General features: G+C 48.9%; 10 protein-coding genes across 20 annotated transcripts; 6 read left to right on the top strand and 4 right to left on the bottom strand.

Moving 5' to 3' along the window:
* Nucleotides 1-29,152: 29,152 nt before the first annotated feature.
* Nucleotides 29,153-41,887, bottom strand: LOC117052057 (homeobox protein ceh-2-like). Its single transcript, XM_033158784.1, has 5 exons — nt 41,844-41,887; nt 35,635-35,695; nt 32,531-32,975; nt 31,321-31,487; nt 29,153-29,284 (listed from the first exon to the last, which is right to left on the bottom strand). The coding sequence occupies exons 1-5, from the start codon at nt 41,885-41,887 to the stop codon at nt 29,153-29,155; spliced, it is 849 nt and encodes a 282-aa protein (XP_033014675.1).
* Nucleotides 40,070-62,324, top strand: SYMPK (symplekin). The gene is made up of 27 exons (XM_033158444.1): nt 40,070-40,158; nt 41,837-41,999; nt 42,106-42,171; nt 43,100-43,153; nt 43,363-43,436; nt 43,998-44,124; nt 44,264-44,513; nt 44,830-45,000; nt 46,132-46,371; nt 46,495-46,649; nt 46,965-47,115; nt 47,902-48,112; nt 48,947-49,097; nt 49,186-49,421; nt 51,270-51,351; nt 52,190-52,303; nt 53,623-53,770; nt 54,319-54,479; nt 55,169-55,277; nt 55,457-55,557; nt 56,456-56,546; nt 56,729-56,830; nt 57,554-57,741; nt 58,816-58,992; nt 60,444-60,584; nt 61,295-61,600; nt 61,921-62,324. The coding sequence occupies exons 2-27, from the start codon at nt 41,886-41,888 to the stop codon at nt 62,212-62,214; spliced, it is 4,014 nt and encodes a 1,337-aa protein (XP_033014335.1). The 5' UTR covers nt 40,070-40,158; nt 41,837-41,885; the 3' UTR covers nt 62,215-62,324.
* Nucleotides 62,325-63,222: 898 nt separating this feature from the next.
* On the top strand, nt 63,223-70,416 carry DMWD (DM1 locus, WD repeat containing). Its single transcript, XM_033158783.1, has 4 exons — nt 63,223-63,707; nt 64,753-64,935; nt 65,540-66,850; nt 70,369-70,416. The coding sequence occupies exons 1-4, from the start codon at nt 63,252-63,254 to the stop codon at nt 70,414-70,416; spliced, it is 1,998 nt and encodes a 665-aa protein (XP_033014674.1). The 5' UTR covers nt 63,223-63,251.
* Nucleotides 70,417-75,274: 4,858 nt separating this feature from the next.
* On the bottom strand, nt 75,275-152,286 carry DMPK (DM1 protein kinase). Of its 7 annotated transcripts, none has more exons than XM_033158438.1 (15): nt 152,205-152,286; nt 97,467-97,558; nt 96,742-96,825; nt 95,406-95,501; nt 92,985-93,133; nt 89,915-90,008; nt 88,719-88,919; nt 88,331-88,594; nt 83,886-83,974; nt 83,074-83,182; nt 82,814-82,956; nt 80,639-80,736; nt 78,363-78,439; nt 77,682-77,758; nt 75,275-75,929 (listed from the first exon to the last, which is right to left on the bottom strand). In XM_033158438.1, the coding sequence occupies exons 3-15, from the start codon at nt 96,781-96,783 to the stop codon at nt 75,572-75,574; spliced, it is 1,797 nt and encodes a 598-aa protein (XP_033014329.1). In that variant the 5' UTR covers nt 96,784-96,825; nt 97,467-97,558; nt 152,205-152,286; the 3' UTR covers nt 75,275-75,571. The 7 variants fall into 7 exon arrangements, with proteins under 7 accessions (XP_033014329.1, XP_033014327.1, XP_033014326.1 ...); XM_033158436.1 differs by lacking the exon at nt 152,205-152,286 and adding an exon at nt 119,949-120,108 and having other exon boundaries at nt 88,346-88,594; XM_033158435.1 differs by lacking the exon at nt 152,205-152,286 and adding an exon at nt 119,949-120,524 and having other exon boundaries at nt 75,276-75,929.
* Nucleotides 125,321-139,092, top strand: LOC117052055 (homeobox protein SIX5-like). Its single transcript, XM_033158782.1, is given in 8 exon segments — nt 125,321-125,480; nt 126,708-126,714; nt 128,479-128,612; nt 130,369-130,612; nt 130,614-130,882; nt 130,885-131,074; nt 135,410-136,689; nt 138,052-139,092. Coding segments are annotated over 8 exon segments (2,907 nt in total). The 3' UTR covers nt 138,675-139,092.
* LOC117051778 (homeobox protein six1b-like) lies at nt 146,671-151,816 on the top strand. Its single transcript, XM_033158443.1, has 3 exons — nt 146,671-147,078; nt 149,984-150,147; nt 151,453-151,816. The coding sequence occupies exons 1-3, from the start codon at nt 146,695-146,697 to the stop codon at nt 151,721-151,723; spliced, it is 819 nt and encodes a 272-aa protein (XP_033014334.1). The 5' UTR covers nt 146,671-146,694; the 3' UTR covers nt 151,724-151,816.
* A 2,217-nt stretch (nt 152,287-154,503) lies between the features above and the next one.
* On the bottom strand, nt 154,504-172,664 carry BHMG1 (basic helix-loop-helix and HMG-box containing 1). Of its 5 annotated transcripts, none has more exons than XM_033158432.1 (14): nt 172,559-172,664; nt 169,825-169,904; nt 168,506-168,596; nt 168,210-168,309; nt 167,261-167,389; nt 166,531-166,755; nt 165,352-165,475; nt 162,825-162,928; nt 162,371-162,517; nt 161,030-161,106; nt 159,640-159,759; nt 158,225-158,481; nt 157,390-157,479; nt 154,504-156,228 (listed from the first exon to the last, which is right to left on the bottom strand). In XM_033158432.1, exons 2-14 carry the CDS (start codon nt 169,902-169,904, stop codon nt 156,057-156,059), a joined length of 1,716 nt encoding a protein of 571 aa, XP_033014323.1. In that variant the 5' UTR covers nt 172,559-172,664; the 3' UTR covers nt 154,504-156,056. The 5 variants fall into 5 exon arrangements, with proteins under 5 accessions (XP_033014323.1, XP_033014325.1, XP_033014320.1 ...); XM_033158434.1 differs by having other exon boundaries at nt 172,622-172,644; XM_033158429.1 differs by lacking the exon at nt 172,559-172,664 and adding an exon at nt 172,509-172,552.
* An 11,956-nt stretch (nt 172,665-184,620) lies between these two features.
* Nucleotides 184,621-185,977, top strand: LOC117052054 (adenosine receptor A2b-like). Its single transcript, XM_033158781.1, has 2 exons — nt 184,621-185,280; nt 185,966-185,977. Exons 1-2 carry the CDS (start codon nt 184,621-184,623, stop codon nt 185,975-185,977), a joined length of 672 nt encoding a protein of 223 aa, XP_033014672.1.
* A 613-nt stretch (nt 185,978-186,590) lies between these two features.
* LOC117052053 (adenosine receptor A1-like) lies at nt 186,591-186,980 on the top strand. The gene has a single exon (XM_033158780.1). The coding sequence runs from the start codon at nt 186,633-186,635 to the stop codon at nt 186,978-186,980; it is 348 nt and encodes a 115-aa protein (XP_033014671.1). The 5' UTR covers nt 186,591-186,632.
* A 7,177-nt stretch (nt 186,981-194,157) lies between these two features.
* SNRPD2 (small nuclear ribonucleoprotein D2 polypeptide) lies at nt 194,158-207,427 on the bottom strand. Its single transcript, XM_033158428.1, has 3 exons — nt 206,640-207,427; nt 195,092-195,271; nt 194,158-194,575 (listed from the first exon to the last, which is right to left on the bottom strand). Exons 1-3 carry the CDS (start codon nt 207,410-207,412, stop codon nt 194,401-194,403), a joined length of 1,128 nt encoding a protein of 375 aa, XP_033014319.1. The 5' UTR covers nt 207,413-207,427; the 3' UTR covers nt 194,158-194,400.
* Nucleotides 207,428-248,152: the final 40,725 nt, after the last annotated feature.

Below are 248,152 nucleotides of genomic sequence, written 5' to 3'. Positions count from 1 at the left end.
AACACTTAAACCAATCGTAGCTGAGGAGTTGCGTCACTTTTAATCCAGGAACCAATCAGCCAGTTAGAAAGAAACACATTTGTGCATAGATAAGAGCATTAAGGGACACTGGTGGCGCAGTGGTCTAAACCACTGAGCCTAGGGCTTGCCGATCAGAAGGTCGCCGGTTTGAATCCCTGTGACGGGGTGAACTCCCGTTGCTCGGTCCCAGCTCCTGCCAACCTAGCAGTTCGAAAGCACGTCAAAGTGCAACTAGATAAATAGGTACCGCTCCAGCGGGAAGGAAAACGGCATTTCCGTGTGCTGCTCTGGTTCGCCAGAAGCGGCTTTGTCATGCTGGCCACATGACCCGGAAGCGAGATGTGCGCCACAACCCCAGAGTTGTCCGCGACTGGACCTAACAGTCAGGGGTACCTTTACCTTTAAGAGCATTAAACCTGAAGGGAACAAGCAACAACAAAACCCAACCCACACACTTTCTTGGGGACCGTAGTTCAGAAGCCGAGCTTGAGGTCTCCGGTTTTAAAAGATCTTGGGCAGCGGAAGACAATAGAAAATACCTCTGCCTGTTTGAGAGCTGCTGCCCCTCAGAGTAGACCATGCGAGGCCTTGATGATGATGATGATGATGATGATAATAATAATAAAAATAATAATGTATTTTTTGTGCCCAGACCATCGAGCTGGGTTTCCTCAGCCACTCTGGGCGGCTTCCAACAAAGATTAAAAATACATAAAAATGTCACACATTTAAAACTTCCCTAAACAGCGCTGCTTTCAGATGTCTTCTAAATGTCAGGTACAGTAGTTGTTTATCTCTTTGACCTCTGATGGGAGGGCGTTCCACAGGGCGGGTGCCACTACCGAGAAGGCCCTCTGCCTGGTTCCCTGTAGCTTTGCTTCTCGCAATGAGGGAACCGCCAGAAGGCCATCGGCGCTGGACCTCAGTGTCCGGGCTGAACGATGTGGGTGGAGACGCTCCTTCAGGTATACTGGACTGAGGCCGTTTAGGGCTTTAAAGGTCAGCACCAACACTTTGAATTGTGCTCGGAAACGTACTGGGAGCCAATGTAGGTCTTTCAGGACCAGTGTTATATGGTCTTGGTGGCCGCTCCCCGTCACCAGTCTAGCTGCCACATTCTGGATTAGTTGTAGTTTCCAGGTCACCTTCAGAGGTAGCCCCACGTAGAGTGCATTGCAGTAGTCCAAGCGGGAGATAACTAGAGCATGCACCACTCTGGCATACTCAGCTGTGAGGAACCTTTGGGCGCCCAGATGTTACTGAACTACAATTCCCATCAGCCCCAGACAGCACAGCCAATGTCCAGGGGTGTTGGGAGTTGTAGTTCATCAACCTCAGGAGGGCCAAAGTTACCCTACATCGGGCCTAGGTGGACCAGTGTCCAAACTGGTGTACAGCTGCTTTGTTTGTTGATGCAGTGGCAGACTTTGGGTTCTCAAATTTCAGCCCCATACGGCGCTAAAATTTCGAGGGGCACCTCTTGTTTTTCATACTACGGCATTGTTTTGGCAGCGCCCAGTGTGACCGCGCCGGTCATGCCACCCTAAAACTGCCTTTGGTCGATGAGCTTTAGATCCTGTATACCCATACTCTGGGGATAGCCCAGTTGGTAGGGCCTTAGACCCTTGCTATGGTTTTCCCAGTAGTAATGTACGGAAGTGAGAGCTGGACCATAAAGAAGGCTGATCGCCGAAGAATTGATGCTTTTGAATTATGGTGCTGGAGGAGACTCTTGATTGTCCCATGGACTGCAAGAAGATCAAACCTATCCATTCTCAAAGAAATCAGCCCTGAGTGCTCACTAGAAGGACAGATCCTGAAGTTGAGGCTCCAGTACTTTGGCCACCTCATGAGAAGAGAAGACTCCCTAGAAAAGACCCTGATGTTGGGAAAGATGGAGGGCACAAGGAGAAGGGGACGACAGAGGATGAGATGGTTGGACAGTGTTCTCGAAGCTACTAACATGAGTTTGGCCAAACTGCGAGAGGCAGTGAAGGATAGGCGTGCCTGGCGTGCTCTGGTCCATGGGGTCACGAAGAGTCGGACACGACTGAACGACTGAACAACAACAACAAAGACCCTTGATCTCTGGGCTGTGGGTTCGAGCCCCACGCTGGGCAAAAGAGCCCTGCCTTGGGAGGGGGTTGGACTAGATGACCGTGTAGTCCCTTCCAACTCTACAGTTCTGTGATTCTATGTCACAGCAGACACTGTTTTAATGCAGCAATGGAAGTCGGCACATTACAAATTTCAAAAAGTGGGTTAGTTTCAGGGAGCAGGTGTCGGCAGACTGCTGGACAAAATGTGGCTTTAGAGCAGGAATCTGTCGTCCTCCATGCATCATTGTACTGTTGTTGTTCAGTCGTGTCCGACTCTTCGTGACCCCATGGACCAGAGCACGCCAGGCACGCCTATCCTTCACTGCCTCTTGCAGTTTGGCCAAACTCATGCTAGTCGCTTCGAGAACACTGTCCAACCATCTCATCCTCTGTCGTCCCCTTCTCCTTGTGCCCTCCATCTTTCCCAACATCAGGGTCTTTTCCAGGGAGTCTTCTCTTCTCATGAGATGGCCAAAGTACTGGAGTCTCGATTCAGGATCTGCCCTTCCAGTGAGCACTCAGGGCCGATTTCTTTAAGGATGGATAAGTTTGATCTTTTTGCAGTCCATGGGACTCTCAAGAGTCTCCTCCAGCACCATAATTCAAAAGCATCAATTCTTCGGCGATCAGCCTTCTTTATGGTCCAGCTCTCACTTCCGTACATTACTACTGGGAAAACCATAGCTTTAACTATACGGACCTTTGTCGGCAAGGTGATGTCTCTGCTTTTTAAGATGCTGTCTAGGTTTGTCATTGCTTTCCTCCCAAGAAGCAGGCGTCTTCTAATTTCGTGACTGCTGTCACCATCTGCAGTGATCATGGAGCCCAAGAAAGTGAAATCTCTCACTTCCACCTGGAGGAGGAACTGGCAAGCCACTCCGGTATCCCTGCCAAGAAAACTCCATGGACACCATTGTACTACAACTCCCATTATCCTGGGCCACTGGCCATGGTCGCCGGGGCTGATGGGAATTGTAGTTCATCAACCCCTGGAGGCTCAGAGGTTCCCCATACCTGGTTTAGAGACTCCTATTTTCATCTGGGGTCGTCATGTCCTCTGGCAGATGTGCTGATGTTATTACTGAGATAAGTCTCGTTATCTGCTCCTCCGTGATTAAAGACCCCCCCCCGGCTCGCATTATCTTTATGTTCTGGTGTAATGTGGAAGCACCTTATAGGGATTAGGGTTATCTATGGATTTGATTATCGTGTAGCAATGGGGAAATGGTTCGGGCCGGAATATCCAGAACTTGTGCACCCCATTTTGGGGGGGGTTGGCAATCAAGGATTAACCTAAAGTCACTAAGAAGCCCAAAGGCAACAGACTCACTCTGATCAATTTGGAGTGACTTTATTAATTTCCTTAATTGGGAAGGCAGTGAGAACGAAAACGCAATATACACAAAGAGAAAAACGAGTGTTAACAACAAAGGAACAGAAATTCAGCACAAGGGAGCTTTTGGTAACAAAGTGAGAAGGAAAACCAAAACTTGGGAGAGTGAATGAACACAATCGTGAAATTATAAATGGGGTTCAAAAAACACAACTATGTTCATGCGTATTGTCTGTTTTTTAAACGAAGATGTAAAATAGGTGAGAGTTTTCCTCACACATGAGAATTTAAAACATGGGTTTTGTGAAGCAGGAAGTCACACTTATTCCAAGATTTCGACAAACCTTCTCTCCCTCTTCTTTTGCCCTCACGGTAACCTGGGGAGCCAGTTCACACACACCTCCCACAAAAGCATTCGTGAGGCTTACGGGCTGGAAAGGTTTCAAGCGACTGGGTGGAAATCCCAGGCAGGCACCCACCCACTCCCACCAGGATCCCCTAGATCCTGATCCACGCCCCCTGGGCCTTTTGTTGAGCTTCAGAGGCGATGAGTGACACACTCTCCCCCACGGCTGTGGCCTCCTTCATCCGTGTAATTTAATCTGTTTGTTTTGCCACGATGGTGATTCCTTCTTCCTTCCCATCGGTGCGTTGCAAGGGCAAACAGACACCAAACATGGCAGGTGCAACGCCTTGGCTAGCCGGATGTGCAACCTCTTGCTCTGGGCGACAAAGTCCCGCGGCTGTGGGAAAAGTGGGGAACCGCCCAGCTCATGAATGGAACGATGATGAATGTGCCTTCCTTGATCCTTGTCTGCAGCTAGTCATCGTTTACATGGGGGTTCATGCCAGGAGTCCGTTTTCTTGGGAGGAAAAACATTATGTATTATTATTATTATTATTATTATTATTATTATTATTATTATTTTAAAAAATTCATTCCAGTAGCACCTTAGACACCAACTAAGTTATTTCTTGGTATGAGCTTTCGTGTGCATGCACACTTCTTCAGATACACTGACAAATAAAATAAAATAAAATAAATTCCTTCCAGTAGCACCATAGAGACCAACTAAGAATAATACCCCTCTCCAGCAACTTCTGAATAATACCCCTCTCCACCCTCTCACTATATATAAGGGTCTGATGACTTCTGTTTCAGTGTATCTGAAGAAGTGTGCATGCATACGAAAGCTCATACCAAGAACAAACTTAGTTGGTTTCTAAGGTGCTTTTATGGGCCGCGGGTGGCCACTGGTGTAGGAAGGGCGGGGTGTAGGGGGTGGGGCGCCCCGGGCAGCGCGATCCCGGTAGGGTTCCATCTCAGCTGCACCCCCCCACCTGCGCTGCGTGCCACGCCCCCAGAACGCGTGCCAGCCCTGCCCCTGCCTGCTTCCTGCCTCCGGTGCCGGAGCATGAAGCTCCGCCACTACGGGTGGCGCTGTGTGTTAAACCACAGAGCCTAGGGCTTGCCGATCAGAAGGTCGGCGGTTCGAATCCCCGCGACGGGGTGAGCTCCCGTTGCTCGGTCCCTGCTCCTACCCGCCTAGCAGTTCGAAAGCACGTCAAAGTGCAAGTAGATAAATAGGTACCGCTCCGGCGGGAAGGTAAACGGCGTTTCCATGCGCTGCTCTGGTTCGCCAGAAGCGGCCTAGTCATACTGGCCACATGACCCGGAAGCTTTATGCCGACTCCCTCGGCCAATAAAGCAAGATGAGCGCTGCAACCCCAGAGTCGTCTGCAACTGGACCTAATGGTCAGGGGTCCCTTTACCTATTTTTAAGGTGCTACTGGAAGGATTTTTTTTATTTTGTTTCGAATACAGCAGACCAACACGGCTACCTACCTGTAATAAGAATAATGATTATTATTATTATTATACGAGGTTTTTTGGATTCCAAGGGCCCCTTTTGCAAAACCTTCAGCGAGAGCTTTCCAAACCGTATGTCGCAACACGTTCATGTGTCAGCTGCAGAGAACAGCCTTTACCAAAGGTGTCGTGGGCTTTGAAGGAGCTCGAACTCAGGACGAAAGGGAGAAACGTGCTAAGAGGAAGGCAGGCTTGGCAAACCCTCACTGTGATCAACTCCCGCCTGGAAACCTACGTCCCCACTGTGGAAGGACGTGTGGATCCAGAATCAGCCTCCACAGTCACTTACGGACTCGCTGTTAAAACCGTGTTCATGGAAGACAATCCTACTCGGCTACGAGTGATCGCCAAAGAATGAAATAAAAGTAGGTGTGTCGCACAAATGCTCCCCGCTCTTCTACCAGGGCAGGAAAAGGGTTAGTTTAACCTTCAGGTTTGCTAGTAAAACTGAATTACTGATGCACGTTTAAAAAGTGTGTCACCAAACTTGAAAAGATTGGGAAGGAAGGCTTAAGCTATGGTCCAAAGAACAACAGAACCGTAGAGCTGGCCTGGAAGGGACCCCTTGGGTCATCCAGTCCAACCCCCTGCAAGGCAAGGAATCTCAGCTAAAGCATCCATGGCAGATGGCCACCCAACCTCTGCTTAAAAACCTCCATGGAAGGAGAATCTGCAACCTTCCGACGGAGTCCGTTTCACAGCTCTTACTGCCAGAAAGTTATTCCTGATGTTTAATCGGAATCTTCTTTCTTGTACGGTAACTTGAAGCCTTTGGTTCGAATCCTACCTTCCGGAGCAGGAGAAAACAAGCTTCCTCCGTCTTCCGTGTGGCAGCCCTTGAGATATCTGAAGGCGGCCATCGTATTTCCTCTCAGTCTCCTCTTTCCCAGGCTGAACGTGCCCAGCTCCTTCAACCGTTCCTCATAAGGCTTGGACATTCCCTCCCCAAAACTCTGGTCTCCCCAAGTGGTCTGCAGCAAATGTCATGGATGTGGAGACACGACCCATCTATAGGTAGAAGGAGAGGCACAGATGTGGAGCAGGCAACTTGATAAGATGTGGGGCAACCCACATTTGTACGCCTGCTCAGCCATGAAGCTCGCCGGGGGACCTTGAGCTATTCACGCTCAATCTAACCTACCCCACAGGGTTGTTGTGAGGGTAAATCCGCCTCTGGAGAAACCTTGTATATAGGGTTGCCACCTTTGTTCTGGAGAAATACAGGGCAGGCCGCTGGTTGGGTGACTTCAAAGCAACCCATTACAGTCTATTACAGCTTAATGGAACGGCCCCTCACACACACACACACACACACAAACATACACACAAATGAATTTGTAAACCTGTTTGTGCTTGGTTACCCTGAGCTTAAATACAGGACGTTTCACACACCCTATCAGACACATGCATTGGGAGACGATCTCTAACTTGGTGCACAGAGAGAGATTTGGGGGGTGGGGGGGGGGAGAGAGAGAGAGACCTGAAATACAGGACAAAACTATCAAAACAGAACATAGCATTTACATTGAAACATGGGACAATCCCATATTATACAGGGCCAGACCCTCCAAATGTCCCCATTTTCCAGGGACGTCCCTGATTTTGAGAAGCCGTTCCGGTTTCTGATTTGATCCTGCTTTTCCTTAGGGTGTCCCTATTTTCACTGGAGAAATGTTGGAGGGTGTGGGGTTATCTGACCCCCGAGCCGTCTGAAGGCAATCCTGTATAGGGAAGGTTTTTTTAAAAAAATGTTTAATGTTTTATTATTATTTTTATATATGTTGGAAGCTGCCCAGAGTGGCTGGGGCAACCCGATAAGATCTGCGGGGAGGGGGGGGGAAGAGTAAAATTATTATTTATGCAATGGGGCGTCCCTCTTCCCACCGGAGAAACGTTGGAGGGTATGCAGGGCAGGTGGCAAACTCCTTGCGAACCTCCTAAAAGCTCCCTGAAGGAAGCTCGGGATAGGATTGCCATGAAACAAATGCATACACGCTACCCCACATGCCCAAGTGGAAGCTTTCTGCGCGAAACATGGCATGTTCACAGTCGATTCCCTCTCTCTCATACACAGATGCACGTACAACACAGCTCTTCCCCGGCGGGGTGTGTGTGTGTGTGTGTGTGTGTGTGTGTCCCAATTCCTGACGATTTCTGCGGTACGTGACACCGAGAATGGCACTGCATGAGCCAGGATCATGCTCAAGGTGTGAGGCACCTTTCTTCCATGCGCACCTGAGGTGTTAAAGGGTAAAGGGACCCCTGACCGTTAGGTCCAGTCGCAGACGACTCTGGGGTTGCGGCGCTCATCTCACGTTACTGGCCGAAGGAGCCTGCGTATAGCTTCCGGGTCATGTGGCCAGCATGACAAAGCTGCTTCTGGCGAACCAGAGCAGCGCACGGAAACGCCGTTTACCTTCCCGCCGGAGTGGTACCTATTTATCTACTTGCACTTTGACGTGCTTTCGAACTGCTAGGTTGGGACCAAGCAACGGGCGCTCGACCCGTCACGGGGATTCGAACCACCGACCTTCTGATCGGCAAGCCCTAGGCTCAGTGGTTTAGACCACAGCGCCACCCGCGTCCCTTAGGTGGTAGGTGATGCCAATCTCAATTTGGGCACCAGGCGATCCAGAAGCTCTGGAAGGATCAGGTGAGTTTACCTTGGGTCTGGCTGTGGCCTGGGTGGGGACGTGGAATACCTGCTGCTGGCTTGCAGCTATAAATAACTGGCGGGAGGGAGGGAGGGAAGGAGGGCACAGGAGCACCCTGCCCTTTCCCCTGGCTCCTGTAGCCAGAGACTACAAAGGCTCCTTTCATGCTCCCACACATGGGCTGCCGCTGTCACCGCCATCGCACCAGCCAGAGACCAGACCTGGGGCTGCCCCCGTCACTTCCCAGGACAGATGGGTCTGTTGTTCAGGCCGTTCCACACACCCATCCCAAGCTGGCATAGGCCTTGCCCATTTGCCCACCGGGTGGTTGAGGGAATGGGAGGCAAGCCAGGTTCCTTCCTTCCTTTCCTTTTACACACCCCGCCTTTCTCCGAGCAAAAACTCAAGGCAGGCTACATTAAAAAAAAAACGAAAAAATCTGTGCCATTGAAAATGCGCCGGCGCAAAACCAGAGAGCACATGGGGCAACTTAAAACAGTGAAACCAAGGCCCACCGATGAAACCCGGAGCCAAATAAAGCCGCGTAAACAACGGCTGAAACTTTTTTACTTCTTTGTTTCGTGTCAAGTCGGTGAGATGAAGACATTTTTTAAAATTACTGTATACAGACAAAATTCTGACGCCGGGAAATTTGGAGTCAAATCCCTAAAAGAGCTGCGAGTTTGGGGAGGGGGGAGAGAGGAGGTGAAGAAGGAAGGAAAATGCTAAAAGAGGCAGGAGAGAGACAAGTGCTGTTTCTTTTTTTAAAAATCTTGATCTAAAATTCCTGATTTGCTTGCGCATAATTTATGCCGTGGTTCGATTATTTCCTACCCTTATTGAGCTTTCATTCTGATTTGTTTGTGGGGCGTCTATACTATGGTTACCAAGATTTTTTTCAATGAATCCAGGGACACTTCTTTTTTAAAAAAAAACTGAGTAGCAACAGAGAGTCAATAGTGCGGATTGTGAGGCAGAAGACCCTTTGAAACATACCGGTAAATGGAAATTGTTTATGTACGCAACAACAGCGGGAAGAATTATATTAGCACATGCTTGGAAGGCGGAAGAAATTCCAACGAAAGAACAATGGCAAGGGAAATTTATGGAATATATGCAGAAGTGGCAAAATTAACAGATAAATTACATGAAAAGGACAACAAAGAGAATGGGAACCATTTACAGCATATATGGAGAAGCAACATAAAGAGCTGGGCTCACTGGTGGCAGGGTTTGAATAAACAAACACGATTTTATACAGTATAAGAAAAAGTAGAGATTATATTATGGGGGGGGGGAATTTTGGGAAACAACAATCACGGTGAGTAATATGGAAATAAAACAAAATGGGTATATGAGGGAAGTCCAGGGGAGGAGGGAGGGAATATGGAAAATTGTTAGAGAAATATTGTTAGAGGATGTATACTGTACATGGGGAAAAACAATAATTTATTTATTTTAAAGGATGGGTGCTCAATAAATAGATTATTCAGAAGAGCCCATGGTCTAATAACCATATTAGTGCTGTGTAAGTACATCAAGTCTCGAAGCTACCAACATGAGTTTGGCCAAACTGCGGGAGGCAGTGGAGGATAGGGGTGCCTGGCATGCTCTGGTCCATGGGGTCACAAAGAGTCGGACACGACTGAACGACTGAACAACAACAACAAAAAAGTACATCAGGATACATGCTGAATAAACAGGTGGTCTGAAGGAACCCGGGGTTTTTGTACAAATCGTGCGTTTAAAGCAAATTATTTCTCCTGCATACTGGGAATGTGGGCTTGGGAGAGCACATATTTGTTTGTCCGCCTCTGTGATATCCCCAAAGGCGCACTCCTCCATTGTCTCCAGAGACAGAGGGATGCCAACAATTTATGCTGCGTAACCCTGGGAACTGTAGTTTGTCCAGCATGCTGGGGGTTGTAGCTCTGTGAGGGGCAAAGTATTATCATTATCATCTATCTATCTATCTATCTATCTATCTATCTATCTATCTATCTATCTATCTATCTATCTATCTATTGAATTCATATACCGCCCTATACCCGGGGGTCTCAGGGCGGTTCAAGAATAAAATCAAGATATAAAACCATAAAATACCTAATAAAAATAAAAACAACAACCCAATAGCCCCCCCCCACCCAAAAAAAGAAACACATTTTAAAAGGATGTAAAACAGATCAGCCAAAGGCCTGGTTAAAAAGGAACGTTTTTGCCTGGCGCCTAAAGGTGTATAATGAAGGCGCCAGGCAAACTTCCTTGGGGAGAGCATTCCACAGACGGGGAGCCACTGCAGAGAAGGCCCCGTTCTCGTGTTGCCACCCTCCGGACCTCTCGAGGAAGAGGCACACGAAGGAGGGCCTCAAAAGATGATCTCAGGGTCCGGGTAGGTTCATATGGGAAGAGACGGTCCTGTGGTGAAAAGACCGTGCTTTCAATGTGCTATGAATGTACGGTGTGTAAGCAGCAGCAAAACAGCAGAGGTTGACCTCAGCTTGTGGCTGAGGCGACATTTGAACCCAGCACCCAGCGGCTTACGCGACAAGCATAGCTGCTTAGGTGAGAACACGCAACTGCGGCGACGGCTTGTGTTTAAATATAATATTCACACTGAATACCCGACACTGAGACACTGATTGTGGGAGCAAGAGGAGAGGGGGGGGGAGACAGTCTGCAGACAGGTGGCGGGGAACAGGGATTGCCAAGGTGGCAATTGGAGGTTGGCAGGTGGGGATGGTGGGTGATTTTTTTCCTGTGCCCCTTTTGAGTGTTGGAATCAAGCTGCGTCTGTGATTCTCCTGCCCCCCGTGGGGGACAGAGCCGTCTGGGGTGGGGGGGAAACCACAATTCCAAAGGAGATGGCGAGAAATATTTTTATTTTTCCGCCAAGCAGACGGTGTACCCCGTCGGCGTTCGAGTTGCTGGTCCCTTGGCCGCCCAGCCTTCCTCACATCCTCGCTCGGTTTCCCTGAAAACATCCGCCTCCTGGCCCCGGTTGCTTGGAGTAGCGTTATATATATCCATACATTATTAAATCAACACCGAGGCCTGTGTCTCTTCCAGGCTGTTGGGCCTCGGAGAACAGGACAGGGGGGCAGACACCAAACACTCGGGCCTTTGTATCCGGCTGGGTGGGCTGGGTGCAAAGACCTCGGCTTCCAGGCTGCGAGCATAAAGATGCTCCTGTCAGGGTTGCCAGTTTCCTTCCAAGGTGCAAGACAGGAGGACAAGTCAGACGGACAGAGCCGGGGTGGAAATGGACATCGGGCGGCGGGCGGCGGCGGAGGGAGCTTCTCGAGAGAAGAAGGTTGCAGTTGATGTGGAAGAAAGCGCATTTCCAAAAACACGCACAAGGGAAAGTTAAACTCACGTCCATTCCCCCACCACCACCACCACCTTCGCTCGTGAAGGGACCAGCCACCTCTCTCAAGTTATTGGAGCGACGGCTGCGGGAGAGTTTTTCCGATGCCCTCGGAACCAGGTGGAAAACCTGCCGTCTTCTCTAGGATGACTGGGCACTGCCGGATTTACGTATAAGCTGAATAAGCTATAGCTTAGGGCCCCACTCTCTTGGGGTGGGGGGGAGCCCAAAAAAAAAATTGAAGGGGGAAAAAACCCCTGGATGTACATTTCCAAAATATAAAATAAAAAACTAATAAAATAAAACCTACGTACAGCAACAGTGTTTTGTGTTGTGTCGGCTCCTATGATGTAAGTTATGGGCCCCGCCTGCTAGCCTGCTCCCTGGAATATCACTGGTTTGCTCCTTTCTATATATAGGGTGCCTACATTCTGCATGGACTGGTCGCATGGCAACATGCGCAAATGGCTTGAGATACCTATCAGGTCCATAAATTACCATATAGCATATATTCAACGTGAAAAACAGTGACAATTTGTTGTTGGCAAAGGACAGCGAGACATATAAAGGGCCCCATAGCCTTCAGTAGCTTAGGGCCCTGACTGTGGACATATCCTCCAACATGTGGTGTGTGTGTGTGTTTATGTGTAGACACACACACACACAAACACCCACCCACCTGCTGAACTTGTTTAATGCAGGATGCAGGGCGGAGAGTAGGAAAAACCAACAAACGTCAACTTCTTTGGCAATCACTCATAGCCGAGTAAGATTGTCTTCCATAAACACAGTTTTAACAATGAGTCCGTAAGTGACTGTGGAGGCCAATTCTGGATCTGCACATCCTTCCACAGTGGGGACATAGGTTTCCAGGTGGGAGCTGATCACGGTGAGGGTTTGCCAAACGTGCCTTCCTCTTAGCATGTTTCTCCCTTGTGTCCTGAGTTCGGGTGTCTTCAAAACCCATGACACCTTTGGTAAAGGATGTTCTCCAATTGGAGCTCTCGCAGGCCAGTGTTTCCCTGTTGTCGGTGTTTAGACTACATTTTTAAAGACTTGCCTTGGGAGAGTCTTTAAACCTCTTTTGTTGACCACCAGCGTTACACTTTCCATTTTTCAGTTTGGAATAGAGTAGTTGCTTTGGAAGACGATAATCAGGCATCCAAGCAACATGACCAGTCCAACGAAGCTGATGTTGAAGAATCATCGCTTCGACACAGTGAGAGCTGTTCGGCAGTGGAATTTGCTACCAAGGAGTGTGGTGGAGTCTCCTTCTTTGGAGGTCTTTAAGCAGAGGCTTGACAGCCATCTGTCAGGAATGCTTTGATGGTGTTTCCTGCTTGGCAGGGGGTTGGACTGGATGGCCCTTGTGGTCTCTTCTAACTCTATGATTCTATGACACTGGTGATCTTTGCTTCTTCCAGATATTGACAATATGCGAAATCCAAAACACTTCTCTCAAAACACTTTAGACTCTCCTGCTGCCATGCTTCTGGGTTGCTGTAAACAGGTTGTTAAATATTGTGAACAGGTTGTAGGCAACAGGTTTTTCCTTTTAATTTAGCAGATTCCCCCCCCCCCCCCCGGAAATGCTAAATCTGGATTAAGCAGGGAGGGGGCCATACAGACTGGCACTTTGATGCCAATTATGCCATGTACCCATCTCTCACAATAAAAGCCCTTCATGATGCCCCCCCCCTAGCCACTAGTCTACCAGGAATTTGCTTTAAGTTGACCCAGCTCTGATAGGCTAGTCTGATCCAGAATCACTATGTATTCCTCCCCATTCCTGTGCACACAACCCCAGGAAACTGAATTCCATTTGTTTCTCAACATCGCTAGTATTTCAGTTTCTTACTCGCCCTTCGCCGTAAGGCATAAAATGCAACATTAAAAGCAGTTTACCCAACAACTGCAGTCACAGGAACAGGGTGGATCGTGAAAATACACAGCAAGCCCTTGATTTAAATTCTGGGCATATAGTCAAAACACAATGGGTTCAAAGGTGGGTGGGATTGCCAGTCTTTCTGCCCCCCCCCAACACACTCACCCCCTTTTATTTATTTATTTTCCTGGCAAAGTCCACGATTTACAAAAGCCGTCCCGGTTTCTGATTTGATCCTGGAATCTCCTGCTTTTCCTTAGGCTGTCCCTATTTTCATCGGATAAATTTAGGAGGGTATGGAGCTATGAAACCCCCGAGACAAGGAGGTAAGTAACTATATGTTAAATAGTGGGTGGACACAGCAGACGACACAGTGATTTCCAAGCAGCTCTTGTTTATTCTCAGGCTGGAACAGAAGTGAGCTGAAGGGCTCAGCAGCCTGCTTATATAGAACTCAGCTACAAAGCAACAGTAACAACTTTCTGTAGTTACCCAATCCCTGAACGTCACTTTTCAATCCCTCATTTGCATGTGCGGACCTGAGTGAGAACTGCAGCAGAATGAACTATATACACACACCCCTAGTGGCCTAGGGTGAGAACTTCAATACATAACACTATACAACTTTTAGAAGACATCTGACGGCAGCCCTGCGTAGGGGAGTTGTTTAATGTTCAAATTTTTATTATGTTTTTATATATGCTGTAAGCCACTCAGAGTGGCTGGGGTATTATTATTATTATTATTATTATTATTATTATTATTATTATTATTATTATCCTTATGACCCTGAAGAGAAAATATGTTGGCTGGTATCTGACTGCAACCCGCTTGTCACATGTGAAACAGCCTTATTTGCAAAAGCCGCTAAAAGTATTCGCGCTAGTCACCTAAAAGACAATGCTGTAGATTCATTAATTTTATTGATTGTTAATGGTTGTTTATTTCTGGATCTTTCTTAATAGATCTTATTGGACCTGCTGGTTCTTTAACTGGATTTGTAATGGCTTTTAAAGGTAAAGGTAAAGGGACCTATGACCATTCGGTCCAGTCGCGGATGACTGTGGGGTTGCGTCACTCATCTCGCTTTATTGGCCAAGGGAGCTGGCTTACAGCTTCCGGGTCATGTGGCCAGCATGACTAAGCCGCTTCTGGCGAACCAGAGCAGCGCACGGAAACGCCGTTTACCTTCCCGCTGGAGCAGTACCTATTTATCTACTTGCACTTTTGACATGCTTTTGAACTGCAAAGGTGGGCAGGAGCAGGGACCGAGCAACGGGAGCTCACCCCATCGCGGGGATTTGAACCACCGACCTTCTGATTGCCAAGCCCTAGGCTCTGTGGTTTAGACCACAGCGCCACCCGCGTCCCATAATGGCTTTTAGTCACATACGTCGGAAATCGTGAAACAGCCCGCCAAGACTCTCAGCAGTTTTTGAAGCTGATTTAAATTCCGGCCCATGGACGGTCCGGGAATCAGCGTGTTTTTACATGAGTAGAATGTGCCCTTTTAATTCAAATGCATCTCTGGGTTATTTGTGGGGCATAGGAATTAATTCATATTTTTTTCAAAATATAGTCCGGCCCCCCACAAGGTCTGAGGGACAGTGGACCAGCCCCCTGTTGAAAAAGTTTGCTGACCCCTGATCTAAAGCATGCCGGCACGAGATTTTAAAAAACCCACCGGCTTCAAAGCAGAGGGCGAAACCCAGCAGTGGTAGATGTTATAGGAATTCTCACATATATATAAATCATATGTCCACAAATCTACAAGGCAAATACTTACATAAGTATATAAACCACATGTCTGAAATCGTACAGGAGAGCAATCCTGAAGCCATTTTGACCAGGGGCCAGCAAACTTTTTCAGCAGGGGGCCGGTCCACTGTCCCTTAGACCTTGTGGAGGGCCGGACTATATTTTGGGGAAAAAATAAAAATGAATGAATTCCTACGCCCCACAAATAACCAAGAGATGCATTTTAAATAAAAGGGCACATTCTGCTCATGTAGGCTCTTGGACAGCCCATAAGGGGAAAGGAACATTACTTTTCTTATAACAGACCTGGGCAATGTGCTCAGTTAGACTCTGGACTGAATGGTCTCAAGGACCCCTGATATTTAGGGGGGAACGTGCATTGCTTCACTTGTTCAAAAACGTGGCAAGCCTAAGCCACGCCTGCTGTAGGGTGGAGTGTTTGGGGTTTCGCTCTTTTTTGGGGGGTGCAAGCGGGTCCTTTTGCCAACTGGGGTTCCCGGGCGGCTGCCCCCCAAGTACTTCCCGGACAGCACCCGCAGGCAGGCCCAAACAGAGGAGGGGGGTGTCATATGGGCCACATGGCCCGGGCCTCTGATTCCAAAGGGGGCCTCGGTCGGCATATTCACAATCGCTCACCATTATTTAAATGCAAATACTTAAAACAATCCTTTCCCCTGTGCATTTTTTAAAAAGCACTATTGTATATCTATATTTTCCATTTTGTCTTTATATGCAGATACGGTTCAAGCCTTGAAATCGTCTGCCTGGCTCTGCCCGCAGGGGAACCGTGCCCACGAGGGGCACCCACAAGGCGGCAAGAGAAGGTGCCGGGCGGGAGCAAGCCTCCAGGCCCCACCCAGCTGGCACTGCCTCCCTGGCACCAGCGCCGGGGTTAATGTTTAACGGGTTGCCTGTCCCAGTTTGATGGATTAGCTCTGCCCTTGGGTGGCGGCGCGGTGGGAGAGGCCCTGCTGCTTCGGGCAGGAGGGTTAAGAGTCTATCGTGAGGGCTGTATCTTGAGCACACAATCTGTGTTTGCCATGAGGGATTACCTCAGGGCTAGTCCCCCGCCAGGTCAGGTTTCGCACACCAGCCCTTCAATGGACGAGTGTGGACACGGAACCTTCCGGAGAAGATGCCAGGGGCACCATTGCCAATGATGCGCCTGGAGCCCGCCGTTGCCTCAGGCCATAATAATAATAATAATAATTTTATTACAGTATTTGTAACGTTTAGTGAATAGCTCGGTCGGAAGAGCAGGAGACTCTTAATCCGAGGGTCGTGGGTTCGAGACCCACGCTGGGCGAAAGATTCCTGCGTTGCAGGGGGTTGGACTAGAGGACCCTTGGGGTCCCTTCCAGCTCTACGATTCTGTGAAATCGATACCCCGCCTCAAGCGATTAAGTGTCCCCTCAGGATCTGAGATGTCCGGTTGTTAGTGAGGACTTCGTCCATACATCCTTAGAGCATCGGTCTTCGGGCAAAGATTATCGCCTTGAAAAACACACACACAATTTAGTTTTAAAGGCTTGCTTTTTCATCCCTACTTTGGCATCCCAGGTAACCCCTGGGAGGGAGCCATTTTGGGTTTTTTTAAGCAAGCGGCTGCGCAGCAATCTCATGGCGCAGCCGGCAGCCATTTTGTTTCCCAGGCACCTTAGGGTGAAGGGCAGGCAATAAATAAATAAACACGCAAAGTTTCCAAATGCACCTACAAAAAAAAATCCAGTCTGGAGGGCTCCCCCAGCTTTCGGTAGCCGGCCAGCAAAAGCTATATTTTTTATTGGTCCAGCCCATAAAACCCTTGTCTTTTTTTTCACAATCAGTTTCGGGGTCTTAAGAGCCTGGTGTGTGCAACTTTTAGCCTCGCATCATGGTTGGTTTCTTTCTCAGCCGAGCCTGTATAGCTCCCTCCTCACGATAAGGAAAAGGCTTTCATGATAAAAACTGCCGTGAATCAACACTGATGACTAAACTGCCTCTCAGCAAAACTGGTGCAGGGCCAAAATCTGATGTGTTGGGAGAATCCAGGTTGGGGGGGGGCGGGCGATGGAGGGACTCCCTGTGTCACAGGGGAAAAGAGAAGATTTCAGCCCATCCGGTGGCAAGTCACGTTTGTGACAGAGCAAAACCAAAAAAAAAAAAAAAAAACCTGATATTTGTGTACAAAAAAAAATGTGTTGCACACCAGGGCGATTTTTTTGCTGCTCGTTTTAACAATCTGCAAATATACAGGACAGAATGGGAAATTTCTGCTTGGAGGCTGCTCAGAAAGCCACTCCTCACATTTTGCACGAGCAACAAATGGGTCAAAGGCGAATCTCTGGCAGAAAAAGAAAAGATTGAAGATTGTTCTCGATCGCCTTCATGGAGGGCAGGGTTGTTGGAGAAGGTGATAAGGAAGCCACATTGGTGATTGCTAAACCCAAGAGAGAATCACAATGATGTAGAGCGGGGGGGACGGACGGGCGAACGTGGCGCCCTCCAGGTTTTGCTGGACTACAACTCCCATCATGCTGGCTGGGGCTGATGGGAGTTGTAGTCCGACAACATCCGGAATACCCCATGTTGGCTACCCTCTAGTGTAGTGGATCTGTTTTATTGGATCATGGAGATGTAGGTTTGGACCCTATAGCATTGGGCAACTTGGGGCCAAATCTCTGCCAAACCCAGCCATCCCTAACCTAACACCTTCCAGATGTTTTGGGCTACGAGGCCCAGCATCCCAGCGCGTTGGATGAACTGAATTAACTGCATTTAACTTTTCCCTCCCAGGAGCCCCACGTGGTATACAGGGGTCTCCCCCTCCTCATTGAATCCCCACGACAACCTTGTGAGGAAGGTTAGGCAGGGAAGCAGTGTCTGGTCCCCCTTGTGACCATGACATCTGATTGGGGAATTTGAAACCCGGTCTTCCAGGTCCTCGTCTGACCCTCTAACCACTATGCCACACTATCTATCCCTGGGCATAGGCGGGAGGGGCAGCTGCTGCCCCCAATCCCGTAAATAAATAAAAAATACTTAACTAAAAGCAGAAATTGTAGAAAGATTATGGCAGGTTTTTCTGAGCGCTCGGGGTCGAAAGAGAGTAATTTTAAACAACTGTTGTTGAGACATTTCGTTCCGGATCTGCTAGACAGAGCCAGACAGAGGATGGTGACAGGTGGGACTCCTGCTCCTCACTAACATAAATCCTGTCTCTGCCCATGTTTCTATCTATCTCATTCATCTCAGAACAATCCTGCAAGGTGGCCTAGCTTGGCAGAGAGTGCCCTGCTCAAAAAGCCCCCAGCCCCAGTTCAGCTTCCTAGTAGAGGTTTCTCCCATCTATTTCTGAACACAGATGTCTCAATATTTCATCTTCCGGTGCATCAAATGCGGTTCAACAGCAGCATGTCATAGACTGTAACCCCCCACCCCAGCTTCCTCTGGAGAACTGGGGCTGACTGCATTCAACGCAGGAAGAAAACCCCATTAAACTCACTGGGACTGATTGTCTGGGAAGCCCATTTTGTGCTATCAGGCCATGCCACAGATAACCCTGCGGGTTCCTTACGAACGCTGGTTTTTTGTGGCGGTGCATATGGAGCGTGCCGCGGTATGGAAACGGTTAAGCCGCGGCGGCTACGTGTTATCTGCGGGGTGGGTCCCTTCCATCGCTACCCCTACCGTCTGTTCCCTTATCTCTTGCGGCCTTGGCCCACACCTGTCACCGGTGATGCTGTCCGGTTAATGGTTAACCAGGACTTCCTGTTTGCGCCTGTAGCATGGCAGAAAGGACCAGGTAGTTAGAGAAGGGCGAGAGAAAGAAGAGATGGAAAAGAAAAACGAGGGGTCATCCGGCCTTGCTGGCCTCCTGGCTAAGCATCCGCTAAGATCTAGAAGCCGGCCTCAAGTCCTCTCGAAACTGGAGCCTTTAGCAGACCAGGACTCCTAAAATCCATCTGTTCACTACAAAGTTGCTGTCAACCCTGACCCAAATTCTGGCATCGTGGACGTCTTAAATTGGAGCAGCAAAGAGGGCAGGGAGGAAGTTTGTGGCTCCAAAACCTCGCCTTTCCAAAAGCCCCTTGTGGTTTTACAAAAGGCAGTTTGCTTCTATTATGTCGGGAGGGAAATAAGGATGTTAGAATGGTTCTTCTGATGCTGTAAAAACAATTGTTCCCAAAAGCGAAGCTCCGCGCCGGTATATGATGTTTTAGCGGGCAAGGCAGCGCTGCCTGAGAAGGCAGTGTTCTTGCAGAATGGTTAAATGCAACTGTTCCTCATTAGCAAGAGAGGTGCACTCTGCACATGCCTCGTGCCCCAGTTAAACTTTCGCAGCAGGATTATCTCTCGTCAATTGAAGTTTCCACTTTGGGGAACCTTGAACTGGTTGAAGAAGGGGCAGAGCTCGGGGAGGTTTTTAAAAGGGGAGGTTGGATCCTTACTCTCCTTTACAATCTTGTCTGTGTGCAGACCAACCGAACAACCCTTCGAGGATGGTACCCAAACAGGAACATCCGCAACCTTTTTTGATATATCCCTTGGATAATCACCCAGCTCAGTGGAGGTATATTGCCCTCTAGTGGGCTCAGTGGGTCATTTTCTCCCCTGGGCTTTGCCATTTAAAAGAAACCAATAAATAAACACTGGGAAGCCCCACAAAATAACCTTTTCTGATTTATTTGCCAAATGCTAAATACCATACGCTGCCTGCAGACAAACAGCAGCTCTTAGGGGGAAGGTGCTGCGGTCCTGATCCAAAATATGGACACACACACCCAACACCAGGGGCTTCCAGTCTGGTGCCCATGGGTGTACGAGGGTCTGCGGAGGCCTTTCCTGGCACCCACAGTGTGCCCCCTTCCCCCTCCTGTTGAAATTAAGCTCAGATGAACCGTTCTGTTGCAGCAAACAGAATAGATTGTGACTTGCGCTCGGTGGCAGAGACACGCGGCTGCGGGGCTAGAGAACGTTTCTCCGGTTTGCAAATGTGCCCCCAGGCCCCAAAACATTGGTGGCGCCTTTCTCCAAATCGTGCCAAGCCAGTATAAGCCTCTCCATAAAACGCGGGAGAATCTGGGCTGCCTACGAGGTCCTTTGCTGCCATTGCTGCAGCGGGAAAAGATAACTTTGCTTTGCCCCCCCCCCTTTCAAAATCTTTTGAAATCGTTTGATTTGACTGCTTTTGACTGCTGCTTCATGGGTCAATTTCCTCTTTGTTTTGGGTGCGTGTGTGCATGCGTTTAAAAAATCTTGTAAACAGCTACGAAATCTTACGGTACAGAAATACATTAATAAATGAACATCCACAGATCTCCTAAATGACAGGTACCTTGGTTCTCAAATGCCTCGGTACTCAAAAAAACTTGGAAACCAAACACTGCAAACCCGGAAGTAAGTGTTCCGTTTTGCGAACTTTTCCCGGAAGCCGAACATGCTCCATTTTGAGTGAGAGCCAGTGTGGTGTAGTGGTTAAGTGCGGTGGACTCGTAATCTGGGGAACCAGGTTCGCGTCTCCGCTCCTCCACATGCAGCTGCTGGGTGACCTTGGGCTAGTCACACTTCTCTGAAGTCTCTCAGCCCCACTCACCTCATAGAGGGTTTGTTGTGGGGGAGGGAGGGAAAGGAGATTGTTAGCCGCTTTGAGACTCCTTCAGGTAGTGATAAAGCGGGATATCAAATCCAAACTCCTCCTCCTCCTCCTCCTCCTCTTCTTCTTCTTCTTCTTCTTCTTCTCCAAACTCCTCCTCCTCCTCCTCTTCTTCTTCTTCTTCTTCTTCAGCTTCCGATTTGAGTGCCACACTTCCGTTTTGAGGTTACGCTGAAGTCTGTCTATTTTTGCAATTGATTTTTGCGTTTTTGCGGCCTTTTTCGTTTCGTTTTTGTGACTGTGTGGAACCCAGTTCAGCTACTGATTGATTGTGTGACTGCAATACATGGTTTATTGCTTTCATTTTATGGATCGGTGGTCTCGTTAGATAGTAAAAATCATGCTAAATTGCCGTTTTAGGGGTTGTTTTTGAAGTCTGGAGCAGATTAATCAATTTTGCATTACTTTTATGGGAAAGCGCGCCTTGGTTTTGGAACACTTTGGTTTTGGAACGGACTTCCGGAACGGATTAAGTTTGAGAACCAAGGAGCCACTGTAGTTTGTTGAGGGTTGCTGGGGATTGTAGTTCTGTGAGGGGCAAACTACAATGCCCAGAATTCTTTGGGGGGAAATAATGTTCTGTAAAGGTATAGGATGTACATAAGCTTGGAACAGCACCATTGAAATTAACCAGACCTAAGTTAGCCATGTCCATTCTTTTCAATCAGCCTACTCTGAGTAGGCTTCAAATATCTAAAGGACTGTCACGTGGAAGATGGAGCAAACTTGGCTTCAACGTGGTTTGAGCCGATGGCTTCAAGTTACAAGAAAGGAAATTCCGACCATAAACATCAGGAAGAACTTTCTGACAGTAAGACCTGTTTGACAGTGGAACAGTCTCCGTCGGGAGGTGTGGACTCCCCTTCTTTGGAGGCTTTCAAGCAGAGGTTGGATGGCATCTGTCATGGATGCTTTAGCTGAGATTCCTGCATTTCAGGGGGTTGGACTAGATGGCCCCAGGGGTCCCTTCCAACTATGCGATTCTATGAACACTGGCTAGAACCCAAGCAGTTCAGATTTCCTGTCCTGGACACATTTCCTGTCCTGGACATTCTGTTCGCAATCGCAGAGGTTGCCAGTTTAGTGGTGATTGCCCAACGATGGACGGTCTAACTGTTCCTCTGTTTTGGGGACAATCCCAGTTTCCGCTCTCTGTCCTTGGCAAAAATCATGAACTTGTGTAATTGTGTCTCTGTACCTCCTAGGGGTGACTTCTCAGTTAATCGGTCCATCGGTTCATTTGCATCAAGCGATGGGCATTGCCAATTCCTTCCGAGCAGGGAAACAACTTTGTGAGACTCCTTATCAGATGGACGGGTTCTGGGGAACTTGAAAACAGGCCATGGTTTTGTGACATTTTGGTTGGTCCAGCTAAAGGTATTACCCAACTGTGGATTTTGGAACGTACATGCAGGACATGACATGTTTTTTTGTTTTTTTTTTAAAAACAGCCTTTCAAGAACAGCCTGCAATTGCAAAAGCAGCAGAGAATTGCAGTAAAGTTGTACCCCGTAACTCGAACGGCTCCGCTCTCGAACGTTTCAGCTCCCAAATACCGAAAACCTGGAAGGAAGTGCTCCGGTTTTCGGATGTTCTGTGGAACACAAACGTTCGACGCAGCTTCAAAAACCTAGCTGTCGGCCAATCGGAAGCCGCACCTTGGAACTTGAACATTTCGGACGTCGAACCGTCTTCCGGAACGGATTTATGTTCGACTTCCTAGGTACCACTGTACCTTAAAGATTTACAAATGTACCGGGGCATTTGTGGAATACAGTGGTACCTCAGGTTACATACGCTTCAGGTTAGAAACTCCACTAACCCAGAAATAACGCTTCAGGTTAAGAACTTTACCTCAGGATGAGAGCAAAAATTGTGTGGCGGCAGCGGGAGGCCCCATTAGCTAAAGTGGTGCTTCAGGTTAAGAACAGTTTCAGGTTAAGAACGGACCTCCGGAACGAATTAAGTACGTAACCAGAGGTACCACTGTACAGTGACTGTGGTCTATGAAAGCTTATAGCATAATATTATGTGTCAGAGTTGTATTATGTGTCCAACCCACATTCCCATTGCTGAGAGACGTTACCCACGATCCATCTCTCTTTTGTGGTTTCGTGAAAAATACTTCTGTTCGACGCATTTCCAGCTTCCCTCTGATTTCAATATACAAGCCCTGGTTTTCCCGAGGTGTGTGCAGTTCCGAAAGTGATTGCACATGCTCAGATGACAACACCTGCAGAGACGATGGTTTCATTGGATAGGAATTTTGGGGTGCTTGCAGGAAATGAGCATCGGGTGAAGACATCCCAGTCCTCATAGAATCATAGAGTTGGAAGAGACCCCAAGGGCCATCCAGTCCAACCCCCTGCCAACGAGGAAACACCATCAAAGCATTCCTGACAGATGGCTGTCAAGCCTCTGCTTAAAGACCTCCAAAGAAGGAGACTCCACCACACTCCTTTGTAGCAAATTCCACTGCCGAACAGCTCTCACTGTCAGGAAGTTCTTCCTAATGTTTAGGTGGAATCTTCTTTCTTGTAGTTTGAATCCATTGCCCCGTGTCCGCTTTTCTGGAGCAGCAGAAAACAACCTTTCACCCTCCTCTATATGACATCCTTTTATATATTTGAACATGGCTATCATATCACCCCTTAACCTTCTCTTCTCCAGGCTAAACATACCCAGCTCCCTGAGCCGTTCCTCATAAGGCAACGTTTCCAGGCCTTTGACCATTTTGGTTGCCCTCTTCTGGACACGTTCCAGCTTGTCAGTATCCTTACTTACTTACACATCCTTACTTGGTATGCCCAGTAAGCAGAAATGCAAGTCACTATGACGTAGCCCACATTTTCACCATACATTTAAAGAGCTGTGTTACCACTTTAAACAATCATGGCTTCCCTCAGAGAATCCCGGGAGCTGTAGTTTGTGATGGGTGCTGACAGTTGTTAGGAGGAACCCTGGTCTCCTCGCAGAGCTACAATTCTCAGGGTGGTATAGCTCTCAGCCCCCCTTCACTGGGAATTGTAGCTCTGGGTGGGGAGTGAGGGGGGGGTCTCCTAACAACTCCCAGCATCCTGAATGAACTACAACTCCCAGAATTATTGGAGTGTGTATGCCTCTTTAAAGTGATATCATAGTGCTTTAAATAAATGGTGTGAAACTGACCCTTCGTTGGCGTCAACCCTCAAGTCTTTAAGGTATCACAAAGACTCTCTGTCGTTCTGAAGACCGTTTATTTATTTTATTAAATACATAGACTGTACCGCCCTCCACCTGAAGATCTCGGGGCGGTTCACAGCATAATAATACAAAAATATAAACACAAAACACGTAACAAAGACAAGGACAAACAAACCCACAACTCCTGTCCCACAAACACACTTAAAAGGACATAGAATGCTAATAAGCCAAAGGCCGGGTTGATGAAGAACATTTTTGCCTGGCGCCCAAAGATATGTAATGAAGGCGCCAGGTGAGCCTCCCTGGGGAGAGCATTCCACAAACGGGGAGCCACTGCAAAAAAGTCCCCGTTCTCATGTTGCCACCCTCCGGACCTCTCGTGGAGGAGGCACATGAAGAAGGGTCTCAGATGGCAAGTGCAGGGTCTGGGAGATAGCCATCTTAGCTTCAGGGCACATGTGTTTAACTTGGTAACAGCATTAAGATGGCCTGCGATGCATAGCCTGTCATTTCATTCGCTGCAGCAGCCGGCGACATCCCCTTGTAGCAGTTGCCAATTGTCTCTTTCCAAGGCAATTATGCTTTTTCTCAAGGATATTTTTAACTGAAAGAACAAACACCCTCTTTGCTTCTTTAATCAGTGCGGGGCAAGCTGTTCCAGACAAAACGAATGCGGAACGCAGAACAAAGCGCCGAAAGGGGGGAAAAGATTTAGCAGTGGGGGGAAAGATTCGGGCAGCGAGAAAGGCCGATTCTGCACAACCAGCTCAAAGCTGATCAGACGAGCGTAGACTTTGGACCCACACCTATGGGGCTTTTGGCCTGCTCAGTGTTTACCCTAGCTCTGGAGGCTGAAGAAAGGGTGGGGGGCTCTTGGGGGTTAGGGGAAAAGGCTCAGTGCGGAGAGGCAGCCCCCTGCATAGAAGGGGTCTTCCTGCAGCAAGGGGTGGGAGCTGTTTGCATTGCACACTTCCAGGTAACCGAATACTCCGGGCAGGTTAACCCTTAACACAGGGGCAGGAACATAGCGGTCAAGTTTCGGATTTGAAAATAAGGGACCAGCACCCTCACCTGTCCTGGGGACAGTCTACAGTTCTCAGGGACAGTCCACGCCGCGGTAAACCCCCCCCCCCCCAGGCTACAAATTAATTTACCCCAGGAAAGAGAAATCAGGGCAGAGAAAAGAAAGCACTTATTCACGCAGCACACGGTTAACCTCTGGAACTCCCTGCCACAGGGAGCAGCGATGGCCCCCAGCTTGGATGGCTTTAGAAAAGGATTAGGCAAATTCATGCAGGAGGAGAGGACCACTGATGGCTTCTGGCCAGGTTGGCTCTGCTCTGCCTCCAGTTAGGGGCAGCAATGATTAATCTGAGCACCTGTTGCCAAGAAACATTCGTCTATTTTATCTTCTTCTTTATATATCTGTCTGTCTGTTTGTTATTAGGTATTTATATTCCACCTTTTTCTCCAAGGAGCTCCCTGGTCCTAGTCCTCATTTAATCCCCACAACAGTCCTGTGAGGCAGGCAGGCAGGCTGGGCTGAGAAAGGCAGGGACCCAAGGAGTCTCCGGACTCCAACTCTCCTTCCCGGAAATAAGGGAAATTTAAGGCGTGCCTGGCGTGCTCTGGTCCATGGGGTCACGAAGAGTCGGACACGACTGAACGACTGAACAACAACAAGGGATATCAACAATAAGGGATAGCTGCGGGAAACGGCTTGGAATAAGGGAGTTTCCCGCAAAAAAAAAGGGAGACTGGACAGCTATGGGCAGGAAGAAGGTAATTGGGGAATCTACGGATGGGGGTAGATGTCCGGGAGAGGGTTGCTGAAAATTACTCTCTACTGTGAGTTGTGGTCAGCTTGGTGCAACAGCTGCTTCTCTCTCTCAACCTCAGGGCTCATCCAGACTTCCTTTTGCGCTGTGCTCTGTGATTTCCAGGCATTTTAAAGCTCTGTGCCCGAGCATTGGGGTTTGTTTGTTTGTTTGTTTTGTCCTGGTGCTTTCCCTGGGAAAACCTGAATTATAGCATGCCTGGATAGCTCAGCTGGTTATAGTGAAGTGCTAATAACGCCAAGGCTGCAGGTTCGATTCACCGTATGGGATGACAACAACAACAACAACAACAACAACAACAACAACAACAACAACAACAACAACAACAACACGTTTTCCCCAGTGCCAGGGCAGAAACAAAACAAAACTACTCGGACATGAAGTTTTACTGCCTAGACCTGTGCCTAGAAATGTGGCAGAAAAGGAAGTCTGGATGAGCTGTCGGTGTTCCACACCTGTAAAATGGGAGCATTAATTGGCTGGCTGCGGTCAACTCTTGGCGCAGTTCCGCTGCCCGGCTGTAGAGATGCCCTGCTTAAGGGAAGGACATAAGGTGAGGCTGGGAATGTCCCCTGCCTGGGGAGCTGCTGCAAGTCAGTGCAGGCACTATTGAGCTAGATGACCAAAGGTCCTGGTTGGTAAAAGGCAGCGTCTTACTTTCCTGTGTCCCCAATCCATTTTTATCTTTCTGGTTTTGTTTTGGTAGTTTTGTTTAGCTAGAAAGCATGATATGCAAACGTCGACATCACACTTTCAGTTACAGGTAGGTAGCCGTGTTGGTCTGCCACAGTCAAAACAAAATTAAAAAATTTTTTAAAAAATCCTTCCAGTAGCACCTTAGAGACCAACTAAGTTTGTTCTTGGTATGAGCTTTCGTGTGCATGCACACTTCTTCAGATATTTCAAGTTTCAGTGTATCTGAAGAAGTGTGCATACACACGAAAGCTCATACCAAGAACAAACTTAGTTGGTCTCTAAGGTGCCACTGGAAGGAACTTTTTTATTTTGTTTTAACACACTTTCAGCTCATCACTTGGTCAAAACCTCAAGAACCTGCATGATGGCCAATCAGGTTCTTGACGTTTACTCCCAAATGTCCCTAAAAAGTAATACAGTATTCTGGATTTGCCTACATTTTTTAAATGTAGGGGGGAAATAGGGGGGGGGGACATATTGCCATTAGGGACGTGGATGGCACTGTGGTCTAAACCAGTGAGCCTAGGGCTTGCCGATCGGAAGGTCGGCGGTTCAAATCCCTGTGACAGGGTGAGCTCCCGTTGCTTGGTCCCAGCTCCTGCCAACCCAGTAGTTCGAAAGCACGTCAAAGTGCAAGTAGATAAATAGGTACCGCTCAGGCGGGAAGGTAAACGGCGTTTCCGTGTGCTTCTCTGGTTCACCAGAAGCGGCTTAGTCATCAACAACAAAGATGCTAAGCTGGCCTCAACTAGGGCCAGGGCTTTCTCAGTATTGGCCCCAACTTGGTGGAACAGTCTATCACAAGGGATTTGGCATCTTTCCGCAGGGCCTGCAAGACGGAGCTGTTCTACCTGGCCTTTGGGTTGGTTTCTGTTTGATACTTATGCTTCATTCTTTTATTAGTAGGCTATTTGAAAATGAGACTGCAGTTTTAATTTTGAATTTTGAATTTTGAATTTTAATCTGTATTTTAAATTGATTGTTTTTTTTGTTTTTGCTGTGATTTTAATTAGTGTTTTTGGCTGGGAAGGGCGGGGTATAAATAAAAATTTATTATTATTATTATTATTATGACCCAGAAGCTGTACGCCGGCTCCCTCGGCCAGTAAAGTGAGATGAGCGCCGCAACCCCAGAGTCGTCTGCGACTGGACCTAACGGTCAGGGGTCCCTTTTACCTTTACCTATATTGCCATTGGCCACAAGGGGGAGCTACAGTGACAGAAGTCGAGTCCCTGACTCAGACCTCTCTGCTTGAAGCAAGCTGTAAATTCAATTAAAAGTTGATACAAATAGAACTTCCTGTTACAGGGCGTCTATATAAATTCAGTTAATATGTTAATAATAAAAATAAATAAATATTCCAGTTAAGAAAAAGCGTTGGCAGCTGAAGAAGGTCGGAGAGGCAGTCGCGGGGCGGTGGGGGGGGGGAGAGAGAGAGAGTCTACGGGGCCGTGTTCAAAAGAGGAATAATCTATTTGTGTTTTGGTTTTTTATTACTTATCATTACCCCTTTTATTACTATATTTATGGAGCGGTGCATTGTAAACTGCCCTGCGGTAGATATTACGAAGGGCGGTCTAGGAATGACTTAAACAAATATATCGGGGGTTTCCATACCCAACATCAGTGGTCCGCAGAGTAGACTCATTTAAATGAATGGGCATGATTAACTGTGGCCCTTTCTTTATTTAACCACCCTTTCATTCATCGCATTTATAGCCCGCTTTTGTCTCCGAGGAGCTCAATTGGCACAGCCACTATTTTGAGCCCTCCGGTACTTAAAAAAAAAAAAAGCAGATAAGGGGGGGAAAGAGCGAACTCCTTGGCATAGGTGCCAATTTTTAAATTGCAAAAAAAAAATGCAGATACCTGAATTGGGCCAAGGGTACAGTAAGACAGGTAGAGTTGGGGCAGATTCCGGCAAGGTGCAATTTGACACCAGCTGGCGCGCAATTCTGAATCTTACAACGATGCGATCTTGCAATTATACAATAATAGGGATGCTTTGCCACAATCAGGGTTCCTTATGTGCCGCATTTCAGCTGGATGAAGAAGAAGAAGAAGAGTTTGGATTTGATATCCCGCTTTATCACTACCCGAAGGAGTCTCAAAGCGGCTAACATCATTCTCCTTTCCCTTCTTCCCCCACAACAAACACTCTGTGAGGTGAGTGGGGCTGAGAGAGTTCAGAGAAGTGTGACTAGCCCAAGGTCACCCAGCAGCTGCATGTGGAGGAGTGGAGACGCGAACCCGGTTCACCGGATTACGAGTCTAACGCTCTTAACCACTACACCACACTGGCTCTCCTATCTACTACCGGTATCTTCTGTGACCCAAGCTGTGTTTTCCATTGTACGTCACAGAACCTGCGCACGATTCCCTCAAAACTTCCAGCAACCCTAAAGGCTCGGCTTTGGAGCATGCGGGGGGCTAAAAAGCTCCCCCGAGACGCTGGAGGCAGGGACCCTCCAGCGGCAGAAATATTGCATGAACGGGCATGGTGCTGGGCCACTGGTCACACAGGGCGGAATCTGATGGGCTACGGGCGAAGGCCGACTGAAAATAAATGGACCCGTTTCCTGGCTGCCTGACAGCCGCAGAATTCAGGGATGCAGGCCCTGAAAAACTTTCACCAGCCTTCCCCGATCTGGTGCCCTCAGGTGTTTTTGACTGCCGTTCCCATCAGTGCGGGGAAGGACTGATGGGAGTTGCAGTCCAAACCTTCTGGATCAGGCAGCAGGCTTTTGGGGGGTGGGTTAGGAAACTGCCTTCCCCCAATTCCCCTCCTCCCCATCCACCCTGCCTCCCCCTGGTGTTAGTGCCAACCTAAGGCGGGTTGGCCTGGCAGAGGGGTCTCCTTGGCGCTGGGGGTGGCAGCGGCAGTGCTGTGCTGCTTCAGAAAGTCCCGCCTTTCTCGGGCTCTCCGGTTCTGGAACCAAATCTTCACCTTGCGGGGAGGAAGAAAGAGAAAAAGAGGAAGAGGAGGTCAGTCACCCATCGCCCAGATCTGACCCACTTTTTGATGCTCACCCCCCTGGTCAGTTTCTACGAAAATACGGAAGAGAGAAATGGGTCCAGAAATCGGAAATAGGTCGGCGCCTTCTCCCACGAGCTAGTGTGGTGGACTAGACTACTAGGACCCCGGAGACCAGGGTTCGAATCCCCACTTGGGCCCAAAGGCATGGGCCAGTCCCTGTCTGCCTCTCGGCCTGGACCGCCTCGCAGGGCTGTTGTGGGGGTTAACCAAGGAGGGGGGAGAGCCATACATGCCACCTTGAGCTCCTCGGAGAAGAAGGTGGGGAATGAATGCGATAAAGAAAGAAAGGATAAGTCCTGTCTGACACACACAGACACTCCGCAATGATTACTTAGTTGGGGGAAAAGAACAATTCTACAGTTCCATCGAAACGGGATGCTTTTAAGAATTCACACACAAGCACACCAGCCGCTGGTTTCGTAGGGGTTCCGCGGGGCTTGAGCGGTCTCATAGAATTGTCGAGTTGGAAGGACACCCGAGGGTCATCTAGTCCAACCCCTTGCCATGCAGGAATTTCAACTAAAGCACCCAACCTCTGCTTTAAAAAAAAATGCAAGGAAAGAGAGCCACAACCTCCCAAGGGAGCCTCTTGAAACTGCAGCTCCCAGCGCCTCTTCTGAGACGCCACAATGGTTAGACTGGTTTGGCGCCTAAAGTGTCAAAGGGAAGGAGGGGCCTTAGCTCAGTGACAAAGCATCTGTTTTGCACCCAACAGTCCCAAGTTCAGTGCTGTCAAGTATCCCGTTTCCCCCGGGATTCTCCCTTATTTCAAGCAGTTTCCCGCTGCTCTCCCTTATTTCCCCCCCCCTTACATTTCCCGTTTTTAATGGAAGCAGCTCCTCCCCTGCTGGCCAAGCACTGGGTGGGAAGACCTCGCCTACTTGGAGAGAAAAGCCTCAGCCCTCAAAGCAAGTGGGAGCCGTTTCCCGTGCTTACAGGGGGGTGTGTATTCCTCCCCCTGCATCAGCCCCTATCCATTGCCGCCGAGCCCCTCAGCCGGCCAATAGGGTTAGCTGGCGGGCGGAGCCTGGCTGCCTTTGAGCAGCTGCTGCTTCCTGTCCTGTTTTGATGGGATCAGACAAGAAGACGATGGGGCTCCATCGCGCGGAGCACATGGCTGCCCTCCTCTTTGCTCCGCTCCGAGCCTGAGCCCGCTTGGAGTTTACATTGCTGCTCCGCCCACTTTTGCTTCTGGCTCCGCCCACCACTGACATGTGACTGTCCCCGGGATAGGTGAGATTGCTGATCCCTTATTTTCAAATCTGAAACTTGACAGCTATGCCCAAGTTCGATCCGCAGCAGAAAAGACTCCTTCTTTAAACTCAATAGAGCTGCCGCAGTTTAGTGCACACCAGTGGTTTCCAATTTGCTAATTACTGCAGACCCCCTATCTTTGAATTATCTCTGCGGCAGTTTTGTTACGTGAATGGGTAGATGATAGCAAGCTAGAGGGAACCATGGTCTGACACGCTGTCCATAAAAGTGACTGTCTGGCTCACTGCTCCGCCCACTTTCTGCCTCTGGCCACACCCACCACTGGCATGTGGCCCCCCAGATGGTTCCCATTGGGGGAATGCGGCCCTCAGCCTGACAAAAGTGCCCTGCCCCCACCCGGCACCAGGGGACCCTGTAGAGGAAACTGGTGGCCCTCCAAAGCTTGTTGGACTACAACTCCCATGATGCCATTGCTGTGCTGCCTGATGGGAGTCCACAAGGCTGCAGATTCCAAGTCCCAAGAGCAACTTCGCTTTGCTCCACCAGGAGGCACTGTCGCGAAGCTAAGGGGCAAGGGCCACTCCAGGAGCAGCTCAGTGGCCCAGGAATCATAGAGTCATAGCACTGCTGTGCAGGAGGTGGCAGAGCTACAGCATGCAGAGGTGCCCTAGGGGGCTGCACATGATCCCAGCTGAGCCCACAGGGGTTGGAGGAATAGGGTTCATTCTTACCCGGTTCTCCGTGAGGCCCAGCAGCAGAGCCACCTCCCTCACCTGCTCGGTGCTCAGATAATGCGCTTGTTGGAAGCTGCTCTCCAGGGTCCCCAGCTGAGAGGCAGAGAATGGCACCCGGGGGCTTCGGGAGGTGGGCCGGGGGCCGCAGCCCGTCTGCTTCATCTCTGCAGGGAAGGGAGAAAACCCAGGTCAGGCCCTGGACAGGCATTCCTGATGCGCTGGGAGAATTGGCGCTGGAAGCACAACCTCCTGTGCCACCTTCCCTGGACACCTGTGCCTTTAAAGGCCCTCCAGATGTTCACAGAATTGTACAGTCGGAAGGGACCCCGAGGGTCATTTAGCCCAACCCCCCTGCAATGGAAGAATCTTCCGCCCAATGCGGCACTCGAACCCACGACCCTGAGATTAAGAAGCTCATTGAGACCTGCCAAGCTACAACTCCCATCAGCCCGTGAAAGCACGGCCAATAGCCAGGGAAGGTGGGAGTTGTAGTTCAGTAGAAGAAGAAGAAGAAGAAAAAGAAGAGTTTGGATTTGATATCCCGCTTTTCACTACCTGAAGGAGTCTCAAAGCGGCTAACATTCTCCTTTCCCTTCCTCCCCCACAACAAACACTCTGTGAGGTGAGTGGGGCTGAGAGACTTCAGAGAAGTGTGACTAGCCCAAGGTCACCCAGCAGCTGCATGTGGAGGAGTGGAGACACGAACCCGGTTCCCCAGATTATGAGTCTACCACTCTTAACCACTACACCACACTGGCTCTTCAGTAATGCCTGAAGGGCCGGTAGTTCCCCATGCCTGCCTTTGGCCCATCCCTCAGATAAAATACAAAACCGTGTATATCTCTGGATAGAAATGTATTAAATATAGAACTCAACTAACAATATCATCATACAAAAAGCATACAGCATACATCCCTGGCAAAACTGTCTGCCGACTATGTTTCTAGACCTCTTGGTTAATAATACCTCTGCAGACAGACAGATGATGCAGGCAGCTACGTGCGTACAGTAAACAGGCACAAATATTAGTTATCCACGCCAACAAACCAGTCAAGACAGGGCACAGTCTAACCACCACGTAAGCTTTGCGTAAGCAAATCGGGTTAAATACTAAGCGGTTCGCCTGGAGGAGCTCATATTTTATCCTGGCTCCTCCAGTGCAGCCCTGGGAGGCGAAGGAGGCAACTTTTTGGTGCCGAGGGCTTACTTGGAACGGAAGGGGGCTTGAAGCGGCCGCAATGCATCCAGGTGTAGCCTTGTGAGGGGCTGCCCCATCCCATGGCGCTTGCCCCTTCTGCCAGCTCCTGGTGTGTCTCCCTTTCCCCTCCAGAGCCGTCCTGGGCCAGAATGGAACGGATGGAGAAATCAGCTACTCGCTGGGTAGGCTTGGTCCTCTGCGGGACAAGGAGATCCCAGCGGCTCGGATGATGCCAGAGAGGCTGCCTCGGCTGCGTCTGGTGGGCCAAGGTGGCAGCCACCTCTCTGCTGACCAAGAGAGACAGGGGACGCCTCCCGGGACCGTCAAAGCTGGTGTTGGCCATTCGGATGGCGCCTTCCTCGGTGTGTTCAGCCGGCGGGTTCTGGGGGAGAGGCGAGGCGTGGAAAGAGCTGCCACTGCCTGGACCCCCTCTATTTAAGAGCCGGGGGCTGGGCTGGTGGAGAAAGGGGGAGATTTGCGAGGGATTTACCTGGGGCCAATCCACAGGCCTGCTCAGGAGGGATAAGATCACCTGACAGGAGCCGAATCTGTTGGGGATGGAAGGCACCTACCAGTTGCCAAAGTCTCCTGTTACAGGCAGCGGCGGAGGCGGCGGAGGAGGCCTTGAATGGGACACCTGATCTTCTAGGTCAAAAAGAAGTTTGTAGCAATCAGTGACAAATCCTCCCCACCGCCCTCAGCTTTCTTTGGCCATTCATTTAGAATGGGAAGCAGCCGAGGGGGGGGGGGGAGAGAGATCTGGACCCGGAAGCCCTTCTCCTGGATCTGCTGCCGTTGAAAGATTCAGGACCAAAAAAAAAAAAAAATTACATCAATAAAAAGAAAATAATGATTCAACACAGCGCACACGGTTGAACTATGGAACTCGCTGCTGCAGGAGGCAAGCCACCAACACGGATGGCTTTGGAATGGGGGTTGGACAGAATCATGAGAGCCAGTCTCTGCTCCTCCACATGCAGCTGCTGGGTGACCTTGGGCTAGTCACACTTCTCTGAAGTCTCTCAGCCCCACTCACCTCACAGAGGGTTTGTTGTGGGGGAGGAAGGGAAAGGAGAATGTTAGCCACTTTGAGACTCCTTCGGGTAGTGAAAAGCGGGATATCAAATCCAAACTCTTCTTCTTCTTCTTCTATCGGGAGAAGCAGTTGTGCTTCTGCACGCCAGTTGCCGGAAACCACAGGAAGGGAGAGTCGCTCTTGTGTTCGAATCCTGCTTGAAGGTTTCCCGCACGCATCTGGTTGGCCACTGTGAGAACAGGGTGCTGGACTAGATGGGCCATTGGCCTGACCCATTCGGCTTTTCTTGTGATCGCTCAGTAGTGCACCAAACGACACTCCCCACATGCTCCAAGACAGCCACTTTGAATGCCTCTGGGGGCCCACAGCCATGTCTTGGCACCCAGGAAAGGTTCTAGGGCCCAGATCCTGGCTTGTGTTCAAGACAGGTTTTCCTCATGTGGCCTATGGGGCAGAGGAGGAATCATAGAAGGGACCCCTAGGCATAATCTTGTCCAACCCCCTGCAATGCAGGAATACGCAGCTGGCCCTGACATAGGTAATGGAGACTGCAAATCCCTTGGATAAAACTGGCACCCAATATATACAGAGTTTTGAATGCCTGACCCCAGCACAACAGCCCTCTCTGGGCCAGCTGAAGTTTTCCAACGTGGAGCGTGCTGTAATAGCTTACAGAGTAACCCTAACCATGGCCACATCCACACCTACACTTAAAGCATTATGAATCACAGAATCTTAGAATTGGAAAGGGACCCGAGGGTCATCTAGTCCAATCCCCTGCAATGCAGGAATCTCAGCTAACGGAATCAATCAATCAATCAATCAATCAATGCAGGAATCTCAGCTAAAGCATCCATGACAGGTGGCCACCCAAGCTCTGCTCATCCGACTTCAAACAGTCACGGTTTCCCCCCAAAGAATTCTGGGAGCTGTAGTTTATGGAGGGTGCTGAGAGTTGGTAAAAAGGTAAAGGTAAAGGTACCCCTGACCATTAGGTCCAGTCGCAGATGACTCTGAGGTTGCGGCGCTCATCTCGCTCTATAGGCCGCAGACAGCTTCTGGGTCATGTGGCCAACATGACTAAGCCGCTTCTGGCGAACCAGAGCAGCGCACGGAAATGCCATTCACCTTCCCGCCGGAGCGGTACCTATTTATCTACTTGCACGTTGAGGTGCGTTCGAACTGCTGGGTTGGCAGGAGCAGGGACCGAGCAACGGGAGCTCACCCCGTCTTGGGGATTCGAACCGCCGTCCTTCTGATCAGCAAGCCCTAGGCTCTGTGGTTTAGACCACAGCCCCAATTCACAGAGTGGTTTAACAATCAAGCCCTCTTCACAGGGAACGATGGGGATTGTAGCTCTGGGAAGGAAACAAGGTGGGGGTCTCCCAACAACTCTCAGCGTCCTTCAGAAACCAGAGCTCCCAGAATTCTTTGGGGCAAAGTGCTTTAAATGCATGGTGCAAACGTGGCCCATGCCACTCACTTCTGAGCGAGTCCTATCGAGTTCAGAGGGGCTTCCTTCCAGGTGAGTAGGGTTACGACCCCAGCCCAAGTCTGGATGTCGTAACAGAGGCAAGATCCGCTTGTGACCAGAGAGCAACCACGCCAAGGAATCTCCATGTGGGCACACTCTCTCCTGTGTGCACAGAAAAAGTGCCTTCTCCTAAGTCAGACCTATTGGTCCACCTAGTCCAGTACTGTCTACACTGACTGGCAGCAGCTCTTCGGGGTTTCTGACAGAGCTCTCTCCGAGTCCTACCATTGAACCCGGGACAAAGCAGCTGCTCTACCACCCAGCTACAGCCCTACTCAGGCCACTTGCAGAAGTTGCAAAGGGCACCCCCCGTTTCCACCTGGTTTATTTTACAGATGTTTCCTTACCAAACAGAAGCAGGCAAGAACCTGGGGGGGGGTTATAGCTGCCCCCCCGACTGCCCACCCTCCACCCCCAAACGGAGCTTCCCAGACTGCTATTCTTTGACCCCACGTCTCTTCCCCTCTCTTTGGTGCTTGTTTCCTCCCTTCCCCATAGTGTCCTTGTCACCCCGAATCATATTTCCAAAGAGGCTCCCGTTACCTCCGGCGGTTCCCTGGTTCCCAAGGCGTTGTCAGGAGAAAGCCTGATCCAGCCGCTGGTTCTAGGATTAAGGATCCAGAAGGGACACAAAAGGAAACACCAGGAAAAGAGCACAATTAACTAATTAGCTGCCCTCCTCCTAATCCCTAGTCAAGGAGCACGGGTAACCCAATCTTAGTTGCACCCCTGTTACACAATAAAGCTCCTGGGAAACCAGCTAAAAGCAGGTAAACGTGTGTGTTACAAGTCCATCTGACTGGCTGGTCAAATGGGCGGAAAAAGACTCGGGCAGCAGGGGGGAAATCCCAGCTAAACGCTGGCACACAACAAAATGGAAATTTCAGAAATTTGAGAATAAGAAACAGAGGGGAAAAGGCAGACTAGAATTTAAGTGATGGGATTAACCCCCAGTTCGGCCATGTGGAAGACATTTTCTTTTCTGAAGAAAATTCCCTCTGTTCTCCAGGTTTTTCCTCTCTCGGTCTAAACTCATCACATCATGGAATTATGGGGGGGGGGAAAGCTGCATAATTCAGCTTCCCTGAGTATTTTAGCTTTCACTTAAAAACAAAAAAAACCCACAGAGGATGTTTCTAGGCCTCGTGGTTGCAGAGTCCTGGAAGGCATAAAGAAAGGCTGAATGAGATTTACAGTTTTTAAAATGATGGGTTTCATATGCTTCGTAGCTCTGACCTCACCTCACACCGTGTGACTAATAGATTAATTTATGCAAAACAGTAAAAACCGCAGACTGAATTATACAATGTTGTTGTTGTTCAGTCGTTCAGTCGTGTCCGACTCTTCGTGACCCCATGGACCAGAGCACGCCAGGCACGCCTATCCTTCACTGCCTCTCGCAGTTTGGCCAAACTCATGCCAGTCGCTTTGAGAACACTGTCCAACCATCTCGTCCTCTGTCGTCCCCTTCTCCTTGTGCCCTCCATCTTTCCCAACATCAGGGTCTTTTCTAGGGAGTCTTCTCTTCTCATGAGGTGGCCAAAGTACTGGAGCCTCAACTTCAGGATCTGTCCTTCCAGTGAGCACTCAGGGCTGATTTCTTTGAGAATGGATAGGTTTGATCTTCTTGCAGTCCATGGGACTCTCAAGAGTCTCCTCCAGCACCATAATTCAAAAGCATCAATTCTACGGCGATCAGCCTTCTTTATGGTCCAGCTCTCACTTCCGTACATTACTACTGGGAAAACCATAGCTTTAACTATACGGACCTTTGTCGGTAAGGTGATGTCTTTGCTTTTTAAGATGCTGTCTAGGTTTGTCATTGCTTTTCTCCCAAGAAGCAGGCGTCTTCTAATTTCGTGACTGCTGTCACCATCTGCAGTGATCATGGAACCCAAGAAAGTGAAATCTCTCACTGCCTCCATTTCTTCCCCTTCTATTTGCCAGGAGGTGATGGGACCAGTGGCCATGATCTTAGTTTTTTTGATGTTGAGCTTCAGACCATATTTTGCGCTCTCTTCTTTCACCCTCATTAAAAGGTTCTTTAATTCTTCCTCACTTTCTGCCATCAAGGTAGTATCATCAGCATATCTGAGATTGTTGATATTTTTTCCGGCAATCTTAATTCCGGCTCGGGATTCATCCAGTCCAGCCTTTCGCATGATGAATTCTGCATATAAGTTAAATAAGCAGGGAGACAATATACAGCCTTGTCGTACTCCTTTCCCAATTTTGAACCAATCAGTTGTTCCATATCCAGTTCTAACTGTAGCTTCTTGTCCCACATAGAGATTTCTCAGGAGACAAATGAGGTGATCCGGCACTCCCATTTCTTTAAGAACTTGCCATAGTTTGCTGTGGTCGACACAGTCAAATGCTTTTGCGTAGTCAATGAAGCAGAAGTAGATGTTTTTCTGGAACTCTCTAGCTTTCTCCATAATCCAGCGCATGTTTGCAATTTGGTCTCTGGTTCCTCTGGAATTATACAATAGGAGAGATTGAAAAACAGCACGTGCATTTCCATACTATGTTTTAGAGGGAGAGCCATGTTGCAGACAGTTGAGATCGAGAGTGGGTCCAACGATCAAGAAGGCAGCTTCTGCACGAGCTGTAGAGGGAAGTGAGCGGCAGATGGGACTCATCCATCTGGGAAGCGAGGAGGAGCAAAACCTCATTGTGAGATATTTTGGGGGGGGCAGGTGATCACTTCTTCTTTGGCAATCACTTGTTGCCAAGTAAGATTGTATTTCATGAACACGATCTTAACAGTGAGTCCGTAAATGACTCTGGAGGCCAATTCTGGTTCTGCATGTCCTTCCGCAGTGGGGACATGGGTTTCCGGACGGGAGTTGATCACGGTGAGGGTTTGCCAAACTGGTCCTTCCTCTTAGCACATTTCTCCCTTGCGTCCTGAGTTCGAGCGTCTTCAAAGCCCATGACACCTTTGGTAAAGGCTGTTCTCCAATTGGAGCGTTCGCAGGCCAGTGTTTCCCAGTTGTCGGTGTTTACACTACATTTTTTTAGATTTGCTGAGAAGGGAGCCCCTCTAGGAGGAGCAAAACCTCCTTTTAAGATATATTTAGGAGACCTTGTTATAAAAATTCTGTAACTGGGTCCGTCTCCAGAAGGGAGTCCATAACCCCAGGAAGAGCGCTATAATTTAAGAGCCCCTTCCCAACAACGCAGCACAAAGACAAAGACAATACCGAGTCTCCCAAAGCAAGGCCTTGTTTATTAGAAACTGTTGCAGCAGGGTGTTTTGCAAGCAAAAGACCTAGAACAATGGAGCGCAAGCTCCTATATAGACTTTTGAAATTGCCCCCCTCCAGCTCAAGACCACCCCTCCATACATCAGAATTACATCACAAATTGGGATGGTAAGAGGAGGTAACCTGAGAATTCTCCCACCTGTGCCATCCCTCCTTGACATTTCTGCAAAACAAATGTTTCCTGCCCTGGCTGGTAAGGCTAATGGCTGTTCCTTTGTGAGGGAAATGGCCCATCCTCAGGCAGAGACTTCTCACCTCCTCCCTGCAGATGAAAACACTTGGCCAGCTAGGAGTCAAAATGGAGTGAGGCCTGTCTTTCTGTGCTATTTTCAGACACGTGGCCTTATTTGTTTGGTACATTAATAACTATTATATATATATATATATATATATATATATATATATATATATATATATGTGAAAGACCTTAAAATTCTTACAACAACCTTACACAAAATCTGGAGTGGAGTCCCTAATACGGGTTGGGTGGCGCCGGCAACTCCTGCAGCCAAGCTGGTGCCAAACGCATTGCGAGGCTGAGAGGGATGTGGGTCTTTTGTCATCTGGAAAGCCTGGGACCAGACCAGTGGTGGCGAACCTATGGCACGCGTGCCAGATTTGGCACGCAGAGCCCTCACTGCTGGCACGCGCACCATCGGCCCATCCGTGTTGTTGTTGTTTTTTCCCCAGGCTTGCGTCCGCTGTTGAAACCTTGAACTTTTATTTTCTTTTTTTCTGCTAGTCGCTGGAGATTGTGTTCGGCGATTGATCTGTTTTTCAATTTGCTGCGTCAGTAGTTGTTTCTGATTGGGCGTAATAGCGTTCGTTTTTTAACCCTTATTGTGCTGTGCATGGGGTTTTTTTTGCGCTTTGGCAGATGATGATGTCGGCGCTGCATGTTAGTTCCAGCGAAGGTATTATTTGTCATTTATTTCTGTTCTCTCTCCCCCCCAAAAAAGCTTAGCAGCTCTGGGGCACCCCCCCCCAAAAGCAAAGCAACTTTTGTGCGACCCCCCCCCCCAAAAAAGCTCCAGAACTTTGGTCGGCAGCTCCTCAAAAAAAGCTCAACAAGTTTGGGCACTTTGTGATAAATAAGTGTTTTTTGGTTTACAGTTCGGGCACTCGGTCTCTAAAAGGTTCGCCACCACTGGACCAGACACACTGCCCAGGCTTGCTGTTTGACGTCACACACCCCCCCCCCTCCATTCTCCCTCGAGACAGACATATGCTCACAAGTCAAGGTTGGCGGGGCTTGTACCCCAACAGCCCCTGAAGTGCCAAAGGTCCCTCCCTCCTCATATGTACATGTAAATTCCATTATTTTTTTTGTCCGTAAGATCATAAGGACATCGGAGGAGCCCGGCTGCTGCATTAAGCCAGTGGCCCATCTAGTCTAGCATCCTGTTCTCACAGTGACCAATCAGACGGATTCGCCCTTTGAGCGAGAGAAAACTACATTACCCATAAGCCCCTGCAAGCAGCGCCTCTACTTTGATAGGTTGAAAGCGGGTTGTGCCCGCCCCCGGGAGCCACGTACCCAGAGTGCAGCACGGTTCGCGTCCGCGTTCTCTAATTAAGAGGGGCGGGGTGGGGCCGAGCAGGGAGAGGCTTTTTGAAGGAAGGATACTACGCTACCCAAGAGGCTTTGCTCCACGCGCAAGCGCGCTAGTTAATAAATATATATTTATTTATCTCTCGAGAAATTTGGTTCCGCGAACATAAGAGGCTTTGAAGAGGGCCGGCTAAAAAAAAGAAAAAGAAAGTCGCCTGGTTCCCTTCGCTCGGTGCGGCTCTGTCGGTAAGAGGAGGCCGGTACGGTTTGAAACGGAGAGGCAGGTTTTGGGGCCTAGAGGTTGTCATGACAACGGAAAGGCCCGTTGGAGCACGGAAGGTCCCCCCCCCCCATGAAGATGGGGACTTAGTAGTTTTTATTAATTTATTTCCGTCACGCTGTTATATTTATGCCCCACCGTTTTCTCCGGGGAGTTCCAGACGGCGCAGTTATCCCCCTCCCCGTTTTAGGCCGGGCTGAGAGGGAGGGCGGCTGGCTACTCCCCCCCCCCCCATCCAGGTCGCCCAAGTGAACTGCGCAGCTGGGGGGGGCGGGGTTTGAAGCCTGGCCACTGTGGAAGTTCCTGTGTTGGGGTGGAGCTGATGGGGTTGGGAGGGACCCCCAGGGGTCATCTAGCCCAACCCCCTGCGGCAATATGTTTTTATATACGCTGGAAGCCACCTAGAGTGGCTGGGGCGACCCAGTCAGATGGGTGCGGTGCAAATAATCATAGAATCATAGAGTTGGAAGAGACCACAAGGTCCATCCAGTCCAACCCCCTGCCAAGCAGGAAACACCATCAAAGCATTCCTGACAGATGGCTGTCAAGCCTCCGCTTAAAGACATCCAAAGAAGGAGACTCCATCACACTCCTTGGCAGCAAATCCCACTGTCGAACAGCTCTCACTGTCAGGAAGTTCTTCCTAATGTTTAGGTGGAATCTTCTTTCTTGTAGTTTGAATCCATTGCCCCGTGTCCGCTTCTCTGGAGCAGCAGAAAACAACCTTTCTCCCTCCTCTATATGACATCCTTTTCTATATTTGAACATGGCTATCAAATCAACCCTTAACCTTCTCTTCTCCAGGCTAAACATACCCAGCTCCCTAAGCCGTTCCTCATAAGGCATCGTTTCCAGGCCTTTGACCATTTTGGTTGCCCTCCTCTGGACACGTTCCAGCTTGTCAGTATCCTTGAACTGTGGTGCCCAGAACTGGACACAGTAATAATAAAATTATTATTATTATTATTATTATTATTATTATACTGTAGGAAGCCACTCAACCTCTTGTGTAAAAAAAAAAAACCCAACAAAGGAGAGAGCCCACCGGTTTCTGCTATGGCAAAGGTGGAACTGATGGTGTGGGGGGCAGAACGGCAAGGTGGACCTGGCAAGAGGAGCCCTCCGGCTGGGTCGGGCCAATGCTCCATTTAGCCGTTTTCAAAGGGTGTGGCCCGACTAGATGACCCTTGCTTTCCCCAGCCAAAGTGATCTGTGCCATGGATTTCCTGGCTGGTAGCTTAGCCTCCTGTGTTAAAACTACATGTTGAAAGCAACACTGGTGGGTAGGTGGGGGGAGACGCCATTGCCATTTCCAGCATATTGAGTAAAACCTCTCACACACAGATTCAAGGTCTTCTTTGGGTTCCTTACATTCAAGGTCTTTGGGGGTGTGCAGAGATAGTTTGCTGTAAGTATTTTCAGAAACTGGAAAAAAAATAGAGGAGGGAAATTGCTTCTTGGTGTACCTTTGTACAGTAGGCAAAGAGCAAGCCTTGTTCAAGGACACATTCCAGCCAGGCGAAAACATTTGACAGTGCAAAGCAGGTCTGGGGAGAGAGAATGGTCTCTGGAGAATCTTGAGGGCCGGCTAGAGAGGACCATATTCTGCTTTCCATCCTGATGTTTCTAATGCTTCCTTTCCAGACCTCACCCTGACTGGCTGGATTTTGCCCACTGAACAGCGTGGGCAGCCATGGCTGGCGTAAGCAAGATGGGCGACTCTGGCCTGTCCCGCATGAGCATCGCCTCCCAGTTCTTTGCCGGGGAGGAGATGTCTGGCATAGACACCATGACTACCTCGGAGAGGGTAAGATTCCTGGGATCTGGGTCTGGATGTGGATAGGTTGTGATAATCAATTTCAGAGAACATTTTCTGAAAAGCCTTGTTTCTCTTCCTTTTAAAAAAAAAACAGGTGGTGGATTTGCTAAACCAAGCCGCCTTAATCAGCAATGATTCCAAAATCACAATCCTCAAACAGGTGAGTGGCATCGCTGCCTTTGCATTGATATGATCTTAGGTGTAAACCGGGAACGCTTTCTGCTTAAACGGTCTTGTTTTCACAGGGCCGTGTGTACCTGGGCTGTCTTAAGACCTGTAGGTTCACGTGAGGCTAACAAACTAGAAAGAGGATTGAAATATACTTCCCAGTTCCTGGACCTGCATGGCCTAACCTTGGCCTGGGAATGATTGGCAGTAATGATTCTCAGAAAATAGTCCATATCCTATCCAGTGGGGGCTGGGGGTGGAGTTAGGTGGGACGAAAGAAAGAAATTTCTGTGATCCGGTCATGTCCCTCTACAGTTGTAGCCAAGTGAGTCAGCTCCTCTTCCCTTGAAACTTCTTAAGATCAGGAGCCCCACAACCGATGTTACTTTCCATTAAACTCGCCATCTTGTAAAAATGACGATGTTGTGTGCAAGGCAGCCTTAAACGGATGTTACCTTCAAGTATATGTGTTTTATGTGCAGTTGCATACTGAACACTTTGGAACAGGGTTTGTGCTGGGGGTGGGAGGGAGGTGTTTCTGAATTCAGGATCTGATGAGTTAATCTGCCTCTGCCTAGTTAGGCGCTCTGTATCATGTAAAGTTCCCCACCTCTCTTCCAAGAAGACTGTTGGGAAGAGGAGTTGTGTGGGTCTGGCTGGTAAGATTTAGTGCAGGCAAAGGCAAACTCGGCCCTCCAGATGTTTTGGGACTATAGCTCCCATCCTCCCTAGCTATCAGGACCAGTAGTCAGGGATGATGGGAATTGTAGTCTCAAAACACCTGGAGGGCTGAGTTTGCCTATGCCTGATTTAGTGACAGGCAAGTAGGGAGTCATCTGATCGCCTGATGATACACCATAAGTGTTCTCCTGGTTTACCTTCTCTACTTGGCTATATTAGCTATTATTTTTGTTTCCTAGGTCCAGGAATTGATTATAAACAAAGATCCCACACTGTTGGATAATTTCCTGGATGTGAGTATTGTTTGTGCTAGAAACAACCTTCCCTCCACCATCTCTGTCCTCCATGGACTTGGAACAGCGACTTGCTTGGTTCTGTTCCTTAGGTGTTCTGTTCTGGCTTGGCCCAGCTCAAAAGTGAACGGGGCTTTCCTGCCTGTTGGTGGCAGGCCTGAGAGAGAGAGGTGGCTGCCTCTGACCTTCTCCTTATTCTTGCACCGCAGGAGATCATTGCTTTCCAGGCAGACAAATCTGTTGAGGTTCGGAAGTTTGTCATCGGGTTCATAGAGGAAGCCTGGTACGTCAGATGTTGTTATGCCATCCTAGCAATCGGCCTCCCCTTAGCTGTTTCTGTGGGTGTGGGTGTATAATATTGTTTTGCCCATCCCAGGGAAGTTTTTAGTGTGTGATGTTGTATTGTGCTTTTCTTGTTTTTTTGTTGGGAGCTGCCCAGAGTAGCTGGGGCAACCCAGTCAGATGGGCAGCATATATATCTAGAGAGAGAGGGTTTGTACCACTGGTGACAAATAGACCCCTGCATGGTTCCATTTCTTTCATTGCTTCCTTTTTCTCCCAAACTGCTGCCTCTCAGTTTGAGAGCCAGTGTGGTGTGGTGGTTAAGAGCGGTAGACTCGTAATCTGGGGAACCGGGTTCGTGTCTCCGCTCCTCCACATGCAGCTGCTGGGTGACCTTGGGCTAGTCACACTTCTCTGAAGTCTCTCAGCCCCACTCACCTCACAGAGTGTTTGTTGTGGGGGAGGAAGGGAAAGGAGAATGTTAGCCGCTTTGAGACTCCTTCGAGTAGTGAAAAGCGGGATATCAAATCCAAACTCTTCTTCTTTTTCTTCTCGCCTCCAGCAAACGGGACACTGAGTTGCTGCTCAAGCTTATAGCCAACCTCAACATGCTGTTGAGGGATGAGAATGTCAATGTGGTGAAGAAGGCCATCCTCGCCATGACTCAGTTGTATAAGGTGGCGCTGCAGGTGAGCTGCTCCCCCCAGGGTGGGGTTGGGGGCAGCTGAGCTTCCTCTTTGGGCCCCCTTTGTCTGCCTGGTCCCTGCTTCCTGTTTTCTGCCTGTCTCTCTCAAACCTGGGGCTACTAATAATGCTCCCTGCCAACAGTGGATGGTGAAATCCAGAGTGATCAACGACATGCAGGAGGCCTGCTGGGAGATGGTGTCCGCCATGGCCAGTGAAATCATCCAGCTGCTGGACTCGGACAACGACGGCATACGCACCCACGCCATCAAGTTCGTGGAGGCGCTGATCATCACCCTCTCTCCCCGGATGCCGGACTCGGAGGTGCCCAAGCGCCACGAGAATGACATCAGCCTCGACCGTGTCCCCGAGGACCACCCCTACATCAAATACAGTAAGCGGGTGAAGCCAAGGGAGGTGGCAGGGCTCCTGGGGAAACAGTCCTGGTCTGGACTAACCTTAAAGATGAATAAGTTCCTGAGCCCAGGAAGCGGTATCAGGTGTCTTGGTCGTCCAGGGAAGGGATCAAACATTGCCTGCTTCAACCCTTTGATCACAAATGTCTGCTCCAAGCCCCCTCCTGTCTCACCTGGATCATCTTCTGCAGGTGGAACATGGCAAGGTGCTTGCAAAGGAGGTGGCTGCTGCAGAATGTGTTGAGAATCTCTACCAGCCTTTCCTCACAGCTGCTTTTTGCCTCTCCCTCTCAGACGTTCTGTGGGAAGAAGGGAAGACAGCGCTGGATCAGCTGCTGAAGTTCATGGTCCACCCAGCCATCTCCAGCATCAACCTGACCGCCGCGCTGGGCTCCTTGGCCTCCATCGCCCGCCAGCGGCCCATGTTCATGTCGGAGGTGATCCAGGCCTATGAGACACTGCACGGTAAGCCTGCCAAGCTCACAGTATCTGGGACCCCGAGTATGCCTACTAAGATCGATCTGACCTTCATTATTGGGGCTGCCCCAATCTTTTTAAAAATCAGAAATCTTCCTTTCACCTTGAGATGTTCCCTAAAGACATGTAGCGTTGGTGCCAGGTGTGCCTCTCTGGGGAGAACATTCCACAGACGGAGCCACCTCTCGTTGCGACCCTCCAAACCTCTCTGGGGTGCAGGACATTGAGAAGGGCCTTAGGGGTGAAATACATGAAGAGCTAAAGAAACTATTCCAAACCACATTTTCAAAGAAACCAGAGGGATATTTATTGGGTTTGATCTCGAATGATATACCCAAAAACAATATTAATGTTTTTCTTTATGCCACAGCAGCGGCAAGATTGTTGCTAGCAAAGAATTGGAAAGGGGATAAAATCCCGACAATTTCTGAATGGAGAATCAAAATGTGTGAGATGGTAGAGATGGCTAAGATAACAGCTAACATCAGAGGTCGCTCTAATCAAGAGTTAATAAAAGAATGGGAAAGAGTAAAAGAATACATGACCAGATCTTATTCTGGAATCGATATTCTGTATAATATTGAGTAAATCGTACAGGGGATATGCGATAATTGGGAAATACAGAATAAGGATAAAGGATATAAGATGTAATAACACGATTATAAAAGGTAATACAAGGTACTGAACAAACAAAATCACGTACAAGTGAGGGGGAGTGAAAGGGGTGGGATGGGGGGAGGGATAAATTTCATTGTTTTTATTGTTTGATTGTGTGTTGGTATATGTGTTTGTATATTATTGGAACCAAATAAAGATTTTTTTTAAAAAAAAGAGAGAGAGAGAAGGGCCTTAGGTGACAAGTGCAGGGTCTGTTTCAGTTCATACGGGGAAAGGTGATCCTTAAGGTATTGAGGTCCTGAGCTGTTTGGACATATGGGCTTAATCAGCTAAATTAAGCGGGCCCAATGGAGAGGTGCTATGGAAGTGGGAACAGAGGGAGGCTGCATATTTCATATTTCCACTCGATCTCATAGGATGTTCCTCCTCGGGCCCAGGATCTGGGTTCCTCTCTAATGTTGTCGCTTGCTTGACTCGTTTCCTCTGTCCCCCTGCTGACAGCCAACCTCCCCCCGACGCTGGCCAAGTCCCAGGTGAGCAGCGTGCGGAAGAACCTCAAGCTGCACCTGTTGAGCGTCCTCAAGCACCCGGCGTCCGTGGAGTTCCAGGCCCAGATCACCACCCTGCTGATGGACCTGGGCACTCAGCAGGCCGAGATCGCCCGCAACATGCCTAACCTGAAGGAGCTCCGCAAGCGCCCGCGGGATGAGAGCGACCCTGCCATGAAGAAGCTGAAGATGGGTGAGCGGGCAAAGGAGGGCCCAGGAGTGGTCTGTGGGGAGGGACAGGCTCTTCTCCAAACGCTGTGATGATCCCCAACCGTGCAGCACCTGCCCCACCACACAAACACTTTCTCTGCTGCAGAGCCAAATCTTGGGGAGGACGATGAGGATAAAGACCTGGAGCAGGTGGCAGCCCCAGCTCCCAAGCCCTCCATCCAAGTCAGCACGCAGTCGGACACCGACATCACCGCTGAGTTTCTGCAGCCCCTTCTGACTCCAGATAACGTGGCCAACCTGGTAGGTTTAGCTGGCAAAAGTGGCTCTTGGCTGCTCCTTGCTTGAGTGCCAGGAGGGGAAAACCTATTGCCAAGGGGGCCTAGAAAGCAGACAGGGTGGCAGGAGACACAACTTCAGCTTGACCGAAGGGTGATCTTTCTGGGAAAGCCGGAGAGGCACGTGTCCCTTTGCGTAAAGTTAGCCTGGCGCGCCTCATCCTTTTGAAAGCTGGATGAGTGGAGGTGTAGTGCAAGATTGGCTTTTTCTTAAGAATAGAAGTGTTTTCCTGCTTGGCTGTGGCATGCCAGGCCCTCTCACCATCTTTCTGCCCCCCAGGTGCTCATCAGCATGGTGTACCTGCCTGAAAACATGCCTGCTTCCTTCCAAGCTACCTATACCCCAGTGGAATCTGCTGGCACTGAGGTCCAGATCAAGCACCTTGCCCGCCTCATGGCCACCCAGATGACGGCAGCTGGGCTAGGGCCAGGTATGCCCCTAAGAGGGACTCTGGGGGAGCTGCTATGAACTTCTAGCGCAGATGGCCCCAAGCTCTGGGTGTCTGAGCAATATGGTGTTCTTTGTATTTGCAAGGTTCCGCTTTGTTTTTGCATGGGCCCATAAAGCAAAACGTAACTGGAATGCGATGTTTTGTGGGTGTGATTTTGCCAACTGTTCCATAAACACAGCTGAATGGATTTAATTTAGGGGTGGGGGAGTCTTCCTTTCCCCCCGTGGGCACCCAAAGCAGGCGGAATAAAGGGCGTGACTCTTCTATAGGAGGCTTCACTCCATCCACAGAAACGCCAGAGTTTTCAGACATCCTGCAAACAGGAGACAATTGTCACAATGCAAGGACACATTCCAGCCAGGCAAAAGCACTCTGGGAGGGCTTGGTGCAGGGCCAAGGAAGGCTGGGGCCTAGGGAGAAGGCGTGGCTTCAGAAGAGTCTTGTGGGCTAGACAAAGAGGGCTGCTTTTGACCCTGGGACCGAGGTTCCTGATCCCTGATCCAGATCCTCCGAATGCTTGTTATTGAGGCTAACTGTCATACATGATTACCAAGCCCAAACAATGAAACTGAGCCACATACTGTGGTATCAGGTATACATTTGCAGCACTGTGTTTCAGTTCTTGCTGTTTGTTTATTTAAGGGGTCTGGGAGCGGTCTCTCTCTACCTATAAGACAGAAGAGAAGTTTAAAAAGTCACAAATCAGGGGCAGAGGATGAAGTGGGTTTTGCCAGGTGATTAATTCCCTCTCCCTCTCTCCCGCAGGTGTGGAGCAAACCAAGCAGGTCAAGGAGTCGCTGAAAGAAGAGAAAATGCTCAAACCGGAAAGCGTGCTGATCAAGCGGCGTTTCTCTGCTCTCAATACAGGCCAGGCCATTTCTGTGTTGGGAGCCCAGGGCTCTGTCCCCTCCACTGATACTGAGGTGCCGCAAGCCAAGCGGCGCCCAGAACCAATCATCCCTTCCACTCAGCCCAGGTGAGAGCCAGCAACACCTCTTTGAGGGAGAGAGGGAGAGGTCTCAGTTAAAGAACAATTAACAGGCACCTTGTGAGACAAATGATAAACACCATTTGGGAAAGGGCCAAAGTTCAGGGGCAGAGCACCTGCTTTGCATGCAAGTCCCTGGAACGTTCCCTCTCAAACACTAGAGAACAGCCATCCCCAGTCAGTACAGACAACGTGCAGGAAACAGATTCCTATTTTAATTTGTATATGAGTTTAATCAAGGTTGCAGCATGGTCCTAAAGTTACGAGGCTATCTACAGTTATAGATACAGTAAATCTACGAAAACCGGAGACCTGTCAGGAAAAAGTTGGAATGGTTTCTTCCCATTCACCTCGGCTTTCATATCCTTTTATCTAGATTGTAAGCCCCGTGGGGACCGGGAACTGGCCTCCCGCTTTGTCTCTATTTAAAAACGCCCTGTATGTGGATGGTGGTACATAGAAAACTAATGTAACCTCTCCGTCTGGTGGCCACTGCGGTCTCCCTACTGATCTCCTGGGCTGGCTGTGCGCAAGAAGACATGTGCTTTGAGCAACCAGCTCTCGCAGGAGCAGTCTCCTTTGATTTTTGCAAATCCCTTCCCAAGTGGCCGCTCAACATCTGTTTCCAGCTGCTGGAAGATCCCCCGCTTTCGTGAACCGTGTCCTTGCACTATTTCCAATTTCACTGCATAATTGCAAAGGTCTTCCCCAAATCCTTGCAAAGAAGACATGGCGCATTGGTTTGATAAATAAAGCACCCTCTTCACTTGAGCTTCTTCTCTGCCTGATGTGTTTTCCTTTCTCCCGGCTGCTTCTTCCCAGGTTGGTCGGTGCCAGCGGCCGCAAGAAGATTTTCCGCCTGAGCGACGTGATCAAGCCTCTCACGGACGTGCAGATGGACAAGCTGAAGGTGGCGGCCGTGAAGCGGATCCTGAGCTCCGAGAAGGCCGTTGCCTGCAGTGGGGCAGCCCACGTAAGTGTCTCCTGCAGCCTTGTCGTGGTGGGATCCTGGTTGGGTCCAGCATCTCCGCCTCACCTTCACCAGCTCCCTTCTTTTGCAGGCCCGGGTGAAGATCCTCTCTTCTCTGGTGACCCAGTTCGAGGTCCCTCTCAAGAGCGAAGTCCTGACCTTCATCCTGGACGACATCCGCAACCGCCTGGACCTCGCCTTCGCCTGGTTGTACCAGGAGTACAATGCCTACCTGAGCCAATACCCCTCTGGCTCGCTCGACAACTACGATGAGTGTCTCATTGGCCTGCTCTCTGGTCTGCAGGAGAAGCCGGACCAAAAAGATGGGTGGGTACTTGGGGGTTTGTAGAGGTGGGGGGTAAGGTTCAGGGACACAAAACCTCCCCTTTGATTATTTGGTCTCTTTAACCCCATGTCTGCCAGACATTTTGAGAGCAAGAGGGGTAAGCTGCCAAATATAAGCCATGGTGACCCAAGGTAAAGCTCCCCCCCCCCAAGAATATTTCAAAGCATTTATCATCATAAACATTTTTTTAACATAAAAATTTTCTTCTTGACTTCCCACCCCTCCTTTCCTAATGTTTCTTTTTTACTCCTTTTTATTAGGTGTCTTCTAACGCATACATGTTTATTATCTAAACCCTGCTACCATTAAAGCTTTCATTAATCTCCTGCTTATATTTCAAATCCTGCCCTTGACTTTATAGGTTGGTGATATTTTGATAGGTGATCCATCGGGGCTCTCTATTCCCCCTTAGACATTTTGTCATTATGTCCTCTTAGTTTTGGCAGTATCCCGTCAGTTTCATAAGCCATCCCTCCTTAGTTGGTAGTCCTTTCTATTTCCACTTCTGTGCATACCAAGTTCACCCAAGGCAAAACTCACATGGTGCCACTCCTGAATAACAACAACAAATTTATAATTTTGTACCCCACCCATCTGACTGGGTTACCCCAGCCACTCTGAGCTGCTTCCAACACAATATGAAAACACAATAAAACATCCAGCATTTAAAAACTTCCCTGCCTTCAGGTTTCTTCTGAATGTTACATAGCCGTTTATCTCCTTGACATCTTAGCAGTTAAATTAGCACCGTCTCCATGCTGGGGACTGGAGAGGGAAGCAGAACTTGTGGGCGCAGTCCTGGCCCACAGCTCCTACAATAAATTCCTTACGGTTGCGGAATATTCTGGTGGAGCCAGTGAAACACGGAAGGACTTGAAACATAAAAATCTGCTCTTTTAATTCGAGGCTTGTTCAAAGAACCAATTCTCTCGTACAAGTTTTAATCGGGTTACAGGTGGGTAGCCGTGTTGGTCTGCCATAGTCAAAACAAAATCGAAAATTCTTTCTAGTAGCACCTTAGAGACCAACTGAGTTTGTTCCTGGTATGAGCTTTCGTGTGCATGCACACTTCTTCAGATACACTGAAACAGAAGTCACCAGATCCTTAAATATAGTGGGGGAGTGGGGAGGGTTATTACTCAGAAGGGTGGTGGGAATGGGTGATAGGCTGATAAGTGTGGAAAACCTGTTGACGACTGCAATTGCAGCCGTTTAGAGTCGTTTCAGTGTATCTGAAGAAGTGTGCATGCACACGAAAGCTCATACCAGGAACAAACTCAGTTGGTCTCTAAGGTGCTACTAGAAAGAATTTTCGAAGTTTTAATCGATTTCTAATACGCAGAGGAATAAGATTAAGGCTAGAGAAGGGGGAGAAAGCATGCATACTTTGTTCTGAGATGGAGCACGTTAGCATGGCAGCTTTTTAGAAGAGGCCTGGACTGAGCAGGGGGAAACATGTGTTTTAAGTTCTTCCTTTTTGAAAATGGTTATTTTAGTGCTTCCATTAAAAAACAAAACAAAACAAAAATCCTGCTGCCTGATATTGTTTAGGAGCATCTGTTAGAGGGGATTTTTACTCAAATAAGGATGCTATCATAAAACCTGAGAAGTGGGAAGAACTGGAGGTTCTTGCTCTCCTCCATCCTTTTCTGGTTCTGGCCCTTGGAATGCTTTCCCGACGGGACCACAGGACTGTAAAGGCCACCAAATTAAAATGTTGCATCCCTAGTTATAAAATAATAAAGTTATTTCTGATTATTTTCTTTTCTAAGCTCCTGGCTGTGACCAAGACTTTTTCTGTTGTTGTTGTTTTGCCTCACCTCACACAGGATCTTTACCAAGATGGTACTTGAGGCCCCGCTGATCACCGAGAGTGCCCTGGAAGTGATTCGGAAGTACTGCGAAGATGAGGTGCATCCCTAATAAGATACCAGCCGGGGTTCATGTTACAGCTCCCTCCATAGCCTCGCAAGGATGCAGGGGAGGAAAGTCCACTGAAGCCCCGGGGTCTGGCCAGCATAGTATACTTGACATGTTTTAGGGCAATTATAAAAGGCATTCCTACCAGTAATCCTACCCCAAACTAGAAGAAATGTAATGATAGCTTCTGGTACCTACAAAAATAGGATTGGCTGTTCTGACCTTGCCGCCTCCTTCCAACTCGCTCCTGTGACAAAAGCATCCCTGTGATGTTGTCTGAAGGTTGGCACATAGTCAAAACAAAATCGAAAATTCTTTCTAGTAGCACCTTAGAGACCAACTGAGTTTGTTCCTGGTATGAGCTTTCGTGTGCATGCACACTTCTTCAGATATGTGGTTGGCACATAGTTAGTTATGGCTTGTTGGAAACAGCATGTGGGTTCCCCCATGCCCCCCCCCCCGGCCACAGTTTAAAAGTTTAAACATTTTACACTGTTACTCTTCCCCCAAACTGACAGCCTCCCTGGGAACCTGTTCCGTTCGACTCCCAGAACTGTTTGGAAACCAAGGCACGGCTTCCTATTGGCTGCAGGAGCTTCCTGCACTCAATCAGAAGCTGCGTAAGCTGCGTTATACGTTAGACTTCCAAAAAACATTCGCAAACCAGAACACTTCCGGGTTTGCGGTGTTCGGGGGCCAATTTGTTTGGGAGCCAAGCTATTTGACAACCAAGGTACCACTGTATACACACACACACACACACATACACACACACTGCCCAAAACATAAACTGCACATGCTCAGAGCTTCTTTTGCAACTCTCCTACAGAGCCGGACGTACCTGGGCATGTCAACGCTTCGGGACCTGATCTTCAAGCGTCCGTCGAGGCAGTTCCAGTATCTGCATGTTCTCTTGGATCTCAGCTCCCACGAGAAGGACAAGGTGAGCCTTGAGCCTGTCTCTTTGGTGCTGTGGTGTGGTCCGAGCAATGCAGCTGAAATAAGCTTCCAAGCTGCTCCTAACTGACCAGGGTGCCTGCAGGACTGCCTGCTCTTACATGCTAGCTACTGAGATCATCCTCAGGGGCATGGCTCTGTGTCTACTTATACGAAGTAAGCTGGGTGGTGACTAGAGGGCCTTTTCAGCTGTGGCCCCTTGACTTTGGAACCTCTTGAAGAGGTGGCCTGGTGCCATATTTATTATCATTTTGGTTCCTGCCGAAAGAAGAGACTGGGTTGGGGTAAGAGGTTAATCTAGCCCAGCATCATGTCCTCACAGTGACCAATGAGATGCACCTGGGAAGCATGCAAGCAGGACACCAGTGCCACAGTCCTTTTAAATTTTGTCGCACGTTGGAATATTTAACTGCTTGCTGTGATTTTACAATGGTGTTATGGTCATCTGGAAGGTGCTCTGGGAGTGGACCAGTGCTGGGCAACAGAGAGTGGCCTTGGTGGTACTTTGAAGTGCTTTGGGGGCAGTGTGGTGTAGTGGTTAAGAGCGGTAGACTCGTAATCTGGGGAACCGAGTTCGTGTCTCCACTCCTCCCCATGCAGCTGCTGGGTGAGTCACACTTCTTTGAAGTCTCTCAGCCCCACACACCTCACAGAGTGTTTGTTGTGGGGGAGGAAGGGAAAGGAGAATGTTAGCCGCTTTGAGACTCCTTCGGGTAGTGAAAAGCGGGATATCAAATCCAAACTCTTCTTCTTCTTCTTCTTCTTCTTCTTCTTCTTCTTCTTCTTCTATTGTGCCCTTAGAAAAAGGCTACATCTCTAGCTGATCAAGGTGACCTAGAGCCTTGGTGATGCCCGTACATTTTCTGTCTCCAGCCCTCTTAAAATTCTTGCCTTTGCTCTCCTTTCACGGAATGTCAGCTCTGGAACTTGCTCACAGTGGGAACTAGAACCAAAGAACACTAGGGCTCATCTAGGCTTCCTTTCGTGCCGCATTTCTAGGCACAGGTCCATGTCAGAGTGCTCCCGTCCCCCGGTGCTTTCTCTGCAAAAACCTGCTCTTTACCATTAAATCAGAGCAAAAGGCAAACTGTAGAAAACCTGCATTGCTCTTTGTTCCTATTCAGCATGAAAGAGTGTTTTTTTGCAGGGAAAGTCCCCAGGGGCGGGGCAGAAAGTAAGTGCGGAACAGCCCTTAAAAATAATCTCAAATTTGGAGTTGGTTTTAAAAAAACCCTTGGGATTCCTGAAGCTTGCTAATGTACTGTCAAACGACCCATCTTTTGCCACCCCTGCCTCCCATCTCAGGTTCGCCAGCAAGCGCTCCTATTCATCAAGCGGATGTACGAGAAGGACCAGCTGCGGGAATATGTGGAGAAGTTTGCACTTAATTATTTGCAGCTCCTGGTCCACCCCAATCCTCCCTCTGTTCTCTTTGGCGCAGACAAAGATACAGGTAACTGGGCCGCACCAGATCCAGTTGTGTCCGTGAGCAGGTGGCTTGGCCAAAAAAACAATGTTAAGGGGCGAAACCCCATCGGCACTTAGAAAGTGTCGCATGTGAAACTGCTTCCTGTATGGAGCCTTCACCGTGAGGCAAAACAGTGCCTGTGTTCTGAACCTCTGGCACGAGACCTTTGATCTCAGGGTCGAGGGTTCGAGCCCCCACGTTGGGCAAAGATTCCTGGTTGCAGGGGGTTTGAATAGATGACCCTGGTCGTTCCTTCCAACTCTACAATTCTGTGCTTCTGTATGTGACGGGTGATGGCATTCGCTTTCCCCATGCTCAAATGGCATCACATGTAAAAGAGGCTTTTCTAGGTTCATGGCTCCCACCCCCCCTTAAGCTAAACTTATACAACAGGAACTCCAAAAGGAGATCTTTCCCGTTTCACAGCTCTTATTTCCCTAGTTGTGGTGAATGGCAAGGAGCCTGTCCCCGTGGCATCTGACACTCTGCATAATCCTTGTCTTTTCCTTCCCAACCCTCTTTTTGCCTTGCAGAGGTGGCTGCTCCTTGGACAGAAGAGACCATCAAGCAATGCCTCTATCTCTACTTGGCCCTCCTTCCCCAGAACCACAAACTGATCCATGAACTGGCGTCTGTATACACGGAGGCCATCGCTGACATCAAACGCACTGTCCTCAGGGTTATTGAGCAGCCTGTGAGTCGGCTAGAGAGGGGTACTGGGTGGTCCACTGTCGTTCTTTATACCGTATTGGCCCGAATATGAGCCGCACCCGCAAATAAGCCGCACCTTTAAAATTTGGCGGATCAGGGGAGGCTTGGGAACTGCGCACAGGACGGGTGCCGTTACCCCGCACTCCTGGGCTGCTCTCTGTGTGTGGGGGGGGGGGAGACCACGCCACTTTGCTGGCGGCCTTCCCCCCTTCGTTCCGATGGCTCGGGAGGTTTGGGAGCGGCAGGCAGGCTGGGCACCATTGCCCCACGCTCCTCCCCTCCCCGCGCTCCTGGGCCACACGGCTTTGCCGGCAGCATAAGGCCACGAATATAAGCCACACTTTAACTTTTCATGATCGGAATTTGGGGGGGGGAAGAGAGAGTGGCTTACCATATTTTGCAGCGTATAAGACTGGGCATATAACACGACCCTCAACTTTTCCAGTTAAAATATAGAGTTTGAGATATACTCGACCAAAGATTCTCCACCTGACGTATAAGACGACCCCTGACTTTTGAGAAGATTTTCCTGGATTAAAAAGTAGTCTTATACACCAGAATATACAGTATATTTGGGCCAATACAATAGATAGGTCTCCTTTCCTTGCATTCTCATCCCCCACCCCCACCCCAAAAACCATCCTTTCGTTTATCTTTTCCTATCGCTTCCAGATCCGTGGGATGGGGATGAATTCCCGGGAGCTGCTCAAGCTGGTTAAAAACTGCCCCAAAGGGGCAGAGACCCTGGTAACCCGCTGTCTGCACAGCCTAACAGACAAAGGTACAATTACTTCAGCGTTTTTATTTAGGTGCTGTCCAATACAAAGGCCTCATGGCAACTCCACACAAGTAGTTGCTTCTGATAAATGCTGTGGAACTGGGATACGAGCTATGAAAACCAGTCTAAGCTTGAGAACTGCTGTTCAGTCACACAATCTAATGTGATTTTTCTCCACTTAGTTCCCCCCTCTCCAGAGCTTGTGAAGCGAGTTCGCGATCTGTACAACAAGAGGCTCCCAGACGTCCGGTTCCTTATCCCTGTCCTCAATGGTTTGGAGAAGGTAATTTCTGAGGCTCAGTTGGAGGCTTGCTGATGATCTGCAATACTTCTCTCCCCCCCCCCCCCCCCGCCCCTGCCAATATTATCTTGGTCTTGATCCTTTTTAGTTGACATCTTCAATATGCAGGTTATTTGGAACTAGCAGCTTTGTCCTTGGCTCAGGAATTCTAAGAACCCCCCCTCCCCAAATAAGTGCAGTTTTGAAAAGTCTAGTCTGCCATCTGGATTCAAAATGGTGTGCCACTGTATCCAGACAAAGAAGAAAATCTGCTCCTTCATTTTGCGTACCACCATGGGAAATTGGGCACGGTATCTCAAGAGGTGTCCAAGCACATAGCAGACAAACAACTTTCCTAAAAGTACGGTAGATGAAGGAGGGACAGCCAACACGTAACATGTCGGGATTTAAAACAGCTCTTCCTTCTTACCAATGTGTGCACTTTAGTGAATCCAGTGCAGACTTAAAGTTGGTGGAACAGAAGTTGAGGAAATGAGGATTGTGCAAACGAGAGAGAGCTTAGAGGTTTACAGTTAAGTCTCCTCTCCCTTGGGTGCTGATGTGTCTCAGTTAATTCAAGGAGAAACTCATAAAAAGTGGGGATTGAGAAGAAGCTTAAAGGACGCGAAGGAGCCCTGCTTGAGTGACAGAGATGAGGAGAGCAGTGGGGAAGATGGCACAAGGATGGGAGTGAGGGAAAAGGACCCCGGAGATTAGCAATGGAGGAGACAGCTTCTGTGTGCTCTCTAGCGATTTGCAGGAAGGATTCCATGTCCCCACTGCTTCCATTAAGTATCCTTGAGTATGCCCCTCATATGGTGCCTCATACCTGATGGGGGCGGGGCTCTCTCCTCTGGGGGTGTGGTCAAGTGTGATGTGCATTCTTGCATTTCCTTTCCAGAAAGAGGTGATCCAGGCCCTGCCGAAGCTCATTAAGCTGAATCCCATTGTTGTGAAGGAAGTTTTCAACCGCCTGTTGGGAACGCAACACGGTAGGAATCCTGGCCACATGCGGGCCTTGAGCTTTCCGTGGCTTCCAGCGGGTCTGCTCAAAAGGGTGTCCTGAGGCTGTGGGGAGGGAGGTTTGCTCGGTTTGGAAGGGATCCGCGGACTGGCTGGCTTTGCTGTCTGCTCCGTCAATGGCTGATCTCTTCATTGGCATTGATTCCGACAGGTGAAGGCAACTCACCGGTTTCTCCTCTGAATCCTGGAGAGTTGTTGATTGCCCTCCACAACATTGACTCCACCAAGTGTGACATGAAGTCCATCATCAAAGGTAAGGGAGAATTCAGTTACTTGTTTAGAATCCTCCTAGCATTTCTCCTGTTCTCTGTGTTCAATATTTTGGCTGCCACGGCTGCAAAACAAACAAAAAAACCCCACCCTTTCAAGACACATTGGTTAAATTTCCCCGTACATTTTTCCATTCGCAAAATTACACCCATAAAGGAAATTCATACACTTCAACTGGCTGCGAGTGCTGGAGTTTATTTAGTATCCCAATCCTGTACAGTGGTACCTCCGGTTGCGAACGGGATCTGTTCCGGAGGTCTGGCCGCATCCCGAGGAATTCGCAACCGGAGGTGCCGCTTCTGCCCATGTGAGCGTGGCGAAACCCAGAAAAATACTTCCGGGTTTGCCGCGTTCGCATCCTGAAAGATACACAACCAGAGGTGTGCGTATCTAGAGGTACCACTGCACATCCATTTGGGAGCATGGAGGTCTGCTTCTCCCCCTAAGCAGATGTGGGGAACCTTTGGCCCTCTAGATGTTGCTGAACTATAACTCCCATTACTTGCTCGCTGGGACTCATGGGAACTGTAGTTCAGCAACAGCTGCAGAGCCCAAAGGCTTCCCCACTCCTGTCGTAAAAGAACGGGCAGCTCCTGACCTCTGGTTTTCTCCCGCCTCTGGTGCTCCCCTGCCCCTGTTACCTTGTGGCAGCTGCTCTTGAGTTTTCTGCAGCAGCAACCGATCTTCTCCATTTCCCTGCTTGCAGCCACCAACATGTGCTTTGCTGAGCGCAACGTGTACACGTCCGAGGTGTTGGCCGTGGTGATGCAGCAGCTCATGGAGCAAAACCCGCTGCCCATGCTCCTTATGCGGACCGTGATCCAGTCACTGACGATGTACCCGCGCCTGGGCGGCTTCGTCATGAATATCCTCTCCCGACTCATCTTGAAGCAGGTGAGAAGGACGCGGGGAGGACCTGCCTCTGTCCTCTGCAGCCAGGTTCCCGTCGTCCTTTGCTCCTTGCACTCATTGCTGCAGGAGGGCAGCACTTCTGGGCAATGCGGCCACCCTTCTAAGGGAACTGCTTCAGCAGATTCACTCTGTTGGGGGCAGAGGGAGGTCTCTTACTGCGTGGCTGAGTCTTCGCCATCCCGCAGAACAAAAAAATATCTTCCGAAGGTGGGAGGAACAGCCCAGCACACAAGATATTGTAAGGCCAGTGGCCTCTCAAGTCCGGCATCCTGTTCTCACAGTGGCCAACCAGATACCTGTTGGAAACCCGCAGGCAGGATCCGAGAACAGGATCCCTTCCTGCGGCTTCTAGCAACTGGTATTCAGAAGCATTGCTGCCTCTGAGCCTTGTGGCTAGTAGCCATTGATAGCCATTGTCCAGTTCTCTAATAAAGCGACCCAGGTTGGTAGCTATCACTGCCTCCTGTGGGAGGGAGTTCCATAGATTAACTGCAGTGTAATAATAATAATAATAATAATAATAATTTATTTTTACCCCGCCCATCTGGCTGTGTTTCCCCAGCCATTCTGGGTGGTTCCCAACCGAACCTTACAAACACAATACAGCAATAAACATAAAAAACTTCACTACAAAGAGATTTCTTTTGTCTCTCCTGAATCTTCCACCGTTCAGCTTCATAGCATGTCCACGAGTTCTACTGTAACAAGAGGGAGAAAAACTTGAGTAGCAAAGGACACTGTTGTAGATGGCTTTTTTAAAAAGAAAAAAAATTGGACAGACTCATGCAGCGTGTAGGCCTGTGGGTGCCCACGACATCACGATAGAGAAATGCAACCTCTGTGTACAGACGCCCCTATACCTCTGCATACTGGTTGGCCTATAGGGGAAGTCCGGTGCTTTCATGCCTGGCTTGTGACCCGTCCAGAGACATCTGGCTTGCGGCCGCTGCTGGAAACAGGCTGTTCAGCCTGATGAACCTTAGGCCACTGGGGCAAGACACAGAGCAGGATCTGGCTGCTGGTGCCGCATTTTAACTCTTTCCCTTCCTCCCCCAGGTGTGGAAGTACCCCAAGGTCTGGGAGGGCTTCATCAAATGCTGCCAGCGGACCAAGCCCCAGTCCTTCCAAGTCATCCTCCAGTTGCCTCCTCAGCAGCTCACTGCCGTCTTCGAGAAGTGCCCAGAGCTGCGGGAGCCTCTGCTGGCCCATGTCCTCTCCTTCACCCCACATCAGGTACTGCCCCGCCAACAAAGCTGCAGTTGCAGAGCACGTGGTCCTGCAGAGAGCTGGGGGAGAGGATATCCGATTCAAAACAAAATCCAGGGTGTCTAATCCATAGCTGCCTTTTTAAATCAAAGTTCGCAGTTTGAAGGGCATTGTTTAAAGCAGAGCTTTCCAAACTTTTCATGTTGCTGACACACTTTTTAGATTCGCCTCATTTTGTGACATAGTACAGGTGAAACTCTAAAAATTAGAATATCATGGAAAAGTCCATTTATGTAAGCAATAGTTTTCATTAGCTACTGGAGTTTAATATATGAGATAGACTCACGACATGCAAAGCGAGATATGTCAAGCCTTTGTTTGTTATAATTGAGATGATTATGGCGTATAGCTAATGAAAACCCCAAAGTTGAGATTGTTAATTTGAGGTTCTCATCAGCTGTATGCCATAATCATCACAATTATAACAAATAAAGGCTTGACGTATCTCGATTTGCATGTCATGAGTCTATCTCATATATTAGTTTCACCTTTTATGTTGAATTACTGAAAGAAATGAACCTTTCCACAATATTCTAATTTTTTGAGTTTCACCTGTAATTCAGTTTTACTAGCAAGTTAGAGGTTAAGCTAACCCCTTTCCAGCCCCAGGAGGAGCACGGGGAACGTTCGCGTGACGCACTGCAGCCCAACACATTAATGTGTCACGACACACATTTTGGAAAGCTCTGGTTTAAATAATCATAAGAGGTAACTTGTTGGTTCATTTTACTGTATTATATTTGTATCCCATTTTTAAGCTAGGATTGGCTCCCAAAGCAGCCCACAATGAAAAACCCACTAAAAGGCATGATATATTATTAAGATACACAGAGACATTTATTACGGTCTTTTGGTTCCTTCTCCTTGTCTGTGCTAGGCTCTTCCCTGGACAGGCACTGCTGAAGACAAAAATCCCACATATGCAGACCTTTCCTATCTATATCAGGGCTGGGGAGCCTGTGGCCCTCCAGATGTTGTTGGACTACAACTTCTATCATCCCATTGGGCACCCTGGCTGGAGTTGAAGGGAGCTGCTGTCAGAAAGCGTTTGGAGGGGGCTATAGGCTCCCTAGTCCTGGTCTAAAGAGTGGGGCATGGCAGACTTGAAACTCAGTCCTTACAGCAGAGGTTGGGATAGGTCAGAAGACACAAGAAAACCCAGCACTACATCAATAATACTCACATGCACGCATCTCCAGTCCAGAACAGTAATTTTAAATAAGACCGCAAAGTCTAAAACAGGTTTTCTTGCAGAACGTACTAATGAACTTCTGTTCAGCCAACCCGGTAGGATTTTAACCAAGATAGCATATGTGTGAAAGTATCGGAGCTTAACTCTTGTTTTGAGAGAATACTTTCAAATGCAATGATTGGCGCACGTCTGGATGAGGCACCCCCTCTGCTTTTTCTCCCACCAGCAAGCTCATGTTCCCAATTCCACCCTGGCCATCCTAGAAGCCTGCAACAAGCAAGATGTTGAAGGGAAGGAGTCGCAGCCTGTGGAAGAGGGAAGGGGCTCAGCCCCACCCAGGACCAAGGAGCTGAGAAGAGAGAAAGAGGTCAGAGCACACGGTGGGCAGGGAGGAGGCGGAGTTCATAGCAGTGAACAAATGGGGGGTTTGCCAGGTTACATTAACATGCATAGTGAGCATTCAGTGTGTTGGGAACGGCAGAAACGGAGGGTGGGAAGAAGGGAACCGTGAAGGACAATTCATCTGTCTTTGGATTTCTGTTTCTGTGACCTTCACAGTGAACCTTGGCAGTCGGTCCCACTGTGTACATAAGAGCGCAGCTTGAGTGGTTGATGGCAGGAGGAGCAAAGCACTGTGGAGAGACTCAAAAGGGTCTTGGAGGGTAGAGAGAACCACTTCAGTGATGCCCAGTCAAAGTTTGCAAATGGGAGCAGAAGCACAATGGTTTTTATATTTGCAAGGCTGCAGCACTGCAGATACGTGATCGCAATGTTTAGAGAGAGCACAGCTTAGCCCGAACTCTGAGACCTTGATGCAAACAAGTTTTATGTAGTGTTCTTTTATTTCTGCATGTTTTGGAACACTTTCACAGAAGGGAATCCAGGCTACCTTCCTTCCCCGTATTAGATATAGAAATAGAGGCCCAGCGTGGGGAGGGAGGGATCTACCACAGAACAGTGTTGGGACCCAGTGCTAGGAGCATGGTGCACTCATTCCCCTTCCCCCCAAACTAGAAAGGGGTTTGATAAAGGAGTGGACACTTTGCAGGGCCTAACGCAGCTCAATGCCAATCCTAGGAAGAAACGGAGCCTCAGCCCCTCCTGCCTCGCGTGTCCCAGGATATGATTGCCCTGCGCTTGGCGCAGGAGAAGGCCCTCAAGCGCCAGCTGGAGGAGGAGCAGAAACTGAAGCAGCAGCAGCAGCCTCCCCGGCTGGCAGCCCCCCAGACCCCACTCCCTTCCGAGGAATCTGTGGACTTGCAGGAGGAGGTGCCTGAAGCGGAGACTCCCACCATCTTCATCAGCATGCAGGAGGAAGACGAGAGCTTTGGAGGAGACAGCTCGCAGCTGGATTCCAGTTTAGAGGGCCCCTGGCCACCCAAGGTACCTGAGGTTTTTTTGTGCTTGTCAGTGAAGTGGCCATCAAACCTTCTGTATTTCCATCTATGAAAGCACCCCGGTTGTGTCTTGGATTTCTGTCATTTCCTGCCGAGAGGATTATAGGATGCACGCAAGCCGCCAAAACCGTATCTGATTCAGGCAGGCTTCCACTTGAAAGCCGGATTAATTCCGAGGACAGCACTCTTTGACACAAGTGATGTTGAGCTTCTCTGCCTTTCGAGTTCTGAGAGGAGCCGCATTCAGAGCCAGGCAGCGCTTGGCTCTTCTGCACGCTGATGGTTGTTTCTTGGTCTCTTCCCCAGGAGCTGCAGGGCAAGGAAGGAGCAGCCAGCAGCAGCAGCAGCAGTAGTAGCAGCAGCAGTAGCAGCAGCAGCAGCAGTAGCAGCAGCAGCTCAGATGAGGGACCCTCAAGCAAGCCACCCACAGCCAAGCAAGCCACCCTCTCCCTCGAGGAGGAGGAGGAGGAGGAGGAGCCGGCCGCAGACAGTGGGCCACCACCTCCTGCCCCTTCCGCTGCTCTGGCTGCAAACTCTCCCAGCCCAGCAGAGGAGCTGGCGGACCCCATTGTGGAGCAAGAGCAGAAAGCAGACAGCTGATGATTCAGGAAAAGAAGATTGGGGGAAAGGGGCTAACTGGGAAAGGAACCAAAAAAATAAGAATAAAGTGGATTAGATTTCTAAATAAAGGATCTCGGGTCTCAACTGCTTTTCTGTCTGTACTGGAGTTTGTTTTTTATCCTGCTTGTGTAAAGTGGGGTGGTGTAGTTCTTAATTATAAAAAAGAGATAATCTGTTAGTTGGGTAAACACAGCTGATGCTATATGTAAATTGCCTTGAACTTCATGTGCCTTGGCGGTAGTAAATATGGTTGTCTTTTTGGGTGGGGCTGAGAGGAGGAGGAGGAAGGAGATGGCTTAGAAAAGCTTGGCGCTGTCAAATATTTTTTAATTGAATTTATATACTGCCCTATACCCGGAGGTCTCAGGGCAGTTCAACAAATATAAAACCACAAATTATATAATCAAAAAGAAAGAAACATCCTAATAACCCAACCCAACCCTAAAAAAACACATTTTAAAAGGGCATAGGATGTGAATCAGATAAACCAAATGCCTGGTTAAAAAGGAATGTTTTTGCCTGGCGCCTAAAAGTGTATAATGAAGGCACCAGGTGAGCCTCCCTGGGGAGAGCATTCCACAGTCAGGGAGCCACTGCAGCCAAGGCCCTTTCTTGTGTTGCCACCCTCCAGACCTAGGAAGGTGATCTGACAGTCTGGGTAGGCAGGCGGCCCTTGAGGCTTCTCACTCCCGAAGGCCCCCTGCCCTCTCCATCCTCTTTGCTCCTGAGGCAGGCCTGTTAAGCCCAGGCCCCGTTGCTAAGGCCCGCATCCTCCCTCTGTTGCTAAGGGCCTCGCCCTCTCTCCCAAGCCCCGCCCCCGCTCAACGCTGCCGTCGTTCCAGCGAGGCGGGGCCCCCGTCGCCCAGCAACCTCCCTTCTCACCGCCCCCCTCCGGCGTTGCCAAGGCGCCGCGGCGCAGCTTCCGGGCGCGGCGAGGTGAGCCGCGGGTCGCGACTTCCGGCAGGCAGGCAAGCAGGAGGAGGAGGAGGAGGCGGCGGCCGCGGCCCGGCGGGAAGATGGCGGCGGCGCTGGCTCCCCCGGCCCCAGCCGCGGCGGCGGCGCCGGTCCCCGACGGAGGCCCGTCCCCGCCGCAGCCGCCGCACGAGATCAAGAGCCAGTTCCGCACCCGAGAGGGCTCCTACCGGCTGCTGGGGGCCCCGGAGCCCCGCGCCAGGCCCGCCCCGCCCGCCGCCCCCACCTCGGCCGCCGCCCCGCCGCCGCCTCCCCCGCCGCCCTCCGGGGTGCCCGTCGGAGCCCCCGCGCCGCCCGCCCCCTCGCTGCCCCCCGTGCGCCTGTCGCTGGTGCGGCTCAGCCCGGCCTCGGGGGGCGCAGGGGGAGGAGGAGGCGGCGACCCGTGCGGGGAGGGGGACCCGGTGGGCCTGGCCGCCGAGCGCAGCCGCGTCTGCTTCAACCTGGGCCGAGAGCTGTACTTCTACTCGGGCTCCGGGGGCGCACCGGGGCGGGGACGCAGGGTGAGCGCCCGCCGAGGTTGTGGGGTGGGGGGAGGTCAGAGGGTGGGGGGCGATGGGTGGGGTGGGGCTGGCCCAGGTGAGGAGCGTGGGTGCACAGGTATGCAGAAGAGGGAGGTTTAGGGTGTGGTTGGTGGGGGGGGGGTTGGACCAGAAAAGATGGAGACAGTTTTAGAATTGTAGTAGCTACCACGAGGGTCTTCTAGTCGTCCAACCCTTTGCCATGCAAAAGGAATCCTTCGGATCTCGAACCCACAGCCCTGGGATTGAGAGCCTCATACTCCTACCGACTGAGTGTTCTGTGTGTGTGTTTTGTAGTCAAGCCGAGGAAGGGCGTGCAAGGAGGAGGGTGTTGAAAGGGCAACTGGGGGTGCGGGGAGGGAAGGAGCGGCCAGGAGATGGGCAGAAGCAGGTGGGGAGGTATTGGGGTGATGTGGAAGAGGAGACTACGGTGGCAAGATAACAGGGCTCAGAAATGGCCAGGAGTTGGTAAGGAAATGGGCTGGTTGGTGGCTAATCTCAGAAGCCGGAGGAGTGTGGATTCAGTTCTTCGCAAGAGGGAGAATCGGTTGCTTGCAGAGGTATTTGACGGTCCGGATGGCCAGGGGAAGCAGGAAAGCGAATGCAAAATGACAAAAGGATGCTGTTGCTTAACTTGGAGCTGTGGTCTCAGCGTAACCAGGCAGGAGAGCTTAATAAAGGCCCCTTCCCACCACCAGCTGTTAGACCACAAAGTGGTTGGTGTGGGGCGAGTGACTTTTGTAGCTTTGCTTGCAAAGTTGATGCAGGTAGCCAATACGAAATGGGTGGAGAACAGCAGTTGCTGAAAGGCCAAGAAATGTGGGTTCGGCGCCTGTCTCCGGGGAGGGCTCTGTGTGCTCCGAGGCCATTGCTGTGCTCCCCACACACAGCTGTAGGCACTCCCTGTGTTCCTTATGCAAAGTGAAGGAAGGCTTTGCCACCTCTTGCTTCCATGTCAGATTCCGTTCCGGTGCTTGGTTCCTGCAGTCCTAACTTCCCACCCATTCTATTTTTGCCGGCTTTCCAGTCTATCGACCTGAAGAAGCCCATTGACAAGCGGATCTATAAGGGGACGCAGCCCACTTGCCACGACTTCAACCAGTTCACAGCTGCTTCCGAAAGCATCTCGCTGCTGGTTGGCTTCTCGGCTGGGCAAGTGCAGTACTTGGATCTCATCAAGAAGGATACTAGTAAGCTCTTCAATGAGGAGGTGAGTACGAAGTGTTCTGCAAAGTCGATGCTGATCAATTGGAGTCTCTTATTTCATTCCTCCCAGGTTGATGGGCTTGGGTTAGGGCGCCTCTGTTTAAATGTCGCACTTCCCTTAATCGCTGCTGTTAATTGCTTATAATGTGTAGGGCTACAAGTTTTAGTTGGCTTAAACAATCAAAGTGTGGTTTAATGTGCCTGCTTGTCGATTGTATTCTGAGAGATTTTTCAGAAAGGCAGCTGGGAAATGTTGCCAGTTCATAGCCACAGAGCTGTGTCCCAGAAACGATGCCTTGGAAAAAGAAGTACTTAAAGCCAAAGTTGGCACAGGAGTTTGGCCCAAGGCTACTTCTGAATGTGCTGTTCAGTGCTGGGGGTTGCAACGGTAGCTCTGCATAACCTCTTCTTGATCCTCTTCTCCCCGGCCTGCGCTGATGATCTCTGCCTCGAGATCAGTAAGGGCAGTTAAGAGACTCGTTCCTGTTAAATATTTTATAGAGAGAGTGTGGTGCACATTTGTGGGCCTGTTTCCAGCAAGTGCAAGGGCTGGTGGAACTTCCTGGGCCCACCTCACATTTCTCCTTTCCTTGCCTCCCACCCAACAGAGGCTGATTGACAAGACAAAGGTCACCTTTGTGAAGTGGATCCCCGAGACGGAGAGCCTCTTCCTGGCCTCCCACGCCAGCGGCCACCTGTACCTGTACAACGTGGAGCACCCCTGCGGCTCAGCCTCGCCCCAGTACACCCTCCTCAAGCAGGGCGAGGGCTTCACGGTCTACGCCTGCAAGAGCAAGAGCGCCCGCAACCCGCTGCTGAAGTGGGCAGTGGGCGAAGGAGCGCTGAACGAGTTTGCCTTCTCGCCCGACGGCCGCTACCTGGCCTGCGTCAGCCAAGACGGCTGCCTCCGCGTCTTCCACTTCGATTCCATGCTCCTGCAGGGGATGATGAAGAGCTATTTTGGGGGGCTGCTGTGCGTCTGCTGGAGCCCCGACGGGCGCTACATCGTGACGGGCGGCGAGGACGACCTGGTGACGGTCTGGTCTTTTGCCGAGGGCCGGGTCATCGCCAGGGGCCACGGCCACAAGTCGTGGGTCAACGCGGTGGCCTTTGACCCCTTCACCACCAGCACGGAGGACGACGGGAGCGGAGAGTTCAGCGGCAGCGACGAGGACATCCAGGACTCTGCCAATTTCTGCAGGGTGCGGACCAGCAGCACGTTGTCGCACCTCTCTAAGCACAGCACCAAAAGCACCCCCACGGTGACTTACCGGTTTGGGTCTGCCGGCCAGGACACCCAGTTCTGCCTTTGGGACCTGACGGAGGACGTCCTGTACCCCCACCACCCGCTCTCCCGGGCCCGAACGCTCACCAACACCTTCAGCGCCGGCATCCCCCCCTCGGGGAGCGGCGGGAGCAACCTGGCCGCCGAGGCAGGTGGGGGGGCCCTGCCCCGCTCGCTGTCCCGCTCCAACAGCCTGCCGCACCCGGCCGTCACCAGCGCCGCCAAGAGCCACGTGGCCGACGGCACGGTGCCCTTCAGCATCGGGAAATTCGCCACGCTCACCCTGCAGGAGCGGAAGGACAAGAACGCCGAGAAGGAGCACAAGCGCTACCACAGCCTGGGCAACATCAGCAAGAGCAACGACAAGCTCAACGTGGTGCCCCGGAGCAAGCTGGACACGGCCAAGGTCCTGGGCACGGCCCTGTGCCCCCGCATCAACGAAGTGCCCCTCCTGGAGCCCCTTGTCTGCAAGAAGATTGCCCACGAGCGGCTGACGGTGCTGCTCTTCCTGGAGGACTGCATCATCACCGCCTGCCAGGAGGGCCTCATCTGCACGTGGGCCAGGCCAGGGAAGGCGGTGAGTGGAGCAGCCCCTTACACTGGCAGGAGGGCTCTGCTGCGCTTCAAAGCTTGGGTTGCGCTAGGAAGTGGCCGCTTCCGATCTAGGGGGAGCACTCCTGGGAAAGGGGCGTGGCCATAGCTGTTTAAGTTTCGGAGTGGTGGGCGGAGCCAGAAGCAAAAGTGGGCGGAGCAGCAATGTAAACTCCAAGCGGGCTCGGAGCAGAGCAAAGGGGAGGGCAGCCATGTGCTCCGCGCAATGGAGCCCCATCGTCTTCTTGTCTGATCCCATCAAAACAGGACAGGAAGCAGCAGCTGCTCAAAGGCAGCCGGGCTCCGCCCACCAGCTAACCCTATTGGCCGGCTGAAGGGCTCGGCGGCAACGGATAGGGGCTGATGCAGGGGGAGGAATACACCCCCCTGTAAGCACGGGAAACGGCTCCCACTTGCTTTGAGGGCTGAGGCTTTTCTCTCCAAGTAGGCGAGGTCTTCCCACCCATTCCCTGGCCAGCAGGGGAGGAGCTGCTTCCATTAAAAACGGGAAATTTAAGGGAAATAAAAAATAAGGGAGAGCAGCGGGAAACTGCTTAAAATAAGGGAGAATCCCGGGGAAAACGGGATACTTGACAGCACTGGGCGTGGCTCATGGTAGGGCATGCAGCCAGCAGGCTGGTTCAGTCCTGGCAGCATCTCCTGGGAAAGGCTCTGGCCTGAGAGCCTGGAGAACTGCTGGTCACCAGGAGGAGATAACGGCGAGTGGGGCAGGTCTAGAGCAGAGCAGGGCAGGCCAACTTCTCATACCAAGTGGGCCACAGGAGTACTTCAGCATGGAAGCTGTGGGCTGCTCAATCCAATCACTTTATTTCAGCTTTAAGCTCGTATGAAAACAGAACTAAAACAAATACACGCACACAGTTAGATTTGAAAATTAGTGACAATAAAAGCCCTAATAAAGATACAAAATTAAATATGGATGTTATAAGGAAATTTCAATTTCCAAACAGCAGTCCATTACGTCGCTTATACGTCAAAACGGAAGTTAAAATTTTTGCCATTTGAAGAGTTACATACTGATCTGTATCTTGCAATAAGAAGGCAAGAGAAAAGTCTGCTGGATTTATGGATTAATGGTAACTATAAATTCTTCCGAACAGCACAATATAAAGGACATATAAGCAATGGGCTGCTCACTGCTTTGTCGCATATAGAGAGGCCAAAATTTAAGGGGGGGGGGGAACACCCACAGCCTTCTTGCTGCCTTGCCAATGCCTGCTAAGCATGGCACTGGGCTTTGGGAAAGAGGGACAAGGCTGTGGCAGGGTCCTAGAGTCCTCCCATTTCCTTCCCAAAGCTGAGAAAGCATTAACTAGGCTTTGGGAAGCAGGATGGGCTCTAGGACCCTGTCAGAGGCCTCATGCCTCCTTCCCAAAGCCCAGAGCTTCAGTTACTCAGATTCTAGATCGCTGCAGGGGACGGCTGCATGTTAGACCACCCTGGAATAATGAAATGTTCCCAGCGGAATGTCGGCTTGGCTTCCATTAGCTGGATCAGCAGGGATCTAGACACCGAGCTCGCAGGACTCTTCATCCCAGTGTTGTGCTTCCTCCATGCGGCCCTGTGACCGTTTCCTCTTGGTTCCTTCATCCTTCCTTTTGCATCGGTTGCGAAGGAAGTCCCCGAGTCCAGCAACCCAGGCAGTATCCCGCGAATCCGCCTTGGTTTTGTCCCCCAGAGCTGCAAGTCCAGAAGGGGGGGAGCATGGTGTTGTTGCCCGTGTGGTGTGGCGCCTCCAATGGTGCAGGCCATTAAGCCAAACCACAGGCTAGGAGGAGAGAGAGTGGGTTGGGGAAGGGGGAGCCCTGGCCCCAAACTGCAGTGGTGAAATGCTTCATCAATGATGAAGCAAAATCTATCCGCCAAACTGGTCGAATGCTTCATTCCTTCTTGGAGCCCAGGTGCGAATACAGAAGATCAGCTTAGTGGTGGCTCAGGAGGGGAGCTGCATTGTGTGCTCTCAGAACGCCATCGAGAGAGACCAGGTGGTCTCATTTTTTGTCTCCTACTTTTATATTCCACCTTTTGCTCCGAGGTGCGGAAGGTGGCGTACATGGCTCTCTTCCCCACCCTGCCTCGTTTCGTCCTCACAAAAACCCTGCAAGGTGGGCTGGGCTTAAGAGATAGTGGCTGGCCCCCGGGGTCACCCAGTGTGAAGTCCCTGGCTGGGGCTTGCCGATCAGAAGGTCTGCGGTTCGAATCCCCGCGAAGGGGTGAGCTCCCGTTGCTCTGCCCAGCTCCTGCCCACCTAGCAGTTCGAAAGCACGTCAGAGTGCAAGTAGATAAATAGGTACCGCTCCAGCAGGAAGGTAAACGGCGTTTCCGTGCGCTGCTCTGGTTCGCCAGAAGCGGCTTAAGTCATGCTGGTCACATGACCCAGAAGCTGTACGCCGGCTCCTTTGGCCAATAAAGCGAGATGAGTGCCGCAACCCCAGAGTCGTCCGTGACTGGACCTAATGGACCCTTTACCTCCCAGGTCCTGGCCAGTCACTCTTTTAAGCACTGCAGCACACAAAAAAGAGGAGCAACGCTGCTGTGAAACGGCTTTGGGTAGAGTTAAGAGGCCAAGATCAGGAGAGCAAGTGAGAGGGTCTCTTCTCCCCCGATTTCACTGGGGAGCAAAATCCCAGTTGGCCATTCAACGGCTTCCTGTAGTGAGTGAGAATTCTCTCAATGCTTCCGGTCTACCGCACACCTCCTCACCGCCACCCCAACAGATGCTACCATTTCCCAGTACTGTTTGCTCCAGTCTAGTTGGAGAAAACCCAGCGCTGGGCCTTCAGGGCAGCTGCTGATGCCTGCCTCTCCTCCTTTCCCCCCTGACTTTAATTATGAGTGGCCAGACAGGCAGACGTCCAAGCTCAATGCCTGCATTCTCCAGCTGGGAAAGCAAAGGACCAGTCCGGGCATAAGGCAGCAACAAAGCTTAAGAGCTACTGAGGAGACCTGGCTTGCTTCTTGGGGGCAACGCAGAGGGGGGGTCTCTGTCAGTGGTGGCCCTTTGAAACACCCTCCCCAGGTGGCCTGAGAGGCAGGGACAGTAACCTGATTTAAACTCCTCTGGAAGCAGGTGTGGGGAACCTGCAGCCCTGCAGATGTTGGACTACAGCTCCTGTCATCCCTGATCACTGGCCATGCTGCGTGTGAGAGTATTTGGAGGGCCCCTGTCTTAAAGAAATGCATTCTTACCTAAGCTTTCAGGAGCCCTGATACTCAATTCTTAAACCTCCTTCTCCTTTCCTTCGCTCATTTTTTCTATAATAATTAGTTAAATATATATATATATTGATTTACCTTTCAGAAGGCGTGTGTTAGATGGCTTTATTTTTAATCCCGCCCCCATGTTATTTTAAATAAACTGCTTGGAGATTTATTTTTACTAAGCAGTATACAAACTGTATACATAAAACTTGCAAGCTGCCCTGCACCTAGAAAAGTAGCATCTCAGGGAGAAGGAGCCCAGCAGCCCTTCCCGACTTGCTATTTTTTCTTCTCGGCGCTTAAAAAACTCTTCTCTCCCCCACCCTGTTTCCCTTTCAGACCTTGAACGCCCAGAACGGCGGCTCTCCCAGCGGCACGGTGGTGTAACCCGGCGGCGCTTCCCCTCCTTTGGCTGACCTCCTCCTCACAGGTGTCTGTGACTCTTTGCCCTGCCGAGGCCGCTTGGCCAAGATGGCGAAGCTCTCCACCTCTCCAGCAGCTCCTGAGTATGTACAGGTTGTCCCCTTCCTCCTTCGCCTGTGACACTTAACTGTATGGAAAAAGAGAAAGAGAGAGAGAGACAGAGACTAACAGAGTTAATATATTGAGACCTATGTAGCACAGGACCCTTTGCACTTCTTCTCAGCTATTTAAAAAAAAAAAGGAAAAAAGTATTAATATGAACCATATTTAAAGCTAAGATCTTAGCACAGGCTGCTGCCGGGGCAGATTTTGCACAAGGGTGAACTGAGCTTCCTCCACCCCCACCCTGCCCCCTTGCCCCTCGTCTCCCAGACGGGGATTCCTCACTGCCTTCCAGCTGCCCTGCTGCTCTGGACTGGATAGGACCCGCCTGCGATCTTCACCTGCCCTAACCCAGCTCCTCGGAGAAAGCGGAAGGAATCCCTTTTGCACAGGGGGAGAACGACCCTGCCCCGAAGGAAGAACACCTCCCCTCCTCTCCATCTCTTCGTTTTAAATTTTATGTGTGTTTTGCACAACGCGTCCCAGTTTCTTGCGGGACCCATGACCCTCCCTTCCGCCAGCAGGATCTTTTCAGTCTTGAATAGCAGGTGTCTCTCCCCAACTTTCCCTCCTCCTCCTCCTCCTCCTCCTCCTCCTCCTCCTCCTCCCAGTGTAACCAACTGGTCCACAGACACACGTTGCCAGGTGTTTGAGATCCAGCGAGACACTGCCCGGGTCCTCTTGCCAACGTCCCGTGTCTCAGCCTTGGGGCCTAGACAGCTGCCCATCCTCACAACCTTCTCTGCGGTCCTTTCAGAAGCAAAGCGGACCTTTTCCTCTGAACTGAGCTGACGGGCGGCTCGGTTTGTCCGCTCTTTCTCTCCTCCATGGATCTGCCTCTGGATCTGCCTCTGGATTAGATCTCGTCTCTGGGCCAGCGAGATGCACTCCGCCCTCAACTGCTCGGGGCTGTTTGTACCACATGGCTCTCCCCACGCCCACCCCAGTTTGATGGACGTATGTGCGCCCAGTCTGTCAATGCACATTTTAAATAGCCAGCCCTCCTAATGTTGAGCATGGGCTGCAAACCCCAGGCAGGTGCAAGGAAATCAGTTGGGTGTTTCAGCCGCTCAGAAGCCCAGAGTCTCGAACCCTTGACTTTGAAGGGTTATATTTATAGGAGGAGGAGCTGCCATCTTGTTTTCAAAAGAATAAATTTGGGCACTAGTGGAAGATGTTTAAGAGAACAGGATAGTGAAGCGGAATTATCCGTGCAATAACTGGAAGTTCATCTGTCCCGGTAGATGGTTCCTTGGGCTCAGCAGTTTTCCTACTGTGGATGTGGCTTAGTAGGAGAAATATTTTAGGTGGAGCCCATTCTGTGATGTCATCGGCGGCGGCTGCCGTCTGCTTTCCTTTCTCCCCAAGCCTCTTGGCCAGAGAGAAGAGTCGAGGGCTGAAGCAAACAGCACCCATTCTGGTGCATAACCTTGCGCAGAGCCTTAAGAGAGCCCTGGGGGTGCCATGGTAGGTCTTTGTTGGGGGCATGGCCAGGATCCCAGTAGAGCTTATGGACCACTAGAGCTTATCTTTAGACATTTCAACTGCTTATCTGTATTCTGTCCACAGGAAAAAAAATTGTAGGAATATGTGTCTATTCTGGGCCAGGCTTTGATCAGCTCAGGACAGGTTTTAATCTGCTTGAGGATTCTGGGTTGCACCTGATGCTAGGCCCTACTTAGAGTAGACCCATTGGAATTAGTGGGCCTAAGTTAGGCCAGGTAATTTAAGCGGGTCTACTCATAAGTAGGGCTTAGCACCAGCTACAACCCCTCCTGTCGCAGAAAGCAGCTGCTCCAAAACGGATTCAAAGAAACACATGCTGCGCTTCATCCAGTATGTGGCCATTTAAAATATTCTTAACATCCTTTGACCCTTTGGCAATTGAGGGCAGTCTTAAGAGACACACGCAGAGAGCCAGTTTTCTGCAAGTGTGTTCTATTTTATTTATTGCTTCATAAGCGTTAAAAGTAGAGTTTGGGGCAGCTTTGAGCCTCTCTTTACCACACCTGCATTTATGTACGCTGTGCCACGCTTCTGCAGCTTATCCTACACCCTGGAGTACAGGCAGAGCAGCCTTCGCCAACCCGGCGCCCTCCAGGCGTTTGGGACCACAGCTCCCACGAGGCCCAGCCTGCGCAGCCGTGGGGAGTTGTAGCCCAAAACACAGGGGAGGGTGCAGTTTGGGGAGGGGGTGCCGGGCAAAAATATCCCAATACCCTGGGCTGAAAACTTCCCGCAAATTTCCAAGAGGATCCCTGGACTTCTCCCTCTCGCTGTTTTGCTTTAAGCACCGACAAGCTTAGAGGGAACCCCAGGGCTTCATGCACTAGGAGCAGCCATCTCTGTGGGGACTAGTAATCTGTTTGCAGCTCCTCGCCCTGCGGATCTGAGCTTCTGGCAGAGGCAAACCTGGGCAGGAGCAGGGCTTGACTTGAGTTGCTCTGAAGGCAGGGCTGGCCTGCCTGCCATGCCTGGTTTCTAACACAAGAGGGCGTTAGGCTTGACCACGCCTGGAAGGAACTTCCCAGGGGAGCCGGCTGTCATTTTACAGTGGCCATCTGCGCATGCCCAGAGGCGCCCACGCTCTCGTTGGTAATACCTGCGCACGTCCTGGGGTTGGGCCCTTCGCATTCAAGACGCGTCCAGGAGACCCTGCCCGCCTCGAGCCCAGCCACCTGCGTTCGCCACGAGCCTTCACCTTGGGACCGCGTATCATCTGCGCGGCAAAGGTTCGAAGGCAGGCGCCAGCCTGGCAAGGGGGGGACCCGTCTTGTTCCCCACGCTATGCTCACTGTGAACCCATCGTCAGCTCTGCATCTTGCAAAATGCGGCCCGGCTGCCAGAGAAACCAACCAGGGTGGGCGGGTGGGAAAACCCTCTCCCAGAGGAGGACTGAGCGCCACGGGACTGGCTCCCCTCCCCCAGGAAAAACAAGCCATACAGGGTGCAGAGCCACTTCACACAATCTTCACACCTGCTTCATCCCAGCCTGGTCAGAGGAACGTGGGGAGCAGAGGAGAGACCCTTGACCCGGCTCTGCTGGGATCCTTCGCAGAGACCTTGGCGGACAGTATTACTTTTGCTTTACCCCCCCCTCCTTCCCCCACTGCGCCTCCCAAATGCATGTCGCCCTCGCACTCTTGTCTGCCCCCCCCCCGTCCTGCGGCCTTTGCCTGCCAGCTGGTGTCTGGCAGCCGAGACCCCCAACCACCCCACCCCACCCGAGTCCGCAGAAGAACACGCCCGGAAGCTGCGACGATGATGCCCCCCCTGTGCCTTCGTCACTTTACTACCTGCTCTCTAAACGTTTGTTACTGTTGTGTCTGAAGAGTGTTTAAATTATAGAATCGTGAACTCCTATTTATACTAAAGAGACAGTTTTCACACCACAGCCTCCCCTGCTAAATGTTGGTGGTTTTGGGGGGGTGGGGGCTCGAGGGAGGGGGGGGCGGAAGGTTGTGGAGCATCAATTCTGGCACCACGGTGGATGCTTTAAGAAAACAGAGAGAGAGAGAGCAGCTCTGTTCTGCAAAAAAATCAGTGCGTGAGACGGCTGGATTGTAAGAGAGTCGTTTTCTTTGTCACACGTGGAGTTGCTTGTGATGACGCCGTGAGTGTATCTTGCAACCTGCCCCAGTTCCTTCCCCTCCCATGTTTTGCCTTGGCCCTCAGTTGCAGAATTCCTAAAATGCCTCCCGGACATTGCAGTGCAGCAAAAGGGCTACGGAAGAATCCAATTTTATTTCATCTCTGAAGAGGGAGCAGCACATCCTTAACACATCCTTGTCACAAACGTACAGTGTTCTCATGCATCCAGCCCCCCCATGTGCCATATTATTACACAATGGAGGGGAGGGGAATAATAAATATGGGGAGAAAGGCAGTGACCAGGGACCATAGTGCAAAACCTTAAAACTAGCACAGTTCTCCCCCCCCCCCCCCACTTCAAGCTAAACGTTCTCCTGTTCACTTCCCTCCGTTAGAGACGGGTGCGCGCACACCTTCTGATTTGCTTTTGGAAGAGGCAGGGAACAGAGGTCCACCACCTGCTCGAGGGGGAAATAAGATTTACAGCTAAACACCACAATCCCAAATAAATTACCAACAACCTTGTGTACGTGCGGCAGTGTATAGCAAGAAAGGCTTGGTGCTGCCACCTGGTGCCAGAAGTGTAGAAGTGCAGGTATAAGTCCATTTTTCTGTTGCCGGTGGCACTCGAGCTTGAGACATGCATAGCTTTGCAGTCTTTCTCCAAGGTCCCGCCTGAGCCTTGGGGCAGCTACCATGAGACCGTCCTCGTCTTTAGCCCGGCGAATCCCAGGTGCGAAGCGTGACTCGGTAGCGCTGCGTACAGCATCTGCTTGCGCAGATTCCGCCGGTAGCAGAGCGTCCTCCAAGCAAAACCGGAATCCCAAGTCCAACGGAGCTGCCAGTCCTCTTCCATCGGCCGCCCCTCCACCGACTGCCCTTGCGCCAAACTCCCGGGTTGGGGGGGGACAGGAGCTGGTGCAAAGAAGCAGCCGTGGGTCATTGGGGCGGCAGTCGTGATCCGAGGGGGGGGGCGTCGTTGGCTCGAAAGGGGGTAAGCGGAAGCTGCGTCCCCAGGAAGACTCTTGCCACAAAGGATTCCCCTTCCCCCAAGCCTTCACCTCTTGGAAACAGCCACGTCGAAATCAGAGACTGGGGAGTCAGAGCTGGGGGGGGGGGGGAATGGGGGCTGGGAGGCAGGACTCCTGGGCTCCTTCCCCTACAGGAATTCAAGGGGTTAAATTCCCGAGGGTGCTGAGATTCCTGGATCCTACAGCAGCTCCCAAATTTTGCGTTTGAGGCGGAGCAGCCTGAGGCTAAAAAGTGGGACGGAGTTGGTGGTTGAGAGGTCTTGGGGGGGTCGGGTTCTCTTCGGCCGCTCGTGGCCCTTTAGGAAATTCCTCCCCGGCTGCTACCAGTAATGTGAGCTGGGGAGACCAGTGCTCTCTTCACAAAGCGAGGCAAGTTCAGAGGCAGGGCTCGGAGACTAGGGAAGCGAGGGCCCAGGGAGTGGCGTGGGCTCGGCCGTTGGTTCAGGCAGCATCTGGATCAAAAAGGGTCCTCTTCCTTGCCAGGGCACAAGGAGAAGGGGGCTTTCAGTCCTCTGGGCCCCAAGCTCCCTTCTGGGACAGCTGGCAAGTGATAAAGGAGGTTGTCCCCGAAGCCTGGCAAGGGCTGAGCCGACCGAGCAGAGGCTGTTGGGCACAAGGGTCTCTCCCCCCCTGCTCCCCCCTCGCCGATGGCCTTCAAGCCACCTCCACCAGGCTCCGAGGAGAGGCTTCCAGGGCAAATCTGCCAGTGCATAAGAGCAGGTATCCCACCTTGACGATGCAGGGCCTATGTACCTGTAAAGGGAAAACAGGCTGGTTAAGATAAGCCCTGAGACCTGGCAGAAGATCCCTGCCGCAGGGGCCGTAAGTCATTCCACTTGTGGGGAGGGTCCCTGGCTTGCTCCCTGCCACATCCCGTTAAGGTAAGGGAGCAAGGAACAGTAATAGCGGGCTGCGTTTCTGGGCAGACGGGGCCACTCAAAAAAGGCCCCGCCTTCCCAGAAACCTCAGCCGAAGGACACTTACTTGAAATAAAACTTGGGAGGTGGCCTCAACCCCTGGGAAGGTTTGCTTTCAGGTATGCAAGAATAACTACACAATCCTGCTTTCTCTGTACTCAGCCACTCCTGCTACTCTCATTCAAGGAACGCCTGGGTGTACCACCACAAGGCATGGTGTCCTCACAACTGAGTATTCTGCCCTAAAATTATAAGGTCCCTGCCCTTGGAAAGCTAGCATGTTGAAGTAGGCTAGTGCCTTTCTCCCCAGCACACCAAATTTCAGGTGGCTGCAGGAATGGATTGGTCCCTGGTGATCAGCAGAGTCTGGTGGAGAACAAACTGTGAAGAACAGGCACTCACGGAGAGACAGAGCAACCAGCCTCCCACGAGGTTGCCTACAATGGCCTCAAGAGGACACACGGCTGGAGAGAACCAGAGCAGACAGTCCTGCGTCGGCCCATCCATGAGGCAGACCGAGGCAGCTGCCTCGGGCGACAGAACCCAAGGAGCATCTCTTCAGGTGCGTCTCCTACTGCCGGAGAAGTGGTTGCAATGGCTCCTGGGTTTTGGCAAGAGCCCCGCGAAATTGTACTGAGACTTCTGGGACCCCTTGCACGATAACCGCCAGAAGCCAAGGCTGTGCGACCCCAGTAAGGGAGGGTTTGGTGGGGGCGGTGAAATGGGATGGGGCGCCCTGGTTCTGGGCCTTCGTTCTGACTTTTAGGCATAAGAAAACAGGCAGACTCTTCAGCCTAAGCGGACAGGCCCGTTGGCGCCATATTATTCCCAAACCATGTGCCACAAGAAAAGCTATTAATAGTGTGCATGCACACGAAAGCTCATACCAAGAACAAACTTAGTTGGTCTCTAAGGTGCTACTGGAAGGAATTTTTTATTTTATTTTTTAGCTTTTATTCCCATACTTTTATTTATTTAATTATTCCCCCCCCCCGAGGTCCGGGGGGGGGTGTTGGTTACCCGATTAAAACCCTGCATTAAAAACAGTTCAAAACAACTTCCAATCCCGAAAAAATTAAGTGGGCCCTAAAAATACACACCTCAGGTGTCACAAGGCCAGGGTGCAAGAGCAGCGTCTTCAGCATACTCCCTAAGCTGCATAATGGAGGGGGGGATTCCCACACTTTAGGGGCCACCACAGAGAAGGCCCACCCCAACCCCAAGCCTCAGAGGGCATAGGAACAACCAAGAGGGCCTCCATTGCCAAGCTCAGTCCCCAAGAGGACCTGTAGAGAAAGAGGTAATTTTTTCTGGTATTTTAATCCCTCTGCTGGGCGTCTGCAATCAGTGCTCTGCCCCAACCACCTTCCAATCAGGCTGTGTTGCCCCGTCTCTTCACAGGGCCTGTTTTTGCCCTCAGTGGCTTTCCGTCAGTCTGGGTTTGAAAGAACACAATACCAGAAGAGCGGTGAGGGGAAGGCTGCTCTCGGAGACATAGCAAGCACTGGCCTCAGGTGAGCCGAGGAGGGGGGAGAGAGAGAGGGGGGTCTGTGTGTTCGCACATGCGCGATGATGGCAGCCAACGTACCCTAGAAAAGAGCAGCAAGTGCCGGTACAGAGGTACCACAAGCGGGTATTCACAAAGCCGAGATGCCATGGTGCCGCCTTGCTGGAAAGAGAAAGCAGAAGTCAGCGAGGCAGAGTGCCAGGCAGTTGGGGGGCGGTGGGTTGGGGGAAGAGACCAGATCAAAGCACAACTGCTTGCTTTCTCTGTGCACACCCAGCCAGAAACCCCCACCCACCCCAGCTGCCATTTGGGCTGTGGGTTGTGACAGCCACAGCCCCTTCTCTTTATGGAACCAAGTTTCTAGTCCTCTTGCAATCTTCCCCATCTTTCTCCTTTTCGAGAAAAACCAAAACGAACCAGGAAGTCGTAATATTTAAAACACGTGAGCGGGAAAGCAAAGTTGCATAAGTGAATGTGAATAAGCTGCACACACACACACACACACACACACACCCTCCAAAAATAAAATAAAATGCAAAATACGTTCTGGGTGCAGAACTTGGGGTGCGCGGAAGGTTGATGCAGAACCCACAGAGCCCCAGAGTCAGCCCACCCCAATACTGGGCAGACTAGAAAGGGTCATCTCCCCTCCTCACCTAGAAGGGAGCCTAAGCTTGTGAGGCGGGGGACACACACACACACACACACCCCTTTCCCTCCCCCACCTCCATGAAGTACGGCAACCTGCAGAGTCAGGCTTACATTTGCCAGGCGCTCCACGCGGCACAAGAAAGGGTGGGTGTGGTTGGGGGGCCAGCGAGGGCTCCAGCCCAGAGCAGCTGGAAGGAAAAGAGAAATGTGGGGCCGAGTTTCCTTTGTGGGGGGCGGGGTGTTGGTGGTGAACGGGTGGGGATGGGGAGGAGGAGGAGGAGGAGGAGGACAATGTACAGAGAAAGAGGCTAGCCTACAAGGCATGCGGGAACAAGCCGACAGGCGTGCTGGGCAGAAGAAGCCATGCTCCGCACATTGCCATGCTCCGCACATCGCATGCTATGCTTCCCTTGGCGCACAAAGGCCAGCCGGCTTCTCACTCGACGGCTCTTCGTGGCTCACGTACAGACAGAGCCGCCTTTCCCATAGGCCTTAGTGGTGCGTTGCGCCAGGGCGCCAGCCTCTCAGGGGCGCCCCAGCGAGTGGGGGAGCTGCGTGGCTCTGCCGCCGGCCTCCCCTTTCCCTCCTGCACACCCCCCAGCTGCGCCCCATCAACCATATGGCTAGCGGACGTGCAGCTTCCTTCCCAAGCCCCCACGGGAGGAGAGCGATCCCCACAGAGGCTTGGGAAAAGGCCGACAACTCTGGGAAACGGGGGGTGGGATACCGAAGGGATCTCTGCACCACGGCGCCGGATATGCTTAAGACCAGGGGTCCCCAAACTAAGGTCCGGGGCCTGGATGCGCCCCAATCGCCTTCTAAATGTGGCCCACGGACGGTCCGGGAATCAGCGTGTTTTTATATGAGTAGAATGTGTCCTTTTATTTAAAATGCATCTCTGGGTTATTTGTGGGGCCTGCCTGGTGTTTTGACATGAGTAGAATGTGTGCTTTTATTTAAAATGCGTCTCTGGGTTATTTGTGGGGCCTGCCTGGTGTTTTGACATGAGTAGAATGTGTGCTTTTATTTAAAATGCATCTCTGGGTTATTTGTGGGGCATAGGAATTCGTTCATTTATTTATTTTTTTCAAAATATAGTCCTCACCCCAAACCTAGTCAGCGAGGAGCTGGGCCTATAGATCCAAGCATTCAGCCTGCTGGCGGATCTGGCGATGAACATCAGGCAAAGACAGCCCAGTCGTCTCTCTGGAAATGCGGCTCCTCTCTGGAAAGGCGGGGGGCAGGGGGCACCCCACTGCGTTTTAAGTAGCTCATGTGCACATAGCCTCAGAATCAATCAGTGAACTCAAGTGGCCAATGGGTCTGCTCTGAGTACGCACCATACACCCAAAGAGACCACTTTATAAACCAGGGGTAGGCAACCTAAGGCCCCGGGGCCAGATGCAGCCCAATCGCCTTCTCAATTTGGCCCACGGACAGTCCGGGAATTAGTGTGTTTTTACATGAGTAGAATGTGTCCTTCTATTTAAAATGCATCTCTGGGTTACTTGTGGGGCATAGGAATTCGTTCACCCCCCCCCAAAAAAAATATAGTCCAGCCCACCACATGGTCTGAGGGACAGTGGACCGGCCCATGGCTGAAAAAAGGTTGCTGACCCCTGCTATAAACAGTCACAACTTCCCCCAAAGGAATCCTGGCAGCTGCAGTTTGTTGCTGAGTGTTGTTAGGAAACCTCCATATTCCTGCCACTCCCAGAGCTACAGTTCCCAGGGTTCCCTGTGAAGAGGGATAGATGGATATTGTAGCTCTTGGAGGAAAATAGGTCTATTATTATTATTATTATTATTATTATTATTATTATTATTATTATTATTAGAATTTATATACCGCCCTATAGCCCAGACGTCTAAAGGCGGATGACAGAACAAAATTAAAATATAAAAACCACAAAATACGTAATCAAAACAAAAACAACAACAGGTCTAGCAGCACCCTGAACAAGCCACAGCTTCCAGAATCCTCTGGGGGAAGCCATGACTGTTTAAAGTGGTACCACAGTACTTTCGATGTGTGGTGTGAAAAAAAACCTATTTCTCTCGTACGCACCTCCTTTCAACTGCCATCTGTCACCAATCCGGTTCCCGCCGGACGTTTTGAACCACGACTCCCATCATCATCCCCAACTGTTGGCTGCGGATGATGGGAGTTGTAGTCCAAAGCCCCCCGGAAGGCTGAGGCCGAGCTCCCTGGCTTGCTTCTGGGCGCAGCGCTGGCCTAATGGGGCACGTCCTTCTTCCAAACCGTGGAAGGGAAGGGGGTGGCCAGCAAGCTGAGGGGTCGCAGCGCAGAGCGGAGTCTTCCGGGAACGCAAGCTGGGCGAGGGGCTGCAGGCAGGGAGGAGGGGAGGGGCTCCGGTGAAACTTGCCTTCCTCGGCCATCGGCCTCATGCCTTCAATCTGCTCCTCCAGGCGTTTGATTTGAGCTTCCAGTTCCAAGTTGCGGCTCTCGGCTTCCTTGAGTTGGCTGGGAAAGGCGACACAATCGGTATTTGATGTGAGGAAAGCGGGAAGGAAGCCTGGGAGAAGGACTGATCCACTCGTTATTTAATGTTATTATTATTTGATAGATAGATAGATAGATAGATAGATAGATAGATAGATAGTCCATAGAATTTACAACACGTTCGAGATTCCTATCAAATAATCCATGGTTTCCCCAGTTTCCCAATAAATGCTGCATATTCTAGTTATTCCATATATGATCTTCTCCACAATGTTTTCGGATATAAGTTTTACTGCTGTCCTTACCCTGAAGCGACTGGCATTATTTAACTTTATTAAAGCTCCACTCCGCCTTTCCTGCCAACGGAGCCCAGGAGTGGCAAACACAAAGCAGTAAAACAGAACAATTAAAAAGAAAGAAAGCCCACTGAAAAATTTATATTTATATATTTAAGGGTCTGGTGACTTCCGTTTCAGTGTATCTGAAGAAGTGTGCATGCACACGAAAGCTCATACCAAGAACAAAATTAGTTGGTCTCTAAGGTGCTACTGTAAAGGAATTTTTATTTTTATTTTGTTTTGACTATGGCAGACCAACACGGCTACCTACCTGTCACTGGAAAATGGTTAAGGACAACTAAACTAGGTTTGTTTTTAAAGTAGATTGTTGCATTTTAGTGTTCTGCTGGAAGAAAAAACAAAAAATTCCTTCCAGTAGCACCATAGAGACCAACTAAGTTTGTTCTTGGTATGAGCTTTCGTGTGTATGCACACTTCTTCAGATACTTCAGAAAAAAATATTTCAAAAAGGCTCTTTTGCTTATTAAAGTGTGAGTTGACTTACAGTCCCTTCACCATCTGAAAAGGCACCTACGTTATCAATTTGGCAGTATGCAGAGTTTGTACAATTAGAAAACCATAGAACTGTTATAAGAACTACTACTAATATTACTACTCTTGGCAACTCCCAACAGAATATTAAAAACACAATAAAACATTAAAAACTTCCCTAAACAGCGCTGCCTTCAGATGTTTTTAAAAATAGTTGGAAGGGATCCTGAAGATCATCCATTCCAACCCTCTGCAATGCAGGAATCTGCAGCTGTCCCGTATAGGGATCGAACCTGCAACCTTGGGATTATCAGCACCACGCCTTAACCAACATGGTAAAATTTAACATATTAATCAGTTAAAGAACAGGATTATTACAACACAATCCTGTACATGTCTACTCAGAAATAAATCTCTGTAAATGCATAGTATTTTACTCTAAAACACAAGTTTATAGCTGCCTGGTTTCTCCCCCCCCCCCCCCTCGTCCATTTTTTGCCTGGGCTGTGCAACTCAGCTCACTTGCGTTTCCGAGCATGTTTCTCAGCTCACGTTTGCAAGCACAATTCAAAGTGTTGGTGCTGACCTCTAAAGCCCTAAACGGCCTCAAAGGCCCTGCATACCTGAAGGAGCGTCTCCACCCCCATCGTTCAGCCCGGACACTGAGATCCAGCGCCGAGGGCCTTCTGGCGGTTCCCTCATTGCGAGAAGGGAAGCTACAGGGAACCAGGCAGAGGGCCTTCTCGGTGGTGGCACCCACCCTGTGGAACACCCTCCCATCAGATGTCAAGGAAATACGCAACTATCTGACTTTTAGAATACACCTGAAGGCATGTAAAGGGAAGTTTTTAATGTTTGATCTTTTATCGCTTTTAATAATAATAATAATAATAATAATAATAATAATAATAATATTCTGTTGGGAGCCGCCCAGAGTGGCTGGGGAAACCAAGCCAGATGGGTGGGGTATAAACAATAAGTTGTTGTTGTTGTTGTTGTTGTTGTTGTTGTTGTTGTTGTTGTTGTTGTTGTTGTTGTTGTTTGAAACAATTTGCTACCCAGTCCTCTTTCTCCTTTGACAACGTGCCTCCTCTTCACTTTGTGGCACAACAATGGTCTTTTGGTTCCTTCTGAAGCTGCGACTTCTCAAGTCACCCTTGCGGCTTCCCCTGTCGTGTTTGGGTGACAGTCAGAGGTGGGCATCGGAGAGAGGGCACTTGGCCTGGAAGAAAGATGCCCGTCGCAGCCCCCCACCCCATAACCCTCACCTGGCAAAGGTCTGGTTGGCCACTTTGACCATGCTGAGCTCTTGACACACCACCTCCCGGCTCCTCAGCTCCTCCTCGAGCGCCGACTGCAACTCCAGGAAAGTGGCCACGTCGAGCTTCTGCCCATCAGGGAGTTTGCATGCCTGGTTGGGAGCAAGACGGAGGTGTCTGTGCAGCCTCGGACACTGAGGTGCCCCTGGGATGCCAGGCCAGGCTCTCTCCACTGCCCCATCCTGGCTCCAGTTGGTCCCCCAACCTACCAGCTCCTCCGGTGTTTGCTTGGGGGTCTGTTCTGGGGGCAAAGTCTTCTGGCTGCCATCGACCTCCATGCTGACGTCCCCGCGGCCTCTTTCCTCCGGCTCATTCTGTCTGAGAGAAAGGGAGAGCCTCACGGACCTTATCCTGGCAGCAAACATACAGCACCCGCACCCAGCCTACTGCTTTCTGGCCTCCTCTAGAGCAGGGGCGGGCAACAGATGGAGAAAGCCCACCGCGGCACCAAGTCAAGCAAGGTTTCAGGCCTCAAGTTCCTGAAACAAGGTCTGGCTTAAATAGGAGCAGCGTACCCCTGCCACAGGACGCGGGTGGCGCTGTGGGTTAAACAACAAAGCCTAGGGCTTGCCTATCAGTAGGTCGGCGGTTCAAATCCCCGCGACGGGGTGAGCTCCCATTGCTCGGTCCCAGCTCCTGCCAACCTAGCAGTTCGAAAGCACGCCAAAGTGCAAGTAGATAAATAGGTACCACTCCGGCGGGAAGGTAAACGGCGTTTCCGTGCGCTGCTCTGGTTCACCAGAAGCGGCTTAGTCATGCTGGCCACATGACCCAGAAGCTGTACGCCGGCTCCCTCGGCCAATAAAGCGAGATGAGCGCCGCAACCCCAGAGTCGTCTGCAACTGGACCTAATGGTCAGGGGTCCCTTTACCTTTACCCCTGCCACCTTCTGCACAGGTGGCTGAACCCCTCTCCTTTCCTGGTGTCCGGCTACCTCAATTCCAGGGCCTGCAACTGGCTTCTGACACCAGCTTTGGGGTTCCCAACCCAAGCGCCCCCGGCACCCCCAAAGGCGTCTTACTTCGCTGCTGCCGTGTAGGTGTACGAATACCCCACAAAGGGCAGGTGCACCCCGAGCGGAGAGCTCTCCATCACATCCGACAAGGTTTCCTAGGAAAAGGGAGACACAAGCACACAGAGCGTGGGTGGGTGGGGTGGGGTGGGGGGTCAAGTTCTAACCGGAGCAGCAGCAGCAGGCTGGGCATAGCGCCCCCTACTGGCACTGCCGGATTTACATACAGCGGTACCTCGTGTTACAAACGCCTCAGGTTACAAACTCCGCTAACCTGGAAGAGTTACCTCGAGCTGAGAACTTTGCCCCAGGATGAGAACCGAAACCGTGCGCCGGCGGAGCAGCGGCAGCAAGAGGCCCCATTGGCGAAAGCGCGCCTCTAGTTAAGAAACCGTTTCAGGTTAAGAACGGACCTCCGGAATGAATTAAGTTTGTAACTAGAGGTACCACTGTATAAGCTAGGGCCTCATTCTCTTGGGAGCCCCCAAAAAAATTAAAGGGGAAAAAAACTGGGTGTACATTTCCAAAATATAAGATAAAAAACGAATAAAATAAAACCTACATACAGCAACAGTGTTTTGTGTTGTGTAAGTAATGGGCCCCGCCTGCTAGCCTGCTCCCTAAAATTGTATTTGTGCAAATGGCTTGAGAAACCTATTAGGTCCATAAATTACCATATAGCATATGCTCAACACACACACACACACCAAAAAACAGTGACAAATTTTTGTTGACAAAGGACAGCTGGACATATAAAGGGCCCCATTACCTTCAGTAGCTTAGGGCCTCATCAAGCCTAAATCCAGCCCTGCCTACTGGTAAGGCAGGCCAAATTATTTTACGACACAATGGGGAACCTGATGTTGCTGAATGGCAATTCTCGTCATTCATTACCATTGGCCATGCTCGCTGCAGGGACTGATGGGAGATGGAGTCCCACAACATCTGGAGGGCCAGAGGTTCCCCACACCTGCACTAGGGAGGCCCCATAGTCAGAGTGGATTTGATTTAAATCAAATTGATTTAAATCACTAGTCAGTAAGACTTGATTTAAATCTCTCTCTTTTTTTACGGAAAGACTCATTCCTGGCTGGTATAATCTTAATATTTACAACCAGACGAAGGTTTCATTTTTGGAATAAGAAATTTTCAGAGTAGTTTTTACAGTTATATCAAAAATTACTGATTTGATTAGAAATACATAGATAATTATGAAATTGTGCTGAGGTTTAATAAGTTGAACTGTTTATATGTGGACAGCTTTTCTGCTGCACTTTATTGGAAGGAGAAAAATAATCATTTCCTTAATAACAATTTAAACAATTTATTTAACTGAAACAATAACATTATAGCATATGTATCCATGTCTGTTAACTGATGTGGTTGAACTTTTTTTAAAAAAAACAATAACACAAAACCAATAACCCCAACTTAGACTGAGTTTCAGCACACATGAAAAACTTAAAACAAATCTTTATTTCCTGATGAAATGGGCAGGGTACAAATAATAAATTATTATTATATTCCCTGAAAGTCCGCTGCAGAAACTCTAGTGTAGTCTTTCTCAGCCTTGATTCCCCCAGTTGCCATTGGACTACAACTCCCATCATCCCTGACTGATGCTGGCTAGGAATGAGGGGAGCTGTAATGTGACGACGTTGAAAAACCCAAGGTTGAGAAAGTCTGCCTAGGGCATCACTACAGACAATACCCCCCTCCGCTCTTGTGGCTATGACTGTGGGCAGAGTGGATAAAAATCAATGATTTTATTTAAAAAAACAAAACACGGATTATTATTTTTAAATTGTTTTTTTTTTTTAATTTAAAAGGGATTTATTTTAAAATTTCAGTTGGATTTTTAAAATAAAGTGCTTTTGGAGGAAAAAAAATATTCCTAAAGATAGTTTCCTATTTAAGTTACATTATTATTCATCAGGAAATAAATATTTGTTTTAAGTTTTCCATGTGTGCTGAAATTCAATCTAAGTTGGGGTTGTTGTTGCTGTTGTTTTAAAAATTAGTTTAACCACATCAGTTAACAAACATGGATACATATGCTACAATGTTATTGTTTCAGTTAAATAAATTGTTACAGTAGTCCAAGCAGGAGATAACTAGACCAGGGGTCCACAAACGAAGGCCCGGGGGCCGGATGCGGCCCAATCGCCTTCTGAATGCGGCCCGTGGACGGTCCCGGGAATCAGCGTGTTTTTACATTAGAATGTGTCCTTTTATTTAAAATGCATCTCTGGGTTATTGGTGGGGCCTGCCTGGTGTTTTCACATGAGTAGAATGTGTGCTTTTATTTAAAATGCACCTCTGGGTTATTTGTGGGGCATAGGAATTCGTTCATAATTTTTTTTTCAAAATATAGTCCGGCCCCCCACAAGGTCCGAGGGACAGTGGACCGGCCCCCTGCTGAAAAAGGTTGCTGACCTGGCTTGTCAGAGCTGATAGGGCTCTGTATTGCCCCTGAACTAGACCATACACCACTCTGGCGAGACAGTCTGCGGGCAGGTAGGGTCTCAGCCTGCATACCACATGGAGCTGGTAGACAGCGGCCCTGAACACACAATTGACCTGTGCCTCCATGGACAGCTGTGAGTCCAAAGTTGCCCCATTCAGGACCAGGGAGCAATGGGCTGGCTGGATGCAGAGGAACGGTGTGAGGAACCAGCTGGGGGACCCCCAAGGGAAGAAGGCTCAGAGCCCGGGGAATTGGTGGTGGCACAATGAAGAGTGTTCAGAGGGAGAAGACGGGGAAGTGGAGGTGTTGGAAGCTGAAGAGGTAACAGGGCTCAGTGAGCGGGGTGAGTCTGTGGCAGAGAGCAGTCCAGAATCAGAGGCAGGAGAGGAAGCAGGAGAGGAGGGGGGCCAAGAGGCAGAGATGAGTCTGGCTGGTGAAGTATCACAGGTGTTTCCCGCCCCTCCTGCGTCAAGCTCCTCTCCCCACTTGTCTCCCAGAACCAGGAGAGGCATGAAAAGAGTGGAGGAGAGGTTGGCTGCAGGCAGGCACAGTCTCTGATTGCTTCTGAAAGCCCTGGAGAAGAAGTGATTTAGATGGCTGTGGTGAGATAGGGACTTTTAGTAGGGTTGCCATATTTCAGAAAGTGAAAATCTGGACACAAAGCTTTTTTTGGGGGGGGGGGAGCAAAGTTGATTAACTTTTTTGGCAAAATCACAAAAAATGACGTTTTTGAGCGATTTTTCAGGAAAAGCGGCAAAAACGACACTGCCAACATGGGTTGCTATATGTACAGAATTTCCCAGACATACGGCAACCCTACTTTTAGTCTCGGCAACTGATTCAAGGGGTAAGACCTACTGGGGATGAACTGCTGTGCTCATTAGGCCTGATACTCAGCCAAGTCTGTGAAGGTTGTGTTTTTGCTGTTGTAAACTGCCACGGTCAGGGCAGGACTCTGGGGCGGTTCCCTGGGCCCCGTCCCCCTAGGAGAATGAACATGAGCCCCCCCCCCCAGCCCCATACCCAATAGGGCTGGCTTGCCACATTTTGAAACGAGCGAAGCAATGGAAATTATCGCCCAAAGAGTGGGACAAGGAAGGCACAGCTCTGTAAACCCATCTCATTCCCGGAGTCCAGGGACGATGACCGCATGAAATATCAACTGGTGGATGCCAACCCCTTGTTTTCACGTGGAGTGGCCATCTACATATTACAGGCCCTGAAACTCAGCACCACCTTTTTGGCCAACTTCCCTTAGCCTTAGTCTTATGTATATTCCCAACATGGACACTGTCGTCACGCCCGCTAGTGCTTTTTTATTTTATTTGTTTTATCCTGTACGATTTTACTTCCAATTGTTTTACTTCCAATACGTTTCCGAGCACAATTCAAAGTGTTGGTGCTGACCTTTAAAGCCCTAAACGGCCTCGGTCCTGTATACCTGAAGGAGCGTCTCCAGCCTCATCATTCAGCCCGGACACTGAGATCCAGCACCGAGGGCCTTCTGTCGGTTCCCTCACTGCGAGAAGCAAAGCTACAGGGAACCAGGCAGAGGGCCTTCTCGGTAGTGGCGCCCGCCCTGTGGAACGCCCTCCCATCAGAAGTCAAGGGAATAAACAACTACCTGACATTCAGAAAATACCTGAAGGCAGCCCTGTTTAGGGAAGTTTTTAAACTGTGATATTTTAAATGTATTTTAATGTTTGGTGGAAGCCGCCCAGAGTGGCTGGGGAGACCCAGCCAGATGGGCGGGGTACAAATAATAAATTATTATTATTATTATTATTATTAACTGTATCTGTAGTATTCTTTGCATAATCGTGCCAGGCTACTGCCTGGTCTTCTACTATGTGCTATGGCCATAGGGCTAATGCAATAAATAAATTGATTGATTGATACCTAAACTGTGTTTCTCAGATGAATTGGAACCGGGGGTGGGGAGAGGGGGATCAGGAGTAGAAGGGGACAAATAAAAAAGGTCACGTACCCCTCCCCCGCTCACCATGTCAGTGAGACAGTCATCCACCACGTCGAAGTTGCAGGTGTCCGTGGCGTTGGCAAATTCGGGCACGAACGACGCCACGCAGTCCCGCAGCGAATCCCAGTCCACGCCCGCAAAGAAGGGGTGCTCTTGGAAGTCCCGGACCCCGTTGCGCCCCAGCCGCATCTCCCGGGGGCAGATGAGCCCTTCGATCAAGGCCAGAGCTTCGGGAGGGACATCGGGAGCCGAGGGAGGGAACCGGAAGTGCTCCTTCGGAAAGGAGAAGTTTTGACATTCGGCAAGGGAGCCGAGGGAGAGATCCCTTAGTCCCGATTCTCCATCTGGAGAGGCAACCCACACAGACCCCACCCTGAAGTCCCCGCCCCTCGCTTACTTCGAAATGGATTATCTTTCCGTACGTCTCCACCACGGAGTCGGCAAAGAAAGGAGTGTGGCCGAAGAACATCTCGTAGGCGAAGACGCCCAGGGACCACCAGTCGCACTCTGTGCCGTAAGAGTGAGTGCCGTCTTCCACTGCTTGCAGGATCTCGGGGGAAAGGTAATCTGGGGTGCCCACGGCTATCGTTGAGCAGACCTGCCACACACAGAACACATATTTATTTGCTGGGGTTTTTTTTGTTTGTTTCGGGTTATTTTTGCTGGAGTAGGGGTTTTCACACACACACACTTTGCCCTAGCTATGTGCATTTTGGCACGTTTCCGAGCACAATTCAAAGTGTTGGTGCTGACCTTAAAAGCCCTAAACAGCATCAAAGGCCCAGTATACCTGAAGGAGCGTCTCCACCCCCACCATTCAGCCCAGACACTAAGGTCCAGCTCCTAGGGCCTTCTGGCAGTTCCCTCCCTGTGAGAAGTGAGGTTACAGGGAACCAGGCAGAGGGCCTTCTCGGTAGTGGCGCCCACCCTGTGGAACGCCCTCCCACCAGATGTCAAAGAGATAAACAACTATCTGATGTTTAGAAGACATCTGAAGGTAGCCCTGTTTAGGGAAGCTTTTGATGTTTAATATATTATTGCATTTTAATATTCTGTTGGAAGCTGCCCAGAGTGGCTGGGAAAACCCAGCCAGATGGGCGGGGTATAAATAAAAAAATATTATTATTAGCTGGAGAACTGCCCTGAAAAATTCAAAGAAGTGTGAATTTCAGAGGGTGTCCATGTTTCAGTTTTTGTCATGTTTCAGAAAGGGCAAAATAATTATGTCAGTTTGCCTCCAAAGGCAGGCTGAATCAGATTAATAATAATAATAATAATAATAATAATAAAAACACAAACAACAACAACAACAACAACAACAACAACAACAACAACAACAACACACCGCCCATCTGATTGGGTTGCCCCAGCCACACTGGGCAGCTTTCAACATAATAAAAACACAACACACATCAAACATTAACAACTTCCTTATACATTGGCTGCCTTCAGATGTCTTCAAAAAGTTGTGCAGCTGTTCATCTGTTTGACAACTGACAGGTGGATGTTCCACAGGGCGGGTGCCACTACCAAGAAGGCCCTGTGCCTGGTTCCCTGTCCCTAATCGCCCCCCACCTCCAGTTCAAGTCTCACCGTCCCGTCTTTGCGGAGCTTGAGGCAGGAGCCAAAGTCCCCCAGCCGGATATGTCCGCATCGGTCCAGGAGGATGTTGTCTGGTTTGATGTCTCTGTTGGGGAGTGAAAAGAGATAAGTGAGAAAGTCTGGAGACTGGGAAACTGAAACGAGCAGTCCTGGGGAAGTAGAGAGGGGCTCAGTCCTTCCTCTAAGGCGGCCAGATAGCTGCTCATGGTTTGTTGTTGTTGTTTAGTCGTGTCCGACTCTTCGTGACCCCATGGACCAGAGCACGCCAGGCACTCCTGTCTCCCACTGCCTCCCGCAGTTTGGTCAGACTCATGTTGGTAGCTTCGAGAACACTGTCCAACCATCTCGTCCTCTGTCGCCACCTTCTCCTTGTGCCCTCCATCTTTCCCAACATCAGGGTCTTTTCCAGGGAGTCTTCTCTTCTCATGAGGTGGCCAAAGTATTGGAGCCTCAGCTTCAGGATCTGTCCTTCCAGTGAGCACTCAGGGCTGATTTCTTTGAGAATGGATAGGTTTGATCTTCTTGCAGTCCATGGGACTCTCAAGAGTCTCCTCCAGCACCATAATTCAAAAGCATCCATTCTTCGGCGATCAGGCTTCTTTATGGTCCTGCTCTCACTTCCGTACATTACTACTGGGAAAACCATAGCTTTAACTATACGGCACTGCTCATGGTTACTGAACAGCAAAGGAAGGAAGCTCTACACATGCTCAGAGGCAATGCCGTCCGATGCTCCACAGGGCATTTCTGTCCAGAGTTGGGGCCCAAATTAAGACCTACTGCTTTGTTTTATCAGCAGCATTTGGGGCTATTTAGGTGAGAGGAAAGGCAAACAGGAGGTGACATGACTGGCAGCGGTTCTTTGGGGGGGGGAGAGAGCTTGCCTGACCACCTCCCCTCCCCGAAAACATGAGCAGCGGCAGTTAATTCACCGTCGCAATGAATAAAACGAAGATTGGGATTCCAAAGAAGAAAAACGTCTCGAGATTTCTCCCCAAAACAGACAAAATGGAGGCACAGGAACTTCCTGGGGAGGGGAGTTCCAGGGGTCACCAGTGGAAAGACCCTGTGGGGCACTCTCCGTTGGGGTCCCCAGAAGCCTCAGTCGGGGGTTTCCGCAGCGGATGTTGCTTGGGGGAATTCCTCCTTTGAAAGCCACTCTGCCCTCAATACCTCCCCCAGCGCCCCCCCACCCCACCGACAGGCCCCTCTGCATTCCCAAGCTTCGGCCGCTCATGTGGTTTGGAGGGAAGCCCAGCTTGTCTTGCACAGCCTGAGATGAATTAGGCGATTATGAATCTAGGACAACGTTTATGGCTGTTTTGGCTCTGTGTGCGAGGAGGGAGCAGGCCGGCCTCATGGACCCAGCAGCTGGGGGTGGGGAAGCAGGCCAGGCACAAAGACTCTGGAATTCTCGCCTGGTCCTGCCTACCCCACAACCCCTCCTGACCCCATAGAAGTTCCTCTGCCCCCTCTGGAGCAGGCTGCAGAGTCAGGAAGGGGTGGGGGGGAAGCCTGACAGTGGATTAGCCCACAGATTCCAGAGCCAAAAGCAAGAAAGTGGGGGTTGATCTCTCTGGGCCCCCCCCCCCACACTGCCTACAATATCCTGCTTCTTCGAACACTGTGACGGGCAAAGGAGAAGGAATTTGGGGGTTTGATGAGCCGGGGGCAAATCAGTGCGGAACTCCAAGGAGAAAGCCCCAGTGTCGGGTTCGAGTTCTGCCCATTCTGGAGCGCAGAGCTGGGAATTAGGGTGACTGATTGGGCTGGGGGGGGGGGAGGGGGGAGAAGGTGAGTGAATGGGTGCAGGGAGGAGGCAATAGGATGCAGCCTCGAACCCTCTATTCCAGGGGTAGGCATTATTCTATTCTATTGGGATGCGGCCCAATCGCCTTCTCAATCCGGCCCGCGGATGGTCCGGGAATCAGCGTGTTTTTTACATGAGTAGAATGTGTGTTTTTATTTAAAATGCATCTCTGGGTTATTTGTGAGGCATAGGAATTCGTTTATCTCCCCCCCTCCCCCATATAGTCTGGCCCACCACATGGCCTGAGGGACAGTGGACCGGCCCACAGCTGAAAAAGGTTGCTGACCCCTGCTTTATTCTCTATCCAGGCAAGCAAGATGCGTGAGCAGAGATCGAGGGCATATTCTAGCCCAGAGGTTCCCCCCAAAATTAATCAACCCCGCCCCCTTGGAAATCTACCTTCTTTGAGCCGTGACAAATCTGCCTTCTTTTACGTATCTATATTTCTACCTATAACGTCTTGAAAAACAAGTTAATAAGTAGCTCAAAATGGAAAGCGTAATGCCAGTGGTCAACGAAGGAGGTTTAAAGACTCTTTCAAGGCAAAGCTAGAAAATGTAGTACAAACACCGACAACTGGGAAACACTGGCCTGAGAGAGCTGCAATTGGAGAACAGCCTTTACCAAGGGTGTCATGGGCTTTGAAGACACTCGAACTCAGGACGCAAGGGAGAAACGTGCTAAGAGGAAGGCACGCTTGGCAAACCCTCACTGTGATCAACCCCTGCCTGGAAACCTATGTCCCCACTGTGGAAGGACGTGTGGATCCAGAATTGGCCTCCACAGTCACTTACGGACTCACTGTTAAAACAGTGTTTATGGAAGACAATCTTAACCAGCTACAAGTGATCGCCAAAGAAAAAGTAGAAGTGTCATTAAACAATAGATGAAATGGTTTTTCAATTTTTTTCTTCTCTCCTTTTCTTCCTTTATGTTTCCACTGCCTCCTTATTTTTATTCACACACACACACCCCAATTGCACCTGAGACTACGACTGCCCCCTGGATCGTTCCAGTGCCATACCAGGGGACAGTATCGCCCACATTGGCAAACACCAGTCTAGCCAGTCAAAAGCTTTCTGGGTGCAAAGCTGAGCTGCTTAAGGTGAGGCCTAGGGAGAGTCCTGAGGCCACATAAATAGGGCTAGAGGGCCACATTCAGACCCCGGGCCGGAGTTTCCCCGGGCCTAGCCTAGAATGCTCTTTCTTGGCCCTTCCCTCCATGAGACCCCCACTGCCTGCTCCACCTACCTGTGTACATAACCAATCCGGTGTATTGAGTCTATGGCCATCACCATCTCGGCCAGGTAAAAGCGAGCCATCTCCATCGGGATGCGGTCCCCAAATTTGCTCAGCAGCGTCAAGAGGTCGCCCCCAACATAGTAGTCCATCACCAGATACTACAGATGGATGGAGTTGAGAAAGGTTAAGAAACAGCACCAATTCCTCCCTTTTAGGCAACCGTGTTCTCATAGACCAGTGTTTTCCAACATGACAACCTCCGGCTGATGGGAACTGTAGTCCAAAACACCCAGAGGGCGCCAGGTTGGCGAAGGCTGGGGTATCATTTATCGCAACGCCAACTGCTGTTCGGGGCCCCGAAAACTCAAAGTGTTCTGCCTCCACGAACCCTTCAACCCACAACATTTCCCCTCACAAGCTGCCACAACCAGAGACAGGGGCTGCATCTACAAAGTTATTTTTTAAAAAACCACACGTTTTAAAGCCCACAATGGAAAATTTAACAGAGTTCCGATTTTAGCTCTACAGCGCCACCTGGTGTTACGGTATTATAACGCATTTATAACGTTTTCTTTTTTACTAATGTAGCTGATTCTAGAGTTTTGAATCTCAGGATAGCTCAGTCGGTTAGAGTGCGGTGCTGATAACGCCAAGGTTGCAGGTTCAATCCCCGTATGGGGCAGCTGCATATTCCTGCATTGCAGGGGGTGGTCTAGATGAGCCTCAGGGTCCCTTCCAGCTCTTTGGTTCTATGAAGCCTGAAAAAAACTATGGAGAGAGGACTGGTGCTTACACTCTGATGGCCACACCTGGAGTCAGTAAGGAAGTTCTGTCCGACCCTAGTTATTATTATTATTATTATTATTATTATTATTTTATTTAGTATTATTATTACCCCCATACTGCAGATGGAGAAGCTGAGGTGAACGCTAACTATACCGACTTAGCGAAGGCCGCCGTGCTAATTTGAAGGGCTTTATTCTTCACTTGTAGGATATGCTATTCTCTGCTTAAATTTGCGCCCTGAAAGCTCAGGGCAGGCTACAGTTTTACTAAACTGAAACTACCGCATCCACCGAGGGGGGCAAAATATGCCTCTGAAGACAATTTTCCAAGGAGAAGGCTGTTGTGCTCAGGTCTTCCTTGTGGGTTCCCCATATGGGGCATCGGTTTGGCCATTGTGAGGATAAGATGATACAATTGATGAGCCTTTGGTCTGCGAAAAGCTTATTTGCCTCACAGCTCACGGCCAAAGCGACAGGGGCTCTCCATCACCACTCCTCCCTTTCCCCTCCGAATTAAAAAAACAAAACGTCTCGACTCGCTCCAGACTCCAGGTCATCCCCAAACCACAGACTCCCTGCTAACTCGCATGCCCACCAACACCCTAAAAGGCTAAACTCCGGAGAGAACAAATTTGTCGATGGTGGTCATTTGGAGGCAGAACACTGCCAGTCAGCCGGCACCCGGAGCCAACTAAAAGGGATGGCAAACGTCAGTTTCGAAACCGGAGGACGGCTTGCCTTTTGAAGTGGAGGCTCTTAATCCCAGACCTGTGTGGGCTTGACATAATCCAGTGAGGAAGGAAAGGCACTCTCGGCGCATGTCCAGATCTTCCCTTCCTTTCGTTGCCTCTGTCCCAACTTCCTCGTTGAGAAAGTAGATTCTGGGGCTGACCCCTGGCTCCCTTGTCCTTCCAGTGATCTTCCGCCAGAGTCCCAGCTGCCCACTGTCAGAGACAGAGCACTGGGCCAAATGGATCTCCACTGCATCTCCTTCGGTTCTTATGAACATGTCATACTCAGCAGCCCCATATTGGCTGTGAGTCCTGCAAGACCCGCTCCCTGATTTGCTAGCCTCTTCCCACCTGACTGGGGAGGGCAGAGCCCTGACTGGCTGACTGACAGACCAGCGGACTGACTCCAGCTACAAAAGCTGAGGCTGCACAAGGGACTGTTTTGGTTGTGAGTCATAGAAACGTAGACTTGGAGGAGACCACAAGGATCATCTAGCCCAACTCCTTGCAATGGAAGAATCCTTTGCCAGTTTGGGGCTCAGGATGTCTACAGGCTATTGGGGTGCGATATTGCTTCGGGTTATTTGTTGTGCCAATATGTTAATCTGGAAATGCTAATTTTATTGTTACTGGCACTGAAGTTTGGCATCTTCATTTCTACACCTTATTATGGCTTATGTGGGGATTACTTAATTTCATTGTGCATGTTTCAAAACATTTTTACGTACTGCTTGTGATGTACCCAATTTTTCCGTGTATAAGACTAGGTTTTTTTCCTTTAAAAAATAATGTCAAAAAATAGGGGGCGTCTTATACACAGATAGTGCCGGGGGTGGACTGGCGATTGGTTATAGACAGAAAAGTACGGTATTTTTGTAAGTATTTTCATATAAGCAGCCTTGATGACCACTTACCAGGTAATTCTCATCTTGGAAAGCAAAGTGAAGCTGCGTAATCCAGCGCTTGTCTCCGTTGACCAACACGTCCCGCTCCTCTCGGAAGCAGGAAACCTGATGGGTGCCGCATCGAGATCGGTTTATTTTCTCAATTCAGTTCACAGTTATTTGTTATACCAACTAATTGCAGATCTTCTCTGGGTAGCTAAGCATAGAGCCGTATAAAACAACAGCCCAATGTGGAACTGAAATAATCCCTGCTATGAAAAGTGCTACACTTCTGTGGGTCAGGCCAGGAGCGAACCGGCAGTAAATCACACTGTGCAAGTCGGAGTTAACTCCTTATTGGCAAGAACATGATTTGCACTGACTTGGTCGGAGGCTCAGGCCTAATGAGCATAGTGGCTCATTCACGGTAGGTCTTGCCCTATGGATCTGTTGCCGAGACTGAAAGTCCTGCCTCCCCACAGCTGCCTATGCACTAGTGGCCGAAATTGTGGAAACCTTTTGGGGAAAGTGCCTTTCTGAGGTTTGATGGCTCATAACACCATTTTTTTCCTTGGAGTAATAACATAAAATTATATATCAACGGAAGGATAATTTAATGAAGAACGTAATGCAACAAAGTTTGTTCAATTATCTGTATTCTATCAAAAGTTATAGCCAGATAACCAGAAAAAGGAAGCACAACTCGCTTAGGTTGATATGCAGAGTAGCTTTCCTTCATTTGAATGTAGCCAATGAGAATGAGTGTTTAGAGAGCCAGTCAGGTGGAAATACGCTTTCCCCAAAAGGTTTCCACAATTTCGGCCGCTGGCGTAAATCGCCTCCTCTCCAGGGTTTTCCCCAAGCAATCAGAGACTGTGTCTGCATGCAGCCAACCTCTCCTCCACCCTTTTCATCTCTCTTCTGGTTCTGTGAGTAAAGGGGGTGGGTGGGAGCTTGTTGCAGCAGGAGTGGGAAACACCCATGATTCTTCCCCAGCCAGACTCATCTCTGCCTCTTGGCCTCCGCTTCTGCCTCTGATTCTGGACTGCTCTCTGCCACAGACTCTCCCTGCTCACTAAGCCCTGTCCCCTCTTCAGCTTCTGACACCTCCTCCTCCCAGTCTGCTCCCTCTTCTCCCTCTGACCGCTCATTGTCATCCCACCACCACTTCCCTGGCTCTGAGCCTTCTTCCCTCGGTGGTTCTCCAGCTGGTTCCTCTCACCATTCCTTTGTGTCCAACCAGTCCGTCACAAGTCATCTGAGGATCCCCCCGCCCGCCCCAGTTGGTACAATCCAAAGAGCTGGTATTGACCTATAAAGGCCAAACCACCCACAGGGCCTGGAGGGTGGAGCTTGCCATACCCACCTCTACCCGCTTCAACATGTCCCATTTATTCATTATCTTCATGGCGTACACCTGGGATGTCCTCTTCAGCTTCACGACCGCTACCTGTGCAGGTAAAATAGGGGGGTGGGAGTCTGTGTGTTGAAGGAGGGGCTGGACTGACAAACCCGGGTCACAGTTGTACCATGCATTAATTATTATTACTGTATTATTATTATTACTGTAATAATAATAATAATAATAATAATAATAATAATAATAATAATAATAATAATTTTTTATTTATACCCGGCCCATCTGGGGAAGCCACTCAAAAACACTCATGGCTTCCCCAAAATAATTATGGGAGCTTTAGTTTGCTGAGGGTGCAGAGCGTTGTCAAGGGGCCTCTATTCCCGTTGCAGAGCTACAGTTCCCAGGGCGACCCATGAAGAGGGACAGATTGTTAAACCGCTCTGGGAATTGTAGCGCTGTGAGGAGCCGTCTCTGCTGGAACTTTGCCCCAAGCCAGCCTTAGCCAGGCTGGCTGATGGGAGTTATAGTACTACAAAGCTGGAGGGCGCCAGGTAGGCCGAGGCTGCCCTAGGGTCACCAAGAAGGGCCCGATATTTCAGCGTCGTTGTTGTCGCCTGGTCTATCGAAAAGTTTGCCCGGCTGGCCATCCGGTACCGAGGGCACCTGGTAGCGGAAAGGGGCCCCCCCAAAAAAGAACCCCCCCAGCACAGTGCAGCTTCTGCCCTTCTCACCTCGCTGAAGGCTCCCCGTCCAATCACTTTGAGGATCTCGAAATCATCCCGTTGCAGCCGCAGCGCTTTCAGTCTGGAGGTGACTGGCTCCGCTGGTGGGAGAGAAAAGCAAATTATTTTGCGGGGGGGGGGCAGGGAAGGGAAAGAAGAGATGCCCAGAACGGCAGCAGGGCAGCTAGGAGGGTTTTAAAGGAGAGGCTGGATACCCATCTGCTTTAGCCAAGACACCTGCATTGCAGGGGGTTGGACTAGATGGCCCTTGGGATACCTGCCAGCTCTACAATTCTATGACCTGAGGCCCTTCTTTGTGTGCCTCCTCTGTGTGAGGTCCGGAGGGTGGCAACACAAGAGCAGGGCCCTTTCTGCGGTGGCTCCCTGTCTGTGGAATGTTCTCCCCAGAGAGGCTCGCCTGGTGCCTTCATGACATTTCTTTAGGCGCCAGGCGAAAGCGTTCCTCTTCAACCAGACCTTTGGCTGATTAATATTCTACAGCCTTTAAAATCTGTTTTTGGGAGTGGGGGGTTATTGTTTCATCGTTTCTGTTTTAAGTATTTATGTGCCACCCTGAGATCTTTTGATGGAGGGCAGCATATAAATCTAATCAATCTAATCAATAATAATAATAATAATTGCTCACACCCACACTTTGCCACCGCTCTCCTCCCTTCTGCCGCTCCCCCTGCCTCAGTTTGCCTAACGACAGGACTGGCTCTGTGTGGCACAGCCTGAAAATGCAAATAAAAATATAATTGGGGGGGAAAGAGAGCCAATGTGGTATAGTGGTTGGAGCGTCACACTATGAAGAAGAGTAGTTTGGATTTGATATCCCGCTTTATCACTACCCGAAGGAGTCTCAAAGCGGCTCACATTCTCCTTTCCCTCCCTCCCCCACAACAAACACTCTGTGAGGTGAGTGGGGCTGAGAGACTTCAGAGAAGTGTGACTAGCCCAAGGTCACCCAGCAGCTGCAGGTAGAGGAGCGGGGAAGCGAACCCGGTTCACCAGATTACAAATCCACCGCTCTTAACCACTACACCACACTGGCTCCTGGGAGACCAGGGTTCGAATCCCCCCACTTGGTCATGAAGCTCACTGGGCGAGACCTTGGGCAAACATCTCGTAGCCTAAACTACCTCACAGGGTTGTTGTGGGGAGTAAATGAGGAGGGGGAGAAACATGCCCCCCACCACCACCTTGAGCTCCTTGGAGAAAAAGGTGAGATATAGACACAATAAATAAACAAAAATAAAATAAACCTAGTGCCCTGGCCGAGGTCGGATGGGCATTGACTAATAAATATTTTTTATTAGTTTTTACACATATTTTCCAGCATAACATCCTTTTAAGCATCATTTCGAATTTTTTGGCTATCACCGCCTGAGGCTTCCTTCAACCTCGACTGACTGTTTTCTAAAGTCTTTCTAATTATGCATTTCGTTACTACAGTTATTGCTATAAACTCATATTTCCAATAAAATCCATTCTTAATTCTCTTCGCCATAATCCACAAATTACTCCTTACAAAACTTATTTTGACCCTACAAGGGATGTTAATCGATTACAATTGCTTTCCAGATATGTCGAAAACTTCTCCCGTTCCTTTAGGGAAGTCTGGTCCTGCTGGTTCCGTGGGCATTGCTGTCCAAAAAAAACAACAACCACCGGACGGCACCAGGTTGGCAAAGGCTCATCTGGAGTGACTTCAACCCCACACGCTGCAGGCAGATGCGCTCACATTTATTTTCGTGCTTTAGCTAGCCTCAGGCAGATGGTCCTTTGGATGAGCAAGAAGCGGGAAAATAATGTGGTATTTTCGAGCCCACCTGCTATGGCCTCCGGCCCACCAAGGCGTTGGCCCCGGTCATATTAATAGCGGGCAAGAGCTTCCCTTATACAGCAACGCCAACTCTGGGCAGGGGTAGCATGACTCAGAGGTTTCTCAGAGAAGGCCCTCTGCACCACCAGAGGCCTGAGCACATGCCTTAAAAATAAACTGTGCGGCCAACTGGTGGGGTGGGGAGGTCATGTGGCCCGGCGAGGGGGTCAGGTGACCTCAGCGCTTGGCGTCAACCGGGTGACTCAACCGGCGGCCCGAGCGTGGCGGCGGCGGCGGCAACGACGTCTCTGAGATTTGGTGCTTTTGGGAAACAGATAGCCCCCCGAGGATCTCGAAAGCGATTTCCACACATGGCGACGGAAAGATGAAGCAGAGGGATGCTTGCGGAGAGATGCAATCGCCGCCGCCTTGGCAGAGGGACAGCTGGAAGTCTTGACGCGGGGAGGGAGGGAGAGAAGCAGGTTATAAATAGCTGGAGGATGTGACCCAGGAGGATGGAATGGGGTTTGTTTGGGGAGGAGATAGCAAAAAGACTCGGGGGAAGAGGCAGGAGAGAAAGCATGGCCTGCTTGGCTATCCCGGTCATCGCACACCTTCCTGGATCCAGCCAAAATGCCGCTTTTTCATCCTCCTTAGGGTGCTGCGATGCCACTTTAAACAGCGATGGATTCCCCCAAAGAATATCCTGGGAGCTGCTGTTTGTTAAGGGTGCTGAGAGTTGTTAGGAAGACACCCCTATTCCAAGAGCGGTTTAACAAACCATCCCTCTTCCCAGGGGGCTTTGGGAATCGTAGCTCCGGTAGGGGAATAGCGGTCCTCCATAGGGACGCGGGTGGCGCTGGGGTCTAAACCCCTGAGCCTCTTGGGTTTGCCGATCAGAAGGTCGGCAGTTCGAATCCGTGTGACGGGGTGAGCTCCTGTCGCGCTGTCCGAGCTCCTGCCAACCTAGCAGTTCGAAAGCATACCAGTGCAAGTAGATAACTAGGTACCGCTGCGGCGGGAAGGTAAACGGTGTTTCTGTGCGCTCTGGTTTACGTCATGGTGTCCTGTTGGGCCAGAAGTGGTTTAGTCATGCTGGGCACACGACCCTGAAAGCTGTCTGTGGACAAACACTGTCTCCCTCAGCCTGAAAGTGAGATGAGCGCCACAGCCCCATAGTCGCCTTTGACTGGACTTAACTGTCCTGGGGTCCTTTTAAAGGTAAAGGGACCCCTGACCATTAGGTCCAGTCATGGACAACTCTGGGGTTGCGGCACTCATCTCACGTTACTGGCCGAGGAAGCCGGCGTACAGCTTCCGGGTCACGTGGCCAGCATGACAAAGCCACTTCTGGCGAACCAGAGCAGCGCACGGAAACGCTGTTTACCTTCCCACCAGAGTGGTACCTATTTATCTACTTACACTTTGACGTACTTTCAAACTGCTAGGTGGGCAGGAGCAGGGACCGAGCAACGGGAGCTCACCCCGTCGCGGGGATTCGAACCGCCGACCTTCTGATCAGCAAGTCCTAGGCTCTGTGGTTTAACCCACAGCGCCACCCGCGTCCCTGCTTCAGATTTACACCCACAATAAAAAAAACCCAGTGTGGAGAGGCCCTCTGTCACACAGGGAAGATTTTCCGCCACTCTCATGCAAGCACAAAGGCCATCTTTCATCCTGTGTCTCCTGTTTGCCACATTAAAAAAAAAAATGAATTAATTGCTCCATTGGCTTTGACAATGACCCAACATGCAGACAATCCGGGGCTGTTTGTTTTCAGCCAGGAGAAATGATGGGGAAAGCATAATCACCAGCAGATTTTTCTGCACATCTCCTACTACTGCCAGGGCAGAAAAGGAGAGAGAGGGGCAGGCATCGGGGAGACCAGAGAGTGCTGTCTAACCTAGGATCCCGCTCTCCATGAAATACCTCTGGGGAAGGCCCAGAAGCAGAGCATGAAGGCAAGAACCACCTCCATGCGTTCCTCGCTCCCCAGAATCCAGGCTTCAAAGATAGACTGCCTCTGAAGCTGAAGGTTCCACTTTTGAGTTTTCATGACTCATAGCTATTGATGGAGACATTTCTCTCTCATACGCACGCAAACAACCTTGTACCCAGTATTGCTCAGTGCATTTTTAGAAGGTTCCGTCTGCTGTCGATACCCCCAAAACTGACAGAAACCCGCTCCTTGATCTCAGGAACCACATCATTTGGTTACGGCACCTTAAGAGGTGTCCAAATGCACAGAGGTCACAAAAACCACTTCCCAAAATATATAACCGGCCCTCCAAGTGTCCCTATTTTCCAGGGACGTCCCTGATCTAGATAAGCCATCCCCGGTTTCTGATTTGATCCCGGAATGTCCCGCTTTTCCTTAGGACGCCCCCATTTTCATTGGAGAAACGTCGGAGGGTATAGAGTTATTTGACTCCCGAGATGTCTGAATGCAATCCTGTATAGGGGACGGGTTCTTTCTTTTAATGTTTTGTTGTTTTGATATACAGTCATACCTCGGGTTACGTACGCTTCGGGTTGCATACTTTTCGGGTTACGAACTCTGCTAAACCGGAAGCGCAACCCGACGCGCGCGCAATTTGTGCATGTGCAGAGCGTTTTTCGCTGTTTTTTCAGGTTTTCTCGGTCATGCGCAGAACGAATTTCTCGGGTTACGTCCTTTTCGGGTTACGTACTCTAACCCGGAACGAATTAAGTATATAACCAGGGGTACCACTGTATGTCGGAAGCTGCCCAGAGTGGCTGGCGCCAACCCAGTAAGACATGTGGGTTATAAACACTAAAAATACCGTTATGGAACGGGACGTCCCTATTTTCATCGGAGAAAGGTTGGAGGGTATGATATAGCGAGCGTTTTTAAAGCCCACCAGAGCTAGCTCAACCCATCACCGTCTCCTGAGCATGCGGGAGTTGTGGCGCACCCAGCCACGCACAGTGGCCCATCAGAGGCGCATTGAGCCTCATGGCTTGTGGTGGTTGCTCTCTTCTGCTGTCGAGGAGGACAGAGCAGCCGGATCGGAGGGTGGGAGGGAAGAGGAGGCCAAGCCAAGAATCCCAAGCTGGTGGGCCGCTGCTTCCAGCTCAAAGAGATTTGTGTATCTTTAGCCATTCAGCAGCAGAGGGGATTTCGCAGTCCCTGCGCCGCCGAGGCAGAGAAGAAGGTCAGTCTCACACCCTGAGCAGCTGGTGCTGCTCCTCCTCTCTTCCCTCTGGACCTGCCGAAATATTGCATGGAAAGGACTCTCGAAAGGCACAGGAGGCCTTGACCTTGGTCGCAGCTGCCTTTGGACGCCCCGGCCCTCTCCGTCCTGAGACGGCTTTTCGAGAGGGAGTTAAATATATTTGCTTGGGTAAATATATTTATTTGCCTTCAAGGCATTGTTCAAGGAGTAAGACTGGAGCCAGGTTGTAGGGTGGAGAGGTTAATTGCTCTCTGGCATCTGCTAGACTTGCAAGATTATTGAGCCAGGAAAGAGGTTCGTGTGCCCACGATGTTTCAGTGTGCAAGGTGGGGTGGGACATGATAGAAGCTTATAAGATAGAGACACACACACACACACACACACAGAGAGAGAGAGAGAGAGAGAGAGAGAGAGAGAGAGAGAGAGAGTTCCATTCCATATATGAATGGAAATGGTTTGTTGAATATTTACAGATAAATTATAAACAGGTAAAAACATTGGCAGCATTTTTGTTAACAACCTGCAGTTTTAGAAGAGTACATACTTAAAGAAGATGGCATAAATGAGCAAATTAAGTTAATGTGGATATGCAGAAGATACTAAAAACAAATTTAAGGAACCGCAGAAAGAGGGGGATGGAAGTCAAGTTCGGAAATGTCAACATGAATGTACAATCAGTGAGGTGTATAAAATTAGTGAAATGTATAAACTTGAAAAGTATAAATAAATAAATAAATAAATAAATAAATAAATAAATAGAATATCGAAAAAAGAACAAAAGAAGAAGAAGAAGAAGAAGAAGAAGAAGAAGAAGAAGAAGAAGAAGAAGAAGAAGAGGCTTATAAGATGATATCTGGTGAGGAGAAAGTAGAGAGCACAGTTTTTCTCCCTCTTGCATCATATTAGGCTGGGCAATAGATTCAAGCCAGAAAAAAAGAAAGGACTTCTTTGCACAATGCACAGTAACCTTTTGGAACTCCCTGCCACAAGATGCATTCATAGGCAATGGCTTAGAGGAGGGCTTTAAAAACAAACAAACAGAGAGAGCAGGGGAATTCACAAAGGATAAGAGGTCTACAACTTGCTAATAGCCCAACAAAAGTGGGTCAAGCCCCACACCGCTCCCCCCCCCAAAAAAAACATTTGTGGAATGAGAAGTATTTCAGCAGGAAGTTACACACTGGCTGGAAATGAAGTAGTGGAGGCACCCCAAAATTCCTGCAGGGTGTACATGACATTGAAAGAGGAAACGTATTAGTATGACTGCCCTGATAGAACAAATAACTGTGAATGCACAGTAAAAAAGGGCACTTGAAGAGGCTTCAACTGGCATCTTAAACAGCGGCGGGGATGCTGCAGTAGTGGATTTCCTAAAGGAGCAGTCCGGGTTGGTCTAGATGCCCACTAGTAGGACCCCCTTCAACTCTATGGTTCTATCTGAGGACCAAATCACAGAGGTTGCAAGGCAACTGCTACTGGCATTATCCTCCCATTGCACGAGCCCAAACTCCCTGCTTGGGGCCGATCCTTAACACCAACAAAACATGCAGAGAAACAAATTCCATGGGTGCAAAGGAAGCAAGAAAAGGCTGTTGTTTTCTGCTTTTCTGAAGATCCCAACGTATCCACGGTTTGCACAGCCGGGTGCATTCTTGAAGGCGAAACTTACGCAACGGGTTTTTATTGACAGGCTCAGCTAACAGCCCTGAAGAAAACAGTTGCAATACAAACATTATATAACTCTTGCAATGAAACGCTAGCATGGGAAGCTCACTTGCTGTGAGCACCGGACTCAAACGTGGGTAGGAACAAGCTGTACGGATTCTGGGTTCACTCCTTTAAAATACAAAGCAAAGTAAAAGATTAAAAAAATTATATCCCCCCCTCCCCCCTGAACAATTTTAATACGGGAATTATTTCTGATCATCTCTCTTAAACATACCTGTATTAAGGTGCCTCATACAGAGCAATATATTTGTGGTTTGGCAATTGCTCTCTTTAGAAGTTCTAACTTGGGCATCATCTGCCTGCGCTTGTTGGCAGAGGAGCTGAGCCTTTGCAGGGTCTTGGGTGCAAGTTATGCGTCAGTTCGGGTCCCGCAAAGAACTTGCAGCCAGTCCTGTTTTGCTCTCGCAGGCCAGCCTTCAAGGTGATTATTTGCAACTGGCTCGAGAGGATATGAGAAGGTTAAAATAAATAAAAAGCGGGAGGGGTGGGTTGGTTGGAAGCCCTGTGTCCAGTTCTGGGCACCTCAGTTAAAGAAGGATATTGACAAGCTGGAAGCTGCACAGAGGAGGGCAACCAAGATGATCAAGGGTCTGGAAAGCAAACCTTATGAGGGAGTTGGGCATGTTTAGCCTGGAGAAGAGGAGACTGATAGCCATCTTCCAATATCTGAAGGGCTTTCCACTAGGAAGTGGAGGAAGCTGCTCCAGAGGGGAGAATCGGACCAACAGATTCAAGAAAGGAGATTCCGAATAAAAATCAGGTAGAACTTTCAGACAGTAAGAGTTGCTTGGCAGTGGAAAGGATTCCCTTGGGAGGTTGTGGACTCTCCTTCGTTCGAAACTTTTAAGAAGAGTTTGGATTTGATACCTGCCTGTGGACTTTCTCAACAAAGTGCATGTTCTAGTTATCTTTCGCTCGGATTACTGCAATGCGCTCTATGTGGGGCTACCTTTGAAGGTGACCCGGAAAATCCAGAATGTGGCAGCTAGACTGGTGACTGGGAGCGGCCATCGAGACCACATAACACCGGTCCTGATAGATCTGCATTGGCTCCCAGTACGTTTCCGAGCACAATTCATAGTGTTGGTGCTGACCTTTAAAGCCCTAAATGGCCTCGGTCCTGTATACCTGAAGGAGCGTCTCCACCCCCATCGTTCTGCCTGGACACTGAGGTCCAGATCCGAGGGCCTTCTGGCGGTTCCCTCACCGCGAGAAGCCAAGTTATAGGGAACTATCAGAGGGCCTTCTTGGTAGTGGCACCTGCCCTGTGGAATGCCCTCCCACCAGATGTCAAAGAGAAAAACAACTACCAGACTTTTAGAAGACATCTGAAGGCAGCCCTGTTTAGGGAGGCTTTTAATGTTTAATAGATTATTGCATTTAAAGTTCTGTTGAAAGCCACCCAGAGTGGCTGAGAGCTGAGAGCCAGTGTGGTGTAGTGGTTAAGAGCGGTCGGTAAAGGTAAAGGGACCCCTGACCATTAGGTCCAGTCATGTCTGACTCTGGGGTTGCGGCGCTCATCTCACTTTACTGGCTGAGGAAGCCGGTGTACAGCTTCCGGGTCATGTGGCCAGCATGACAAAGCCTCTTCTGGCGAACCAGAGCAGCGCACGGAAACGCCGTTTACCTTCCCGCCAGAGCGGTACCTATTTATCTACTTTGACGTGCTATTGAACTACTAGGACTAGGTGGACAGGAGCAGGGACCGAGCAATGGGAGCTCACCCCGTCGCGGGGATGCGAACCGCCGACCTTCTGATCAGCAAGCCCTAGGCTCTGTGGTTTAACCCACAGCGCCACCCACTTCCCTTAAGAGCGGTAGACTCGTAATCAAATCCAAACCCTTCTTCTTCTTCTGTCGAAACAGAAAGGGGGGGGGAAGGCCGTCAGCAAAGTGGCACAGCTCCCCCCTCCCTCGACGGCTCGGGATAGGCATGGGAGTTGCCAGCGCGCCAAATGTCATCCCCCTTAGCGATGACACCTGGGGTGGTCTGCCCCCCCCGGTCCCCTTCCTATGCCTCTGATTGCAGGGGGTTGGGCTAGATGGCCCTTGGGGGTCCCTTCCACCTCTATCAATATATGTGCTTCCTCACAATCCCATCTGCTTTCAGACGCTGCGGCTCTGATGGAGAACAGGACAGGCTTTCTTCTTCAAGAGAACATGTAGCACAAGAGAAGCCAGAAAGGCCAAGGCTTAATATTAGTAACATTTTTCCTATTCCCTCCTGCACCCAACACAAAAAAGCAACAATGTTGTTGTGTTTTTTTGGGGGGGGTTTTTTCCTTAAAGCCTCATGGAAAAAAACCACCAGAGCCAGCAGTGTCTCTTGAGGACAACCTGTCAGCTGAATTGCCAGCTCTATGCAAAAATCTGACTTCTTTTCAAGCCTGAAAGCTGCAGCAAGATGGCAAGGCTGGCTGCATTTGTTAGAGTTTCGGTATATGCTGGTGAACAAGCACCAACTGTTTATCCTCTCTGCCTTTCAGGAGCCGAGAGAGAGCCGGACCCCAGGAACTGCCACCACAAAAGTCCCGGTCTTACCCCAATTCCAACACGCTTCTGATCTCTTTCGGCAACCCGTTTTTGACTTTTCGGTCCGGCACCAGAAGTTGGCAGAGCACAGCAATGGCTGGGACACCTGGCCCTGTTTGGGGGTGTGCCAAGAAAGGGGGTGTGCCCCCTCTCGGCTGTTGCTCAGCGTCACCTGAGGAGCGAAAACGCTACAGTCCGGGGTGTCTGAGAAACCCCACTTTGTGAATCCACCTTGGTCGCTTCCGTCACTGACGGCCTTCACTTCTTCCCTCTCAATGCCCCAAATGCTGGAAAAGGGCCTTTCTTGCACCGGGATATCTCAAGAGTTCCCCAGAAAAGGAGCGAGCTCTCCCTCTGCCACAGTCTTACCTGCCTGGAAGCCTGTTAGGGTGCATCGCCCAGGCAGGTGCTTATTGCAAGAGGGGAACTTCTCAAGCATGCAAAGTTTTCTGTTTTGTTTTGTTTTGCAGATCTGATGTAAAAATGCCGGTTTCTACACCCCAGCTCTATTTCATCTGGGCTTGCCCCTTTCAGGGGGAAACCCAACAAGTGAAAAATAAAAGGGGGATTTTTGCTATACAGTGGTACCTCGGTTTAAGAACAGCCCTGTTTACGAACTACTCGGTTTACGAACTCCGCAAAACCGGAAAGTTTGCGAACTTTACCTCGGTCTAAGAACGGAAGCCGAACGGTGGAAGGGCACCGGCGGCGGGAGGCCTCATTAGGGAAAGCGCGCCTCGGTTTAAGGATGGTTTCGGTTTAAGAACGGACTTCTGGAATGGATTACGTTTGTAAACCGAGGTACCCCTGTAATGGCGAAAATAACGTCTTATTCCAGAGCGAAAGCACAAAGTTATTATAGGAACACTTTCTGGGAGCGCTAGGGTCCCTATACAATGTTGTCCAGAGAATTACTACCCCTTGCAATCTCAAAATAGTTTTGAAGTTTTTTAGTTGTATCTTCTTCTTTAAAAAATATTAAAAAAAAACTGACTTAGGGATCATCCACAATTCCATTTATCCTAGGTGCGGGTCATAGAGGTTTATTCTTTCATCCTGCCACTTTCCATGGGGAAACCCACCGATGATGGAAGAAATGTCAATCAGGGATGGATGTTTGTTCTGATTCAGCGGTAAAGAGCAGGTTTTCCTGGGGGGAGAGGTGGGATGGAAGGGAAAACCTCTCAGACCCATGCCTAGCAAACATGGGGCAAACAGAACAAACCCCTGGACCCAACAGAAGTGAGCCCTGAGATATGGATGAGCCCTGAGATAACGTTAGGAAGTAGACAGAATGAGCAAAATAGCATTCTGAACGTAAAGGGCTTTTTAGATTACTGTTTCCATTCATTCTTTACAATGAATGATGTCCACTTTCAACCTATTATTAAACGGCTTGATTCGTTTTACTGTAAGGTCCTGTTTGATGCTGTCCCCTTGGTTTGTGGATTTCTCCCTCTCTGCCTACTGAAGGCCAACCAGGCTGCCTGGACCTGCAATAAACAGCGATGGTGTCCCAAAGTAGGAATGATGAGGTGGACACACCGGAGACGTGGGATGAAGCCATCACGACCCAAGCGTTCGCCTCATCAGTCCGCAGAGAATCATATTAGGATTTTTCTCGGGTTCTCCTTCCCCTGAGAAAAGATATTTCCAGCAGGAAGAAATCCATGGCAGAAATCAAGACTCAAGATTTGAGTCTGAAGAATAAAGACCACTGCTAATGAAACTTTGGATTTGAGTCTGAAGAATAAAGAACATTGAGGGAAGAAGGAAGGAAGGAAGGAAGGAAGGAAGGAAGGAAGGAAGGCAAGGAGGAGGTTCTTGCAAGGTGATGTACTGAAAACAGCAGGTCCCTCCTGCTCTTGCAGATGTGCTGCATTCCATATCTCTTTTCCCTCTCCAGGCCAGCTTCTAAAATTTGTTAGGATGTTTTACATTGCTGTCACGCTGAAACGTCGACCGCCACCCCAGTCACTCTTTCCTTTTCTTGCTGAGCTAGGAGAAGCACTGTCTAATTCCAGGCACGGCCAACTGCCTCGCGGCACAAGGCCAAGGGGCCAACTGGCATCTCCTCCTGCCAAGCCAAGCTTGCCCAGTGACGTTGGGGTGGGTGGGACAGTCCTCTTTGAGAACAAACGGCCAAGGATTCGTACAGTTGGAAGGGACCCCGAGGGTCATCTAGTCTAACCCCCTGCAATGTAGGAATCGCAGATAAAGCATCCATGACAGATGGCCATCCAACCTCTGCTCAGAAACCTCCAAGGAAGGGGAGTCCACAACCTCCCGAGGGAGTCCGTTTCCCTGTCGAACAGAATCTCCTTTCTTGTAGTTTGAAGCCCTTGGTTCGAGTCCTACCCTCCGGAGCAGGAGAAAACAAAACTTGCTCCATTTCCCATGTGAGAGACCTTGAGATATTTGAAGGTGGCTGTCATATTTCCTCCCGGTCTCCTCTTTTCCAGGCTAAAAGGAACCAAGTTCCTCAACTGTTTTTCATAAGGTTTGGTTTCCAGACCCTTGATCACCTTGGTTGTCCTCCTCTGCACACCTCCCAGCTTGTCAATATCCTTTTTAGATTGTGGCACCCAGAACTGGACACAGGACTCCATGTGTGGTCCGACCAAGACAGAATACAGTCATACTATTACTTCCCTTGAACTGGAAACTATCCTTCTGTTGATGTTGAAATTAATGACCCGGGCAACCAGGTCTTTGTATGCAGTTTAAAAGGCCAATCAACTTTATTGTACTGATCAACCAATGAAAGTTTGCAGTCCTCTATTACCTGTGATTCCTGCACTGCTGTGTGTTAGCCAAATGACCCTTGTGGTCTATTCCAACGCTACAATTCTATGAGTCTATTACTCATCTAGCCCAGGAATCTGACCAGCAGCAGCTTTCCACGCAGTCCCATGTACAGGTCTTTCCTGTCACCTGTTATCTGAGATCCTTTATGGCTATAGATGGCAGGATCGCACCCTGGAACTGAGAACCTGGAGGGCGCCAGGTTGGCAATGGCTCATGGGGGGATGGGAGAAATCAGACCATTGGTCCATTTGGCTCAGCATTGCCTGCACTGACTGGCAGCCGCTCTCCAAGGTTCCAGGCAGGGATTCTGATCTCAGGCCCACCTTGCAGATGCTCCCAGGGACTGAGCCTGGGATGCTTTATTTATTTGCATCTTCTTCCATAAAATGTATACACTGCTTGGCTGTAAAACAAACAAAAAAACCAAAAAGACCTCAAGGCAGGTTTAGAAAAACGATAAAATTATCACTAGGAAGAACTGGCAGCAATAACGTGAGATGTTCCAAAAGCCAAAATAACCACGGACTAAAAACAGATGAAAGCTCACATCGAATTTTTCTAAACATCTGGGAAGCTCAAACCAGTGTGTTTAGCAGTTGCCCAAAAAGAGAACAAGGGACACAGAGCCTAGGGCTTGCTGATCAGAAGGTCGGCGGTTCGAATCCCCGCGACGGGGTGAGCCCCCTTTGCTCGGTCCCAGCTCCTGCCAACCTAGCAGTTCAAAAGCACGAAGTGCAAGTAGATAAATAGGTACTGTTCCGGCGGGAAGGTAAACGGTGTTTCCGTGTGCTGCTCTGGTTCGCCAGAAGCAGCTTAGTCAATGCTGGCCACATGAATCGGAAGCTGTCTGCGGACAAACGCCGACTCCCTCGGCCAATAAAGCGAGATGAGCGCCGCAACCCCAGAGTCGTCCACAACTGGACCTAACGGTCAGGGGTCCCTTTACCTTTACCCTTTAAAAAGAGAATAGGGAAAGTGCTCGACCGGATATCAAAAGGCAGGGAGTTCCAACTGGAAACTGCAAGAATTGTTTCACACAAACAGCTGAGCAGCCCCCAAAGTATTGGATGGGTGGATGCAGTGTCTGTGAATCTGTTAGCTGCGACCTACTAAGGCCTCGCTCAGACTCCTGCAGTACAAAGCTGCACACACAACACATCCGATTGCTTGATATTTTTGGGTACTTAAAAAAAAGAACCCCTCTTCCCCCCCCAAAAAAGCCCCAACCCTCCATCTAGGAGGGCGGAAAGAAAGAAAGAAAGAAAGAAAGAAAGAGATGGAGAGAGAGAGAGAGAGAGAGAAAGAAAGAAAGAGATGGAGAGAGAGAGAGAGAGAGAGAAGGAAAGAGAGAAAGAAAGAAAGAAAGAAAGAAAGAAAGAAAGAAAGAAAGAAAGAAGTCTTCCTTCCAAGCTGCCTAGGGCATTTGTCAGCTTCTGTCTGAAACCAGCTGCTTTGCTCCCCTTTCGGTGGCTTCCTATTTCGGGCAGGAGATGATGGTTTGGGAATCTGGGCTTGCAGCAATTCTCAGATTCCAACCAGGGCCCTCGGAGACTCTCTTGCATTCTAGCATGGGAGGCCAGAGGGTTTTTGTGTGTGTGTGTTTGTGGAATTCCTGCGCATGGAAACTTTTTCAGTACTCAAGCCTGCCGAAGCCCAAAGGTGGGGCTCGCACTCAGAAACCATTTCTGTGCCAGGCCTCAGCCACGGGGCTTTTGCAGAAACACCGCCAGAGAGGATGCTCCGGAGCACGTGCAGAGTGCCTTTTGCCCCCTGGCAGCAAAGGTTGCTGGACTCTACAGTTCTACAATATATACCCAAAGGTCCCTCTGAGAGAGAGAGAGAGCATGCGACTCTTAATCTCAGAGCCAAAGGTTCGCGTCCGACGTTGGGCAAAAGATTCCTGCATTGAAATCTGTAGGGCCTACTAAACATACATAGGATTATGCAATGTTTTTTTTCCTGGGAGGATGCAGGGGTACGCATACCCCTAAACATCTTGTGAATCTTTGTACTTTTGTCCATTCACTGTATATATTTTCCCCAATTCGAACTATAAAATGGTGATTTCCTTGAGTCAAAATGAGAGTACCCCTAAACATTTTTTTTAAAGGAAAAAAAGCACCGGGATCATCCTACTAACCTTTTTGCTTTTTAAAAAGAAACTATGCACCCTTCCACCCTCCTCAAACCGATATTTTAATCCTGCTTCAGAAAATCCGAATGATTTCCCCTGAAAACCAAGGGAGCAAAAATATAATCATATACATAATCGGCAGCTTGCTGGCCTTCAGTATCCTATAGGGTTGGTCATTTGCTGAGGCAGGGCCATAGCTCAGTGGTTAGAGCATCTTTTGCATGCAGATCCCAGGTTCAATCCCCCCGCCCATGGCATTTCCTGGACAGCTGCTGCCGGTCAGTGTGGTCAAGGCTGAATTTGGTATTCCCCAAATATGACTCGGTTATAGGGAAGCTCCCTGTGTTCAAGAGGGCTGTTAACCCTGCCTAAGAGACTGCCCTGCCTAATCCATCCAACCTTTGCTTAAAAACCTCTAAGGAAGGAGAGTCCACCGCCTCTTGACAGAGGCCGTTCCACTGTCAAACAGCTCTTACTGACAGGAAGTTCTTCCTGATGTTCAGCCAGAATCTCCTTTCTTGTTTTGAGTCCTACCCTCCAGACTCGGAGAAAACAAACTTGTTCCCTCTTCCATATGACAGCCCTTGAAATATCTGAAAATGGCTCTCATATCTCCTCTCAGTCTCCTCTTTTCCAGGCTTAAGCATGCCCAACTCCCTCAACCATTCCTCATAAGGCTTGGTTTCCAGACCCTTGATCATCTTGGTTGACCTCCTCTACACACCTTCCAGCTTGTCAACATCCTTCGTAAATGGTAGTGCCCAGAATTGGCCACAGTATTCCAGGTGTGGCCTGGCCATGGCAGAATAGTGTGGGACTGTCTATTACTTCCCTTGTGGGACGCGGGTGGTGCTGTGGTCTAAACCACAGAGCCTAGGGCTTGCCAATCGGAAGGCCGGCGGTTCAAATCCCCGCGACGGAATGAGCTCCCATTGCACGGTCCCTGCTCCTGCCCACCTAGCAGTTCGAAAGCACGTCAAAGTGCAAGCAGATAAATAGGTACCGCTCCAGTGGGAAGGTAAACGGCGTTTCCGTGCGCTGCTCTGGTTCGCCAGAAGCGGCTTAGTCGTGCTGGCCACATGACCCGGAAAACCTGTCTGCGGACAAACGCCGGCTCCCTTGGCCAGTAAAGCCAGATGAGTGCCGCAACCCCAGAGTTGTTCGCGACTAGACTTAACTGTCAGGGGTCCTTTTTACATTTTTTACTTCCCTTGATCTCTAGACACTAGACTTCTGTTGATGCCGCAGCCTACAATAGCATTAGCTTTTTTTGCTGCTGTATCACACCTTGGACTCATATTAAGCTTGTGGTCCACCAAGACCCCTAGATGCTTTTCACATAAACTGCTAGTTACAGGTAGGTAGCCGTGTTGGTCTGCCATAGTTGAAACAAAATAATTTTTTTTAAAAAATCCTTCCAGTAGCACCTTAGAGGCCAACTAAGTTTGTTACTGGTATGAGCTTTCATGTGCATGCACACTTCTTCAGCTACACTGAAACATTCTTGTATAGAATGTCCTGGGAGATTGAAGATCTATACTTTGAGATCTTGTATAGAATGTCCTGGGAGACTGAAGATCTATACAAGATCTCAAAGTCGCTGTCTTATTACAAAAGAATTTCAGAAATAGACTGGAAAGAGAAGTTGCTGAATTGCAACTTATTACCAAACTTAAAACCATGGAGAGACCTGGTCTGAATAGAGACATTGGATTCTTATCTCATTATAGAATAATAGAATAATTTATTTATACATGACAAAGCTATTTTTAGCCATCTCACCCCTTGCTTTTTCCTGTAAGACCAATTGCAGTCGTTAACAGTCGTCAACAGGTTTTCCACACCTATAAGCCAATCCCCCATTCCCACCACCCTTCTGAGTCATACCCCTCCCCACCCTCTCACTATATATAAGGGTCTGGTGACTTCTGTTTCAGTGTATCTGAAGAAGTGTGCATGCACACGAAAGCTCATACCAAGAACAAACTTAGTTGGTCTCTAAGGGGCTACTGGAAGGATTTTTTATTTTATTTTATTTTTTTTGTTTCGACATGAACTGCTAGTAAGCCAAGTGTCCCATGTCTTATACTTGTGCCTCTGGTTTTTCCTGTCTAAGTACAGAACCTTACATCTGTCTCTACTGAAATTCATTTTATTAGCTCGGGCCCAGTTCACCAATCTGTTAAGGTCATTTTGAATCCCGATTCTGTCTTCTGCAGCATGAGCTACCCATCCCAGTTTGGTGCCATTCTCACAATGGCACATTCTTGGTAGACCACAAACTTGACATGAGTCAACAGTGTGATGCAGCAGCTAAAAAAGCCAATGCAATTCTGGGCTGCATCAATAGGAGTATAGCGTCTAGATCAAGGGAGGTAATAGTACCACTATATTCTGCTCTGGTCTGACCTCACCTGGAATACTGTGTCCAGTTCTGGGCACCACAGTTCAAGAAGGATACTGACAAGCTGGAACGTGTCCAGAAGAGGACAACCAAAATGGTCAAAGGCCTGGAAACGATGCCTTATGAGGAACGGCTTAGGGAGCTGGGTACGTTTAGCCTGGAGAAGAGAAGGTTAAGGGGTGATATGATAGCCATGTTCAAATATATAAAAGGATGTCATATAGAGGAGGGAGAAAGGTTGTTTTCTGCTGCTCCAGAGAAGCGGACACGGGGCAATGGATTCAAACTACAAGAAAGAAGATTCCACCTAAACATTAGGAAGAACTTCCTGACAGTGAGAGCTGTTGGACAGTGGAATTTGCTACCAAGGAGTGTGGTGGAGTCTCCTTCTTTGGGGGTCTTTAAGCAGAGGCTTGACAGCCCTCTGTCAGGAATGCTTTGATGGTGTTTCCTGCTTGGCAGTGGGTTGGACTGGATGGCCCTTGGGGTCTCTTCCAACTCTAGGATTCTATGATTCTATGATAGGAAATTAATGGCACAGAAATGAACAGAGATTGCAAGCATGTGTTAGGCCTGGAACTGAGCCTCCCCCCCCCCCCAAATAGCATGGTGTTGGGAGTGGGGAGCAGGGAGAGGGGGGGGAAGAGAAGGAGGAGGACGCGAGGAAGACGAAGCGAAGGAGCCAAACGGGCACACAGAGAGTGCATATCTATAGCAGGCAGCCTTTTATGGCGTTTTTGCAAAGTCTCCACGGCCCAAGCAACATCTCACACAAGCCCCGGCCGTCGCAGGAACACGCACGGCCGGATCTCCCTGGTAAAGGGGGTAGGGCTATGCCATCTTGTCCACAAAAGGCAGTCTGTGCACCGCCGAGGGGGTGGGATTTTGCGTGCGTGCTTTGCTGTGGCGGCGGTGTTGAAAAGGAAGCTACCAGAACAGTCTGCAGCGCACACAACCCTCCCTTGCCCGCTCTCTCCCCTTTCTGCTGCAGCTAACACAAAGCTTGCGAGGGAACCGAACAAGGACAACAAATAACAGCCTACTACGGCCACCGCGCTGCCCCGGAGTCCTCTTTGCAAAGCGCGGTTTTCCAGGAAGTTCCCTTTGCAGTTCCAAAGCCCCTTGTTTTAAAATAACAAAACACAAAACACAAACAAACATGTAGCCGGGGACTCCTGATCGCTGGCGCGTGCTATTGAAAAGGCTTTTTTATACGTCCGTCAAATGTCAGCAAGGACTTTGAGGGCTCCGTTCCACAGTACCAGGGCTCAGCTCTGGAATCGTCCAAACAGGAGCAAGCCCACTCCTAGGCATGTGCAAAGTGCCTCTCTCGCTAGTCAGTAATTAAGAGCCTCCTTCGCACATGAGTCATACCTGCCTGGGTTCAGCAGAGGGGGGTGGGCGGGCTCTGGATCAAAACACTTAAATCCCAGGCATGCTTGAACTGCAACAACTTTTAGATTGAGCCCTGGAGATTCCATGGATTCATTTATTTGCCATTATATCCCACATTTTTTTTGTTCTCCAAGGAGCTCAAAGCGTGACGCACACGAATCTCCCCCTCCTCAAGTAATCCCCACTGCAACCTTGCGAGGTAGTCTGGTCTGAGAAAAGACTCGCCCCAAGTCATCCCTCTGAGCTTCATGGCCAAGTGGGGACTTGAACCCGGGGCCTCCCAGGTCCTAGTCTGACACCCTAACCCAGTGTTTTTCAACCTTTTTTGGGCAAAGGCACACTTGTTTCATGAAAAAAATCACGAGGCACACCACCATTAGAAAATGTTAAAAATTTTAACTCTGTGCCTATATTGACTATATATAAAGTAATTCTCTTGAATAGGAATCAAATAAACAAATTTTTCCCACGGCACACCAGGCAACATCTCGCGGCACACTAGTGTGCCACGGAACAGTGGTTGAAAAACACTGCCCTAACCGCTACACCGCACTGACTAACCGCTTTCAAATTTATTCGCACATGGCAGAAATTACCGCAGGAAGGGGTAGGGGCAGCTCATGGTTTCTTCTTGGCCAGGGGTCAGCAACCTTTTTCAGCCGTGGTCCGGTCCACTGTCCCACAGTCGGACCATGTGGTGGGCCGGACTATATTTTTTTTGGGGGGGGGGGGAAACTGAACGAATTCCTATGCCCCACAAATAACCCAGAGATGCATTTTAAATAAAAGCACACATTCTACTCATGTAAAAACATCAGGAAGGCCCCCAAAATAACCCGGAGATGCATTTTAAATAAAAGCACACATTTTACTCATATAAAAACACACTGATTCCCAGACTGTCCGTGGGCCTTAGGTTGCCTACCCCTGTTCTTGGCGCACAACTGCGTCCCCCGCAACTTCCAGCTGCAACAGTTCGCCGGGTGCCGATACCCACCAGGAACTAACCCGATTTCCAGAACTAAACCCTAAAAAGGCATGGCACCCTGAATACGACTGGTATTAAAACCCGCTTCTATTTAAATAAGAAGAAGAAGAAGACAGCTTCCTATCCCCAGCTTCTGTACACTTCAAAGGAAAGAAAGGCGAAAACCCCATTACGTTATTCACAGCTGTTCAAGGCCTGCAGGCCGGGCACTCAAACAACAAACAGATCTGAGCAAAGGGAGCTGGAATATCTTACCAGCAACCTGATTTCCTCAGGAGTCACCGCACAGGGACCCGAGAGTAAAAGCAGGCCACTTTGCAATGAAGTCAGCTGAACTGTAGGCAGGATACGGTATGGGCATTGTGTGTTTGATTGCAACAAGCTCAGTGCCTTGCATCCCCTGCCCTCTCGAATATGCCCTGTTTCTATATTTATTTATTTCTGCGGGCAGCTTCTCTGCCGCTCCTGCTGAAACGCAGCTCTATGCAAAAAAAGGTTCCCCTGTGTTGCAAGTCTCAAGCAGAATATGAAAAAAGGCAACACGTAGACCAATGCTAGGGCAAAATGTTTCTTGCAATGTCAAATAATATACAGCAAACTTTTTATAATGTCAAATAATAAGCAACGAAGACAGCATTCCGGGTAAGTACACTGTTTCGGTATGTCTTCTTCAGTTCATAACTATGAAGAATAGCAAAACAAAATATATAAACAATTATATCATACAAGGGATAATGCTCAGCATCAACAAGAGTCCAGAAAAAATACAGTCAGAGAAAAATTACATTATGAAGAGAAATAAAAAATCATATCTTGATAAACAAAATTTCTTGCGTGGAGTAGTGGTCTGACTGTATTTATTCTGGACTCTTGTTGATGCTGAGCATTATCCCCTATATGATATAATTGTTTATATGTATATATTTTGTTTTGCTATTCTTTATAGTTATGAACTGAAGAAGACATACCGAAACAGTGTACTTACCTGGAACGCAACTCTAAGCAGCTGGCAATGGGGTTAAAGCACCTTAAATGAAACACCAAATGCGGGTGTGTGGGGGGGGGGACAAGCAGGGAATTTGCCAGTCCTCTAAAATGCAACTAGCGTCAACAACCAAGCGCCAATAAAACATGAGATGCAAGCATCCGCTGCGTGAAAAACCTGGGAAATTCAAAGTGAAGAACTGCACTGCGGGGGGGGGGTTGGACTAGAGGACCTTGGGAGGTCCCTTCCAACTCCAAATCTGTAGTTCGAAGAGATCCTGCCTCCCGGGCTAATTTCTGGCCACAGTGGGGCTGATGAGAATCAAGGAACACGAGGAGCAGGTCCTTTAGCCTGCTCTGGCCTAACCAGTCAAGGGAGAAAACAACTTTTGGTGCGCGTGAGCATGGGATGGGAAGCCACAAAAATCAAAGGCAGAAATCCAGCCTTCCACACCTCATTCTGGTCCATCTCCTTGCGAACTGAAGGCAAAGAGCCTACCACTTTGCACAAATGCCTATCCCCAGCCTCTCAGTCACACCAGACCCTTCTCTTTCTCTCTCTCTCTTTATTTTTTTAAAAAAGACCCTGCTTGGTGTAAAGGAGATCCCATCACAGAATCTTTAGAGCTGGAAGGGACCCAAACGGTCAATCTAGTCCAACCCCCTGCAACGCACCATGGCGGTGTTAAGTTTAGTGGAACTTCTGGGTGCAATTCGTTGATCTATCTTTTATCAATGGGGGGGAGGCTCCCCACTCCTCAACCCCATCAGCACCACCAACGAGAGGAAGAAATCGACCACAAGCAACCAGCCAGGAAAAGCTTGTCAACTGCAAAAGATTTTTTTTTCCTTTTGGGGTCTTCAACATGCTATTTCATTTATTACTGGATTTCATTTATATTACTCATTCAATTGATATTCCTCCCGAAAGAGCCCAGGGCAGCATTCTTAAATTTATATCCTGCCTTTCGTCCAAGGAATTTAAACTGGCTTACATAGCTCTCATTTTATCCTCAAAACAACCCTGCGAGGTAGGCTAGGCTGAGAGGACTCAGCTACAATAGTAAAAAAAAACAAAAAACAGTGTTTTAAATGCATTATAAACACACAACACCAGGTGGTGCTGTAGAGCACAAAATTTTTCTATGAGATTTTATATACGGGTTTTTTTTCTTTTGTTGTAACAATTTAATTTATGACTTATTTATAGCGGGTTCCCCCCACTCCCCCGTGTGTAGATCCACCCAGAGAGAGACACTAGCCAATAATTCCCAACAAACTTCTTGGGCCAAGTTGAGATGTGAACCCTTGACTCCCAAATCCTAGTCCAACTCTTTTTAACTTACGCCAGCAGGGGTAGGGGCTAGCCTGTTTTCATAGAATCACAGGGTTGGAAGGGACCCTGAGGATCATCTAGTCCAACCCCCTGCAGCAATGCAGGAATTTGCAGCTGTCCCATACAGGGGTCGAATCTGCAACCTTGGCGTTATCGGCACCACACTCTAACCAGCTGAGCTATCCTGTTGGACCTGATTCACAAGGTTTAGAGGTCCTGGATGGCAGGCCGACCACCAGCCTAGGGTGGGAAGTGTGGGGCTACCGGTATTAGTATCAATAACAGGTCTATACAGAGGCCACGCCTTGCAGGAGGTTCTTAAAAGTATGAGCTCTGGCTCTACTCACTGGCAAACCCAGCGGAGCAAAGATGAGATCATCACAAAGGAGGAGGAAAGCTGAGCATGTAGGGGGACAAGAGGGAAACCAAGGCACAGGGGAAATATCTATTAGGGGGAGGCCGGGAAAGGAAGCAGCACAGAGTGTGCAAGAGCTAACCAGGTTTCTAAATTGGGCAAGGCGGCAAGAGAACAAACGAAGTTTAGATGGAAATGGGTGGGTGTGTCACTGCCAAGAATATAGGAGACACTGGTTTTGCAGCCCAATCTGCAAATCGCGTGATTCCAGGGGTTTGGTTTACCCCACCCTCTGCAAAACCGGAACAGTAACGTGGAATGACTTTATGGGGTTTAACAAACCCATTGAGGAGGAGGAGCGGAGGTCTATAGATGGCTATTGACCGTGATAGCTAAGTGGAACATCTAGGAACAGAGGCAGTCTATCACTCTAGCTGGAGACAAGCGACAGGGGGAAAGCCAACCTTATAAGACCATTGCTAAAGACCGGCAAGGCAACTGTAAAATTGTAAAATTGTCACTGGGAGAGAGAAAGGGGCCTCAGATTCCAGTACTGAAGGGAAGCTTGTGGGATCTGGGCACAGGTAAATAAAGCTGAGAAAGTATGTCCAAAAAAAAAAAGTCACAAGCCCATTTTTACTAGCTCTAAGGAGGTTGGCTGTGGCACATCGACAGAAAAAAGGAAACTATCTCCCTCTTTTTTTTCTTCTTTTACTTTGAAAAGGCTTCCCTGTCTGGCTACCGGGCCAGTGGCTATTTGCAAGCCTGGATAGGAAGGATTCCAGCAAGGATCTGGCAGACTCACCCCACTGTAAAAACTCCATAATGTATTTCTCCTGGGCCAGGGGCGATGTGCTCAGCTCGTGGTGCACACATAGCAGAAGGTCCACCAAGGTCTCCAGACCTACAGCGCTCCGGTCCAGGACCAGCTCCTCCAGTTTCTTCAGTCGCACCTCGGCAGCCATGGCGGGGGCGGGGGGCACCCCAGCGGCTGCCGTGCCTCCAGCCACATCCAGGGACGGCTGGCAGGAGCCGCCCTGGCTTGGGTCCTCTATGCCAGGCGGGCACCCCCCTGCCCCATGGGGGGCACAGTCTTCTCCTTCCTGGGCGATCAACCCGGCTTCTAGAAGTCCACAGGATGGTCCAGAATGGCGGGCAGGATGGAGAGAGCAGTTTTCTGGCAGCTGCTGGAGATGCGCGCGTGACTCTTTCTCTCTCTGTCTCACATTCAGCCTCCTCCCCGCACAAACTTTCCCAGAGTTTCTCCTCTCTCACGCTGGCCGAACTGCCAGTCCTTCTCGCCGGACGCACATGGGACTTGCGCGCTCTCCTCTCTCGCACACGCCACTGTCTCCGTCCTTTATGCTGCCTCGCGCGCACTGTTGTTCCTCCTTTTCTCTGGTCCGAAAGCACACCCCCCCCAACGCTCCTCCCCTGCCCCCACTCTCTCTCTCACATGGACAAATACCCCTCGCCCCCTCCCTCTCACCAGTAGCTCTCCCACAAGCTCACCCAACCTTTCCCCCCTAGCGTCCGGGCCCTATAAACATGCAAGACCCCGGTCTCCCCTTCTGCGCACTGCAAAAACAAAACCTTGCGCAAATTTTGGCAGTGGCCCTCCTGAGCCAACTTACAAAGTCCTGTCTCCCCCCCCCGGCTCAGTGTACCACCAGTTAACCCCAGAAAAGCCCCCCTCTCTCCCCCCCTTTCTCCTGACCACACCCTGCCCTTCCTGCCCAGCCCGCGATGCTTCTGTGCCAGGGACTCGCAGCAGCCGCAGGCACAAACAACCCCATGCCCATTTAAAGGCCCCAGGAATGGAGTTCGAGGCCAAGAGGCTGGACTCCTCTTTAACCCCTTCTCAGCTCTCTCTCCCTCTCTCTCTCCCTTTCCCCAGCAACAGAGCTCCACTACAGTCCCCCTAGACCCCAGGCTCCATTATAACCTGAAATCTGATTACAGGTAGGTAGCCCTGTTGGTCTGCCATAGTCAAAACAAAATAAAACAAAGAATTCCTTGCAGTAGCACCTTAGAGACCAACTAAGTTTGTTCTTGGTATGAGCTTTTGTGTGCATGCACACTTCTTCAGATACACTGAAACGGAAGTCGCCAGACCCTTAAATATAGTGAGGGAGTGGGGAGGGGTATTACTCAGAGGGTGGTGGGAATGGGTGCCATCTCACCCCTTGCCTTTCCCTGTAAAAATGCAGTCATTATTAACAGGTTTTCCACACCTATCAGCTGATCACTCATTCCCACCACCCTTCTGAGTAATACCCCTCCCCACTATATTTAAGGGTCTGGTGACTTCCGTTTCAGTGTGTCTGAAGAAGTGTGCATGCACACGAAAGCTCATACCAAGAACAAACTTAGTTGGTCTCTAAGGTGCTACTGCAAGGAATTTATTTTATTTTATTTTTTTTGTTCTGAAATCTGATGGTGGGGCTCAGGGAGGATGGAGCCAGCTTCAGGCAAGCAGGATTAGACAGCTTGGCCCTTGATCAGAATCTCTCTTCTCCACCCGATTCCCCACCCTGGAACCTGAAAGGGCAAGGGAAGCTCTGCTTTTTGTGACAGCCACCCCCCCCTTTCTCTTCACTGCGAAGGAGGCCCCCTCCCCGCAAACTGGGAACAGGACTTTCTTCCAAACAGAGCAGGCTCAGAACTGGGCATTCCTGTTAAAACAACTTCTGGTGCCTGGCAAAGATCCCACCCACCCCCCTTATTCTTCCAGGAAGAAAGTCTGGTTCTTTAGTTTTAACCGATTTTTACCTTTTCTGTGCGGTCTTTTCCGCACACCGCTTGGAGAGATTATTTTGGTTTATAAGCAGTTTGCAGACCGTTTGAACGAATAAGAAATAAAACAAATAAAAACAAAGCTGAAATTCGGGTCTCTCCCCGTCGATGACCTGCTTCTGGAGCACTCGTTCTGATTTGTTCCACCTAAATTTGTGTGGAGATTATTCTTAAATTTAGATACTGCCCTTCTTCAAAAGACCACAGGCGGTTTACAGCATTGAAATGTAACGAACATGTCAAGATACAAAACATAATGTCTATATAATACAAAAACTAAAGCAGTTCTATAAATGCAAGTATGAGAAGAAGAAATACCTCAGATTCTCATAACATAAATTGTTACCTACTCATCTCAGGTCAGACGGGGTCATCTATTTAGTTCTGATTTGTTGGGAGGTTATACGATGTTGTGTTATCCGACACTTTCCTGGGCATTTTTCTACCCTTCTCACAAAAACCCTATTTTTGTTGTTGTTGCTGCAGGTGGGTGGGTGGGGTTGTTGATTTTGTTGGGGGGCCCCCCACCTGAAAACTGTGGCAGTCTGGAAGCCCCCATAGCTCCCAAATGTCGCAGGTTCTGACGACACCACAACTGTATAAACATCTAGGGCAAGAGTACCCAACACTCTCACCACTGAGCATGCTGGCTGGGAGTGATGGGAACTGGAGTCCTCCAGAAGACCCCACACCAGCTACCCATGGAGCCACTGAGAGGGTTTAGAGGTGCGCCTCAGCTCAGCCATATAGCACTTGCCATTGGCACCATGGTCTTAACTCTGCAGATAGGCAGAGCCACAAAAAGGGCCAACGAATTAACTAAATCGGGAAGTACTGTACTGTGGATGCCTTGCATGCTTGCGTCCGAGGGCTTCCATCTGTGTTGCTGGACTAGATGAGTCACTGGCCTGATCCAGCACCCAGGCTCTCCTGATGTTCTGTGTTCAGAAGATCCCAGGTTCAACCCCTGGCACCTCCCAGGTAAGGCTGCCTGGAGAGCCAATGTAGCGATGTTCAATCTGGGTCTAAAGTAGGATTGGTATGCTGGGATCGGGGCCACAAGCTCTGCTGCCCGAAGCGCCCTCCCCACCCCCACCCCGCCTCCCTTGTTCCACTGGCCGGTCTCCACCGAGCTAAGTTTAGAATAACAGAGACATTCCTGGAGCCTAAATCGAGGGACGGAGCAAGCAGGACTTTTGGCTGCATGAAGGCAGCTCAGCTGGCACCCTCCCTTTCGGGATGAGATTGGGCCAGGCCCACAGAGACTCGCTCCAACCCAGTCCTTCGCAAACCCTCTTTCTCCAGAGGGGTCCCCTTTCCACAAAACTTTGCATGCCTTCGAGGGAGTGGGAGAGTAACTGGAGATGTTGGGGATTAAACCAGCGACCTTCTACAGCCCTTCCCCTAAAGGCCATTTTACAGAGGATTTGTAGTTCTAGAAGAAAAGAAGGTGCTCTTGTCAGAAGCAAAGACAAGGGACAGAAAGCAGTGGCCTGGCTTTCTGGGGGCAGCAGTAGGGATGAGGAAGAGCGGGGTTAGAATCATAAGAGTTGGAAGGGACCACAAGGGTCATCTAGCCCAGCCCCCTTCAATGCAGAAATCTTTCTCTCAATGTGGAGCTCGAACCCACGACCCAGAGATGAAGAGTCTCATGCTCTACTGACTGAGCTATTCCCGCTGGCTTACTTTTGTGTCAGGTGGGGAGCTGTACATCAGAGTCCACATCAGGGCCGGATTTAGGTTTGATCAGGCCCTAAGCTACTGAAGGTAATATGCAGCTGTCCTTTGTCAACGACAAATTGCTGCCGTTTTTTGTGTTGAATATATGCTATATGGTAATTTATGGACCTAATAGGTCCATACACAACACAAAACACTGTTGCTGTATCTAGGTTTTATTTGGTTTTTTAATCCTATATGTTGGAAATGTACATCCTGGGTTTTTTCCTTTAAATTTTTTTGGGGCCCCCAACAGAGTGGGGCCCTAAGCTATAGATTGTTTAGCGTATACATAAATTCGGCACTGGTCCACATGGAGTTGACATGTGCGAGGCAAGATCAGAGGCCTCTGTTTCACTTGTTTCATTTTAAGGGCTTTTGTAACAAAGGGTGTGGTTCCCCCCCCAACCTCCAGTGTGTGTACATATGGGGCTGATCATCATTCCCTCCCTGAAGAAAACTCAGCACTCTGCAAATTCTCCCAGTAGCAGTGGCTTGGTGGGGCTGACCAAAAGACTGTTATTTGAGTGAACAGGAGTTTGTTACCCTGGGATAACAACTCTTGGGGAGTTACAGGTAAGTAGCCGTGTTGGACCATAAAGAAGACTGATCGCCGAAGAATTGATGCTTTTGAATTATGGTGCGGAGGAGACTATTGAGAGTCCCATGTACTGGAAAAAGATCAAACTTATCCATCCTTAAAGAAATCAGCCCTGAGTGCTCACTGGAAGGGCAGATCCTGAAGTTGAGGCTCCAATACTTTGGCCACCTCATGAGAAGAGAAGACTCCCTGGAAAAGACCCCGATGTTGGGAAAGATGGAGGGCACAAGGAGAAGGGGACGACAGAGGATGAGATGGTTGGACAGTGTTCTCAAAGCGACTGGCATGAGTTTGGCCAAACTGCGGGAGGCAGTGGAGGATAGGGGTGCCTGGCGTGCTCTGGTCCATGGGGTCACGAAGAGTCGGACACGACTGAACGACTGAACAACAACAACAAGCCGTGTTGGTCTGCCATAGTCAAAACAAAATGAAAAAAATTCCTTCCAGTAGCACCTTAAGAGACCAACTAAGTTTGTTCTTGGTATGAGCTTTCGTGTGCATGCACACTTCTTCAGATACACTGAAAGAGAAGTCACCAGATCCTTATATATAGTGAGAGAGTGGGGAGGGGTATTACTCAGAAGGGTGGTGGGAATGGGTGATTGGCTGATAGGGGCTCTTGGGGGAGTAGCCCCACTTCATTGTGTAAGTAAGCCAGGAGAGGTTTGAGCCCTGGTTAACTGGTCCAGTTTCCATGTACAACAGTGACCTCTTGTGCCTACCCTGAAAATTAGTCCACAGAGTGATTGCAGAGGGGGTAGAGGGTGGGCCCAGGTAGCAACGCAGAAACAGGCTAAGTAACACTGCAAAGCTTAGCCAGGACTTTTAAGGCAGACGTCCAGAGCCCCGCTCCGCAGAACGAGCAGGTTTCCCCTCCCCACAGACGCAGGACTAGTTCCCCACATTTCGTAAGTGAAGGAACGCACACGACTGCAGAGGCCGCCTCCCCCCCCCCCCGCGAGAGCATTGAAGCCCAGAGTCTAAAATTACTGAGTTGCATCACTTAAAGCTACCCACCGCTGCGCATTTCCTGGAAGCGAAACCCACAGTTTCTCTCCAGAATGGACCTGTTAGCTTTTTCTGGCTCTCCATCGCAAGAGAGATTCGGGAGCCGGAAAGCACGCGAGGACGTAGGCCAGGGCATCGCCAACGTGGCACCTGTGTACTCGTGCCCACCGAGGTCTTGGCTGGCACTCGCAGCTGCCTCCCTGCAGGCGGATGGCAAGGGGAAAGGGAAGCCACTACAAATTTCCACACCCAGCGGTCTAGAAGGGGGCCCTGTTTTGCACGTGTTTTATTTAATTCTTAACAACGTATAGGTATCAATGCTCTCACAATTCTGAAAGAAACGGCTTGCAGGCTTGTGCCGTGAACCGAGAATTTCTCAACACTATTCGAACATTCGCTCCTGTACTTTGAAAGCAAGGCAGCACATCTTATTCTGTGCAGCCTCAATTCCCTGATTTCGTGATAATGTTCAATGTTGATGATGAGGATGATAATGATGTTGTTGTTGTTGTTCAGTCGTTCAGTCGTGTCCGACTCTTCGTGACCCCATGGACCAGAGCACGCCAGGCACGCCTATCCTTCACTGCCTCCCGCAGTTTGGCCAAACTCATGTTAGTAGCTTCGAGAACACTGTCCAACCATCTCATCCTCTGTCGTCCCCTTCTCCTTGTGCCCTCCATCTTTCCCAACATCAGGGTCTTTTCTAGGGATTCTTCTCTTCTCATGAGGTGGCCAAAGTACTGGAGCCTCAACTTCAGGATCTGTCCTTCCAGTGAGCACTCAGGCCTGATTTCCTTCAGAATGGATAGGTTTGATCTTCTTGCAGTCCATGGGACTCTCAAGAGTCTCCTCCAGCACCATAATTCAAAAGCATCAATTCTTCGGCGATCAGCCTTCTTTATGGTCCAGCTCTCACTTCCATACATTACTACTGGGAAAACCATAGCTTTAACTATACGGACCTTTGTCGGCAAGGTGATGTCTCTGCTTTTTAAGATGCTGTCTAGGTTTGTCATTGCTTTTCTCCCAAGAAGCAGGCGTCTTCTAATTTCGTGACTGCTGTCACCATCTGCAGTGATCATGGAACCCAAGAAAGTGAAATCTCTCACATAATGATAATAATAATGATAATGATGATGATAATAATAATAATATATTTATACCCAGCCCATCTGGCTGGCTTCCCCCAGCCACTCTGGGTGGCTCCCAACAGAATATTAAAACACAATAAAACACCAAACATTAAAACTTTGACGCCGTTGTCCGATAGACATTTGTGTCGTGCTCCACATGCAAGCTTGACATTTGCAGTGTACGCTTAGTTAAGTGACGATTGTGTGGGTGCTTATTGATATTAGTCATTAGGATATTAATACCCGCAACAGGTTCGAATATTATCCCTATTTGTTGTTAATCTTCTCTGTATCGTTTCAATTTTAGCATACAGGTATGTGCTGCCTATTTATCGTCAACATAAAATGAGACAATGCATTTACATATTTTATTTCCGTGTGAAGATCTTTAGCTGGTTTGCCCTTGCCGGGGTGTGTGTGGGGGGGAGAAGGACTCAAATATTTTTTTCTCACCGGGCCCCAACCTTCTCTCGGCAGCCGGCCTGCCCCACTGAAATTAGGCTTTAAAAAAGCATTCATTGTAGCTAACAGACTAGGCTGTGGTATGTGGTTGGCTGCAGGGCTTGTGTGATGCCCAGTAGAGTCTATCCATTTTGCAAAGGCCACTCACAGGCCCTGAAACGGTTGGCAATGCCTGACATAGGGAAGGACGACAGGAACAAGGGAGGCCACGGTTTCTAGAGCACTTTCAAGAGACGCCTGCCTCAGTGGATTGCCTGCGGCCCTTCTCTCTCTTTCCTTCCTCTCTCTTGCTTGATATTTGATGTTTATTTCTGTGTGCTGTACTTATCTTTCTTCTTTCAAGTGTTAATAAAATATATATATTAACATTAGAACAGAGCATTACCATTGCTACAGCGAACAAAAAATAAAATAAAAAAGGAGTGTGTTAAGCGGTCCATCAATTTTTCCTGGATGGGGAGGAGTTTGGGAACTCCTGAAGTCAGGCAAAGGCAGGGTGGACGAGAACCAGACAATAGCTTGGTGCATCAGGCCTGTGTCCCCACCTGGTCCAGCATCCTTTCCTCACAGGGACCAACCGGATGTCTGTGGGAAACCCGCAAACAGGACCCGAGTACAAGAGCTAATTTTGCTCTCCTGGGGTTTCCAGCAACTGGGATTCAAAACCATGCTGCCTCTGAGCATGGAGGCAGAGCTTAGGCACCATTGATAGCTTTATCTTCCACGAACTTGTCCAACCCCCTCTCAGAGCCCTATCCAAGTGGGTGGTCATCGCTGCCTCCAGCAGCAGTGAGTTCCGTGGTTTAACTGTGCGAAGTAGCAGAGGAGGTGTCTTGCGTTATGCCATTTCCACACACACACCCCACACTTTTGTCATCCACATCATCACAAGGAGGCAGCAACACAAGAGGGTCTATAACGGCAGCAGCGGGATCTCTTTCCCAGATTCACAGAATCGTAGAGTCGCAAGGGACCACCCTGAGGGAATAGGCAGCTGCCCCCATACGGGGATTGAACCTGCAACCTTGGCATCGCCAGCACCACTCTCTCTCTAACCAACTGAGCTATCCACTTGGAAACAAGCCATCTCTTCCCCAGTGGTTCCAAAAGTGAGGAGGACCACTCAGCTGTGCATGCCGTTATTACCCAGGGGGATGCCAAGAGGCAAAGGGGCACCAGGGGGCTGCTGGAAATGGAAATGACTTTCAGACTTTGAATTGCTGGTATCTTCTTGGTTGTTGGCTTCCACCGAAGTGACTTCCCCAGGGCTCTAGTCTGGGCAGTGCGTATGGAGGTCCTGGGCTGCCCAACCTCAAGTTCATTAGTTTTGTTGAATTAAACCAGGGGTCAGCAAACTTTTTCAGCAGGGGGCCAGTCCACCGTCCCTCAGCCTTTGTGGGGGGCCGGAATATATTTTGGAAAACCCTGAAGCCGGTCCCGCAGCTGCCTCTGGACCTGGAGGAGGAATGCACTCTGCATGTGCCCAGGAGCGGGTCTTGGCGCCGCCCGCTCAATGGCGTTGTTGACAAGCAGCAGCCGCTCCGTCGGCCCCCATCGCCGTGGAGCTCCCAGGCAGCGTACAACATGCGCTGTGGCCATCTTGTTGCCCCTCCCAGAGTGGCACCCGGGGCGGCCCGGTGCGCCAAGCTGTGGCTGAAACCCCACGGACACGCCCAGTCACGGTGCCATGGCACAGCCCAGAGCCGCCACACGCCCGTGGCCACGTCGGGTTTACCTCAGTGCGCGGGCGGTGAGGCTTCGGATTCTGCAGCCAATCCGAAGCCGCGCCAGCGTCGCCGCCCGCCCAGAAGCCACGCCAGCATGTGGAAGTCAGTCCCCACACAGCGGGGGCTGACCGACGTGGGCGGCAGGGTCCGGGGGCCAGATCCAGGAGCCTGGGGGGGCGCATCTGGCCCCTGAATTAAACTGAGTAGTTTTACATGGATTTTGACATGAATGTGCAACTAATCGATACTGTTTTGAATTTTATTGCGTTGCAACTCTCCCTGATGCTTTAGTTAGGCTAGATGACCGTCAGGGTCCCTCCCAACTGCACAATTCCATGAATATCTTCCTTAGCGAGTCGTGTTAACCCCTCTAATGCTTTCTATAGTACGGTGGTACCTCGGGTTACAGACGCTTCAGGTTAAAGACTCCGCTAACCCAGAAATAGTACCTCGGGTTAAGAACTTTGCTTCAGGACGAGAACAAAAATGTGCAGCGGCAGCACAAGGCCCCATCACTGGCACAGCAAGCCCAGATGGTACCCAGTGTGGGATTTTTTTTGTCACCCCCCCCCCAGGACCCGGGGCGCCGCCTGTGCGGCACCCCGTATATACTGCGATGTGTGCACTCCATATGGAATTCTGCACATGCAGTCTGTATGGGGTGCCGCATGGCATCCTGTATGGACAGCGCACCCCTTGGCCGCTGTACACCTGGGGGGGAGGCAGGGGCCAGCTTGTCACCCCTCCCAGAGTGGCACCCGGGGCGGACCACCCCCTCCGCCCCCCTTCCTACGCCACTGGGCCCCATAGCTAAAGTGGTACCTCAGGTTAAGAACAGTTTCAGGTTAAGAACGGACCTCCAGAATGAATTAAGTTCTTAACCCAAGGTGCCACTGTATAGAGTAAGCATAGGGGACACTGGGGATGTGCTTTGGAACCAAGAGGGCAGTGGGCCAAAAAGAGTTCGGGATCTGCTGCTCTAAACAGAAATGAGAGTCAATGGGCCTCCTTCCCTTTTTAAAGTTTCGTTTTTGCGCGGACAGTAGTCCGGATTTGCAAAAAAAAAACCACAGCTTTTTGCAAAAGGGGGGGGGCAAAGCAGGATGGCCAGAGAGAATGTGGAATTTGCAAAGCGCTTTCAGGCAGACTTCAGGGAACGCTTTTTGCGTCTGAGCGAGGAAGAGAGAGGGAGAAAGAGAGAGATTGATTTGTGGCTGCGCAAAGGGAGGAGGAGCCCAGGAGTAAAAAGTAGGAAGGACGAAGGGAGGGGAAAGGAAAGTTAATAGAGGGAAAGGCGGGTGGGAGAGAAAGAAAGAGGGAAGGGGGGGGGAGAGAGAAGTGGAAAGGAGGGAGACCGAGGCGGGGGAGAAGCGTCTGGCGAGTTGCTCCGAAGTTTCGGGGGCTGCGGGTGGGCGCGCGTCCCAGGTGCGGGGCCGGGGAGGCGGAGGCCAGCCGGGGCTGGGAGCCGCGCTGCGGCCCGGGGGCGGATCGCGGCTCCTAGGATGTGGAAAGGGGACGGCGGCGCAGGGGGAGGAGACCCGCACGGCTAGGGCAGAGCGCAGGGGGAGGGGAAGCGGGCGGAGGCGGGCGAGGGGGGCCGCGATCCCGCGCGCCGCGAACATGGCCTCCTTCCCCGCGGGCCCCGCCGAGCCCCCCGGCCGGGGAGGGCGCGCCCCCGCCGGAGGAGAGCAGAGGCAGGAGGAGGAGGAGGAGGACGAGGGCGCCGCCGAGGAGGCGCGCCAACTTCTGCCAACTTCGGCGCCCGCCCCGTCGCCGCAGGCTCCTCCCGGCCGAGAGCCAGAGGACGGCGGAGGAGGAGGATCGGGCGCGGCGTACGGCTGCTGCTGCTTCTCCAGCGCGGGGATCGCGTCCGGCGCGACCGATCCTCCGCGCTCCCCGCGCTTCTCGGCGGAGCAGGTCTCGTGCGTTGTGCGAGGCTCTGCTGCAGGCGGGGCGACCCCGGCCGGCTGGGCCGCTTCCTGGGCTCGCTGCCGCCCGACGCCGAGGCGCCGTGCCTGGAGGCGCAAGGCGGGCGAGAGCCTGGCCAAGGCGCGCGCCCTGCTAGCCTTCCAGCGCGGCGACTTCGCCGAGCTGTACCGCCTGGTGCAGAGCCGGCCCTTCGGCGCGCCGCACCACCCGTTCCTTGCAGACCTGTACCTGCGCGCCCGCTACCGGGAGGCCGAGGCTGCCCGGGGCCGGGCTCTGGGCGCCGTCGACAAGTACCGGCTTGCGCAAGAAGTTCCCGCTGCCCCAGCACCATCTGGGGACGGCGAGGAGACGGTGTACTGCTTCAAGCGCGGTCGCGGGCAGCCCTGCGCGACTCGTACGGGCGCAGCCGCTACCCGAGCCCCGAGCAGAAGCGGCGCCTGGCCCAGGACACCGGCCTGTCGCTCACGCAGGTCAGCAACTGGTTCAAGAACGACGGCAGCGCGACCGCAGCGGAGGAGGAGAGGAGCCGGAGGAGGCGCCGCACGCCCAGCAAGAGGTGAGCGCCCCCGGGGCATGGGCAGAGCGCAGCGCCACACACTCTCGGGGGACAATCGCGCGCGCTGCTGTGCAGGAGGGAGGGAGAGAGAGAGGTGGAACCTGCATGGACAAGAGCAGCCTACCAGTTGCGGGGAGGGAGCGGGGTGACTGCTGCCTCCGTGGCCTGCTTACTAGCCTTGCCAGATGCTGTTGGAAAGCAGGATGCAGCCCAAGCAGGATGCAGCCCAACTAGGACCCAACTAGTCCCCAAGTAAGTCCCATTAAAGTCGGTGGAGCTTACTCTTGAAGAAATGGGTTTAGGATTGGACCTGGATGTGGGTCAGAACCAGCTGGGCTTTTCTAATATTCTTAAAGACCACGGTGCTGATAATTAGGGGGAAGACCCCCCAACTCTCCTTAAAGAGATCTTGAAGTTCTGAAGGGGACCTTGGGGGTCTTCATGGAAAACCCAGCACCCTAGAGACATTTTACTCCAAACCCCCCCCCCCAATAGAATACCTATTTCCTCTGGGTGGGCTTTTTGGTGACAACGATGCAATCTATTCTTAGTTCAAGGTCATCCCAAGTCTAGGGTGATGGAGAAGGAGAGAAAATCCTGAATTACATGTGCTTCTCAGCTTATAGTAAGCACTCCCAGGAAGAGAAAATGAGCCTGCTGGAAGACCCCTCTCTACGTTTTATAGGTCTCTAATGGACCTTTTACAAAGTTCCTGTCCTTCTAGGGCAGGGGTAGCCAGAGTGGTGCCTTCCATATGTTTTGGGATTCTTGCTTCACTCCATCTCAGCCAGCATGATGGGTATATTGTACCCATCATAGAATCATAGAGTTGGAAGAGACCACAAGGGCCATCCAGTCCAACCCCCTGCCAAGCAGGAAACACATCATGCCTGACCATTGGCAGATTGGGAGACACCCAAATTCTGTTGCACACATTAGAAACCCCTCTCCCCCTGCCTGGGGAAAAAAATAAGTTGTTGAAAGTAACTTCCAGCAAAAGGAACAACCATTTTTTTACAGAGGCTGGGAAATAAATGTACTTTGGCATATTGTAAGGAATTCCTAAACTCCGTGTGCTAAGAAAGAGGGGTTACATCCTCTGCAGTTCTAGACAAACTAAGAAGAGCGAGGTATGGCCAAGAGGCTTTGCAAAACCCACAAGCTACCCTAAATTTCAACTCTGGTCTTCTGTGTAAGAGTGCTGAGACAGGCTGCCTCAGACACACGGGCACAGCCTTGTATTTGCACATCCACAAAGTGGGCTACGGAAGCCTTAATCCTGCCTGCTGCCCCCCCTACCCCTGTTTAGGGAAGTTTTTAATGACTGATGTTTTAATGTATTTTAATCTTTGCTGGAAGCCACCCAGAGTTGGCTGCGGAAACCCAGCCAGATGGGCTGGGTATAAATCATATCATCATCATCATCATCATCATCATTCCCTGTAAAAAGCATTACAGTATTCAGAATAGCCAGTTTGCATGACCCAGTAGGAAGATAACAATGCAATAAAATTCCAACAGTCATTAAACGTCCAGTTCAAATTGCTTAGTTTACTTACAGGTAGGTAGCCGTGTTGGTCTGCTTACTTACAGGTAGGTAGCCGTTACTTACAGGTAGGTAGTCGGAACAAAATAAAAAAAAAATCCTTCCAGTAGCACCTTAGAGACCTTAGTTTACTTAATTCAACAAGATTTGCTGATACCAGCTTTTCAAAGTCTGATAGCCATTTACACCTCCAGTGCTCCCCCCCCCCGCCACCCCCTTGGCAACCCCCCTTCCCGCTTGGGAACCCCTGGGTAACACCACTGCCTCACTTTCGAATAAACGTACATTGGATAGGGCTGTAAGGAAGGAATGAGGAGGTGGGAGACTTGGGAGGTACCTGAACCCTGCAGACAGAGCTTTCCCCCCCTCCTTGGTTTCTCTCCCACCCACGCCAACCACATTTTGGGTGCTTCCAGAGCAGGGTCCACCCAGTAGAGTGAAGAGGGGCTTCTCTCTTCTACTGTGCCTGGGCACAGAGGATTTTCTTTGGTCTGCTTTTGCCTTCCCCTCTGCAAACAATAAGAGAGAAACCACTAGCGTTTGAGAAGTTCTAGTTCATTCGTCTATTACAGACGGTTCAGGGGTGGGGAACAGCCAAGCTGGCTACTCCAGATGTTCCTGCAGCTGGCGCTCTCTCTCTCTCCTCCCTCCCCCTTTTCTCTCCTGGGAGAAAAACTTTGCCTCCAGTTTGGCTGCGCCAAGCTCATCCCCTTTGTTGTGAAATGTGAATCCCTTGGCTTTGAATTTTCCTTGGGCTTTCTGTTGTTGTTCCCCTCCCTGAGGGTGGAAGTTACCTTGCCCGAGGAGCCCAGACTCCTCCTGCCTTCACCCTCCAACTAAAGGTTTATTTCTCTGTCCTTTCTACCTCAGAAACATATACTGTACATTGAATACCAGGGACTTTTCCATTCACTGCTACCTGGCCTTTTTAACTGGATTTGAACCCGTGACCTTCTGCTTGCAAGGCGGGTGCTCTAGCATTGAGCTACAACCCTTCCCCACACTAAATCAGGAGCTGGGGCTTGTTACGCTGCAGTTGGGGGCTCCCACGATCCTTTCACATGTTCAGAGAAAATAACTCAAAGAGGCTTCCCGCCTGGCCAGTGTTAGCAACTCAGATATATAAACTAGGCACCAAATGGCTCTTTAAACCAGTTTCCAAATTTCCAAAACGGAATGCCTAGCTGCCATTTTGGGGCAAGGCGCCTCCAAAGTTTTCTTTTTTTCAAATGATGGACTGGCTGTGATTGATTCTCAGTTAAACATTTCGCTAGAGAAGAGTGGCAGATCAAGTTGATGGATTATGCCGAAATGGCTAAAACGACCAGAAGAATCAGAAATCAGGAAGACCAACATTTTAATAAGGAATGGGGGAAATTTATAACCATTGTGAACAGTTAAAATCGTTAGTAGGATTGGAATATCACTTGTAGTTCAATGGGGAATTTTTTTTGGATACAATGGAGAGAGAAAAAGATTTGGATTATTCTAAAAAGATGCAGAAGGAAATGATTAACAATAGGACCCACAAAGGGGAGGAGGGAAGTCCAAGAGATTCCTTGTAATCTTGTTTTTATGTTGTATGTTTGACATGTGACTGCATTTTGCTAGTTCAGATGACAGCCCTGAGCTAGGTTAAGTTAAGAACTTGGAGAACCTAAACAAGAAAAGTCAAAACAAAACAAAAAATAAAAAAAATCCTTCCAGTAGCACCTTAGAGACCAACTAAGTTTGTTCTTGGTAGGAGCTTTCGTGTGCGTGCACACTTCTTCAGGTACCAAGATATCAAGAAAAGTCACTTGATCCAGAGACAGTCCACATATATATTGGCCTATTAATTCCAACCTCTTTTTCTTAACGATGACACGGACCATTCATAACGCAGGAATATTCTGCACTACCATGAGCAGGACCATGGGGTGGGGTAAGTTAAGACGGGTGACGACAGCTAACTATAAGTTTGTTCCCTGCTCTTGCTCAAGCTGCACAGAGAATGCATTTTGGTTCCTGAAATTCATTCCAATTGTGCAGGTAAAAATATAACTGACAATACCAGCATTTATGTGCAGGGAATCTGCACCACTGGAGGTATTCAGAGATTCAGGGCAGATACAAGGAAGTATTTCATGCAATGCATAAATAATTTGCGGGATTCCCTGCCACAGGCTGTAACGAGAGCTGCTGCTGGTAGGTTTCCGAGTACAATTCAAAGTGTTGGTGCTGGCCTTTAAAGCCCTAAACGGCCTTGGTCCAGTATACCTGAAGGAGCATCTCCACCCCCATCGTTCAGCCCGGACACTGAGGTCCAGATCCGAGGGCCTTCTGGTGGTTCCCTCACTGCGAGAAGTGAAATTACAGGGAACCAGGCAGAGGGCCTTCTCGGTAGTGGCGCCCGCCCTGTGGAACACCCTCCCTTCAGATGTCAAGGAGATAAAGAATCATACAACTTTTAGAAGACACCTGTAAAAGAGGAAGTTTTATTGTCTGGTCTTTTGTTGTGTTTTTTTATATTCAGTTTTTACAGAGTGGCTGGGGTAACGTAGTCAGATGGGCAGGGCTTAAGTAATAAGTTGTTGTTGTTGTGGATTAGACCAGTTCATAGAGGAGAAACTCAGTGGCCCATCTAGTCCAGCATCCTGTTCTAACAGTGGCTGATCAGAATTTGAGCACAAGAGCACTTCTCCCCCCCCCCGCCCCCGTGATTCCCAACAACTGTTATTCAGAGACAGTCCACTGTGGCAACCAACCAGCGTTTACTGTGGCATCCCCAACCTCTTCTCCCCCCACAGCGAGTCTGACGGGAACCCCAGCACGGAGGACGAGTCCAGCCACGGCACCGAAGAAACCGAAACGTCCATGGGGATTTCTGCAACCCCCGAAGGGATGCCCACCCCCAACAGCCTGTTCCTGCCAGCCGCTTGCTCCAGCGCCTCTTCCATCCTCCTCAACGGCAACTTTATCACCGCTAGCTCCCCGACCATGCTGCTGAACGGCGGTTCCGTCATCCAGACCCCCAGCGGAGGCGTCATCCTGAACGGCTTGGCTCTCGGCGACAACCAAACCATCACCCTCAGCCCCGTGGCAGCGCCCAGCCCGCCCATCCTCCTCAACGGATCCTGTCACCTGCTGGGCGGCAAGCCCCCAGGCCCACCCGGTGGCCAGGAGACCCCCAAGGCTCTCCAGGAGCCCCTTCCTCCAGCCACCGTCATCCTCAGCCCGGCTGCCGCGCTCCAGGGGGAAGTGAAGTCGGAAGCGGCGGAGGCCCTGGCGTTTGGCGTCGAGGTCAAGCTGGAAGAGGGGCAGGTGGCCGCCCCACCCCTACTGCCCGCCCCCGACAGTGCCACGCTCCTCTCCAACCACAAGGGGCCCCTGCTGGCGGCAGCTGCCATGCCTCAAGTGGTCCCATCGAACGAAGAGGGCCCCCCGGCTGCGCAGCAGCTGCCCCCAGCACCCCAGCCACCAGCCACATCCAGTCCTCAGATGGTTCCTCTGGCCAAGTTGGTCCCCGGTGCCCAAGCCCTGCCAGCTCCCCAGGTGACCGCAGCCACGGTCGGTGGGCAGGTGACCCAGTCTTCCCAGACTACCACAGCCACGCCGCTGCTTTCCATGCCAGGCCCCTCGCCCACTGTTCTCCACGTCCCTGCCCCATCCCTGGTCCCCATCGCCCAAGTCTCACCCCCTTCCCAGGTGGTGCCACTCTCCCAGTCTGTCTCTGGGACCCAGGTGCTCTCCCCGTCCCAAATGGTGCCCGTGTCCCCGACGCAGATCTACACCGTCCCCCAGGGGACCCCTGCCCCCCAGCTCGTCTCACTCCCCCAAGTGGCCCAGGGCTCCCAGATTATCTCTCTGCCCCAAGTTGTGCCCACCTCCCAGGTGGTCACCCTGCAGCAGGGCATGGGCAGCCCCATCCAAATCCTGACCACCGGCGGGGCCCCCATCAAAGTGGGGGCCATGGCAGGGGCTCCGCAGGTGGCTGTGTCGGCGGGAGGAAGCCTTGGCCAGAGCAACATGCACCTCATCAACGCCAACGTGGGCATGACCACGCTGCAGCTCCCGGGCACCGCGCAAGGTATGGGATCTGGGCAGAGGGTGGGCAGGGAGGTTTCAAAAACAATTCAAGGGATTCAGGAAACTGGCAGGGCTGAATCAAGGACTCTGGGCCCCCCGTTTGTGCCATACATTTAGAGTGGTGCTGGACTAGGACCTGGGAGGCCAGGGTTCGAATCCCCACTCGGCCAAGAAAAATGGTGATCTTGGGCCAGTAACTCACTCTCGCAGAGTTGTTGTGAGTGATAAAATGGGGGAGGAAGAGAAGTATGTTGGCCACGTTGAGCTCCTGCATCAGGAGGCTTACAAATGCTGGGAGGAGTTAGGAAGAGCCCCCTATTCCCCTCGCAGAACCACGATTTAGACAAATTTATGGAGGAGAGGGCTGCCAATGGCTAATAGCTATGATGGCTGTGCTACCTCCACAATCGGGAGCAGTAATACTTCTGAATACTGGGAATTGCAGGAGGGAAAAGTGCTTTCGTGCTCAGGTCCTGTGTGACGGTTCCCCACAAGCATCTGGTTGGCCACTGTGAGAACAGGATGCTGAACTAGAAGGACCACTGGCCTGAGCCAGCAGGCTCTTCTTCAAGACGCGGGTGGCGTTGTGGTCTAAACCACTGAGCCTCTTGGGCTTGCCGATCAGAAGGCCGGCGGTTCGAATCCCCGCGACGGAGTGAGCTCCCGTTGCTCTGTCCCAGCTCCTGCCAACCTAGCAGTTCGAAAGCACACCAGCGCAAGTAGATAAATAGGTACAGCTGCAGCGGGAAGGTAAACAGCGTTTCCGTGCGCTCTGGTTTCCGTCACGGTGTCCCGTTGCGCCAGAAGCGCTTTAGTCATGCTGGCCACATGACCTGGAAAGCTGTCTGCGGACAAACGCCGGCTCCCTCGCCCTGAAAGCGAGATGAGCGCCACAACCCCATAGTCCCCTTTGACTGGACGTAACCACCCACGGGTCCTTTACCTTTTGCATTTTTAAGTCTTGAAAGGCCCTTATTGGTAGAGACCATAGGGATGCAACCTCCATATTTGTTTGTTATTATGTATTTGTTTATATCCCATTCCCCCCCCCCAGGACATCAAGGTGGTACACATGGTTTCCCCTCTCCTTGTTTTATCCTCACAACATCCCTCTGGGGTAGGCTAGGCTAAGAGATGGTGACTGGCCCAGGGTCACCCAATGAGCTTCATGGCAGTGTTGGGATTTGAACTCTGGTCTCTCCCAGGCCCTAGTCCAACCACTCCGCCTCACTGGCTCTCTTGGAGAGTAGGGACTACTTTGGAGATGTTTGCTGATTTGGGTGGGCGGGGGGAGGCGGAGAGGAAATGGGGGCTCTGCGTCTCTTCCCTTGCTTAAGATTTCCCTGTTTCCTCTCCTACTTAGGCAACATCCTCCTGACCAACCCGGCAACAGGGAGCAGCACCATCGTCACTGGAATGGCCCTGCAGCAGGGGAAGCTGATCCTGACGGCCACTTTCCCAGCTGGCATGCTGATGACGCCCATCCTCTCAGCCCAGGCCGCCCCGACTCTGGCCCTGCCCATCAAGCAGGAAGTGGCGGCCGTGATGGCGCCGGCAACTCTGGGGAGCGGCGAAGGCGGCAGCGTGTTGCTCTCGGGGGGCGTTTCCGTGCTCCCTCCTGGAGTTTCCCCACTCTCGGCACCCGACAGCACCGGGCCGGCCGACTTGGCTTTTGGCACGGACTCTGGCCAAGCTGGCCTCCTTTCAAACTTCTCCCAGCAGGACGGCCTGGCCATGTCTCAGCAGCAGGTGGTTTGGCCCGTCCCGGTGGGCATGGACCTCCAAGGGACCGGCGCCGAGGGGCTGTTTGAGATGGACAAGAACTCTATGGAGGTGCAGGGCGGCCTTCTGCGTCTCCCGGAGGGAGAGGGCCTCTTGCTGGATGCCTCCGGGGGCGACCCGATGGGCCCCGAGGCTCTGGACTCAGACGAGAAGGTGCTAACCCAGCTGCAGTCTGTGCCGGTGGAGGAGCCTCTGGACTTGTAAGGTGTGTCGCAGAGTCCTCACCTGCCCGCGGAACGATATTTTAAACCTGCTATCCTTGGTCCCCACCTGGTCCATACCGGATGGTTTGGGGATGCTACAAGTGCCTTGAAAAGGGAAATCTGAGTGAGCCCCTGCAGTCTGTGCTGTTGCTGCTGCACATCTTTTTTTTTTTTTTGCAAACACTACAGAAGGAAAAAACCCAGCACTGGGACACTGCTGACCCCTTTATCCGGTGTGTGTGCAACTGCCTGTTCAGCAACCCCAGCGCCACCTTGTGGCTGCCAGTAGAACAGCAAGCACTATCTTCCCCTTGGTCTTGCTCCTTCGCCTTGTTTCTTTTCCCCTTCCCCAGCCCTCCTAAAGCTCAGGCACAGAGTTAAGGGCGTTTTCTACCTTTGTGGCCTTTCTGCCTTTTTTTTTTTTTAGAAACCTACCTAACATCTACCAAGCACATCATATAGACTGCCCTTTGTCCACCTGGCATCCCTGAAAGGGGGCTGATGGGAGTTGTAGTCCAAAACAGGTCAGCTGACTTACACCACAAGGAGAGCCTTCCTCTCCCCTCATCTATGGTGCTAGGGAACGGGTCCAGCTGCTAGTCTGAGCCCAAGTCCCATTTTGGAGGGGCAGGGAGGACATCCAAGGTCCCAGTGCTTGTCTCCTGTTCCAGTTAAGCTTGTACTCTTTCCCATTCGAGCTTGGCTTCTCGCTGGCTTTTAGTCTTGCAGTGCTGTCCTAGAGAGGTGAACTGCCCCGTTCCAAAGTCAAACGCTTTGGCGCTAGAAAACAATGCAGACATTGTTCCTGTCCTCCAGGGCAGAGAAGCCTGGCTAGAGTGTCTCCTCTGGACCCATCTTTTGTCTATGGAATAGCTTTCTGGCATTTTAACCTTGAGCTGATCTCTGCTGCTCTGGGCGGGAACAGCGTAAGAAGCACATTTGTTAATTGTGGGATTGGATCCTGCAGCACTTAGTCCTGCCATTAAAGTCACATTGGGAGTAGGTGTCAGGTGTGGATATACAGTCTCTTAAGCCACTGTAAAAATTAGCTTTAGCTGCACCTCGGGATCCCCTGGGGGGGGGGGGGTTGGGAGCAGAAGCCACACATTAATTTGGGACGCTCAAGGTTGGGGGTCAATCCAGCTTGAAAGATAGAAATGTCATGCAGTCGGGCCTAAACCGAGCATTACCCCCTTAAAAGAGTGGTAGACTCGTAATCTGGGGAACCGGGTTCGTGTCTCCACTCCTCCACATGCAGCTGCTGGGTGACCTTGGGCTAGTCACACTTCTCTGAAGTCTCTCAGCCCCACTCACCTCACAGAGGGTTTGTTGTGGGGGAGGAAGGGAAAGGAGAATGTTAGCCGCTTTGAGACTCCTTCGGGTAGTGAAAAGCGGGATATCAAATCCAAAATACTATTTGCTTTGAAAACTCGAGTTTCCTCCCAAACTTTCCTTGGGGCTGTTTCCTCTGAATGCTAAAATCAGCAAGCGGTCTGCCTTTTTATTTTTAGACAGAGAAGAAATTATATATAAATATATTTAATAATGTATTTTTTAGAAGAAAGGTCATTTAAAAATCAATTCTTTCCCACCCTTTTTTTTCCTATAAGCCGGTGGCATCTCTCATTCCTATATATTTAACAGTTTCCTTGTCATCTTGAGGGGAGAAGAATTTTTTCTTTTCGTTGACGTTTTCCAAAGCCTTTTCTCACACTGCTCCCAGGTTGTTGGTGGCGAACCTTAAGACCGTGAGCAAAGTACGAGATCCAATACCCTCGTGCGGGGATTGAGGAATCTTTCGTAAGTGAAAAGGCCTCCATCCATAGAGCTGCTTTGGAGTGGGTTGGGGGACACAACTGTGTTCCTTCCAGATACCTTGTTCTATGTCAGGGTGGGGTCTGTAGCAGAATGCATTGGAAATAGCCCCACATCCAGTTCCCAGGATCTCCAGGCAAGGCTAGGGGAAACCTCTGTCTGAAACCCTGGAGAGCCAGTCAGTGTAGACCAGCTTTTGCAAGCAAATGCTTTTGGACTACAACTCCCATCAGTCCCTGCCAGTACAGCCAGTGGTCAGGGATGATGGGCAGTTGTAGTCCAGTAATACCTGGAAGGCTGTCCTTGGTCAGAATTTTTCCTAAGGCAGCTCCCTGGGCTTTTTAGCATTAGGTAACAGTGCAGGGAGTTATACAGGAAAGAGATTCTGGGGCAGAAATTTCTGGCTTTTGTTTTCTTTCTCTCTCTTTTTTTTAATGGGGCCATGCTAACTGGATCCTGCTTCAGGACCACTCAGTACCCACAAAGCTTTTAGCTGAGTATGGAAGGTACGCTATTTGAAAACAGCTGTCTGCTGGGGCTGCTCGGCCTGTGTCAATCATGTTTTGCTGCGAATAAATGTGGGCGGGGGGGGGATACACCTCACGGTTCATACCCCTCCCTACTGCAAAAGGATGGGCTCTCTGTTCCTCCCCCCCCCCCCCACTGCTGCGATGGGATCTGAGCGGAGGGTTTCAATTGTCCATCTGAATGTCTCCTAACCCAACACTTCCCAAACAGGTACTACAGCTACACACCTATTTTCCACAGTTTGTGAGAAACAATCATTTCTGCAAGATATTTTTATATCCTTTTTATGTGTACGTGTGTCTTTTATATATATTTTATATATATATAAATATATTTTATCCTAAAGCTCTCTCTGTGCGTGTACTCATCCTGCATTGAGCTCTGTTGGAAACTCACATCGTAAGCCAATTGCGAGAGGTGGCGGGGGTTTTTCCGCAGGGGTCTCAAAACATTTCCACTTCAAGGACTGTTCCAGTATTTAAGGAGCATTTTCAGGTTTGCCTTGTTTTCTATAATAGGGATGGGGAAACTGCTGCTGTCCGTATATTATTGGACTACAACTCCCATCATCCCTGGCAGCTGTCTGCTGGCTGCAGCTAATGGGAATTCAGCCAAAACAAGAGTCGCAGGCCCTGAGTGCCGGGACTGGTGTGGGGCAGGAAATTCAGAATCCTGAATCCAGCTTCTCTCTGTGGATTTTATTTTAAACTCTATTCCATAGAATTGTAGAATTGGCCAGGACCATGAGGATCATCTAGTTCAACCCCCTGCAGTGCAGGAATCTATTGCCCAACCTGGGACTTGAACCCACAACCCTGAAATTAAGAGTCTCACGCTCCACCAACTGAGCTATCCATAAAGCTGCATAGATAAGAAATACCTATTCCATGACACTGCACAGGTAAGAACAGGCTGCTTAGCTATAACCATAGGGTGGTAGCAGTGGGGAGCCTTAGGTTCAGGGGCAATATGCGGCTCTCCACGTGTCTTTTATCTGGCCCTCGGAACTCTCCCCAGCCACACCACTCGCTGGCTCTGCTTTGCATCCTCCTTGAATGTTTTCTCCTGAGCTGGAATGTGTCCTTGAACACTTCTGATTTCTCTTGGCTTGCCTAGATGAGGATAGAGAAGGGTCAACTAGCCAGCTATACAGAGATAACATTTACATCCTCACTGTTGTCACTTCCATTTCTTGCCCCATCCACGACAGATAAGTGGTTTTCAGGAGGTTACTAGGACCACAGTATTCTGCCTTGGTCAGACAACACCTCATCTGTTTGGTTCTAGGCACCACAATTTAAGAAGGATGTTGACAAGCTGGAACATGTACAAAGGAGGGTGACCAAGATGATCAAGGGTCTGGAAGCCAGGCCTTATGAGGAACGGTTGAGGGAGTTTGGTATGTTTAGCCTGGTAAAGAGGAGACTGAGAGGAGATGTGATAGCCATCTTCAGATATCTCAAGAGCTGTCACACAGAAGAGGGAGCAAGTGTGTTTTCTCTTGCTATGGAGTGTAGGACCCAAACAAATGGCTTCAAGTTACAAGAAAAGAGATTCCGACTAAAAGTCAGAAAGAACTTTCTGGCAATAATAGCAGTTCGACCCCCTCGGGAGGCGGTGAACTCTCCTTCCCTGGAGGTTTTCAGGCAGAGGTTGGAGGGCCATCGGTCATGGATGCTTTAGTGGAGATTCCTGCATTGCAGGGGGTTGGACTAGATGACCCTCGAGGTCCCTTCCAACTCTACAATTCTGTGATTCTATGCCTAGAGGGTGGCCCTCTGGGTGAAGAAGATTCCCCCGCTTCATCTGCAATGGGACTTTGAATGGCAGAACCAACAACTGAGCTTAAAGACAACACTGTGACATACCCAGAGCAGCCCCTATATATGCTCCACACAGGTGGCTATCCATTATACGATCTGTTCACTGCAGCTCCTGCTTTGCCAAAGCTTAAGTTCCACACTTCCAAAAGCTTAAGAGCTTGGCTTGCTCTGACAGGGACTTGAGGTGGCTTACAGATAAAAATAAGCTCTGGTCCATGGGGTTACGAAGAGTCGGACATAACTAAACAACTAAACAACAACAAAAAGCATTTTGGGGGGACGACAACGACATTTAAAAACAAACAAACATCAATAGAATTAAATTATCTATGAAAACCATACGAATAATTACAATAAAATCAGCACAGCATCAGCCCTTTCCCCAAAATTCTGTTGGAATGAGAAAGTCTTCCCCTGCCGGCAGAAGGACAACAAGGAGGGAGCCCGTCTTAACTTCTCTAGGGATGGAGTTCCAAGGTCTGGGAGCAGCCACCGAGGTCATCTTCCATGTCCCTACCAAACAGGGTGGCAGGACCAAAAGAAGGGCGTCCCCTGAAGATCTCAGAACCCAGGCAGGTTCATATGAGGAAATACGGTCTTTCGGATAGCTTGAACCTAAGCTGTGCTGGGCTTTATAGGTCATCACCGACATTCTGAATCGCGCCAGGAAACAGACTGGCAGCCATAGAAGCTGTTCTAGTAGTCGTAAGGCTCCCTATCCAGCAATCTGTCCGCAGCTCTTTGAGCCAGCTGAAGTCTCAAAGCACTTTTCAAAGGCAGCCCCACGTAGAGTGTGTCGCACTTGTCACCGTGGCCAAATCAGTGGCAAAAGCTACAGTTTTTCCTGGTTGCAATGCAGAAATGCCATTCCACTCCCTTACACAGCGTTTACCAACCTGGTACTCTTCAGATGTTTGGGACCTCAACTCCCATCACTCCCAATTCCGTAGAGTTGGAAGGGACCCTGAGGATCATCTAGTCCAACCCCCTGCAATGCAGCTGTCCCATAGGGGATCAAACCTACAACCTTGGTATTATCAGCCCCACGCTCTAACCAACTGAGCTACCCTTGGTAAGTATCCGGAGAGCACCAGGTTGGCAAAGGCTGGCCTAATACGTGTCAGCCTCCATGAATGTATATTTTCTTGCACCACATGAGCACGAGGAAACGGGTTATTTGGGACAAAGGTTTAGGTGGCCTCCTGGAGCAACAAAGAAAGACCCCGGAGCATGAAAGAACTAAGGTAAGCCCTGTGGCTGCCTCCACCCTGTTCTCATAGTGGTCAAGCAGATGCCCACAAGCAGGACCTGAACCGAAGGATAAGAATACTGGACCAAGCCAATGGCCCACCCAGGCCAGCGGCTAACCAGATGTCACTGTGGAGACAGAACATGAAGAAGCGGCTAACATTCTCCTTTCCCTTCCTCCCCAACAACAAACACTCTGTGAGGTGAGTGGGGCTGGGAGACTTCAAAGAAGTGTGACTAGCCCAAGGTCACCCAGCAGCTGCATGTGGAGGAGCGGAGACGCGAACCCGGTTCACCAGATTACGAATCTACCACTCTTAACCACTACACCACACTGGCTCTACACAACTATCATGGCTGTTAGCCTTACCCACCGTGAATTTGCCCAATCCTCTTTCAAAGCCATCCAAGTTGGTGTCCAGTGGTGAGAGACAAGAGGCTGATGGGCTCTCTGGGGGCAAAAAAGAAGAGGGAGGCTGTGGGAACGGAGCCACTGGCTTCTCTGACTAGCTTTCTGCAGAGAGCAGGTTTTGTGCTCTAGCTGCTTTCTCGGCTCCAAAACAAAGCTTTCCCCCACCTCCCCATATTGCTGGGAAGAAGTAAGGTGATCCAGGTTGGATAGTATTACTCAGATGGCTGTGTAAGCAAGACTGTCTGGGGTGGGAATATTTAGGGGGCTTTTCTTGTCTCCTGAATTAGGTGGGAAGAGGGGGAGGGGTAGGTTGGGAAAAGGAGACCCGCTCTCAGGCAAGGTTAACCCTTTGCAATATCCCTAGAGCAGTGGTTCTCAATTAGCGAAGTACTGCAGCCCCCCTGTTTTTCAAAAGCCAAGGCACAGACCCACCTCCTTTCGAGATGTTTGATCCCTCTGTGGACGTTTTTGTCATGTGAATGGCACCACGGACCCCCTGGGTAGGTTTTGCGGACCCCCGGGGTGTGCAGACCACTCGCCAACTGGGGATGTCTGCCCCAGAAGGAGCTTGATCCTGCCTCCATGGTAAAATGGCTCTAGGGAGGGTGGTAGATCTAAAGTTGGCTGTAGAAATAAAAATTAAAAAAAACAAACACCCTGCTCTCACCAGATGCCATGGCAGGGAAAGCACACAGGCAGGACTGAAGCACAAGAGCCCTCTCCCCTTCTATGGTTTCCAAGAACTGGCAACCAGAAGCATTGCTGCCTCCAACTGTAGCCAGTAGCCATCGATAGCCATCTCATCCATTCATTTGTCTTTTAAAGCCATCAGGTTGACATTCAACACTGCTTCTTGTGGAAGCAAGTTCCATAATTTTAACTGTGCTGCATGAAGAAGTCCTAAAGGACATCAGAGGAGCTGCTGGATCAGGCCAATGGCCCATCTAGTTCCAGGGAGCTTCCAGCAGCAGCTCTTTCTCTGCAGCCTTCCCTAGCTATAAGGGATGACGCTTTCACCCAGCAGGGACACACAAGGCCTCTTGTTATTTGTCTCGCAACAGGTTATTTGTCTTGCAAAGGGGCTGCCAGCTTGGTGCGAAACATGATCTCCACATGGGAAGAGCAAGGGGGCAAGGAAAGGAAACACTGACTGCAGGAGCTCTGGCTTGGGGGCCCGATCTGTCACCTGGCAGAGCCAAGAACAAAGGGAGAGACAAAGAATTTTCTTCTGCAGACTCACTGCCCCCCCTGGAAACAAGTTGAAAACAAATTTGTTTCACGAGCAGGGATATTTTTTAAAAAAGAAGCTAGCTTAACATCTGGAGAAATAAGAGGGATAAATCTTCGTTCAAAAACTGCTGCATAGAGGATAAGTAGCATTTCACTTCTGAGCTAAATAAAATAAGCTTGGAAGTGTGCAGATGATTTTAGAGCGAAGTCTCAGAAGCTGCCAACCAGCAGTTGCAGTTGACTTCAGGTCCTGCTTACCTCTTTTGTCCCTTTTACTCGCTTAAAACAGGATGAGAGCAACAGCCCACATTCCAAGGAAGCCTTGCACAAGGTGCGATCCTAAAAGGTTTGGGCAAGCAGGCCGGCTGCAGCAGACATGGGGAAACAAAGGGAGAGGCAGACAGGGGCAGAAAGCAGGGACTTCCCTCTCCGGCTTGCCTCCTCATGCCCCCCTCTGTAGGGGGCATCTCACATTACCAGATCCCGACAACCCCTCTGCAGAAAGGCTTTCCATCCAAGGGTGACGGTGGTGGTAAAGTCTCCTTTTCTCTCGCTCTCCTTGCGGAGTTGGCCAATGGCTGGCCACAGCTGCAGCCTGCGTGGGCTGAGCCTGTAACTGATACCCCCCAAGACATCTACCCTGGGCGACTGTCTCTAGAGCCAGAAGGCAGGCAGGGAGAGGGGAGCCCCGGCGGCACATAGAAGGCAAGAGGGGAAAGCTGACATGGCCATCCCAGAGAGAAACTCGGAGGGTGACTGACTTGCCTCCCGCTCGGCTTGTCCTCCCCAGCTTTAATGGGACATATCTGGTTCCCTCTTCTAAAGATCACTTCCTGTTCTCGGCCGCAAAAGGACAGCACTGTCCTCCACATGCAGGACTCCTTGTTGGAGGTGTATTGGGTTTGTGAAGCCTGGCTAAGCCGGTTCTGAAAGTCGCCAAGCTTCGGAGCCCTCCCTTCTCCGCCATGAATTTCGGTTTCACCCAGGAGCAAGTGGCCTGTGTGTGCGAGGTCCTGCAGCAAGGGGGAAACATCGAGCGCCTGGGGCGCTTCCTTTGGTCGCTGCCGGCCTGCGACCACCTGCACAAGAACGAGAGCGTCCTGAAGGCCAAAGCAGTGGTGGCCTTTCATCGGGGAAACTTCCGGGAGCTCTACAAGATCCTGGAGAGCTACCAGTTCTCTCTGCACAACCACCCCAAGCTGCAGCAACTGTGGCTCAAGGCTCATTACATCGAGGCAGAGAAGCTGCGCGGGAGGCCGCTGGGGGCCGTGGGCAAGTACAGGGTGCGGCGCAAATTCCCCCTGCCTCGGACCATCTGGGACGGAGAGGAAACCAGTTATTGTTTCAAGGTAAGGAAGGCTCCCTGAAGAGACCTTTTCCATGGTGGGCATATCACTGAAAAGGCAGGGAGATGAGGGAAACAAAGAAACAACTGCCACCAAACACTCCCGTTTTTGCTGCAGGCACAAAACCTGCACATCATTCCTTGAAAACTTCCAGGGCTTGGCTTAGCAAAGTAGCAGTTCAACTGAACTCCTCCTGCTTTGGATTATTGCAAGTGCCATCTTTTTTTCTGGGGGTACTCAAGGGTACACAGTACCAGCACCTTTTCCCCAGAAGAAAAGCACTGCCTATGTCTATGGCAACTTTCTTCTCATTACTATTGTACTTGTCCACTTCAGTCAGCTCAGAACAGCCCCACTGTGATGGGACTGTGGATTGTACAGGTCATTACATGCTATGCTCTTCCCCCCTACCTGTATCTCTCCTCTACTCAGCATGACCCCAAGTGCTCCCTCACCTCTTTGCCTCTTCCCCCCACTCTGATGCAACCTCCTTGCCCTGGAATCCTATTCAAGACCACTTATGTGGTTTATTCAGTTAGAGCATCATGCTGATAACACCAAGGTCGCAGGTTCGATCCCCATATGGGACAGCTGCACATTCCTGCATTGCAGGTTGATCCTCAGGGTCCTTTCCAACTCTATGATTCTACTCCTCCTCTCTTTCCAATCCCTCCTCAAATCCTTCTTCTTCTTCTTCTTCTTCTTCTTCTTCTTCTTCTTCTTCTTCTTCTTCTTCTTCTTCTTCTTCTTCTTCTTCTTCTTCACCTTATACCAAGTCAGGACATTGGTCCACCTAGCTCAGTATCATCTACACTGACTGGCAGCAGCTCTCCAGGGCCTGTCCCAGCCCTGCTTGGAGAATTGAACCTGGGATCTTATGCATGCAAAGCAAATACTCTAACCCTCTGCTGCAGTCCTTAGTCCTCATTTCCAGGTGAGAAGGTCCCACACGAAACCATGTCCTGTCCTATTCATCCTGCTGCCTCCCTCTTCTCCCTATTGTCTGCATTGTGCTGTCCCTATTTTCTGAGGACCGCTGAAGCATATTCAAAGCTTCAATTGTATGCTCCTTGGGGCAGGGCTCGGTCTTTCTCTGTATTGGCCATGTTACATGATAAAGCTACACAGCAGCCTCCCACTCTTGTGTTTCGTGCCAATAGCATCTCTCGTCTCCACAAAGTTCTGGAATGAACTCCCCAGCGAGATGCAGTAGCTGTCAGGGCCTTTGGGTGACAGTCGTGCAAAAGCCATTTATTTGGTGTGGCCTTTCTGCAGCTAAGATGAATACGATTGGCCAAGGGATACAGCTTTAGTGGGTAAAGCTGTGGATTTATTTTTGAGGGGGGGGTGAGGTGGAGTTGAATTTCATTGCTGTTCATTACTGTAAATAATTTCTTTAATGCAAGGAGTTTTAAGATTGGAAAAGCAGTATGTACATCATAATTAAAAAATACTTCTTCCTCAATGCTTTTCTTGGGGCACCAAGGTTTCACTTTCTCTGCTTTCCTACCACCTGGTACAGTACTCCTGTGCCATTCTCCCCCCCCCCTTGCTTTTCACTTCTCAAACCCTGTCATAGAACCATAGAGTTGGAGGAGACCACAAGGGCCATCCAGTCCAACCCCCTGCCAAGCAGGAAACACCATCAAAGCATTCCTGACAGATGGCTGTCAAGCCTCCACTTAAAGACCTCCAAAGAAGGAGACTCCACCACACTCCTTGGCAGCAAATTCCACTGTCCAACAGCTCTTACTGTCAGGAAGTTCTTCCTAATGTTTAGGTGGAATCTTCTTTCTTGTAATTTGAATCCATTGCCCCATGTCCGCTTCTCTGGAGCAGCAGAAAACAACCTTTCTCCCTCTTCTAGATGACATCCTTTTATATATTTGAACATGGCTATCATATCACCCCTTAACCTTCTTTGGACCCCACCCCATCACCTGGGGAGGGGTGCCACTTCTGCACTGAGTACAGTACCAACATATTGCTCAGAGCTACCTAATCTGCCATCATAATAGAATAGCACTCACTGGCATTAAAAACAGCATTTGTGGACTTTGAGTTATGGTGATAAGGGAGGGAGCGAAAAGGGGAAACAGGTTTGGGATAGGGAGAGAAAGAGAAAGAAAAGGAAGGCAAATTTTAGGGATGCTGTAATTTTCCTCCCCCGCCCCCCGGACAGGTCTCCTGTGGCTTTAACAGTTGTGTGAGAGGAAGGATTTCAACTTATGCAGCTTTCCCCATCTGTGTGCTAAGGGGAAATTGGCCAGCTGAAATTCTGCCCCTCAGAAACCTGTTTAAAGGCACAGCAGCCCTGCCAGGAAAGGTGGGAAGAAAGAAGGTGGCAACTCCAGGAAGTTAACTTTCACAGAGAAGCTTGGTGCTTGTTGTGCCCCCTCATCCTTCAAACATATTTCTCCCTAGTTTTTAAATAAACACAAACTCTGCCCTTGCCCAGGGTTTCACTGCCTAGAGGTTTAAGAATCCAACCAACCCATAAAACTTCCCAAAATGATATCTTAAGATTACGAATAAAAGAAAGAACTGTTCACTGTTGAGAGCACAGCTATGAAGAGAGAATGATGTTATTGCCCCCTGCCGGTCATGGTATACCATAGCACCTTTAGTAGCTGCAAGTGTACAACAATGCACATTCAGATTAAGAATAATAATCTAAACAAATACACATAGATGGGAGGAAAAGATTCATAGAAGGCCATGACAATTGAGGAAACAAAGCTCATGGGCTCACTGAAAATGTCAACTTGGAGTGCTGCAACAGGCGAAACAAATCCTGGATAGTTATACCCCTTGAGGGGGGAAATGGTTGCCTACCCTACAAAAAGGATAAGTTGGATAAAGGATAAGCCTGGACAAAGCAAAACTAACACCCTCTGCTCTCATACAGGAGAAATCTCGGAGCGTGTTACGGGAATGGTACATCCACAACCCCTACCCATCCCCTCGTGAGAAGAGGGAGCTGGCAGAAGCCACAGGACTGACCACCACCCAGGTCAGCAACTGGTTCAAGAACCGGCGCCAGAGGGACCGTGCGGCCGAGACCAAGGAGAGGTGAGGGGGCCTCCCTGCCGATGAGGGGCGGGAATGCAGTCTCTGGGGCTTTGTGGGTTCAACAAAAAGAAGGTGCAGAGCCGCCTGCTGCCTACCAACAAAGCAGGGGACAAAGGAAGGGAGGAAGCCCTGATACTAGAAGTCACAGAAAAAGGGACAGGGTGAACCAGAAGCCCCCACCCCTGGGACTCCGAGAGGGGCGGGAGCAGAAACCATTGAGAAATATCTTGCTTACTCCGCCTCCTTTTCTCACTTTCCCAAAAGTTTCCTCTCTGCACTTGCTGTCCAATTTCGAGTTTCTTTGCCCTTACATTTAAGGCACAGAACATACCCCAGGGAATTGTGTTGCCAGCCTGCCTTGGCTTCCCTCCCTCTTGACAAACGACCACCTGCTATCAGTCCTTCGGGTCGCCTTTTTCCAAAGCCAACTCTGCCATGTCCTTCTCTCTGTCTAGAACAACCTCCTTGCATCATCGGAGGCTGGTCCAGCAGAGCAAATGGGGGCACTGCCCCACCAACCTCAGTCTGACCTAAGCCAGCCCCCACCTGCCAACCAGAGGTGATACCAGCTGTCAGCTTCCTCCTCCTCAGTCAGAAGGCTCACCCATAATTACCTTTTGCCCTGCCCTTTCGAGACATAGGCCTACACTTTAAAGCACTGTGTCAGGTTTTTTTGTTTTGCCCCAGCTCTTTCCCCATGTAAACCTGATCTTTACTGCTGAATCGGAACAAACAGCTATTCGGGTTTTCCGTGGATTACTGTTTGCTCTGATTCAGCAGTAAAGAGTAGGTTTTGTGACAAGGCCCCCCCAAAATGACACTCAGACGAAGCATTTTAAGTTATTCCATTCTTCAAATAATTTTAAATGCATTGTTAACTGGAAAGAAAGAGTGGAAAGAGAGAGAGAGGGAATGAAAAGAAGAGGGGGATAATGAAGGTAAACAAAAAACATTTTACCTAAAAGGCACTGTGTAGGTGGGGCATCTGAATTTTACTGGAGCAGCAGTACTGGTGAGATGGGCTAGCCCATTCCTGCACTTTCCCCCTGATCAAAATGGCATCTCCAAAGCTTTTATTAGCCCTACAGCCAAAAACACAGATCTCTTATTTGGTGTAAAGAAAACAGCAGGAAGGTTGGGGTGGACAGTCAGAACTACAAAGCCATACCTGCAAAGACTGAAAGTTACCATCTAATCCCTGCTTCCCCAATGCCTATTATCTTAGTAAGCACCCAGCAGGACTGATTCCTTAACAATCCGGCACCCAGAGACAACATTCTCCTCCTCTTCTTCTACTTCTTGCAGGGAGAACAGCGACTGTGGTGCACTGAAGGAAGGAAGGGGCCTTCCGCGAGAAAGACACCTACTCTCCAGCTCCGATGACGAGAGCTCTCCCATTGACAGCCCTGCAGCTCATGCATCCAGCCCCTCACTGCTCTACTCTGGTTTGCCACTTTCGGCTCCACCAGGAAACTCCATTCACAACGTCCAGAGGGTAGATTTTCTGCAGCACCAGCCACTCCACAATAGTCTCCTGGGGCCTCTCACTTCTACCCTTGTAGATCTGGGCTCCTGAAACTGAACAGTGGAACACCCACTTCATCCCCAATGAACTGTTCCTTTGTTCTCCTTCCGTACTTCTAAGCACTCTCCTGCCCAGCCAGCACATGAACTTGGCCATCGGTTACAAAGCATCTCCTCTTCTCCTGACCTATAGGGGGCAGTGATAAGAGGATTAGGCCTATGGGCACCTGCAATGCTGTGCTATTGCCCCCACAATTCAAAATTCAGTTTTTGACAAACAAACCATTCCAGAATCCCACCAGACCTCAATTTTCTGCATTGTAAAAAAAAGCAAAAAAGCAAAACTTTGTGTTGTTATGGAAAAGAACATATTTCTGCTAAAATCAGAAACCACTTCTCCGGGATGGAGGGATTTTGAGCAGATGCGATTTCTGCTCTCAACACATTCCCTGATCCCACACCCCCTGCAAAAACTCCCAAATCTTGCTCCCCCCCCCATACACTGGTTGAGCATGAGTGCCAAGCCTTCCTACCTTATAAGAGAGCGGCATGAAATGCACCTGATGGCAAAGCAAGGGAAGCTCTGTCCCCATGGAACCAAGCAAAGGTGAAGCAGTTAGCAAAGCAACAAAATTGGTACAAAGTAGAGTACAAGTGCATGCAGCAGCTTAAACTTGGAAGCACAGGAGCATCCAATTAAGAAGGTTAATTAGGGCTTTAGCCTAGACAGCTGAGCACATGCAAACACCTACCCTCTGGAGACAGCAAGAGCAATTCAAGTGCCTTGCAGAGGTTCCAACAAGCTTAATGACTTTGACAGAGGACTTTAATGAAGCACTTGATAGTTTTGTGGGCTTCCGTATGGAAAATAATGGCCTACTGAGCCTACATTATACTTACAGCCATTCTGGGAGAGAAATGTTAAAGAGACAGAAGCTCTTTTGTAAGAAGGTTCAGCAAGAATCACTCACTGGAGTTGGGAGACAATTCTTGAATGTGCTTCTTGGAGAGGGTGGGATGGGATCAAGGCCTGCTGTGGTTGCTTGCTTCTGCTAGACCCTCTTTTTCTACCACGTTACTGAGCCATGTTACTCTGTATTGCCAATTTTCTAATAAATTAAAAACGGGAAAGGGTGGCGTCGTCTTGCATATTGACGCAAAACTGGCTAGCTCAGCTGGTTAGAGCATGGTGCTGATTACGCCAAGCTTGCAGGTTCAATCCCCATATGGGGCAGCTGCATATTCCTGCATTGCAGGGGCTTGGACTAGATCAGTGTTTTTCAACCACTGTTCCGCGGCACACTAGTGTGCCGCGAGATGTTGCCTGGTGTGCCGTGGGAAAAATTGAAAAATTACTTTATATATAGTCAATATAGGCACAGAGTTATTTTTTTTAAACATTTTCTAATGGTGGTGTGCCTTGTGATTTTTTTCATGAAACAAGTGTGCCTTTGCCCAAAAAAGGTTGAAAAACACTGGACTAGATGACCCTTCAGGTCCCTTCCAACTTTATGATTCTACACAGGCATGGCTTTTCCAGGGACTGTTTGGCACTCAAAACAAGAATCCACTGCCAACTTGCTTTCCTGCACAAACCTCTAGGCAGGTGTCAGTTCCTTTCTTCTCCAAAGGTTCTACCAGCAACCCATAGTGTGGCAAGGCTCAACTCTACAAGGACACCATCCTGCTAGCCTGAGTGCTTTGTGCCAAATGGTGATTTGGTACATGCACAGCAATGCTCTACTTTGGGTTTAAAAATGCTGAAATTCTATACACGCTTACTTGGGACTAAGGTCCATTTAACTCAATGGGGATTTATTTCTGAGTAGACATGACCCTGTAAGAGTGACCTGAAAATCAGGAAGTCCCCAGAACAAATATCACTGCTGCCATGAACTCACTTGGCAAACCACTATTGTCTCAGGTGGGAATAATCATACCAACCTAACCTACTTGAAGATTACAAAGATACCACTGTAAGTAAGAAGCAACTATAAGAAGTGTCCATAAATTTAAAGCAAAGACTTGGCTAGAGGCAAGCAGGTTGTGACATGAGCCTACAGCATGTTTTAAATTGCCCAAAAGCAACTGTTTGAAAAACACATGTGGCTGCTCCTTGAACACCAGTTGCTGCTGCACGGAAGATTGATAGATAATACTTTATTCGGCTATAAGCCCACAAGGTAAAACAAATCAATAAATAAAACAGCATTTTACATTCTAAAATATCAACTAAAATATTTCAACGCATAATCTCCTTTGCATTACTTACAATCTATAGATGTACCGTATTATGGACTTAAAGATAAAGATGGGGCATAGCGTTTACTAGATTTTTAATAGTCATGCAGCATTCCATGAAGTCTTTTATATGAAAGAACTGAAATCAGGAATCTGGCAACCTGTAATGTTCTATAAGAGTCAATGTCCTGGAGTAGATAGGCTAGATGCAATTCAGGTGGTTTAGCAACAATTTCCAGAATGATTGAACTCAGAATCCTTGATCGGGGAACAATGTATAAAGGGCAATTTAACAAGATATGGTAAAGGGATTCTATTGATTTGTTATCACATGCGCATAAAACAGAGGCTTTACCGTTAGAAAATCTATTGCTCAGAACATTTGAGGGGAACACATTAAATCTGGCTCTAACAAATGCGAATCTGTGTGACGCAACCGATAAGGTAGACAGATATTGAGGTATCTGGGGCAGCTGCTGCACGGAAAATTGATTGGCACAATTAATTCCTGGGCCTGAACAAGAAATATTCTGGGACCAGTTCTGAAAGGACCACAGAGAGGAGAGGCACAGAGGCACCAAAATGGCTATCTTATTTTAAAGCTAGCTTTTATTTTTAAATATAAATAGAGATGAGGACAAAACCTGCCAATAAATATATAAATACATAAATACAACTGTGGTAAAAGCCCATTCAAGCCTGCAACAGAATTTCAAACACAAACTGATTGTGAACAGGGGGAGGGACAATTTAAGAGGTGGGTAAAGGATGGGTGACTGAGAAGGTTTCCCCCAAGCAGGATGTAAACCAACTACAAATGTTGTATAGAGACTCACTTCGTAAGCACAATCTTCCTGACACCCTACTTTCTCGCTGTGAAGCGCCCACCCTTGTTAGCTCAGTATCAAGTGAGTCTCTTTCTGACTCCCTTTCAACCACAGACCAAAGATATAGAATTGTTCCTTCCTCAAGATTTCTGCTGTACAGGCCCACTGTATCAGTGGGGACACAATGCTACCCAGAGCAAACTTCGAACTCATTCATTTGCTCCAGGTAAACAGCAAAGGAGCACATGAAGCAACTCACTATGTAACAAAGCATCAAATCTGCTGTGGGGCAAACAAGTCCATGCGGACCTCAGAAATTGCATTTCATGCTGCAGCAAAATTTTCCTATGGATCTAAGGAACTAAACTGACTGGGCAGGATAAAACTTACTCCCTGAGCTAATCTCTGGTGAAAGGGATGGCGAGTTAAAATCTTTGGCAATAAATATGGACCTGGGGTTTTGAAAAACAGGCATCAACTTTCCATTGTGCTAGACATGGTGCTAGTCAGGGTTAAAAACCATTTTTTAAAAAGCCACACAGATCCTTCCTTTCTTCAAAATCAAACCCATTCATTTCAAATGGAGGAGTGCTCCTTGGCTAGGAGCAGGGAACTTGTGGCCCTCCAGATTTTGCTGGAGTGTAACTTCCATTATTCCTGACCATTTAGACATTTGGCTAGGACTAATGGGGGGTTACAGGACCCAACAACAGGAGGAGGGCCACAGGTTCCCCACCCCTGTCCTAAAACAAAGGTTAAGCCCCATGTAAACAGCCAAAACTTCAGTTGGTCCAGCATGGTCCTACCACCCAGGCCCAGGGATTTCCCCTCCCCTTGCCAATGTCGCTACCATTATGTTGCAGACCACCAGAGGCCAGCTTTGGTAGCCTTAAACACAGTGGAAGCCACTGTGGGTCTCTGGTGGAGTTTAACATAAAATGCATGTGGTTACTGGGAAAAGTCCACCTGTGTTTTTCCTTCTCAGGAACCACCTTCTGGAAAGCTAGAGGCACAGCAGCTGATGTGGGGTGCAAGCAGTAGAAAGGAGCAGAAAATAGGGGAGCGTTTATGTGCTACAGGTGGCAACAAGGGGACTCCCGTCTCCTCCCTTTTTTTCTACACCCCCTACATTACTGTCCCAGCCAATGGGGCCCATGGAGCCCCTGTTGTCTGGCACGTTGCTGAAAAGGGGGAGGGAGCACACACTTCACTGCAAACCCATCAGCTGGAAAATTTTGTAACCACTGATAACAGACCGGAGTAAGGGGCCATCTTTCCCATGAATGGATATGCCATTACCGTTACAGTGCGAAAGAGTCAGGGGATAAGCTTGAGTAAAGAGAGGTCACCAAAGGTCTGGGAGCCATGGAGGGATTTTTCAGCGAGCAGCATGTGGAAAGGTTTGGGCGGCTCTGGGTCCTCCTCCCCACTGGAGAAGTCGTCCCTCACGATGCGATTATTCAGGCGGCTGAAACGCCGAGCTTTCATGCTGGAAGAGATGCAACATAAACGATAAGCTTATCACTCAAGTGGTTACTTCCGGCCGTCAATTCAACTGTAATCGCCAGATTGCAGCGAACATAACGAAGCCACCATGTGATGGCTGCCATTACGATGTGACAAAAACAAGGTGATGTGAATTGGAACGCAAGGGAACTTCACTTATGCGGCTTGCCATGAAGCGACAGGGGGTGATAACCAACTAATCATAACATGACCCCCCCATTGCCGATTAATGAATGCCTGCTTTTAGAAAAATCAAATATAAATAAACACCCGTTAACCTCCCTGCGTGATGGAGAGGATGCTGCACAGTGGATCATAACATGATAACAGCTCATATAACTGTTGTATGCGCTCAGGTTACCAAATGACAGAAGCACTTTTTGTGTCAGTTTGCTTGAAGGGGGGGGGCACCAGGCTTGCTGGGCAGACAATGGAATTGGAATCCCTTTCTTTTGTCTATCTAGCCCAGTACTGTCTACTCTGACAGGCAGCGGCTCTCCAGGGTATTTCCCATCTTCAGGGAGAATTCTGTGTGGCAGCCCCTTAAACTGGAGGATTCCCTCTCCACAGGGATGCACCCGTGCAGTTTTTGCTGGATGCTGAATCATAGAATTGTAGAGTTGGAAGGGAGCCCGAGGGTCATTCAGTCCACCCACCCCCGCCCCATATGCAGGACTCTCAGCACACGGTTCCCCCATCCAATTTGAAACCATACCAGAACCTGCTAAACTTCTGCAAATGTGCTTTCAGTTTTATCGCTGCCCCACTAGGAGGACTTTCTAAAGACTCGCCTGCTCACCCTGGCGTTTGATGCCTGAGATAGACATTTTAGGACCCAGCCTATTCTCTTGACTGCAATCTGTTTTAACTATTTTTTAATACTGTATTTCCAAATCTTTGTAAGCTGCCCTGGGACCTCATGGTGACAGGCTGGTAAGGAAACAACAACAACAACAACAACAACAACAGGTCCTTTTTAAACTGCAGGTGCTGGAGATTTATCCCGGACATTTGGCCTGCAGGACAGGTGCTCTATCACATCTGTGTCCTTGAACCACAGGGCCGACCTAGAAACTGGCCTGCTGGATGACTGCCCAAAGAACAGCCTCATGCCACAGCGTGTTTTGATCAGTGCCAGACATACCAATATGGCTTCCGCTCTTGCTTCGTCATCATACGCCACAGCTGGGCCAGCTCTCTCGTAGCAGCTGTGGAGGCCATGCCTGGGCAAGCGCTGCCAAGAGAAAAGATGGTTTGGTCACAAGAGGCGGGTGCACGTGAGGCTCTGCCTATGTCCTCATGTTCCCTTGAGGTTTCAAGGGGAGCAGGTTGCCTTGGCAACCCCCTGCCAGGCTAGCCTTTTGCTCTCCATAGAGACCAGTGTTTAAAAACTAGCACAGACACACACCTGAATGAAACCTAACCCCTCCCTCCCCACCCCCACCCAAACACACACCTTGCCAGCCCATGGCTGCAAGGAGCTTATGCAGAAGATATTCTCCCCTTGAAGCACCTAGAATTTTATTGTTAAATCAGCTAGCAGGCAACAGAAGAAGTGCAACCCAATCTAGGCCCATTTCCAGGGACAGCTTGTGATGTTGCAATTTTCCTCTCCCTGGTTACAGGTCTTGATAAAATTGTTAGCATCTCAACTTTCATATAGGGGGGATTTAAAAATAAATGTATGAGAATAAACTGGAGAAAGCTACCAGGTCAAGATGCATATCATGTGAAACTGGATGGGACTGCACTTCCCCTAATAGACCAAGTTTTCAGTCTGGGCTTCTTCCTGGATACTACATTATCTGTGGAAGTACAGGTGGTGGCAAGGGGTGCCTTTTATGATCTTAAACTGAAAAGCCAGCTGCAATCCTAACTGGATATGGTGGATCTCGCTACAGGGATTCATGCCCTGGTTCCATCCAGACCGGCCTAGATTTGAGTCTCTCCGTAAGAGTTTGTTGCCCTCCAGTTCTCACCGGATGTAGTGCTTGCGGTTCAGGCGGCAGAACATGATGAAGCCGTTCACGCACTTCTTTTTCAGCTGCAGAGGAGATGAGCTGCTGCGTTTCTCACAGGCTGCTGGCCGGCGCCTTTGCCTCCTGACCACCTTCTTCATCTTCTTCTGGCAGCTGACTTGAGATGGCCTCACCCTCTTGGATGGTGGTGTCCAGGTGCTGTCGCTGTTCTCATCACTGGAAGACGCTGGGAATTCAGGCCTGGCGGTGGCTGTTTCCTGACAGGAGAAGGCGGAAGGGGAGTCAGGCTGCTCAGAGCAGGAAGAGGCATGTGGAATTGCGCCATCTGGTCCAAATGAGAGGTTTCACTACAATCAAGCAATGTGTAAATTTTGTTAAATACAGTCATACTTCGGAAGTGAACAGAATCCATTCTGGAAGTCCGTTCGACTTACAAAATGTTTTGACTTCGAAAGCGTGGCTTCTGATTGGCTACAGGAAGCTCCTGCAGCCAATCAGAAGCCCCGTCGGACGTTCAGTTAAGAACATTCGAAAACCCGAACACTCACTTCTGGTTTTCGATCATTCAGGAGCCAAAACGTTCGACTCCCAAGGTGTTCGGGAGCCGAGGTACGACTGTAAATAAAAACAGAGTCTTACAATTCTTGAGCCTTTTTTCTGGGTAAGAAAAATCATCTTACTGAATGAATTAAACCCCACTGTTCTTGTAAAAAAAAAATCACTTTGCTAATACGTCATCAAACACAAATAGACTTTCCCTACCCAATTATGTTGCAGTTTTAAGTAAACCCTAAAAAACACAATGAACTGTATTTGACAACTGACTTCAGTTTCCTGTAAACAGTATGAAATGGTACAGAAGTGCAAAATTATACAGGTCTAATATGTGGTGTTTGTAACAATCCCCAGTGTAAATTTCTGTAACAGGAGGTGGGAACCTTAGGTCTGGGGACCAAATGTGTCACTCAAGGTTTCTCTCTATGGACCTTGGGACTTTCCCTAGGTTACAACTCACCCACAGTCATGCCCCTCTCAAGCCCTGCTTTGTACCCTCCTTGACTGTTTTTGCCTGGTTGGAATGTGCCCTTGAACTTTGATAAAGCTTTTTGTTTGCCTGGAGGGAAGAGGAGTGTGTGTAATTAGGACTTCACTGACCCAAATGACCTTTTAGTGGAGCCTCAAATTGAAAGAATACAAGGTTGAAACAACAGAGAACAACCAAGTTCCTTATTTGGGATGAATAAATAGAAGTTGATGCCTTGCAGGTGGGGTGGGTGTGTGGATTAACTATTATGACCCACAAAAGTATAGGAGAATTCATGAACCAGTCAATCACACTAGATTCCAGTAATGGAAGAGGAGGTTCCCCTATACACACAAAGTTAACACCCCCATGTCTACAACCTTCTTCTCACCTCTTGAAGATACTGTTTGTTCCATAAAGATGTTCTCCCATTCATTCGTGACACAGGGCTGGAATTGCTTTTACCTGTTTCGTTGTAGGAAAGGTAGCAGTGATCCAGCGTGAATGCCGACTGCAAGAGGCGAAGGAAGAAATTAGAGGTGGGGACCTTTGCAGACAGAATCTTAAAAGGGGAGGTGGTGCGCAGAAAGAAAGATTACAATTAAAGCAGTTTCTCTTTGAAAACAGAGATGTGTTTTCTATCGCCGCAATATGACCCTAGCCTAGATTCCACCAGCCCTTAGTTCCTTGAAATTAAACCGCATAGTTTGGCCCAGAGCAATGTAACTGCTCATGGGGTGCAAACACATTGGAACAACTACAGAGACTGTATCACAAACCACATAAATCAGAGAGATGGGTGTATTCGGACAGAAATAAAACAAATATTTAGATTACTACACATATGTCATTTCTAGGCAGGCCAGTTTGGAAGTATCTGCAGAGAGCTTTCACAGCAAGTCATGCAGAGGCAGGCTTCTGATCTATCGCCCATGCCCAAGGAAGTTGGGAGGAAGAGAACCTGAGATTTAGCTATAAGGAAGACAACCAAAGCCACCCCTCCATGGACATAAGCGAATGAGCCACCCATGATAGGCGGGAAACAAAAACAAAGGGAATGACTACTTAACTGGGCCACTGTTTTGGATAGGCACCTAAGTGTGTGGGATGTAAACACAGAGCAGTCAAACACAACATTGCTAGAGTGGACATGAAGGTGTCTCAGTCCTCCAGCCTTAACTTCCTGTTTACCTGGACTGAGACAACTTCCTCTATGTAACTGGAGATGGGTGTGGTTTCACCTGGGGAGGTTTACACAAAACCACAGGAAGCAGACCCCCATCTTTCTCTTTTGCATTGTCTTTTGAACAAGCAACATCTTAGGAGAAGATGCTTTCTTGGCTTCAGCCAAGAGAGCACAAAGAGGCTTTCCTCCCTTATGGAGTTCGCTTCTACATGTAAATACATTTTACAAAGTGCCCATCCCCAGGGGATGTCACAAGAGGCACCATCCTCACCTTTTCCAGAAACTGCATTAGCCCTGAAAAGAAGCCATAATGACCACAGGATGAGAGGGAAAAGTTTTCCTCCCTCTCTCATAACGCTAGAACTGGGAACATCCAGTGAAGTTGCATGTTGCAAGATTCTAAACAGGCAAAAGGAAGTATCTCTTCGCACAGTGCATAGTTAAATTTTGGAACTCACTCTCACAAGGTGTACTGATGGCCTGTGCAAGTGGATGCAGTTAAATGAGAAGCAGCTCATGGAGCACAGGCTCAACTTGGAATGAAAAATGGAGGAGATGGATGAATATAAATAAAGCTGTGGGGCAATGCACTTACCTTTCTCAAGAGGGTTCCTGAAAGGGCCTGAGAAAAACTGCTAGACTGAGGGGACAGATACACATCTTCAAATAACACTGCAGGATAACAAACAAGGTTCCACTAAATCTCAAGCAAGCACTTTCAAAGAAGGTTAGTTTCCTCATCTTAGATGAACTTCATTCCAAACTCAAAGCGAGTGCTGAACCAATCAAGTTCCAGTTTTTTTTTTAAAATTTGCTCTCAGGTTCCCCTCTGCCTGTCTCTCAGCGTGTCACAATTTACCCAAATGTAAATCCCATCCCAAAGGGTAATATTGTGACTGTTGGTGACCTTCGAAGCAATAAATCTACTGTAGAGGACTGTGAAGTATCCAAGACACTGTTGAGCTGCATTCTGAACATGAGAAATGTTCAGTAGTAGAATTACATACACTACATCCATATAATTCTGCGGAGGTGCAGCACTGCATTTCATTAACTAAATGCTAACTAAATGCTAAACAACCTTGTAGCACAACTGTTTCAGGGGAAAACAGAACCATCTCTCACCAATCAACATAATGGCTTGTTTGTGAAACAACACAGCTAGGGGAGAATGTGGCGAGCCCTACAAAAACAGATTTCTCTGTTGCTCCTCCAGAGCATAAGAGGCAGAGGAAGAGACTGGGCCAATCAGATGGATTGGGCTAATCCTAAAGCACACAGAAATATTTATTTGGAGGAACCAGATAGTATAGTTTATTTTGTACGCTATGTTTGTAATTCTGCAGTCAGGGATTTGCCTTCTCTCCATCTATATATTTAATATTTAATGGAGAAGAGAAATGTGTTTTGTGTTACACCTAGGTTTCATCGGAGAATACAATTGTGTGCTCTCTTCTAAAATAAGTTGATAGTGGATGGCTGCCTGAGTGGCCTGAAAAACCCAATTTCCCCCCAGTAAAATGTTCAGCCTTTATAGCTGCAGAGATAAGCTTATAAAATGGTAAGTAGTACATATATGGGGGGGGGGGTTAGGATTAAGGGTTCTCCATTGCTCAAGAAACAATGTATTACAAAATATATGAGCAAAGTACTTAAATAATATATTCTGTTTGTTTAAATAGGTTTTCATTAGCACAGACTTTGGATTCTCCCCTGCCTCATTTATTTATTTATTGTAAATAACGTGAAGCATTTTCTTGCATTTCTGGCTAAAGCAATTTCTTCTATCAGCTACCCTGCCTTTGAAAAATACTGTGTATAAAACTGATATCACAGGGAAGGTGATGTGCCTACTATCCCCTCCTTGCAGGAAGAGGAGACACACCATGACTTTGAGCAAGAGGCACAACTGGGCCACTCCTTCCTGCAACTTTACCTGGGGAAAGCTCATCCTGGCTTCCGTGGAGGATATGCCTAGGAAGCAGCCGAGCAGGAGAGGTGAAAAGTGAAGGGCTCAGCCCCAAATCCGAGCAAGTGTTGCTTTGGGCCTCAATCCAAGGGGAACATAGCTGCATGCTTCCTGATAAGAAAAGAGAGAGATTTTGTGTCTCGTTTCTGGAAGATTGTTGAATATTGGCAGACGCTAACCACAGTGCAAAGCATCTGATGCCTGCCTCTCAATAGCATTTCACTTGCAATCCTAAAGACACGCACTGGGGAAGTAAATCCCATTGAATTTAGTGGGGCTGGTTCCAAGCAGACATGCTCAGGAGCACAGGCATTTTGCAGCCCTGCAGCTTCCCTACATCAAAGTCCCAGCACCCCCTGTTCGCCCGCCCCCCCAGCAATGCCTTTTCCTGGGCCTTTCCACAGCTTTGCTTGCAGCTTACCCTGGGAACTGTTCACTGGGGACTGGGTGGAGAGCCAAGGGCTGTCTCTGGATGCTTCTTCCTCTTCTTCCTCACAAGAGGAATAATAATGCACAAGCTCTTGCCTGAAAGAATAGAGAGGGTCGCCAAGGCAGTCAAGGGGTGCTATAGCAAAATTTTAGGATGTCAGCAGTAAAAAAGAAGAGCATATGGAGGATGTGGGGGTGTGGAGAGGGGACTCAAGAGATACAAGGTCCTGAGTTGGGCCTACAGATTATTTTAAACACCCCTTTCTTTCTTTCTTTCTTTCTTTCTTTTGTTTTAATTTGCATTTCTGACAGATTTCAACACAAGAAAAAAAAACCCCAAAAGAAACAGTAAATAGGAGAAAGAAAATTACATATTACATATTCTATTACACCAGTCATTGATGGACTTCCCTTCCTCTCCTTCCATGGTTCCTTTTATCTTCCACTTCCTCTCGCATTTTCTTAGTTTCCCCAATCTTTCTCTGCTCCTCCTGTTAAGCTCTAGTTCTAACTTACACTGCTGAAAATATTACCATCCTGCTAGGCTATGGGTAGGCAAACTAAGGCCCGGGGGCCAGATCAGGCCCAATTGCCTTCTAAATCCGGCCCTCAGACAGTCCGGGAATCAGCGTGTTTTTACATGAGTAGAATGTGTGCTTTTATTTAAAATGCATATCTGGATTATTTGTGGAGTATAGGAATTCGTTCATCCCTCCCCTCCCCCCCAAAAATATAGTCCAGCCCCCCACATGGTCTGAGGGACAGTGGACTGGCTCCCTGCTGAAAAAGTTTGCTGACCCCTGTGTAGGCTAATTGTCTGGTTATAATAAATTTTCATATAATCAATAAATAATATCCAGTCCTCCTTACATCTTTTATCATTTTGTTTTCTTATTCTAGTGGTCATGCCTGCTAACGCTGCAAATTCTAACAGTTTGAGATGCCCTTCTTCTTTCGCTGGTAGCGTATCTGTTTTCCATTTTTGTGCTAGTAACACATGGAGCGCACCTTTCAGTGCTGGACAAGTTCCCTGTTGCTGGTTTACATTAGGGAGAAGCAACTGGTGCCACAGGGGCTCAATCTGAAGTCCCACCCTTGGGTTTCCTACGTGTCCCACATTCCTTGCAAACAAATCCTAAATGCCCCCTCTACCATTATATTATGTCGTGTAGGCAATTGGACTTGCACAAGGAGGGATATAGGCAAAAGGATCTTTTACCCTTTGTGAGAGCCAGTGTGGCATAGTGGTTAGAGTGTCTGACTAGTGCCTGGGAGACCAGAGTTCAAATCCCCACTTGGCCATGCAGCTCCCTGGGTGACCTTGGGCCAGGCCCTGCCTCTCACGCCAACCTACTTCGCTTGTTGTGAGAATTAAATGAATAGCGAGAGAACCATGAACACCACTTTGAGCTACTTGGAGGGAAAGGTGGGATATGAATTAAAGAATTAAATGATAATAAAATAACACCCCTGCCACCCTCTATGCACCTCACCTGCTGACTCTTGTGTAGGGCTGGGCAATATATTGATATATCATCCAAAACTAGTTTGAAGTCCAATTATCGTGATATCGGTTTCATAATTATTGACCTGGCAATCTATTGCGAATCGTGTGTGTGTGTTATGCAAAAATCACACATATGTGACAAACCATGAAGCCAGCCGATGCTTCTACATAGCTCCATCATTACACATGGTGATATGTCAATATATTGCAATGTTTAAAAGGTAAAGGGACCCCTGACCGTTAGGTCCAGTTGTGGACGACTCTGGGGTTGCGGCGCTCATCTCGCTTTACTGGCCGAGGGAGCCAGAGTACAGCTTCCGGGTCATGTGGCCAGCATGACTAAGCCGCTTCTGGTGAACCAGAGCAGCACACGGAAACACTGTTTACCATCCTGCCGGAGCGGTACCTATTTATCTACTTGCACTCTGACGTGCTTTCGAACTGCTAGGTTGGCAGGAGATTGCAATGTTTAGCTGGTGATACATCACAATGTTGAAAACCAGGTATCGTCCAGCCCTACTTTTCGCCTCTGCATAGTTCCATCCTTATTTCAGACACTGCGGTATTATTGGTATATCAATGTTTAGCTGATGACATATTGCGATTTTAAAAACCAGAAATCGCCCAGCTCTACACTTGCGAAAGAGGCCAGGCACAGCCAAATGGGAGTGAGCAGTTTAGGTGGAGATTTCAGAGGCAAAGTGCCAGGCAAAAACATTCCTCTCCTCTTCCCAGGCCTTTGGCTAATTAAACGATATGTGGCAGGTATTGTTGTTTGTTTGTTTCTGTTATGATTTTTGTGCTTTTATATTGCCTTGTGATCCTCACATGAAGGGTGATACAGAAATCCAATCGATCAATAAAGCCTATACTTTTGGCTCTCCAGCCCCTGCCCAGTTCGAAACATTAGGTCTTTGTCAAAAATGAGTTCCAGACCAGAGGTCTGCTTCAAGCTACTCCCTCGTGGGAACTCAACTTTACAAGCTGCCGATTATCCACACTCTGCTCCTACCCCATTGGTGAATGTCCAGGTCCTTCAGAATACTGACGCAGCTCTTCGTACGCTACTTGTGCTGCACACACAGAAAACACATCTCCATCCTTGCTTTCCTCTTGGCTGCGACCCAAGTTCCAGTCTGCCAGTAACAGTTACAATGGGAGGGGAAGGGGAGAGTTGTTAGAAACTTTGCAGAACCCATTCACTCCATGCTCTGTGAGGTACAGAAAGAGAGTTTCATTACAGCCAAGTACGACTAGGAACAGCACGCAGAGAACAGCTCCTGGTGGCCTCTCCCCAAGGCTAAGGGCTCCGTTTCAAGGTCTGATAAAAGTCCAAACCTGATTTTGCCAAAAATCCTAATTGGCATCTCCCAGTAAAATGATTGGTTAATGACAGGCAACATAAAGTCATTTTTCACATGACACATAAGTCATTGATGGAATTCACAGTCACAATATGTGGACATAACCAATGACTCCTGACAAATTCATGGAGGAGCATATGTTTAATTGTGCCTATTTGGAATGAGATTAAAACAGAATGTCCATTTTCAGGTAAATCCATGGAGGATATGTTTACTGGTGCTTATAAGCAATGAGAGGGAAATGCTCAGAACACAGTTTATCTCTGAGTGTTATAAGTTGGGGATCCTTTTCAACCAGGCCTTTGCCTGACCTGACATCCTATACCCTTTTTAAAATGCTGGTTCTTTTTTTTTGGGGGGGGGGTGTAATCTGCTTTTTGTTTTGATTTTATGTAAGTGATTTTTAATGTGACCCACCCTGAGACCTTTAGGTATAGGGCGGTATAGAAATAAAATAAATTAAGAAGAAGAAGAAGAAGAAGAAGAAGAAGAAGAAGAAGAAGAAGAAGAAGAAGCATCAAGGGATGGCAACCACCTGCCTGACCAGCTCCTGGCTGAGAAACCTTGGCTAGACAGATCTTAGGTCTGTTTCAGCAGGACTCCTCTTATGTATCCTAATCTAACAGAAGTCACTGACCTATAAATTACACTGTATTTCTACATTCTAATAGTCTTACATCCAGATGAAAAGTTCAAATTACCATAAAGTACGGTATCAGCCTCACTTTGGTTACCACTGTGCCCTTGCTCTTCGTTAAAAACTTTACACAAAAACCGCCCAGAAAGCAACGAGGAAACCACCCCTGCAGCACGGAACGGGACCCCACCTTTGGTGATGTCCAGAAAGGGAGCGCTTGCAGGCCGGTAATATTCTGACCCTGGAACTTGGAAGCTGGGAAAGAAAGGGGATTGCTTCTGGGAGGACGAAAGGAGCGCAGAGACCTCTTCCACGGCAGACACGCTCTCCTCTCTGCCCATGTCGGCTTGGGAAGTGCCCTTCCCAGTCTCCAAAGCAAGGCACTTGCACACTTTTTTGCCCACCCCTCGCCGCTCTGCAAAAACAAGTGACACAAGCGTTATTGAGCAGAGTCTCAGCTATCGCAGTCACCTGCCCTGTGGCATCAGGCGCATTTGCTAAGTAAAGGTGAGACTCTTATGCCCACGTGGAGCAGAAACATAAGGAAACCTTGCAGGTCCATTTGTAGCCTCAAACTTCATTGGTTCAAGAGCCCCCTCCCTCTAATACATGCTGCCCTTCTCTGAGACTGGCCTCTGCTAAGGGCACATAGACCAAGTAACCTGCTTTCTCCTCTTGGCCATGCAGTGCAGGTACTCCTTCTCCACATTACCCCCACTACGAAAGCAAAAGGCACATTGCACCCAAACCGCCGCCTATCAGAGCTCTACTCTAGCCCCTGCCATCAGCCTCATGGGTTGGTGGAGATGGATCTGGTGCAGCCTGTCGTGTGAAGGTAGGAGAAAGGAAAAGCCTAACAGACTGAAATACATAACGTAAGAGGTTGTAGAACGCAGCACTTGCAGGATCCTTTCTGCAACCTGATTTGCGAGTGCGTCTCCTCTTCCTAGGTTTCTTGCAGACGCCCAGCGGCTTGGTTTTCTTTGCTCGTGGTGTGGCTTCTCTTTGTCCTCTCTTCAGGGCAGATGCTGCCATCTGCTCAGATCCTCCTGTTTTCATAAAAGAGATAATTGTTCATAAAGGTCCTTCAGACTTTTCTACCCTCTACATTAGCTGACCCCAACATGCCTTCACTCCCTTGCTTCCACTTATTTTTCTACCTTTCCCCCCATTCCACCCTCATCATTCTAATCTTTTCACAGGTACTCTTTATCCAAAAAGCCAAAATCACACTTTCCATCCCTGAAGTGTACCCTTTTGCCCTTACATTGGAATCCTTTACTTCCTGGCTCCTCATTAAATACCTAATAAAAACCAATCTTTTCATCACAACATTCTCTAAACTGACTTCCTATCTCTATGTTACAGTCCCCTTTCTTTGGTCTTCAACCACTGCATAGGTTGCAAGTCTGAAGGCAAGGCTTGTGTTCTTTTTATTTATTTATTTACATACAGTTCCTAGGTTATGCAGGTGCTATAATATAAAAAATGGACTGTGTAATTCTAGAACCAGAAAAATCCACATTCTGCTGAAGACATAAACTCACACATGCTCATTTGTAACCCAGAAGAAAAGAGCAAACTTCTGTCAAGATTTCCTGCTTGGTCACTAGGAGGCAGTTCTTACCACAGGAGTTCAGGAGAGAGACTATTTGCAATCTTGCATTATAAGCTGCTTCAATTCACTCCTTAGCTCCTTTTGGGCAGTCATTCTCACATTACTCCCCCACCCTTCCGAGACAGATATCTGTGTCTGATTAATTAACCCTTTTGTGGCTGCATACCTTTCTTTGTTCTTAATCCACCACACTTGCAACATAACTCGTTAAGTTTTGCTGCCTTCTCTGCCTCCCTTTGGTGCTGTATTACCTTTCTGTTCTCCGCAACGGACCCGGAGAAGCGATCTGGCCGTATCAACGCTCGCCTGCAAATGTTCAATGTAGTGGAGGACCCGGAGGAGAATTTCTTTCTGTTTCAAGTCGGGCAATCCAAAGCAAATGAGAGGAAATAAAAAGAGGAATGTTTGCAATTCCTACCAGTGTAAAATTTGGGAGCAGCAACACCACAAGGTCCCGTGTGTGACACATATTAAACTCTCTGAAGAGCCAGGGCCAATTTTCAGAAAGCTTCTTTGAATGCACACAGTAAATTCTGCAGTACAGTACCTTTGTCAGCCTCTTGCAGCTAGTCCGCATAGGGATGGGCAACATCTGAGCCAGTTCTTTAAGTGTGCTGGTATATTTATTGCATTTTCTTCTGTTGAGAAATAAAGGGAGGAGTCAGACACTTCCTTTCAAAGTCAGCTGGTAATTTTTATTATTATTTTAAAATGCTGGTGCTTGCTATCTTTTAATAGCTAATAACACGATGATAACAAAGCAGAAAACAAAATCTCATTGATTCATGTAGAGGCAGTTCTGCATATACTGTAGCGCTGTGGAGCAAAACAACTTTCAGATACACATTATTAACTCTGCAATTCTATCCTATATATATGTTTCCATAGAATACCGCCCCACCCCCCATATTCAATTGGACTTAATCCCAGTGAAGTGTGTAGAGACCACCCTTTTGTTGAAGTCTGCTCAGTGCATAAACTTCCTGGGCTCTGGGAATGAGGTGCCAGGCAGCTGCCTCCCTGGCTCCTGGAACCCATAGGAGCACTGCGCCTCCCTCCCTAAGCCAGGCAGAAGCTTCCTGGACTTTGGGAAGGAGGCACCAGGCTTTAATACTCTAATTTACAGGGAACCTTTAGGGGACTAGCCTAGTCCCCCTGACTACATGCCACTGGTGAGAGGTGTGGGCGGGCCACCAACTTTTGGGCTCGCACAAAGGGTCATTGAAATTCTAAAGTCCAAAGTCCACCCCTGCATGTGAATGCCATTTTGGGTTCCAGGATGGAATTAAGAGTGGGATGTAACTGCAAGAAAATAAATAGATTGACAGGTAGCACCGTAGCAGTTTAATTCTGACTATCATGGATGCGGGTGGCGCTGTGGGTTAAACCACAGAGCCTAGGGCTTGCTGATCAGAAGGTCGGAGGTTCGAATCCCCGCAACGGAGTGAGCTCCCGTTGCTCGGTCCCAGCTCCTGCCCACCTAGCAGTTCGAAAGCACATCAAAAGTACATGTAGATACATAGGTACCGCTCCGGCAGGAAGGTAAACGGCGTTTCTGTGCGCTGCTCTGGTTCGCCAGAAGCGGCTTTGTTATGCTGGCCACATGACCCGGAAGCTGTACGCCAGCTCCCTCGGCCAGTAACGCGAGATGAGTGCCACAACCCCAGAGTCGGACACGAGTGGACCTAATGGTCAGGGGTCCCTTTACCTTTACCATGGCCCTCCAGATGTTGCACTACAATGCCCATTGTTCCTGACCATTGACTGGGGCTGATGGGGATTGAGAGCCCAATTGTCTCTCGAGGGCCACAGGTTCCCCATCCCCGATGTAGGGTTTCGAGCTGTTTGCTTCCTCCTGCCCATTACCTGTCACCAGAATTCTGTTGGGAATTCTTGCCGTTTGGCTGCAACTCCTCAGAGCAAACACATCCAATCTGGTCCCACATCTATAACAGAGAAAGGTGAGGGGTGTGAGAGAAATACTGTTAATTCCTGATGCAGAAAAGAGGAGGTGAAGAGAGGGGGGAGGAATTAATCCACAGGGAAAGGGGAAAGGGTTGGGGTACAAGGAATGGAAAAATGGAACTGGGAAGCAAATTATATTTGCTGTATATTCATCGGAGCCAGAATGCCGCCTTCCCAGCAGGGCAAACAAATACTGTACTGTACTTGCTCAATATAAAACAGGCTTGCCCAACCCAACTAGTGAGTCAGAAAACTGATAAAAGTCCAAGAATCTCGAACTGTGGGTGACAAAAAGTGTTTTTCATTTCTTTTACTGGACCAATAACACAATATCACAATGCTTAACATCTATCAAAACATGTACAGCCTTTATAGTCTAATGTTAATAATGAAAGGCAAAATATAAATTTGTTCAGTGTTAATTACTGATGCAACAGTATTGCATTTACTGTCATTTAGGTGGAAAGTGGGGGTAGCTTTTACAAGCATGTCCTGAATGTCTGAATACGTTTACAGATGGGGTCCACTTCAAAATGTTTGAGAAGCAGTGTGTTAGGGGCCTGGGGGCCATGATAATAGGACCGTTGTCGAACATTTTGCCAGTTACAATATATAGCTGGGGTGCCAAAACTGGCCCAGAAGGTCATAAACTGGGCAAGCCTGACCTAAAATGTGTTCCTTGCAAAGATCCTAGTGAGAGAAGACTACATCAAAACTCTCATAGCAGGTCAAAAAGGAAGCTATTGCCTTGCTTCCATTTTAGGATCTGGGGAAGAAAAATTGACAATGTAATATATTCTGGGGGGAACTAAATTATAAAAGGGAAAGACAGGAAAATGAAAAATCCATGGCGACAAATGTAGAAGAGCAGCAATAAGAGAGGAACTTCTATGAACTTCTGACTTTTAGAAGACATCTGAAGGCAGCCCTGTTTAGGGAAGTTTTCAATGTTTGATGTTTTATCGCTTATTATTATTATTATTATTATTATTATTATTATTATTATTCATATTCTGTTGGGAGCCACCCAGAGTGGCTGGGGAAACTCAGCCAGATGGGCAGGGTATAAAAAACAAATTATTATTATTATTATTATTATTATTATTATTATTATTATTATTATTATTATCATCATCATCATCATCATCATCCTTGTGTAGAGAACAGCAACAAAAGGATTCAAGATGGTGACTGAAAAGGGCTTAAGTATGAACTAACATGGGCGATATTGAATGGGGTTTCTTTTGGGGTTCCCCATGAGTCTTCCAAGGTGATGGTGGGCCAGGTGGAAAGTTGAATCTTAGCTATCCCTTCTCCCCCTACAAAGGTGCCATTGTCCCAATGAATTTAATGGTGGAAAAAGAGATCAGGAGTTTGTCTTTTTTGGGACTGAATGAGATCTTCCCATAGGTATTTGGGAATGAAGTTTATTTAGCATGGAGGAAAAGTAGTTCCCTCTAGAGTAGGTCAATAGGAACAGTTGTGAGGCAGCAATATTGAAGAGGGAATCTCCAACCCGCTTTAGGGTATTATGGGATCTTCCCATCGAGAGGCAAAACCCCATGCAGAGAAGTTGTGGAAAAGGAAATAAATTTGTCCCCTGTGTTGTAGACGATGTGAGGGAGACTTTTTCTGAGGGAGATGATGAGGCTCCCTGGGTCACAATGAGATATAAAGGGTCACTTCAAATGAAATTTGGGGGCAGGTAAATTCGAAGCAACTAGCATGAGTTTGGCCAAACTGCAGGAGGCAGTGAAAGATAGGCGTGCCTGGCGTGCTCTGGTCCATGGGGTCAAGAAGAGTCGGACACAACTGAACAACAACAAATTCTGACAGTGTTTGTGTTGGCATCATCTATTGGGTGGCAATGGGAAGGGATCTGCCAGAGGTAGCAATGGTGAGTCTATTATTATTATTATTAGTATTATTATTAATTGAATCAAGACCTGATTTAAGGTGGGTCATGACAGCAGCACTACCACCATACAAACGTATGGCAAAACAAGAAGTAGGTCCCCAAAAGGACATTTGGGCGAAAGATGGATCGAGGCTCTCAGATGGATAAATATGATTAGAGGTCTAGAATGGCTTCGGTCTATCATCTGTAGCAGCAACTTCCATTGGAAGAGTGGGTGCCATGTGGGGCAGACATGTCCCTCTAAATTTTTAACGCGACAAGGAAATCCTCCTAGAGATTTTGGGTCGAATGGAGAGAGGGGATCTGGGGATTAACTGAGGCGGGGGCCTCTTCCATGAAATTGAGGTTGCACGCGCGCTGATCACGTATTTGATATCCGCATTTGACCTTTGAAGAAAAATTAAAAGAATTATATGGGATTAGCAAGACCCATCCCGAGACACAGAGTGGGGGAAATTATGGGGTGTGTGCGTCGGGGGCCGTGTTTCAAAAATGAAATGTGAGGGGTAAGGAACCAAAAAAAGCGGGTTATATTGAATTGCGAAGGAAAGGTGGGTGTTTGAGGAAGAAGAGAAGTTACTGAGGAGAATCTGAATCTCTCCAGTGATGAGTGGTATTAATCAAAGGCGTTAATTGAGGTTAAGAGTGGGCAGAATATTCCACCCACCCCCATCCCACAAAAATAGCCCCCTCTCCAATCTGTCCCCTCAGGGATACCTTCGCTCACAACCGAGCAAAGGGAAGGCGGGGCTGCGGGGGGAGGGGAAAGCGCGCGCTCGCCTCAGCCCGCGAAATTCAGCGCAGGGAAGGCGCGAGAGAGCGCGCGCGAGAGACCCAAATGCCAGCGGCGGCATTTCCCGAAAGGGAAGAGGCGGGGCCTGCGGAACGGCAATGCGGACGCTCTGATTGGTGAGCTCGACGGGAGGAGGCGGAGCGAGGGGGGGAAGCTTTACAAATCGAGGAGGGGAGAGAGGGAAGTTTCCCTTCAAAAATCTCCCCCCCCGCCACTCTCAGTGAGCACCACAGAGCATGCGCCGGCCTCTGACGCATGCCCAGTTGCCTCCGCTGAAGGCACGGGAAGCGCTTCCCTTTGCCCTCACTGGCTGGGGCAAGTGAGAACAAGCCAGGCTGCCAACTTCTTTCTTTCTTTTTTTTGAAAGGACGCCGGTCTTGTTGCTGTGACACCTGAAGCCCGTTGCTCCCTTTTTATCACTAGGGGAAAGTTCACATGTTGCCTCATATGCTTGTCTCCACACAAACCCCAAGGAAGGAAGGAAGAAAATACAAATCCCAGTGGGTGTGATAATTATCGTTTTATTAATCACCCGCCAAACCACCGTTCACACACAGGATAGGATAATTAAAAACCCGTTTAAAATGCAAAAACAAACAAACAAACATATGTTTAAATCAGGGCTAAAAACAAAACAATTGAATGTTTGTGGTAAAGATCCATTTCCCAGATGGGTAAAAATTATTCAGCCTGTTTCCGGAAAGTGCAGATATCCAGATTCTATCCAGCATATATATATATATAAATCTCTGCAGTTAACCACAACAACCACAACAACAACAGAAGCTTTATGAGCTACCCTCCTCACAAAGCAGTCCAAGCAGCAAACCTTTCAATAACAAAGATGGCATCCCCTCGTACAAAACTGGCCAGGTTTCAAGATCTTTAGGGGAGGCCCTTTTCTCGGTCACGCCACCCTGACAGGCACACTTGGTGGGGAGATGGGACAGGGCCTTCTTGGTCGCTGCTCCCAGACTTCAGAACTATCTGCCTCAAGAAGTTAGACTGGCTCCCTCCTTGCTGTCCTTCTGCCAGCAGGTAAATACTATCTTATTCCAGCAGGCTTTGGGGAACTGACTGCTTTTAATGAAAGGGCTGGTGTTGTGCTGCTTTATATGGTTTTAATATATTAGATGAAGAGATAGTTTTAATTCTTTTAATGTTTAATTGTTTTTGTAACAATGCCCCCCATACGTTAGCTGTTCCTATTTTTATCTGTAAATTGGTTTGAGATGCTGTCAAGGAGAAAGGCAGGGTTTAAATAAATATATACTACTAATCATAGAATCATAGCATTGTAGAGCTGGAAGGAACCCCAAGGGTCATCTAGTCCAACCCCGTGCAAAGCAGGAAACTCAGCTAAAAATCATCACATTTTCTCAACCACTGGTTTCAGGGTTGCCAGGAACATTATCTTCCAGCCACCTAATACCTGGGTGAACAGGAATGTTTCCAAATTGATAATGAAAATGGCAGGTGCACTTCGCCACAGAGGCAATTCCACGAATGGGGAACCACCACTGAGAAGGCCCTGTCATAGCTCAACACACCAACCGATCAGCCCCCCACTGGAGGCAGGAGCACCAAGAAGGCCTCACCTGCTGAAAATAGGGTCCCTGATATTTCATACTAGGAGACCGTGAAAGTAATTTAGTAAGGACCAGCAGCTTGGAAGCCCCAGGGCCAAATTTGCCCTGCCTGAGGAGTCCCAGTTGCCCTCTCCCACCATCAGTTGCCGCTAGAGAAGTGAGATTGACGGGGGCTGTGGAAATTGGGGCTGTTTGCTTGGAGGGATGTGGGGAAATGCCCCTATGCATCCTCCTTAAAACAGCTACTGACAGGAAAGGTTAAGCTGAATTACGTCGAAGCAGGGCACACCCATTTAATTTTTTTCTTTCTAGCACGCGCTTCTCTGGGAAAGCTAGCAGATGTGAGGCCCACCTTATTTGGAGAGTGTTTAGCTACTCCGTTAATCTGGGCCGAGGCAGCGGGGATAAAATGTTCCTAAAGCCTACCATACATCCCAAGCCCTCTGGCCTTCCAGGGAAAACAATTTGTGCAAATGCAGCCGTGTGGCATCCACCAGTTTTTCATCAGACATTTGCTTCCAGAATCAAAGAAGCAGGCCCATTAGAGGGGGTTTTAACATCTTCCTATTTATTTACAAAGTTCCGTATAGTTAAAGCTATGGTTTCCCCGGTAGTGATGTATGGAAGTGAGAGCAGGACCATAAAGAAGGCTGATCGGCGAAGAATTGATGCTTTTGAATTATGGTGCTGGAGGAGACTCTTGAGAGTCCCATGGACTGCAAAAAGATCAAACCTATCCATTCTTAAGGAAATCAGCCCTGAGTGCTCACTGGAAGGACAGATCCTGAAGCTGAAGCTCCAAGACTTTGGCCACCTCATGAGAAGAGAAGGCTCCCTGGAAAAGACCCTGATGTTGGGAAAGATGGAGGGCACAAGGAGAAGGGGACGACAGAGGACGAGATGGTTGGACAGTGTTCTCGAAGCTACCAACATGAGCTTACCAAACTGCGGGAGGCAGTGGAAGACAGGAGTGCCTGGTGTGCTCTGGTCCATCGGGTCACGAAGAGTCGGACTAAACGACTAAACAACAAGAACAATTTATTTACAATTTTCAGTGAGTGCCTGAGGCAAGATAGGCGGGACTCCTCTTTAAATGTGCACATTCAAAGGGAAAAATATAGACATTTTTCATGTATTCCATGGGATTACAATTTATGCATTTGGCAAGGTGGCATCTCTCCTGTGAAAGCTTTCCTTCAGCTTCTGCCAACATGGTGCCCTCTGGATGTTTTGGACTACAACTCCCATCAGCCCCCAGCATTCCCATTGCTGTGGATGATGGGAGTTGTAGTCCAAAACATCCAGAGGGCACCAGGCCAGGGAAGACTCCCCCCCCCTTTTCATTTCAGATCTGTTTAGCCCTGCCTTGTACAATGTTTGTTTATTTGTGTTTTAAGAGGATTGGGGATCCTCAGGCCCACAGCCCGGATGCGGCCCTCCATGCCTTGCAGCCTGGCCTTCAGGACTCTTGTCTCCCAGAGTCTTTGTCCCCCCTGCTTCTGCCTGGCTGAAATGTGTCCCAAAACTGTGTTCATGTCTGTGGCTTGCCTGCACAGAGGATAGAGATCAGGGGATGGGGTGAGGGGGTGAATATCTGCAGGAACCAGCCTATTGTACGAAGGCGACATTTAACATTGAATTGCTCTGCTGCCTGTGTTTGACACTGGCTCCGCCCACCACCAGGATGCGGCCCCTGAAACATTGCCCAGAACAGAATGCGGCCCCCTGGAAATGGCATTGGAAAGTGTGGGGAGATGCTTGCTTTGACAAAACATCGTCTAACCTTCCTGCAAGCAAATCAGAATGAAGGCTTAGTAAAGAACTCACATTTATCTAATGTCCACGCCCCTCACTGATCAGTTTGCACCCCACCTTGGAGAGAAAGAATATTCAGACTAATAGAAAATAATAGACAAACACAGCTTAACATTGAACAGGCAAGCACATATAGCAATCCATAACAACAAAAGCCTTCCTATTGGTTTTTAAATATATATATATATATATATGATTCTATATTTTGTGGTTTTATATTTTGTTTTTGCTCTATGAAGACCTCCAGGTATAGGGCAGTATATAAATTCAATAAATAAATAAATAAATAAAAATACCTATCTATAACAGTGAGGTGGAAATTTATAAGGCTGTGTGGCACAGTGGTTAGGGTGCCGGACTAGGACCTGGGAGAACAGGGTTCGAATCCCCACTGGGCCATGAAGCTCATTGGATGGCCTTGGGCCTACATCTCAGCCTATGTTATGTACTGAGTTGAATAGGATCCAAAATGCAGCAGTCTGATTGGTCCTAGAACAATAGGATTGAGATTGCAGCAGTCTGATTGGTCTGCAGGAGCCACCCAATCCAGCTCCAGGTGGAAGTGAATCCGCACTCTGATTGGCACACAGGATTATCCCGGAATTAGCCAATCACGTGGGGCCCATTGTGTAAATAGTGTATATAAAGCAAACGTTTTGGGGAAACTGCATTCCTCACTACTATGAGCTGAATAAAGAGCATGAAATTCACACTTGACTCCGAGTATATTTCAGCCTATGAAGCTCATTGGATGGCCTTGGGCCTACATCTCAGCAGGGCTGTTGTGGGGATGAAATGAGGAGGGGGAGAGCCATGCCCGCCAGCCACCCTCACAGAAAAAGTTGGATATAAATGCAGTAAATTGATGGTGATGATGATGGCCCAGATGGGCAGAGTATGAATAAAATTATTATAAAAATCAGTATTATAGCAAGCCCAGGAATAAAAGGCACTATGCCAAGAGATTATGCCTCTCTTCTTTCTTGCGCTCCTTTGAATTCCATTTAACATCCCTCCTGGCAGAGATAGAATGATCCTTCAAAAGAAATATGATGTTTCCCCCCCTAATATCTGAGAAGATTGAAGAAAGTAAGCATAATAATGTGGAACTGTGTGCTAAGAAATAGTAGAAACAAAAACACAATGAGTCTATTTGGAAATCAAATGTGTTTATTGTGAGATATATATATATATATATATATATATATATATATATATATATATATATATATATATATATACACACACACACACATACATACACACACACACACACACACACACACACACACACCGTGTATACACACACTTTTCTGAAAAAATATTCATTCTCTCGTCTTCTTCTTTTCTTTTCTTTTTGTTGTTGTTGTTGTTGCTCAGTCGTTCAGTCGTGTCCGACTCTTCGTGACCCCATGGACCAGAGCACACCAGGCACGCCTATCCTTCACTGCCTCCCGCAGTTTGGCCAAACTCATGTTAGTAGCTTCGAGAACACTGTCCAACCATCTCGTCCTCTGTCGTCCCCTTCTCCTTGTGCCCTCCATCTTTCCCAACATCAGGGTCTTTTCTAGGGATTCTTCTCTTCTCATGAGGTGGCCAAAGTACTGGAGCCTCAGCTTCAGGATCTGTCCTTCCAGTGAGCACTCAGGCCTGATTTCCTTCAGAATGGATAGGTTTGATCTTCTTGCAGTCCATGGGACTCTCAAGAGTCTCCTCCAGCACCATAATTCAAAAGCATCAATTCTACGGCGATCAGCCTTCTTTATGGTCCAGCTCTCACTTTTTGTACATTTTTTTCTTTTTGTACATCTATGTTAAGTTAAATAGGAATGATAAGTGTCAAGTGTTAAAATGGTGAATTGATATGAATTGTTGTAATAGATATTGTGGTTTCCCCCCCTCTTTCTGTTAGTGTCGAATTTTGAATAAAGCATTTGAAAAAGAAAAGGAAAAAAAGAATTCCATTTAACATCCTGACCCCCTCACATAATGTGCAAGGTTTCATTCAATCAATATTTATGTTTATTACCAAGGCAATACAAAACAGTTTCCCCAGAACATAGATTATGTAACCAAGAGAGAGAGAGAGAGAGAGAGAAACAAACCCAATCCTCTACGTTTCCTCACAGAAACCCACCAATATTCCTCTTTTGCAGACATGAAATCAGGCTGGGCTCCCACCTCCTATTAATGTGTATTTATTTATCCAGTCTGTATCCACAGCTGTGCTCGGCTCCCTTCATCACTTTTAGAAACGTAACGGGTTTAATGAGCCGTTCTATTGATAAAAGGCCTCTCACAATGGTTTGGGTTCCTCCCCCCCTTCTCCTTCTACATCAGGCATGGTCCCAGATAAGAGATTTATAGGCTCGTTTGACGTAAAAGTAAATAACTTTAAAAATAAAGCAAATTAGAGGAGACTTGTTTGCTGACCCAGATGCAGAGAATAAACCGACGTGTTGTTCCAAATTCGGCACAGGCGCCATGCTAGGTGTGGCCAACTCCTTACCTCTTGCAGGGCTCCTGTGCTGCTAACACCTAGCAGGTAGTTAGGTACCTACCTAGTTAGGTAGCCAGCAAACGAGACTTTTTCTTTTTCTTTTGCAGGTGATGATTTACCTTTCATTACACCTCCTTGCAGGGACGCGGGTGGCGCTGTGGGTTAAACCACAAAGCCTAGGGCTTGCTGATCAGAAGATGGGTGGTTCGAATCCCCGTGACGGGGTGAGCTCCTGTTGCTCGGTCCCTGCTCCTGCCAACCTAGCAGTTCGAAATCACGTCAAAGTGCAAGTAGATAAATAGATACCACTCCGGCGGGAAGGCAAACGGCGTTTTCGTGCACTGCTGTGGTTTGCCAGAAGCAGCTTAGTCATGTTGGCCACATGACCCGGAAGCTGTACACCGGCTCCCTCGGCCAGTAACGCGAGATGAGCCCCGCAACCCCAGAGTCGGACACGACTGGACCTAATGGTCAGGGGTCCCTTTACCTTTACCTTTAGAAGAATAAAAAGCTGGAGATGGCTCCTTTTCCCCACTTCTGCAGTGCCCACTGTGATGCCTGACGAAATTATCTCAGCGGTTTAGGAGAGCTCCCTAATAGACAGGGGAACTCCGCTTTGTTGTTGTTCAGTCGTTCAGTCGTGTCCGACTCTTCGTGACCCCATGGACCAGAGCACGCCAGGCACGCCTATCCTTCACTGCCTCTCGCAGTTTGGGAGTGGATGCCGGCTGGGTGCGAGGTTTTTTTGGGGGGGTAGCGGAGTTCCGCTACCCCCCCAAAAAAACCTCGCACCCAGCCGGCATCCACTCCTACCCTTGGCTGACCTTGAGAAACACCTTTTTTGCTTAAGTGGCTCCTTCGCTCTGGGCAGCCCGGAAAATGTCCATCAGCTTCACCTTGTGCTTCTCTCCCTCTCACCGTTTTTAACAGTTGCCAACATTAACAGCGCAAGAACTCATGGACACCCGGTGAAGTTGCATGTTGGAAGATTTAGGACAGATAAAAGGAAGGACTTCTTCATGCGGAGCAGAGTTAAACTGTGGCACTCCCTGCTACAGGATGCAGGGAAGGCTGCCAACTTGGATGGCTTTGAAAGGGGCCTGGACAAATTCATGGAGGAGAAAGCGGCCCTTGGCTACTAGCCATAATGGCTAGGCTTTGCTTCCACAGTTGGAGGCAGCAATGCGGCTGAATGCCAGCAGCTGCTTATATACATTCCTGAAAGCCTGGGCCACTCCCACTCCCACCGTGATTGGCTGTCTAAACTTCCAAACTGCGAATCACGACTCAGAGTTCAAGAGCCAATGTTGTTGTTGTTTTTCAGTCGTTCAGTCACGTCCGACTCTTCGTGACCAAGAGCCAATGGCAGAGGCCCAAATCCTGAAGTGTTCTGTGATTGGACAACATTTATCGAATCAGAACACAGGAGCTCAGAATCCTTAGTCCAGACTCTCAAGCTCAGGCAAACACAAACCACTAAATACATTTGGGCTCAAATGTTGCTGGATGGTTTCCCACAAGCACCTGAGAAAACCAGGACGCTGGGCAAGATGGGCCATTGGCCTCATCCAGCAGACTTGTCTTACGGTCTAATAACTTTGTCGTGGCATCAATCTGCCTCGAAAGACAATGGAGTGCGCCTCCAGGGGTGAAGTGAAGCCACTGCATTAGAATCACCAAAGGGCATGTCCACCACATATGATGCCCAAAGGTTAAGGCTTTCTGGGAGAAGATTTACAATGAACTTAAAAAAGTAATGAAAATTACCTTTAGTAAGAAACCAGAGGCCTTCCTTTTGAGCATGACTAACCATGAGATACCCAGTCAGGACAGAGTGTTTTTTATGTATGCCACAACAGCTGCTAGAATTTTATTTGCAAGAAACTGGAAAGGTGAAGAGCTGCCGACAGTAGAAGAATGGCAGATGAAGCTGATGGACTTTATGGAACTCGCTGAACTGACCGCGAGACTCCGAGACCAGAGGGAGGAGAAGGTACAAGATGAATGGAAGAAATTTAAGGACTATTTAAAAAATCGTGAAAAGTTAGATATTTGAAGCAGAATCAGTTTGTTTAAGTGGCTTTAGCTAGATGATGTTAGACAAAAATAGTATATTAGAAGTAATGTTATGAATGGTTTAGAAATGTTTAAGGTTATGTGGTTTAAGTAATGAAATATATATGATTAGTTAGTATTTTGAAAGTTTATTAAGAATAATGGTGAATGATAAGAAAATAGTTACAAAATTACCAAAGTATATTAGTACTGAACGCAGTCGAGAGAATGGGGGAAGTCCCCAGATAAGATTTGAAATTAGAATTAAACAATTACTCATTTAGTGTTCCTGTGTAGGTTTGTATAAGTTTTCTTTTGTTATTTTTCGTTGTGTTAATGTGTTTGTTACGCTTTTTGTTTTTTGTCAATTGTTTTTTGTATGATGTATTGTGTATTTGTTGTTTAATGTAGAAAATAATAAAATCTTTTTAAAAAAAAATAGAATCACCAAAGGGACCTCCCTGGGCGCAAGCCTGGGCAGTGTGTCTGGAGGTCCTGGGCTGCCCCGATGACGACCCCCCCCCCCGCTCGTACTCGCTGATGTGATCCAAAGGGAAGCAGAGCAAGACGTTTGGCCCCAGCTTGGCTGCAGGAGTTGCCGGAAGGAGGCGTGCAAGGCGCCATCCAACCGCCTTAGGGACTCCCCTCCGGATTTGCAGAATCACAGAGAACTGAATGGAAGAGTTGGGGGGAAACGAGCAACGGCGGGAACCCGGGACTGACAGATCCGCTGGATCCTTGGAGAACCCGGGGATTGAACCCGGAACCTTCTGCATGCAAAGCAGATGCCCTGCCACGGAGCCAGGCTGCCCGGCCGCCTGCCCATCCCTTTCCGTGGAAAATACAGGTGCTTTTGTATGCCAACCGCCACTTATCAGATCTGACTTTTGTAATCACCACAACACGGGCGCCACACAAAAAAGGACAAAGACGCAGCCTGAGCACCGCACGAGATGTGGAGGCGCTGGGGGGGCGGGCTGTGAGCTTGCTTCCCCCCCACACACACACACACCAATCTTGATCTTTTCAATAGCAGCCGGTCCAGGGACAGAGATCTGTGGGTGAGTCAGAGATCCCTTTTGCTTCTTCATCAATGAAACAAGGATGAAAACTTTAAAGACCTGAACTAGTCTGTGCTATCACAACTGCCCTGAGGTCTAAATTTCCCCATTTATCACTCCTAGCTGGGCCTCTTTAATGCTTGGGAAACTAAAAATAATGTTGACCGATTTTTACTTGTTGGTACTGAACCCCGAGATCATTGTCAGTGGGGAGGAGTTAGCAAACAGCGAGGGGAAGCTGTTAATTAAGTGTGGATGGGTAAAGGGTGTGGGGAGAGGCAAGGGTTAAAGGGTGGTCTGGTGGGGGGTGCCCTTTAAAAAAATATATTATTTTTACTCTGCGGAAAAAGCAGCTGTGTGCATCGCAAAGGGCATTGCTGGCGAGAGATCGGCCAGCCACCCCCTTCATTTCCAACAGGCAGTTAGACATACAAATTAGTATATGGAACTATTGTGCCATGGGCCTTCGCCCCCAAACACCTGGCAACACACTGAGGGCGGGGGAATGTGAGGACTGGTGGTTGTGCCTCGAAACAGGCTTTGGAAATGCGACTTATTTTACTCCCCACAAAATTCCCTTCCACGCAAATGCTAGGGAAAACCCAGAACATCCAACCACCTCCTTGCCTTTCGAGGGGGGAATCTGTGCCCCGGATTTTAACTAATATTTATTTTGGGTTTGGGGGGGGGGTGTCCTCGTCGAACGTCTTACAGTGAAAAAATATTTGCGTCGGATTAAAGCTGGAGATAGTTGCAGTTACAGGTGTGTCTGTGTATCTGAAGAAGTGTGCATGCATGCACTCGAAAGCTCATACCAAAGAACAAACTTAGTTGGTCTTTAAGGTGCTACTGGAAGGAATTTTTTGATGTTTTATTTTGTTTCGACTGGAGATAGTCGGTTAGATCATGGTGCCGATAACGTTAAGGTTGCAGGTTCAATCCCCAAATGGGCCATCTGCTTATCCCTGCATGGCAGGGGGCTGGACTAGATGATGCTCAGGGTGCCTTCTAACTCTGCAATTCTATGATTCTATATATTTGGAGGAAGTATGGGAAATAACAGTCCTGAAACCTGGGAGGGAGCCACCTGACCCTTGACAAATAAGTTGTGTGTCACTGGCTAGTCAGCGTAGACAAAACAGAGGCAGAAGGACAAACGGGCTGAGCTGGGACCCCTTCATGCCACCCATTTCAAGCACTAAAAAGGTAAAAGGTTAAGTCCAGTCGCAGATGACTCTGGGGTTGCAGCGCTCATTTCGCTTTACAGGCTGAGGGAGCCGGCATTTGTCCACAGACAGTTTTTCCGGTTCATGTGACCAGCATGACTAAGCCGCTTCTGGCAAAACCAGAGCAGCGCATGGAAACGCTGTTTACCTTCCCGTCGGAGTGGTACCTATTTATCTACTTGCACTTTTGGGCGTGCTTTCGAACTGCTAGGTTGACAGGAGCTGGGACCGAGCAACGGGAGCTCACCCCGTTGCGGGGATTCGAACCGCTGACCTTCTGATAGGCAAGCCCAAGAGGCTCAGTGGTTTAGTCCACAGCGCTTTAAACATGCACATTTTCCACAAAGAATCCTGGGAGCTTTAGTTCATTAAGGATGTTGAGAGTTGTTAGGAGGTAGGGCTGGGCGATATTCAGTGGTACCTCTACTTATGTTCACCTCCGGTTACGTATCTTTCGGGATATGTGCACAGGAAACCCGGAAGTATTTTTCCGGGTTTTGCCGCACGCGTATGCGCAGAACTGCTAAATCGTGCCGCGCGCATGCGCAGAACCGCTAAATCACACCACGCGCATGCACAGAAGCAACACCTCTGGATACACACACTTCAGGATCCAACTGGAGCTCCGGAATGGATCCCATGCACAACCAGAGGTACCACTGTATCAATATATCGTGCAAAACTGGTTTCGAGTTCATACCTTGATATTGGTTTCAGTTTTTGACCTGGCAGTATGCTGTGAATCATGGTGTGTGTTGGCGCTATGCAAAAATCACCATGCGGGGGGAAATGCGAAACCAGCCAGTTCCTCTGCGTAGCTCCATCCTTCTTTCAGACGTTGTGATATATCAGTATATATTGCAATGTTGAAAACTAGATATTGCCCAGCTCTGTTAAGAGGCATCTCTTCCCCTCACAGAGCTACAACTGCCAGAGCGCCATGGAAAGAAGAATTGTCTGTTAAACCACTCTGGTAACTATTGCCTCCTGACAACTCTCAGCACCCTTAATAAACTACATATCCCATAATTCCTTGGGGGAAGCCATGATCATTTAAAGTGGTATCATAGCGCTCTAAGCTTATGGTGTGAATGTGGCTCTGGTCACGAGGCAGTTTTGGTCGGACAGGGTTTCACAGCCAATGCTTGGGAAAGAGCTGTGAGATCCATGGTTGCTGCTTTCAATGTGCTGTAGATACCAAACTAGATAGACCATGGGTAGGCAAACTAAGGCCTGGGAGCTGGAGCCGGACTAATCGCCTTCTAAATCTGGCCCACAGACGGTCCGGGAATCAGCGTGTTTTTACATGAGTAGAATGTGTCCTTTTATTTAAAATGCATCTCTGGGTTATTTGTGGGGCCTGCCTGGTGTTTTTACATGAGTAGAATATGTCCTTTTATTTAAAATGCATCTCTGGGTTATTTGTGGGGCATAGGAATTCGTTCAGTTTTTTCCCCTTCAAAATATAGTCCGGCTCCCCACAAGGTCTGAGGGACAGTGGACCGGCCCCCTGCTGAAAAAGTTTGCTGACCCCTGGGATAGGATGTCCCTCCCTATTTCCCTCAGAGAAATGTTGGAGGGTATGCAATACCTATTTATTTATTAATTGACTGAACCCTTCCCCCATTCCCTGCCCCATTTCATAGACTCCTGGGCTTCCTCAGGACTCGCAAGGGCCCAGCAACCTACAGAGGCCGGAGAGCTTTTCAATAACAGAGTCAACATGGCTGCTGTTCCATAATGGCTGCCTATGACCATTTGCCGTCCATGCTGCAGCAGCCCCTCCGAGCCGCGAACGCCACGTCGCCTCCCGCCCTGGACATCCCCTACTTGCTGAGCGAGAGCCTGATCGCGCTGTTCTCCATCGTGGGCAACGTCTTCATCTGCGCCGTCGTCCTACAGAGCAGGAAGCTGCGGGCCGACGTCACAAACTACTTCCTCGTCTCGCTGGCCGTGGCGGACGTCTTGGTTGGGTTGGTGGCCATCCCTTTTGCCCAGTTTACCAACCTGGGTTTGCCCCGCTACCGGTCTCAGCTCTGCCTCCTGATGCTGTGCATGCTGCTGGTGTTGACTCAAGCCTCCGTCTTCGGGCTGCTGGCCATCGCCGTCGAGAGGTACATCTCCATCCTGAAGCCTTTCCAGTACAAATCCTGGATGAGCCCCCTCAACTCCCTCCTGGCGATCTTGGCATCCTGGGTGCTGGCTCTTCTGATCGGCCTCCTGCCCATGATGGGCTGGCACAAGCCTTTGCCGGCCAGCGGCGAGTGCCTCTTCAATGACATCATCACAAACACCTACATGGTCTACTTCAACTTCATGGCCTGCATGCTGGCTCCTCTGTTGGTCATGATGGTCCTGTACGGGCGCATCTTCCTGGAGGTCAAGCAGCAAATCCGCAAGGTACGTTTCCCAGTATGTTTCCGAGCACAATTCAAAGTGTTGGTGCTGACCTTTAAAGCCCTAAATGGCCTCGGGCCAGTATACCTGAAGGAGCGTCTCCACCCCCATCATTCTGCCCGGACCATGAGGTCCAGCTCCGAGGGCCTTCTGGCGGTTTCCTCCCTGCGAGAAGCCAAGTTACAGGGAACCAGGCAGAGGGCCTTCTCGGTGGTGGCACCCGCCCTGTGGAACGCCCTCCCACCAGATGTCAAAGAGAAAAACAACTACCAGACTTTTAAAAAACATCTGAAGGCAGCCCTGTTTGCGTGGACAGGCGGAGTCCCCCAAACCCTAGGGAACCCCCGAGCGGAATAATGACACAAGATAACGTGCTGTGGGATTAAAATTGGCCACAACTTTATTAAGATTCAGATGTAGGGAGACCTTGGCTCAGGCATTGGGCGTTTATCCTTCCCAGCCCCCAGCCAGGGATCTGGGAAACGTGGGGATTGGGCTGGCTCTGGAGAACATATTTCCAAGCAGAGAGCCCGCCCCGTTTTGCCGCCACAGGTGGGGGAGAGCAATGACAACCTCTTGGCATATGGCCAACGCCTCTCCCCAATACCCCTTTAACGGGGAACCCTGTTATCGCTGCCACACTGGGGGCATGGAGTCACCGCCCCATGCCCCCCCCCCCCACATTTAGGAAGATGACTAAAAGATTCCGCCCAAGGTCTGAAACCGCCAAAGTTGTGATGAATTGCTACGGGAAAGGTGAAACCTGCCAATGCAGGGGAATTCCTTTCCATCCCTTCAACAGTGGCCTTGACATAGCAGCACCTGTGTGCCTGTGGAAAAGAGGTTAACCTGCAAAGTAAGTGTTCATTGAGGGAGTGGAGGGTGGGAGAAGCTCTGGAGCCGAATGCTGCTTCCCAGGTAAGCTACACCCTCTATTGTGTGGGCTGGGAGGTCCCTCCCCTTACCTGGCCAATCCCTTGGCAACGCCTCCCCCAGGCTGGATTGGAAAGTTAACTGGGGTAGGCGGAGACCCCAGGTAACCCTTTTGAGGGAGAGCGCAGCCAGCCGAACTACCAGGTGTCGACCAGGAATTCAGGGGGCTGCGCGCGACCATGCAAACGCCGCCCCCCATTTGATGTGGAGAGCTTTAATTAGGGAAGCTTTTAATGTTTAATAGATTATTGTATCTTAACGTTCTGTTGGAAGCCGCCCAGAGTGGCTGGAGAAACCCTGCCAGATGGGTGGGGTATAAATAATAAATTATTATTATTATTATTATTATTATTATTATTATTATTATTATTATTAAGGTAGCCGAGGGGGAGGTGGACGTCAGCGCCCAGGAGAGGCGCCGGATGATTGTCCGCAAAGAGCTGCAGACAGCCACGTCGCTGTTCATCATCCTCTTCTTCTTCACCGCCTGCTGGCTCCCGGTCCACATTCTCAACACAGTCATGCTGCTGTGCCCCACCTGCCCCATCCCGGACCAGCTCATCCTGACCGCCATCATCCTCTCGCACGCCAACTCCGCCATCAACCCGGTCATCTACGTCTTCCGCATGAGGTCCTTCCGGAAAGCCTTCGAGAGGGCCTTTTCGGGCATCTGCTCCTCCTCCGCCACAGATTCCTTCTCCGCATCCAGGATAACGCCTTCCAATGTCTCGGAGGTTCCTCTTCGGAATCTCTCTTTGCCGGGGAAGTGAATGCAGCGCCTCAGCTTGAGGCTGGCGGGGGTGGAAGGCAGGAGGCCGACAGCAGGTGGCGCCAGAGCCGATGGCAGGTTGTACGCAGGGAGGCAGGCAAGTAGGGGGTTGGCTGAGGGTGGCTGAGGTTGGTGGGGCAGTGCCCCCGTACACCCTGATGGACCAGCCTCCGCTACAACCTCCTGATGGAACCGTCCACCTGCGCTGCAGTACAGAACACAGATAGGCGAAGGTGTCGAATTTCACTCCGTTTCTAATCTTTCCCACCTTAAATTCTGCTCTCTACACTTCCACAACAGCTAGCATTTTTCATTAAGAAGTCCTCATGAAAATTCACCAGCATTTTAGTGAACATTTCCCTTGCGTGTACATATTTGTATGCACCTATCCCTAACAGGTGTGTTTCTGCAAGGTGATTTCCCTTAATATAATGCATTTTGGAACATCACTGTAGCTCACCTGTGCCTTAATATGCACACTCGGCCCTGATAGGGGTATTTTTGTGCCATGTGACTTTTTGCATTGCAAAATTCAGAGAATTGCAAATTTCAAAGAATAGCTAGGTTTCAGCCCACATTTCAGAAAGTACAAGCTTGCATTTAAATGTGAAGTGACTCAAATTCCCCTCCCATCCCTAAGAACACCCCAGGTCAGGGTTCCAGCCAGGCCAGTCATACCCTTTCCTGGACACTCCGTTCCATTTAATTCCATTTTGTTCCTTACACAACAATCAATTGCATCCCATGTCCCTTGGGCATGCTCAGTCGCCAGTGGTGAATGGGAGCGGCCACTGAGACCACATAACACCGGTCTTGAAAGACCTACATTGGCTCCCAGTACATTTCCGAGAACAATTCAAAGTGTTAGTGCTGACCTTGAAAGCCCTAAATGGCCTCGGTCCTGTATACCTGAAGGAACGTCTCCAACCCCATCTTTCTGCCCGGACACTGAGGTCCAGTGCCGAGGGCCTTCTGGCAGTTCCCTCACTACGAGAAGCCAAGTTACAGGGAACCAGGCAGAGGGCCTTCTCGGTAGTGGCACCCTCCCACCAGATGTCAAAGAGAAAAACAACTACCAGACTTTTAGAAGATATCTGAAGGCAGCCCTGTTTAGGGAAGCTTTTAATGTTTAATAGACTATTGTATTTTAATATTCTGTTGGAAGCCAGCACAGAGTGGCTGGGGAAAACCAGCCAGATGGGTGGGGTATAAATAAATTATTATTATTATTATTATTATTATTATTATTATTATTATTATTATGTGTTTTTGGGTTTCTAAAACCCCCCACCGTAGGGTTTCCCTCCCCCAAAAGACTTATGCAAAGCTTGGAAGTTCCTCCAAAGTTCCTATCCCCCTTGAGGACAGGTTGGGCTGTTTCAGCTACTTCAGAATATATGTGTTTTGCTATTGGTACATAGCACATGTATTGTGTGCTGTGGGAAGGTCTTCCATCTGAAATTGTTTTAACTGGACAAGTCCCTTGATTTGAGTGCTGGGGGGGGGCGGCGGCTAGGATTATTGGGGGGGGGGTTGGCACCAACTCCCTTCCCATTTTTCATTAATTTTATAAACCAGTTGCTGCATGAGATTTGGTATGTACGCTCTCCACAAGAGGGTGCTCCAAGACTTTGCATACATTTAATTCCTCATTCCCCATCCTGCCCATCACCACTTTTAATTCCTGAAGAGAGGAAGCAGGGGGCCGGTCCACTGTCCCTCAGACCTTGTGGGGGGCCAGACGATATTTCGGAAAGAAAAAAATATGAACGAATTCCTATGCCCCACAAATAACCCAGAGATGCATTTTAAATAAAAGGGACTCATTCTATTCATGTAAAAACAGGGCAGGGTATAAATTTATTATTATTATTATTATTATTATTATTATTATTATTATTATTATTATTAAACTTCTGCTTAAGTGCATAAAAACTACGCATGGCATGACGAAAGTAGGCAGAGGTTTTTCCCTCTCGCATAATTCTAGAACTCAGGGACATCCAAACTGAAGGTTGGAAGATTCAGGACAGATAAAAGGAAGTTCTCCCTCATGCTGTGCAGGGTTAAATTGTGGAATTCGCTCCTGCGAGAGGCAGCCACGGCTGCCAACTGGGATGCCTTTAGAAGAGGATTAGATAAATTCATGGAGGAAGAGAGGGCTGTTGATGGATACTAGCCGCAATGGCTGTCGTGCACCTGCATTGCCAGAGGAGAGTGATTCTTCCCAATTCTAGTCTCTGGGGACTACAAGCTGAGAGGCTGGTTTTGTGCTCCAGGTCCCCAGAGGCAGCTGCTTGGCCACCTGAGAACAGGATGCTGGATGAGATGGGCCACTGGCCTGACCCTCTTCTTATGGTCTTCTCCAGTGCTTCGGGCTTCAAGCTGGCAAGGTATCGATGGGTTCAGCCAGGACCTAGCAGTTATCAAGCTTCTCCTTATCAGCCTCCTCTCCTTTTCGTCCTGAATTAATCATCAGGACTCCGCCGTCTCCCCGTTTCCTGAACATCGGTTGTCGCCTCTGCAGAAACCTGACTTGTTGAAATTGGAGCCCCGTCCTGCGCTAAACCTGAGCTGCAATATTGAGCTGGATCTCTTTGCCTGCCTGGATGGATGGATGGCCGGGCTGGCTGGGGGAGGGGGTGGGATGTTGCGGGGAGAGAAGAGAGACATCGAGGAGATTGGCCAGAGCCTCCTGCTTTAACAGGGGACTCTGAAACACTTCCGAAAGGCTTATTCACTACCTTGCAAATCAGAGCAACACCTTGCTGTTGAGAAAGGTATCCATTGCCTCAGGCCCAGGATCATTTGCAGGAAGTCTGCTAATCACTGATTTCCATAGATGTGCAGAAGTAACTTACACCATCTGCATATCGGATATATGTGAATCTGCAGTCAGGGTGGTCTCCCCTTTGGCCACCTCCACCCACAGCCTGTTTGCAAGTCCAGAGTGCACTTGCTCCATGACGCATACTGTATGCTTGTGAAACACGTATGCTTGTGAAACATGGGCCACTTGTAAACGCCATCTGCAACTCCTCGAAAGATTCCATCAGTGGTGTCTCCGAAAAAATTTACACTTAGGGAGACAGGCGAACTAATGCCAGTGTACTGGAAGAAGCAAAGATCGCCAGTGTCGAAGCGATGATTCTTCAACATCAACTTCGTTGGACTGGTCATGTTGTGCGGATGCCTGATTATCGTCTTCCAAAGCAAAACTATTCCAAACTTAAAAATGGAAAGCGTAATGCTGGTGGTCAACAAAAGAGGTTCAAAGACTCTCTCAAGGCAAAATTTAAAAAAAATGTAGTATAAACACTGACAACTGGGAAATACTGGCCTGCGAGAGCCCCAATTGGAGAACAGCCTTTACCAAAAGTGTCATGGACTTTGAATTACAGGTAGGTAGCCATGTTGGTCTGCCATAGTCAAAACAAAATAAAAAATAAAAAATTTCTTCCAGTAGCACCTTAGAGACCAAGTTTGTTCTTGGTATGAGTGTGCATGCACATGAAAGCTCATACCAAGAACAAACTTAGTTGGTCTCTAAGGTGCTACAAACCCAGGCAGCATCTTAAAAAGCAGAGACATCACCTTGCCGACAAAGGTCCGTATAGTTAAAGCTATGGTTTTCCCAGTAGTAATGTATGGAAGTGAGAGCTGGACCATAAAGAAGACTGATCACCGAAGAATTGATGCTTTTGAATTATGGTGCTGGAGGAGACTCTTGAGAGTCCCATGGACTGCAAAAAGATCAAACTTATCCATCCTTAAAGAAATCAGCCCTGAGTGCTCACTGGAAGGACAGATCCTGAAGTTGAGGCTCCAGTACTTTGGCCACCTCATGAGAAGAGGAGACTCCCTGGAAAAGACCCTGATGTTGGGAAAGATGGAGGGCACAAGGAGAAGGGGACGACAGAGGATGAGATGGTTGGACAGTGTTCTCGAAGTGACTAGCATGAGTTTGGCCAAACTGCGGGAGGCAGCGGAGGATAGGGGTGCCTGGCGTGCTCTGGTCCATGGGGTCACGAAGAGTCGGACACGACTGAACGACTGAACAACAACAAAGGTGCTACTGGATGGACTTTGAAGACGCTCAAACTCGGGACGAAAGGGAGAAATGTGCTAAGAGGAAGGCACACTTGGCAAAAGCTCACCGTGATCAACTCCCACCCGGAAACACCATGTCCCCACTGTGGAAGGATGTGTGGATCTAGAATTGGCCTCCACAGGCACTTACGGACTCACTATTAAGACCGTGTTCATGGAAGACCATCTTACTTGGCTACCAGGGATTGCCAAAGACCACTCTGAACGCCTGAGGGGCATTGCTGAAAGTAAGCAGGCACAGCCAGAGTTTCATCAGTGGCTGGATAGGAAACAAGCTGGTGACTCTATTTATCCCACCTCGAGTCTCTTGATAGAAATGTCCTGAATGCGGAGGAGCCAGTTTTTGCTCCCAGACTCCAGCTACCATTTCCTGCTGCACAACTACCACCTTTTTCCCCAATGCGGAAGGCTCTTGAGTGATAAGCGGCTCAAATCATGCTCAGCATCCTTCGAGATCAGCATCCTCTCGTCGCCCCTCCCGTCATCCTTTACGGCTTCAGGTGCAGAATCTGAGTTGGGAGCGTTAGAACAGAGTGGTGCGGCTGACTTAATGGATCAGCTTTGGGAAGTTTCGGAATTCAGCAGTTAGCATTTACTGGAATGTTGCATCCAGAAAGCACAACAGAACATCCATTATTCAGACATGTAAGAAAAAACCTGGAACCATCAGAGCTCACCTGTGAATGTCAAAATCCACCAGATTCAGACATGTAATTAATTAACATTTCCAGCTTGTTAACAGTTCCCGCTGACCTCCAAAATTCTGAGGTGCCTATTTTGTGTTTCGTCTTCAGGGAGCAGTGGTTAGTTTTTAAGACCTGAGCAATAGCCCAAGTCTTTCTTAATTTGATGGGCCTCTGCACTACTCGTTCAATGCAGTGCCTATGAGCCTGAAATCTCTTCTCAAATCCCTTCCTCCATATCTACCAAGCTGAAAAATGTACTGGGCACCCCAAGTAGCCTGGTCTTTTCCTGCCAGGCACCTTCTGGCGATTCGTCCATCTGTCCCTGTATAAAATTCCCCAGTGTAGCAGCAGGTTTTTGCTGCTGTGCCCCGTCAACTGATTGCCCGCCCCTAGGGGAGAAACTGATACTTTAAGTAAATTTGTTTTTAAGCAATGCGGCAGTTCTGTAAGACACAGCTCGTAGGACGCACTAGGCGGTAAAAGGTTTGCCCTGTATCAAAGGAAGACAAAAGTCACTTTCAGAGGCTGGAGAGGGTTAGGGTTTCACCTGGGGGCTGGGAGGGGAAGGGAAAGCCAGCTGGGCCTAAGGAATGAGCTCATGCTGACACAGGGAGAGAAAGAGATGCACGCACAGTAGAGAGGAATAGATACCAGGCATAGCCATCAGCACAACAAGGAGGCAGCTTTGGGGTTTAGGAACAATCCCAGCTTTCCTCAACCTGGTGCCCTCCCAGATAGTTCAGACTGTAAATCCCGTTAGCCTCAGTAAACATGGGATTACAGGAAGAACAGCCCCAAAGCGTCATGTTTTATGAAGAGTTACATTTAAGAGGCAAAGGGAAAAGGCTGCAGCTCAGTGGTGGTGCATCTGATGTGAATGCAGAAATTGAACTTGGGGAAACATTTTTCTAGCTCAATTTTGTATTAAAAAACAAACAAAAAAACAGAAGATTTGTCTGTTCAAGTTTCCAGCCCCCAGGTGTGTAGGATGCGCAGTTGGGGAGCACAACCTTTAATCTTCTAGCTTGGGAGGGCTTTTATTCCGTTGCGATTCAGCTCTTATATTGTTTGGCTTGATGACTGATTTATGGCACTTTCTTGTGCCCCGTTGCTCATTTTGTTTTACTACTCTGTTCAAAGCTTTGGGAGCCCAAACAGCAGCAGATAAATAAATTGCGGTAATAATAAATTGTAATGGTCAGTTTATTTGTGTGGTTTTACAACAGTCATCGCTTGGACTTGCCGATCGGAAGGTCGGCGGTTTGAATCCCTGCGACGGGGTGAGCTCCCGTTGTTCGGTCCCAGCTCCTGCCAACCTAGCAGTTCAAAAGCATGCAGTGCAAGTAGATAAATAGGTATCGCTCTGGCGGGAAGTTAAACGGCGTTTCTGTGAGCTGATCTGGCCACATGACCCGGAAAAATTGTCTGTGGAAGTGGACAAACGCTGGCTCCCTCGGCCTGTAAAGCAAGGAGCACAGCAACCCCAGAGTTGTTCGCAACTGGACTTAACTGTCAGGGGTCCCTTTACCGTTACAACACGCATCAAGGATGCTATCAGATTTTTAAAGAATATATGATGATATGTTGATGCTGGCAAATTGATGCAGAAGCATCCCTTCCCTGCAGTTGTTGTTGTTAATTAAATTTGTACACTGCCCTATACCTGCAGATCTCAGGGCGGTCGACAACATAAAATTACAATATTAAAAACACAAAATACACCATAAAAATAAGAACGAATACAATAATTCCTCCATCCACAGCTGCCGATCGATACAACATTTATGCAATGTTTTGGGATATGAATTTGAAAATTCCCAAGACTGCAAATTGGTGCAGATTTTCTTCACCTACAGGCACATTACATTAAATTTTCTGTCTCTAGATTTCATTCTGAACAAGACACGTTAAGTTTTTAAGAGTCTGGAGATATTTTTAAGGAGTGGGGGAAACAGAAGTGAAGAACCTTTCTCTACCTTTTAGCTAAAACCTACATGCCTCAACAGCAGGTTTGTTCCAAGCTCTAAGATTTGCAGGGAGCTCTGACCAGGTCAGTGAAGCCACCAGGGCCCAGAACACAGCTTCTGTTCTCATACCAGATAAGGAAGATGTTTTGCTGCACTTGCTGGTCAACTGTAGGGAATGCTGATAAGGTGAGGGGAATAGAGATAGACCTATCTCAGTGGGAGAAGTCAAAAGCTTTCAGTTTGGGGAGGGGCTTCTTTTCCTACCTAACGCCCTCTCTGAGCAGATGACTTCAGGCTCCAAGCATGTAACCCACAGCTCAGCTCCCACCAGCCACAAGATTTCCATCCCCTTCATTGCCACCAAAAACTTCACCAGGCAGAAGATCCTGTGCCAGACAAAAAAGCAGAAAGAGGATTTTAACAAAATGTTTATTACAAAAGAAAATTACGTCAGGCCACATATATGAACATAACCATGTGTTGGAGGATTGGATGAATAGCAACTTTGCACTTTCCTTCATCAGGGTACTAAATATTCGGAGCTCAAAAATGATTCAATCAATAAGAAGACCATAACCAACAGTCTCTTGGTGATTACCCTAAAGACAACTCTTTGCTGGACTAGGCTCTCAAGCAACCACAGCCTGCTGACAGCTGATTATTTGCCAGCGATTAGGGGGTTCCTCAGCACCACAATGACTGAATCTCCACGCAGGAACATCTTGGAGATGTAGCGGTCCTTGTTGACAGGTTTCGATTTCTTCTTGCCTTTCCCACTCTTGGGCACCTCTGTCCACATCTCCTTAACGTTTTCCAACACCATGTTGCAGTGCCTGGCGGGGAGAGGAAGCTGTTACCTGGATGCAAGGCTCTCTCTTTCCTGCTACCAACAAATGGGGAGGGAACAAAACATCCCTCTCTCTGTGACCAAGGAACACCCCCACTCTCTAGACTAGAGAGTCCAGAAGAACTTCAAAGGGGAATTGTTCAATTCCGAGTGCACAAATTATACTATTGTTAAATTTATAAGCAGATTACCGCCACAGGAATAGCATGGGCACTATAAACACACATCTGAGTTGACAAAGACCAGGGTAAAGAGCTTTGCTGAAAGCTCTGTAATGAAGAAACCAGACACATCGTTGTGGGGAGAGCATTCCACAACTCTGGGGCTGCCAGAGAATCCCCTCTCCTGGGCCAACACCCCTCTCCTTGAACTTCTGAAAGAGATGGAACTACCAAGAGGAAAACTTAAACTGGAAATCTGCCACTTATTTTGAAAGTCTGAACTTAATCTGGCTTTATTTACTTCCGAGCAAACAACAGAGGATTGCTACAGAGGATCCTACCTGTCAAAGGCTTTGACCCGGCCAAGCAGCTTCTTGTTGTTTCGACAGTTGATCAGCACCTGAGTATTGTTTTTGACAGACTGGGTGAGAACAGAAAGGGGCCCTGTGTTGAACTCTTCCTCCTCCCTCTTCTGCAGCTCCTCTGGGGTCATCTCACTCTTGGGCTTGTTTAAGAGGCTCCTGAGGAGGAAGAGAAGAGAAGGCACTTGTCAAGTCCCAGGATAACTATGCAGGCATCTGGTGCAAGACAACCAGCACCAACTAAATGTGACTTGGCAATATAAAATAGGTTCTAGTGGTTATACAACTCATCCTTTCACCGCAAGCATGGAAGAAGCACTGTGGGGCAGGGGCGGTGGAAAGAAAAAAAGAGAAAGATCCTAACTACCAAGAAGCATTATTCCTCCATTCAAACATTTTAAGGCAGTAGACACAACCCATGGAAAGTCTCCTGTGCAGGGGAGCGATGGGATTAGTGTGGAAGCAAAATCTCCGCTGCTCATAACGAACAGGGAATAAAATTATCCTAACTGTTGTTGTTATTTACCCACCCTTCACCTTAAGGTCCCAGGGCAGATTACAGCAATCAAAACACAGTATTAAAAAACAGTTTTAAAAAACAAGTTAAGAGTCACAAACTCTAAGGTGGTTCCTATAAAATATGCACCCAATTACTTTGCTACATAGCGCCCTTTACCAAAGTAAAGGCAAAGTGGTTGGAAACATGCTAAGGTGGGACCCTCCCATCTGAATGGGCAAAATTATTCAACTAGCCACTGGGAAGCATCTTGGAAGCAGCCAAATAAGCCAAGAGGGAAGAACCTGGGGTCACTGGGCGTGAGCAAGAGGCCAGTAGCTGGATCAGACCAAAGCGGGGAGGGGGGGAAGGCAGCGAGCCCCAGCATTCTGTTCTTAGGGTGGCCAACCAGCTGCTTGTAAGGGATGCCCACAGGCAGCGACTCCCCCTTCCCACTTGCAAACGGCCAAGGTGCACGAGAAAAGGGGCGGCAGAGAAGAGGATGGTGTCAGGGGGCGGAGGGGAGAGCAGGGGGGGTAGCCTTTCTAAACAGGCAGCGGGGAGCCCTTTAATGACTTTTTTAATGACTGGTTTCCACCACTATGTTTTTAGCTGCTCTTTCTCTTTTTGTATGCCTTCTTGAGTCCCTGTAAGGGAAGAAGGTGGGACATATATAAATATGACAGTAATTATAACGCTCTTAAACAGGGGCGCCTATTCGAATATTTACGGTACAGTGGAGATGAGGACTCCCCCCCCCCGAAAAAAATCCTGACCCACAAGAAAGGGACCCCCCCCAAAAAAACCGGGCTCCTTCTCTTCCACCCCCATCCCCGGCCCGTTCTCAGCCGCCTCCTCACATGTTCGGGCCCTTATCCTCTGCCTAGCCGTCGACTCGCGCGGCGAAATGCTCCGTTGCGGGTTTGCAAATGTGAGCGCCTTCCCACGCTTCCGCTTCCGGGGCCGCGCTCGCCGCTGTACGGGCATTTCCAAGCCGGCCCTTCTTGGCCTGCGGACTCTATGGCTTTGCGCCTACGGCGCGCGAGAAGAGGCAAAACATCCCGCGAACGGCTTTGCCCTGCCTGTGGGCTGTTTACTCGCTTGGGTTCCACAATGCATTTCCTGGGGAAGAAGCCCCTGTTGGACTTTCTTTTCGAGGAAATCTGACCTGCAGACACCGTACTTTTGTGTGGGGGTGGGGGTGGGGGAGAGAATGCACCTTAATATTATTAATAATAATCCATTTATAATGGAGGGAGGGCGTTCCTAAATCAGTCAATCCGCAGCAAAAATAAAGGGAAAGGATGCTTGCCATATTTCAGAAAGTGAACACAAAAGTTGAGCGTTTTTGAGCAAAGTTGTTGAGCTTGCTTTAGTTTTTCTCAAAATCTCTCTCTCTCTCTCTCTCTCAAAAAAAAAAGAAAAAGAAAAAAGTTTTTGAGCTACTTTTAAGGAAATTCTCCAAAATTAAGTCTTCTGACATGGATACAGCTGGGTTTTCCTGGACACTGCTTCCAACTGCAGTCTTCCGTCTATGTCCAGGAAATTCAAGACAGATGGCAACCATTATTATTTTTTTACATTTATATTCCACATTCCCCTTTAAAAAATCCACAAAAAACTCAGGTTGGCATATGTAGCTTCCCCCCCCTCCCCCTTATTTTATCTTCTCAAGAACCCTGAGAGGTAGGTCAGGCCAAAAAAAGACTGGCTGGTCCCAACGGCACAGATAATTGGGTAGGGGTATGAATGCACCCAGCCCAGCGCAGTAAACTCTGCACAAGGCCGGCTTTTTCAATGAATTGGCTGTTAATGAAGGAGCAAGCAAGATTTGAACAAGCACATAATGCCCCCCCCCCAAAAGGATGCTTATGTCGGTCAAAGCAGGTGCCAGCATAAAAAGGCTTTCACAAGCAGGGGGGGAAAAGGTTAAGGTATTCTGCACCAGTGAGTACCATAACACAAAAAGGGCTATATATATTCCAGATAACACAAAAAGGGCTATATATATTCCCCCTCCCCAACCCGCACTTCCAGCACTCCAGCTGGGGCTCCGGGAGGCAAGGACAGCCGGCTTGCAGCCCGCCCGCCCGAAGGTGCGCGAGTGCCCACCCGCCGGTGCGCGAGCGCCCGTCCGCCCGCCCCTCATCCCTCGCCCGCCAGCGTGTGAGCGCCCGCTCCAACGCCACGCCCCTCATCCCCCGCTCACCCACCCCTCCCAAGGGGCGGCCAGCACAGGAGGGAGGCAGGCGGAGAGGCAGCAGGCCAGGGGCGCCGAGGGATCGCTGCACCACGGCGGCCGAGCCCTGAGTGACAGATTTCACTTTCTTGGGTTCCATGATCACTGCAGATGGTGACAGCAGTCACGAAATTAGAAGACGCCTGCTCCTTGGCAGAAAAGCAATGACAAACCTAGACAGCATCTTAAAAAGCAAAGACATCACCTTGCCGACAAAGGTCCGTATAGTTAAAGCTATGGTTTTCCCAGTAGTGATGTATGGAAGTGAGAGCTGGACCATCAAGAAGGCTGATCGCCGAAGAATTGATGCTTTTGAATTATGGTGCTGGAGGAGACTCTTGAGAGTCCCATGGACTGCAAGAAGATCAAACCTATCCATTCTCAAGGAAATCGGCCCTGAGTGCTCACTGGAAGGACAGATCCTGAAGTTGAGGCTCCAGTACTTTGGCCACCTCATGAGAAGAGAAGACTCCCTAGAAAAGACCCTGTTGTTGGGAAAGGTGGAGGGCACAAGGAGAAGGGGACGACAGAGGATGAGATGGTTGGACAGTGTTCTCGAAGCTACTAACATGAGTTTGGCCAAACTGCGGGAGGCAGTGGAAGACAGGAGTGTCTGGTGTGCTCTGGTCCGTGGGGATACGAAGAGTCGGACACGACTGAATGACTGAACAATAACAACGTCATACTCTCCAGCATTTCTCTTATGAAAATAGGGGCATCCTATTCAATGATGATGATGGTGTTGATGATGATGCCCTCCCATCTGACTTGGTCTGGGCGGCTTCCAACATATATAAAAACATAATAAAACATTGAACGTTTAAAAACTTCCCTATACAGGGCTGCCTTCAGATGTCTTCTAAATGTTGTATATTTAACTTGTCGCTGTGGCTCGGAGGTTACATAACTTTACCCTCCAACATTTCTCTGATGAAAATAGGGACGTCCCAAGGGAAAGCGGGACATTCTGGGATCAAATCAGAAACCGGGACGGCCTCTGTAAATCTGGGACTGTCCCTGAAAAATAAGGAAACGCTTGGAGGGTCTTCTGTTTTCCACACAAACTGGCAGCAGCTTTTCAGAGTTTCAACAAGGAGTCTCCCCCAACCCTACGTGGAGATGCAGGGATCGAACCTGGAACCTCCTGCATGCAAAACATTGAGTTGTAGCTCTTCCCCAGTGAAATCTGTTTAGACTTGTGGTGTAACTGCCTTTGCCTCTCTTTTTATGAATGGCACGTCATTGTGCCCGAGGGGCACAGAAGTGGCTGGTGCTTTTGGATGAGTTGAGGACCATAAAAGTCAACATGTGCCAGCCAGCCAGCCAGCCAGCCAGGCAGAAAGAACGAGAGAGAGAGAGAGAGAGAGAGAGAGTTTGTGTTTAATCCACAGAAGCTTCTGGTTACCGTCAGCTGCGTCCCCATCTCGCATGTCTGCGTGTTCAGACAGCTCCCTCGAAGGGCAGGCGCCTGTTTTGCTTGTGTCCCTCTGGCGTGGTGCCGCAACAGGAATGGAGGGTGGGGGGCACTCCCTGCTTTGGTGAGAGTCCAAGGAAGCCTGGTACTATTGTCTAGCTCAGAGGTAGGCACCCTAAGGCCCGTGGGCTGGATGTGGCCCAATCGCCTTCTCGATCAGGCCCCGGACGGTCCGGGAATCAGCATAGAATGTGTCCTTTTATTTAAAATGCATCTCTGGGTTATTTTGTGGGGCATAGGAATTCGTTCATTTTTTCCTTCAAACTAAAGTCCAGCCCACCACATGGTCTGCGGGACGGTGGACCGGCCCACGGCTGAAAAAGGTTGCTGACCCCTGGTCTAGCTGGATAAAGAAAGGGGCATTCATCTAAAATATGTGGAATCATATCAATGATGGCATCTAAGGACTGTGGAAGACCTCAGACCAGTGGTTCTCTTTTTTTTTAAAGTATTTTTTATTTGATTAAAAAAAAATCAACAAAAGCAAACATCAATTCAAAATCCAAATACTGCGATTACACTGAATCTCCTGACTTCCTCCCATCCCTTTCATGGGTCCTGGTAAAAATAATTACAACTGCCACTGGCAGAGGAAGAGGGGGGGAGCGCACCACCCCCAGCAGCGCAATCCCGGTGGGGTGCCATCGCTGCTGCCCCCTGTCCGTGCTGGGCGCCATGCCCCCAGGACGCATGTCACTCCCCTGCGGGCAGCGCACCATGCCCCCAGGACGCACACCAGCCCTGCCCCCGCCTGCTCTCTGTCCCCTAGTGCCAGAGCATGAAGCTCCACCACTGACAACTGCATGTCAACTATTTATCCAAATATTTTTCCTTCTAAATTGTCCATAGTTTCGTTACTTTACAAGTGTGATTAAAATCCTGCCAATGTTTTAACCTGCTTGCAGTGGCCTCGCATATAAATTATAAACTTTCCCCATTCTTTTTAAAAGTTCCTGTCTTCTTGATTTCTGAGCTTCCCAGTTAGTTTCGCCATTTCGGCACAGTCCATCATCTTGATTTGCCATTCTCAGACCAGTGGTTCTCAAAGGGTGTGGCATGCCACACGGATGTGGCAGGAGAACATGGCAAGTATGGTGGGAATATTCAGGGGGCAATCAAATAAACATTTAAACATTTCGGTGTAGTATCTCTCTATCTCTATCATCTCTATCGCTATCTGTATCCATACAAGCAGAAATAGTATTCGCGTCTCTCTCTTCAAGAGCACTGGCTATTCCAGTGTTTTTCAACCACTGTTCCGCGGCACACTAGTGTGCCGCGAGATGTTGCCTGGTGTGCCGTGGGAAAAATTGAAAAATTCGAGAGAATTACTTTATATATAGTCAATATAGGCACAGAGTAATTTTTTTTAAACATTTTCTAATGGTGGTGTGCCTCGTGATTTTTTTCATGAAACAAGTGTGCCTTTGCCCAAAAAAGGTTGAAAAACACTGGGCTATTCTATAGTTCCCCACAAACAGGGATTTTCAACTCCGACAAATATGAAAGATCAGAAAAGAAAAAAGGCTTATTTGTGTCGAGAGTTTGTCTGTCTCAAAATAGACGTAATATAAATGAAATTACCTGGCAAAAGCAATCTCACACATCTCATATAGAGGCTCGTTTATAATTATATTTTGGGGGTGATTCATGTTCTTACGTCGCTGCATTATTTTATACTTTCTGGATGTCCCGTGATCATATTATAAAGTAGGTGTGTTCTAGGTTATAAACCAAGCACCGCTAATTGCTTTTTTTGTTTTCCAGTGTATTTCTTATCAATCAAAAATTCAGTGTGGCAGAAGCAAATTTTTATTCTGAAAGTGTGGCCCAGAGAAAAAAGTTTGAGAATCACTGCCTTAGACCAGTGGTGGCCAGCTCCCAAGGGACTGTGATCTACTCACAGAGTTAAAGACTGGGACAGTGATCTACCCCCTTTTTGGGGGTTCAGGTCAAAGTTGTTGAGTTTTTTTAAGGAAGGGGGAAGGCCCATCTTTTAGGGGTTCAGTTCGAAGTTGTTGAGTTTTTTTAGGAAGAGGAAGGCCCAGTTTTTAGGGGTACAGGGCAAAAATGTTGAGCTTTTTTGAGGGGAGCAAAACTTGTTGAGCTTCTTTTGGAGGGGGGAGCCAGTGATCTACCACAGACGTCCAGTGATCTACCAGTAGATCACGATCTACCTGTTGGAAGTGCCTGCCTTAGACCATTTAATCATCCAAGCTTGGTATAGTAAATTTTGGTCAATCACTGCATGGGGGGGGGATCATTCGTAATATACCGTACTCCTAGTAATTTTTGTGATACACAAATGACATGAGAAAACTTGGTCTATTGATTTGTATCAGTTTATTATTCCTATGGTCCTTGTTTATAAAACTCAAGTTATTCAAAACTATATATACTCCTAGTACAAGGCAGCAAGAAGCCACTATAGTTCAGTGCCATATGGTGGAGCTTTATTTTGTATTCTGCTACACCGGACATCCAATCTTACATGTCAGCAGCTGAAAGGATTTGGACAATGTGAGATCTTTCTTTCCCCCCATTAAAGATGGACTTATTCTTTTCGACTGGGTTGGATTATGATATGTTCATGACCTCATGCCCCTCATCCCATGTTGGGATTCAATTTGTGTTCTTTATTTTATATTGTTGTGCACCTTTTCTCCTTTCTACATATATAGAAACACCTTTTTTTAAAAAAAAAGCAATGACCACTCAGGGTTTATGTGAAGGTGACTGCATTTTATAGTTTGAGGTTATAAAGATTTTTGATTTCTGTTTTATGCTGCCTTGACGTTTCAACCAGTGGGATACATAAAGCGCCTCTAAATGGTCGCTATTTCTGAGGGGGGGATTCAGGCACACACCAAAAAATGTAGGTTTGTGCAATCAAAGTGGGATAAAGCGCTTTGTTGCTCCAGTGTAACAAATCCACTTTAAAAAACCCCACACAAACTTGCCGTGGTTAAGAGAGCGATGGGGATGCTCTCCTGGAAAGCGCGAGGTGAAGAATTGATTAATGGGAAGATGTATAAACATCCCACAAGCAAAGTGAGATGAGTTCTCATTGCCCTGCAAACAGATCAGGATGAATGTTCAATAAATTCAGTGACAGGTGGGTAGCCGTGTTGGTCTGCCATAGTCAAAACAAAGTAAAATAAAAAATTCTTTCCAGTAGCACCTTAGATAGAGACCAACTAAGTTTGTTCTTGGTATGAGCTTTCGTGTGCATGCACACTTTTTCAGATACAGACTTAAGTGTATCTGAAGAAGTGTGCATGCACACGAAAGCTCATACCAAGAACAAACTTAGTTGGTCTGTAAGGTGCTGCTGGAAAGAATTTTTTTATTTTATTTTGTTCAATAAATTGTTCCTGTTACTTTATTTCCTGCCTTCTTCCCAGACTGGGACTCGAGGACAGCTTAAACAAATTAAAGCAACACAGATGAAGTCCAGAAAGCTAAAAGAAACACGGAAAAGATAATGGTTTAAACATCTCCAACTGTCTGACTTTTGAAGACACCTGAAGGCAGCCCTGTATAGGGAGGTTTGTAATGTTTGATGTTTCATTATGTTTTTATATCTGTCGGAAGCCGCCCAGATGGGAAGGGCACGACAACAACAACAACAACAACAACAACAACAACAACAACAACATATAGACACAAACATATTAAAGACCAGATATAATCTAACCTCTGCATAAACCTTGTGCAAGCAAATCAGGATGAATGCTCAATAACCAGGTCATGTGGGGAAGGCTTTGTTCAAATAGATCCGTTTGTGTATATATTAATGAATTGTGTGGTTTTGTGGGGCTAGAGTGAAGCCGGCCAGTCTTAAGGATGTAAGAAGACCCTGCTGAATCAGGCCAGCAGCTCATCTGGCCAACCGTCCTGTTTTCACAGTGTCCAACCAGATGCCCATGGAAAACTCGCAAACAGGATCCTCTCTGCCGTGGTTTCCAGCAACTGACATTCAGACGCATCACCGCCTCCAAATGCGAGGCAGAATATAGCCATCGTGGCTAGTAGCCATTGGTAGCGCTATGCTGCATGAATTTGTCTAATCCTCTCTTTAAAGCCACCAAAGTTGGTAGCCATCCCTGCCTCCTGTGGCAGGGAGTTCCATGGGCTTTGTGAAGAAGGGCTTCCTTTCATCTGTCCCGAACCTTCAGACATTCAGCTTCACTGGATGCCCATGAGCTCTAGTATTATGAAGGAGGGAGAAAAACCTTTCTCTGTCCAATAATAATAATAATAATAATAATAATAATAATAATAATAATTCTAAAAATACACCGTATTCCAAATGCGGTTGCACCACAGATTTGTATAATGGCGCGATTACATTGGCAGTTTGGTTTTGGGTTCCTTTCCTAATGACCCCTGCACCTCGATTCCTCGATCCTTGTACTGACCAAAATGAAACGACACAGAAGTTCGCAATCAAACACGGCCGTCGGGTTTGGGAAACAAATGGATCAGTAAGTGTCTGTATTGTGGGATTGATCCACGCAGGTGAAACTCACTTGTGGTTCGCGATATCGGTGCATCCCACGGAGCTTCTCTCTCCCATGCAAACATAATTAATTTCAACAAAATTGCAGGTCTACTGATCACACAGTTCCTGTGCATCTCGAATGTTTATCGGCTTTATGGACAGGAGACGTGCTTGATGGATTTCATCCTCTCTCCCCACCCACCCCAATTCAAAATAGCGCACAGTTTGGAAATAATGTAGATAAGCAAGCCAAGCACCCTAAAAATTAGCCTCAGCTTGCACATTTGAGCTTTTCCATTAAAAATAGCCATGAAGAAGATTTATTATGTCCTAAAACATTAATTGTATTCTCTTTTGAGCATATCATCTGTCGCTTCTCAGCCAAATCTTAAACGGACATGCACATTAAAGTAAAAATCAGAATAGTTGAATGACAGAAATTGCATTTAGCTCCCTCAGGGTGTGATGTTTCCAAGCTAAAGTTCTTGCCGCACATTAAGAGTTTGTGTTTTCTCCGAATGAAGGGTCATAAAACACACAAACTCACATAAATAAAGGATAATTAAACACACTTTGTAGGAACTAATGAATAATAGTACTATTACAATCACTGCAAAAACTTTGGAATAAATATACTATAGAAACTGATTGTCTCTAAACTCACTTCCAAACCCACAGAGCCTAAAACCACAAGCCTTAAATCAATGGGACTTGATTGTTTTGATCCCTTGTGTAAATGTGTTCAGGGCTGGGGTATCAATTATAAAGCGGCAATTAAAAGCACAATTAATTACTTAGAATTAAGTCCAGCAGAAATCTGGGGATACTGGAGCCTGATTCACAAAGCAATTTAATCCAGAAAGGAATTTGCACATTCTGACACACACTTCTGCGCAAATCCTACTGAGCACATTTAGTGTGGGTTTTCCCGTCAAACGCTTAGAACTGCAGCCTGACTGCATTTTCTCCAGTACCTCAAATTCTGAGGATTGGATGTGCTGCTCAAAGAGAGCGAGCAAGCATCAAGCAATTAACCTCCATCTCTGTCAAAACAGCAGATTTTTAGCCTCTTCCAATTAAGCCAATTGGCAGGTTGTGCACAAATGAAACGCTTCACGTACCGGTAATTAACTTTAGCAATTCATTGACGCAAGCTGTGCTGATGACCAGGCGGTGAATTCGCCGGTGCTTTTTCTTTTAAGTTAAATTTGCAAAGAAGGCAAGTCTATGAATGTCCATCAGCCACTGATAATTATAAATTACATGTTTAGAAGCAGTGCGCCACTGATTCCTAGCCCTTTCTGCTGGAGACATGATGCTAGACTAGGTGGGCCTTTGGGCCTGATTCAGCAAGGCATTATTGCACTAGTAATCTCCCAAGTCCAGAAACATGGGGCACTTTGCCCTGTGATGATCCCTGTGTGAACCACTGCAAGTTGGGTATTCTACCTGCTGGATCCCTGTACTGCCTGCAGAGGTGCTCAGGTGGAGGGACGACGACGACATACCTGCCTTGCCTTGGAATTTTTCTTTGTTCCACTACAGGTGCAGATGAGAAGCGTTGACACTAAGCGCGATCAAACTGTGTTTTCTCCTCTCTCTCCCATTCCCACCCTCTGCTATTACTTTACTGCACTGATGAAATTTAAGAGTCTAAGCTCCTTGGGGGATAGGGGTCTGGTGGTTTCACCCCCCCCCTCAGAAAATGCCATGCACGTTGATGCTGCTTATGAATTACCAATAAAATAAGCGACACCCTGCCACACAAAGATGTCCGAGACCCATCGGCTCTTCAGCCTTAAACATATTTGGTGCAACACAAGTCTTGCTGATTGCGATGGCTCCTAAACCAATGTGCCCTGTAGGATCACACAGCTCAAAGGTTGTAATTGCAGGGGAGGCTTAAACGGCTGAATCCCAGGATCCCAACTAAGTCAGAACTTTGCTGGGTGAAGGTTCGGGCATGCTACATTTCACGCTCTGCAAGGAAGCAGGCAGATACTGCTGTTCATTTGTGCCTGTTCCAAAGTCCGTCCTGTTATTCAGTACGTTAATCAAAGGCATTGGGGGGGGGGTAGAAGTGGAGTCAAGGCAAGGGAAAAATGTACAGAATTGATGGGCATCAAAACCGACTGGCACATGCTGGGGCAATTCTGTCTCACTTGGCGTTCAGAGTGCCAGTCTTGATGCCAAATGTCGGCAGCAAAGCAGAGCTCCGACCTACACTGGAAGCTGGCTGACTTGTCTTAGCCCTCAAAGATTTTCTCATAGTTCAGGTTAGCGAGAGGCATTCGAAGAAATTAGTTCACCTTGGTAAACATCGATAGATGCCCTCACTTTCGCCAGAAAAGACAGTGAAGGGTCAGAGGGGAAACACGCTGGGTGAAAAGTCAACATTTCTCCAGAGTTTTTTTCATGGACCACGGGTGGAAAACCAATGCAGCACACAGCACAACAGGAGGCTGACTGGGTTCAAATATTAGCAGGCAGGATTTTTTTTTTTTTTATGTTTCTTTCAGGGAAGAAGAGGTTTGTGGAGTATACAGTCAAGGCAGGCTTGGATGAAAAGGAACACCCTGATTCTGAAAAACAAAGTAGCTTGGGAGCTCTGGAGAAAGGCGCCCGGGGAAAGTTGGAGGACCTCTTCCGAGGTGATCTCTGGTGGCTTTGGAGGGGAGGACAGCCTGAGGACTCATTGGCAAGGTGTGATGTCTCTGAGAGAAGATGTAATTCGCCTGTCCGGCCAGGAAGTTGACAGAGCAGGAGTCCAGGCAGTCGGGTGAGGAGAGGCTGCAGGGGATGGCCGAGGCCAACATGGCTGTGGCAATCTGCTGGTGGTTGGTGTACGAGCCATCTACTTCCACCTGTCTGTGCCCCGCTGGAGGAGAAATAGCCTGGTGGGAGAAAACGGAAGAGAAGGTGCCAGGGGGGTGGCTCAGGTAGGCTGAGGAGGCACTGTAAAGAGGAGGCAGAGGCCAATAGAGAGATCCGGCCAGGGTCACCCCAGCCGAAGCCAGCCGAGCTCCTCTCCTGAAGGCCAGCTTGGTCCGGGAAGTGGACGGCCTCCTGCGCAGCTTTCCGGTGGGCCCTCCGATGAAGACGTCCTCGCTGGAAGGGTCGAGCATCCAGTAGTTGCCCTTGCCAGGGTCGTCGTAGTGCCGGGGCACCTTGACGAAGCATTTGTTGAGGCTGAGATTGTGGCGGATGGAGTTCTGCCAGCCTTGCTTGTTCTCCCTGTAGTAAGGGAAGCTGCCCATGATGAACTCGTAGATGCCGTTGAGAGTCAGGCGTTTTTCCGGGCTCTGGCGGATGGCCATCATGATCAGGGCATTGTAGCTGAAAGGCGGCTTCTCGTGCTTCCCTCTCCTTTCGCCAGGAAGATCTTCTTTTCTCAACCTCTGCCGTTCCTCACCAGCGGCTGCTGCTGCTGCTGCTGCTGCTGCTGCTACGACGACGTCCTCGTCTTCCCTCAACAACGGTGATGACAGTGGTCCCTTGGGAGCGCCGCTTGAGGCCACATCTTGGAGTAGGTTAGTGATGCTGAATGGAGATTTCAGGACCCAGCTGTTTGTGTTTAACCCTTCCATCGCTCATAAGAGAAGGTGGACGTCGCTGGGGCCTTCCCGGGTCCGTCCAACAGTCCCAGTCAACCTGGCCGGCAAACCAACTGGATGTTTTGCTTAACGCCGGAGGCAAAGCAGCCACTCCCATCTCACCCACTGCCATCGACACCACCAAATTCCCTCTCTTTTTTTAGCCAGTCAGAGTGGCTGGGCCTCTTGCTCTCCAGCCAATCCCACCTTTGTGACGCTGCTGGCCAAACCCTCTCCAAATTCTCATTCATTTGCGGGCAGCAGCGGAAACAAGATTGCAGTTCTCCGGCTTTGATTACCAAGGCGGCCATTGACACGCACTCTGCTGAAATGTGCACTTTGTTAAGTTTATCGGGAAGAAAAGTACTGATTTGGTCCAGAGGCCAAGCATCGGTATGGTCAGAAATTAGCGTTTAATAGTCGATCACTGAAATCTCAAAATCATACGGCTGTCAACTGCCATCTCTAACACACTGTTGATTTAGCCATGATAATGACATTTCCTTTCTCACCTCCCAAAGAAGTGCAAATATACTATCCTGCCCAGATTAACGTAAATATGACGACGGCATTCACTGCTCCCCCATCTTTCCTTCAAGGAATCCAGAGGTGTACGCACAGGCACAGAGACACACTGAGATTTGCTACCTATGGAATGCACTGCCACAGGGCTATGGGTTTCAACGCTACAAGATGCTGTAATGGCCTCCAACCTGGAAGGTTTTAAAAGGGGATTAGACAAATTCACAGATGAAAAGGCTGGCCGTTGTGATGGCCTGGGAGTCAGACTCTGATGCTGAACCTGAGGGATCCCAGCCTGCACAGGATTCCCCGCCTCCAGAACCAGCTGAGCCGGGGCCAGGGCTTGAGCCTGAAGGATCCTCACCTGTGCTGGATCCCCAGGTGCAGGCATCAGCAGAGTCTGCTCTGGCTCCTGATGGGAGGGAGGACCCATTGCTTGCAGGTGCTCCACTCCCAGCCTCTTCAGAGGAAGCTGAGGCAGCCCCTGGGTCCAGTAACCCACCAGCCTCTCCTGAGCTACAGAGGCTCAGGGCAGAGAGGCAAAGGGAGTTAAGTGCCTACAGGAGGAGTGCTCGCCTCCAGGCCCGGAGGAGAGGCGAGTCTCCGGAGGATCGGGGCCGCCCTAAGCATAGGGCCAGATAAAAGCCAGCCAGACCCAGCCCAGCGTGAGCAACTTAGTTGCAAGCGTATGCTCAACGTGCAACCTTGTGCCTGCACCTGCACCTGCCTTGGACCTTGACCTGCTCCCTACCTCGCTCCCCGCCGGACTGACCTCCTTTGGACCTCTAGACCCAGGACTGGACTTGGACCTCGCTTCACGGACAAACCCCTGGGGCCAGCACAGCCATGATGGCTGCTCCCTACCTCCTGTATCGGAGACAACGTGTCTCTGGGTGCCAGATGCTGGGAGTCGCAGCTGAGGAGAATGTTGTCGTGCTCGAGACCTGCTTGCAAACTTCCCATCGGGGCAGCTATTCGGCCACTGTGAGAACAGGATATTGGTCTAGATGGGCTGTGAGAACAGGATGCTGGTCTATCCACAAAGTAATGGAGCTCGCTGGGTGGCTTAGACCAGTCACTTTCTCTCAGCCTGACCTACCTCACAGGGTTGTTGTGATAATAAAATAGAGCGGGGACAGAAAGAATGGGCTGCCTTCAACTAAGTTATACTCAGAGTTAAGGGACCTAAGTTAGTAAATGCCCATTAATTTAAACAGAACTGTTCTGACTAATGTAGAGTACAACACTTGATTCATGGGTAGGCAACCTAAGGCCCGTGGGCCGGCCCCTATCGCCTTCTCAATCCAGCCCGCGGAGGGTCCGGGAATCAGCGTGTTTTTACATGAGTTGAATGTGTGCTTTTATTTAAAATGCATCTCTGGGTTATTTGTGGGGCATAGGAATTCGTTCATTCCCCCCCTTCAAAATATAGTCCGGCCCCCCATAAGGTCTGAGGGACAGTGGACCGGCCCCCTGCTGAAAAAGTTTCCTGACCCCTGACTTGATTCTATGAAATATCCATGATACTGTGTCATCTTTCCCAGACTTAATGTCTTGTATTTTAAAGAACAATAGAAGTAGCGACTGATTGTTTGGCGTACGTATTTGCTGTTGTTAATTGCTTATTGATCGATCAAACAGCGATGTGGCAAATTCCTGCCCCATTTTCTACGTTGACATAGCACAGTTCCTTTGCCTGAATCTTAAATGCATTGCTTGATATATAACCAGCATACAGAACACTACCAGTGGTTTATAAAGATGCTTTGGGGAGAGCAGTGGGGTGGGGGTGGGGGGGTGGGGAGAGAGAATAATAATTTCCCCATTGTTAAAAAATATATACAAACAATATAGTGTCTGACAGTATTTGCTTTCCAGCTCCCAGGGGACAGATTGAATCCATTTTGCAAAAGAATCCCTCCCCGTTCAGGGCTTAAACCATAGTGAATAATTAATTGCCTGAAATCCAACGATTATACTTTCTCAAGAAATATGAACCTGTATGTTTTAAATTATGCCTTTTGAAATACGATAATGTTGAGTATCCATGTATCTATTTTCACACTTTTAGTCTGCCTTTTCTCCCACATGAGACATACCACACACACACACACCCCGTTCCACCAGCCTTCCCCGTAGTGGTTGGTAACTATGAAAATAGATAAGAGACTATGTAGCTGAAACATCAAACATTGTAAGAACACATTTAGAGCTGCAGATCAAACTAGAAAATTATTTGGAAAATGCACAGGAGCATCTGCAATGGCAATTGCCAATCATTCGGTGATGCAGGAATAATTGTATCCACTCTTTATTGAGCATTTGTTACAGTTTGTTTGTGGGGTGGTTATATGACAACAAGCATTCATCCTGCAATCATCTCTATTCGCTTTCGGGGGTTGCACGTCTTCTGTTAATAATTTGTTCATCCCACTTTTCCAATGCGTTTCTCTTTCAGTTTCCAGACCACAAAAAGTGCATGAGTTACAGAGAATCAACAGAGCATTTACTCCACTTCAGTAAATTCATGGAAAACACTTTAATCTCTCCCCAAAATAGGGAGAAGCACCACTCAGAGGCACCCACTGTCCTCTGTTTTCCAGGGTCGTGGGAGATTTTCTATATTACATCATAATTAACTGTGCAGCTGTTTTGTTTTACACTGTTTTTAATGTTGTATTTTAATATGTTGAAGGGTGGGTAAATAACAACAACAAAAAACAACAATAGTTACAAATTATTTTTCCAATGCATTTTTAAAAACAATAGTTATAAATTATATTTCCAAAGCATTTTAAAAAACAATAATTATGATTATTTCCCCAAAGCATTCTGATTTTATAGGCACTTTAGAACTTTAGAGTACTTCTGTGAAAAGCCAACTATTTAATTGAATTCAGAGTTTGTTGTTGTTGTTTTTTTAAATGCTACTCAGTGGATTTTTAATGTGTTTTAAATATTTCCATCAAATATTTGGGATGAGAACATTTTCTTAAGGTGCTTTCAGATGGAGACTTACTTCTGTGAATGGGTCATTGTGATTTTTTAAAAAGTAAATTCTTTTTTGTTGCAAAAAAAGGATTTACTTTTTTAAAAAGGGTATATCCAGATATAAATTGAGGACTGATATTATAACAGGCTGATATCTTGCTGACACCAATGTCATATGGACACTGGAAAAAAAACCTGCACCCATGAGGAGCACTGAATCCAAAAATCAGCATGCCTTTGGAAGCCCCCTTTTAATATCTTAAAACAATGTATTATTTGTTAGAAAATGTGGAATTAATTACATGCACTCAAAATTCCATTGCACAGACAGTAAACCATAATTCATTTCATTAAACCATATCCAATTAAAGAAACATTTATTTTATTTTTATTTTTTTAAATCTAGTTTTTTTTAAAAAAAATCTTGATAATTTACCCTGCTTACTCTAGTTCTTTTAAAATAAATTTTGGACTTTTAAATTTTTTGATGATTTCCCCCCCAAATTAACGAGCAATCCTCATGTTTCCCCATTTTTCACCTGGTTTTTTCCTGTTATTCCGAGGGTTCTCCTTTAATAGCTTTAACAACATCCTGGATGTTCAATGGCCTGTCTTGAATAGCAGTTTTTGCATCACTAGGATCTCATAGTCACCATTTTCACTACGACAAATTATTAACTGATTTCATAATATTTATACACCGCTCATTTGTAAACAAAACAAACAAACAAAACCCACAAAAACCCTCAAAGCGGTTTACAAAAAGATAAGACAATAAAATAAAGAACAGTCACAAAAACCAATAGTGGCAGGCAATTTATTATGGACCATAACTCCTACAAATAACCAGGCAAAAAGGTCTGCAGCCAATTCTGCTCCTATTATTTTTTACAGATAAAAATATTCCCAGTATCTCTAAATACCTGGACTTGATCAGCAGTTAAATAACTACCCTGTTCTGTTGGGCTAAAGGAGACGTCTGGATCCTATGTCCTCCGAACCGTGATCCTGCAAGCCGGATTGGTGAAACCCGTGAAAAATGTGTTTTAAAAGCAGTTTACAGCATGGGAGTTTGTTCAACATAAACATGTTAGAGGTTTGGGCTTGAATCACATCACTCTTCAGCTCCTAGTCATTCCATGTCATCCACTGTCAATCAAAGTGAACCGAAATGTAGGGTTTGGACGCAATCTAAGAGAACTGGTGGGGAGGGGAACACTATGGAGTTAACACCGAAACCTGCAAATAATAATTTCATAAATAGCTCTTGTAAAATCATTATTAAAAGGTTTGATCAGGGAACGAAACAGCAGGAATAACCTTTTTATCCAAATCCCATAAGATTGTTTCCACATTGTTTTTAACGAAAGTTACCATTTGAATATTTGCTTGAAACTTTTTTTCTTTTTAAATGGCAGTTATTCTTCGAAGGGGACAAAAATATATACTGGTAATTTAAATTAAATAACGGTTTGCAATTAGTTCTTTCCTGTGTTGAAAAGGAAGAGGAAGGGATTGTAAGTGCTGGAGTGGAGCTGGGTCTCTTGAAAGGGAAACAAACAAATAAATAATTTTATTTAAACAAACAAACAAATTTCGGCAAATGAATAAGGGAAAAAAAGCAGATCATTTTGAATAAAGAATAGGAATGAATTTTGCACAGCTGGCTACACATACTATGGATCAAGCTTTAATACAATATTTACAACACTTTTAAATTGTGTTGCAGAGCACAGTTTGAATGGTCCCGAGAACAAAATTCTCAGCTTCTTCTTGTGAGATTCACAAGACAAGTCTTTATTACGGTCTCTGTGATGCTGGTCAACTGGGGAACCCAAGAACAGAGAAATAAGAGATAAGAAACTTTTTTTTTCCAAGGCAAGGGGTCTGTTCCGCTATTATCAACATTTTCACATCCCTAACAAGTACTTACAAAAAAATATCATTTCTATCCAGGGCAAGAAAAAAAAACTTGATGCTTTTGAAAGAAGATTTGTTTCAGAACTCAGTATGTTTCCCGTGCACCTTCTCTAAAGATCTGTGTGTGTGTGTGTGTGTGTGTGTGTGTGTGTGTCATTTTCTGTTGTCATGTGTATAACCAGGAGATTATAACAGTCTCAGGCTTACGGGATCTACTTTGGATTTTCTTACCAGCACCACAAGATCTGCCAACTTATGTCCGGATTGGGAAAAAATATACCCTTAGGGCAATTCCTGCTGACCAAACACTGGGCATTCATTATGATGTGATTGCAAGGAAATTGTGGTTTAAATGACCATTTATTCTGATTTCTTTGAGGGGAGGTAAGATGACATTGTGTCAAAGCAAGAGTTATCCCACAGTTTGCATTCCACTGTCAGCTTGCTTCATTGCAAAAAGCAAATTTGAGCAAACGGTTTTGTTGCACTAGACAACTACCGGTATAATTGTGTGATCTGAATTTGCCGTCGTGTGATGGGATCTCAGCTGTATATAGCGATACTCCGGACATGCCCTTAAGAGTGAACAGAGCTGAACTGAGTTTACAATCTTTCCACACAAAAACCAGTTCCTGTAGCCCCGCATCTTCATTTCAATAGTATAGTTTTGCAGAGAAGGGAGTCGCTTTGTTATCGCTGTTGTTAAAAAAAGCTGGGAACTGGAAATCCTCACCAATCTACTTCAGATCACTCTATCAAGTAGACCCCAGCCCACACCAATAGGAAGCTCATCTATGTCTTGCCATCGTCTGTATGATGCTCTGCTCCAAATCCCTCATACCTTCTCCTCCCACAATTCGGATTTTCCCATACATGAGAAAATCCAGAGTGAGGGAAGTGTGGGAAGGCTGTGGGAAGACGGTTTCTTTGTTTTGTACTTGTTTTTCTTATCCCCCCCCCCCTTATGTGCTTTTATCTTGCATTTTTATATTTTGAACCACCGATGGAGGACGGTATACAAATAATAAATAATGTATAATAAATAATAAAATTCAGAAGGGAATGCCACATGGCCAGCAGAGAATTAATGGAGGCATGGAGAATTAATGGAAGTTCCCTGTCCACAACAAGCAACGGTATGGATGAATGCCTAGACTACGCAGAAGAGGACCCACGAACACGAATGTGCCTTATCTTCAACAACAACTCCGCATGAATTAGTGCGAGCAGCAGCGAGCGCCATTTTGATTTGTCTCCACCTCAGGCCCCCAAACGGCTTTCGCAGGCCTTGAGTTGGACGACGCGCTGTTCCAGCCCCCGAGTTTCTTCACTGGCCACCTTTTCCCCACTGTTGTTGTTATTGTTGTCACCATCAAATCCTTTCACTTCCATTAAAAGCGCCACTTTGTCAAGTGCCCTGTCCTGCCAGCCCTTCTGCTTCTTTCAGCTCCTGTCAGGCGCCGGCCATCTTTCCACACTTGGCGGCCCTTCTGCTCCCGTCTCTCAGCATCTGGGCAGCTGGGGAGGCATGGCCGGGCTCCCGTCAGCCAGGATCAGATTCCTATCAGAATCGGCGAATGTTTCGGGCCTCTTCACCTGACGCCCGTCTTCCAAAGGCCTTTATCTTCGCTACTACTGGCGCAAAATGGAGGGCGGCGATTCCGCCACAGTGCCTAGTGTGTTATCATGCATTGAGAGGTCCGGGCAACAGTCTCTCTCTCGCGTGTCGTGTGGGAGCCATTTGGCAAACAAGGCAGAACTCGCTGGGGCTAAGATAGGGTTGCCAAATTTCAAAAAGTGACAATCTGGACACAAAAGTTGTTGAGCTAATAAAAATTAGTTTCTGAGCCATTTTTGAGGAAATCCGCGAACAAACAAAGAAACCCCGATAGGGGTTTTTTTTTTTTTTTTTGCAAAATTGCCAAAAAATAAAATATATACAGTTTTTGAGCTATATTTTTAAGGAAATTTGCAAAAACAAGCAAGCCAACCAACCAACAACCAAAACAAAACAAAAAACACTTTTGATATGTACTGCCATATGCCTGAATTTTCCTGGACATTTTAACCGATTTCTGAAAATTTCGCCCGGATGTTCTTTTAGGTGGACAAATCCCGGATACGTCCAGGAAATTATGGGTGTATGGCAGGCCTATTGTTCAAGTGCCATGTTAACGACGGCCCTTTTGTGGAGCAAATCATTTTTATTTCCAACTTATTCTAGGAGGCCTCAACAGCACATTCAGTGTAACTGGGTGTCAGCTCCCGGGCTTAAAGGCCTCATAAGTTATTCTTATTTTATTCTTATTTATTCAATCTGTATACTGCCCTATACCCGTAGATCTCAGGTCGGTTCACAACATAAAAGCACAGATTTATTTTCCTTTTCCTTTCCTTTTGCCTTGTTTCAGGGTCCCAGCATTTCGCCTGGACTTCAACATGGGGGAACAAAGAACCCCAACTAATGTCCCATAAGTTTGGCTAGGAACTCCCATAATTTGACGTCATTTTCTTATGACACAACAGCTTCCATGTTTAGCTGCCTCAAGCAGCTTGCGCTGACAGGTTTGCATATTCCCCCCCCCCCCGCCGCACTAAACTTTGGTGCCTTGGGCCACAGAAAACACCATACATTCAAAGAACAATGGTACCATTTTAAATCAGCGGTGGCTTCACCCAAATATTTATGGGAACTGTAGTTCGTTAAAGGTGCTGAGAGTAGATACGACACACACACATGTATTCCCCTCACAGCACTACTGTTTCCAGAGCGGTTTAACACCCAACCCCTCTTCACAGTGTAAATGGAAAATCCCAGGTGTGGAACTGCCCAGGCACCTGGCCCTTGGGGATAAGCCCACTGGTTTCTGCCGAGTTAAATAAAAGAAGTCCAGCCACTGGAGCAAGGACAAGACAGGGTTTATTGGGCAATAGGTTACAGTCAAAACTGCACACCCACAGCAGCGTTACAAGAACTTTTAAAAACTCCTATCATATCCCAGAATACAGTTTGGAAACATCATTACTACATCACTAAAACATCATCACTACATCACGAAAGGGAAGGATTATACATGATTAACATATAGGAAAAAACAAGATTAACATATGGGGAAACAGAGCAATATCAGGGAGATAGCCCTGGGCCAATGTGAATTTGGTGTTAAGTATTGGCAAGGATACCTTGAGCACTTATCTGGGAGAGAACAATGGGATTCCAGCTGAGGGATATTAGCCCAGTGGCTTCCTGAAGCACCCAGAGATTACCTGCTGAGGCATTTCCCTGTGCACGTGGTCTCTCGCCTACTGGATCATGGCAGAGAGATGGGTTCCCTTAAGGGCATCACTCCATACCCCAAATGAGTTTACTCGGGAGGAGACTTTGCTTGGGTGACCCCCCCCCCATAATTTCCGTAACAACAGGGAACTCTGGGAGTTGCAGCTCTGTGAGGGGAATATGGCTATTGTGACTAATTCTTCAGTTATCTTCTGAACCCTCTAAGTTTCAGAGACAGTTTCTCTGCAAGAGCCAGATACCAGACTAATGTGGCACTCGAGTCCTTCCTATCTTTCTGGTGCATAACACATTTTCAGTTTAATATAGACCGAGCTCTGGAAACGTCAGAGGTTTTTTCCGATTGAAATTCCACACAAAGGAATGAAATATGCGGAAGGATAAAAGGCAGCTGAGGAGGGCGGCATTTGTGCCTCAGATGCCTGTCTCTGTTCTTTTTTAAGAGATTGCCATTAGTGCAAGGGAATGATCATGCGGGAGGAATCGCCCATGAGGTGCCCTCGTCCCTTCAAGCGGCTCCTATGGCGCCCATCAAAGTTCACAATACATTTCCCCTGAAAAACAATGGTCGCCTCTTCCTCCTCAGCCCTCCTTTGCACCGGATCGGCCTCTCTGACAACACATCCCCTTGAACAGGTCCACGTTTCATCGACCACCAGGGTTGGAAATGGAATACCAGGGTCGTGGCGGCCATTTTGTGCAATGCCGCACGCCCCCGAGGCAGCCATTTTGTTGCTGACGCCCACGACGCTTTCTCAAAACCCCACAAACGCAAGCTACTTCTGGGTGTTCAGTGCGGTGCCAATGCTGTCATCCTTAAACACATTTACCTGGAACGAAACCCTTTTTTCCGGTTCGAGGGCCTCATCGGTAACCTTCCGGGGGACGCATGACAAACGAAGGCCCCAGAAGGTCTCTGAAATCAATCCCTAGGACATCTCTAAGAAGCGCTGGGAAATATTGCTCTGCCTGAAACCCTAGAGAGGTACTGCCAGTCAGAGTAGGCAATACTGAACTAGATGGACTTAGTATGGCAGCTTCCTATGTTCTTAGGAACTCAGGGAGATTTATTTCGCATAAGCATGCCGACCTGGCTCCACATTTCTGTAGCCATGTCTGTTTTATAAAGGTTGCTGGACTACGGCTCCCATCACCCCGATCGCTTGCTATACTGCCTGCAGCTGATGGGACTTGGAGTCCAGCAACCCCAGGCTCCCCATCCTATTCCTGGGTGCTGCAGGAGGGGAGATGAAAATGCTGAGCCTTGGTTTTCCCCTCCCCAGACTCCACTCTGGTAACAAAAGGCAGAGAGGAAGGTAACCCTATACTTCTATCAACCCCATTAGGAGAGAGGGGCAGCTGCCAGGCTAAGGTTTCTCTTCCTCCCGTCCCTGTATGAGGGTCTTGAGCCAACTGTGGGGTGGGGGGAACCCACCAAGGATTTTGAGGCTCAGAGAAAAGGCTTGCAAATGGATTGTATTTTTGGGGGTGTGAGTGTGTGTGTCCTGAGTACAGTGGCAGTCATAGGGATGGGAAATAATTGGGTTCAGTTAGCATTGAGAGATTAATCTAGCTAATTTGCACCTTCTGAAATGGCAGGAGAGCCAGCCATCCTCTGAAATCCGCACCTCTCCAGATTTTGCAATGAAGTTATTCAGCTGAGTGCACAAAAATCCCAGCAAAGTATATACATATGTTAGTGAACATAATGTATAAAAATGGCATTGCTTTGCAGTGCAGCCCCCTGCCCCACAAAATTCACACACCATTAAAGAGCACATCGAATGCAGATTGAACGTATCTGTGAAAACAGCATATGAAAATGCACTATACTGAGAAAAAAATTTGCTTGCAGAAAAGAGGCACACCCAGCAATATCACATACAGTACAGAAATTCATACTAGAATGCTGACAAATTTTCATGAGGACTTTTTTTAAAAGTTGCAAACTGAGTAGGGTGGGTGGCAGTTGTGGTCCAAAACTCCTGAAGGGCATCTCTCCAACGTTGTCTCATCCAGAGGTAGCGCTCCTGTGGAACTCCCTGCCACTTGGGGAAACGTTGAGGGTGTCACAAGAAGGCTGGAGCCAGCAACTTCTGAGCTGTTAATAAACCTCTTATCTCCCACAGGTTCTCCAACTTTTTGTCACAGATCATGGAAAGGTGTATACAGTATATATTTTTCTCACCACCCCAATTCCCTCTCATCCCGCCACACCCCAAGGAGCAATTGTTTAGCCTCACACTCCCCTGCTTGGGTCTGCCTGCTGACTTCTGCTAAAGAGCTTTCTTTCAACAACCTCATTAGTTAAGCGATGAGGTTAAGAGGGGACCCGTCTGCCTCGCTGCCCTCTGGTGAGGACGGACGGGATTTATCCATCAGCAAGATATTCCTATAAAGCCGGCACCTCTATTGTGGCTTCCACGGATGGAGCAAAACGGAAAATGCAATTCAGCTGAGGGGCAGATTAAGATGGTGGTTTCAGCACGGGATTAATTCTTCAAGGCGAGAGCTTGGGAGGGTCTCTCACCAGGGCCACCCTCTGATCTTCTAGCAAAGTTTTGTATTTTTTGACAGACTGGCTATCATGCAATGCCACAATCTGTTACTTAGACCATTGTCTTCTTATTTTCACAAGCTGATTGTGGGCCTGAGTGTCAGCAGAGGACACAACTCAGCGATGGAAGTACCTGATCAGGTTCACACCTGTTTTGCTACAACAGGGTGCAACATTAGGCTGCTCAGTGAGAGTGCTTACTCAGGATCACAAGGTAGAGGAATTGTGCCTTAATATTTAAAACGAACAAACACAAACCCCTGTGTTGCAAAATGTAACAATCTACAAAAATGCAAATACAATGCACTGGCTAATAACTGTTAGTGAATATATAATCGGTTGTGATGTCATTCAAAATATACGAACAAGCCACTTCAAAATGCTGTATGTATCATGCTGCACATCTCACAAAATACACAAGGAAGATGTCTCTCTGAAGTCTCAAAAGGACAGTATATCCAGAATAGTTCCGCTCTTTCAGAACAAAGTCTTCATCAGCGAATAATTATCAATGAAATATTCATACTAGTGGGGATCATACTAGTGCAGGGGTCCCCAAATCCGGACTGCAGATGGTCCAAGAATCAGCGTGTTTTTACATGAGTAGAATGTGTGCTTTTATTTAAAATGCATCTCTGGGTTATTTGTGGAGCATAGGAATTCATTCATGTTTTTTTCAAAATATAGTCCGGCCCCCAACAAGGTCTGAGGGACAGTGGACCGGCCCCCTGCTGAAAAAGTTTGCTGACCCCTGCCATATACCATAGAGAGGGGTTTGTGTGTAGAAGCTAGCCTACCGGTACTTTGCAAAGGTATAATTTATAACCATTGCTCTGCTCACTTTCTCCTTTGGCTCGGCCCACCCCTGGGATGTGGCCCTCGACAGGTCTTCCTGAAGGGAATGTGGCCCCCAGGATGAAAAAGATTCCCCAGCCCTGGTCAGAGGTATCAAATTTACAAGCGTAAAAATCAGTCAAGTCCTGGGATGAGAGTATACTGCAGAAAATGATTGGCACGTGAAGGCATCCATGAAGGTAAGAACTGATAATTATTTTGCTGGGTGACATTCAAAAAGGTGTTAGAGAAGATTGTACCCGTGAATAATATTTATTTGTAGCTGCAATGATATGCCTTGGCAAAAAAAAAAAAAATGAAAGCAACTCCCCTGCATCTCCCTGTAACATCTCAGGGAAACGGCCGAGGGGGGCTGGGCTAATAGATTAATTAGGTTTTAAAACAATCTTTATTTTAGCATTAAAAAAACAACAACTCCAAACTTACAGTAAGTGTCTGATGATGATCATCTGCCAGCAGGCAAAAACATTTCAGTTTAGTCAGGTCTCTGGCCTTTTAAGTTGATCTGTACATATGGCGCTGCTTATTATAACTAGGGGTGGTTTAAAATATTTCTTTAACAAACCATTTTTAAAAGAAGAGTACACTGTGCTTTCAGATTTGACGTAGGTGGTTAAAAATAATGTCCTTATAAAGCTTTTTTCTTCTTCTTCTCCGCTGTAACAATAACTGGATGTCTAAAATGGGTGTTTACATGCCTCTTTTTTTTTTACTTTGCATATTGTTGATGTTCTTAACTGAATTTCATTATACTGGGTTGTATTTGCAAAGGTTGCTGTTAGCTACCCCAAACATTTGGTGAAAAGGCAGGGTGCAACTTGAACAAATTAACACACTGCTAAAATATATGACTGCAATACAATTTCACACAAAACGTCCATCTGTTACGGTACTTAGATTGGATGTATAAAGAAAACCAAGCAGGAAAGATTTTTACAAAAGGAACTTTTAGAGAAAGGGCACGTTTTCTCAATCCTGTTTTTACAGTGGCAATCTCTGCGAGTCCACATTTCCATACAAACTGCTTCTCCTGCAATACTGTACTGGAGAAACTTCCCCCCGTTTTCTGTAGCTCAATAGTTTTGCCATCTTTCCCTAATTTTATCACGGCCATTAATCTGAATGTACTAAATGAGCATTGCAACATGATAACTGCATGCCAGTTTTTATCTCACTGACATTTGTGGTTTTACAAAATCCCTCTTTCAGTTGTGTGCTAGAAACATTTATCGTTTCCTGCAAAGAGGTAATCATTCAAATGTTAAGAAAGAGGAATGTTAAACTCAGATACCGGTACTTTAATGGCAACATGGCAGCCTTCTATTACATTCTCAAAAAAGAAAAAGAAAAAACCGGTGTGCAAAAACGTGATTGTGCAAATATTAACCTACAGCTCGATCATAGCTTTCAACTTTTCCCTTTTCTTGCGAGGAATCCTATTCGGAATAAGGGAATTTCCCTTTAAAAAAGGGAAAAGTTGACAGCTATGAGCTCGATAAAGAGTTGTGTGGATTAATTTGACCTGACAGAAGTTGCTGCTTTAGAGCAACAAAGCTTATACTGTACTGGCTTCTTAAGAAAATATATTGAAAAGGACTGAAAAATATTATTTTGAAGATGTAAAAACACTGTGACTTAATCCCTGCTTGGTTCGGGGCAAAAATCAAATGTGTGGATGTCAACATGATGCCGTGCAGATGTTTTTTTTTGGGTTACAACTTCCACCAGCCACATCTGGAGGGCATCAGGATAGCAAAGGCTGCACTTCGGTATTGGTACATTTCTTCCTGTTGGGGAAAAGGGAATCATTACAATGGAATTTCAGCTACACTGTTGGATCAGGTCCCTTTTCTCTGGTTTTAATAACCAATAAGGCAACAAACTGGCTTTCCTGAAGGAACCTTGATTGTGAGCCAACAGTGCCCTCTGGTGGACAATGGGAGAACGTTGTTTATTGGCAGTTCTTTCCCTTCTCTGAATATACTGTGTTGTATACAAAACAAAATAAAAAATAAAAAAATCCTTCCAGTAGCACCTTAGAGAAGTTTGTTCTTGGTATGAGCTTTCATGTGCATGCACACTGGAAGGATTTATTATTATTATTATTATTATTATTATTATTATTATTATTATTATTATTATTTTACTATGGCAGACCAACACGGCTACCTACCTGTACTGTATACAGTACATCAAAGGAATACGTTTGTGCCACTCCTTACTGAAAAGTGCTGCTGGGGTGTGCTCCTAAGTCTTTTATTGAGTATTCCAAGAATTTCTGGATAAGGTACAAAGTAGGGGGTGATCCTGGGTTACTGGAAGGTTATAAATTTTTGAAGAAAATGTAATTTAAAATGATCTCATCTAGAGATTATTTGGAGGCAATTAACAGGGGTAATTAAAGGGGAAAGCAGTTTATTTGGTGCAGGAATCTGTGGGATAAAAGAACCGAAGAGGAGGAATTGCTCTGGGTGATCTGCAGCGGAGTGCAAATTCAATGAATCATTTATTTGAGGGTTATTTGGATGGGTGATGAGCCGTCTTGCCTTCTGCGACACTTTGATTCTAAATTTGCATCTTACATGTATAACCAGGCACATTTACATTTCTTTCTGTGGGCCCATGTTCTGAATCTTTTAAGTACTTTTGGTGGTATTCAGCGAAATTTTGTTCTTGGTATGAGCTTTCGTGTGCATGCACACTTCTTCATCTGAAAGCTCATACCAAGAACAAACTTAGTTGGTCTCTAAGGTGCTGCTGGAAGGAATTTTTTGTTTTATTTTGTTTTGACTATGGCAGACCAACACGGCTACCTACCTGTAAGCAAAATTTTGCTCAGAGTGGACTTGCTGAAATTAATAGACTGAAGCTAGCCATGCTCATTAATTTAAGTGGGTCTATTTGGGTGGGAAACTTGGCAATGCCCCTGTCTGTATTCCAAAATGAAACATCTGCAGCATCTGGACTCCGATGCTCTGAGGATGGGAATGTCATTTATATATCTGGAACCATTAAAACACCCAGAGCTACTCTTCCACAAAGCAATCCTTCACAACCCTTTCAGGAATCTCGTACGTATATTTATTGAGAAATTCTTATTTCAACTAGCACGCTCCTCTTTCATATAAATAAGCCCACAGGAGCCGGAAAGAGGGCAGGGAAGGTGTCTGCCTGTTATGAATAAATAGACAGGGAGTTCCCTGTGTTTAGGCCAAGGGTCCGCATACATTTTCAGCGGGGGGCCGGACCACTGTCCCTCAGACCTTGTGAGGGGCCGGACTATATTTTGAAGGGGGGGGGAGGAAATGAACAAATTCCTATGCCCCACAAATAACCCAGAGGTACATTTTAAATAAAAGCACACATTCTACTCATGTAAAAACACGCTGATTCCCGGCCGGATTGAGAAGGCAATTGGGCCGGATCCGGCCCCTGGGCCTTAGTTTGCCTACCCATGGTTTTAGGCCCTGCCACACACAAAAACTAAAAAAGGACAAATACAGCTGCATTACAAGGGTTTGGACTAGATCAGGCATGGCCAAACCTGGCCCTCCAGATGTTTTGGGACTACAATTCCCATCATCCCTGACCACTGGTCCTGTTAGCTAGGGATGATGGGAGTTGTAGTCCCAAAACATCTGGAGGGCCTGGTTTGGCCATGCCAAAACTCTATGATTCTGTGATTTTAAACAAGACAAACATCCTAACGAGTGGACACTTGTGGTAAAGAGCCATTCACAGCATTCATCTGGGAAGGCTAAACCCCCGCTTAACTTCAGGCATGTTTTTTAGGGGAGGGGGGCAGCAATTGATGGAGAAGAATGTATTTTGTGTTCTCACCTTGGTACAGGGATTTCTTCTGGGTGAAGCCAGTGGGGAAAGGGTTGATTTGGGATTTGGAGGGCCTGAATTCTGTCTCTGTCAAGGATCTATGTGGTGGCCTTGGGAAAGGCCCTTCCTCTCAGATACAATTCACCCATGCATGAAATAGAGGGGCTCTATTAAAAAAAATGATGTATGGAAGTGAGAGCTGGACCATGAAGTAGGCTGATCGCTTTTGAATTATGGTGCTGGAGGAGACTCTTGAGAGTCCCATGGACTGCAAGAAGATCAAACCTCTCCATTCTGAAGGAAATCAGCCCTGAGTGCTCACTGGAAGGACAGATCCTGAAGCTGAGGCTCCAATACCTTGGCCACCTCATGAGAAGAGAAGACTCCCTGGAAAAGACCCTGATGTTGGGAAAGATGGAGGGCACAAGGAGAAGGGGACGACAGAGGATGAGATGGTTGGACAGTGTTCTCGAAGCTACCAACATGAGTCTGACCAAACTGCGGGAGGCAGTGGAAGACAGGAGTGCCTGGCGTGCTCTGGTCCATGGGGTCACAAAGAGTCGGACACGACTGAACGACTAAACAACAACAACAAATTAAAAAAACAGCAACAAGCAGACCTCAATTAAGATTCCCACAAATAAGCATGAAGTCTGTGCACGCAGAAACCTTTTACATATATTTTATCACCCTATTGCATTGTATTGTATTGTAAGCCACTTGGAGAACTTTAGCTGAAGAGGAGCAAATAAGTGCTTCAAATCAAGCAAATATATAAATGCATAAAATATTATATCTTAACATTGCATACTATGCATTCCTGGGGTGTAGAAACAGAACATTTCAGACGCTGGATTATGGTAAATGCAAAGAAAAGGCATTTCTCTCACCACACGGGGGCGCATGTATACAACCGTTTTAACATCTTCAGGCGACTGTTTTAAAGGCTGCGATCCTATATACTGTATCTGGATCCACTACCCGGTATGTCTGCGTGTGTGGAGCTGCTGAATTGGAGGGGGCTTCGCGGGGCCAAACCCATTCAATTCCGGGCTCGATGCAGGGAGTCACACTGAATTCAATTGGGAGGAATTTCTGAGCAGACATACAGTATTTAGAAAGCGTTGTACCGCTTACATCGACTCAAAATGAGCGTGTAAACTGGATTTGAAAGCCAAAAAGCAAGGTGATCGGTGAGAGATTTATGACACGGACGCACACGAGAGTAAACTCATCACCATCACTTAATACCGAGCGGAGAGGAAACGAACGGCGTCGCACTGCATTTTCTAAATCCGAATTGACTCCAAGAATCAGTCACTCCCTTTCCCACACAAGGCCCTTGGAGGGGTAGGGGCGGGGAACTCGCACCATTCTTCTGCATTGAGCTGAAGGCTTGTTTCCGAATCAAAAGCCCCCCCCCCGAGCTTCAGTGGAGTCTACTACCAATTAAGCGTGCACACAGTCCTGCAGCTTTAATCCGGAGTCACTTCCCTTTGTGCCGAGCACACAGGTAGGACGCCCAGCGAGGTGATTTGCACTCCCGGGTAAAGACGCTGCGATGGCCACCTTAATCTCGCAGAACGAATCCGGATCCAATTCACGGAATAGAAGCAGTGTGACTCTGGATTAACGCTAGCCCGGAGGAGAGCGCTCCGCCGGCCGGCCGAAGCACCCTGCGCGCTGTGATCCCTGCCCCTCCGCAGCCGCAGCGGAGCACCCCCGCGCCAGCCAGCTGCCAACACAGAAAGTGGGGTGGGGGTTGGGGGGGTTGAGTAGGTGGGGAAAGCCCCCCTTGGGTGTCGGAGTGGCATCCCCGGCGCCCAATCGGCGCGCGCACCAGCAGCAGAAGGAGGCGTGCCAAAAGCGCCTTGGATCTGCAAGGCTGCGAGGGCGCGCGTGGGGGGGGCACCTTGGGGTGGGAGGGGGAGCCAATGGCACGGATGGGGGAGGGGCGGTGGGTGTAGCCTGAAGGGGAGTGGGCTTCGAGGAGGGGGAGAAGGGGGGCGAGAGAGGCAAGGAGCGCAGGCGGAGAGGCAGGAGGGGAGAGCGCGCGCGGAGCGAGGCGAGGCGGCTGGACCCGGGCAGGAGGCGCAGGAGAGCCAGCCAGCCATGGAGAATGGCTTGCAGTCAAGGTAAATGCAAGGAAAGGTGGGTGGGCGGGGGTGCACGAAGCCCCCCCCCTCCCCAGTTTTTTTTTTTGGGGGGGGTGCTGCACCGCGATCAACTCTTCCCGGACAGGGTGCGCGAGAAATCTGCAACCCACCCCAGTGCCCCGATTTGGGGAGGGGGTTGCGCAAACGCAGGGGGAGGCATGCGCCTCTGATATATATATATATATATATTGCAATGGTTTACGCGCGCCACCCCCCCGGGCGATTTATCTATATGTGGGGCGAAGGGGGGGCGGGCGGAGAGGAAATCTGCGGACTCATCAGATTCCAGACTGGGGCTGTGTGCATTTTAAAACACACAACCTATGTGTGCGCCTGAGTTTTTGGGGTTCAATGGAGGGGGCTGGCTGGAGCCCTCCATTTCTTTCCTTCCTTGCGCAGTCCTGAGAACGTCCCGCTCCCTTCCCCAGCCCCCAAAAAAACTTCTAGATCTAGGTCTTCAGTAGTATGTTAAAGGGTGCCATTCTTGTGGGCAGCTTTTCTGGCGCCATCGGGTGTGTGTGTGTGGAGGGAGGGGGTTGTGTGTGACCTTGTTATTATCGTTATTATTTTATAAATTAGTGAAACGGCCAGCTTGTTTTATTTTCATTCTTTTATTTGCATCCTGCTGGTCAATGTCACCCGACGGCTGCGTGAGGACATGGGGAGCCTGGGGATGTGCAGTAATCCTGCAGAGCTGGAAAGAAGGAAGGCGGGATGCGGGGGGGGGGGCTGTTCTCTTGGCCGCAAGGAGATCTAGTAGATTACAGTGGAGATATGTGCCAAATGTAAACCAGCAACGAGGGAGCGCAGGGTTGTTTAGCCAACCACAAGTCTGGTCACCAACCCTAGCGAGCGAGCTGAATATCATGGAACAGGCCCAAGAAAGCGACAACACAGGCTGTGCGATGTCTCTCTCCTCCTGCTTGTGGATCTGCTGCTTAATCTCCCCGCATGCCTTGTTTACAGTGCTGCAATCTTTTTATCATGGCCTCTCCTTCTCTCTCTGCTGGCTGCCTTTAGACCCCAGTTGAGAAATACAAGCATACAAGATCGGACGGTTTGTGCATATGGAACAGGGTGACAAATATTCCGGGAAACTCCTGCACTTTATTACTTCTGCACCATTCCCCGATTTTGATTACCCGTTTAAATGGACGCTTTAAAAAAAAAAAAAATGAGGCAGGTGAAAGCTGCAAGGTGCATACTTGCAAAACTCTGCCTGTAAATCTGGATGCCTTTGCCAGAAGTGAGTTGGCAGGAATCTTCGTACACTAGCGAAGGAGAGCAGTCCCTGGAAGGGAACACGCCCGGACGTTGAAATGCAGAACCAGTTGATTAATATCTACCATTATTGTTATTTACGATTATTTATAAGGACCTTTGCAACTCCGAATGCTTGGCTATCAAAAAAAATGTATTGGGTTTTGGAGAAATTGTGGAAGCTTTTGGTACCGTGATGGGGAGAGGTTGCTCTCCTAGGCTGTTTAAATCGCCCACGAAGTTTTGAGGGAGAGAGAGAAAGGGGGCAAGGGGGGGGGCGGCAGCTGTTTGTTGGCCGGGAAAATGCATGAAGTTTTGGTGTTCCAAAGGGGCATTTAAAATTAGGCAGTGGCTGCTGGATTGGAACAGGTATGGCAGCCAACCGACCGTCCCCCCCCCCCCCGCACAGCGTCATTACAGATGTAGGTCAATTCCGTGGAGATCATCTCGGAATTGGGTTAAGGCAAGAATGAACAGGGTGACACAGAGAGAGAGGGAGAGAGATGCATATATTTTATGGGGGGGGCCACAGGTGTGTCACGTGTGCTTTTTAGCTTTGTGAAAAGTAGGTCTTCGGAAGTTGGCAGCCAGCGCTGGTGTCTGGGTCTGGATGTGGGCTCCGTTGGGGCGAATTCGACCGGAGTGAGCCAAGGGTGTGTGTGGCCATGGCAGCGCCAACGTGCCCGGGTGGGTGTGTCGTGACCGTCCGCTCCGCTTGGTTTCTGGGCAGCGCAACAAGCTCCGCTAGACGTCCCGTGGACGATCTCTGAGCCTGTTGCTGGGTAGGACACAAACTGGCACTGTGCCACCGGCTTCCAAGGGCAGGAAGCCAATGTGGACTTAATTGTGTATGTGTGTGTGTTTTTATCCTTTAAAACCCCCCCAAAACAAACAACCCCCCCCTTTTTTTTGCCTGGCAGGCTACAGGTCTCTAGTTAACTTTGTAAACCAGGGACGGAGAGGGAGCTTGCCAGGGCGCAGATGAACTACCCCCCCCCATTCCCCCCCTCCATGAGGTCCTGTTAAAGTAAGGGAGAAAATAAGAACTCTCCCTTGAATTTCTCCAGGACTGTTTCTTGGAATAGCCTTTTAAAAGAAGTCACTCGTTGCCACTTCTTTTGGGGAGCTGGACGGAGGACCCTGGTCTGTCAAGCCCCAACATTTAACACCCCCCCCAGCCCTATTAAAAGCCAGAGCACACCTCTTGCAATTCCCAGCTCCTGCTCAGGTGGTTTGTCTTTCCTGCCCACCAAGGCATTATTGCCCCCTGCTGGCTGGGGTAGGGGCTGCCGCTGGCGATATTTATTTTTTTTAAAAAGACTTTCTCCTTTAAGGCAGAGATCCTGCAAAGCCGGCGCTGCGGGCCCTGAACTTTTGATAAGGAGAATCCACCTGTGGAATCTGGTTTTCCGTTTTGAGTGCTTATCTGTCCCGTATCGCTGTGCCTGTTTTGTGGCACCAGCCCACCCCCCGACCTTGCCTTTGGGGACATAGGAATCTGCCTGATACAGACTCAGGCCATTGGTCCATTTCCCAGCCCTGCCTGGAGATGCCGGCAATTGAACCCGTCTGCCTTTATGTTCCGAGAAGCTCTCTGCTGAATTGGGTCTCCTTCCGCCTCCATGTGATTCCCCTGGCACAGATCCGGCCTGGTTTTCCCCCCTGCCCGCCTCCGGCGCCCCCTTGTGGCATCCCTGGAACTCGCTCACTCTCTGCTTTTCCCTCCGGAGTTTCTCCTCTTGCAGGCGGAATGGACTGGCACCCATCCCAACCCAGCCTCCTCCTCCTCCTCCTCCTCCTCCTCGCACATGTCCTTCCTCCGCAGCCTCAGCTGCTGACTGTTCTCCGGGCAGGGAAAGCCGGTGGACCTCGTGTGCCGGACGGCAGGCGCATGACAGCTCCTGTGTACATCACGTGCTCCCGGCCCCGTTCCAGGCCGTGACGCAGGGGGCGGAGGTAGGGGGGCAGTTCCTATTTGGGGATAGCAGCGCTCTGGGCTTGGGGCTGGCAGCGAGGCGGCGGTCAGTGGGCGATGGGGGACGACGGGGCAACAGGGCAGGAAGAGGGCCCTAGAGGCACATCGCCCACAGGCAGAGCTCCTTCAGAGGGTGAGTGTGGCACTGAGAGGGGCAAAAGGCAGCTGGAGCAGATGTGCGCCTGGCTTGGCTCCTCTCCCTGTTCTCTTTTCTCTCTCTCTCTCTCTTCACTTTTTCTTCTGGCTATCTCTTCCTGCTCCTCGTTCTGCGTCCCTTTTGTCTTGACACAACCTCTCTCCTCCTTCCCTTGACTTTCTTGTGCCCTCCTTCCCCAGCCGACGTGGATTTTCTCTCTCTTCCTCCTCTCCTGTCCTTTGTGTTTTCTCATTCACACAGACCCCTTCTTTCCTTCTTTTGATCTACTGAATTTACTCCTTTCCTCCGTTTTCTCTGCCCTTTTTTTGGCTCTTCTGTTTTTCCTGTTCGCATCCCACGTTTGTGGTTACCTCCTCAATTACAGTTTGACTCACTTTCTTTTTCTTTTTGTGCATTTTGCCTTCGTCTTCTTCCCTCGAGTTCCCTCTCCATTCCCCTTCTGTTCTCATCCACACGTCCTTTTTAAATAAAAAAAATCCAGTTCGCCTTCCTTGCGTTTTCGAAATTTCGGGCACCGTGCTGTTATTTCCCTTTCGGTCTCCCCTGTTGCTTCTTCTTCCAATCCAGGCTGAAATGACTCTTCTCCAATGAAGGGTTTACTTTTTTGAGGTGGGACGGGGGTGTCTGTGGCCCCCTAGGCCTGCCTGGCCCAGACTTTGTTGGGGTTCCCAAGCCAGTCTTGGCTTGGACAAGGATAATGAGCGGCGGGAGAAATCTGGCGCCGCAAAAATTGGCGTCGAAAAACGTCTTGGCGCAAAATCACAGAACTGTTTGGGCTGATGTTTGTGAATCTTGAACTTGGGGTGAGACGGTTTCTCACCTTAATTGTGACCTGCATTTTGATTAACGGAATCTGAATGATGTGGTTGTGGTGGGGACTTTTTGGGTTTGTTTTGTTTTTTCTTTCTTAAGTGGTGGCACATATATGGTTTATTTCTTCTGTTGGTGGGGACGGAGGTTGATTGGCAAGAGAGATAATTTGATAAGGAGTGGACTAGGAGTCGGGACTTAAGGGCTTGTTTTGCGTTTTTCTTCTTTCGCCATTTTGGAAGGGGCGGTGGCAGCGGCTGCTAAGAGATGCAAGGCTGGAGCTTAGACTTGGAATACGTGACGCCCGGAATATTCTGAGAAAGAAGCCGTGGGATCCAGGACGCTGGAGTCCTCGCCACGAGTCTCGCAGCGAGCTAGATCGCCGCCGTCAGCTTTGAGGACGTGCCTCGGTTTCCCCCCTCTTGCAGCCTAACTTCCCGACTGGGTGCCATTTTTATGCGTTGCTTTGTGGGTTCCAGAGGGAACTAATGATGGGATGTCGGGGACTGGTCTTCCAGCCTCGTGACTCGGGAAGATGTGACGACTGTGAATGACCAGCAGGGGATGCTGGAAAAGATGGAGGTATTTGGTCCTTCGGGACGTAAGAATTGCGTTGCTGTTTTCTGCTTAACCGCTTAAAGCCCTAAACGGCTCAGGCCCCAAATACTTGAAAGACCGCCTCCTTCCCTGTAGACCCTCTCGGGTGCTAAGATCAGTGAAAGGGACCCTCTTTGTTGTTGCACTAGTCTCAGAAGCTTGTGGGGTGGTGGTTTGGGAGAGAGCGCCCTCTGCTGCAGCCGCTGGCCTGTGAAACTCCTTCCCTGCAGAGGTACGCCTGGCACCTTCAACGTACAGTTTTCGGCAAATGCAAAAAAATACTTTTTGGGACCCGCCTTATTTTGGCGATTGTAAGTTGTTTAAAACGGTTTTTAATACTGTTCTCACCCGTCATTGCTCGTTTTAGACTTCGGGGAGCCCTCATTGCATGAATTCTTGCCCACCCGCACTGTGTTTCCAGAGGTTATGATCTCCAGGCACCCAGCGATTATTTTCCTAAAATGAGCATCTGGGTTCCTGGTAGCCTAATAAGAGGGCCATGCCCTTCTGACCTGCAAGTTGCTGGCTGTGATTGCACCCTTGGAAGGCAAATGTACTTTGCACATGCTCAGAAGGCACTTAAAAAAAAAACTAGTTTGCATGTTTCAAGACCGGCTCTATGGCTGAGGCCTGGTTGAAATCTAGCCCCTCTGAGCACCAAGCAGCAAGCGTCGTTCCAGGAGGCAGAGGGTGACATTGTATTCTGGGGTGGTGGTGCAGGAATCTTAACATGGGGAACACTTGTCCATCTTACTTCTAGTTATTTATTTTTTTAACAAATGTGCATACTGCTCTTCAAGGGGAAAAGAAAAAAGCTTCCCAAAGTGGTTCACAAGTGATGCGCAATGCAATATAAAATTGAAAAGCATTAAAAAAGAAATCATGGCAAACATCGTTAACATCGAAACGTTGTTCAAAGCCACCGAAAAGCAGAATAGTAGTTTAGCTTTATGCAATACTTTATGCCAGAAGTCCTTTGAAATGGTGCTTGTCTGATACCACGTGGTTTCAGATTCCACAGTTGTGGGGCCCTTGCCAAAAAGCCCTCGCCCTTGTGTGCCTGTCACCCTAATTTACCTTTCCAGGTGGATGCCTGAGCAGGGCTTCAAAAGTACACCTGCAGGCTCAGGTGAGTTGATACAGATGCATGCAGTCTTTTGGGTAACATCCTGTTGATATGGATTCCCAGCCCCTAAAATGCAGAATTTTTTTTGATGAGCCTTATGGGATGGATGGGATGACTGCATAAAAGCCACTTTCTGTATTACAGGTAGGTAGCGGTGTGGGTCTGCCATAGTCAAAATAATAATAATAATAATAATAATAATAATAATAATAAATCCTTCCAGTAGCACCTTAGAGACCAGCTAAGTTTGTTCTTGGTATGAGCTTTCATGTGCATGCACACTTCTTCACGAAAGCTCATACCAAGAGCAAACTTAGCTGGTCTCTAAGGTGCTACTGGAAGGATTTATTATTATTATTATTTGACTTTCTGTGTTAAGCATACTTAATAATTTTCTTCTTTGAACATCTCTGGCCTTGCCCCCGTCCATAGACAAATTCCTTCCTTACACCCCATTGTAGGATTGATCCAGCCTCAGGCTAGGTAAAGGTACCACTGACCGTTAGGTCCAGTCGTGGATGACTCTAGGGTTGCAGCGCTCATCTCGCTCTATAGGCCGAGGGAGCCGGCGTTTGTCCGCAGACAGCTTCCGGGTCATGTGGCCAGTATGACCAAGCCGCTTCTGGCGAACTACAGCAGCGCACGGAAACGCCATTTACCTTCCCGCCAGAGTGGTACCTATTTATCTACTTGCACTTTGAGGTGCTTTCAAACTGCTAGGTGGGCAGGAGCTGGGACCGAGCAACGGGAGCTCACCCCATTGCGGGGATTCGAACCGCCGACCTTCCGATCGACAAGCCCAAGAGGCTCAGTGGTTTAGACCACAGCGCCACCCGCATCCCTATAACCTCAGGCTACTTACTTTCTATTCCAGCCTTCCTCCAAGGATCTCAGGATGGTATGCACAGGGTTACCTTGTTTTTAATCTATATAAGGTAGGCTAGGCTGAGAGAGTCGTGACTTGGCCAAGGCTGCTTAGCATGGCAGCTGTCAGCAGTGGGTAGGGTTGGGTATATGTTGGGGACAACCACCAGAGGCTTTTGAGGACACCCACTGTCTATCCTTTGTTCCCATCTCCTCTGCTAGTGATTACATAGAGGCGGTAACATCCCTTGTGTGCGCTATCGGGAGTAATATTTGAAACAAACTTCTGGTGTCGTTTTCATAAATAAAGTGAGGGTCAGTGCTAGGAAGCAACACCTTTACCCCCTAACCTCTAATGTCCTGGGGTTGGCTGTACGGTAATTTTGGAGCATTGAGAGAGAAGCCTTTGTATGCTCTCAGAGGCGCTGGTTTTGGTTTTGGTTTTTAAATCTCATTTCATTTTGCATGCCTTTGACCAAACAGGACCTGGGAGGAACCTCTCCTGTTGCTTTCTCTGCCCATTATTGGCTTTTATGGCCGAAAGGGAATTTGAATGCAGTGACCCACATGATCCAAACCTGCTCTCTTTGTTCAACAACCTGTTGCCCCAGGGCTGATGGGAGTTGCAGTTGAAACTTCTGGAGGGTGGCATTCTGGTAAAGGCCGCTGTATGTACTAGACCAGGGGTCAGCAAACTTTTTCAGCAGGGGGGCCGGTCCACTGTCCCTCAAACCTTGTGGGGGGCCGGACTATATTTTGAAAAAAATAAATAAATAAACGAATTCCTATGCCTCACAAATAACCCAGAGATGCATTTTAAATAAAAGCACACATTCTACTCATGTAAAAACACCAGGCAGGCCCTACAAATAACCCAGAGATGCATTTTAAATAAAAGGACACATACTACTCATGTAAAAACACCAAGCAGGACCCACAAATAACCCAGAGATGCATTTTAAATAAAAGGACACATACTACTCATGTAAAAACATGCTGATTCCTGGACCGTCCGCGGGCCGGATTTAGAAGGAGATTGGGCCGCATCCAGGCCCCGGGCCTTAGTTTGGGGAACTAGACCACATTCCCTTGAGGAAATAGTCAGGGGCGATTTAAAGTTACAGGTTGAGTGTGACCAGGCTAGTATTTGCTACCAGTCCACGGATGTGACCCTGGGAGTTTCTGGATAGCCTATTTCTGATCCAGCCACACTTTGTTTGTTGCCTTTTGCTTTTCTGGGGATTGTACCATGAGCAACCTCGCAGAGTGGTTATGAGAACGTAGGAATTAATTTGTGCGTCCCGCAGTCTGTGCAACGAAACCTGCACAGGTTGTTTATTCATAATAGCAAAATGAAGTCAAGTCTGCAGAAGTCTTCCCCTAGATTCTTCCAAGAGCTGGAGACAGGACTCAGTGACCGCGGGGGGTGGGGGGCAGCTGCCATTCAGGTCCAGATAATACATAGGAATTGTCCTTTAAGTTTCCTGCACCATTTCTACCTGCAGATAGGGTGGTAAAAGTGTGTGTGTGGTTTTTTTTTTTTAATGCATGCTTATGAGAGTTTCCCGGACTGTCTGCTGATTCCTGGACTGTCTGTGGTCCGGATTGAGAAGGCGATTGATTGGGTCACATCCAGCCCACGGGCCTTAGGTTGCCTACCCCTGAATTAGTGGGTGATGAACTTGCGGGTGGCAGCTGTTGTGAATTAATTGATCTGGAGTAGAATTTGTGTACCTGGCGCCTACCGTTTTCTCAAGCTCTAGCCACTACGCTTACCTTCCAGAACGAGAGAGCCTGCATTTCAACCCCCCCTCCCTGGAATCTAGGTAATAATAATAATAATAATAATAATAATAATAATAATAATAATAATAAATAATAATAATAATAATAATTAATTTTAAAAACAGTGTTAGGAAATGAAATATTAGAACATGGATAGGCAAACTAAGACCCAGGGGCCGGATCTGGCCCAATCGCCTTCTCAGTCCGGCCCACGGACTTTCCAGGAATCAGCGTGTTTTTACATGAGTAGAATGTGTCCTTTTATTTAAAATGCATCTCTGGGTTAGTTGTGGGGCATAGGAATTCGTTCACCCCCCCAAAAAATATATATAGTCCAGGCCCCCACAAGGTCTGAGGGACAGTGGACTGTCTGAAAAAGTTAGCTGACCCCTGTATTAGAATCATGGCTTGCAGGTCCCCTAGCTGTAACTGATACGCCATGTTTCGCCTCTGAAGACGAATTGCGCTTCTCTCGAAAACCCTCGTCCCATTATAGATCACTAAGCTTCCCTCCCCTTCCTTTAAAGGGGAACAGACATTTGCATGTGGCCTAAGAAGTGCCTTGATGGGGTGGGGGGGGGCAGGTTTCAAGGGTATTTCAATTACTCAGCCATGCTTTGATCTCCACGCATTGATTTTAATGGGCCCAATGGCGAACCAGATTATTTGTTGCCCTGGATTCACTTCAGGTTAATGGACCTTGTGGAGTGTGTGTGTGTGTGTGTGTGTGTGAATTTTTCTTTCTCCATGGGAAATGTGTCTGGAGTCTTTATTTTTTGAGAATTTTCAGTGCTCAGAACTTCAGTATTGCCCGAATGATTGCTTTTAGTTCGCTGCCGCCGCCTGAACATTTCATCGGCGGGATGGGGAGTCCGTTCAGATGCAACGGCAAGGAAAACAGGGGCTGCTTCCTCCCTTCTTGAGCTATGAGCCCCCACCCACCGTCCGATCCTGGCTTGAGACAAACCCTAGCCTGTTCAGGAGTGCACCTGCCCTGCGATCCTTGGTTGCACACCATGGTTTGTTCCTGGTTTTCAGGGAAAGCGCAAGCTGTATGGAACAGCTGCAAGCGAGGGTTTGCCCCAAAGCGGGAATGGAAGAAGAGGGGGTGTTTGAAGATACTGAGCCGAAGTCAGTCCGTCCCCCGGCTTCTTCCCACAGTGAGAAACCATGGTTTGGGACTAAGTCTGAATCAGTGTTTTTCGTAGGGTACGGCCTAATCTAGGGAGCAGCAGCGGGCGATCATTGCATGGTGACGTTGTGCCTTCCGTCCCGTCCTCTCTTTTGCTCCAGAAGTGGAAAATAAACCTGTGGCTAAAAGGGGGGGGGGCGGCAGTTGTCTTTTCCAGAGTGTTGAATGTGGTTCAAGAGAGGCTTCACTTTTGCCATTGCCTGCGATCCAATGCGTCTTTGTGACTGCATGAAAACCCAGGGCCGGCTCCACCGTTTGACAGATTGAGGCGGCTGCCTGGGGCGGCGGATACTGAAATAGCCCCATGAGCGTTCCTTTCTTTGGAGGCCTGTCCTGCGCCCCACGTCTCGCTATCTCTCGAACCACCTTCCCCTTCCTTGAAAACCAGAAGAAGACTTCCTCCCGTCCCAAAATCCTTAACTTCTGCTACGGCTAAGCCAAAATGTCACAGCCCCTATGCACAGGCTGTTTTGCACAGATGCCCTCGAGACAGGTTTCAAGGCGCTTGCGCTTCCTGGAAACTGTTCATTTCTGAACCTCGTAATGATGCCTCAGAAATTTCTCGGTCGGTGTAAACTGCTGGACCTGAACTTTTCACCCTGTGAGGGGAGAGCGTCCCTGCGGAGGGGTTTTCAAGAAAGTAGTTTTGGGTCACGGCCACGTCATACGTTTAAAGTCCCGCCACGGCTTCCCCCCATTAAATTCCGGGAGTTGTAGTTTGCAAAGGGTGCAGAGAGTCGTTTGGAGACTTCCCTGTTCTCCTCGCAGAGCTACAGTTCCCAGAGTGGCTTGTCGGTGCCACTCCTTCGCAGGCAACTCCGGGAATTGTAGCTCTGTGAGGAGAATAGAGGACCCCCAAACAAACCACAACCCCCAGAATTGTTTAGCTGTTTAAAGTGGTATCGTAGCGCTTTAAATGTGTGGTGCAGATGTGGCCTTGATACCCAAGTCCAAATAACACGGCCTGGTGGGCCCTACTGAAAATGGTGGCTTTTGCTGGAAAGAAAAGTGCTTCAGAGTCTTGCATTAAACCCGACTCTCACCAAGAGGGAAATAAATGCAGACCCAACTGTACCTAACACATGATTTTTGGTCAGTTGGTTTTCTCTCATTGAAAATGGAAGGGGGGGGGGAATTATTCTTGCACCTTCGTTGCCCTCCAAGACCTACCGGGTGCTTCCAACACATGATTTTACAAATGCCTGGTTAAGTTGGTGGGGTTTGACCTGTCAAGGAGTGGAGCATCACATATTTTTTGGGTCCCTGCCCTTTTTGGAGGAGGGTTATGAGCTTAATAGGGGAAAGATTCCCTCTCTCCCCTACATTCCTGGCCCTACAACCCTGGCTCCTATCCAGCAATGGTTAGGGCATCAGACTAGGACCTGGGAGACCAGGGTTCAAATCCCTACTCAGCCACGTAGGGCAGTGGGCGACCTTGGGCTGGTCGCTGCCTCTCAGCCTAATCTTACCTCACAGGGTTGTTGTGAGGAGAACTCTGCACATCACTTTGAGCTCTTCGGAGGAGCGGATGGGATGTAAATTAACTAAAATAAGTAAATAAAGTTATTAAATAAACAGTAAAGCAGTTAACACGGTTTTTAAAAGTCATCCGAAGGCAGCCCTGTTCGGGGACGTTTTTAGTGTGTGATGTTTTATCGTGTTTTTACTACTGTATTTTTGTTGGGAGCTGCCCAGAGTGGCTGGGGGCAACCCAGTCAGATGGGCGGCATATAAGTAAGCAGTTATTTTTATTTCAAGTAAAATATCTGATACGAAACCTGAGGCAAAAATGCCGAATCGCCTGGCGAAATACGGAGCAGTTGGCAACCCTTAGCACATATTCCAGAGGGCTTGGTAATTAACACAGACTGGTTACCATGACTTAGTTTGCGGTGCTCAAATGTGTATTAAAGCATGATAAATGGGTACATCACCCCAATTCGCCCCCTTGCATTATTATATGCTTACAGGCAAAAGGGGGGGCAGCTTGGTGGTAAGGAGAGCAAAACCAAAGTGGTAGTTACCACAGGGTTACTCAAGGTGGTAGTTGCCACAGGGTTACTCATGGTGGTAGTTGCCACAGGGTTACTCAAGGTGGTAGTTGCCACAGGGTTACTCAGTGCAGATTATGCTGGCACAAACTTGTATATCTGACAGGAATGATGAGAAGAGAGTAATAAACATATATCCCAGCGTGTCTCCAGTACGAGCTTGCGTGTGCAAATAAGGTGTAAAAATACCAGTTTCCTTTAGTCCTTGGCACATCTATTTTATGCGAAGCCATTTTTTTTGTTGTGCGTTAAAAGGGGCCTCGCTCAATTTTCAAATTACTTTTGAAAGAGGATTGTGTGTGTGGGGGGGATAATGTCTCTTTTATTATTTTAACCCTAAGTGCAGGAAAACGAATCTGCGCCCTCGGTTATGTTCCCAAAAATGCGCAGGGCGCCCTCAGAATCCGAAATGAAAAAGCAGCAATGCCCGAGTTACTTTTGCTGACTGCGATCTGGCGTGGTATTTTTTAATTTTATTTTTACACTTGCAAGCAGGATTCGAGGTGCCTGCGAAAGATCCTTGCGAGGCTTTGGGGGGGGGGGACTTTTAACACGCAGTCCCCTCTCCCCACAGTTGTCTATCCTTCTTCAGGGCTTCTGTCCCCCCCCCCCATTTGCCCTGTGGCCAGCTCTCCCCTCTCGCCGCCCCGTCCTCTCCCCGAGACGAGAGCAGCCTGGCGTCCCTGCCAGCGCCAGCCCATCTGGCAAAGGGCCCGGGCTCTGCGCATTATAGCCGGGCGCCCAATGGCAGCGCAGTGTTCCCAGCCGAAATTAGCAGGCAAACAGGAAAGGAGGCCGGGCGCTGGTTGGCTGCTCCTGGCCTAGCCTGGGCCCCCGCCCGTCGCTCGGCTCACGTAGGCCTGGCCTGAGCGAGGGGCCTCTGGGCTGCTTTCCAAGCGGTGGAGGGGGGGGTGGAGGCTGGAGAGGCACCGAGAGAGAGGAGCTCGGCCTCACCAAGGCCGCAGGCCCCAGAGGCCTCGGCGGAGCTCGCGTCGAGTCGAGGCCCGCCTGGTGCCCGGGGGGACTGGGCCTGCCCTTGCAGCGGTGCCTCTCCATGGAGGGGGGGGGGGATGGCGGCCGCAGCACCCATGCAGACCCACTTCTCGGTTGTCAGCCTTGTTTGTGCACAGCAGCTGCCCAGCTGAGCTTTGCTAACTGAGCAAGGCTGCAAATAGCACTGTTTATCTGGCTCGGTGTGGCCTAATGACTGCATTTCCTCTGTGTGTGTGTGTGCGTGTGTTTCCTTCTCTGTTTGGAAACAGCTTGCTGGCGCAGATCGATCCCCCTGCCCCCTTTGCTTTCTCCTCTCCCTGACGCTTCAGAGAGAGAGCAGGGGTCAACAAGGTTTTCTTGGCCTGGGCCAGTTCACTCCAGCGGAGCTCCCTCCGTGGGTTGGTTTGCTTGCGTGGCCGCAATTTTCGGCATCTGCACAGACACGTTTTTTGACGCTTGCGTCTGCGCAGAACGATTTTTGGCGTCTGAGCATGTACAGACGTGATTTTCGACGTCTGAGCATGCGCAGACACGATTTTCAGCACCACGCAAGCGAGTCGCCGCGCTGCGCCGGTTTAGCGCAGCGTGTGAAGACTCGCCAAGTGGGTTGCTTGGTTCGGGGGTGGCTTGTGGGCCGGTAAACGAACCCCGTTGGCCGCTTGTGGCCCATGGGCCTTAGGTTGCCTACCCTGCTCCAGAGAGAGAGAGATGCTTGATGCCCGCTGCCTTAAATCCTAGAATCCTAGAGCTGAAAAGCACCCTGAGGGTCATCTAGCCCAGGCATAGGCAAACCCAGCTCTCCAGTAGTTTTGGGACTACAATTCCCATCACCCCTGACCACTGGTCCTGTTAGCTAAGGATCATGGGAGTTGTAGTCCCAAAACATATAGAGGGCCGAGTTTGCCTATGCCTGGTCTAGCCCAATGCAGGGATGTGCAGCTGCCCCTTGCAGGGATCGGACCAGCAACCTTGGCGTTATCAGTGCCACACGCTAACCAGCAGAGCTATCCAGGCTTGCATACCTTTATGGAGCTTAGATTCTGGGTGTCTTGGATGGCTGCTATAGGACAACATCACACATAACTTGTTAACCTGCCCTTTATGGAGGGATTCAAGTGATCAATTTTGCTAATTCCTGGAAGCAGTCTTGCTACGGCACTTAAAGCATTTATGACACTTAAAGCGGCGCTTTTGTGCCCCGGCGGCAAGAAAGGTTAGAAAGAGAGAGCTGGGCGATATTGCAATAAGTTGTGCTGGAGATCAGTGGATCTGGCGGAAGTTAATCTAGGTACGAACTCTCAGATTATGCTTACGGGCTGTGACTCCCTTTCTTTCGTAGAACCGTCGAGATGGAAGGGACCCCCAAGGGTCATCTAGTCCAACCCCCTGGCATGCAGGAATTAAAAAATATATTTGATGCTTTGTCTTTCGCAATTGCTGCATGTCGTTGTTTGCAGTTTGGCGAATTGCAATTAGTTTTTTATGGCCTTTGGTTAATGCAAATATACTCTTTGAAGGATACATGCATGATATCTTGCGGGACATGGATAGCAGCAAAAGTTGTTTAATTGCATCTTTATCCCACCAGCCCTCCAAGGGTGGTGCGTAAGGTCTCCCCACCCCAGTGTTACCTTCACAACGATCCTGCGAGGTGAGGGAGAGGCATAAGGTCACCCAAGGAGTTATTTGCTGAGCTGCAGGGGAAATAATACGAACTCAGCTCTCTTCAATCCTTGGCCAATAAATAACTCCCCTGAATTAGCTAAAACTTGTTTGTATGTGCTGCAAAGAGATGGAACTGCCCTTATTCAGGTACAGGATTTGGGGTTGGCGTTCAGCACAGAGCGGAGGGGAATCGCTGGGCATCTGGGTTATTTTCCCAGCTTTGGGGTGGCCTTGGAGCCTAGTGGCTAGAGTACGAAATTCCGGCCAGGGGAGTTGAGGCTTGTGGTTCCCATTCGCTGGGAATCATCTGTGGCTAAGCTTTTTTTGGGTTGAAGAGAGGAGGAGCAAGGAATCTGAGCCGCTGAACTCTGCCTCTCACTGTGCGAGGGTAGAGGGGCATAGCAGTCGCAGCAGAGTGCCCGGACACCTGGGTTCTATTTTTGCACTTTGTAGGGCAGTAGGTGAATCTACTGTACGAGGCCCCGTGTCCTAAGCCTTGGCTCCGGATCTGCCTTGGCTGGGAGCGGGTACTGTTCCGGCCTCCTCTGTTTATTCACACGCTGTGTATGTTCTTGGCTTCGACCGCTGGCTCAGCCAGAGAACAGGCCGTGGAAGCGGGCCAAGGGAATTCGGCTGCCTTGTCGGCAGTTCGCAGAGCCTCTTCACCCCCCAGGAATGCCAGAGGTTCCCTGGCCTTTCCCGGCTTGTCTTAGGAGCTTGGGATTCACTTGCACAGCCGAGGGAATGGCGCCTGGTGGATGAGAGGCCCCCTCGTGCCGTGGGAACCTGTGCGGGTAACCCAACAGGGTTGGCTTTCCCTGTTGCATCTCAGCCTGCACGTGGAGAGGAGGGTGCATTTCAGTGCTGGACGGTGGCAGTATAAATGGCTGTATTAGAAGGAGATGCATTTAGCTTTCAAGGAATCCCAGTGTGTGGAGAAAAACTTGTTTTGTTTGTGTGTATCATTTATTCAGAGACTTTTAAAAATCTGGCTCCAGAGTCCATATATATATATATATATATATATATATATATATATATATATCTCTGCTACCTTCAGGTTTATGATCTGATGAAAAGACACGACACAAAAGGACAAACGGATTGGGAAGGAGGAGGAGATAAGCAAACTCAAGTCCAAGTTTTTAGTTACTTTTGACCGGGATGGAGAAGTTCAGGGAGAGGAAGCAACAAACGTTTGTGATCTCTCATAATAATAATAATAATAATAATAATAATAATAATAATAATATTTATTATTTGTACCCCGCCCATCTGGCTGGATTTCCCCAGCCACTCTGGGCGGCTTCCAACAGAAATCAAATACAAAAATATCAAACATTAAAAACTTCCCTAAAAAGGGCTGCCTTCAGGTTTTTTCTGAATGTCAGGTAGTTGTTTATTTCCCTGACCTGTGATGCATTGCGGGATGCTGATGCTGTTTTCAATGTGTATGAACAGTTAATTCAGTCAAATTTATTTGTTTGTTTGTTTGCATACTGCCCTTTATCCATAGATCTCAAGGCGGTTCACATGTTTCCGTAATATGAATGATTACTTTTACTATTGAAATGAGGATTTCCTTGTCAGCGTAGACTTTTTCTCCCAGTTTCTTCTGGGGCAGTTGAACAGGAGACACCCTCCCCCCCCCCCAAAAAAAAAACCCATTTATCACCAGCTGATAATAGTATGGAATCAGCCAGTCTGTGTGCACACACTACACATTTAAAGCACTTCCTCCCCATTCCAAAGAATCCTGGGAATTGTAGTTTACCCACCATGGAGCTCCAACTCCCAAGCGTCCTTTACAGACTACAATTCCCAGAATTCCTTGGGGGAGAAGTCACATGTTTCGAACACAGCCCCTCTCACTTTCCCTCCCGCCTCGCCTTGCGGGTGGCGTAGGCGAATGGTAGGGCAGAACGCTCTTTGCCACTCTGGGTGCCTGGGTGTCGTCATCCCTCGGCCTGGCCCTGGCCCGCCTGGCTGTGAAATAAATAAGCAAGAGGCGAATAAAATTTGCACAAAGCAATTGTGAGTGCGGAAGGGGATAAGGTCTCGTGTGTGTCGCATAGAGACTTGGCTGAAGGCCCCGCAAGTTTTAGGATTAAATTCTAGCTTCTCCGTGGGCCCAAGTCCTTGCTCTGTTGGCCACGGTTCTTGACCTGTGAAATGGAAATAACAAGCGGCGGTTTTGCGGATGTAAATAGCCCTTTAATAAATGCAAAGGCTGGGAGATCCTAGCAGATGGGCTCTGGAAGCCGAGAGTGGCATGCTGTTCTCCTGCGAGCTCTGCCCTGCCCAGCCCTGCAGCCCTGTGTTAGTTCAGGTAAAAGGTAGCTCACCCCTCCCTTATGAACACAAACACCACACTCCAGATGGAAAAGCTGTGGGGTGGGGAGGCCTGTGCCTTGCCAAGAACATTGCGTTCCCACCCAGCCCAGAGGGAAGAGGCCCTTGTGGGGGTGTGAGGGGCGGGGGCTGGCTTTGCAGGCACTCCGGGTTCAGTTTTGGGCCCGACATAAGAGCCTTCTCTTATTTCTGCCCCGCCTCCACCCCTTCTACCCCCTTCCCTGCAAACAGAATCAAATTCCTCTCCCATCCTGACCGTTGGTTAGTGTGCAGTGCTGATAACACCCAAGGTTGCAGGTTCGAGCCCCGTATTCCTGCGTTGCACGACCCTCAGGGTCCCTTCTGACAATTCTAGGAGTTGGTTGCTGGCTCAAGCGTTGTGTTGTTCCTGCAGAGCAGGGGTCAGCAAACTTACCGCGCCTCGGGCCGGTGCCTCCAGTGCCGATCGCGTGGAGGGCAGGGGAGCGTGCGCCCAAACGCGTGCGCACACGCTCTTTCCGGAGCACTTTTCGGTAGGAGGAGCATGTGCATGGGCTTCTTCCGACCCGGATGTGCACTGGAAATTACACTTGCACATGCGCGCAAGCTATTTCCGGTGCTCCTCCGACCCGGAAGTGGGCAGCCACACAGCGCAGCGCCGGTAAGAGTGGTCGGCGGCAGCAGGCAGCGGAGGTTGCCACGGGGCGGATAACCAAGTACCTTGGGCCTTATCCGACCCGCGGGCCTTAGTTTGGGGACCCCTGCTGTAGAGCTTTCCTCCTTCTAGATCAGGCTTCCTCAGACTCGGCCCTCCAGATGTTTTTGGCCTACAACTCCCCTAATCCCTAGCTAGCAGGGCCAGTGGTCAGGGATGATGGGAATTGTAGTCTCAAAACATCTGGAGGGCCGAGTTTGAGGAAGCCTGTTCTAGGTGGACTCCCTTCCCAGGTGGACGAACCCCACTTGCCCCTTCTCTGTACAGCAGGCGCAGAAACCGCCTTCTTGACCATTGGACCCCCCCCCTTGGTCTCATCTGCCGCTCTCACCTGGTTTAGCCGGCCAGTCAAAGCCATTCTTGGCAGCTGTCGCCTGCTGACAGCTTCTAGGAGCCCCAGGTGAGTGCCGAGTGCAGGATAGGGACCCAAGGTGGACAAACCACCCCAGAAGGAGCATGATGTGTCCCCCGCCAGAGGTACTGCCCTCCCCCTAACACCCCATGCACCCTATTTTACATACACAGCTGTGCACATCCTACTTTAAGGGCTGAAAGCTCCCCTGTTTTTAGCAGCGGCCCTGACGATTTACGGGAAGCCGGCTGCGCTGCTTGCAGATCTTTTCCCTCTTCCTCCAGCAGCGTCATCTTTCCTCCCACCCACAACCTTTCCCTCTCCTCCCCCCTCCTCTCTCTCTCTCCCCCCCCCCACAGCCATGATGAGTACTTGGCATTGGTCCCTGTCTACAGTACACAAAGTCCCGGGCAGACGTGGACAGAACAGCTAAAGGCACTGCCAAGAGCACGTGCAACAGGATTTCTGCTTGGTGGAAGGAGGAGGGGGGTGTTGTTGAAGAGAGTGCTGTGATTAAGGGGCTTGGATCCGTGCGGGGGTGGGGGTGGGCGGGGAGGGCTATGCAAGGCTAAGTGGGAAGGCCATCGCTCAGTGGTGGCAGGGCATCTGCTTGGCACGCAGAACTCCCCCAACAGAGAGAGCCTTGCTGGGGGGGGGGGAGCTGTTGCCGGTCCGTGTCGGCAATAGAATAAATTTTATTTATTTATTTATACCCCGCCCATCTGGCTGGGTTTCCCCAGCCACTCTGGGCGGTTTCCAACCGAATATTAAAATGCGATACATCGTCAAACATTAAAAACTTCCCTAAACAGGGCCGCCTTCAGTTTGTCTTTTAAAAGTAAAATAGTTGCTTATTGCCTTCGCATCTGCTGGGAGGGCGATCCATAGGGCAGGCGCCACTACCGAGAAGGCCCTCTGCCTGGTTCCCTGTAAACTCACTTTTCGCAGCGCTGGACCTTAGAACAATGGGGGTGGAGACGCTCCTTCAGGTATACAGGACCGAGGCCGTTTAGGGCTTCAAAGGTCAGCACCAACACTTTGAATTGTGCTCGGAAACGTCCTGGGAGCCAATGATGATAGCAAGCTAGATGGGACAGCGGTCTGACTGGGAGTAGAAGACGGCTTCCTACGTGGTGCAGAGTTTTGCCCGGATAATTTTGCAGCAGTTGGGATTTGGGGAGATGTTTTAAAAGGAGGGGGATTAGGAGCAAGGCAAGTGTGCTGGCTGCATAGTGGGGACATGTCGTTGGGGTTAATTTGAGCTGTTGTTTCGTGGGGGTGAGTGTGTTTCCCCAGTTCCAGAACTTAGTCCTGGAATGCAGGAAGTCCCGCAGAGAACAGTGTTTTGAAGTGCCTTTCTCTTGCATACACGGGGAGGCTGTGGGGGATAATAGAGGGCAGGAAATTGAGCAGAATTGAGCCCTCACACCTCTTACCTTGGAAATCCAAAGACTGCATGAGCAGGGCTTATTAAGCAGAATTGCATTCGTGGCTGGGGCACACACACACACACACACACACACATACATATAAATAGAACCGGGTACTGTAAAACAGGCTGGCTGTAACCTTGGAAGGGGTCCAGAGGTCAATGAGTCTGACCTGCCTACGGCTACGCTGTGCCAGTCGCAGGGTGCGGAAGCAAGGTGGAAGTGAGCCAAACTCTGTCTTTGCAGGGCAAAACAGCCCACCCATTAGGGTTGCAAGCCAACCTGATCTTTAAAGGTAAAGGTAAAGGTACCCCCGACCGTTAGGTCCAGTCGTGGACGACTCTGGAGTTGCAGTGCTCATCTCGCTCTATAGGCCAAGGGAGGCCAGCGTTTGTCTGCAGACAGCTTCCGGTTCATGACTAAGCTGCTTCTGGCGAACCAGAGTAGCGCACGGAAACGCCATTTACCTTCCCGCCAGAGCGGTACCTATTTACTTGCACTTTGACGTGCTTTCAAACTGCTAGGTTGGCAGGAGCTGGGACCGAACAACGGGAGCTCACCCCGTTGCGGGGATTCGAACCACCGACCTTCTGATCGGCAAGCCCTAGGCTCAGTGGTTTAGACCACTGCGCCACCTGCAATTTTTAAGGGAGGATAAATTCTGACTCAGAGTCCAGGTGTGATGCCCTCTCCATGGCTGCTCAAGCCACTGTGTTTATCCATTGGTGCTAGTCCATACCATCTCCACTTAAGAACAGAAGAAGAGTTTGCTGGATGAGTCTGGTGACTTGTCTAGTCCCGCATCCTGTTCCCACAGTGCCTTCCCCCCATGCCTGGGGGAAACCAGCAAGCAGTATCTGAGCACAAAAGCCCTGTCCCCTCTTGAGCTTTCCAGCAACTGGTCTTCAGAAGCATTGCTGCCTCCGACTGTCATGGCTAGTATCCATCGACAGCCCTCTCCTCTGTGGATTTGTCCTCAGACAAAGGTTTGTGGGTGGGGAGAAGCTAACTTAATGAATGTATGAGCCACTTCAGATGTCCCGTATCTCTGGCATTTGGTTCACTTGTCTCCGGGCATCCATATGCATGGATCGGATCAATGGGAATACAAATGATGGGTCTGCTGGAAATTCGTCAGAATCGATTTGGCTGTCCTGATTGAAAGGGGTCGCTGCAGCACAGCTGAGCAGTGCCTTGGGGGAAGCTTATGTTGCTGTGGAGCTGGATGTTGGGAGTGCAGGGAGGGGTTGTTTTTGCCTGCCCACCTCTGACTCTCTCCCCCCCCCCAACTTTTCCAATTTTGCGCTAATAAGGAAGGAACGGTTTGTGTGCAAAGTAGCCGGCTGGTAACACGGTGCACGTGCGGAGCTGAGATATTCTCAGTGGAGGAAGGAAGTTTGACGTCAGAGATGCTTGATCTGAGCAGAAGGCATCAGAGATGCGTGCGAGCTTTGCGTAGGCAGCTGTTATCGAGCTGTGCCGTAGTGCAGCAGGAGGGGGTCCTGCAGGGAGGGCGCTCCGGTCCGGCACCCTCCAGGATGGCGCCTTGACAAACAGATTGCCTCTTCCAGATTGCACACAGCAAAGCATTTCTACGGCAGATGGCTGTGAGGGTATATTGATGCCCTCTCCCTCCGACCAACTTCTAACCTGCTTGCTGTGGTTTTGCAGACCTTTCTTTTCTTCATTAATAGGGTTTCCCCCCCCCCCAAGTCACAAATAAATTTAAAAGTGGGGTGGGTGGCGAGACTATGCATATCCAAACAATTTCCCAAGGCTAAGGCATTCCTGTATTGTGGGGGGTAGGGTGGGGTTGGACAAGATGACCCTTCTAACTTTACACCTCTATGACTCTATGGTAATTTGGGGGACTTCCAAGGCTGCCTTTTGCATCCTTGAGGACTAGATGCTTGTAACTGTTTGCTGAGCAACATCTGGTGCCCATCTGGCGACTTGGAAGGCACATATTACGGAGTGGAATGTGACCCCCCCTCCCTCTTCTTTCTGTCTTGTTATTTATGTGAAGATTATTTGATCCTAGTTTTTACCCTATTCCTTTCATTTCGGTGATTATGTTTGAAGGAGGGTAAACACCGTTTGTTGTGGGGAAGGAAGCGGATATGGAAAGGGGGAAATACGAGAGGGTCTGTCAGATGAAAAGGGACAAAGAGAAACGTGGAAATCTAGAAGAAACTGCTGATTTTAAAAAGCAGGAGAGCAAGCGGAGGTTCTGCACCTAGCCCCAAGTTCTGTGGTGCCCTGAGAGCCAGCGTGGTGTAGTGGTTAAGAGCGGTGGACTTGTAATCTGGTGAACTGGGTTCGCGTCTCTGCTCCTCCACATGCAGCTGCTGGGTGACCTTGGGCTAGTCACATTTCTCTGAAGTCTCTCAGCCCCACTCACCTCACAGAGGGTTTGTTGTGGGGGAGGAAGGGAAAGGAGAATGTTAGCCGCTTTGAGACTCCTTCGGGTAGTGATAAAGCGGGGATATCAAATCCAAATTCTTCTTCTCTGCTTCTGATGGTATGACTACAGAACTAGTTTGCCCAATAAATCACCATTAGCCATGATAGCTAATGTCAGCATCTCCCCGAGTGACAACTGCTGGAGGCAAATGCCTTCATCCTGTCTGCTGGTCAGCTTCCCAGATGGAGCATCTCACTGAGCATTCTGGGAAATGGGGATCGGACCTTTGCTCCAAGTCAGCAGGACTGATTAAATCGGATCAGTTTTATCAGTGGAGTGGAAAATCCTTGCTGGGGTGGGTGGGAACATCAAATTGGCAGCAGAGTTAGGTGAACCAAAAAATGGGCCAGAAAACTAGCCCCTTTAATATTTCCGGATCCTGTCCTTTAAGACGTTTTGGAAAGTGAGTGGCCCAGCTTTGGAATCTCTGACAAAGAGTGCCTCTGTTCACGTGCAGACTTCCTTAACACTGGAGCACGCTGACATTCCATGCTGGGGCACATGCAAGTGAGCAAGTCACTTGGAAGGATTTAGAGCAGGGGGGAGAGTTTTAAGAACCGCCCCATCTCTTTGTCGCCCTCTCCCAAAGAGTCGTTTCTCTCCTTCGGCGAAATGCCATAGCCTCAGTGGTGAAGCACATGCTCCCCCCTGCAAAAAGGGTCTTGGGTTCAATTCCTGGCATCTCCAAGTAGGAGAGTCTAAGGCCTGTGACCCAAGGGATCTGCTGCCAGATAGCATTTCTAAGCTTGATGGGATGGCAGCGTCCAATGTTCCTAAAAAGTTTTACATTTAAAAAAACAGTGGCGTGGGGCTTCAATACCGATGCCAGCCGCTAACCGG

This window comes from Lacerta agilis, chromosome 8 (assembly GCF_009819535.1).
Source record: "Lacerta agilis isolate rLacAgi1 chromosome 8, rLacAgi1.pri, whole genome shotgun sequence".
Taxonomy (NCBI): domain Eukaryota; kingdom Metazoa; phylum Chordata; class Lepidosauria; order Squamata; family Lacertidae; genus Lacerta; species Lacerta agilis.
The sequence above is the reverse complement of the archived record's forward strand: the minus strand, read 5'-3'. Positions and strand labels throughout refer to the sequence as shown.

Bases quoted from the DNA above. Each gene is read 5' to 3' on its own strand.
- SYMPK (XM_033158444.1), top strand. From the start codon at position 41,886: ATGGCTGGCGTAAGCAAGATGGGCGACTCTGGCCTGTCCCGCATGAGC. The intron at 42,172-43,099 runs GTGAGTGGCATC...TTTGTTTCCTAG, and splicing joins AAATCACAATCCTCAAACAG to GTCCAGGAATTGATTATAAA. The intron at 49,098-49,185 runs GTAAGTGTCTCC...CTTCTTTTGCAG, and splicing joins CCTGCAGTGGGGCAGCCCAC to GCCCGGGTGAAGATCCTCTC.
- LOC117052057 (XM_033158784.1), bottom strand. From the start codon at position 41,887: ATGGCTGCCCACGCTGTTCAGTGGGCAAAATCCAGCCAGTCAGG. The intron at 32,976-35,634 runs GTAACGGGAGCC...TTTCTCCACCAG, and splicing joins GAACCAGGGAACCGCCGGAG to CCCAGCCCCCGGCTCTTAAA. The intron at 31,488-32,530 runs GTAAGCCCTCGG...CCTTCCCTGCAG, and splicing joins CAAGCCCCCTTCCGTTCCAA to AGATGAAGCAGACGGGCTGC.
- DMWD (XM_033158783.1), top strand. From the start codon at position 63,252: ATGGCGGCGGCGCTGGCTCCCCCGGCCCCAGCCGCGGCGGCGGCGCCG. The intron at 64,936-65,539 runs GTGAGTACGAAG...CCCACCCAACAG, and splicing joins GTAAGCTCTTCAATGAGGAG to AGGCTGATTGACAAGACAAA. The intron at 66,851-70,368 runs GTTGCGCTAGGA...TTTCCCTTTCAG, and splicing joins TGCTGCGCTTCAAAGCTTGG to ACCTTGAACGCCCAGAACGG.
- DMPK (XM_033158435.1), bottom strand. From the start codon at position 120,108: ATGGCTGCCGAGGTGCGACTGAAGAAACTGGAGGAGCTGGTCCTGGAC. The intron at 95,502-96,741 runs GTGGGTATGGCA...GGCACCCATCAG, and splicing joins ACATGTTGAAGCGGGTAGAG to GTTTCCTGCTTCCGAGAGGA. The intron at 88,595-88,718 runs GTAAGCGAGGGG...TCCTTTCCGAAG, and splicing joins GAAAGATAATCCATTTCGAA to GAGCACTTCCGGTTCCCTCC.
- LOC117051778 (XM_033158443.1), top strand. From the start codon at position 146,695: ATGAATTTCGGTTTCACCCAGGAGCAAGTGGCCTGTGTGTGCGAGGTC. The intron at 147,079-149,983 runs GTAAGGAAGGCT...GCTCTCATACAG, and splicing joins AAACCAGTTATTGTTTCAAG to GAGAAATCTCGGAGCGTGTT. The intron at 150,148-151,452 runs GTGAGGGGGCCT...TACTTCTTGCAG, and splicing joins GCGGCCGAGACCAAGGAGAG to GGAGAACAGCGACTGTGGTG.
- BHMG1 (XM_033158429.1), bottom strand. The intron at 166,756-167,260 runs GTTGCAGAAAGG...TTGTTTTTGCAG, and splicing joins GAGACGCACTCGCAAATCAG to AGCGGCGAGGGGTGGGCAAA. The intron at 161,107-162,370 runs GTAAAGTTGCAG...GTTATCCTGCAG, and splicing joins CCAGGATGAGCTTTCCCCAG to TGTTATTTGAAGATGTGTAT.
- LOC117052054 (XM_033158781.1), top strand. From the start codon at position 184,621: ATGGCTGCCTATGACCATTTGCCGTCCATGCTGCAGCAGCCCCTCCGA.
- LOC117052053 (XM_033158780.1), top strand. From the start codon at position 186,633: ATGATTGTCCGCAAAGAGCTGCAGACAGCCACGTCGCTGTTCATCATC.
- SNRPD2 (XM_033158428.1), bottom strand. From the start codon at position 207,412: ATGGAAGGGTTAAACACAAACAGCTGGGTCCTGAAATCTCCATTCAGC. The intron at 195,272-206,639 runs GTTGGCCTCGGC...CTTCCTCCTCAG, and splicing joins CAGCAGATTGCCACAGCCAT to GAGCCTCTTAAACAAGCCCA. The intron at 194,576-195,091 runs GTAGGATCCTCT...TCTCCCCGCCAG, and splicing joins CGGGTCAAAGCCTTTGACAG to GCACTGCAACATGGTGTTGG.